The sequence below is a fragment of the Odocoileus virginianus genome, chromosome 24, assembly GCF_023699985.2.
Source record: "Odocoileus virginianus isolate 20LAN1187 ecotype Illinois chromosome 24, Ovbor_1.2, whole genome shotgun sequence".
Taxonomy (NCBI): domain Eukaryota; kingdom Metazoa; phylum Chordata; class Mammalia; order Artiodactyla; family Cervidae; genus Odocoileus; species Odocoileus virginianus.
The window spans coordinates 30403104-30691461 of record NC_069697.1 but is presented as its reverse complement, the minus strand read 5'-3'; the positions used below and the strand labels follow the sequence as shown (position 1 = coordinate 30691461).

The following is a 288358-nucleotide window of genomic DNA, read 5'->3' as shown; positions in this document are numbered from 1 at the left end:
TTTTTAAAAAACAATATTTGGGCTTTCTGGGTGATTGGTCTTAAAGTGGTTTTCTGTATATAAAGGACCAAACCTATAGGAATCAATGTGAATGGTGTCAAGCCCACCATTTCAATTGATCCTTTGTTGAATTATAACTATATATTGCATTATTCCTTATGTGTAGGGAATAAATAATGAGAGACAATGATACTGATTTTTATCTTGTAGCTTTATAAATGCCAAATGCCTTGTTTTCTAACCATTCCAAAGTGATAGAAGAGATTCTTTTCATGCTACGTACTTTTCCAGAGGTAAGTTATGAAAGAATGAGGGATTTTGCTGTTGAAGATAAAAGGAAAAGAAAGCAAAATCATATTCTCCAAGCACATATAGATAATATTAGAAGTGTGAAAACTAGTTATTGCATATTGGTCCTTGAAACAGCATTTATTATAATAAAAGTCATATTTATTATTATTAAAGGGACAGTTATTATAAACATAATCATTTCAGAAAATTCTGGAATCAGACATGGGAAAACAGCAGCTCCCCTTTATTAAGTTCTTAATATACACTAGGGCTTCCAGGGAGCTCAGTGATAAAGAATCTGCCTGCCAATGCAGGTGATGCAGGTTGGATCCCCGAACACGCACACACAATAAGTCCTGAGCACTTACTTCCTTTGCTTCCTTTAGTCACAACAACAAAACTGTCATTTTACAAAAGGCTGAGTCATTAAGTAATTTGTTCCAAGTCACATTACCAGTAAAGGGTCTCTTCTGGGTAGAACCTAGGTGTGTCTGGCTCTGGGTCTTACGCTTGTACATGTGACCGTGCATTTGAGAACCATGTTATAAAAGCCTACAGTGTCCATGCTTCTCAACAGTGGCCAGCCAAAGTGCAGATATCATGCAGATATCATTCTCCTAGTTGCCATAATCAAGCCGATGGGATAGTGAAACATGCGATGTGCTGTGCTTAGTTGCCCAGTCGTGTCTGACTCTGTGACCCCATGGACTGTAGCCTGCCAGGTTCCTCTGTCCATGGGGATTCTCTAGGCAAGAACACTGAAGTGGGTCTCTATGTCCTCCTCCAGAGGATCTTCCCATCCAAGGGATCAAACCCAGGTCTGCTGCATTGCAGGAGAATTCTTTATCATCTGGGCTACCACGGAAGCCAAAGAATACTGAAGTGGGTAGCCTATCCCTTCTCCAAGGGGTCTTCCTGACCTAGGAATCTAACCAGGGTCTCCTGCATTGCAGGTGCATTCTTTACCAGCTGAGCTACCCGGAAAGCCCATAATGAAGCATAAACAGTAGTTAACTGTTAACTAGTATATTCCTTGGGGTTACTTGATGACAGACCCAGACATTATTGCAGAACAACACTACCCATCACTGGAGTAACATGATTCTTAAATGCCAAGGTAGATAAATGCCACGTCAGACTTTTTCAAGGATATAATCATCACAACAGAATAGTGTACTTCGTTTTTTCTGGCTTCTTCCAGATAACCAGCATTGGGCTTTTTCTTCAGAAAGATTTGTAACATCTGTTATGTCTTTATCTTCTTTCCACTGTTAAACCAATGTGCCAAATCATTGATTCTACCTTAGTCAGGGTTCCTCTTAATCAAAGAAAGATTCGAGCTCACAATTCATAGCTGTAAACAGACCACTGTGAAGCAGAGACCAAAGTCTGGGGACTGAGCTTTAAGAATGTATTGTAATATTGCGATCATATAAATCTTGCAAAACTGAGTCATACCCACTGCGTGGTTTTCTGAGCGGCAGGCTAACTAGGCACAATGCTAAGCAATCAGTGTAGAAGAGTATATACACTCTGAGTACTTTACACATTTAAACCAAGAAATGGAAGATCTTGTCCTAGTTTGTTAAAAATATAAAATGTCTAGATTCCTAACCAGAAGGGACTTGTGATGGATACCATTTGCTGTCCCCCAAATATCTACTCCTTCCCTATTTTTCCCAGCCAGTGTAACCCCAGTATTCTTAGGTGACTGCTAAGATCTCTGCTTCTCAGAGACAGTGAGTCCCCACCCCAGTGCCAGAGATGAATCACGGTTGGTCTAAATCTGTCTTAATATCTCATTCTCCTCCAGCTGGGAGTCTCAATGTGACAAGTTTTGGCCAATGACATGCAAATGGGCTCTTCTGAGAGGGGCCTCAGGGAAAATTTTTGTCTTCCTGAGTAACATGAGGAAACTTGATGGGTATAGCCTTTTATCCTTCTTCAGCCTTCTGCCAGGGACAGATGCATGGTGCCCGGAGGCACAGCAGCCAAGTGTGATCATGAGATGACAAGTATGAAAACAAAAGGCGACTTTATTAGGAGGACAGGAAAGAAATATAGAAAGATCCTTGGTCCCTGACAGCATCACTGAACAGCTATCTCACCCCTGGGCTGCTTTGCATCTCTCATTATGCAACACAAGCGTTTATTTATTTAAGCCACTGTTTGTTGTATTTTCTATTCCCTGCAACCTCTTATACTAAGCTGTGCTTAGTTGCTTTCCATTGTCCACTTTCCCCAAGTCCAGTGCGTGCCCTCTGTTGCTTCAGTCATGTCCCACTCTTTGCAACTTCATGGACTGTAGCCTGCCAGGCTCCTCTGTCCTTGGGGATTCTCCAGGCAAGAATACTGGAGTGGGTTGCCATGCCCTCCTCCAGGGATCTTCCCAGCCCCGGAATGGAACTCAGGTCCCCTGCATTGCAGGCGAATTCTTTACTGTCTGAGCCATCAGTAGAAAAATAATTGCAATTTGAGGGACTTCCCTGTCTGGAAGTTAAGACTCTGTGCTCCCAATGCAGGGGGCACAGGTTTGATCCTTGGTTGGGGAACCAGTACCCCACATAACATAGCCATAAAATAAAATTGCCATTTTTGCAGGTCAAAAATTATTGAAAATCGGAAGACTTAGCTGTGCTAAATCTCTTCAGTCATGTCCAACTCTTTGCAACCCCATGGACTGTAGCCTACCAGGCTCCTTTGTCCAAGGAATTCTCCAGGCAAAAATATTAAGGTGGGTCGCCATTTCCTCCTCCAGGGGATCTTCCCAACCCAGGGATCGAACCTGTGTCTCCTCCATCATGCGCTGCAGGTGATCTCTTTACTACTGAGCCATCAGGGAAGTCCTCATATGGCTCAACCCACATTTTAAATAGATGCGAATTCAAAAGCATTTCACTTCTTCATAGTCAAAACTTCTCCTTTCTCTCTCCCTTTCTGCCACCTGAAAGTAGATTTTTTTTTTAATATTTCTGATATTTTATCTGTGGTGTGTTAATGAACCACCTCATTTGCAGGGGGAGGGGAACCCCTAAATCAGCCTTTGCCGATTTCTGTGATGTAAATGCTCCCACCATGGCCCTTTCACCAAACAAGAAGTTGGAAGATGTGCACACCATGAGCTCCTGTGAGCTGGAAGCACAGCAGCGCCTCCTCCAGGCTGGCCTCTGCTCTTGGCTATAGTGTCTGATGGGCTGATCTGATGGGCTGATGGGCTTGTCTGATGGGCTGTGCTCACGTTGCTACAGAGTGACTGACTATTCCTGCCATGAGTTCTCTTCACAGGGTTAGGACAAAAATGTGAGGAAAAGGATATAAGGACCTGGGTTTCCCAGGTGGCACTAGTGGTAAAGAATCCACCTGCCAATGCAGGAGACAGAAGAGACACAAGTGTGATCCCTGGGTCAGGAAGATCCCCTAGAGGAGGGCATGGCAACCCACTCCAATATACTTGCCTGGAGAATCCCCGTGGACAGAGCAGTCTGGTGGGCTACAGTCCATAGGGTATCACAGAGTCAGACATGACTGAAACAACTGGGAACATGCACTAGACTTGGGCAAACTGGACAATGGAAAGGGTATGTCTCTACCCTTTGATTCATTTGAATTTTCTACTGAAAAAAATGCACAATGTGAGAGTTGGGGTTAAGTTTTATTTGGGGCAATATGAGGACTGCAGCCTGGGAGATAGCACCTCAGATAGCTCTGAGAAACTGCTCCAAAGAGATAGGGTTGGGGGGTTGGGGGTTGGGGGGGGGGGGGTTGTGACTTTGGCAAAGGGGGAGTACATGCAATCAAGCACATATTTTTGGTAGGAAAGTTTCTGCTGGTCTCATGAAGCTTCTATTAGTCATAAGAAACTGTCATCACCCTGATTTTAGTGCTTTTCTATATAGGAGGAGATACAAGAACTGGGCTCATAAAATCAGCCCCTGAGAATATCTAACTATCTAAAGACCTGTTCTGCCAGTTTTTTCCTGAACACAGAGTGCCTTATTTCTGCTCTCCACCCTGAACTCCTTCAGGGAGTGTTGGAGGTCAGCAGCTGCAGGAATACATGGTTTAATCCTTGTAGAGATAGATGGCAAGCACCCACGGCAAGTGCCAATTTGTAGTTGACAAGATCTTATGAGAAAGAATACAGAAAATATGTAAGATGGTACCCACCAGGGAAACCAGCCAACAAACAAAAAACCTTTCATTAACACAAGTTTTTTGTTTTTTTTTTAACCAACCAGCACTTTTATTGCCTGAGTCTATTCGTTGTCTCTAAAAGAATGGATAAGAAAGAAAAGATACCCCTCATTTGCTTATTCACTTTTTTTAAAAGTAGTATTCTTGTCAAAGTGACAAAAGATGATGTGGTTGATTTCCTTTTGGGATAATGATGTTTATAAAAAGGTCATAACAAAACTCACTTCTTCTAGTTGTTAAATGCCAAGTAACTCTCTAGTTCTCAGACACTGACCCTTTCATTTGCTTTGGGTAACTGATCCAATGATTAATCCAATGATGAAAATTCTTCCCAGTTAAAACCAGAGCATAGCAAGGACACCAGTATCAAGTATATGAAGTCTCCACATTCCTTTTCATAAGCGTCTGTACCCTAGACTGAGAGATTCTCTCCAGAACTGCACACAGAATCACTTGTTATTTATTACCTTGGATTTCCTCTGATGCTTAAGAAGCCCACCTTTGAGAAGTGGAAGTGTGGAAGCTTTTGTCTTTTGTGGGCACTTGAAGCTGACAAATGCCACATGGAAAGATTTCCTTTTCAGGACTGAATCATACCAGCCCTTCAGATGTTCTAAGTTTCTTCCTGGACAGAAATCAAAATGCCCTCCAGTCCTGGAAATATTTTTAAAATAGGTTAACATTTATATTGAAATGAAACATATTTTGGTTGCAAATACATTTTTTAAGAAAAAGTCTGATATTGATTGATTTAAGGCATACTTACAAAAGAAGGGATATAACAAATGATAGGAAAGTGAAGCTAACATGAATTTGAGGCAGGAAAGTCTTAATAGAGGAGGGATTTGGCCAGGGCTTTGAAAGATGGGAAGAGATGTAAAGATGGGTGAAGCAAAGGAGAGGGAAGAGAAGAGAAAGGGAGGTGATGGAAAGCCCACATTTCCTCCCTAGCGGCTTTCTAGATCTCACGACATTGCCGATTTCAAGAAAGTGATTCCTATGTCATGTGCTGAACTCTGGTATAATATCTAAATGGTAACTTGGAAAACCTGATTTATAACAGAAAATGAATATAATTCAATATCTGTGCCTAACTCTGTCCCATCCCCACTGTGCTAGGTCAGAAGATAGATCCCCAAACTGAGGTTAGGGTTACTGTTGGTCTGTTTGTGAGTATGGTACTTATATATATGCCCTGTGTAAAGTATGTGAGGCAGAAACTGAGGAATCGATAGTTACAAGAGGGATCTGTGTCTGTGGCAGGAGTGGCCTCTGAATTCATGAAGAGCCAGTAATGAAATGGCTTATGTTTTAGACCGTCGGTGATTCTCCTCCCCGTCCCCTCCCCCATCACCTCCTCTGCTGAATCTCCTTTCTCGGAGCTCTGGGTGTGGAGGTGGCCCAGGTTCTCTACCTAGGCCTTCCCCCGGCACCTGGGCACACTCCTCAAGCAATCTCATCCGGGTGTGTGGCTTTAAATGCCATTATGCTGATGTCTCCAAGTCCTCAAGTCAGAGCCTTTCCGGGGCACCACATGGTTAGTTTCTTCATGGATGGATTGGGGAGAGGATTGTGGTAAGAGGTGGATAACTGACTAGTTCTCAGATGATTGGGTTTTTTGGAATCCATACGAACTGATGCATAAAGTCTTCTAGAAACCATCCTCAAAGGGCCTCTCTGAGGCTGAGAGGTGCAGACTACTCACAATATACTGAGGCCCCTGATATGTGAACAAAAGAAAAAAGACAAAGGAATGTTATAAAATTGTAGTGTATTTCAAATGTTTACAGTGGATAAATTAATACCATTAAAGTACATGCAGAAAAAAATAATAAAGTACATGCAAACAGTGCCTCTGCTGACAGCCTCATTTGCCATGGACCCAATGGTTTCTTGCTCCCTCCTACTGCTGGTCTTGTAACCTTGCGAACTGCTAACACCAAGCAAGGCTCTGAGGATGTGGAAGCATTTAAGCTGGAGGTTATCCTTCTTCTGGCAAAGGGAAATGGAGCTGGGCTCACCACTACTGGAGTCCCTACATTCATCCACTCAATCCCAATATTATCTTCAAGTATTCCCATCTTTGACAAGGACTATCTCCTTAACCAACTTGAGTCTTCTGAGTATTCTTCCTGACTGGGCCTTGTCTTTGACCTGCTAAGTCAGCTTAATCATAAGTGTTCACCTGTTATAGGATGCCAGAAATACAAAAATTTTGAAGATAATCCCCCATCTTTGATATCTAATCATGTCCCTCTTCCGTCACCTCTGGCATCTCACCAAGTCTCTCTTATTACTTTTCCATCCACTTTGCCCCCTGGCTATAATTCCGCAGAAACCCTTACTGTTTCTGCAGTCGAGCTCAATTCTGTATTGAAGTCTCTCTTCACTACCGCAGTACCTCAAATAAACTGTCTTGCCATTTTTAACAAATATATGATGCACTTTTCTCTTTGACACTTTGTGTCCTTCCTCTCTCAAACCCAACTTACTTGAGACTGGATAAAGCAAGTTAACTTCAGAGATAGGGCTGTCAGACCTACATGAAGTCATCACACTAGCTATCAGGCAGGAGTCCTGCTAGTTCTCCTATCAGGCATTTACGGGTCAGACATTGAGCTCTGAATCACAGAGAGGATGAAGGTTACCCAGAGCAAAACTGAAGACAATATTTTGTCTTCCACTCACTGCATCTTTCATAACATTCTTTGTTAGTCATTCAGTTATGTCCAACTCTTTGTGATCCCATGAACTGTAGCCCGCCAGGCTCCTCTGTCCATGGAATTCTCCAGGCAAGAATACTGGAGTGAGTTGTCATTCCCTTTTCCAGGGTATCTTCCTGACCCAGGGATCAAACCTGAGTCTCCCACATGGCAGGCAGATTCTTAACCATCTGAGCTTGGTTTGGGGAAGCCATTGTGTTCTGCACAAGTGCCTTGTGATCCTGAACTCTGACATCCTACCTACTTGCCAACTTTTTGTACTTGAAAAAGTTCTATCTTTTACCAAGATCAGAACTTGGTAAAACTACATCTATTCCTTCAGAGAACTATTTCCATTTAAATCTCCTAATGGCAAACAATCCTGAAGCACAGTCTTTCTAAAAAGTAAAATGTTTATAGTGGTTTGATATGATGTTCCTCTGAGTATTTGTATTTTTAACAGGGAATATTGCTTAGATGCCATGAAGGCAACTTAATTGTGGAAGGCCACAAAGAACTGAAACTGTCTACTCTGATACTTGGTCTGCACATCAAGAACAAAAACCACACTCACTATCTAGTAGCATCATTTTGCTACTCCTCTGTCTTCATCAGCATTGCATTATTTTTCCAGAAGTCTTCTGCTTGATTGTTCATTACAGGCCCTTCCCCAAAGACCCATCACCTCTTCAGGGAATAACATGAACAGAAAGTTTGCTCGTAAGAATCTTTGAATTGGAGAAGGCAATGGCAACCCACTCCAGTACTCTTGCCTAGAAAATCCCATGGATGGAGGAGCCTGGTGGGCTGCAGTCCATGGGGTCATAAACAGTCGGACACAACTGAGCAACTTCACTTTCACTTTTCACTTTCATGCATTGGAGAAGGAAATGGCAACCCACTCCAGTGTTCTTGCCTGGAGAATCCCAGGGACGGCGGAGCCTGGTGGGCTGCCGTCTATGCGGTCACACAGAGTCGGACACGACTGAAGTGACTAGCAGCAGCAGCAGCATAGAAGGGAAGGCTGTGTTGTACAATGTTATGATCCATTAGGGTGGATGGAGTCTTCCTAATACTGGCACCAAATACACTGAGTTAATCTTTTTATCAAATAGATTCATGAACTACATTAAGTCTCCGATTCTTGAACGGGTTATAGGTTTTGCATTTTCCCTTTTAGTTTACGAAAGTAGTACTACTAATTATCTTATTTCAAATAAAGAAAGAAAAAGAAAACCTGTTAGCTTTGCCTTCAAAGTATGAAAAGCAAAAAAAAAAAAGAATCTTTGAATCCCTTGCCTTGATGTTTCCAAAATCTTGAATGGTTGCATTGTGGTCCTTAGCCCCATTTTGAAAGACTTACCTCACATCATCCTTTTAATTCTCAATCAATTCTTTCCTCATCTTCCCCCACTCCAAGAAAATAGTAGAGCTTTGTGAGGTGGTGGTCACCCTTTTTGGGGTAAGTGATAAATGCAGTCTTGTCTTATCAACAGTTTCTATTGGTGATATTTGGGGAGCCATTTTTTATCAGCTCAGGAATTTTGAATTGAGTGAAATCTGTAGCTGTTCCTTTAAATCATCCATACCACTTAAATACGAGGCTGGCTCTAGGCTAACTTCTTTCAAACTGTATATAATAGAAAGGCACAGGGGTTGGTGCCAGAAAATTCTCTTAGTTGTCAGGGTAGGTTAAATCTCATAACAAACCCACAAGATGCCAAAATTCTATCATTCCTCAAAAATCCAAAAACTCATATGAGTCATAACTGTGTCCACATTTGAATGTGCTAATTAAAAGAGTAAGATAAATCTTACAAAGTGTTGTTGCACTGTTAGAGTGTGTTAATTCTAAATAAGAAAATATTCTATATTTCTGTCATAAGATACCCTTCAGCAAGGAGCTATTTTCATACATAACTACTGTGGGAATGCAAAAACAGTAACACATTTCATTTTGGAAGGAGAGAAATATATGAGCTACCACAAGTTTTACAATATGTCTTTAAAGCTTCTGAGAGCTGGTATATATAGCAAATTGAAAGAGATGTTTTTCCTCTCATTCAGCTTAAAAGTAAATTTTACTATTTCGTAGTCAAGAAGCCACTAGAGGGCCCTAAAGCCCGCCTTAAATCCAGAAATTTTTCATTTCAAACGGAGTGATCAGTGCATGTAGGTTGTGTATGATCTGGCAGGATGACCTTGCTGATGAGTAAAAACCAGAAAAATGGAATTCATACAAGAGTATAATATATATCCTGTGTGTACTTAATTGCTTAACAAAAGGAAGTTTTATTTCCCTAACATAGCAGCATTTTTCTCTCTGGGAACAAACAGGTACAGACCATAATAACCACTTGTCTCCAATGTGAGTGATTTTTTCAGGTACTAATGCAAGTAGTTTGTTTTCCAATGTTGACCCAATGATTGGAGCTTTTTAGCAGGAATTTTATAGTAAAGGAATTCATTTTACAAGAGATAGTGAATTTGAGTGAGGCAGCAACTCCGTTGCATTGATCGGCATAAGAAACAATACTACACAGAATTTTTTACAAAAAATCATGTGCTCGTGTATAGTACCCAGAGAGTTGCTGACCCTCATAGCCCATAGTTCTGCCTCCCCTTACTGGTCTGCCCGCCTCCCTGAAGGGCCAGCGACTGTGGCTTCCTTGGTCACAGTTCCCTCCCCATTACCTAGTTCAGTGGGTCTTTAAAATGTCCCTGGCATGACAGTGCCAGGGACAAAAGAGGTACTCAATACATATTCACAAGAGTTTCACATGTTACTTAGAAGGAAGCAGTCACATTTAGTGCTATAAATTAGTTGGCTCATTCAAAACAGAAAATACAAATTAAGCAAAGATCCAGAGTTCCACAGCTGAGATAAGGTTGAAGTAGAGATAAGGAATAAGCACAAGGGCAGAATGAAAAGCAGCCACTTATCACAGCAGGAAGTAGGAGGCACGGGTGTCCCTGAGACCCCAGTGAGACTCCTGGCAATGAGGAGGAATCTTGGAGAAGACACCAGATTTTCCACAAGGCAGAAAACAGGGACTCAAGCCCGCCTGATTAAAATCTTCAAGGATCAAAAGACCCCAGCGGGCCCAAAGTTGTTGCATAAACATTTTAAAATAGAAACTATATAGAGCAGTGGGCAGCTGAAATGCAAATGACAGAAAGTTTCTGGGCAAACTGGTTCAGCAGCAGCCTCATGATACAGGAGAAAATGGAACCGTCTTCGGGCAAAGGGGACGGCGGGAGAGGAGAGACAGAGCCCAAGAAGTAAACTTTTGTAAAGGCAGCTGGGTGAATGTAGCCTGAGTGAAGCAGGTAAGGTCGAGACTGGGCATTTCTTCATCAATCATGGCTCCAGATTCTTTAAAATACACATGTCTAGATTTATCTGGCAAAATAAAGCTCCATTTCATGAGTGAGCTGCCACAAGACTAAGGAGAGAAAAATTATTTTGCCTTTTTCTGTGTTTTGTTATTCCCAGCACTCCTCCTCTTAAGGTTATTTCTATGTCTGAGATGAGCATATGTTTTCATTATCTGGTAACATGTCTGATTTTTATGTTTATTAGTATGCTTTATTTGTTTTGTCATAAAAGATCCAGAAATAAGTGAAACTACAAGTGTTCAGCTGATGGCTCGTGAGACTTCATTTCTCAAGGTGCCCCTGATTTCTCAACAAAGCATCAATGGTTCCTGATTTGCAAGCTTACTTATCACAGTGCAGCCATTGAAATAGATTCACTCACTCATCAAATACCTACTGAGCATCTACTATAGCACATGCTACAAAGAAAGAACAGATTCCTACCCTCAAGGAATTCAGGTCTAGTAGAAAAGAAAGAAAATTAAGTGATGATAAGACACTCTAGTAATGGTAAGATACTGTTGATGTTCATATGGTCTAAAGCTTCAGGCTGCAGGTTGTGTGTATTTGTCAGTACTGTTTGGTGTTGTCTGGGGGGGCTCTGAAGAGCTCTGCCTAGTCCTTTTTGTCTCTGTGCAAAAAGAATTCAGTAAGAGACAAAGTGATAGACAAGAAGTGACTTATTAGAATGGGATGCTTGTGAGGCTTATAAGTGGGAGGGCAAGAGGAAGGAGTTCCATCCCCTGAGAACTTATTGGGCTACCGTTTTATAATCAAAGGAAAAGTGGGGAGAGGAGAAAACCTTTTTTATCTTTCCTGAGTAGATGTCACTCTCCTCCTCCAGGTTGGTCAGGGGAGTTTTCTCGCCCCTATATGGTGAAGCTAGGTGTACAAATTATTGTTTTTTATGTGTGCAGAGAGCGTGCCCTAGGCATCATTAACTTACTGAGCTCAGACGGGCAGGATGTGAGTCTCATGGCACCATTGTTTTATTGTTTGGGGGCATGTCTTGTGCTTCTGTTGCCTGGTTTTATTGCTAAGCAAGCCTGATTGGTTTTGTAGTTAAGTAAACCTGCTTTCTTGAATAATCATTAACTTACAGGTATCTCCTTTTTTTTTTTTTAACTTATAACTCCCTCATGGGATTAACTATTTAATCACCTATTTTGTCGCTTTACTCTATCCCCATCATTAGGAGTCCATTCAAAGCAAGAAAGCCCAACCATCCCTCATCACAGTTTATTTTTCTCAGACAAGAGCAGAGGTGGGCAGTTCAGGGCTGGTACACGAGCTCCACGATGCCATCAGGGACCCAGAGTTTCCATCTTTCCTTCCACCATCCTTAGCTTGGAGGCATTTGCCTTCATGCTCATTGCCTTATGATTGCAAAATAGCTGCTACACTTCAAAATATCACATCTGTCCATGTTCTAGTCAGAGAGAAGGAGCAAGAACTGGCAAAAAGAAGCACGCTAGCCCATTTGGTCTCTTCTTCATCAAAGAAGTGTGGATGAAGAATGTCATCAGTAAACAGAGGGTATTGAAATCATCAAGCCATCAGCCACTGCCACTGCCCCCAAGAAAAACAGGATATTGTTTCCCTATGCTTCCAGGGGTGCCAGCACTACAATTATCCCCTAAAAAAATTTAAAAATGAAGTCACTCAGTCGTGTCCGACTCTTTGCAACCACATGGACTGTATAGTCCATGGAGTTTTCCAGGTAAGAGTACTGGAGTGGGTTGCCATTTCCTTCTCCAGGGGATCTTCTCAACCCAGGAATCGAACCCTGGTCTCCCGCATTGCAGGCAGACGCTTTACCATCTCAGCCACCAAGGAAGCCCGATTATCCCCTAACTTACTCTCAAAGAGGAAGATGGCCTTCCTTAGGCGTTCATTGTACTTTAGCCACTGTGTTACACTCCTTTAATCTTTTAGCAACCACTTTATGAGAGGTGCTAAGGCACACAAAAATTGAGTTAACTGCCCAAGTCATGGGACTCATAAGTAGTTGAGTGAGGATTCATCTCAGACAGTCTGCCTCTCACTGGACACTGGGTAGTCACCGCAGTAGCCCAAAACTGTAGCCCAATAAGTCCTCGGGGCATGGCACCCCCTCCCCCATCCCTCCCACTCATAAGCCTTCGGACACTAAGTCACCTCTCCTGATACAGAGGGAGATTATATTCTCAGCAGTTCTTCAAGCTACAGACGTGAGACCCCTGGAAAGTGAAAGTGTTAGTCGCTCAGTCATGTCCGACTCTTGCGACCCCATGGACAGCAACTCGCCAGGCTCCCCTGTTCATGGGATTCTCCAGGCAAGAATACTGGAGTGAGTTGCCATTCCCTGCTCCAAGGGATCTTCCTGACCCAAGGATAGAACCCGGGGCTCCTGCATTGCAGGTGGACTGCTTACCATCTGAGCCACCAATGAATCCCAACTGTTCTTATCTGGAGTGGAATTCTCCAGGCCAGAATACTGCAGTGGGTAGCAGTTCCTTTCTCCAGGGGATCTTCCCAACGCAAGGATCGAACCCAGGTCTTCTGCATTGCAGGAGGATTCTTTACCAGCTGAGCTACCAGGGAGCTCTGAGACCCCTGGAACCAACTCTAAATCAGCTTAGATAGGGGCATGGTTAGCACTAATAATTCAGGAATATTACAGATTAAAATTTTAATCGTTCATTCATTCATTCAATAAATACTTATTGAACCCCTGGTTTGTGCTAGGTAGTACTCCAGGCCCTTGAGATTCAACTGTGAAAAAGATAGTATAGACACTTGCCTAAGAGTTCATAGCTTCTGGAGAAGACAAGCAAATAAATGACATTTAATGAGTAATATGATAGGAAAAATTCAAGGGGCTATAAAATAGCACAGGGGCATGGTTTTTAAGAGTGGAAGTGGGAAGTGATGCTTCAGGCCTCTGAAAGGTTGAAGTTGGCCAAAGAAGCTGCTGAAAGGAAATACTGTTCCAGGAGGAGAGAGAGAGCGTGTGTGCGTGTGTGTTGGGGAGGGGAGGGGTCGTACATCTACTGTCAGGAAAACCTGGTTCATTGGATAATTGGAATGAATTACAAAACCCCTGGGGCAAAAGTTCAAGGAGAAAAATGCAGGAGTGGCAGAAGAGTCATGCAGAGCTCTATAACCTAAAGCCAATTTAAGGTCAAGTGCTTTGTTTATGGATTTAGTTTGTTACAATTAGAATTGTAATTATAATTACAAAATGTCAGCAGTAAAGAAACCATAATATAGCTTATGTCATTTTTGTTCCAGAAGAGCTTGTTAACTTCATGGTACATTGATCATTTTTAAATGAGATTTTTTTTCTCACTAACTTAAAAATGTTTGGAAATGAAATGCTTAACATTCTGAAACATTTCTTATGCTTTATAATGGAGGAAAATAGATATCTGTGTGCTCTTTGACAACACACTTTGGTCTTAGTTCTCCTTGTTTCATGCCATTGGGTAAGCTGGGTTGGAAGTCAGTGAACAAGTGACTCATTGATCTGCTAAATCCTGGGTATAGAATGTAAGGGGTCTCAACACATAGGAAGGACAGGGAGATAGGTAAGGAAGCAGAGTGGCTTTGGGAAGAAACCATGAAAGAAGGACATACAACTCTGGAGTTGTTTGGATATATGCTTTCTAGAAAGTGGAGTGAATGTAGTGCCCAGTCCTGCAGAGAAGTGACCCTTGCACTGCCAGGAGAAATAGTCCCACCCCACCCCACCCAGAGGCTCAGGGCTCTCCATTCATAGGCAGAATAGAAAATACACAATTCTGAGGGATTCATTCATTCATCAACAAATATTCCATGGTAACACAGCAGTGGATAAAACAAACAAAAACCTCTGCCTTCTTGAAACTTATATTCTAGTGCAGCAGAGAAAATCCAGTGATATGCAAAAAGTAGTATTTCATGACAGTACTGCTGTGTGTGTTAAGTTGCTTCAGTTGTGTCCAATTCTTTGTGACTCTATGGACTGTAGCCTGCCAGCCTCCTCTGTCTATGGGATTTCCCAGGCAAGAATACTGGAGTTTGTTGCCATTTCCTTCTTCAGGGGATCTTTCCAACCCAGGGCCCATACCTGTGCCTCTTACATCTCCTGCACCGGCAGGCAGGTTCTTTACCACTGGCGCCACCAAATCGGATTTTTTCCAAAAATGCAATTTTGAATTTTGGTCTTACATTGAAAACTAGATCAATGTAATTCACTGCATTTGTAGAGTGAAAGAAAAGGCACACATCATTTCAATAGTCACAGGAAAAGCATTTGGTAAACATCTAATGTCCATACATGATTTTAAAAAGCAAACACTCTGGGGGACTTCCACGGTGGTCCAATGGCTAAGACTGTACTCCGAATGCAAGGGGCCCAGATTTGATTCCTGGTTGGGAAGTTAGCCCCACATGCTGCAACTAAGAGTTCACATGCCATAACTAGGACCTGGTACAGCCTAATTAATTAATTAAAAAAAAAACTCCTAGCAAACTTTCACTACAAGGAAACTTTCTTAATTTAATAAATTTAATAAAAGATATTTACTAAGCAAATTTAATGAATGTAATAACGGTAAAATGGTGAAAGTTTTCTTTTGAGATCTATGACAAGACACAGATTCACTTTTATTCAACATACAGCATTGAAGTACTAGCCAGTGCAGTATGGAAAGAAAAATAAACTGCATCATTATTGGAAATGAAGAAATGAAACATCACTACTCACAGATGATATAATTATGTGAGTGGGATAACTGAAAAGTAACCACAGCCAAATTAAAATAATAAATGTGTTTAGAAAAGTCACTAGAAACAGTATTTTAAAATCTATTTAAATTCTATATATTAGTAACTTAAAGATCAAATTAAAAGATACCATTTATAATAACTTCAAAAATACCAAATATAAAGAATAAATCTAACAAAGGACTTCAAAGCAAAAAAAAAAACTGTAAAACATTATTAAAACAAATAAAATAATATCTAAATAATTGATGGGAAATATATTCATGGATTAGAGAAATCAAAATTGTAAAGAATAATATCAGGGACTTCCCTGTTGGTCCAGTGCCCCGAGGCCAAAAACATAAAACATAAAACAGAAGCAATGTTGTAACAAATTAAATAAAGACTGTAAAAATGGTCCACATTAAAAAAAAAAATCCTTAAAACAGAAAAAAGAATAATATCAGGAGGATCTATATATTTAAAGCAAACCTCCTTTATTATTGTTACTATTAAACTTTACAAGCTGAAATTTAGTTAGAAATTCAAGAACCAAGAATGGTCAAGAAATTTTTTAAGATCAACAAAGCCAGATTCCTGATTATCAAGACTAGGAAGCTATAGTTGTTAGGAAATTTGTACAAATTAAGAAAGTGGTATAAATATCACTTTGCCAACAAAGTTCTGTCTAGTCAAGGCTATTTTTTCCAGTAGTCTTGTATGGATATGAGAACTGGACCATAAAGAAGGCTGAGCACTGAAGAATTGAAGTTTTTGAACTCTAGTATTGGAGAAGACTCTTGAGAGTCCCTTGGACTTCAAGGAGATCAAACCAGTCAATTCTAAAGGAAATCAACCCTGAAAGTTCGTTAGAAGGACTGATGCTGAAGCTGAAGCTGAAGCTCCAACACTTTGGCTACCTGATGCGAAGAGCCCACTCATTAGAAAAGACCCTGATGCTGGGAAAGACAGAAGGCAGGAGGAAAAGGGGATGACAGAGGATGAGATGGTTGGATGGCATCACTGAGTCAATGGAAATGAGTTTGAGCAAGCTTCAGGAAATGGTGAAGGACAGGGAAGCCTGGTGTGGTGCAGTCCATGGGGTCGTAAAGAGTCAGACACGACTGAGTGACTGAACAACAATATACAATGGTAGAAATAGACCAATGAAACATCTTATTTATGAAAAAGGTGGTATTATAGAACAGTGGGAGAAAGGAAGATCTCTTCAACATAATATTGGGACAGTTAAATATTCACATAGAAAAAAAAAACAACCCTGACCTCCCTTACATCATAAACATATATCCAGATTTCTTTCAGTTATAAATGTGAAAGAAAAAAATGAAGGAACTTCAAGAAAACATGATATCGTCATGATTTCAGAGTAGAGAAGGATTTTAAAAACAGCATAACATAAAAATTGCAAATTATAAAGTGACCATAAAAGCACAAATCACATATTTTACTACACTGATATTAAAAGCTCCTGTTCACCAAAAGATACCTTTAAGAATGAACAGGGAAGCCCAAAGACAAGAAATCATTTGCAATCCAAACAATGGCTAAAAACTTTTCCCAAATTATAAATGACATCTACAAATTAATAAGAAAAAAGATACGATCCAATAGAAAAATGAATAAGAGCAAATCACAAGAGGCTATCAGACAACCAATAAATTTTTCTATCAAAAACAAACCAAAACAAAAGATAAACAAGACAAAAACATGGATGCCTTGTGGCTGATTGACAAGCAGAGACTGTGGCAGGGAGGAAGCAGGTGTGCCAGACCTTAGGCTAAGAGAACCTGGGTGATAGTCAATAAAGCTCCACTATTTTAATCCATGATTCTTGGGACCAACCCCTGTCATTGAAAAGTTTATCAGTTTTCTGTGGGCCTTTGGATTTTCATTCATTCTTTCCCCACTCCCATGTACCAACTCTGCCCTCAGTCATAAAGCCCAATCCTCTGTTGGTGACTAAATATGGTCATCCTGAAGAAGGTTTAAGGCTGTTTCTTTTCACATTAGAAGTAACTTTCGGAGCTGAACAAAGAGTTGCAGTTGGTGTGTTAGCTGGCAGAAAGAACTGTGGAAAATGTAAATTGCAAATTGAATTTTTCTTGAAGGGACAGCTATCTGTTTGAATCTCCAGGTAATCAGTTATGATGCTGTCAAATAAAATCACTCACAATAGGGGCCATTTAACTATAGCAAATGCAGATTACCTCATTCACTCTTAGCTCCTAAAAACTCTGGCTGTGGTGTCAGGCAGATCTCCAGTGAGAAAAACTTGAAAAAAGATTTGACCTGAAATCAATGATGAAATCCTCTGCAGCATTTTAAGAGTAACTGTGTAAAAAGAAAGCAATTATTGCCATTCATTTAATACATCTCTGAAAGTTAGCTGAATTGTTCATGCGGAGGTGAAAGAATCCACTTGAAAATTTTACTTTGCAATAGATTTTACCCTGAATGGCCCCAATAGCACTGTCTGGGTATAACAAACTACCAAACACTTGTGAATATTTTAACTTCAACCAGGTGACTTAGTGGTAAAGAATCTCCCTGCCAATGCAGGAGACACAAGAGATGCAGGTTTGATCCCTGGGTGGGAAGATCCCCTGGAGTAGGAAATGGCAACCCACTCCAATATTCTTGCCTGGAAAATTCCATGGACAGAGGAGCCTAGCGGGCTACAGTCCATGGGGTCACAATGAGTGGGATGAGACTGAGCCACTGAGTATACACACACATAACTTTATACGGTGAACTTTCTATAGGTCAAGTGGAAGCATTTTGCATATTATAATAATAAATAAGAATGCAACCAGTCAGTCTTTCGAAGATTCAAAATAATGTACTAGAAGCTTCTATACATTTATATTTTTCAAGATATCTTCTTTAAGGTATGTTAGTTTTTTTTTTAATTTATAAAGACTAATTTTGAGTATGCTTCAACTGTATTCCAGTATATAAAATCAATTTTAGGCATTACAAATTATTCACATTCATATATTATAATCTTTATAATTTTAGACACAGATTTATTCTGTTTGACAATAAAAACAACCTAAAATAAAATAACCTGGTATTCCTTTGATGAAATGTCCTATTAATCTTTCAACTTTGAAAATGAATGCCACAGGAAACTGCCAAACAATAGAAAATTTATAAGAGTTATGGAAGAAAATTTAAAGTACTCTCCGAAATGCTCAGAACTAGGTTATGCTCTGCAACTATTTGAGTTGAAACTTTAAATGAGGTATTGAATTACAATGTGTTAGAGTTAACATCACTGGAAAAAAGTAGAAAATTCTTTACCCTAGTTTCAGAGAATATACTGTGTACAGTTCTAAGTGAAAACAGACACAATTGCACTTTTTTCACACTAGTTGACATCTACAAAGTTGACAGCAATGCATATATGATTCCAAATAGTCCATTACTCAAACTCTGCACTGAAGAGCCATCTGTAGAATATTCCTGGTAGGACTGGGTTCACGGGCATGTAACATGTGCAGTGGTCACACAGGTTCCCACGCTTAGAAGGGTCTTGCATTTGGTTGGATTATTTGCTGTCACTATCTTGAAATCATTAATATTTTTTAATAAGAGGCACTGTAGTTTCATCTTGTAGCAGGCCCCACAAATTATCTTTTGACCCTCTTCCTTGGTGTGAAAACTGAACTGTGACTTGGGCCACACTCAATGTCCCCCTATTTCTTACATGTTAAGGAAAATAGTTTTGACCATGGTCAAATGTATACAGAGACCACTATTTCTCTCTTCAACCATTTTCCTTTCCTTTCTCCCTCTTCATTCTTGGGTTTTCTTTCCTTAATATTGACTGTTGTTCACATATATATAAAGGTCTATTATTCCTCTCTGTCTCTAGTCTGTTCCATTGATCAATTCCTGTGCCAAACACTATGCTTTAACTACCACAGTTATATGATCAATCTTGACATAAGACTGTAGAAGACCCCACCTTCTTCAGCAGTGTCTTGGTGATTCTTGGTCCTTTGCTATTCCATGTAAGTTTTGAAAGCAGCTTATTGTGTTGTTGGAATTTGGGGAGAACTAAAATCATTTGATTGATTTGATAATTTTTGGATAGATTAAAATAAGTCAAGAAGAACATAGGGTAGAGTCCAGGATATACCAAATATAGAGCTTCTGTTGTCCTTTTCCAATTGAGTCATGGATCCATGACTTTCCCAGTTTCAGTGTGTGACAACATGCACAAAATACTGTCAACCGGGGAAGCTCACTGAGCCTGGTGTCCAGGTTTGGGGATCTCCATTACATAAGTAGGACTGATCACCCATGTGATTGATTTCAGTCTCTAGTCCCCATTTTCCAATGTAGTCACTCTCTACCCTTAATCATCCTTGTTAGACTATTCAGTTAGCGAAAACTCCCAGGCAAATAAAGATATTCCTATCAAGCACTACAGTCCAAATGCTTAGAGATTATCTCCCAGAAGCTAAGGACAAAGACCAGACCTCTTCGGGGGCAAGTTTACAGTCTTCATTGTTGTTGTTGTTATTCAGTTGCCCAGTCATGTCCAACACTTTGTGACCCCATGGACTGCAGCATGCCAGGCCTCCCTGTCCCTCACCAGCCCCCAGAATTTGCCCAAGTTCATGTTCATTGCATCAGTGATGCCATCCAGCTGTCTCATCCTCTGATGCCCTCTTCTCCTTCTGCCCTCAATCTTTCCCAGCATCAGGGACTTTTCCAGTGAGTCATCTGTTCACATCAGATGACCGAAATACTGAAGCTCCAGCTTCAGCAACAGTTCTTCCAATGAGTGTTTGGGTTGATTTCCATTAAGATTGACTTGTTTGACATCCTTGCCATCCAAGAGACTTTCAGCAGTCTTCTCCAGCTCCACAGTTCAAAAGCATCAATTCTTTGGTGTTCTGCCTTCTTTAAGGTCCAGCTCTCGCAACCATAAATGACCACTGGGAAGACCATAGCCTTGACTATACAGACCTTTGTTGGCAGGGTTATGTCTATGTTTTTCAACACACTGTCTAGGTTTGTCATCGCTTTCCTGCCAAGTAATTCCTTCTGATGTCATGACTGCAGTCACCATCCACAGTGATTTTGGAGCCCAGGAAGAGGAAATCTGTCACTACTTCCACCTTCCCCCCTTCTTTTGTCATGCAGTAATGGGACTGGATGCCATGATCTTAGTTTTTTAATATTTAGTCTTAAGACATCTCTTTCACTCTTCTCCTTCACCCTCATCAAGAGGCTCTTTAGTTCCTCTTCACTTTCTGCTGTTAGAGTGTCATCTTCCACATATCTGAGGTTGTTGATATTTTTCCTGCCTATCTTGATTCCAGCCTGTAACTATTCCATCCTTGCATTTCCCATGATGTGCTCAGCATACAGGTTAAACAAACAGGGTGACAGCAGACAGCCCTGTTGTACTCCTTTCTCAATCTTGAACCAATCAGTTGTTCCATACAGGGTTCCAACTGTTGCTTCTTGACCCACATACAGGTTTCTTAGGAGACAGGTAAGATGGTCTGGTATTCTCATCTCTCTAAGAGCTTTCCACAGTTTTTCATGATCCACACAGCCAAAGGCTTTAGCATAGTTGATGAAACAGAGATAGATGTTTTTCTGAAATTCCCTTGCTTTCTTTATAATCCAGTGAATGTTGTCAATTTGATCTCTGGTTCCTCTTCCTTTTCTAAATGCACCTTGGACATCTGGAAGTTCTTGGTTTGCATAATGCTGAAGCCTAGCATGCAATATTTTAAGCATGACCTTACTAGCATGTGAGATGCCTTATTATATATGAAATAAACATAATTTTACCTTCTGACATTAAATCAGCTTTGTATTCCTGGAATGATTTCAATCTAATCATAAATTATTTACTTTTTTATAGATTATGGAATTTAGTTTTATATGATTTTAGAATTTTTATATCTATGTGTATGAATGAAGTTAGACTGTAAATTTGCTATTTAGTATTGTTGTCGAGAAAGCAGGACTTTACCCTCTCAGGGTCTCTGGCTGGACTTGAGAATTAAATTAAATGTAGGACAGATAAATAGGAGAAAAGCACACAGGTTTATACATGTACATGGGAGCCCCCATAGGAAAATGAAGACCCAAAGATGTGGCTATGCTTAAGTGTTCTATTCTAGATGGCACACAGGGGGATCATTGTGGAAAAGTAACTAAAATATATGGAGAGAATAAAAGGGAGATAAGAGTGATTTTAACGAGGTCTGTGCAGATTTCCCTTCACCTTGACTCCTCATCTCTATTGATAAGAATAATTCTTCTTGGTACAGGGAGGGAATTTTTACATGGGAATTTTTAGCTTATGCTTTTTTTTTTTTCTCAGAGTGTCCTTCTTATATCTGCTGTTTTTCAAATGTTTTCAGCTCAAAATAATCCTTAAGTCAAAATGGCATGTTTTGGGCTAGCATATTTTGCCTCCCTCCACTGTCCTCATCTAGTTTTAGCATCAAGATTATGCCCCATACCAAGATGAATTGGGGACTAGTCTCTCTTTTTATGAAATCTAAGAGTTTTTTTTTTTAAGTTGTGATTTCATTTAATAAATATTTGGTAGAACTTGTCTTTTCATATTTGTTAGGAAGGGTTAGGTTTTTCTTAAAACTAAAAAAAAAAATGAGTATTTAATTTCATCTAATTCTTTTCTCTTACATCTGCTAGGATTATCATACAATTTTTTCTCTTTACAATATCAATACTGTAAATTATATTAATGTGTTTCTAACGTTGAACACTTCATATCTTCTGAGTTTGTATGTTGCTAGATTAGATTCACAAATGTGTTTACAAAAATAATGCTCATATGTATGACAGGCCTATAAGTTTTATCTTTAATTACTCTTGTTATTATCAGGGCTTCCCTGGTAGCTCAGCTGGTAAAGAATCTGCCTGCAATGCAGGAGACCCCAGTTTGATTCCTGGGTTGGGAAGATCTGCTGAAGAAGGGATAGGCTATCCACTCCAGTATTCTTGGGTTTTCCTGGTGGCTTAGCTGGTAAATAATCCACCTGCAGTGTGGGAGATCTGGGTAAATATACTATGCTATTATCAAGATTGTACTAAATGTATAACATAACTTTCCCTATTTTTCAATAATAGTTTATATAAAATAGAAATGCTCTGTTCCTTAAAGGATTCCACTGTCCATGGAACTTCCCATGCAAGAATCCTGTGTTGGGTTGCCATTTCCTACTCCAGGGAATCTTCCTGACCCAGAGATCAAAACTGCACCTCTTGCGTCTCCTGCACTGATAGGCAGATGTTTTACCATTGTGCCACCTGGGGACCCCAAAGGATTGGTACAATTGGCTTATAAAACCTTCTGTTACTGATTTTTTTTTAGAAGGAATATATTACCACCATGCTTATTTAACTTATATGCAGAGTACATCATGAAGAATGCTGGGCTGGATCAAACACAAGCTGGAATCAAGATTGCCAAGCAAAATATCAATAACCTCAGATGTGCAGATGACAGCACCCTTATGGCAGACAGCAAGAACTAAAGAGCCTCTTGATGAAAGTGAAAGAAGAGAGTGAAAAAGTTGGCTTAAAACTTTAATTCAGAAAACTAAGATCATGGTATCCAGTCCCATCACTTCATGGGAAATAGATGGGGAAACAATGGAAACAGTGACAGACTTTATTTTGGGGGGTTCCAAAATCACTGCAAATGGTGACTGCAGCCATGAAATTAAAAGACGCTTACTCCTTGGAAGAAAAGCTATGACCAACCTAGACAGCATATTAAAAAGCAGAGATATTACTCTGCCAACAAAGGTCCATTTAGTCAAAGCTATGGTTTTTCCAGTAGTCATGTATGGATGTGAGAGTTAGACCATAAAGAAAGTTGAGCACTGAAAAATTGATGCTTTTGAACTGTGGTGTTGGAGAAGACTCTTGAGAGTCCCTTGGACTGCAAGGAGATCCAACCAGTCCATCCTAAAGGAAATCAGCCCTGAATATTCATTGGAAGGACTGATGTTGAAGCTGCAATTCCAATACTTTGGCTACTTGATGCGAAGAACTGACTCATTGGAAAAGACCCTGATGCTGGGAAAGATTGAAGGTGGGAGGAGAAGGGGACAACAGAGGATGAGATGTTTGGATGGCATCACCGACTCAATGGACATGAGTTTGAGTAAGCTCTGGGAGCTGGTGATGGACAGGGAGGCCTGGCGTGCTGCAGTCCATGCTAAGCATTGACACAACTGAGTGACTGAACTGACTTAAGTCTGATTACCAATCTCTTTAATGTATATTGGTACTTTTGCATTTCAAAATTTATCTCGAGTCATGTGTTGGTTATTTATATTTTTCTTAAAAATGCTTATTTCATCTATATTTTCAAAATTATTGTCATAACTTGCTTATTTTATTTTCCTATGATTTAAAATCACTCATAGAGCCTACACTGGGCTTCCCTGTTGTCTCAGTGGTAAAGAATCCTCCTGCCAATGTAGGAGACACAGGTTTGATCTCCGGGTCACAAAGAGTCAGACATGACTGAGCATGCATGTGACATGACCTGAGAGCTTACACTTCTTCATATCTAGTATTATTTACTCATACTTTCTCTTTTTTATTGCTGAAAATTGTCAGAATAGCCACTTTGGATCTATAGTTGATCATCTCTATAGGCTTTTAATTTCATGTAAATTTATCATCATTATTTTCTTTATTTTACTGTCTTTGGAATTATTTGTGGTTTTCTTCTAGATAATTGAGTTTTAACTTTAGGCCATTGATTTTCTATTTTCTTATTTCTATTTTAGCTAGTCTGTTAATACCCAAATACCACTTTGGCTACATTCCACAAATTTTGACGTATTTATCAGTAACAAATGCAAATTCCCTGACTCAGTAGCCTACATGTATGTTTGAGTGTCAGCAAGGAGGGCAATTGGACAAGACCCTGGTGGTGAGATCAGGGAGGAAATGGGTCAAATCATGTGGGGACTTGTAAGGACTGTGGTTGTGGTCATTCAGAGTGAGACGAAAAGGAATGGAAGGATTTGGGGCAGTGAAAAGACATGCTCTAACTCACTTTAATAGGATTATTCTGGGTGTATTAATTACATGTGTGAATTTTACAATAAAAATGAGTAAAGATAGGGAAAGTCTTGGCTCTGCCATTTTTCAAATAGACTCATAACAGTATTTCCAAAATCATCTATTCTATATGTGCAAAAGCATAAATTGATAGGATAGCTTTTCATCCAAATGGGACAGTTCTGAATATGAAAGAGAACACTATTTGATATTTTAAAATTAATTTTATTGAAGTATACAATACAATGTTGTTACAATGTTGTGTTAATTTCTACTGTACAGAAAAGTGATTCAGCTATACATATATATATATTCTTTTTCATATTCTTTTCCATTATGGTTTATCACAGGATATTGAATACAGTTCCCTGTGGTGTATAGTAGGAACTTGTTGTTTATCCATTCTATATATGAAAATAATAGTTTGCATCTGCTAACCTCAAATTTCCAATTCTTCCCTCCCTCACTCCTCTCCCCCTTGGTAACCACAAATCGATTCTCTACATCCAGAAAGAAGACACTATTAATAATTATGCCAGGAAAACAGGTGCCCATGAGGACTGCTCCTGGATGCATGTCCCTCTATCTACTGAGTTCTTACTGTAACTCATGCACTGGCCCCTCTGCTAGGACACAGAGCCTCATCTGAGAATAAGAAAAGGCCCTGAGGAAGACAAATCACCTCAATACAAGGCGGTCAGCCTGTGGAGAATAGCAGAGAAAACACAGCAGGCAGTCCTCTATTTATGAAGAATGATGTTTTTTAATTAAGGCAGCAGCCGATCTTAGTAACACCCTCCAGCCATTCCTTCTTCCTTTTCTCAAAGTATCTTGTTTTGATTAGGACACCATTTATTGATAAACACTTATGCTTCATCAGTTTTAAATTGTTTGTTGTTATAGCACTGTGCTAATTTCCTAGGACAGCCATCATAACAAATTGCTACAAACTCAGGGGTTGAAAATAACAGAAACGTAGTCTCTCATCGTTCTGGAGACTGGAGTCCGAAATCAAGGTGTCAGTAGGGTTGGTTCCTTGGGTCCTTTAAGGAAAAAATCATTCCATGCCTCTCTGCTACTTCCAGTGACTGCCAGCAATCCTTGATGGTCCTTTGCTGGTAATTATCCCCAGTCTCTACCTCTATCTTTACATCTCCCTCTTCTCTACAGGTCTCCCTGTGTCCTCTCCTCTTCTTAAAAGGATTCTAGTCATAGGATTCAAGGTCCAGCCTAAATCCAAGATGATTTCATCTTCAGATCTTTAACTAATTAATCTACAAATTTCCTGAAAGGTCACATTGTGAGGTTCTGGATGAACGTGAATTTTTAGGGGACAGTATCCAGGCCCCTACACTTGCCTAAAATACAAAAAAAAAAAAAGTGTAATTCTAAAGTACAAGGTAAAAAAAACAACTTTCCTAAATGATACTTTCAAATTTCTTGGTACTTTGTCCTGGATCCGAGTGTATCTGAGGTGGAAAAAAAAGCACTCAGTTGGAAAAAGTAGATGGTTCAGAGGCTAAAGGTCACAGAAAGGAATGTTAACAGCTATAGATGGTGGCTTTGGGGAGGACAGTTAAGTACTGGACCACCCACCAAATCTGCTGATAGCTTAAAGTAAAAATGTAAGTAAGAATGACACTGTCGCCCTGAAGCATTTAAAAATGCTTACTGGATATTTATGCAATATTGGGTTTCTGCTGAAGCTACAAACTTGAACAATTGTGTTCAATGCATCATAGAAAGTAGGTTAGCACCAATCAGCATCTCTCTCACGTCAGCCCCCAATCCTTCCAGTGGCAAATGATTTATTAGAGTAATTTCTTGACATGATTTAACCTGAATCAGTGCTTGAGAAGTGAGCAGTTATATTTTAATATTTATTAATACACTTAAAGATATAACATAAAAACTTCCTGGATTATTGCCCTTTTTCAGCATACTTCTTTGGACACGTTTTTCTTGAATTTTATGAGAAGTCCTTCTAGAAGAGGAAGTAAATTAAGAGCAGACGTGGAACAATGTGTGCAAGTTGCAAAATGACAGCAGAGAGCAACATTTTTAAAACTTCTAATTACAAGCACTTCCATCCAAAGAACCACCAGAGCAGAAAGCAGATGGGCATCCACTGGGGATGCTCTGGTATTGGCAACTCCTGGGATCCCTTCCATCTCTAAGATCCATGATGTTCCTGAGCTGTGGAGAAGTGAACCCAGATGAGAATGCCAGTGTGCCCAAGTGAAGGAGACAGGCAACTGACTTAGCAACCTGGAGGAAAATGCTTTCAGATCTTCTTGGAAATCCATACCTCAGGCCAAGAGGTGTGCCAGGTAACAATAAAGCAGAGTAATGCAGTAGAAATATACCAAATTTCCAGGCAGGTAGATCTGAATCTGGGTGTGTCTCATTCCTTCACAGATGTTCATTAAAATTCAAATAAAATTAAATATGCAAATTATATGAATAATAAGATGCATACAAACGGTAGCTGATGTTATTCAAAACTAGGAAACAGAAAGCAGAGATATCACTTTGCTGACAAATGTTTGTATAGTCAAAGCTATGATTTTTCCAGTAGTCATATACGGATGTGAGAGTTGGACCATAAAGAAGGCTGAGCGCCAAAGAATTGATGCTTTTGAACTGAGGTGCTGGATACACTGTTGAGAGTCCCTTGAACTGCAAGGAGGTCTAACCAGTCAATCCAAAGGGAATCAACCCTGAGTATTCACTGAACAACTGATGCTGAAGCTGAACCTCCACTGCTTTGGCCACCTGATGAGAAGAGCTGACTCACAGAAAAGATCCTGATGCTAGAAAAGATCGAAGGCAAAAGAAGAAAGGGGGGCCACAGAGGGTGAGATGGTTAGATAGCATGACCACCTCGATGGACATGAATTTGAACCCCAGGAGACAGTGGGAGACAGAACCTGGCATACTGCATTCCATAGAGTCTCAAAGAGTCAGACACGACTTAGTAACTGAACAATAACAAAAGAAACAGAAAAGAAATTGTTGCATAAATGGCCGAAATTCTAATCATCAATTAAAACTATTTACATAGGATTTTAATCTTTTAATACTTATGATGGTATCTTTTCTCTTATCATAAAGGTGAACTATATTAACATAAATGATTATTGTACTTGGGAGTTATTTACACATATCAATGTGACAGTACCTCTCAAATGCTGTACTGAGCATGAAAATATGTGTTGTTGATTTGGGTACCAAGAAATTGGGTTATCACTGATCCTTCCTGCTCCATGACGTTTCCTAAACAAGAAAATATTTCACGTGCTCTTGTGTGTTAAAGGGAATATTTTTTTTTCTTTCTTTGGAAGAATGAAATACTTATGAAAATAATTTTAAAAATTACCAGGATTCTCCCATTAGTATTGAGCAAGTGGATCAAAAATCAGCTTCCTTGTTGCAAGGCTTTATTGAAACAACATCAAACTCACATCTAATTGTCGAGTAATTCAGCTAACTTAGGCATTTTGAAAATAGCAGAACATTCAGTAACTTGAATAGGGTTGGTTTTCATATATTCATGTGACTAGGAAACCATTCTCCATGGACCTCAGGCCAGCTCCAGGGTCTCTCAACCACCCTACATATCTTGCAAATAGAGGCAATGATTGACTTTTGTGGCAGACAATCTATTCAAAGATATTTGTGCAGAGAACAACCTTGATAGAGTTCTCATGGGAGCAAAGAACAGGCAAATCTGCTGCCCAGTATGATGAATACAAGGTCTGTCTCTGGAGCAAAGAATTGTTATGTTTACTGCCCATTCTAGAAGATTCGGGTCAGAGTTCTTCTCCTGGGACACAATCTGCTGGATTCACAGGTATCATCTGGTCTTTTCCTATTACCCTTTGGAAGTTGGAGCTTAGGGAGCTGGTGCAAAAAATGCTAAGAGTCTGGCAACTACAGTTTTGCTATGAATAATGAACTGTCCTTTGTCTCTGACTCAGGAGGTTTGGGTTTTCTACCAGCATCCATTAAACTTCAGCAGGTGAACTAGTTAGTTTGCCAATAGGCAAAATCTCAGAGCTTCTGCCATGCTTGACACAAATCTGAAACATTCATCTGATCACTAACAGAAGGAACTAAGGAAAGGCACAAAGCCCTATTAAAGTGAATGGGGATCTGGGCAAGCTCTTTTATCTATTTTGCTAAGTTCACATTGAGAGAAATGTCTCCATTTTTTTTCTCTCTCGTGAATGCTGAAGGCCCTGAAGACAGCGAGGAAGAAAGAGAATTTTATTGTGAAGGGGGGAAGCTTTGTTATAAAGAGTTCTGCACTTGGCACTGGGAATTTTAGGTCCCTGGATTCAAATTCTAGCTCTGCTAGTAGAGACTCAGACAAGCCAGTGAGGCACAGAACATTGTCCCTAACATTCTTGAGAGAGTTCTAAAGTCTATAACGATCTACTCTGAAAGCTGTCATGATTCCCCTTGAAAGAAATGTCAGCTACATAATTTCAACTTCATGCAAGGTTATGCCCCAATTAATATCATCCCCGAGTTCTTAGGGCTTCCTAGCTGGCTCAGTGGTAAAGAATCCACTTGCCAATGCAGGAGACACAGGTTTGATCCCTGGGTCGGGAAGATTCCCTAGAGGAGGAAGTATTGACCCACTCTAGCATTCTTGCCTGGGAAATCCCATAGAGAGAGAAACCTGGTGGGCTACAGTTCATGGGGTTGCAAAGAGTCAGACACTGACCTAGCAACTGAGCATGCACACACGAAGATGAGTGTCTGCCTTGCATTTCAGAATTTTTTCCTTACAAACTGAATTACTAGGAATCCTTTTGATAATTTGAAAATAATCCATGCCTTCAGTATGAAGCCATGCACAGAGTTAGGTGCAAAACTGCCTCAGGAATCTAGCCCCAATTATGGGATTTGGGGAAAAGCCATCATTTTTGAAGGGTAGCATAGTTCAGTGGTTAAGAGTACACATTCTGAAGCAAAACTCTTCTTCCCCTTCCTAGATCGACAACCTTACCTTAAATACCTAACCTCTTTTTGCTAGTTTCCTCATGCATAAATGGAGATAATTATCATACCTCCCTCCCATGAAGCAATAAGAACAGGGCTTGATACAAAGTAATTGCCGAACCAGTGTTAATTATTTTCATGAGATTATGTTCCAGGAGATAATTTATCCTAAAATGTTTAGGGAAACAAAGGCACACATCAATGTTTCTCCCATCGCAGACCACTGATCCACTGATCTACTTCTCCAAAGCTGATTAACCTAAGGAAGAAATAAACATTTTCTGCAGCCCTATCTGTTGGGCAGGGGATGGGTGAGACCCTAATGTGACTCACTTTCTAAGCCATTTTACAGCACCTGATTCAAAGAACTGACTCATTGGAAAAGACCCTGATGCTGGGAAAGACTGAAGGCAGGAGGAGAAGGGGAAGACAGAGGATGAGATGGTTGGATAGCTTCACAGACTCCAGGACATGAGTTTGAGCGAGATCTGGGAGTTGATGATGGACAGGGAAGCCTGGCATGCTGCAGTCCATTGGGTCACAAAGAGTCAGACATGAATGACAGGCTGAGCTGAATTGAACTGAAAGATGAGGTCAAATCTAGAGGATCTTACAGAGTAGCGAGAAGAAAATCCTTTTAATAAGCTTTAGATAGAACAAGGGAGAAGGCAATGGCCACCCACTCCAGTACTCTTGCCTGGAGAATCCCATGGACGGAGGAGCCTGGTGGGCTGCTGTCCATGGGGTCGCAAAGAGTCGGACACGACTGACCGACTTCACTTTCACTTTTCACTTTCATGCATTGGAGAAGGAAATGGCAACCCACTCCAGTGTTTTTGCCTGGAGAATCCCAGGGACGGAGCAACCTGGTGGGCTGCCGTCTATGGGGTCTCATAGAGTCGGACACGACTGAAGCGATTTAGCAGCAGCAGCAGCAGCAGCAGATAGAACAAGGGCATTTCCTTTCCCATATAAAAAGTATTCACTGAGGCTTTTCACAGCAGTAGAGCGGGGCTGCCGCCCTCTGGTGGTGCTGTCGAGCATTACGCCTTAGGGTCACAATGAGTGAGTGAAGTCGCCAAGTCGTGTCCTACTCTTTGCGACCCCATGGACTATAGCCTACAAGGCTCCTCTCTGTCCATGGAGTTTTCCAGGCAAGGGTACTGGAGTGGGTTGCCATTCCTTCCCCAGGGGGTCTTCCTGACCCAGGGACCAAACCCGGGTCTCCCGTATTGCAGGCAGATGCTTTACCCTCTGATCCACCAGGGAAGACAAGGAGCATTAACTAAGGTGGCAGTTTGCCAAGCTCTTCCATGTGTTTCTCATTTGAGCCTCACAGCTGTGAGGGCATGAAGTAGAAGGAGCAGGTGACTTGCAATCAGAATTCAATTGTTTGGTTAATTCACCAAAAATGTACTAAGTACTCACTATGTGCACTACCCAGCTCTACCAGTGACCTCAGCTCTTTGACTCTTACCAGTTCAGTTCAGTTCAGTCGCTCAGTCATGTCCGACTCTTTGCAACTCCATGAATCACAACAAGCTAGGCCTCCCTGTCCATCACCAACTCCAGGAATTTACTCAAACTCATGTCCATCGAGTCAGTGATGCCATCCAATCATCTCATCCTCTGTCGTCCCCTTCTCCTCCTGCCCCCAGTCCCTCCCACCATCAGGGTCTTTTCCAATGAGTCAACTCTTCGCATGAGGTGGCCAAAGTATTGAAGTTTCAGCTTCAGCATCAGTCCTTCCAATGAACACCCAGGACTGATCTCCTTTAGGATAAACTGGTTGGATCTCCTTGCAGTCCAAGGGACTCTCAAGAGTCTTCTCCAACACCACAGTTCAAAAGCATCAATTCTTCAGCGCTCAGCTTTCTTCACAGTCCAACACTCACATCCATACATGACCACTGGAAAAACCATAGCCTTGACTAGATGGACCTTTGTTGGCAAAGTAATGTCTCTGCTTTTTAATATGCTATCTAGGTTGGTCATCACTTTCCTTCCAAGGAGTAAGCGTCTTTTAATTTCATGGCTGCTATCACCATCTGCAGTGATTTTGGAGTTCAAAAAAATAGAGTCTGACACTGTTTCCACTGTTTCCCCCTATTTCCCATGAAGTGATGGGACCAGATGCCATGATCTTAGTTTTCTGAATGTTGAGTTTAAGCCAACTTTTTTACTCTCCCCTTTCACTTTCATCAAGAGGCTTTTTAGTTCCTCTTCACTTTCTGCCGTAAGGGTGGTGTCATCTGTATACCTGAGGTTATTGACAATTCTCCCGGCAACTTGATTCCAGCTTGTGCTTCTTCCAGCCCAGCGTATAATGTACTCTGCATATAAGTTAAATAAGCAGGGTGACAATATACAGCCTTGACATCCTCCTTTTCCTATTTGGAACCAGTCTGTTGTTCCATGTCTGGTTCTAACCGTAGCTTCCTGACCTACATATAGGTTTCTCAAGAGGCAGGTCAGGTGGTCTGGTATTCCCATCTCTTTTAGAATTTTCCAGTTTATTGTGATCCACACAGTCAAAGGCTTTGGCATAGTCAATAAATAATCACCAGATGGTCAACACCGAAATTAGATTGATTATATTCTTTGCAGCCAAAGATGGAGAAGCTCTATACAATTAGCAAAAACAAGACCAGGAGCTGACTGTGGCTCAGATCATGAACTCCTTATTGCCAAATTTAGACTTAAATTGAAGAAAGTAGGGAAAACCACTAGACCATTCAGGTATGACCTAAATCAAATACCTTATGACTGTACAGTGGATGTGAGAAATAGATTTAAGGGACTAGATCTGATAGACAGAGTGCCTGATGAACCATGGACAGAGGTTAGTGACATTGTACAGGAGACAGGGATCAAGAGCATCCCCAAGAAAAAGAAATGCAAAAAAGAAAATGGCTGTCTGAGGAGGCCTTTTAAATAGCTGTGAAAAGAAGAGAAGGGAAAAGCAAAGGAGAAAAGGAAAGATATTCCCATTTGAATGCAGAGTCCCAAAGAATAGCAAGGATAGATAAGAAAGACTTCCTCAGTGTTCAGTGCAAAGAAATAGAGGAAAACAACAGAATGGGAAAGACTAGAGATCTCTTCAAGAAAATTAGAGATAGCAAGGGAACATTCCTTGCAAAGATGGGCTCAATAAACGACAGAAATGGTATGGACCTAACAGAAGCAGAAGATATTAATAAGAGGTGGCAAGAATACACAGAAGAACTGTACAAAAAAGATCTTCGCGACTCAGATAATCATGATGGTGTGATCACTCACCTAGAGCCAGACATCCTGGAATGTGAAGTCCCGTGGGCCTTAGGAAGCATCACTATGAACAGAGCTAGTGGAGGAGATGGAATTCCAGTTGAGCTATTTCAAATCCTGAAAGATGATGCTGTGAAAGTGCTGCACTCAATATGCCAGCAAATTTGGAAAACTCAGCAGTGGCCACAGGACTGGAAAAGATCTGTTTTCATTCCAATCCCAAAGAACAGCAATGCCAAAGAATGCTCAAACTACCGCACAATTGCACTCATCTCACACACTAGTAAAGTAAAGCTCAAAATTCTCCAAGCCAGGTTTCAGCAATACGTGAGCAGTGATCCAGATGTTCAAGCTGGTTTTAGAAAGGGCAGAGGAACCAGAGGTCAACTTGCCAACATCCACTGGATCATCGAAAAAGCAAGAGAGTTCCAGAAAAGCATGTATTTCTGCTTTATTGACTATGCCAAAGCCTTTGACTGTGTGGATCACAATAAACTGTGGAAAATTTTTACCAGTTAAGCTTCATCAAAAGCAAGCCGGTTATTGTTTCTACACTTTCTGCTGCTGTTGAGAGGGAACAAGGTTCGGGTGATATAAGCACAGGTGGGCCAGGAGTGTTCTGTAGCATACTGATTGTGATGCATTCCTGCTGGACTTTCTATTAGCAGTCTGAGTGGATAAAGATGCATTAAGAAGTGAAAGTGAAAGTGTTAGTCACTCAGTCGTGTCCAAATCTTTGCAACCCCATGGACTGTAGTCTGCCAGGCTCCTCTGTCCATGGGATTCTCCAGGCAAGAATACTGGAATGGGTTGCCATTTCCTTCTCCAGGGGATCTTCCCAACCCAGGAATTGAACCCAAGTCTCCTGCATTGCAGGCAGATATAAGGGACTGCTTATAAGTAAATATAGAAATTTGGCTCTAAAATGAAAGCAAGAACCACATCTTGATAAAACCTCTAATCACTCGTGGAGTATATTGATCATACTAATTTTTAAAAAACAAACAGTGCTTTTCATTCCTTTGTCAATAGTTGAGAAAATGTTAAAATCATTCACGTGTTCTCTGCCTGAGCTTCGGAACTCCTGCAGACAGTTTTCTGACTTGACTACATCCTCTGTGTAAGTCATAGGATTGGTAATACTGAAGAATATTCATTCGCAGGTATTCAGTTAATTTAACAAACTTTAAATGTGTGCATGAAATGATTTCATTTGTACCCTTAAATACTGTTATTATTAAACAAGAGATGAAAAATTAGCGAAGATATGAAATTTTTTAAAAAGCAACAAAACAATCTTAAGGCAAGGAGGGAACAATAAAGCAATGAGGCTGAAGAGTGATATTAACTAATTAGAAAACTGAATTAATAAATCCAATAAGGGACTTCTGAATAACAAAATAAAATGGAGAAACCCCTAGAATTTGCCAGTCAGCTTAGAATGTAAGCTCCATGAAAGTACAGCTCCTGACATATAATGGGCAGATAACAAACACTGTTTAAATTAATGAATAGATTAAGAAAATGGCAGGGGGGGGGGGGGGGACTTCCCTGCTGGTCCAGTGGCTAAGACTCTGCTCTCCCAATGCAGGGGGCCCAGGTTTGATCCCTGGTCAGGGAACTAGAGCCCACATATCACAACTGAGAGTTCATATGCTGATGCTAAAGATCCTGCATGCTGCAATGAAGATCAAAGATGTGTGTCGCAAGTAAGACCTGACACAGCCAAATAAATAAATAATTTTTTTTAAAATAGGAGATTAGAAAACTATTTGGCTTCTTTTTTCCTCTTGGAGTGGGTGTGTGTCTATAAGACTGACATTTGTTTATTCTTTGTACAAATAGGGGAGAGAGAGTGGGACCCTGAAGAACGCTTAAGGGCCAAGGTTAATGGTGGCATGCATCACTCCTGCCCTTATTCCAGGGACCAGAGCTGTTGTTTGACTCCTCCCAGAAGCAGTGGGGGCTGGGAAAGGCAGCCTCCCAGGGCCTGAGAGAGAAAATGCAATGATTTGGTTTCTCTGCAACAGACAAGGCCTGGAGATTATCTTCTCTCAACTCTCAACTTCTCTCTCCCTCTCAACTCTAAACATGGACTGTCTAGCTACTGGGCTTTTACACTTGATGTTGTTTGCATCTTTTCTTAGCTTTCTAGGAGAAGAGAAACCTGGTCTTAAACTTCTTGTCCTAAACAACACCCAGCCTGGGGTCCTGTGTGCTCAGACGTTCCTTACTCCTACAGAGCACATTTCAGTTGAGAGAAGTGTCTTCACGGATTTACGTCATTGTTGGTTGCTGAAGTGGAGGGCCACTATTTCTGACTTTATGATATACAAGTGTTTGGATGAGATACAGAAGGTTGAGCAAAGCAAATGTTTCCATTCCATCCAGTTCAGCCAGGCCCATGTAGATAGACCCTGTCTTTTTCACTCCTAAAATAAATTCTGCTGGGTCATGCTGCATTTTTCTTTTATTACCACTGGCATTATATTTAAATGTTTTCATCCATGTTCATAAGTGAGATGCTGGTTTCTGTGTGTGTGTGTGTGTGTGTGTGCGCGCGCGCACATGCTATCTTTTCTACATTTTGTGTCAACATTTTGTATCAACATTTTGTATCAGACTATACTTGGAAATGAATGACCACCACACAGGTATACCCATCTCTGAGTCTCTGCTTGGAGCAGAACTGTCAGGAGAGCTGCCTGACCCAAACTGGACTGTGACATGAGAGAGAAACAAACTTTTTCTGGGGGAAGTCACTGAAATGTGAGGATTCTTATTACAGCAGCAAGCATTTCTCCTCCAAACTCATGCATCCTTCTCATCTCAGGTCCCGTCATCAGCCTAGGTGACTTCTGAGTCCGCACAGATGATCTCCAAGCCTTAGCCTCACAGTTCTTAGCTGTCACAACCCCATTTCCTCTGTTACCCTTTAGCTACAATCCTAGGGCTTGTCACCCCTGGAGCCGCTATTCCTCCACAATTAACAAATTCTAACAGACACTCCCTCCTGCAGGTTCCTCTCATCACACCGCAGCCACTGCTTCGTTCCTCAACACCCCTAAGAGTGTTTCTCCTCTCTTTTGCCTAACCTGTCCGCACTTCTTTCCCTGTCCACGGGAATTAGTCTGCTATGGCAGTCATTGCAAAAGCCAGAGACTAGGTGTCTTAAACAACAGAAACGTATTTTCTCACAGTTCTGGAGGCTGGAAGTCCATGATCGAGGTTTAGGCTGATTTAGTTTCAGGAGAGAGCCCTCTTCCTGGCTCGTGGACGCCTGCCTTCTCATCTGTCCTCACATGAAAGGACAAGGACTCTCCTTGTTGTGTGTGCCTGAGAGACAGCTCTCTGGTGTCTATAAGGACACTACTCCTATCATATAAGGATTATCTTATGGCCTATTGTTGTTATTCAGTCGCTCTTTGATGTCTGACTCTTTGCGGCCCCATGGACTGCAGCATGCCAGGCTTCCCTGTCCTTCACTATCTTCCGGAGTTTGAACACACTCATGTCCATTGAGTTGATGATGCCATCCAACCAGCTCATCCTCTATTATCCCCCTCTCCTCCTGCCCTCAGTCTTTCCCAGCATCAGGGTCTTTTCCAGTGAGTCGGCTCTTCACATCAGGTGGGCATAGTATTGGAGCTTCAGCTTCAGCATCAGTCCTTCCAATGAATATTCAGGGTTGATTTCCTTTAGGATGGACTGGTTTGATCTCCTTGCTGTCCAAGGGACTCTCAAGTCTTCTCCAGCACCATATAGTTCAAAAGCATCAATTCTTCAGCAGTCAGCCTTCTTTATGGTCCAATTCTTACATCCATACACAACTACTGAAAAAAACCATAGCTTTGAAAACGAACTTTTGCTGGCAAAGTGATGTCTGCTTTTTAATACACTGTCTAGGTTTGTCACGGCTTGTCTTCCAAGGAGGAAGCATCTTATGGCCTCATCACATCTTAATCACATCATCAGAGATTGTCTCCAAATACAGCCTCATGGGCATTAGGGCTTCAACATATGAATTTGGGGGGAGGGAGCACAATCATTCAGACCACAACACCATCTTATTACCAATAGTTGCTAAGTGAATAGTCATCCACTCCCAGGCTAATGAGCACCTTGAACTCCCTTAACCCCTGGTCCTCCCATCCCACCAATGTGGAGAAGTTAAACATGGGTCCACTTTCTCTGCTCCTACACCTACCCTGCTGGGTCTTGCTGGGGAAAAAAAGTACACAAATGTATAGACATACAGTTTTCTTCAATTTGAAAAATCTCTACATTTCCCTAGTTACATCTTTATCTTATTTTCCATGTAGGGGTCCAGAATATGCCACTTTTTATAAAAATTATCTTGAGCTAAAGGTATTTGAGAATCAACAGATTCAGGAAGAGATATTTTTCTGAACTCTGCTTATCTGCCCAAAAGCAGAGCCTCCCAAAAGAACTCAGTTGTCATAAATCCCTTTCCCTCAGACAAGATTGACTCTTAGCACTAGAGAAGAGAAATTGGTACCAAGATAAGAGATCACCTAAGCAGACATTGTCATAAAACTATTATATCTGCCATCTAGTCACCAAAGGGCCCATTTATCGTCCCCAAAAGTCTCCCCTCCTCTGTCTCCCCTTCCCCTATAAGATAGTATATAAGCTCCAAATTCTAATCACCTCCCTGAGTCATATATTTTTCTCTGTGAACTTGTGTGTGTGTGTGAATAAAAATCTGTCTTTTCTCTTGCTATTAGGTCTTTTGTCGGTTTAATTCATAAGAATCAGTGAATGAACCTAAGAGGGTAGAGGAAGGTTTTCCTCCCTTACAATCCCAATGAATATTTCAAATTTTCTCAACTTTCTTTAAGTTCTTCCCCAATCTGTCACTTTCCTATTTCACTTAGAAATCGAGATCTTCAGGAAAAGATTTCCTCAACTCCCTACCCAGTCCTCCAAATCTTGTTTTTTTTTTCTTTCCTCTCTTTGAAGAGACAGCCCTCTATCCGCATCATGCAGCTCCATGCATTCACTGCCTGCCTCCCTTACCCCCTGCCTCCTTCCCCCTCCTCCTTCCCTTCCTCCTTCCCTTCCTTCCTTCTGTCTCATACCTTTGCTTTGCTATTTTTATGCCCTGTCTCAACTAGGTATCCATTCTCTCCTCTTCTGTTTTTTCCACTCCAGCATTTAAATATACCCACATCTTTTGTATTTCTTGATTCAAGGCTCTTGGTTCTGCATTCTCTCAGCATAGCTCAGGCTTTATCTTTTGTTCTCCTTCCCTCGCATCCAAACTTCTTGAAAGAGATGTCTGCACTTCCGTATTTCTTATGTATTCCTCAGCCCACTTCCATATGCCTTCCTCCTCCACTTAGCTGCTTCTGCCAAGGTCACCTGTTTCTAAATCCAGTGAACATTCACGAGCTTTCTCTTCCTTGATCTCTCTGATGAATTTGGCTCCGCTGGAAACCATCTCCTTCTCCTCGCTTGGCGTCAGTGATACCATCCTTCTCTGCTTTGACTCTTGCCTCTTTTGGCTCTTGTCTTTTCTGGCTCTTGTTCTTCCACTACTCAGATATTGTTGTCTTCTCTTGCTAGATATCCTCTGATCTGTTTCTTCTACTCCCACGGCTTGAACTACTAACTAAATGTGGACTCATCACCAAAATCTAAATCTCTGGCTCAGTTCTTTCTTCGGAGCTCCAAGCATCTTCATTCATCTTTGCGCCAGACATTTCTGCTGTGATGCCCTATGGGCTGCTCATATTCAACATGTCCAAAACAAAACTCATCTTCTTCTCCCTCAAATATATGCTCCATTTTGGAGATTGGCACCATCCTTTGCTATACCACCCATGCTATAAATCAGAAAATAAGTCTGATGCTCTCTTCAATCTTCCTTCATCTAATCAGGCATCAGTCTTGTCAATCCTAGCATCTTAAAGTCTCCCAACTATAACCCCTTCTCCATCTCCATCACCGTATCTTAATTCAATCTTTATCATCTCTTCCTTGGGTTTTTCTTTTTCTTCCTTGGGTTTTTTTTTTCTTATAGTACCCTAATTAATCAGTTACTCCTTCCTCACTGCAATCAGAAAGCTCTTTCTAAATTATGCAGGGGAAGAAAAATTGTCTTTACCTTTCTTAGGTTCATATATTGCAAGTTAGACTAATAAAAGCAGATTAATAAGAAAAAAACAAACAGAAGTGTATCAACATGTACATCATGCATATACATGGGAATTCTCAGTGATGAGTAACTCACGGGGTTGGTTAGAATTTGGGCTTATATCACTTCTTAACAGAAGAACTATAAATTTTTAGTGAAGTCACAAGACAAAGGAAAAGGACTTTGAGAACTATGGGAGAACGAATAGAAGATAAGGACTAGTTAACAAAGTTTGTTATGTAGATTCCTCTGATACTGTCTCTGGGCTAATAAGGGTTTACTGTTGTTTCCAGTCATTTTAACTTCTGTCCTTCCTGGTAAAGGGGAGGGGGACACCTTCAGGAAATTATGTTCTGTTTTAGATAAATAGGAGGAAAATAGAGAGCTTTTCTGGTATCTGCTTCTTCTCAATTGCCTTTAGCACAAAATAATCCTTATGCTAAAGTGGCATTTGGGAGTGGCATATTCTGCTACCCGTCAGTACACATCTGTTCCTATCACTCAAGCTGCTGAAATCCACAGGTTGATCTTATATCTTTCAGAATAATGTTGAAATGACTTGGGCATCTTCAGGATCTGACTTCTGCCTATCTTTCTAGAGTCCCCTTTGTGGAGTTCCTACCTCTCTACCCATCCTCTACTATTGTTCTGGCAAAACCAAACTCCTGGTACTGAAATATCAGATTCTCTCAAATCTCTTGGCTTTCACCCATGCTACTCCCTCCAACTGAATTGGAATCCCCTTCCTCCCATTCTACTTCACCTCACAAACCCATGCTCCATCTCACAAACCCATGTTCCAAGGATTGTCATGGGGTATTATATCCTTAGGAAAGCTTTTCTGGACTCAGTATGACCACTCTTCTTTGTTATTCTAATATACTTTGTGCATATCTTTATTATTACCCTTATGTGAGCTAGAAATGATTTGTCTAATTTCAATCAATGAAGTCCTGAAAACTGTGCTTCTTTAATATCTCTAAAACCCTGTCTTGCTGAACCATGTATTTTAACTTGCTTTCATTGGATGTGAGTGGAATGTGTTTCATTTGGGGCAGAAGCCTTACAAACCAGTATATGGTTTCTTCATGTGCCACAAGAAATAGGAATGTTCTAGATAGAATCTAGAGCATCTTAGGTCCTGGGTGAAGACAACATGTAGTGGAACCACAACTGACTTAGAATGAGAATGTATACTTAGTGTGAACTAAAGTAAAGTGTTGATGATTTTATAAAACAAGTAAGTGGAATAGTAAATAATACAAAACACTAGGCTGCATAATGCTAAGGGTATTATTCTATGATGCTTTTTTTGCACTTCAGTTGTGTGTGTATGTACTAAGTCATGATTAAAAATTTGTTTATTTACTATGCATCAATTAAAAAATAGTTTTTTTAAAAAAGCGCTGTCCTGTGGGGGAAGATGGATACATGTATATGTATGGCTGAGTCCCTTCACTGTTCACTTGAAACTACCACAACATTTTTCATTGGCCATGTGCATGCTAAACTGCTTCAGTCATGTCAAACTCTTTGCGACCCTATGGACTGTAGCCCGCCAAGCTCCTCTGTCCATGGGATTCTCCAGGCAAGAATACTGGAGTGGGTTGTTGTGCCCTCTTCCTAGGGGATCTTCCTGACCCAGGGATCAAACTAGTATCTCCTGCATTGCAGGCGGATTCTTTACCACTTAGCCACTGGGGAAGCCCCTAATTAGCTATACCCCAATGCAAAAGAAAAAGTTTAAAGCTTGGAAAAAAAAAAAAAACCCACAAACCTGTCCTGCTTTTGCTATTGGTCCACTGCAAAGTCCTCTCTTGGTCCCCCTACTTCCATTCTTGTCTTCTCCACACCCAATCCATCTCAGCATCATTCCCATAAAGATCTTCTCTAGATGCAGATTAAATTAATATGCCTTCTCTGCTTCAAAGGAATCTTTAAAGGAGGGCTTAAATCAGAACTGGTTCAGAAAATGTTACTTTCACATATGAATGAATGAAGGATTAATAGACTATAAATTAGTGGAAAATACCAGGGAGAATATTCTGGATGCCTCTTTAAGGACCCTGACTAGGCCATATTGGAATGCATTGTTGAGAGAGAATTGTGGGCATGAACACTGGAAAAATTGCCTGGAGGCAATCTAAGGAGAATTCTGAGCACAGTTCTAAAGGGTTGAACCATTAAATGTGCTTCATGCAAGACAAAATTAGGTTCTGCCTCTAATTTCCCTTCTTCAGACTAATACAGTTTAGGAAACTTAAATGGGAAGTGAAAGGAATTGTTTTTAATATTATTTTTAGGTGACAGTTTATATGGTTGATCTCAAAAGACTGACTGAAACCTCAAGGTCATAGCAATGCCATCTCACTCTCTGCCAGAAAAGAAGTCAAGAAAACTGAGGGAGCAGATCAAAACAGTTCTAAGAACAGCAATTTTAATGTTCTGCTATGAAAATTACTGAGATATAGACTGACCTAGGAAACACTGTTTAAAAGATAACTATCAGTTATTTTCATCTTTACCCAGAAGCCATGTTTGAGTGCTTAATTTTTAAATGTATATCAGTACCATTATAAGATAATCATATTCTTATAGAAGAATCTAACCAATAAAAATAGGATATATTAGGGAGAATGTGTCATTATTTTAAAAGAAAAAAATATGTTACAAAAATTTTGTCTCCAGAGAAATCAATATGCTGTTTAAGAGGTTGTTCCATCATGTCAAACCTTGGTTATCAGATGCTTCAGGGAAGGATGCCTTTTGTGTCACAAAAATAAATGGTTTGCATTAGGGAACATTTCCCCTCAATGGTACAGATCATCTGTGACTGGCTCTGATTTTTAATTTTTAAAGCCAGTGATTTTTAATTTTTAAAACTACTTTGAGGCTGGGAAAGATTGAGTTATTATAGATGCTGTTATTATTCTTAAAGGCTTTTAAAGCAATGAACTGAGAATAGGAATGCCTGGATTAAAATTTCAGACCTACAATGATGGAAGGACTTCCACTGGGTTATGTCAGTCAGTCAACAAATCCATCTTGTTCCTGAAAACAAACAAAAACTGAGTATAGTGTGCTAATGATCTACATATTTTGTAAACCAGATTTAAGTCATATAACTGTTTCTCAGGAACATATCAAATATTAGCTATCATGATTTTGAATGTGGATTGTGACAATGTTGTGGGATATCTTATGATATCTAAAGGAATATTTGAGTTAGTGAAAAGGAGGTCAAGTGAACCGAACGTGAGTATCTCCCTCTTGCTCTGACGAGGCAGCAACTTTAGGAAACAAGAAAGGAGATCTCTACTGGTAGCATACCATTAAAGAAAGACAGGTGGTCAGCCATAAAGAAGAATGAAATAATACCATCTGCAGCAACATAGATGGACCTAGAGATTATCATACAAAGTGAAATAAGTCACATAGAGAAAGACAAATACCATATGATACCATTTAAATGTGTAATCTAAAATATGACATAAGTAAACTTACCCATGAAACAGAAACAGACTCACAGACATAGAGAACAGACTTGTGGTTCCCGAGAGAGAGAGGGGGTGGGGGAAAGATGGATTGGGAATTTAGAATTCAGTTCAGTTTAGTTCAGTTCAGTCGCTCAGTCATGTCTAACTCTGCGACCCCATGAACCGCAGTACACCAGGCCTCCCTGTCCATCACCAACTCCCCGAGTTCACCCAAACTCATGTCCATTGAGCCCGTGATGCCATCCAACCATCTCATCCTCTGTCGTCCCCTTCTCCTCCTGCCCTCAATCTTTCCCAGCATCAGGGTTCTTTTCAAATGAGTCAGCTCTTTGCATCAGGTGGCCAAAGTATTGGAGTCTCAGCTTCAACATCAGTCCTTCCAAAGAACACCCAGGACTGATCTCCTTTAGGATGGATGCAGATGCAAGCTATTATCTATAGAATGGATAAACAAGGTCCTGCTGTATAACAGAAGAAATTATATTAAATATCCTGTAATAAACCATAAGGGAAAAGCATATGAAAATATATATACACACATGTATGTGTAATTGAATCACTTTGCTATACAGCAGAGACTAATACAACATTGTATATCAACTATAGTTCAATAAAACAAATTATAAAAAAGAAAGACCAGTGAGAGTAATGAGTTGAATTTAACATTAGAAATGGAATTGAATGATAAAACACAATGTGTTTTCAGACTATAAATGGCATATGTTAGCAGAGTCCAAAAATGAGATTCTAAAGAATAGATTAGTCTAGGAGAGCAGTACTAAAACTTTTCTAGACTAGAACCAAAGTAATTATTAAACATGTAGCGATTTAATTTAAAAAGAAAGAAGAAAAAGAGAGAGAGAAAGGAAGGAAGGAAGGGAGGGAGGAAGGGAGGGACATGGGAAGAAAAAGATGCTGCTTATATTTTCAGAAACACTTTTATTGGACACATTCAGTTGATTTTTACCCAGCTGTCAATAAACACTTTCTGGAAGTTTCCAGAAAATGAATTGAATATGAACATTTAAAACAATGAATAAATAAACTTCATCCATCCATGAGCATAAAGAAGGGCCTGTGGGCCAAATAGATTCCATATCTGCTTTTTGGCACAGGAATCCAGGTATTCCTAGACCTAGTTTGTGTAGGATATGCTATCAGAATTGTTTCTCAACAGAAAAGCTAGGTTTATGATGAATATCTTCAATTTTCAAGAGGCTTCCTAGTGGCCAATAGTAGCATTTTTCCTGAGATGGCTACCTGGGACCAGTGAACAACCTGCTGCCTGTTCAGAAGGATTCAGACAAGCCCAGAAAGGGATTCACACTCAAAAGCGCCCCAATGCAATGACAAGCATTCTTAGTTCTTTTGTTATAAAGAAAAAATAACGACGTGGCTAAGATGCCTGGGGTACCCTGCAGCACATGGTTTTTGCACCAACCACAGGTGGCAAGAGGACCATGTGCTCTGGCCGAGGGATATAAAATCATATCCCCTGTCAGCTATATGCAAGCTATGTTACGTAGCCTCAGGCAAATTTTCCCTTCTGAGAATGGGTCTTTTGATGCCTGCCTCACAGAGGAGGTGCACTTCTTGGCACTCTGTCAGCAAGAACCTGGCACTGTGCCCAGTCACAGACCAGTCTCGGGTGCCTAGAGTCACTGTTCTTTTCAACTCAAAGGTGCTGCTACTCAGACTTTGATGACTGGCTGTTTTTAAAATGAAGCTAAGAATGATAGACTTTTTACCTAATATCTAGGGATATCTGGATGCCTGCTTGCTGCAAAACTTATGGTAATACCAAATTCAGAATATTAATAATGGATCAAAAAGGGTTGGCTTTACCCAAGAAACCAATTAAAGTACAGCCAAGGGCTTTGAAGCGAGACAAACAGGTTCGGATCTTAACTTCTTAGTTAATAGCCATATGGCCTTGGGTGAGTAATTCATTTCTTTCAATTTTCTCCTAGGTAAGATGGCTTCACAGAGCTTACTTCTGTGTGCCGTTGCCTAGATTAAATGAAATGTGTATGGACGCTGGCTCTACCCTTGACCGGCTGGATGACCTTCGGCAAGTTTCTAAATTTCTGTGCTTCAGTCTGAGAGCAGGCCAGGGGCTTTCAAAATAATCCCTAACTCAGAAGTCGTTAGGAAGATTACCTGGAAAACACTTAAAAAAGAGGCTGTGCTTTGGCGAGTGCTCACCAAATGTTAGCTATTCATTTCTCATCATCATTGCTTATTCCTCAAGGTTAGTATTAATAACCAGAAATTAAGTTGATGACATGGCACAGACCTGAAAAAAGTGCTTTAACAATATAGAGTATAAAATGGCAAGAGAAGTAATCATCTCCCAAAAGCAGTGCGCTGGCCTCTGCTCTCTTGGTTTTAGTATTGCACAAACTCTCAATGGAGCAGACAGAAGAGTCCAGGCAGAGAAGGAAGGAGGAGAGATTCTGGAAGACACTGACGGAGGAGGGGGCCACTGCACAGGGGCGACCTACCCTGGGCAGCCACTGGCCCAGCCACCATCTTTGATCATCAAGGTCACCTTGTGTTTCAAGTTCAACAAGCACCTCCCATCCTCCACCACACAGTTGACCGTCCCCTGGAGTAGGCGGGTTTTCTGAGTGATCAAGCCTCGTGTTACCCACCCCACGCCTTTCAGGTTTCTCCTTTTGCCTGGTGTTCTCTGTGGTAAGGTAACTTTCTCCTCATACCAGGAATTAATGCAGAAAATACGTTGCCATGGAAGTTGCGGGAAGTTTCCACGTATTGACAAGGACAAGAGTTAATTGGCCTGTTGGACCACATGACCCCCCCCAGAGGTCATCTTTGACTGCACTCGGGAGTCACTGAGTAAATATAGCATCTCTGCTGTGTATCCACTAAAGTGGTCGGGATGCCTCTTGATGGAAGTAGGTTCAAAAAATTTTTTTTTAAACCTGCTCCAAAGGTAGGAGACAGCTTATTAAATCTGTGTCAGGCTTACTGCCTGATCCCTTTTAAGCCCAGTCTGATTCTTTTCAGGCCCTTGACACACCACTAATTGGCATCACTCACCCGGTTAGCAGGTGCTGAGAGGAGACAGGCTTGCTTCCTGCTTCTCCTGTGCCCAGCAGGACATCGTTCTGTAAACACCAAACAGGATGCCTTAAATAAAAGGAAAATATCTGAAATGGGACTTAGATGTAATATGGCCAAGCCTTTCTTGTGCTCTTTTGGGGGTGAAGAAGAAGGTCACAGACTGTGGGACAAAGTAGAAAACGTGCCTCAGGGAAGCCAATCGTCAGCACTGTTTGCCTGTCCTGGCCTTTCCTCACCTCGGTGGGCAGCCTTACAGTGCCTTCCTGCATGTGTTTCATTCATTGAATATTTATTTGCAAATATTTATTTCTGCTATTCTTGGCACCAGGAACACAACTCAAAAAAAAAAAACCTGCTACAAATTCCTGCCCTCGTGGAACTCCATAGTAACAATCAAAATACAAGGGATGTCAGCTGGTGATGAAGGCAAGGCAGGAAAATAAAACAGGAAAGAGGGAGAGGGAGGGTGGGCTTGGGCAGTCCAGGGGATCTGATTTTAAATCAACTGGTCAGGAGGGAGGGGGGATCGGGATGGGGAACACATGTAAATCCATGGCTGATTCATGTCAATGTATGGCAAAAACCACTACAATATTGTAAAGTAATTAGCCTCCAACTAATAAAAATAAATGAAAATAAATAAATAAGTCAATCAACTGGTCAGAGGCCTCGCTTAGGTGACATTTGAGTGAAGATCTGAAGGAGGCAAACAAAGCCAGTCAGGCAGGACTTGGGAAGAGAATTCCAAGCACAAAGTGGGAACATTCCTGGTGAGCAGGGAGGCCTAAGAGAGGGTGCAGAGAGTGAGGGTGGGAGAGAGCCGTGGAAATGAGGCCAGAGAGCTGGCAGAGGGCGGGGAAGGCTGGAAGATCTTCCTGAGGATTCAGCCACGGCTCTCAGTCACCTGTGGAACTTTTAAAACCAAGCGAATCCAAGTCTCCATAGATGGAGCCCAGGCCTGGGAGCGTTTTCCGTGTCCCCACGTGTGCCTCCAGCAGTCAGGGCTTGAGCCACACTGAGTCCAGAGGAAGGACAGGAGCTGGCTTGTGATTCAGAAGGGTCACAGTGGCCTGAAGTTTTAAGAACAGACAAGGCAGGAAGACAAGGTGGGAGCAGGGAGATGGGGGTGGGTACAATAATGATCCAGTGAGGATGCTGGGGTGAGGATGGGGTGCAGGTGATGAGAAGAGGTCAGATTCCTCCAGCTATTTCTGAAGGTGGAGCCAAGGGCATTTTTCCCCTGATGGTATAAATATAGGGAAGGAGTCCCCAATCTCCAGAACCAGTTAGAAACCGGGCCCCACAACAGGAAGTAAGAAAGCAAAGCCTCATCTGCATTTACAGCCACTCCCCATTGCTGGCATTACCAAATTATCATAATATGATAATAATAGAAATAAAGTCACAATAAATGTAATGTGCTCGAATCATCCTGATATCATCTCCCATCCCCCACTCATGCGTTAGTTGCTCAGTCGTGTTCAATCCTTTGTGACCCCATGGACTGTAGCCTGCCAGGCTCCTCTCTCCATGAGATTTCCCAGACAAGAATCCTGGATTGGGTTGCCATTTCCTCCTCCAGGGGAATCTTCCTGATCCAGGGATCAAACCCAAACCTCCTGCATTGCAGATAGATTCTTTACTATCTGAGCCACTTTACTTGCGGTCCATGGAAAAATTGTCTTCCACAAAACTGGTCTCTGGTGCCAAAAAGGTTGGGGAACACTGATTTATGATATGAAAGCAAAAAGGAATCAAACATGACACCAGGTTTGGGGGCTGAGCAATCTGAGGGATGGGGTTGCCTTTGACTGAAATGAGAAAGACTATGTGAAGAATCACATTTATGCAACAACCCAGAAAGCATTTCTAGGTCAAATATAAACACATTGCATGGAAATGCCCATAGATAGTAAAGTGCTCCACACCTGGCACTTTCTAGGGGTCAAGAATGCCTCTAAGAGAGACAGAGTGGGGTGGGGCTGGAGGGCAAGTTTCCATAGTAGAGTATCTTTAACGTGGTCTGATAGCAAATAAAAACACATGTTCTAAGCATTCTCCAAAAATAAATAGAGGCGAAGAAAACATAGCCAGGAAAAACTTCCCATAAATGCCTCTGCCACCATCTCCTCTAAATCTTTAGGACTCTGTGGGAAGAGGCTTCGTTGCCTGGCAGGAATCCTGGCAACGGCCCTAAATTCAAGAGATGTATGGGATGCTTGACACTGGTAGATGCCTCTCCTTTCTCCCCAAGTGTGTGGTACTGCAAACTGAACAGAAATAGAGAATACTCTCAGTGACAAACAGCAGGGGAGTTAGTCAGCCACCTCAACACGATAGGCAGGCAATACTTAGTCAGTCATATCTGACTCTTTTCGACCCCATGGACCAGAGCCCACCAGGCTCCTCTGCCTGTGGAATTTTCCAGGCAACAATACTAGAGGGGGTTGCCATTTCCTACTCCAGGGGCTCTTCCCGACCAAGGGATCAAACTCTAGTCTCTCGAGTCTCCTGTCAGGCGGGTTTCTGGGAAACTAGAACATTCAGGTGTGACCTAAATTAAATCCCTTATGATTATACAGTGGAAGTGAGAAATAGATTTAAGGGACTAGATCTGATAGACAGAGTGCCTGATGAACTGTGGGCAGAGGTTCGTGACATTGTATACGAGACGGAATAAGACCATCCCCAAGAAAAAGAAATGCAGAAAAACAAAATGGCTGTCTGAGGAGGCCTTATAAATAGCTGTGAAAAGAAGAGAAGAGAAAAGCAAAGAAGAAAAGGAAAGATATACCCATTTGAATGCAGGGTTCCAAAGAATAGCAAGGAGAGATAAGAAAGCCTTCCTCAGCAATCAATGCAAAGAAAAGGAGGAAAACAATAGAATGGGAAAGACTAGAGATCTCTCAAGAAAATTAGAGATAGCAAGGGAACATTTCTTGCAAAGATGGGCTCGATAAAGGACAGAAATTGTATGGACCTAACAGAAGCAGAAGATATTAAGAAGAGGTGGCAAGAATACACAGAAGAACTGTACAAAAAGATCTTCACGACTTAGATAATCACGACGGTGTGCTCACTCACCTAGAGCCAGACATCTTGGAATGTGAAGTCAAGTGGGCCTTAGGAAGCATCACTATGAACAAAGCTAGTGGAGGTGATGGAATTCCAGATGAGCTATTTCAAATCCTAAAAGAGGATGCTGTGAAAGTGCTGCACTCAATATGCCAGCAAATTTGGAAAACTCAGCAGTGGCCACAGGACTGGAAAAGGTCAGTTTTCATTCCAATCCCTAAGAAAGGCAATGCCAAAGAATGCTCAAACTATCACACAATTGCATTCATCTCACACATTAGCAAAGTAATGCTCAAAATCCTTCAAGCCAGGCTTCAGCAATACGTGAACCATGAACTTCCAGATGTTCAAGCTGGTTTTAGAAAAGGCAGAGGAACCAGAGATCAACTTGCCAACATCCACTGGATCATCAAAAAACAAGAGAGTTCCAGAAAAACATCTATTTCTGCTTTATTGACTATGCCAAAGCCTATGACTGTGTGGATCACAAAAAACTGTGGAAAATTCTGAAAGAGATGGGAACACCACACCACCTGACATGCCTCCTGAGAAACCTATATACAGGTCAGGAAGCAACAGTTAGAACCAGACATGGAACAACAAACTGGTTGCAAATTGGGAACGAAGTACATCAAGGCTGTATATTGTCACCCTGCTTATTTAACTTATATGCAGAGTACATCATGAGAAACGCTGGGCTGGATGAAGCACAAGCTGGAATCAAGACTGCCAGGCAAAATATCAATAACCTCAGATATGCAGATGACACCACCCTTACGGCAGAAAGTGGAGAAGAATTAAAGAGCCTCTTGATGAAAGTGAAAGAGGGGAGTGAAAAGGTTGGCTTAAAGCTCAACATTCAGAAAACTAGATCATGGCATCTGGTCCCATCACTTCATGGGAAATAGATGGGGAAACAGTGGAAACAGTGGCTGACTTCATTTTGGGGGGCTCCAAAACCACTGCAGATGGTGATTGCAGCCATGAAATTAAAAGACGCTTACTCCTTGGAAGGAAAGTGATGACCAACTAGATAGCATATTAAAAAGCAGAGACATAACTTTGCTAACAATGGTCCATCTAGTCAAGGCTATGGTTTTTCCAGTAGTCATGTATGGATGTGAGAGTTGGACTATAAGGAAAACTGAGCACCGAAGAATCGATGCTTTTGAACTGTGGTGTTGGAGAAGACTCTTGAGAGTCCCTTGGACTGCAAGGAGATCCAACCAGTCCATCCTAAAGGACATCAGTCCTGAATATTCATTGGAAGGACTGATGTTGAAGCTGAAACTCCAATACTTTGGCTACTTGATGCAAAGAACTGACTCATTGGAAAAGACCCTGATGCTGGGAAAGATTGAGGACAGGAGGAAAAGGGGAAGACAGAGGATGAGATGGTTGGATGACATCACCAACTCAATGGAAATGAGTTTGGGTATACTCTGGGAGTTGGTGATGGACAGGGAGGCCTGGTGTACTGCGGTTCATGGGGTTGCAAAGAGTTGGACACGACTGAGTGACTGAACTGAACTGAAAACAGCAATACCTAAACTGACTTCCTTATGGACACCCCAGATCCTCTACGGGGCTGCATATAATTTCATTTTCCAAAACTCTGCCAAATACGTAAGATGTGTAACACTGACCAATTAAAGAAGAAAAAAAAAATGCAGTAACACATTTGTCATTCAAATCACTTCACACTAATAGCTAATTAAGGTTCTTTTTTAAGTTCCTTATTCAAATTATATATTATGATTAATGATATGATGTTTTTGATTGAATCCTTACATGAATAAGATTTATTAACACAAATAGTTCCTGACAAACTTGGTCCAGGATCAAGAGAGACATTTCCTCTGGGTTTTAGGAAAGAGTCAAAGTTATTAAAAATGGCTGCTTAGGGGAGATATGACTGTTTTCTCCACTGATTTGAAGTAGGTCAGATTGAGAGCTCAAGGCTTCCCTAAGGTTGTAATTAAGTATGAATATTAAAAATTTGAGAACACATAAAAAAATAAACAACTTCTTTCAGACTTTCACATCACAGACCTTTCATTATGTTTGTACCTCGGGCAAGATCCTTTTCTTTGGAAAAATGAATACGTTGGAAAAAACAAAAAAAAGAAAATCCTGTGCATAGCTCTTGAAGTCTAGACTTCTAGACAGACTCATTCAAGCATGAAAGCTTTGGAGAAGTATTTAACCAGGCAGAGTTGAGGCAAAAATGCACACAAATACCCAGTAAGCAGCCGGAATTGTAATTCAATTCTGCAGGTCATTTTGTTGTGTCTTTCTTTTTCTTTTCCCTTGAAAATCGCATCTTTCTCTCTCTTCCCATCCGAATCATTTACTCTAATTAAACCAGCTTAGTCAAATCAATATCTAGGCTAGCAATGTGAATTTAATTACAGTGAGGCTTGGATAAACATTAGCTCTGAGATATTCCTTGGTCTATAGAGTGATAACTGAATTAAGTAGCATTATTTCACCATTACCGTACTACGCCCACATTGTTACACAAGAGAAGCTAATATTTCTAACTCTTTTTAGCCCGGTAAAATACAGTATAAGCCTTTACATGAGCCAATTTACTATGCGTCCTTCTTGAAGAACTATGAAATAGGACTATGCTGCAGCTACATGTTCAGTGAGCGTGGAATTTGGAATAAGAAAGGTTCACACTGGGCCACATCCAGAGGACCAGGTGATTAAGATACTGAAGAGCATACTGCCGGGTAGTTCCCAGGACACCAGTGCTGTTTCCTTCGCTGCTGATTGAACATTCAGGGCCCAGGGTACTTTCACTGTCCTTCCGTCCACCCTGTCTATATGTCCAGCTGTGGAAAGCTAACCAGACCTCTCCAACCATAGACTTCCTTGTAATTTTTGCTGGGGTATCCTTTCCTCCAGGAGACTTCCCTGACCTCCCTGCTTTGGGCACTGCTCTAGCAGCACAACTGCCTCATTAAAACTGTGTTTCTGCCTCTCTTCAAACACTGGGAACAGCTGGACGGTTGTTGATCTCTGAGTCAAGCTCAGGGACTGGCACATATTAGGTATTCAATACCGTGTTTTGAATGAATGAATATAATTGAACAGCTAAGACATGCCAACACCTACTATGGGCTAGATGCTGAATAAAGAGATAGGCGACATCTCCTTGAGCAGCTGAGGATCTGGTCAGGAAGATGAGGAATTTGAATAGAGACAGAACAATAAAAGCCCAGCACTGGTTAAGGGTCAAAGCAGTGTGTGCCAGAGAGAGGGACAAGGGTTCAGAGTCTTGAAAGCAGAACCAGAACACTGGAGGAAAGGTCACCTGATGCCAGATAAGCAGGAGGACAAAGGGGACATGCAGAGAAGGCGATGGCACCCCACTCCAGTACTCTTGCCTGGAAAATCCCATGGATGGAGGAGCCTGGTAGACTGCAGTCCATGGGGTCGCTAAGAGTCGGACACGACTGAGCGACTGCACTTTCATTTTTCACTTTCATGCATTGGAGAAGGAAATGGCAACCCACTCCAGTATTCTTGCCTGGAGAATCCCAGGAACAGGGGAGCCTGGTGAGCTGCCATCTACGGGGTCACACAGAGTCGGACACGACTGAAGTGACCTTAGCAGCAAAGGAGACATGATGAGTAAAGCCCTCTTATGGAGTTGGAAAGTGTACAGTGTAGTATATTACAGTACAGACATTATGAGGCTGAGTTCTGGATGGATCCGGACAATTTGTTTCAAATCCTGATTCTTAATAAACATTCTTTCAGTTCAGTTCAGTCACTAAGTTGTGTCCAACTCTTTGCAACTCCATGAACCGCAGTACACCAGGCCTCCCTGTCCATCACCAACTCCCAGAGTTTACTCAAACTCATGTCCATCAAGTCGGTGATGCCATCCAACCATCTCATCCTCTGTCATCCCCCTCTCCTCCCACCTTCAATCTTTTCCATCATCAGGGTCTTTTCCAATGAGTCAGCTCTTCGCATCAAGTAGCCAAAGTATTGGAGTTTCAGCTTCAACATCAGTCCTTCCAATGAACACCCAAGACTGATCTCCTTTAGGATGGACTGGTTGGATCTCCTTGCAGCCCAAGGGACTCTCAAGAGTCTTCTCCAACACCACAGTTTAAAAACATCAATTCTTGGGTGCTCAGCTTTCTTTATGGTCCAACTCTCACATCCATACATGACTACTGGAAAAACCATAGCCTTGACTAGATGGACCTTTGTTAGCAAAGTAATGTCTCTGCTTTTTAGTATGCTGTCTAGGTTGGTCATAACTTTCCTTCCAAGGAGTAAGGGTCTTAATTTCATGGCTGCAATCACCATCTGCAGTGGTTTTGGAGCCCCAAAAAATGAAGTCAGCCAGTTTCCACTGTTTCCCCATCTATTTCCCATGAAGTGATGGGACCAGATGCCATGATCTAGTTTTCTGAATGTTGAGCTTTAAGCCAACCTTTTCACTCCCCTCTTTCACTTTCATCAAGAGGCTCTTTAGTTCTTCTCCACTTTCTGCCATAAGGGTGGTGTCATCTGCATATCTGAGGTTATTGATATTTTGCTGGCAGTCTTGATTCCAGCCCGTGCTTCATCCAGCCCAGTGTTTCTCATGATGTACTCTGCATATAAGCTAAATAAACAAGGTAACAACACACAGCCTTGACGTATTTTGTTCCCAATCTGCAACCAGTCTGTTGTTCCATGTCTGGTTCTAACTGTTGCTTCTTGACTTGAATACAGATTTCTCAGGAGGCATGTCAGGTGGTGTGGTATTCCCATCTCTTTGAGAATTTTCCAGTTTGTTGTGATCCACACAGTCATAGGCTTTGGCTTAGTCAATAAAGCAGGAGATGTTTCTGTGGAACTCTCTTGCTTTTTCAATGATCCAATGCTCTTTAGACAAATCATTTTTAAGCTTCAGTTCTACCACTGTACCTCCGTTCTCCCACTGTAAAATGGATGTAAAGATAATAACTTTCTCATAGGTAGAAGACAAAATATACAAACTCTTATTATTGTTACCGTTCTCATTTCTCAAGACAGCTAGGACATTTCAGAAGTCTTCATCCTAACTGTAATGGAGGTGAAGTTTGGAGCTGTGAGTGTAGAAGACCAGTGTTAAGTATTAAAGTCTCTTTCTCCTCTAGATTTGATCACAAATGATAATAGATGAACAGTCAAATTTTAAATAGAGTCTATGACATAAAATTTAGAACACTGTTAACTAGTTTGAACCACTTCCTTAAGGTATAACCTTTCTGGGGGTAAGGATCCCAGTTATGATAACATTCAGAGCATCTGTGGGATGGCTATCTAGGGTTCAAGCCTATGTCACATTAGCCCATTTGGGTAAAGCAATCTGCTAATTATCATCCATTTCTCATCTCCTATTTGCCAGTTTGGTCACTAGTAGACAAATCAACTCTTACTCTTGAATTGTTTCAGGTTTTTGCGTTTCATCTCAGTTGTATTATAATCTTCCTTAAGGGGAGAGGGTAGTTATTATATAGCACATATGGCCTTCCCAATACCTAGAAATACTTAATAATCTTCTCTTGGTTACCATTGGCCATTCATCATCAAGGGTTTGACCCTTGATCTTATGACACGTGACTCCATGACACCAAAATCTTAGAGTATGGCTGTTAGCATAACTGACGCCATCTTGGGGTCCTTACAGCTTCTCCTGTCCTTCTGCTGACCCTACTCAGGACTGTGCTGTACAGTAAATCACTTCCCTGTTGTCAAGAGCTTTGTAGTTAAAAGGTATTGTTTAAAATCATTAGGACCAGGTGGCCTCTATGCTCTGTTAGTCCCCAAACAATGATGGAAACCTTCACTGACGTATTGCTGGCGCCCATGAGACTAGTGACCCATTTGTGAATCTTGACTGAGGAATGCACGTCCTGTTTCTAAGCACCTACTCCATACCCTGGGTTAACAACAAAATTGCTGCAGTGGCCCCTTGGAGGTGCAGTGTGGCTCTGATTCTGCATAGTTGCCTGCTGGACTCCGATCCTACCCTGTGAGTAAGTTACCCTATTAAAAAACCAATCCACTGATTATATAGAGCAGCCTGCCTCATTTTTCTGTCTCAAGATACCTCCTCAGTTTGGTGGGTACTTTTCGTTCCCTCTGTCCTCCAACACTGATAGACAGTGCAAAATTCTCTTGATATTTGATACTCTGTTGACATATTACCCAAAAGAGAAATTTAATCAGGTAAGCTGGTGAAGCTACCTTACACAGTAATTTCTTAATAATTTTTAGAAATCTAATTTGAAAATTGGTTGAAAATATCCCCTACTGAGTTTGAGTTACCTCCACCATTCTTCCAGACATTTAAAATAAATTATCAGAAACATTTATATCAGAAATATTTGTCCTATAAGTTGGACCATTTTTAATTTTAAAAAGATTTTAAGCATTTACTCATTTAAAAATCTTGAATGTGTCAGTTATAATGATAAAGCAGATATCTGCTTTGCATATTAAGCAATTTCATGTGTGAAGAGCAACCAGAATGAAAAGACCCTGCAGACTGGGGAGGTTTCACCTATGAGACCAAATCCTTTCAGATGGACTTCTAATTTTGCTACTTGTGACACGTTGTGTTTTAAGGGAAAAAACAATAATTTCTACCTTTATTATGTTTGAATGACTTCTGATCCCGACACTTCATTCTTCTCCCAGATTTGCTGGGAGCGCTAATTACTTTTATAAAAGTTTACTTATGACCCATGCGTCATGTAGTTATTCTGTTGGTAGAACATCTCTAAGAGTTCTGGCCAGATATTTTTTAAATGATTTTCATGATGAAAATGACTTATTAACTGAGTCACCTGGGAAAATTATTTATCCCTTTTAAACCTCTTTTTCCTGTCTGAAATGAAGGGGGTGGTAATATTTCCCATTTCAGAGATTCTGTGATGAGGAATAATAAGCACCATCTCTCACAGTATGTCTGGCACTTCGCAAGGCACTTAATATTTAATATATACATATATTGATATATCACCTTTTACAATTTATAAAAGGGTCTGTGTTTCCATACTGTTTACTCTGACCCTCACTATAAGAGGGTACCCCTCTGGAATCAATTCACAAATAATAATGGTCCCATAAGCAGTCCTCTGAATCAGTCAGGAGGTTATCATAAGAGTTTTAGATTCTACATTTTATGTATTACCACCCAATAATACTTGCAAGGGTGAACTACCATCATCTTTCCACACTAACTTTCATACTATAAAAAATTTTTTAAAAATATGGCTTTGGGGGCTGGTTCTCGGCCAAAGAGGTATAGAGAACAATGAAAAGAATTTCAGTACTCGCTTTTAAAAATAGTATTCTAATAATATACTGAAGAAAACAAAGAAGTTTGTTCTCTGCAGCTGAAATCTGCACTCAGATATCCTTGGGATATGCCTTCACGTTACTACGATCTAATCAAATTTGAAAGCCCCAAAGCTCATTGTCATGAACCGGATCTGTCGTCGCTGCTGTCAAGCCAAAAATAGTTTTAAAAAATGAAAGAATCAGAGATCTACTGATCTCAAAGTAATTACTCTGTGTTTCATAATTTAGAAAATCATAAATTATAAATTATAGCCAACAATTTACTCTAGAGTTTATTTAGTAACAGAGAATCAAACTCTTTCATTTTCCCAACATATTAGAATTTATGTGCACTAATTCTTCTTTTTATTAACAAATCTATTAGCAAGTAATAATAATGTATTTTGACCTAGCCCCAAACACAAAATTTGCTACAGCCTCATTTTGGGGAGGGGGCACAGTGGAGCAGTATGTTTCAACAAAATAAGTAGAAGCATAATTATTTAGGGGGAAAAAAATAATCACATGCAGGCCTTACCCTAGATGGCCTGAACCAGAACTTCTGGTTGGGAAGTGTACAGAGGGTAGCTACTAGAAACCCCTGTTTATCTAACTTTCTCCTGTGATCCCATAGTGATGCTCTGATTTAGACCTACTTGCTGCTCAGTAAAGCAGATGAAATTAAAAGGTGACAATCAGCAAGCAGCAGTCATGGCCAAGGAGAAGCCAGCAATATTGGAGGGTGTTTAGGCTGTATACTGTTTTAACAGCGCTTAGCAGGATGATCCAAATCAGATGTCTTCTTAGAATCTGGACTGACAGCGTATCTTCTTGTCCCTCTTATGTCTCCACCCCTGTAAGTTTCACCTACGTCCCTTCTGATTAACATTTTAGAAAAAGGTTTATTTAGAGAAATGAAAAACAAAACAAACAAAAAAAAATGTTTTCCAGGCAAATAAATCAAGTAACTAAAGCTAAAAATAAACACATTTAAATCTCTCTAAGCCAAACAGTGGGGATTCATGCAGAAGTTGACTATAAATTAATGTTTTAGGGCATTAGTTCAGATAATAGGTCTTGAAAGTATATTTTAAAATGTAACTCATGGTTAATAGAGAGTGTTATCATCAACTTAGTATCTTATAATTATAGTGAAAAAATATTGTAAGCCCAGGAAAATTTCACATATGTGATCTTTGTTTGATTTTTCCAGAGTATTCACTTCTCTCATAACTGAGTAATAAAAAATACTAAGTACCTTAAAAGAATAACCCAGGTACATAAATCCAAATTATTACTTGGAAGGAAAATTATATAAAAGTTTTGAGTGAAACAAATTTATAATGCACAAATCACTTCTGTTCCTACATTTAAAATACATGTGATCAGGCTTCTATGTGCATGCTATGTCTTGTCAGTCATGCCTGACTCTTTGCAACCCTATAGACTAGAGCCCACCAGGCTTCTCTGTCCATGGGATTCTCCAGGCAAGAATACTAGAGTGGGTTGCCATGCCCTGCTCCAGGGGATTTTCCTGACCCAGGGATCAAACCTGAGTCTCATGTCTCCTGCATTGGCAGGCAGGTTCTTTACCACCAGTGCCACCTGGGAAGCCCCGAGGCTTCTACCCTCCCCACCCCCTCAAAAAAGAAAAGATACACTTAAGAAGTTAAAATGTCACAGCATAGCATTCAGTTCTATGCTTTTACATCACCATGCCTCCATATTTCAGTCCAAAACAAAGCTTTGCTTTGCAGCATTCAGGATTTGCTTTTGCATTATTTTTTATTGAAATATAGCTCATTTACAGTGTTGTGTTAGTTTCAGATGACAGCAAGGTGATTCAGTTTTACATACATACATCCATATATATACACATGTATATGTATATATGCATGTTTTTTTGAGTTGTAAATATGTTAGTTTTGATCTCAATTCAGCTCATCCTTTAACCAAGAATCAGGATTAGGACCAGCCAAAATCAGGCTCTCCAAACTCCCCACTGCCAGCACTGACCATGGTCCCTTGCCAAAGGCAACATGCATTTCCTAGGATCAAGGGTTTGAGAGTTGAAAGACCCTAGAGATCTGGCCCAGAAAAGGCTGAACTCAGAGGTCTTCTGCATCCCCACTGCTGGTCATGTTCTTTCACACTCAGCATCCTGGGGATTATGGCCCCTGGAGGCAGCCCTTCCCCCTCCTGAAGTGTCTGTGGTTCACGAGTTTCCCTGTGTCCTGACTCCCTGTGTTACCCTGAATAAACCACAGCATCTCTTCATCCAAATATGAATGAAGAAAGAGTAACAATTTTAAGAGTCACACAATCACAGAATTCTTCCTAATTGCTTAAATGGCAGGAACTGGAACAAAATGTTTTCCTGTAATATCCTTGGGACTGAAGGATCTTATCTAACAGGTGAGGTCTATGTTTAGAAGGTAGAGGCAGTGTTTTCAACATCAACTAGGCAATAAGGAACTGTCAAGTCAACTGAGCAACAGGTAACATCCTATCCTATTTCCTATGCACACATCCTCACTACTCACCCACTCCTTAACCCACAGTTGACCAGTATCTGCCACTAGGTGCTTGGCTTGGCACTTATCAAGCTGTCACCAAGGATCCACTGTTCCCCCAAAACCACCATTACCAAAGTCAGTCTTCCCTCCTCATCTCATTCTCCAGTTCTCCAAATACTTATTATTGTGGCCTACCTCCATCTTTTAATTATCTTCTCTCTCAGCCCCGGTGACAACACATCCCTGATTCATTCTCCTTTGTCATTTTCTGACCACTGTTTTGCCTCATTCTTTGGCTACTTCACCATCCTTATCATTAAAAATAGCCACTTTTTTACTCTCTTATCTTCACCAGGAAGAACCTGGAAACTGAGCTCTCCTTGAATCCCTGTCACTAACTCCTGTGGCCTTAGACAACCCACAGCCCTCTCTGGGTTTCATTTATCCCTGAGAAAGTAAAGCAGCTGGACTTGATAATCCAAAATCATAGTCCTTCAGACCTAGGCTAGTACTACGCTAGTCTGTCCTAATCCCATTCCTGTCCTCTATCAGTACGTGGTGTATTTTCCGAAAACCAGTGCAAGTCTGTGATGGAGCTAAGACCACCGGGAAGTCATCACTTCCAGGGTGGGAAAGAACCTCTGAAATCTCAATTTCATAGCTGAGAAAACCTAGGTCCAAAGTGGGTAGTTGATTATCTCACAGTAGAGATGGGAATAAGGAGGCTCCTACATGTACCGAATTCAGAGCTTAAGTGACATTCAAACCTGGCTGAAGTGCATAATGGTATCAGGTAAAATGGGATACTGAAGGTATACACTGGGTAGGACACTCCATAGCCTTTTTTCCTCTTTAAAAAACCTCTATACTGTATAAGAAATTTGGAGAGTAATTTGCAATACATGGTGCTTAACACAAAGCAGCACAATCAGATCACATAAAACATCTTAGATTTATATTTTTAAATAGCCAAATAAAACAGAACATCAAGTCACAGAACACATGTATTTACATTAATTCAAATGTCCAAAGTACAATATAGTGGCATCTCTTTAACAGTTCATATAATTTGAGACTTATACACACACAAGCATATAGACAAATACTAGTCTCCTAGAACAAAGGCTGAAGAAGTCACTCAGACATTTTGGCATTGACACCTACATATTTATGGCAACAAATAATGATGGCTTTAAACTTTCAATAAGATCTTTTGTACAAGGATAGGAGATGTACAGAATGGAAAGAAGACAGTCAAACAAATGCACCTTTACTGTACTATTTATCTAACACCATATGCGATGTAGGACTGCTCAGCAGATTTGAGCAGGACTGTCTATTTACTCTGGTCTGCAATGATAACATGAACTGAAGTATCCCCAAATCTAACTTTACTTTGTGCTTTATAAACAACTGCTGCTTGGTTTTTCCTTCTGCATCTTTTAAAAATGAACACTTTTCTTTAACATAACTCAAATTTGGTCCCAATAAGTTAGTAAAATCTCTAATACCTAAAATTTAGCTTTTCTTTCAAGAATCCTGAGTGAAAGGACAATGTCAGTCACGTCGCCTCCAGGCCAGCTTTGAAATTATCAGTGGTGCTAAAGATGAAGGTATTATCTAGAACTTAAAACTCTGAAATACAACTCCATCTTTCTCTGGCATGAACCTAAGTGCTTTACCACATTTCCTATGAACCAGTGAAAGAGACCCTTTGGTTTTATTTCTGGAACACAGAACAACCCCATTTCTGCCCTACTGTTTATTCTTGCAGACCACACACAAAGTTGAATATAAAGAGATTCAATCACTACATAGTACAAATGCAGGCACAAAATTAAGTGGACGCCACAAAGGGTGTGTCTGAAAACACTGAATTGACCGAATCTGAGTCGGATTTCACCCTCGTGGACTTTAAGATGCCCTCAGCTATGACCGTTTCACTGGGAAAGAGCCTGACCTTCCCATTCTGCCCTGCTGCGGTATCCTTCAAGGGTTCCAGAAACACTACTCTTTTCCCGGCCCCTGCCTTCCGTTCATCGGTGGCGGCCTCGCTATCAGGGCAGGGAGTGAGAATAGATGCATGGACATTGCTTTGGTTTAGCATATTTTTTCGTCTCTTGGGTTTACACTTGCAGGGACACGGTGTCAGATAGAGGTACAGAAGGACCAAAACAGTGCTGGCTACGCAGGCTGCAAGCGTGGTAAAAGCTGTGTTAAATGCCTCGTGCGCGTGGGATTTGTTTATGGTGAAATTGCTCACGTTTATTGTGACATCCACAGTTTCATTTAACAGACGTTGGCGATTCATTGCAACACAGGAATACACTCCAGCATCCTCAAAACGAGGACTTTCTATAACCAGGCTTCCATTGGGAAACACATGGAAGTTTTCCATCTCTTTGTCGGGCCCCAGCACTCTGTTATCTGGACCGACCCACATGAAATCGGTATTTGCCCTACCAGTCTTGCCGTCACAGTGGACCATCAGCCTTTCCCCGACCTGAGCCTCGTGAATAAAGCCAAGGGCACGGAAGGAACCATTGATGATACTGTCAGAGCAGTTCAGGAAGCTATCCTGGAGCAGAAGCACCTGATGGAAGTGCCTAGTGTCAGACCACAGGCGACAGGTATAATCATTCTTAAAATCCATCACTGAGCTGAAGTGCCTACGGTACCAAAAAATCAGCAAGGAGTAGAGGGAACAGTCACAGACAAAGGGGTTTCCATGAAGGAAGATACCTCTCAGTTGCTTTCCTGGCACTAAATTTATATGATGCATTGGCAGAGAGGAGATCCGGTTATAAGAAACATCTAGAAACATCAGTTCTGCCAGCTTGAACCTTCCAACATACAAATCCATGGGAAACTGCGTGAGAAAGTTTCCACTTAAGTACAGTTTTTGCAGTTGGGAGAGCCCTCCAAACGCTGAAGGATCCAGATAGGAAATGTGATTGTTGTAAAGCAGAAGCACTTCCAGAACCTTCAGCTCTTGGAACACTGCACTTTTCACAGTCTTCAGCTTGTTGGAAGACAAGTCAAGACACTTCAGATTTGGAGTGGTGGAAAAACTGTCCGTGGAAATGCTCGTGATGTTGTTGTGCCGAATAATGAGGGTGTTCAGCTTTACCAAGGATACTGGAATCCACTCAGAATCCAGAAGCCCAATTCTGTTGTAACTCAGATCCAGTCTCTTGATCAGCCTGAAAAGGTTCCCAGGCACCCTGGACAGATTTTTGTTGGTGCAGCTGACGATGTCAGTGGCACAGATGCAAGCGGTGGGGCACACCCCGGAGGCGCCTCGGCTCACAGTCACCGTGATAACCAACAAACACAGCAGTTCCTTGCAGCCCCGTCTGACAACTCCAGGCAGGGTGGGCAGTGCGTGTAAACGTAAAGACATTATGGTCGCCTCTGAGTCTCTTCCAGGCGCCTTTTCCACCAGCTCAGCCTCCCACCAGTGAACCTGGTAAACAATCAATATTTAAAGAGGGGTTTAAAAAAAAAAAAAAAAAAAAGATTCACTAGCACTAGTTAACCCTTAAGAGTAATATCTGGCTTTCTTTCCAATAACTTTTGAAAAGGAGGGTTTTTTCACACTGGGGAGTCTATGTTAGATGCCAATTTTTCCTGGGTTACTCCTGCTTACAGGCATTTATAGTTCCACTCTATCGGCACAACCTTCTCAATATCAGAAACTCAACTGTTTTTTAAGGTGCACCCTGCGTTGTTGTTGCGTTTGGTTTTTTGGTTTTTTTTTTACTCTCTCCAGGAGACACAAAAATACACAAACGCGTCTTATAAACAATTACAGGGAAATACTTAGCAAGCCACCCGTCCAGAAAGCAACTCACAGAGCTGGGACGTCTCACGGGCTCCGGGGATAGGCCGCCGACGTGGTGTCTACTGCAGGTCTGTGCGTCCGTCTGTCTCTGTCTGTCACTCCGGCATCTTAGGAGTTCCTTTCCCTTTTGCTCCCGGCGGGCGGCAGCCTCTCGCTGGCTCGCAACTTTGGGGAGTTTCAAGCCGCCGCTTCGGCGGCAGCAGCAGCAACCCCGGCCGCAGGAAACGTCTCGACCGGCTCCGGTTGGTTCTCCCGGGCTCTCTTCATTGCTCGGCTGAAGGTACCGCCTGGGCGATCCGGTCGTCGCGTGCCCACGCGCGGGGCGCCTGGCTCCTGGAGCCGGGTCCGAGGGACGGGGGCGCGGGAAGCGGATCGGACCCGGCCCCGCCTCTCCGCTCACGGGAGGCAGCAGGGCCCCGGCTCCCCGGCGCCACCGGCCGGGTTTTATCCCCGCGCGCTCGGGGTCGGGTGCGGGGCGGGGAGACCAGTCCCGCCCCTGCGCGTCCTCCTCGAGCGCGAACCTGCTCCCGGGCTACCGGCGGGAGCCGGCTGGGCGCGCGGCGGGGGGCGCGCGGCGCGGGGAGGGGGCGACGGTGCAGCCAATCCGAGCGGCGGCCGGCGCACCCCCACCCCGCGGCCCCGCCGCCGCCCTCTTCCTGCCCCTCTGGGTCCGGGAGAGCGGCTACGCGGCGGAGCTGGGGACCCACACCGGAGGCCGGGCTCGCGCCCCCCCGGGGTGAGGACGCGCTCGCGCACTGCTGCCAACCGCATCCGCGAGCCCAGCCCCGACCCGCGTGCTGGTGGGGTCGAGGGAGGTTAAGAGACACGCCTAGCCCGGGAGCGAGAGGTCGCAGCCTTGAAGACCCACGTGTCGCGACCGCGTGGGTCGCGTCTTTCTCCCACCGAGTCCGCTGAGCCCCTCGACCTCTTATCGCTACCTTTCTTTGGGCGAAGGCCCAGGGGCCTCGCACAGCGCTACGTGCAGTGGGTTTTACAGGGTTGCAAAACAAACACCGAAGCCGGCTTCGGTCTCCGCCCTCATAAGCGGGGCGGGGGGTAAGCAGAAAAATCCGGCGCGTTCCCTCCGGTGCAACAGGGTCTCCTACTGGGGGGACGGAACCACGAAAGCGCCGCGGAGACGCTGCGCACCTCCTGGGGAAGTTCGGTCCCTTTCCTAACTCGGGAGGAAGCATCAGGGATCGTGCCCCATTCGCGAAGGAGAAGCGCAGGAAAGAAGGGTTGGAGCTGACCTTCCGCCTGGAAGGCAAAGATAAGAGTATTAAGCTTAAAAGCAAAAAAAAAAAAAAAAAAAAAAACACCAAAACAACCCAAAGCCAGCCGTTTTTTGTTTTCTGTTTTTTCCAAAATGTGTTCGCGCCGGACTACTGATCCTGGGAGGGGTGTCTGCCGAGGTTCTTCATCCTTTCCCAAGAGGCAGTCTAGGAAAGGTGCGAGACCAGGTGGACAAGGCCGGGCAAAGTGAGAGGATAGGGGGTGGAGCTGATGAGCTTTTCGATTAAAAATCCATTTTTGTCTAATTCGGAGATCAATTTTAATGATGGGGTTTAACTGAGCCAAATGACCCATTTATACATTATATCCGGATTTAAAGAACTAAATTACTGCCCTGACAAGAGATACTAACCCAAGCAGAAGGGACAGGGACATTGAAACGCACCATTAGAAAAAAACAGTTAGGGGCAGGGCACATAACTTGTAATAGTACTTATAGAAGCAGTGACGTAGACGACCAACTCCTGGCCCCGCTACACACACACTTGAGTCACCTTGAGTTTACTGCGCGTTGATTTCTACATTGTCAATGAATGGATTCACGTGGTGGCACAGATCTGTTAGGCCAGCGTCAAATGTAAATAGAATTGTGTGCATCACTAATTCAGCTAGGCTGTTTGTGGAATGAATCTGAAATAGCCCTGGTAAATTGAGGTTTTTCAGGTGAGAGCAGCTTGATTCAGATGGTTTTGGTTTTCTGAAAAGTTGAAGTTTATCACAATACAGTCTGAAATGCTTCAGGAAACATTTCTTACTGCAAGTTCCCAGGGGAAAGGCGGAGGTTGAGATTTTCTAAAGTTTAGGCCACATTTCTTTGGGTTCTCAAAAAAATCTTAGTGTCCAGGGCTTCATTTTTACAGTTAGAATGATTAACACAGAGAAATAGATTAAAATTACCCAGAGGAACACTTTTTAAACGACTAATAGATGACCAGGCTTTTGCAGTATTTTACTAAATAACATCCTATTCAAAGGGGAAAAAAAATGAAGATGGGAGAAAGACCTGTATTTCAAACAAAAATGGTCTAAAAAGAAAAGTAGCTTTTGAAAATGGAAGCAGAATGTTATGTTATTAGAGCTGCAGGCACATCTTAGAAACTTTGTGCAAAGATTACAGAGCCTAAATTAACTAAATGCACTCAGAATCCCCAGGCAAGTTTATTTACCCATTTGAAGACCTGATTTGGGGGATTCTGCACATTTACCAAGAGGAAAAAATTTTGAAAAGGATGGTTTACTTGACTTGGTGAGAGAAAGCCAACAGTTGATCTTAATGATGGTATAAGGTGGGAACTTCCTTTGTGGAGGATAACATTTTATCTTTCTGGAATCCCTTCTTCTACCAGATCCACCCTTTCCACTAGAAGGTATATTCCACAAGGGTGAAATGTTTTATCTTGAACACTGCTCTGTTCTTAGTTTCTAGAACTGTGCTTGCCACTTACTTGTCTTTGAAGGAATTTTTGATGAATTAACTGGTGAATGAGGAACCTATCCTAGGCAGTGTGAATCTACTCATTGCCCTCCGGCTGTCTATATTTCAGATGCTTGTAAAGAGAGGGAAAGAGGAGTCCTGTGAACATTATTTGAGTCCTGGATCCAGTAGTGCCTGAAGGCCACTGAACAATTTTATTTCCCTTCTAATTACATTCTACACCCACATCCCTTTTTCTTTTTCCTTTCTTCTTCTTCCTCTTCTTCTTCCTCAATTATTTTGAGTTGCGTTTCATGTCACTTGAAACAAGAATCCTAGTATATGTGATAGTAATAATAAACAAATATGTATTGAGCTATTACTATGTGTCAGATATGAGCTCTGTGTTTTATATGCATTATTTATTGTTCATCAAAACCCTGTGATATTGTATAATCCTATAACTCAGATGGTAAACAACTGTGTTCCAAATTATTTGAAAATGGAATGGGACAAAATTAGCTTGAGGCTCCATTTGAAGTATTTAGATTAAACCAAAAGAGATGTTTTTGACAGGGTGGTTCCAGCTTAGAATGGGTTGCCAAGACAGATGGTTGAGTTGCCTTCTCAGGAGTTTAAAATAGGACAGATAGATATTTTTCTGGTCTTTTCTACATGGCACAATCTATCAGTTTTGTTTTTTGTTGTTTTTTTTTTTTTTTTTTTTGACCAGTAATGACTCCAGGATAGGAGAAAGTGGGTTGACATTTGATGGGATTCTGAATCTAGCCTGTATGGTCCTTTGGCTGGGGTTGGAAGTAACTCCTGCCTGGAGGCAGGGATTTGAGTAAATGAAATCTCAGGGGTCTTCTACCCCTGTGATTTCTAGAATTTCTCAGGTTGTAATCAAAGACTTATGGAATTAGAGCTAGGAGACAAAAAAGTTGTTATAGGGCTAATTTGATAATTTGGAGTCATTTTTACTAATCATGAACACTTTGATAGAACTTTATATGCTAATAGGGGCTTTCACATCCTGTATCTCATTTAATTCCAGCACACATCCTGTGATCAGGTATAGTTGGGACACTAAGCTAAAGTTGCCTCTTTTTTTACTTTCCTGGTGATGACGTGGTTAAGACTCTGTCTTCCAATCCAGGGGGTGTGGGTTTGATCGCTGGGTCAGGGAACTAAGGTCCCATATGCTGCCTGGTGTGGCCTAAAAATTAAAATAATAATAATAGAGTTGCTCTTTTTCTTTTTAACCTGAGAGGACTTTTGAGTGGTTTTCAGGGACAGCTCACAAGAGTATCTAGCTCTGCAGGGGCCTGATTATAGCAAGTGGCAGCTTTCTGCTGAAAGAACACTCTAGGGACAGCCCTCTTGGTAGGGATTTTGCAACGTGACTGCAGCTTAGGTCACAGAAAACACAGAACGTTGCCCACCAGCTCTGCAAGTGCACACCGCTCCACAACCTTTTGGCCTGCTCCAGTTGGTTTTTGTAAATTCTCCAAGATTTGTGATTGAACCAGATCTTGAACCTAATATTGTGCTTCTGGCTGTATGCAGATTCGAGCTCCAACCCCTGTGCTCTGAACTCCAGGTGGCATGGGTCACCTTGTGGCTGGGTTGGCTGGGTTCTTTGGATCTCCCTAAGCTAGTAATCGGGCAGGGAGTGGGGATGGAACATGCAGCAGGTACCCACATGCCTTCCCCAGGGAAAGCCCACAGTGGGGCAACTATTTAAGCAATCACCACTTATCCATTTGCTCCTCCCTTTATTTGGGGGGTGGGGTGGGGGCTGAGGTGGGGACAGGTTGCAAAGCATGCAGGATCTTATTTCCCCAACCAGGGATCAACCCATGCCCCTTGCAGTGAAAGCACAGAGTCCCAACCACTGAACCACCAGTACCCCCTGACCCCCATCTGTTCTATCGCCTGTCTTCACTGACATGGACTGGATAGAATTTTTGTTGTTGTTAATGTTGTTTTTCATTTAGTTGAGATAAAATTTGCATAAGCAAAATTCATCATTTTGACCATTCGAAAATATACTGTTGTGTGTTTAACAGTGTCTAATTCTAGAATAATTCCATTACTCCCGAAAGGAATCCCTGGACCCAGTAAGCGGTCACTCCCATTTCCCTCCTCCCAGCCCCTGGCAACCACTAATTTACTTTCTGTCACCATGGATTTGCCTATTCTGAACATTTCGCATAAATGGAATCATACAAGATGTGGCCTTTGTGTCTGGCTTCGTTCACTTAGCATACTGTTTTCAAGTTTGGATGGGGTATTCTAGCTAAAGGTTGTAGAACCAGTTGGGATCATCCCTTTGAAAGTTATACATAGTTGGTTTTCTTGCACTTGAGCTTAAACATGGGCCGTCTGCTCCTGCTATTGTCAACCTTGAGACCCAAAGTTCTACTTATTCAGGGTCTTTAATTATGAAAGTGTCAAGCCACTGTGAGATTACAGAAAACTAGCAGCTTTCTGAGTTGAGAAAATCTAAGTTCTAGTCCTGGGCAAAAATGCTTTCATCTCTCCATAAAACCTAAGAATCAATTAAGGATATGACAAAAATGATTTCTTAAGTTCCTTTTAACTTCAAAACATGAATCTGATTTTCTGATCTGCTGTTGCCCAGGCCCCAGGAAGACAGATAATTAGAACAGAGGCACTAACCAGTTAGAGCCCATCTGGGTTTTGTTCCTTCCTCTGGGTCAGTTATCACTGCACTGGGTAAACACAAACTCCTCTTTTTCCCCAGTGATGTCAGTCATTGCTGTTTCAGGAAAAGTAACTAAGAGCAAGTTGCCTATAGTCAAAGACATCACTTTAATTTATTAAGTATTCAATCACAAAGGGGCAGCATCATTTCTCAAAGGAAAAAAAAACAAAGATTCATCCTTAATGTCCAACTAGGATGTGGGTGAATAAATGATTGTGCATCCATCCGGCATTGTGCTGTATTGTCATTAAAAATAACGTAAAAGAGAAATATCTCTTGTGACATAACAAAAAATTACCAGAAAGTGTTCTTCCACTTTTTACAAAAGAAAATATACATGTATATGAATTATCCATATGTATAGAAGATCGTCTGAAAGAGTATATACTTATAACAGTGGTTTTAAATTTTTTCTTCTCATCTGCATTTTCTATTTCTCTGCAATGCTTTTGTGACAAGAAAAATTACAGTGAGATCTGATCGTTGTTTCAAGTTATTGACGATTAAGTCATGTGCATCAGTATTTCTTCTTTGTGACTCCAACTTAATATTCAGCAACTCTAGTTTCCCTAGTGGCTCAGGCAGGAAAGAATCTGCCTGTAATGCAGGACACCTAGGTTCAAACCTTGGGTTGGGAAGATCCACTGGAGGAAGAAATGGCAACCCACTCCAGTATTCTTGCCTGGAGAATCCCATGGACAGAGGGGCCTGGCGGGCTGCAGTCTATGGGGTCGCAAAGAGCTGGACACGACTGAGCGACTAACAGTTCAGTTTCAGAGAGCTAACACTCTTCTGACTTCTCGGGCAGGAAGTGACTCTGATTTCCCCTGATTTGAGGTGCTATAATTGCTGTCCCCTCTTAGCACGGCTGTCATTTATCTGGCAAATATTTCCTGAGCGTCTGCTAAGTGCTGGGTGCTGTCTGTTAATCTGAGAATTTTAGCAATACATGAGAGCTGCTGTCGCTCACAAGCCACGTTAGGATTAGGCACATGTAGTCACTTACATATTTCTTATTGGCCAGTCATCCCCATTCCCAGGTTTGCAATTCAACATTCTTGGTTGTATCAATTCCCAGCAGCTGTGAATCCTTTCCTCTCACAACACATTCTTAGACCAGCCTTTGTAAGGGAGCCTGGTCCCCTACCCCAAAAACACAGCCCTGGTTTTTCATTGAGAAACAAAAATAAAAGTAGCAACTAAGAACCTTTCTTCCTCATCCTAAAAGTACTATGTACTCCTTGTAGGAAAAGTGGAAGATACAGAAAAACTGTGAAGAATCAAGAGAATGTCATTTATAATCTTCTGTGTTCAATCACTCAACCGTGTCCGATTCTTTGTGGCCCCATGGACTGTAGCCCACCAGGCTCCTCTGTCCATGGAATTCTCCAGGCAAGAATACTGGAACAGGTTGTCACTTCCTACTCCAGGGGATCTTCCTGACTGAAATATCAAACCTGTGTCTCGCGTCTTCTGCATTGGCAGGCGGGTTTTTTACCACTAGTGCCACCTGGGAAGCCCATTTATAATCTTACTGGTAACTTTATGTCTGCTGAAAGAATAAATTCATTTGTTGTGGGGAACCTGAGAAGGTTGCAAAAGATGATTTTGTCTTTGTCATAATTATGTAACAAGAGAAATAAACAGACCTTTTTTTTCTTCTTTTTTTAAATACTCTGAATTCTCAGCCTTAGGAATGAAATAAGCCGATGAAATTTTGTTTTATAAAATTCAGTCTTAAAGCCATGCATCTAGCATTGTGGTTCCTTTTATGATTTTGGTCATAAATGGTAGGTGCTCTAGTTTTCATTTGCTTATTATTAGCCTGAAGGGATCATCTAATTGAATTCTTAAATGCTGTTATATTTCTCAAAACTGGGGCTAATTTTATCTCTCTGAAAAATATGGATAATTTTTAACAAACTCAGAGAACTACATGAAGCATTCAGAATCCAATTTTATATCTTTTAAAAAACATGATTTCCTGTCAGTAATTAATTTATCATACCTTTGTAAAGGTGATATATGATTGATTATTCAAGGAACTATCTGATTGGAAGCAATCATTATTTGCTAGTCAACATTTACACAAAACAGAATAAAATAAAATTGAGAGAATATAATAAACACTCTATTATATAAGCAGCAAATACAAGGCCCTCTGTGGTGGATGCTCCATGAGTAATACTTGGCTCTGGAACTCTGACCTTTTGGTCTGTGCTAGTGAAAAAAAAAAAAAAAAAAATCGCATTTAAATGCAGGAAGACAGAAAGACCTCTGGAAAGATCCAAGGAAGCGGGCTTGATAATAAGACCAAACATTCATTCTCAGTGTCTACCAGGCTTCTCATTTAATTCTTACGAAAATCCTACAAGATGACCATTAACATCCCCATCTTCTAAGGAGGGCAGCAGAGCTTAGCTGGTTTATATAACTTGCCCAAGATTACTGCTCAAACCAGATCTCTTACCCAAGTCTGTCCCACTCTGATCTCAACCATCAGCTCTGATACTTCCTGTTAGGGAGTAGAATGGTCAGCCATAATTTAAATTCCATTCAGCAAATATTGTTAGTTCTGGCCACATTCCCAGACCCATGATATGGTTGCTCTCCTCTAGGAATTTGTAGTGTTATTAGAATAATTATAGGATATAAGACAGTATATAATTCAATTTCAAATTGGGTATAACCAAGAGCTAAAATATTCGCAGCAGAAAATATGTACTTTGGGCACTGAAAATTCCAGTACAAGCAGAATTTTAGGTCTTACTCGGTTCTTCTAATTATAAGTCAATCATTTCTTGGTTGACTAAGTAGTTGATTCAACAAACTGAATTGGATGCACACAAAAACATAATTTAGAAGAAACTATTTGAGTGGTCAGGGATGAAAATGATCTCTCAGAATTAAGCAACGATAGTATGAATCCTTAGAAAAGGAAATGGCAACCCACTCCAGTATTCTTGCCTGGGAAATCCCATGGACAGAAGAGCCAGGCGGGCTACAGTCCATGGGGTCACAAGAGTCGAACACAATTTAGTGACTAAACAACAATATGAATCCTTCTGGCTCATTTTATCCACGGCATTCACAATGGAGAATTATGAGCCAGAAAAGTAGTCTCTCTTTCCAGCAAACGGTCTGAAACATCCTCTAACTATATGCCAAATGACAATGTGTAAAAGGGGGGGAGAGGGGTGCACAATATGGTGAAATTGAGCATTGAATAAAGACTCGAATCCCTGGGTTCTGGTGCCAGAACTTAACGTTTATTAACTGTGTGGTCTTAGGGAACTGACCAAGTCTTTCAGATTCTCAACTCTCCCAGTTGTGAAATGGAAATGCAGTACCCATGTATACTCTATTTGATTTCACAAGGTTGATGGAGATGAGACATGTGAAAAGTGCTTTGGGAGCTCTAAAGCTGTAAAAGGTATCAGAGTGAGTCCTATGCGTGTGTTCTTCATCTTTATTGCCCTTGTGCCTTGGGTGTGATCTGACACAGCACAGATGTTTAACAAATGTTTGTTGAACCTAGTGGAACTGAAGCTAGGTTTATGTACAAAATAAACAGAGCTGGAGAGGTATCACACCACAGTGATGTTTGTACTAATTATGTGGCTCCCCTGAGCCAGGCTGTATCGGAGCACAGCGGGTCCTCATTTGGTCCTCGTTTGGAAAACCTGCTGTTGGCTCAGCCCTACCTTCCTCTCCACGGAGCTCTCAGCTGCTGCAGATGGGAACGAGCCACCAGTCTGCGTGCCTGGGCTGCCCAAAGCCCCAGGGGACTGGAAGCTGGCAGGTTACGGAGAGCATCCTGGGTGAAGACCTTTAGTTAGGAGAGATGACTGGCAATGTCAGTGATACACTGGAGAGTCCCCAGAGGGGTTCTGAACTCTAGGGAAAAACAAAATTAAAAAAACAATAATCATCACTCTCTCCAGAGAGCAGTTTTGATGTGCTGCTGCTTGCCTCCTGCATTGTGATAGAAATGCACAGTAGGAGACCAAGGAAGTTTTGTGTAGGAGAGGTGATGTGCAAATCTGAACAAGTTGCTGGAGGATGAGTCTGCTCACTGACATTCCCTCCTTTGGAGAAACAGCTAGATGACGGAAAAACAAGCTAGGGTGGCAGCTGTCCACATTGATCTCAAAGTGGAATTTTTCACTTATTCAATGATATTTATTAGAATTTATGGACATCTGAATTCCTCTTTCCTAAATCCCCTTTTCTGGGAAGGCACTGAGAACCTTAATTCTGTTTTCATAAGCAGAATAATATTGACCTGATCAATATCACATGTGTTTGTTTGCTTGGAGGATGAAATGGTTTGAATGGCATCTGTCAATGGACATGAGTTTGAGCAAACTCAGGGAGATAGTAAAGCACAGGGAAGCCTGGTGTGCTGGAGTTCATGGAGTTGCAAAGAGTTGGAAACAACTTACTAGCTGAACAACAACAACATAGTATGTCTAGGAGGAAAGCTGAATAGTGGCTTCTCCAGATAGACTACCTTGATAATATCAACATACCCCAAGATGTTAGCTTCAAGCTTGATATTTTAATGCCCCTGCATTAATTTGATGTGTGGAGAATGGCTTATAACATAATCCAAAAGAATACCTATCTATGAATTTAAAGCAAACATCCAGTGGATCAGAACTCTGCCTGTTAGAAAGCTTTGGAAAGCCAAGTTTATAATCACAAACAAATTTGCTGAGTGTGAAATAATAGAGAAGTGTAGTTAGTTTGATGAGTTTAACGTTGAGTGATACCAAATGATTATAGGATAACAAACCTCTTGCCGTAAGAGAGGTATGTCTGTCAACATGACCACATATTCAGGTTGGCTGAACACAACACTGTCATCCCTGGGCAGGCTACTGAAGCCATCAATCAGTGAAATCTTCAATTACACAAGAAATACAGTGGCATCATGATGCTGCCCCAATCAGAAAATTACTCTTTCTATTAAAAACAATCTCTTCCTCTTTCTTCAACAGTATAATAATAACAGAGTAACAAAAGCAGAACATCATAAAGAAGGCAGAGTGGTAATCGTGCAGAAGAGAGGCAGATGGACAGAGAACACAGAACTCTTATCAGGAAGAGTTCTCAGAAAGCTACTGAACTACCTGGAGGAGAAAAAAAAAAAAAGTCAGTCTCCAGAAATAATCCTGAGAAGCAGGCATTTTGTAGAACCTCGATAAAACATAATGCTACATCATGTATATTGAAAGTAAACTGAATAATTACACAAGCAGAAACAGGTCTGTCCAACAATTTCGGAGAAAAAAAGTTCCAGCAAAGACAGTTCGAGATAAGAATCGTGTAGCGCACAGAGAAGAGGATTAACAAACCAAGGGCAAAGTCCCGCAAATCAAAGGACAGAACATGTACCAGCACCCACTAGGTCCCGTGTTCCCTTCTAGTCGCTAACTGCCCAGTGATAACCACTCTCATGACTTCTGGATTTGTTCTGCCTGTTATAACACACTATATACATGAAATATATACTCTTCTTGTCTGGCTCTTATTGCTCAACTCTGTGCTTGAGAGTTTCATCCATATTTTTGAATGTTCAGTTCAGTTCAGTCGCTCAGTCGTGTCTGACTCTTAGTGACCCCATGAACCGCAGCACACCAGGCCTCCCTGTCTATCACGAACTCCCAGAGTTTACCCAAACTCATGTCCATTGAGTCGATGATGCCATTCAACCATCTCATCCTCTGTCGTCCCCTTCTCCTCCTGCCCTCAATCTTTCCCAGCATCAGCGTCTTTTCCAATGAGTCCGCTCTTCACATGAGGTGGCCAAAGTATTGGAGTTTCAGCTTCAGCATCAGTCTTTCCACTGAACACCCAGGACTGATCTCCTTTAGGATGGACTTGTTGGATCTCCTTGCAGTCCAAGGGACTCTCAAGAGTCTTCTCCAACACCACAGTTCAAAAGCATCAATTCTTCGGCACTCAGCTTTCTTTATAGTCCAACTCTCACATCCATACATGACTACTGGAAAAACCATATCCTTGACTAGATGGACATTGTGATCACATCACATTGGACATCACATTGGCAAAGTGATGTCTCTGCTTTTTAATATGCTGTCTAGGTTGGTCATAACTTTCCTTCCAAGGAGTAAGCATCTTTTAATTTTAATTTGCAGTCACCATCTGCAGTGGTTTTGGAGCCCAGAAAAATAAAGTCAGCCACTATTTCCACTATTTCCCCATCTATTTCCCATGAAGTGATGGGACTGGATGCCATGATCTTAGTTTTCTGAATGTTGAGCCTTAAGCCAACTTTTTCACGCTCCTCTTTCACTTTCATCAAGAAGCTCTTTAGTTCTTCTTCACTTTCTGCCATAAAGGGTGGTGTCATCTGCATATCTGAGGTTATTGATTTTTTTTCTGGCAATCTTGATTTCAGCTTGTGCTTCCTCCAGCCCAGCCTTTCTCATGATGTACTCTGCATATAAGTTAAACAAGCAGGGCAACAATATACAGCCTTGACGTACTCCTTTTCCTATTTGGAACCAGTCTGTTGTTCCATGTCCATTTCTAACTGTTGCTTCCTGACCTGCATACAGGTTTCTCAAGAGGCAGGTCAGGTGGTCTGGTATGCCCATCTCTTCCAGAATCTTCAGTTTATTGTGATCCACACAGTCAAAGGCTTTGGCATAGTCAATAAAGCAGAAATAGATGTTTTTCTGGAACTCTTGCTTTTTTGATGATCCAGCAGATGTTGGCAATTTGATCTCTGGTTCCTCCACCTTTCTAAAACCAGCTTGAACATCTGGAAGTTCACGGTTCACGTATTGCTTAAGCCTGGCTTGGAGAATTTTAAGCATTACTTTACTAGTGTGTGAGATGAGTGCAATTGTGTGGTAGTTTGAACATTCTTTAACACTGCCTTTCTTTGGGATTGGAATGAAAGCTGACCTTTATTCCACTGTGTGACTCACATTTTATTTCCTATTTTAAAAAGCATTGCCTAGTCCAAGTTTATGAAAATGTTTCCATCTAAAAGGGTATTGTTTTATCTTTCAGTTTATCTCTCCAATCTGATATTGCTATGGTCTGAATATCTGTATTCTGCCCTGAACTCATATGTTGAAATCTTAATCCCCAAGGTAGTGGTATTAGAGGTGGGGCATTGCAGAGATGATTAGTTCATAAGGGCTGAACCCTCCTGAATGAGATTAAAACTCAGGAGAGATCCTTTTCTGCCAGGTGGGGTCATAGCAACAAAACATCATCCATGAATGAGGAAGCAGACCCTCACCAGATGCCAAAATTTATGGTATTTTTGTTATAGCAACCCAAAAGGACTAAGACACATCTGGAATTGATTCTTGCGTATAATGTGAAGTAGAAGTCAATAAACATTTTTTTCCATATGGATATCCAACTGACCCAGCATGATTTATTGAAAAGACCCTTTTCCCTACAGAATTTCATGGTCATTTTGTCATAAATCATATGATCATATATATGTGGCTCTGTTCTATTGGACAGTTATCTGTTCTTGTACTAGTATCACACAGTTTTGATTATCCATAGCTTTATAATAGTAGTTCCTGCTATAGTGTGAGTCCTTCATATTTGTTCTTCTTCAAGAAAAGCTTGTCTTTTCTTGGCCTTTGCATTTCCGCATGAATTTTAGAATTGATTTGTATTAATTTGTACATTGCTGGGAAAAAAATAATCCCACATCTTGGATTTTGGTTGAGATTGCATGGAAGTATGTAATAATCTAAAGAAAACTTATATCTTTGTAGTACTGAGTCATCCAATCCATAACAAGTCCACTTGTTTAGCTTTCCTTTATTTTTTCCCAATAAAATTTTGTAATTGTTAGTCCTGTACATCTTCAATTAGATTTATTTCTAAGTGTTTGAGTTTCGGGATACTATTATAAATGTTTTATTTTCTATTTGTTTATTGCCAGTATATACAAATAAATATGACTTATGTCATAGCTCAGATTGCTAAATAAAATACCATAAACTGGGTGGCTTATGAAAGTGAAAGTCACTCAGTTGTGTCTGATTCTTTGTGACCTCATGGACTATACAGTCCATGGAATTCTCCAGGCCAGAACACTGGCGTGGGTAGCCTATCCCTTCTCCAGCAGATCTTCCTCACCCAGGAACTGAACCAGGGTCTCCTGCATTGCAAGCATATTCTTTACCCACTGAGCTATAAATGTATAACATAAATTTATATCTCACAGTTCTAGAAGCTGAAAAGTCCAAGATCAAGGTACTGGCAGATTTGGTGTCTGGTGAGGGCTATCTTCTTCATACATACACAGTGGCTTTTTTCTGTGTTCTCACGTGGTAGAAGGGGTCAGGGATTCCTTTGGACACTTTTGTAAGAGCACTAATCCCACTCATGGGGTCAGAGCCCAAAGACTCCATCTCCGAATACCTTCATCGTTGAAGTTAGGATTTCAAAATACGAATTTTGGAGGGAACACAAACATTCATTCCACAGCAGTTAATTTCTGTATTTTGATTTTATATCTAGTATCCTTCTTATATTCTCTTATTAATTCTAAGAATTTATCTATAAATTCTTTAGAAGTTTTCTATGTACATGATCTTATTGTCTAAAAATGACAGTTTCATTTCTTCCTTTTCAGTCTCCATGATTTTTATTTCTTCCCCTTCCCTTTTGTGGGCTTCCCTTGTGGCTCAGCTGGTAAAGAATCTGCCTGCAATGTGGGAGACCGGGTTTCAATCCCTGGGTTGGGAAGATCCCCTGGAGAAGGGAAAGGCTACTCACCCCAGTGTTCTGGCCTGGAGAATTCCATGGACTGTGTAGTCCAAGGGATTGCAAAGAGTCAGACATGACTGAGCCACTTTCACTTTCACTTGCCTTTTGCTCTGGCTAGACCTCTAGTTATTTGTTGTTTTGTTTTGTGAGTTGCTAAATTGTGTCGGACTCTTTGTGACCCCATGGGTTGTAGCCCACCAGGTGCCTCTGTCCTTGGGATTCTCCAGGCAAAAATACTGGAATGGGTTGCCGTTTCCTTCTCCGGGGAATCTTCCTGACCCAGGGATTGAATTCTCATCTCCTGCAATGGCAGGCTGACTTTTTACCATTGAACCACCAGGGAAGCCCAGTTACAATGTGGGCATGCTTAACCCAGTCCAGCATTGAGGAGAAGATTTCAGTATTCTACCAGTGAGAGTGATGTTTGCTGTGGGTAATTTGTAGATATTCTTTATCACATTAAGGAAGTTCTATTCTTGGTTGGCTAAAAATTTTCATCACAAGTGAATGTTGAATTAATTTATTTAAAACTGTTTCTGCATTCAAGATGATTATGTGATTTTACTCTTTTTGTGAATGTGGTTAACTAAGTTTATGATTTTTAAATGTCAAACCTACTTGCAAACCCAGACTAAACAGCACTCAGCTTACTATATCACTGGATTTGATATCCTAATATTTTGTTAAGAATTTTTCAACAATGTTTATGAAAAGGGTCAGTTTGCAATTTTCTCAGAATGCTTATCAGAGTTTTTAAATCAAGTTTATGCTATTTTTTTTTTAAAGTCTGAGAAGTTTTGCTTCTGTTTAAATTATGTAAGGGTTATTTTTCCTTAAATTTTCAGAAAATTCATTGATAAGCTCTCTAGGCCTAGATTTTTCTTTGGGGAAAGGCTTTTAAATAATGGGTTCAAATTTTTAAAAAATACACAGAGCTAGTCATATATTCTATTTCTTTTTCTCTCAGCTTTGGTAAGTTGTGTTTTTTAACAAATTTGTCTATATCACCCAAATTGTAAAGTTTTTCTGAATAAAGTTATTTTTAGCATGCTTTTATTGTGCCATCTATAGTGATAGCTCCCTTTCATGGCTGTTGTTGCTGATTTTGGGGTTTCTTTTTACTTTTCTTGATCAGTCTTGGTTTTATTACATTTGCTAATCTTTTCAAAACCAATTTTTGAGTTTGTTGATTTTCTGTATTATATATGTTGCATTATTATTTCCTTGATTTGGTTTTTATCTCTATCATTTATTTCCTTAGGTTTGACTGCTACTCTTTTTCTAGTTTATTGAGATTAATACATAAATAAGTTGGGCTTTTTCTGTTTCCATCATTAATCTCTAGTTCAATTCAAGGTGGTCAGAGAAGATATTATTAAATATTTCAACATTTTGAAATTGCTGAGACTATTGTTCATTGGAAGGACTGATGTTGAAGCTGAAATTCCAATACTTTGGCCACCTCATGTGAAGAGCTGACTTACTGGAAAAAACCCTGATGCTAGGAAAGATTGAGGGCAGGAGGAGAAGGGAATGACAGAAGATGAGATGGTTGGATGGCATCACTGACTCAATGGACATGGGTTTGGGTGGACTCCGGGAGTTGGTGATGGGCAGGGAGGCCTGGCGTGCTGCGATTCATGGGTTCGCAAAGAGTCGGACACGACTGAGAGACTGAACTGAACTGATATTACAATACATTGGTTTTAATAAATGTTCCATGTACACTTGAAATGCATATGAAATGGTCATTAGTAGGTGTAATTTTATGTGCAAAGCAATTAAATCAGGTTTGCTAATTATACTGTTATTATCTTCTATGTCCTTACTGATTTTTTATTTTTAGCTTATTCTACCAGCTGTTGAGAAAGTTATGCTAATACTGCCCATTGTGATTGTTGATTTGAACATTTTTCCTTTTCATTCTGTCCATTTTGGTTTGATTTATTTCAAAACAATGGGTGTATAGAAACTTAGGACTGTAATATCTTCCTATTGGACTGACCCCTCTTTATCTCTGATAATATTTCTTGCTTTAAAGTTCACATTGCCTGATACTGGTAGATTTATATAATTATTTTCGTTGTTGTTAGTGTTGCATGATATATTTATCTTTCCTTTTACATTAAACATTTCTTTGTTAATATATTTAAAGCATGCATTTGGGTTTTTTAAACCTAGTTTGAAAGTCATAGTCTTTTACTTCAAATTTAGTTCAGTTACATTCCTTGTAGTTGCTGGCATAATTAGGTTCTAGATATTATCTTATTTTTCATTTCCTACTAGGCTCTCCTCTTTCATATTCCTTTTCTCCTTGTTTTATGCTTTTTCCCCTCTTTTTTTGCCTTTTTTAGATTATTCAAAAAATTTTAACTATTGAATGTTTTTATTCTAATAACTTACAAATAATACATTAGTTTCTTATGTTGATAATAGTTATCCTAGAGATTACAACATATAGGTTTATTACAGAATTAGTGAAATTATTATTTTTACCACTCCTCTGATATTTTTATATCCTTAAACCTTTCGAGCTGTTTAACCTGCCTACCTTTTCTGTTCTTGTTTGCATTTTAGTTCTACATAGATTTTACTCTCCAAAAAACTTAAAATTATTGTTTTGCACAGTTAATAGGAATTTATAAATATTCATGTACTTATCCTTTTCAATGTTTTTTGTTCCTTCCAGCATTTTTTTTTCTGAAAATAGACTTGTAATGCAGCCACTATGTGAGTTAAATGTTAGTTTAAATATATTTGAGATGGAATTTTGATTACATAATCACCAAAAATAGATTGTAAGTTGGGTAAGACAACTTTAGTGTCAAGGTCAGGCAATAATACTGATTTTTCAGTAAAGTTCTGAATTTACTCAGTCAAATTCAAATACTTGCTGAATGGTATTCTCCGGTTTTCAAAGTGTTAACGTTTACCTCTCAGTTGATACTGCTAATAACTTGATTGTATTGTTGTTCAGTCACTAAATCCCTGGGTTGGGAAGATCCCCTGGAGAAGGGAAAGGCTAACCCCTCCAGTATTCTGGCCTGGAGAATTCCATGGACTGTACAGGTCCATAGGGTCACAAAGACTCGGACACCACTGAGCAACTTTCACTTCACTTTTCAGTCATTAAGTTGTGTCAGACTCTTTGCAGCCTTATAGGCTGAAGCCTGTCAGGCTCCTCTGTCCTCCACTATCTTTCAGAGTTTGCTCAAATTCCTGTCCATTGAGTTGGTGATGCCATCTAACCACCTCATCCCCTGCCGCCCCTTCTTCTTTTGCCTCCTCCTTTTGTAACCCTCCAGACTCCTCCGTCCACATGATTTTTCAGGCAAGAATATTGGAGTGGACTGCCATGTCCTCCTCCAGGGGATTTTCCTGACCCAAGGATCGAACCCAAGTCTCCTGCATCTCCTACATTGCAGGCAGATTCTTTCCCTCTAAGCCATTGGGGAAGCCCCCAGTAACTGGATAGATAAGCCAAAAAGATAAAAAAGTGGGGCTCCTGGGAGGAAAGAGACTCATTTAGATTTACACCCCTTACACTGAACCCAAGTCCCCTGATGCCTGGTTCAGGTTTCTGACTATTGTATCAACTAGGAATACCTAAAATAACTCATATGTCTATAAAGAAAAGTGTGGCTCTGGAAAATACACCCCTCAAAACATACAATTTAATGACAACTTCTTAAATGAGCACCCTCTTCCTTCTTTTTATAGCTCCTTATCTAGATTTTGAAAACTCTAAACACACATAAACATCTGCCTGTAGCAAACATGGTAAGTTTCCTCCCAGTTAGAAGCTCACATTAAATCCATGCAGAAGCAAGAAAGGGAAAGTGAGGTGGATTATATTATGTTTATTTTAGGCTTTCTGCTTAGTTTTTCTTTCCAGGCACTGGACTGAACTTAGTTTTAAAAACCAGTAATGAGCATTGATTATATATCTGTATTTATTAATATTTTGCTTTTAGAAATTTTTAGATACAATAGATCCCAAGAGTATTTTGGAAACTTCTCACTGGTGATATCTAGATTGTATTCAGTGGAAAGTCAACAAATACATACCCCAAAGAGCCATTAATAAAATAAACTTCTGGAGTATATAGGGCTCTCCTGCTCTCCTAGCACAAGGCAGAACAGGTACTTACAACATTAGCTAACGGAATGAATTAATGAGAAGTACCTCAGTATATAGCTGCATGGGAGCTTCTCCACTGGCTCAGACAGTGAAGAATCTGCCTGCAATGCAGGAGACTTGGGTTCGATCCCTAGGTAGAGAAGATCCTCTGGACAAGGGCATGGCAACCCACTCTAGTATTCTTGCCTGGAGAATTGTATGGACAGAAGAGCCTGGCAGGCTACAGCCCATGGGATCGCAACGAGTCAGACAAGACTGAGCAACTAACACCTTCTTACTTACTTATCTAGCTGTGTCTCCTCAATTTACCCAGAGATTCTCTTGGCCCCATTCACAGGGAGGGCAGCACCACCACTGAAACAGCAATTAGCTTCTGTTAAATTTGTGGTCGAGGGAGAAAAGGATGCAGACTCAGAAACCACATTAGTACCCATGCACCAAATGCTGTCCTACTCAGCTTTGTGTCATAGCAGACAGGGTTCCTCTCCTCTCCACTGAGGCTTGCCCCCAGCCACACTGTGAGAAGGAAACATTTGATTTGGAGTAGTGGTTGACACTCTGCAGGACACGTGTGCCTTCTCCACAGTTCCTACCTCCGAGAATTCCTGCTGTTCACAGTCTCTGCAGTAAAGGGCAGGCCTACATGGCCCTGACCCCACCCCATGTCCATCTCGCCCCAATCTGAATAGACCAGGAGCAGCCTCATGGACAACCACTGTCTCAGAATCTGAACCGAATTACAGACATGGCCATCAGTGGCTGTGGGCTCCTGCTCAGAGCTCACGTCCAGTCTGGACTGAGGTTGGCACCAGTGCATGCCAAAGTCAAATACAACCAAAGTTACTTGAAAGCCAAATTATAAATAATCAGAGGAAGCCAACTCTTTAGAGGGAAGGCATTAGATATGCTCAAAAACAGGGAGAAGAGTCAAAAGAGAAAGAGCAAAAAAAAAGAGAGAGAGAGAATCAGAGACCCACTGACATTCTAGTTCCCAGCTTAGGTTGCTATGACATCCACCTGGACTTTGCTTCCTGCCTCTGGATGTCCGTAAGATTGCCAGTTTTATCTTTACAGGTAACTCCTCTTTTTCATTTGAGTTAATTCACATGAGATTAGATTCCTGGCAACCAACAGCCTCTTCCCAACCAGCACCCAGGTTTGGTGCAGTCCTTCTCTCTCCTGTGAGGAAAGAATATGACCTGAAAAACTCTCCTATATCAAATTGTCTGACTTCTCCAGCAATATCTTTAAAAAGCACTGTTGTGAGAGTGCAGCATTAGACACCAAGGGATAATAATTCCCAATGCCATTTTGGGCATCAGTTAGAATATATTTTAGGAATCTTCCCAGAGCAAGTTCTTTTATCTCAGTAGCTGACCATGCTCTCTGCCTAAAAGAGCTGCTTATCATTATGCAGAAACATTTTTCTATTCCCCTACAACACACACACACACACACACACACACACACACACGCACACACGCACACTCACACACATACAAAACTCTTCTATCAAATTGTAAATGCCTGAGAATAGGAAAGGATTATGTCCTCACCATCTTTGCATACTTGGCACCTTAGTATATGAATGTACTTTATGAAGGCTGACCCCTATAGCATCCACTTGGATGGATACTGGTCACATACATAAATTGAACAAATACTCTTTCTCCACCTCTCTTAAATTTTAGAGTGAACAAATACTGTTTCTCCACCTCTCTTAAATTTTAGAGTATCAGAACTGACATTCTAAGAAACTTTCCTTTCCCCTTTTGCAACTTTTTCTGGACTTCATGTGAACTTTGCTAGAATGGTTTGAAGAGGATGAGAAAGACAGGAAAGCAGAGTTTACTTAGCCCAGGAAAGATTTAGAGGTGGCCCAGCCATAGTCACAAGGTCATGATTAATGAGGCCAATATAGGTATTTGAAGGGATTTTCTGAGCCAGCACAAGCTCCTGTTCCATCTGTACACTCCCAACATCGATCCATAAATCCACAAGGTCACGTCCATTACCTACCAGTCATAAAGCTGAATTTCCAATTAGGACATTCAGCACATGTTCATCAATGCAGGTGTCAGCACATAAACCCAGTGGCTCCGAAGGAAGGGCTACACTGTGCAATTTTTCCACTCCTTCCTTGGTAAAGGGGCCATTCTCACAGACTTGACCTATGGCCAATGAAGGATTATTAATAGAAACTCTTGAATCCAGTGCTATTCATAAATACTCTTTAAGGCAAGTTATTTTTGTACATAAAGGACTGTTTTTTCTAGCAATCATTAACATTTTATTTCTCTTTTCTATGTCATTAAAGGCCAGAGTGATATTCAGAACACTCAAGAAAATCATATATGGAAATAAAAGAAAATTATTTTGTGAGCATGTTTGGTTCACTTGCATATTATGTGCCTGTCTTTTCTGCTCCAGTAGTATGATTTATTTTGTAAACATGCCAGTTTTTACAGACTGAGTCATTGTTAATGTAGAAGCTGAATCATTCATCCATCAGTTAATACACTTATTTCCCTTTTCTTTCTCAATATGTTTATCATTATTTTAGAAAAATATTAGGAATTCTTTCATTGTGGGTACTTATCCCATTTGGTTGTGTCATTTGGTTCACAAGTAATATGGTAAAGCTATTATAAACTTTGTGATGTTTCAGATTTCTATTCATAATATTGATTCAAAACCTTGAGTCATGTTAAATCCTCCAGTATCTGGAATCAGATGCCTCCCATCTGACAGATAAACAGAGAGTCTGGGAAGGGTCAGATAGAAAGGAAACTTTTACTGACCATGAGAAAGACCAATCAGACTTTGAAGTCTAGTAGTAGATCTATAGGAATTTACTTTTAAAGTTATTTGATCATCTTGCTTCAATAAGCATCTAGTTTATCCCATCTTAGGATATAATCACGCAGGATATTGAGTTCATTTTAATGTATTAACTTGTTAGACACATCTCATTATTTGTTCCAGATATCTTCAAGGAAAAGAAATGTAAAGTACAATAAACAATATTACATAGAGCCAGACTGTGATTTTACGGAGGGAAAGCATTAATGAGAAGAGAACTGAATGCTTGTCACTGAGGTTTTGCCAATGAGTTGAATGGTTCTGCCATTTAATTTGGTTTTCTTCTGCCTCAGTTTCCCCTTCAGTAAAATGAGATTCTTCCTTTGACTGAAATCTCACTCTAAGGCTTCTTGACTTGAGACTAACCTTTTTTTTTTTATTATTTCTCTTTTGACCCTAACATGTGACACTAAACATCCCAATTATGATGCATATAACAATTTGCTATTCAGTAGCTATCTTGTATTAAATGCAATAATTATTATTGGTTGCCATAATATTTCCTTTTCTTACTTTATCATTAGAGAAAACTGTGAATTAAAAGGAAGAGTTTATTATGAATTATTTCTAAAAAAACTCAGAGAAATAATTTGTTATAGACAATAGCTCCTATCTAAGCCACTATGCTATTGACTTTCTGGTAATTCCCAAGAAACTTTAATTGCTCTTGCCAAATTATCTTTTTAATATATAGGTATTATAAACTCATAGCCCACCTGCTTACTAAAATACATGATCTATCAAAATTGTATTTTAACATCATTAGCTTTTAAATGCTAGAAGTCATTTCAGTGCTTGGAAAAGTCTGATGAGCATATTTCCATGTGGGGATTTTTAGATAGAATGTATCAGAGAATGTGAGTAGAACAGAGAGCTTTTGACATGTTTTGCCTTTTTTTTTTTTTTTTTTGGTGCAGTTTCACATTATGTCTTTACTTGTCATAATAATAGTCATCAGTGGAAGGAAAATAGATCATTTGACCATTTCCCCTCCCTCTCCTCTCAGTTCTGCATTGAAAAAATTCCATTCAAATGAGTGGTGATATCAGAAGGAGATTCTAGATTTCCATTCAGAACCGACACGTGATGGGCTAAACCATAAAATCGCCATTGATGGTCAGAAATAATTGACCACTGGCAGTTTCATATGGCTCAAGTCAAGGAGCTTTGAGTTTGCATTCCAGCCCTGAGTCACTTGCATATCAGCTCAGGGCAGTTACTTAATGTCTGAGTCTTGATTTGTGAAGTAGGAATAACACCCACTTTGGAAGGTTGATACGAAGCTTAGCAATGTATAGAAACACTGTCTGGTGAGAATAAATGTTCAATAAATAGTTAATAGTACAATATTATAATCAATATAAGTAACTTAGGGAGTTTCTTCCCTGGCCCTTTAGCAATTTCTGCATATATGGCAAAGGTGATAGTCACTATGGTAGAGAAAAATGGAAAATGTTTACTAGACATGATTTTGAAAGCCCCAATAGCTTCAAAAGGCCTTCCATTCCCATCCTGTATTCATTGGCATGTCCTAGTAAGGTCACAGTAAAGTCTGACATATACTCAGTGGAGTAGCTAAATAGGAAATGTACTGAAGCAAATCAAGAACAGAGTTTTAAAAAAAAAAAAATCAAAACACTGAGCAAACATTCTTAACTTTTGGCAGAGGAACTGGACAGTCCAAATCCCCATGACTCTTAGGGTTATTAATAGCGACTCGTTTTGCCATATTTGGGGCAGTTATATACTTATATATCATGCAGCATGTGTGAGGCTTTGAAGGCTTGATGGCCTTTTGAAAAATGTGTTACTCTGGAACAAAGAGATGCCGTGTTGTCATCCGTGTCACATCTACCAGGCTGCACTCGTTACAGGCTGAGGACCAGCCGGGTCCTGCAGCACTGCCTGGAACGCGGCTCCATCTGCTCGGCCAGAGCCATGATGAAGTCACCAGTTACGCAACAGTAGTAATTTGCAGCTATTTATGACCATTTTAATAGCTAAAGTCTAGATTAGAAGGCTGTGTTTACATGCCGTGCAGCAGAATGGTTCCATGAATCATTCCTGCAGTAACTTTTGGTCAAACCAATCAACCAAGTCATGAAAAACCAACTGGTTGATCCTGAGGCTGAGATGAATAGGTCTCCAAATTAGTCTCCACTTACCTGATGCTCCTCAGATCTGAGGCTAAACAGACTCTGAGAAATGTTCACGTGTTGAGGTTTGTTAAGTCATTCTGGCTTACCCATGATTTAATTTAAACTTGAGGCTAACCAAAATAGCTTGTTTGTGGCCGATCAAATGTACACTGCACATGGACTTTAATTATTAAGGAAAAGGGCCCATTGACCAAAGGTAAAGAATGTCCATGTTAAAAATTAAGGCTTAATGCCCCCCATCCTGGGATGCAGTTCTGGTCTTCCTTCTATGAGAAGACTGCTTTCCTAGGAGCCAAGGCCATAGTGACGCATTGTGTACATGCTGGTCTGTTCCATTTTTTTGTTTTTTGTTTTTTTGAAAACCTTGAAAAAAATGTAACCCTGACTTGTTTAATGTTCTTTGTTCTGACAAGATAAAAAACTGTGCTGGAAACCTTGCTTTTCTGGAGCAGTTTTTCCAGAGTAATCTGGGAAGCTGACTTCTGGGCTAGTTTGGTTCAAATAAAACTCTTTTCTATTTTTATTATTGATTATTTTAGTTGACAACTTCCCTCCACCCCACCCCCCCATGCACACAGCCTCCCCTTCGCTGCCCTCCCAGCAAACTAGGGTCCTGCAAACCCTACCCCTTCAAAATATTCAAAACCCTAAGACATAAGGTGAGTCAGCAGAGTTTTGGAAACTCCTGAAGAGCATCTGTAAACAAACTGTGCTTCAGAAAATGTCTATTTTGGGCATGTGTTTATTTTTTCATTGTCATTGCTCTATTGTGTGACTTCAATTAGTGACCCTGACAGCTCATTTGCATCAAGATCAGTAAAACACTCATTTGTCTGTTTCCACTGACTAGAGGTTTTAGTTAATTATCACTTCCTGACAGCCTGGAAGGTCAGACTATTTCCTTTTGTTTCACATGGCAGTTAATCCCCTCATTAAGGGTGATGGAAAATGAATAATTAAACTTTTGCCATTTTCTTGTTTCAGGTAATGAGAGGCCCTGAGATCCCAGAGGTACCATTGGAGAAGTCTGGAATGTGTTGAGGACTCTGCTTCCTGCAAACAAGTGAGTTTCTTTCCTCTGGTCTTTGGTAAAGTAAGTTAAGCTAAGGTTCTTCCCCTAAATGAAAACAACTTTGCCATTCACTAGCTGTGTGACTTGGGGAAAGGCAGCTCACCTTTGGACATGAAAGTTTTTCTCATTGTAAAAGGGAGAGGATAATGTCCAACTTAGACAACTGCTGTGAGAATTAAATGCATGAATGAAAGGTGCAAACAAGAAGGCCTGCCACAGGATAAGCGTTCAATCAATGTGAATGAATTAGAGAACTTGCCTGGTGGGCCAGTGGTTAGGACTCCATGCTTTCACCACCAAGGGCCTAGTTCAATCCCTGGTCAGGGAACTAAGATCCTGCATGATGTGGTGTGGCAAAAAAAAGATAACAATGTGAATGAATTATGTTGTCACTTTCATTATCACCCTGAGCAAATCACCTTCTGAATGTTGTGGTTATCAGGCCTCCATCAAACCTCTACTTGCAGAGACTTTGCTCACACCTGGGTCACAGTGGGTCACTTTGACCCACTGGGGCAAGAATTAGGTTAAATTGCCTTAGGCTCAGGAGAAAAAACCCAGGTCTTAGGGAATTCAACCTTTGCCAATCCCCTTCTAATCACTCCAAAAGATTAGGAGAGAGGGGGAAGGAGCTGGTGGTAAAAAATAGAAGGACACTGTATTCAGGACTCAGAAGGCTGCACCTGGTAAGAGAAGCTGCCTCTGGCCTTCTCGGGGTTCTCCATCTCACTGGAAGTTGGCTCACCCTTGGGCCTCCTAGTCCTGTTCTGTTGAGACTAGTCAGGGTACCTTTGTACTTTGAGTCCTCTCTCACCTGACCATGCTTTAGGGGACCTGTAAGCTTTTAAGTGCTGACTAGAAGTGCACTCAGCCCTGCTAAGGAGATCGCAGCCCTGTGAGGAATTACTTTTGAGACTACCGAGGTAACTTCTCTTGCTGTGCCAGGCAGTGGACTATACAAGGTAAGGACAGTGCCCTCCAAGATGCAGAGTTCTGGGAAAGCTCCGTAGAGAAAAGGGGCTCTCCACTGGGTTTTGAAAAACTGATAGGATTCAAATGCCAGAAAAAAGGAGGGAAGATGGTCCAAGTCAGTAAAGAGAATGAGCAAAGTGGGAAGGGCCTGGGGTGTGCCTGGAATTGGGAATCTTCCCAGAGACAGGACCACGGACTGTGTAAGGGAGTAATCGTAGCTGGGGTGCTCAGACAGACATGAACCAGTGCAAATGGATTCCGGGGTTGAGTCCAATCTTTAGACTTTATCCTGTAGTCAGGATAAAGACATTGGAGTATGGAAGCAAAGTATGTTGTGATGTGCATGTGTAATGGGAGGAGCTAAGCTTGGTGGGAGGAGCCTGGGGTCTGGGGTAACTATGATCTGGGAATGAAAAACAAAATAAGATACACTGGGTTGCTAATATGATTATATGCAAAGGTGATGGAGACCACTGCTCAGCACTGAATTTAAAAACTGATTTTGTCAATTGTTATTGTTGTTTTAGTCGCTAAGTCATGTCTGACTTTTTAGCAACCCCATAGGCTACAGCCCACCAGTCTCCTCTGTCCATGGGATTTCCCAGGCAAGAATACTGGAGTGGGTTGCCACTGTCCAGAGGATCTTCCCCACCCAAGGATCTAACCCTGTCTCCTGCACTGCCTGGCAGATTCTTTTATCACGAAGCCACGAAGGAAGCCCAATTTTGTCAAAGCTTTAGTCAAATTTATCATTTAGTAAATCCTGTTTGGATTTTTGTAAGAAGAATATTTTTCTCCTTTAAAAAAAGTTCTCATAAGAAGCAGCTCTAAAACTGCTTCCGGAGGAATAAAGGTCACAAGGGGAAAGTGAGTAGAGCACGAGTGATTGAAAGAGTGACAAAGTACAGGTGTCTTTTGAAAGAACCCGCTATGACTTGTCGCCTTAATGAGACAAGTACAGTCTCGTAGTCATTTCATTCCCTCATCAATGTTGGAAAATACTCCCTATATCGTCCCTTAAAGAGTAGAAAAACATCCTGGCAATGATACAGTTAGCAAGTGTTATCATTTTTAACTGAAAAACTTATATGAAAGTTAGAAAATTAAACCTGGATGAGAACTTAGATAACCTTTCATTCTTTTACAGACAGGGAGACGGAACCAGAGGGCAGCCCACCAGGAAAGCCACTGAGCTGTGTGCACCAGACCCATCACTCAAGGTAACTGCTCTGCCACGTGGTCTGAGCTCTTTCTGCTTTGCTGCCTGAATCCCCAAAGACCATTTTATTGCTGACGAGGAAGAGTTGGTGCTTTCCATTTTCTCTTTCTAAAGTCAAGAACTCTTTCATCAGATAAATTCCTCACATTTCTCCTTACTGCATACTTTTTCTCCTGTTCATGGAATTAAGTCTTTCATTGTGCAGTAATCCTTGTGTAGAATATACCTTGACTTGTGGAGGTGTTACATAGTGGGATGGAAAGTGGATTCGTATGGGAAACTGTCCTGGCCAGCCCTTTCGACTGGTGTTTGAGGTCAGGCAAGGTGACGAAGCATCAGCAAAATGCTGGCCCTGAGCTCACCTGTGTCCACACTGATTGTCATCCCAGTTCCTTGGAGGGAAGCATGGAGCTGCCTGCCAGGGAGTCACATGCGTCAATCACTGCCCCCTCCCCTCCATATGAGTCTCCAGCGGGAGGCAGATGGGGGCCTAAGATGATTCTAGTACCAATTCCAACGTGGGATGGGGTTTCCCATGTATGTGTGTGTGTGTATGTGCTAAGTTGCTTCAGTCATGTCCAACCCTTTCCAACCCTATGGACTGTAACTAGCTAGGCTCCTCTATCCATGGGATTCTCCAGGCAAGAATACTGGAATGGGTGCCATGCCCTCCTCCAGGGGATCTTCCTGACCCAGGGAGCGAACCCACATCTCTTAAGTCTCCTGCACTGGCAGGCAGGTTCTTTACCACGAGTGCCACCTGGGAAGCCCATACCACCAGGCAATTCTCAGTCACCATCTAGAGGTCCTATAACTCAACTCAGTTCTGACACTGTTTCCCTGGAGATAGCATCAGACCCCACAGCTAAGGGCTCAGTCCTACAAGACTGCCACCCCCCACCTCCCACTCATCTTCTCCAGATGACAGTCACAGGTCCAGTTTGTCAGCTGGGCTTCTGATGCATCGGCTGTAGATTGAGATTCCAACTACCCTCTCCTTGGATTCAATTAATTTGCTAAAGTGGCTTGCAGAACTCGGAGACACTTTAATTACTAGATCATCAGTTTATTATAAAAGGATATAACTCAGGAAAAGCCCAATGGAAGAAATGCTTAGGGCAAGCTATGGAGAAAGAGTGCAGACTTTGCTTGCCTTCTCCAAGGCTGCCACTCTCCCCTCATCTCTACATGCTCATGCATCTGGAAACTCTTCAAGCCCCCTACTATTTTTCTATGAGTAGGTTTTTATATTGTGGAGCCCACATAACAAGATCAATGATGAACTCCACTTCCAGCCCTGCTTCCCTCTCTAGAGAAGTGGTGGAGTGGGCTGAAAATTCAAAGCGTCTACTAATGGCTTGCTCTTTCTGGTGACCAGTCTCCATTGAGGAGCCACCCAGAGTCACCCCATTAGAAAGAAAGATGCCCCTAGTGTGCCTGTCACTGATGAATTTACAAGGGTTTTAGGAGCCCTGTGTCAGGGATGGGGAAAAAGGCCAAATATGTATTTCCCATTATAAATCACAGTATCATTGGGCCCCTCCTCTGACCTCACAGAAATCTTGGTTTCCTACAGGGTACCCATCAGCCTCAAAATTCCCCATTCTCCACCTTTCTTAACATGCTTCTCTCTGCATGTTGACAGCCACACTGAGGAGCCAGTGGCCTGGCCTGGCCTCAGGCACAGGAAGTTCTGGTCACCAGAAGCTATCAGCTTAATTAACAGAAACTCAAACAGTTGTATTTTATTAAAGTGCTTTATTAAAGTGTACATAGGGCAAGAGCATGTGTATTCAAGAGTCTTTGAAAGGCTATAATTTTTAGCACAACCCACTGAAGTACCCAAGTGGTATGTTTTCATGAGTGTTTTGCTCCATAAAACACAGGCCAGTAATGAGATCTCTCTGGATGTCTGGCTTAATGGTATTTCCATCCAAAAATTGGACCAAATAGAAATATAATGATAGGTGGTAGGTTTCTTAAGCCAAATTTGGTTTTTCACATATTATAAATATTAGCTTTTTCTGTAAACTTTAAATTTTTCAGAATTAGCTAGAATTTTGAACCTTTTTCTTTTATGACCATCTTAAATTTTTAATGTTTAGCTCATCAGATCATTGTTTTTTGGTATTATCATGTTTCTGTTCTGGGAGTTTCCTGTCAGACCATAAATGGTGCGGCTAGTTGGATCTTCTAATTCCAGGTATTCATCTCACTTTCTCTTTCTTTCTGTCAGTGTTTCTTAACCTATGATTCTTCAGCTAACTTTGGAATCATCTGGTGGTGACTTACATCGAGCCTAGAAAAGGTTGAGTTGATTCTTTATTCAGCCCTTCACGGGATGTGTTGGATGCCAGCTATATGCCAGGAATGTTCTAAGTGCTATGGAAATCATGGTGAATAAAAAAATATCCCTGCCTTCATGAAGTTTACATTCCGGTTGGGCAGACAAGCAATTATCAAATGATCATATAATAAGCTTAAAAATGGTGACAAATGGGATGAAGGGGAAAAAAATATGGGTAAGTTAAGATCTAATTTCCAATGGTTATAATTTTATTAGTTAGGATTCTCTCTTTGGGGATCTAATTAAACTATTTTTTAAAAAACTAAAATGGATGAAAACCAAAACAAATGTAAATTTTACAAACACATTTTCATTTTACTGTAATGGCCATTTTTCATTTTCTGCCCAGCACTTCTTTCTATTTCTTATGGTAACAAAGCCCAGTGAAGCTCTCAGAAATGGTGATGTGATCCAAAAGAGGACAGTTTGAATCCTTCTCCAGGATTTGCTGCTGGGAAGACTTTCTCCTTACTGGTCTTAGAGGGGAGGGGATGTGAGTTTGAGATGCTGTTTTCTATGCTCATTCCTCTTCTCTCCTCAAGTTCTCCCCTGGCACCTCTGAACTTGGACAGAGTGAAGCCAGCCTGCAGAGAGAGGCAAAGACAAAAGAATCCCAATGAGGGTTCATGGCTTTGGATCAATCTTCATGGATTTTTCCATGGTTCAGATACAGACTGTAAATTCCTATTTCCAGCTTAAGTGAATTTGAGCCCATTTATTCTGCTACTTGCTAATGATGAGTCCACATTAATAGAAAGCAAGCACTTCATGCTGTAAAACTGTCTTAAGGTGGCTGGGCTGCCTGGGAATATCATCCAGTGAATCCATTGAAATTCTGGTTCCCATCCTTAATCTCCTTAAAGCAAAATTACTTACGCAAAGTACACAAATTCTTTGTCTGAGGTCAGTGGGAGGAAGAGGACGCCATCAATCTTAATGATCAAGTCTTCATTGTTGACTCATAGTCATGAGAGATTCCGGAAGTTCTGATTGGTGAATGCCCATGCCAGGTGTCAAAGGAATTACCATATTGCATCATATGAAAAGGCTGGGAATCTTTTGTTAACTTTTTATTTTGTATTGGGATATAGCCAATTAACAAACAATGTTGTGCTAGCTTCCTGTGAACAACAAAGGGACTCAGCCATTCATATACATGTATTCATTCCCCCTTAAATTCCCCTCCCATCCAGGCTGCCATGTAACATTGAGCAGAGCTCCATATACTGTACAGTAGATCTTTGTTATCCATTTTACATATAGCAGTGTGTACATGTCCGTCCCAAACTTCCTAACTATCCCTTTCCACCCCCGACTGTCTCTCTGGAGGCTGGGGATCTTCGTGGAGTCCGAGTCTTGCTCATCTCCATGGAACATTGCCTGCTTTTCTGGGACAGTCTGTGGGACAAGATTGCAAATATTCTGCTCTAGGAGGAAGGAGGTTGTTCTCTCTTCTTCCCAGAGGGATACAGGGGGAACTGATAGCTGGCAGCCTTTAGGGTCCCAATTTCAGAAGATATACTTGGGGCAAACTCCCTGAGGTTCTGACCATTTTCCCAGAAGAAAGAGAGGGTGCAATGGATCCAGTTAGAGCATCAGAGACAGGCGTGACATGGCCCCTGAATTCAGCTTGGCAGAGAGATCAGGTTCCAGCAGGGGGCAGCAGCGACAGCAGTGGCCTCTCCCTCCAGTGAAGGTCGCTCAGGGATCTCGGCTTAGTCACTGGAGCCATCAGCCTGGGGTCAGCATGCCACACATTACCTGGTACCTCGGAGATGTGTTTACACACAGTGTCTCCTATAAGAGGAGACTGGTGGAAGAATATGTTTTCACTCCTCAAAACTCATTTACTTCAGGTGATACTGTTCTGCCAGTTACAAACTACATGTCCTCGCGAAAGACATTTGAACTCTAAACCTCATCTTTCTCATATGTAAATAGGAATAAAAATAATAATTACCTTACTGGATTGTTGAAGGTTAAAATGCAAACATGAGAGAATGAAGTGCTAGCCTGGTACCAGCAGGTACTCAAGAAATAGTGTGAGATGCACAGGCTGCAGCTGAGCTGGTGGAAAGGTTACCACCCAGGAGTATAGAACCTGAGGACTTGCAGCCTGGTGAGGAGGAGCCCAGGGTGGGGAGCGGGTGAGCATTGCTTTCTGCAGGTGAGAAGACTCAGATCCATTGCTGGAGTGGGCTCTGGGTGCATGCAAGAGCACGTGGGAGGAGGAGTAGCCCAAACACCGCTGAGCTTCTCAGGCAGTGATCCGTACACACTCAGCAAAGATCTAGGACAAGAATTAGGTACTTCGTGTACAGAAAGTTTGCTTCAAGGAGATTGAGAAAGAAAATCAGAGCTTCAGTGGGTTCATTGGAAAATACACCCCGGCAGCCCAGTCAACCTAAGAAACTTTTACATGAAAAGCTTACTTTCTGTATTAATGTGGACTCATCAACAAAATGGATTCAAACTCACTTAGGTTGGAAATAGGAGTTTAAGTCTCCTGTGTCTGAAGCGTGGAAAAAGCAACAGAAGACTGGTCCAAAGTGAAGAACTCCGTCCTTGGTATTCTCTTTGTCGAGGATCTGAGTGGAAGGCAAAACAATGGAGTTAATGAAGAACAGTGGCTCTTTCCCAACGACTTCCTTGCCAGGACCTTTTGTACATTCCTCCTCAGAGGCTGTTTGGAAGCAACACATGTCCCAAATATGCCTTGGGTTCCCTTTTCCCCATATCTTTGCCAGCCCTGCATGTTATCCATTTTTCACATTTCCTGATCTGATAAATCAAGCTGTAGTTTAATTTTCAGCTTCCTGACCACTGGTAAGACTGAGGCTCTTTTCAAATGTTTCTTGGCCATTTGTATGTCCTCTTAGATTTCCATTACTTGACTTTTACAACATAATATAATCATCTTTAGAATCTCTCCTGTTATTTCATTTCTGTTTTCTCCTCTGCTTTAAACTTTGTCTCTGATTAACCTTTTTTAGGAGTGCATAATACCTCAAAGCCCACACAGACTTTGTCTTCCTTTGGCAGATTTCTGGTAATAGGCAGAATCCTTTCATCTTTTGGATTCATCACCATTCAGATACTGAAATGAAAACTAAAATAAACTTGCCAATTTGGCTTTAATCTCAATTTAAATCTTTCTTGGTTGAATAAAAATCAACCACTTGATAGTACTTTATGTGTTCTCACTTTGTAAAGATAAGAGTTGAAGGCAGAGTACTGTATAAAGAAGTTTCAAGAGGTTTAGAGCACTAGATTTAGGACATTAAAATTCCTGTTTGCATCATTCCGCCAACTTCTGTATTACTTTCAGCAAATCGTTCCCCTTTCTCTCTCTAAATGGGAGTGAGGAGGAGGGTTAAGCTGTATCAGTGATTGTCAACTCTGGCTACACATTAGTTACTTGAAAAACTTTGAAAACTACTGATGCCTATCTACTGGCCAGTTAAATCAGAATCTCTGGGCATGGGATCTATGCATCAGTATTTTTATCAAGAGCCTTCTGATGGACAACGAAGAATGGGAATCACTAAATGGTCTTATATATATCCCTTCTAGTAAACATTTCTATGATCCTAAAATAGTTGAGCAGTGTGTAGAACCCTTGAGTGACTTTTAACCAAGTAAAATGGAGATTCTACTTTATTTTCCACATAATGCAATGGAGTTTAGAACTGGCTTAAACAGATGGTTTGAGGGATATTTGCTCATGGCTGAAATAGTTCATGAATCCTTTTGCTTTTACAAATCCTCTTATGGTGTTCATGCCTCCAAATGAATTGTTACTATGGGCTTTTGTTGAGCTAAAAAGTAGATAAACACACATTCAAGTTCATAGCAGTGTTATTCATAATAGCAACAATGTGGAAGCAACCCAAATGTCCATCAACAGAAGAATGGATAAGCAAATGTGGTATATACATATAATGGAATATTATTCAGCCTTAAAAAGGAAGGAAATTCTGTTTCCTTTGTATGTTACAATATGGATGAAACTTGAGGGCATTTTCTACATTAAATGTCAGTTACAAAAAGAAAAAAAAACTGCATGATTCCACTTACATGAAGTGCTTAGAATAGTTGCAGTCATAGAGACAGAAAGTAGAATTGTGGTTGCCAGGGGCTAGAGGGATGTTGGGGATGGGAGGAGGTATTGTTCAATGGGTACGTAGTTTCACTTTTGCAAGATGAAAAGAGTTCTGTGCATGGATGTTGGTGTTGGCTGCCCAGCATGAGGGATGTGTTTAACGCCTCTCAGTTGCACACTTAAAAATGGTTAAGATGGTAAATGTTATGTATGTGTGTATTTTACTGCAATAGAAAACATTTTTTAAGTAAATGAACAAAGAGAGATAAGCAAATGAACAATCTATCATGTAAATCACTGATTTAGAGGATGGCCAACAACCACTTCTTCTGTCCCCACCTGGTTGAGTTTAGAGCGTGTAAAGTGAGTTTTGCAGGTAAGGTTGTCAATGAAGAGGGAAGTTGTGTTTGCATTAAGATCCACTTCAATAAACAGTAGACATTCAGCCAATTGCTTGATTATGAATTGCAAGCACATTTCACCCAGAAAGTATTGGGTAATAGGTTGCAGTTAACAAGGACAATGTGTCCAGTATCAACTCTGACCCAACTTTACTAACAAAATATGATACTCTCTGCGCAAGGAACTTTGAGTACTACTGGGGAGACAAGACCTTGAAGACACAAAAGATGCTCCATAACACTCCTCTTTATTGCCTGGTAGAGACTTATAAGGGCTTCCCTGGTGGCTAAAGACAGTAAAGAATCTGCCTGCAATGTGGGAGACCTAGGTTCAATCCCTGGGTTGGGAAGATCCCCTAGAGGAGGGCATGGCAACTTACTTCAGTATTCTTGCCTGAAGAATCCCATGGACAGAGGAGCCTGGTGGGCTACAGCCCATATGGTCGCAGAGTCAGACGTGACTACATGACAGAGACTTATAAATATAAAAGAAGCAGCCTCACGTGAAAGTCAAGTGAGGAGGGTTTCGGGAGCCTTCTGCATCTCCATTTGGGAGTAAAATCAATGTGCGGTACGCTTCTCCCTGAGAAGCTGCTTTGATCATGAAAACACGAGCTTCATTTTTAGATCAAACTAGCATTTTCTTTCAGGTAATTATTGACCAGGCTGCTCTCTGGTGAGTCAATAACCAACGCATGGCAGATGTTGGTCCAGTGTGAAGTTTGATTTCCCAGGCTACACAGTTTCAGTGAAACATGAGGTCAGAGCAGCAAAGGTTTAAGCTCTTGAGCTCCACACCCACCAAAAAAAAAAAAAAAAAAAGCAGCATGAAAGAATGTGCTCATGTTCTTTAAAGTTTGACTTATATAACTTCAGATTTCAAAGAGAAATGCATTTTTCCTCCCACTGAATTCAGTTGCTTTAGAAGCAGTCTGATTTTTTTTTTTAATTAAATTTTGGTAGAACTGAAGAGTCCACTTAGCATTTGGGTTATCTTAGTAATATAAACCCAGGGACACTGTGAACCTCATATTTTGAGCCACAAGGACACAAAGATGAAGATGATATCACACTGACCTAGAAGGACTCGCTCTAGGGAGAATCAGCTCCCCCACAAAAGAGTGTTGTGAAGGGCCGCCTCTTAAATGCTTCAACATGACTCTGCTGGCTTTTTATGACAGAAGGAACATCTCTATGGTTTTCACTGACCCTCAGAAGAAATAATGCTTATTAGATTTTTATTTATATGTATATATCTTTTTATATTTATTTTAATTGACGTATAGCTGATTTACAATGTTTAAGGCATATAGCAAAGTGATTCAGCTGTCTCTCTATATATAAATTTTAGATTCTTTTCCATTATAGGTTATTGCAAGACATTGAACATAGCTCTCTGTGCTATTCAGCAGGTCCTTGTTGTTCGTCCACTTTGTACATAGTAATGTGTATCTGTTAATCCCAAATTCCTAATTTTCTCTCTGTGATACTTTGGCCACCTGATGCGAAGAGCCGACTCATTGAAAAAGACCCCAGTGCTGGGAAAGATTGAGGACAGGAGGAGAAGGGGGAGATAGAGGACAAGATGGTTGAATGGCATTACCAACTCATTGGACATGAGTTTGAGCAAACTCCAGGAGGTGGTGAAGGACAGGGAAGCCTGGCGTGCTGCAGTCCATGGGGTCACAAAGAGTTGGACACAGTTTAGTGACTGAACAACAATAATTTGCCCTTTCCCTTTTGGTAACCATAAATTTGACTTCTATGTCAGTGAATCTTTCAATTTAATTTTTATGTCTTTATATTTTGTTAAATTGTGGCAAAATGCACATAACGAAGTTTATCATTCTAACCATTTTTAAGTGTACAGTTTAGTGGCATTAGGGCTTCCCTTGCGGCTCAGCTGTTAAAGAATCCACCTGCAATGCTGGAGAGCTGAGTTTGATCCCTGTGTTAGGAAGGACCCCTGGAGAAGGGAAAGGCTACCCACTCCAGTATTCTGGCCTGGAGAATTCTATGGACTGTATAGTCCATGGGGTCACAAAGAGACACAACTGAGCGACTTTCACTTTCTTTAGTGGCATTAGAACATTCACGCTGTTCTGCAGCCATCACCACCATCCATCCACAAAACTCTTCTCATTTTGTGAAACTGAAACTCGGCATCCATTCAGCAATAACTCCCCATTGCTCCTTCCCCAGCTTCTGGCAACCACCATCCTACTCTCTGTCTCTATAAATTTGACTATTCTAGGGACCTCATATTAGTGGAATCATTTAGTATTTGTCTTTTCATAACAGATTTATTTCATTCAGTGTAGTGTCCTCAAGGTTGAGTTTTTTTAGAGAGCTGATATTTTCAAGCACTCAAAAACAGTCAATTGTACTTGTCCTAGCCAAGGTGGCTACAGATCTTAATAGGAAGCTGCTTCTCTCAATAATAAGAGGTACTGATAGATGTTCTGTGCATAGCTGAGGGAAACTGGCCTCACTCGGGAATTGTCTGAACCCATCCAGAGCTTCCCCAGTGGCTCCAAAGGTAAAGAATCTGCCTGCAATGCAGGAAACACAGGAGATTCACATTTGATTCCTGGGTTGGGAAGATCTGGAGAAGGAAATGACAACCCACTCCAGTAGTCTTGCCTGAGAAATCCCATGGACAGAGGAGCAGGCTACAGTTCACGGGGTGGCAGAAGAGCCGGACATGACCCAGGGACTAAGCGCAGCACAGTACAGGCTCTATGAGCTCTCAAGGACCTCAGCATGGCTCCTCATCACTGTGGAGGTCGTGAAGCTCTTCCACAAAAGGGAGAGAAAAGGCAGCCGGTCTGACTCAGAGCTGCCACGCCAGCCCCCAACCCACACGGCTCTGCACTTGATTACGGGTGTGTATAACCATCTGGTATGTGGGTTTAGCAGTAAGAATGAGAGAATCAGGCTCCCATGTCACATGTTGCTATTATTTTATTTAACACTTGTTATGTGGCCAACACTGCACCAAGCCCAGCATAAACCTGGAATTATTTGATAAAGTCTCTGTTATACAAGAGACACTTCTGCCAAACTTGCTACAGGAGATCAGTTCCTCCAGTCCAGTGAACAGTAGTCTCATTTCCTCACGCCTTTCAAATACAGTCATGATTGTTTAAATTCTGAAAGCTCTGCTATAGAATTTTTTTTCAGTGCTATTTCAGTAAGAGTCTCGAGGCACATTTCACTGTAGTTCATTAGGTTTCTGTCTTGGAGGAGAATATATCCCTCTATATTCCATAGTGTTAGAGCAGAAAATGAAGCAACCATTTCTACTCACTACATCCATTGTGGTTTCTATTTAACAAAATAGTAATTTTGGCTGAAAGTTTATCTAGTGATTTTAATCACAGTCTATGTGTTAGACGTTAGCAAATAGAAATCTGTGTTTTCTTCATAGAAAGTCACTTCGGAGTACATTACCAGGATATCTCTCAATGTTGTAATCCTTTAACTGAAAAGCTAGTAGTGTCCCATTACTTGCCAATATTTGTAACAGACATAATACTTACCTTTCTCTTATGCCTTTTGAAAGGGTCCCCATTCTCCCCTGGGCTCCAGGGAGTACTGGAATATGCAAGTACCTTCTCCCTTCAATGGGGCCTCCCCCCGTGGCTCAGTGTTAAAGAATCCACCTGCAATGCAGGAGATGCAAGAGACATGGGTTCTATCCCTGGATCAAGAAGATCCTCTGGAGGAAAGCATGGCAACCCACTTCAGTGTTCTTGCCTGAAGAATCCCAAGGATGGAGGAGCCTGGCGGGCTACAGTCCACAGGGTCGCGGAGTCGGACACAAATGAAGTGACCGAGCACACACACGCTCCCTTCACCCGGGAGACTTAAGTTTCATTTCTACAGTAGAGAGCCTCAGTCTTCAGTGAGCTTCCTGGAAAAGAGACAGGCTTTGATCTGCCCCCGGCACAACCTCCTGCCCTGCTGGCTGCAAAACCAGGTAGAAAATCCTTCCCCTTCCTCTTAACTAATATTCCTGCTCTCTGGCACATTTGCCTTTACAGTCTAATACTGATAACTGGCAAATAGAGCTAGCTTTCTCTAAAATCCTACACAGTGCCCTCTGAATTATATGGGATGTTTTGTTCATTCCATAAGTAAATGTTTTTCCTGACTGGCTTAGCTCTCTGGAATGTACTGAGGAGTCAGACAGCCCTTACCCTTAAGGACCAGGGAGAGGATGTCTATTCTGTTATCATGGTGCAGATCAGGACATAATGCATGGGAAAGAGAAGGCAGTGGGAACTCAGAAGGTGGGCAAATCTCTGAATCTAGGAGTGAAAATAACTGGCTGGAACACATACCTTCTATCTGGCACAGCATTAGGCAGCTTTCATGAATTATCTAGTTCAGTTCTCACATCCCTCATATGATTAGGCATTTTACCCCTAATTTAGAAGTGAGGACACCAAGACTTGTCCATACATGATTGTTCACTCAGCTTTTATTCGTTTCATTGCACTAATCCAGGTTGGTAACACTTCCTACCTCATGTCCTGTCCTGACCCTGATCCCAACCCCCCAAAATAAGGAGAAAGATTGGAAGGCTTCAGTTAACTTTTACCAGATTTGAACTACCTTCTAGTTGGCATCAGAAATTTTGTGGGATGTGTAGGCAGAGGAAGTGCACATGCTCAAAGGATAGTTAAAAATGGAATGGTTTTTTAAGAGTGTGCTTTTGAGAGTCATGTATTTTGTTTTGAGAATCACACGGAGAAAGCTCTTTGTATGTTTGTATAATTCTGCCTTCTCCTGTGATTCCAATTACAAGGGAAAAAAGTAAGCTTGAGACTTTAGTAATTTTACTGAAGGTTTGCTGGAGGTAAGAAGAGACACAAAGCCAAAATAAAGAGAGGGATACTCTTCGGTGGAGAGAGCAGCTACCAAATTTCAGATTCAGCATGCCTTTCTGAGTGCCCACCACATACTGTTACCTTTGAGGCTTGTCTTCTACCATTTTATGTTCATAGCAAACCTGGTAGACAGATGCTAATCTCCTCCAATTGACACATGACAAAACTGAGGCCCAGATAATTATTGGGTCAGCCAAAAAACTCATTTGGGCTTTTCCATAAGTTCATATAGAAAAACCCAAAGGAACTTTTTGGCCAACCCAATAGTAAGTGATGAACTTAGATTCACATGAAGGCCTTCTGCCTCCACGGGCGGCTTCTGACTTAGAAGTGGAGATCTAGACAAAAGCTTTTCAGCTAATTACAGTCTTGTCCAACAAAACTGGACATGCAGCTTTCTCTAGACTCTATTCTGTCTCCTTAGCACACTGAACAAGAGACGGAGGTAACATTACCCCTGGGAATACATCTGTGTCGGGCCCATGGGATATATGCACAGACCTTGATTCCAGCTCAAGATTACATTGCCCTGGATTAGCAGAGGCTGCCTCCACTCTACTCCTGCCGCCACTTGACCGGTACAACTTTTTCAAGAAAAAAGCAAATGTTCTTATCTCAGAAGGCTTAAGGTCGTTGCCATCCAGCCCTCCAGGTATGGCAGGAATGGAGGCGCCTATTACCAGAGACTGCCACCAAGCAATGGGCCTGAAGGTAAATCTTTAAGATCTGGATCGTGTCAGCATCTGGCTTTCCATTGTGACCATCTTACTCCAAGACCCAGCAAGTTTTAAGAGAATCTTCTTTCATGTTTCCTGAAGTTCATGAAACAAAGTATGATCACCGAGTCTGAAGATACAGGTGGGAGGAAGGTTTAGGATATTAGACTGTGCAAGTGAAAACTGTAACTGTTTAAATTACTCTACAGTTGATATCATCTTCAAAAATAATAAAGAAGAAATATTGCACAATAAGTCAGTCCAAATCTCAATCCCTGATCTAAATATAGTATGATGTTACCAGTTTAAGTATTTTAAGGAGCATAGTAAAGCCTGGCACGTAGGTTATCAATATGTGTTTGTATTAGTATACAATATAAGTGAACAAATGGATGGTGGTTTTAAGACCTTGTGAAAATCAACAGGGTCAGACTTCTCTGGATTAGGCTTAATTTGAAATCTGTGTAATAATGATAGAGGAATTTTCAGACGTAAGAATCAGGGAACAGTTAACCTTCTTCTAGTGCTCCTTTGTGTGTGTGTGCGTGCTAAGTTGCTTCAGTCGTGTCCAACTCTTTGCGACCCCATGGACTGTAGCCCACCAGGCTCCTCTGTCCATGGGATTCTCCAGGCAAAAATACTGGAGAGGGTTGCTCTGCCCTCCTCCAGGGGATCTTCCCAACCTGGGGATCTTCCCAACCCAAGGATCAAACCCGTGTCTTACGTCTCCTGCATTGGCAAGAGGGTTCTTTACCACAGTGCCATCTGGCAAGCCCACAGTGCTCCTTTATTCTCCAGCAAAACCAATATTGAACCACTTTCTGGTGAGATCTGCTCTGGCTTCTGGCCTCTGCTGGTGTGGTTTCTTCCCACTTCCCATTCTCCTCCACTCCTTCAGTGTCTGTGACTTTTTGCACTTTCCATTTTGTAATTTTCGGGGGAAACAGAAAGGTATGTCCTAAAGCCATAGAGTCATGCTCAAAAGGAACAACTAGAAACTGCTTCAAAAAAAAGGAAGGTATTCTCAACACTGATTACCTCCTCTTGGCAGAATGATGAAGTCTAAGACAACTATTCAGAATTCTCTAACCTCCTTGGAGATGAGCTCAAGGATCAAGCCTCTCTCTTGGACACCAAAAGAATTTTAGTGGGAATTTTAAAGGACCATAAGTTCTATCACAAGTAGCATACATTTTAATATCCTCCAGAAATGTGTTGATGAAACTTTAATGCAATTACAGATCCCATGTGTTAATCCTGGTTGGTTCTCACAGAGGAAGATAATGTTTCTCACTCATTGAGTATTAGGGGAGTCAGGTCTCTAAGGGGGAATTTAACCAAAGTCTCCCAGAACAATTGGTAAGCAGATGGATTAACACATGAATGAATAAAGCTTTTAAGGAAAGTATGTAGGAAAGCTTTATTCAACTGGCCTGTACAGTCTTAAATTCCTTTTAAGGACAACTTGGCTGAGAATTTAAAATCTTTAATATTTTAAAGAATTTTTAAATGACGTTTAGCTCCCAGAGTTTTGATGATTAAGATTCTTCCTCGGTTTACACTCATTCAAGTACATTGTAGAAGTTCCAGAAATAGCATCCTTTTTTAAGATTAAAATTATTTTTCTTAGTATTGATTAAATTTCTTTAAAAATATCCAATCTTGGGGCTCTTTTATGTCAACCACGCATGATCTCATGTGAAACATTTTTAAGTTCTCAGCCTAAGTGTATGCACAGCATTAATATTATTGAAACAGCTTTTCTATATTTCTTCTTAAATATTCAATGCACTTTTAAACTTTTTCCAAGGTATAGCCCTCTGATATTTACAAACAAACCAACAAGAAACAAAGTTATCTGCTTTATTTGTTTCTCTCCTTTCTCTCTTGGTCTCCTCCTTCTCTTCTACTTCTTCCTAGTCTTCTTTTCCTTAATCTTATTCTTATTCCTTTCCTTCTTCCAGAAAGATTTCAGTTAGGGAATAATCTGTTTCTTTGCTACTAAAAATGTGGTACAGATTGAATCTCCTTATTCACCTTAGAGATCAAGTTTGGTATTCATCTAATGTGAAAGCACTTATTCTCTAAGTGACATGATGATTTTCTCTAGTGGATGGGAGAATCCCTTTCAGATTTATACCTCTTACATCTTCTTATAATCCTTTTATGTGTAACTTCAGTAAAAAAACAATTGTATATACAGTGTGAACTGCTATGCTAGGGTCCAGTCCCAAGAAATTGTATAGACTGGTTTTCAGCAGTAAGAGCATGTGTTAGTCAGCTTGGACTGCCATAGCAAACTGCCAAAGACTGAGTGACTTTAATAACAGGAATATATTTCTCCCTATTGAGAGGCAGGGAAGTCCATATCTTGTTGCTGACTGATTTAGTTTCTGGTGAGGACTCTTCTGGTGTCACTAATGGCTGTCTTTCTGCGTGTCCTCACATGGTGGAAAGAGAGCTCTAGTGTCTGTTCTTTTTCTTATAAGGACACCAGCCTTACTGGACTAGGGCTCCGCCTCATTTAACCTGTATCAATCACCTCCTCATAAGCCCTGTCATCAGATATAGTCACATTGCAGGTTACGGCTTCAACACATGGATTTTGGGGAGACATAATTCAGTTCTTAAGAGTCCTTAACTTTTATTAAACATCAGTAAGGCCACATTCCTGTAAAATAACACACTATGAATCTTTATTAATTAACAAAATTTAAATATATAAGATATGTAGGATACAAAACTATTTCTGAATCAATCATTCCGTGATTTATTAGTTGATTTCTTCAGCATTTTGTTTCAAAACATGATGTTGTTCTCTCAGTGTTTCCATTTTAAAATAATCTTTACTAATAAGATTTTTTTTTTGAGTCTACATAATGCCAAGTATCCAGAAGGCAAATGCAAAATTCTTTTATCTAAATATTTACTGACACAACCACTGTAGGACAAGTCTTGACTACAAAAGTGACGTTGACTAAGCTCTGTGCACACCAATAATTGTTTGTTCCCTTTGGAGAGTACACAGTCTGTCAAAACACCTGAATTATTTCTAGTTTGCAAATAAATGTAATGAAGGAGATGCTTTATAGGTCACAGTTTGGGTAAGGTGACATCTTTATTATGAAAAGAGCCAAGGTTTAATTTTTAATCTGTGCAACAAACATAAATAGATTGGCCTAGATTGGTCTGTGTTTTCGGTTCCAAAATTGTGTAATATACTTTATTTTGGGATTTTCATTTTCAAAAAGCACAGTCAGATCAGAAAATGTGGCTTATTTTTGTCATATATACTTTCATCCTAAACATAGTAGAAAGCAGGTGACTTTTTAACAGTTCTCTAATGATATAGTGTAAGTCTTAATAGTAGTTGGATTATTTGAGCCAAATAATTTGCCAATCTCAAGGCTAGGTAATTTTTTATTAAAAATATTGGAATTGTGAGGTCCTGGACTGTGACAATCATGAATATTTATAAAATTTTATTCTTTGAAAAACTTCAGTACTGGCATTGTATAGTGACAGACATATATATAAATCAGTGGAATAGAATTGAGAGTCGAGAAATAAACCAATGTGTCTATTGTCAACTTATTTTTGACGAGGATGTCAAAACAATTCAAAAAGAAAGAATAATCTTTTCAAACAATGGTACTGGAACACCTAGATAGTTACATGCAAAAGAGTGAAGCTGGACCCTCACCTCTCACCATATACAAAAATTAATTCAAAATTGATCAAAGACCTAAACTAAAAAGGAAAAACTATAAAACTTTTGGAGAAGGAAATGGTAACCCACTCCAGTATTCTTGCCTGGAGAATTCCATGGACAGAGGAGCTTGGCAGGTTACAGTCCATGGAATCACAAGAGTCAGACATGACTTAGTGACTAAACCACCAAACCATAAAACTTTTAGAAGAAGACATAAGGTTAAATTCTTATGACCGCATATCTGGCAATGGATTTTTAGTTATAGCACCAAAAGCACAAGCCATCAAGTAAAAGGAGATAACTTAGACTTCATCAAAACCAAAACCTTTGTGCATCTAAGAACACCATCCAATATCAGGGCAGGAGGTGGGGGAGGGGTTGAATTAGGAGTTTGGGATTAACACATGCAAGCTGCTCGATATAAAATACGTGAATAGCGGAGGCTTGCTATATAGCACAGGGTAATCTACTCAATAGGCTTCCCTGGTGGCTCAGCAGTAAAGAATCCACCTGCCAATGCAGGAGACAAAGGTTTGATCCCTGGGTTGGGAAGATCTCCTGGAGAAGGAAATGGCAACTCACTGCAGTATTCCTGCCTGGAAAATTCCATGGACAGAGGAGCCTGGCGGACCATAGTCCACAGGGTTGCAAAGAGTTGAACACAACTTGACAACTTAACAATTCTACTCAATATCTTGTAATAACACATAATGGCGAAGAATCTGAAAAAGAAGATATATACATACATTTATATATATATATGTATGTATGTATACATAAAACTGAAGCCCATAGTAATCTTTTTTTTGGGGGGGGGCTATGTGAGCTCTTTGTTTCTGCTCAGACTTTTCTCTAGTTGAAGCAGGCTACTCTCTAGTTGCAATGTGGGCTTCTCATTGCAGAGGCTTTTCTTTTTGCAGAGCTCAGGCTCTTGGACATGAAGGCTTCATTAGTTTTGGCTCCCAGGCTTCAGAGTGCAGGCTCAGTAATTGTGGAACATAGGCTTAGTTGCTCAGTGGCATGTGGGATGTTCCCGGATTAAGGATCAAACCTGGGTCTCTGGCATTGGCAGGTGGATTCTTTACCACTGAGCCACCTGGGAAGCCCAGTAATTTCAGTTTTTTAGTAACTGCAAAATATTGGAGTTTTGTTTTTTAAGAAAACTTCCTTTGTAATTTTTATTCAATGTACAAGAACAAAAATGCATACTTAACATGTTCTTATGCAATGTCTAATACAACAATTTAGTCTAATTGAATGTCCAAAGAGAATATTTTAGTTAAGTTGGCTAGCCTGTCTCAGGAAGTTCCTGCTGACTGGGGGTGGTAGAGAAGTGGTTCAGAGCACCACTGACTTAGGCATCTGTCTTGACTCTGTCAAGACAAATTGTGAAAAGCTGCTTTCAACTTTTTCTATCTTGATCTGTAAAATGGGTATGATTATAATTCAGTCTTCAGTGAAGTTATAATTAATTGAAACAATAAAATGGGTATATTTAGCATATAATAATCATTTTAAATGTGTCTCATCTTTTTTTTTTTCAATTAGGCATTTTTCACTTGACATAATAAGCATTCTATTGGAGGACTATGTATAATCTAGTGAACCACACTGGCCCTCTTTTTTTTTTTTTTAAGTATCACAGCAGATTTGCCATGGGCTTAAGTATTTACACCACAGAAAATGTGCTTCATCTGTAACTGGAGCCAACATAATGTTTCCCTGAAGATGGGCAGAAAGCCAACCACATTTACTTGGTTCCAGAACTTAGTATTTCATTTTGTCGGGGTGTGACTTACATCATAATTGCTCAAGCCACATTTTGTTAAGTGTGAAAAACAAATGCTTTCCTTGTGTCCTCGGGAATAGAAAGTCATCAAACATCTTGTAACACCTTAATGTTTTAGTCCAGATATATGGTACAGAAATATGTGGTTAGATTGATGGTGTTTCTCTCCTTGCGACCTCTGCCCTCAGCATCTGTCATTCTTCTTTAGAAAATGAACATTTTCCTCAAGGTTTCCCTATAGGTTCTAGTTATGTCCCTCGGATCTGGAAAATGAGAATTTGGAGATGGTTACAATCCTTGGTGCTTGGATAAATGATTTACAAGTTTATCTTGTCCCTTTGTAAGAGCTTGGCTGTACAGAGCAAGTCTTGTCAAAAATCTTTTATGTGATTACAGATTTACTAAGAGCTCTGAAATGTCCTATCCATTTTTGAGAAGTCACAAAAGAATTAGTTAACTGACCTGGAGATTATAACCCCATAAATCAAAAGCAAATAACATACGCCCATTTTATTTTCCTATTTTCTCATTAGTGGGAGACATTTTTGTTTCATGGGAAGCATAGCACAGTATAGGAAGCAGAAGATAGAAAATTGGGTCATTAGATTAGAATGAAGAATTTAACATTGCTGACTGAGAAATCTTACTCTCTAGAATAATTGTAGCTATGTTGTAGCCTAGGTTATTTGACCAAATAGTTTTCCACAAAACAAGGTGCTACCATGCACGTTCACATGCTAAGTCGCCCCAGTTGTGTCTGACTCTTTGCAACCCCATGGACTGTAACCTGCCAGGCTCCTCTGTCCATGAGATTCTCCAGGCAAGAATACTAGAGTGGGAAGCCATGCCCTCCTTCAGGGGATCTTCCCCACCCAGGGATCGAACCCACAGTTTTTAGGTCTCCTGCGTTGACAAGTGTGCTCTTTACCAGCTGAGCCAGCTGGGAAACCCAAAGGGAACCATATTCCGTTACAATTAGTGCTAAAAGAAATTTTCTTGTAGAAGAAAGAAGAAAATTTCTTTTATTGGGTTAAAAATGCTTTCCTGTTTCTAAACACTGCAGTTAAAGTATGACAGCATTATTTGAGTTCTAGCATGATTCCTTCTAAACAGTGTGTGAGCACAATATATATATATATATGCTTTCATTAGAATCAATTAAACAGTGCACCCAAATTCTCTAAGTCCACTAGGATATCCAAAAATTAATGTCAGTTCTTTTCCCCTCCCTTACTATAATTTATATTCAAGCAAAAGCTAGGCACATATAAGAAAACAAGAACAAACTTGAATATAGATGGTCAAAAGCCCTAGATTCAAAGAATCATAGGTGTTAAACAACAGTTTTCTTCCTGTTTTGTTTCTTTTATATTTTAGCTTATAAAATCAGGATTATCATGATAATGCTTATTTGTAATTTTGAATTCTCTTTTTTATTAACATTTGCCTTGTAACATGACTCTTCTTGTGCTATTTAATGTCTTCTGAAAATATTTTAGTGCTTGCAAGATAATTATATTTTATGAATACATTATTATTAATTTAACCATTTTCCTACTGTTAGACATTTTGGTGTTAGCATGAACATCTTTATACATACAGTTTTAAAGTTGCATCTGTGTGTGCTCAGTCACGTCTAACTCTTTGCAACCTTATGACTGTAGCCCGCCAGGCTCCTCATCCATGGAATTCTCCAGGCAAGAATACTGTAGTACTGGGTTGCCATTTCCTCCTCCAGGGGTTCTTCCCAACCCAGGAATTGAACCTGTGTCTCCTATGTCTCCTGCATTGCAGGCAGATTCTCTACCACTGAGCCATTGGAGAAGTCCTATTTATACTTTACTCTGAGTATTTTTTAAATAGGGAATGTATTTTGGATTCTGCCAAATGTTTTCTCTGTACCTGCTGAGATGATCAGATGCTTTTCATTTTAGTCTATTAATACAGTAAATTATATTGATTGGTTTATAATATTAAAACAACTATGCATTCCTGAGATAAACCCCACTTGTCAAGATGTATTATGCTATTTATGTAATGTTGAATTCAATTTGCTATACTTTTGTTAAGAGTGTTGACACTAAGTTTTATGAAGGATATTTGGGTGTAATTCTCTTGAAGAATTTTTTGTAGAATTAGTGTTAATATTATTTCTTCCTTAGACACTTGTTAAGATTCACCAGAGAAGTCATGTGAACATGGAGTTTTCTTTGTAAGAAAGTTTTAATTTTAAATTCAATTACTTTCACAGATGTAGGATAACTTAGGTTATTATTTTTTGTAGAATCGACTTTAATAGTTTGTGTCTTTTGAAAAATTCATACATTCCATCTATGTTATCAAATTTATTGGCATAAAGTTTTTCATAATATTCGCTTATTATCCTTGTCACTATCCACTGAATCCATAGTGTTGTTACCTGTCTCGGCTCTAATGTTAGTCACTTATTTATTCTCTCATTTTTTTCTCTCTTGATTGGAGTAGCTACAGTGTTTATCAATTTTAATGATTTTCTCAAAGAACTGGGTTTTTTTGTTTCATTCGTATTCTCTCCTATTTTTGTTTTCCAGTTCACTGATTTTCACTGTCATCTTTATTATTTCATTTCTTCTTCTCCCTTTTAGTTTTCTTTGCTGTTTATTTTCTAATATTTAAAGTGGAAACTGAAGTCAATGGTTTTGGAAACTTTTTTTTTGAATACAGGCATTTTATTTCTAGAAACTATCCTTTAATAACTGTGTCAACTCAATCCCACTACATCCCACAAATTTTGATATGTTTTGATTGCATTTGCATTTAGTGCAAAATGCCTTCTAATTTCCCTTGATTTATTTTATTACCCAGGGGTTATTTAGAGATGTGTTATTTCATTTCCAAACATTTGGATACTTTCTAATTATCTTTCTGTTATTGATTTCTAATTTAATTTCACTGTAGTAACAGAATTTACTTTGCTTGACTTAAATGCTATGTATGAAGACTCTGATCCAAATGATGAGGTATAATTTAGTGATTTCAAAAATTGTTTTCTCAGTTGTAGGAAACTTCCATCAAATAAAATTTTATCAGAACTTCAATACAGATATAAAGATGAAATAGCCCCTCTTTTATTTGGACTTCAATTGTTCAGCCTCACTCTGGGCCTCACTCTCCTTCCCCCAGGGGCACCAGCTCTGGTACCTCAGCTGCAGGCTTCAGACACCATGGAGAATATTGGAAACCAAAGACCTACCTACATACTCTGCTAACCGAGCAGAAAAATAGATGATTCCATTCAAAATATTTACTGAAGTGGTATTGTAAATAGATTTCAACTCACATCAACAATTTGTTGTTGTTCAGTCACTAAGCCACGTCTGACTCTTTGTGACCCCATAGACTACAGCACGCCAGGCTTCCCTGTCCTTCACTATCTCCCAGCGTTTGCTCAAACTCACATCCTTTGAGTCAGTGATGCCATCCAACCATCCTACCCTCTGTCACCCACTTCTCCTCCTACCCTCAATCTTGCCCAGCATCAGGGTCTTTTCCAGTGAGTCAGCTCTTCGCATCAGGTGGCCAAAGTTATTGGAGAGTCAACAATAGGAACTGGTAACCAGCCTAGTGAACTATCTGAAAAAATTGTCTGAAATTTATTTCTGTCTCATGAATGATTCAAAGGGCCATTTTAATCACTGATGTCTGCCTAAGGCACAGGTGTGGAAAGTGGAAGCGTACATGCCACCCATTTGATATTCTTGGATCTGAGATATTGACATATCTAGTGTCTAAATCTGGTTTCACATGACCTGTCCTGAATTGAATATGTTTGACAAACTGGGAAAACCATACAATGACAATCGTCAGACTTTTCCAAATTGAAATCAACAGAGAATCCATAGGTAGCCTTGCAGGATAAAGATTTGTGTAAGGGACATGGGACAGTGAGGAAGCACAAGGCGTCCTCCTCGAACTTCCTTCACAACATGTCAGAAGTCCCAGTGACTTGTCAAGGGGACTCTGAACCAGGGACCCGCTACCCACTTCTCCAGTGCTCCACCAGCATGATAACTTAGCAGCTCTCTCTTTTTCTTTCACTGCTCCAGCCTTAACAAACTATTCTCTTTACCTCAAGGCTTCTGTGCTCTGCCTTCTTTCTGTATATCTCCTGGTTCCATTCCTCTCTTTACATCTCAAGTTCAAACCCCCCACAGAGAATGACAGATCAACTGTCATTCCAGAATAGAGTGTTCTCTTGGGCAGAATTCTCCAGGCAGGTTACTTACATGTCATGGGGCAGCCTGTAGATAACTGTCGTTAGATCAGGTACTCACCCCTATTCTAACTGTGCATGACTAAGGTGGACGAATCACCAGGTACAAAGGATGGAGAAGGAGCCATGTGTCTGGCAGGCACTCTGAAGGATTCCAGCAGGAGGCACTGTATCTGGCAGGCATGAGCCGTCGCCTGTCCATCGCAACAGCCCTGTCCCACAGTGTGGTGAGCACCAACTGGACTTGCTTGGTGCCACATAAGGAACAAACATCCTTATGATGGGCTAAAGCTGTGGTTTTCCAACATGCTTAGCAGACAGTCTTAAGCTTTGCCCAAAGGAAAAGCTTAGTAGGTAGGCTCCCCATGCCCTTTTTTCAACCGTAGCAATTTCATATAGTTCATTTTTACATGTTGGAATTTCAAGTAAAGTTTTACTTGAAGTGAACCTTCCTTTGTTAACAAATAGTGAATTGAGAGCCACTGAGCTATAGGAACAGAAAAACTTTTGTTTGGATAATTTTTTTTAAATAGTGACACTTTTATTTTTAAAGAATAAGTGTTACTAAGATATACAATGAAATATAAAATATCAATGAAGTATTTTACCCAGTTTTCTATAAAATGCTTCTGAGAAGGGTAACAAGAAAATAGAACAAGGTTATTTAACGTTATTTTCTTAATCCCAGTTTTTTTTGTCTTAGATATTATCATGAGAAAGTGTTTAATTATGATTTTAAATATTTATTTCATCAGTAGGATAAACATTTTTATACCAACAAGTAGATTACAAATTCAAAGGGTTAAAAGCAGCGTATTATTAAAGCTGTCTTGGTTGATTTAGTTTACAGATACAGAAAAATCTGTATTAAGTGCTAGTTGCATTACTTGTGATCAATGGGGATGTGTTGGAGGACAGAGGAAACGCTGTGTCCACTGAACTGAGAAGGCATCTTGAGATGGAAAAATGAGGCAGGCAGCTCTGTATAATCAATGGACCAGTTTTTTTTTAAGGTAACTTACTCAAAAGTTGGGATGAGGATCCAACAGACCAAGATCTGGATACATTTGCAAATGCACTCCAAACAGTCAAGTAGCCATTAGGACAATTTTGCAGTTAACCCAGGGTATGGGGGTAGGAACTTGGAAATGGGACGTGTATTCATAAGTCAAGATTCATGAATGGGTCACTAATCTCGTGAGGGCTGGGAATAGGTCAGCGAAGATTTTCATCATTGGGGGCTAATAGAGAATAGAAGCCATCTGGTCCTAATGATTATTAAACATCATCTTTTAACTACAAAGCTCTTAGTTTTGGAGAAGTGATTTGCTACACAGTACAGTCCTGGATCAGGTCAGTGGAAGGAAGGAGAAACTATAAGGGCCCAAGATGGCATCAGTTATGCTAACAGCCATGTAGGATGCATCACAGCTATCACACACATTCCTTCTATGTTAAATCAAGGCATACATTTTATTTTATCATAACAATTGTATTTGTTATGCTCAGTCTTAATGAAGACTACCCAACGCTACCCAGCTATGTCAGAAACTGTGCTGTCAGTTACAAGGGAGACTGGAGGGGACTCAGCCCTCCAGTTATTAGAATTAAACCCAAAACTTGACCTGAGGCTGGCAAGCAACATCCACTTGAAGTTGAATAATAACATCAGTACCAAAGAAGATCCACACCCAGCTGGCGCACAATCCATATCTGTAGCATAGAATGGTCATCTGGCAAGAAAAATTTTTTTAAAACTGAAGGCAACTTGATGGTATTTATAAATTTGAATTACAATTATAAGTGAGGAACCATATCCTTATTCTATGACTTGGGACATGCCAGTATCTGTTACTTACTTAAAAGAGGACTGATTCATCCAATAAAATGTCAAGCCACTGTTACTTGTTAAAATGTCAAAATTATCTAAAACTTTCTCCTAAGCATTCCACACCATAGACTGAGTAAATACACAGATTCTGCTCTTCAGAATGCTCTTCAAATGCCCTGTTAAACTAAGGCAGGACCACAGCCTTCCTTTTCTTCCTCTGAACATCTTACTGTGTCTGTGGTTTAAGGAGAAAACTATTCAACTAGTTTTATTTCCTAGAAACTTAACTGTTAGCGTGAATGTTTGCTGTTTGTGCGTCATGTGTCCTGACTAGGATTACACTAGAGAATTCACACTGCAGAAACCGCTAACAGCAAAAGGGAAGGACAGTTGGAAGGAGCACCTTGGACATGGGTTATTTTCCTCTCCATGGCTCATTTCCAGTTTTATTCAACTTCCTGACTGTGCTGACCTTCTTGTCGTGTTTTACTTCATATTTACATGAAAAATGAGGAAGTTGGGGTGAAAGTAAGTGTCCTGAGCAATAATGAACTTTACGTGGAAAGTCATTGGCATCAAGGACAAGTAACAACAGTGAAAACGTTGAGATTTTTCCAATGTCTTTTCTTTTTTAATAAAACAATAACTGGCTGCCAGTCGTCACATTAGTAAATAATTAATCACCCCTTTCTTTTTTATGAGCTCTTATTTGCATAGGAGATTCTAAACAATCAGTTGAGATGGAGCCTTGATTTATTGAAGTGGATATGCATAAACATTGTTATGGGAAAAAATAACCATGCCATAAACATATTGCACTAATTAATTTTTATTCCTATGTGTGCTTAAGCCTGCAGTCTGGAGCTTGGACCTAGTTTATCCAAACTAAAAATAAGGCCCTAATATAACTGTGATAAAACTTTTCCTTCTGACATAAATACCCCTATAAAAATGTCCTAGTGCAAAGGAAGAATTAAATGACTTACGCTTGGATTTATAGTTCAAAGCTTGAAGCCATCTTTATATTACCAGGAAAACAACATTCACACACAGCACGATCTATGTGAGGTTGTTAGGCTAAGGGGCAGCCTTCAACGGACAGTGAAGTCAGTTCAGTCATTGTAATGTGTTGCAAGTCAATTTCCAGATGGTCTTAACTACACTCTTCACCATATCCAACTATGTCAGAATCTGTGCTGTCAGTTAGAAGGGAGCCTGGAGGGGACTCAGTCCTCTTGTTACTGGGAAAAAAAACCCAAACCATGACCTAAGGCTGGCAAGTAATATCCTCTTGAAGTTGAATAACAGCATTAGTACCAAAGAAGAACCACACCCAGCTGGCACACAATCAACATCTGTGGAATATAAGTTAGAAGTTCTTTTGTTGAAGATTATCGACTGAGCAATTGAACAGCAACAAATCATTAGAAATAGAGTACGTTCAGGGGGGAAAAAAATGAAAGAAATAGTAATGTGACAATATGGTAATCCCATAACACTGATGAGTATATACTATTCTGCTTTTATAGGTGTTTAAAGCTTTTCATATTTAAAGCTTAAGAAGACAGTTTAAAGTTAATTTCCCTATCTTTCTTATAAAGGAGACTTTAGAGGATATGTTTCTTTATGTGTAGTTCCATAAAATAGTACAAAGTTAATTTAAATCACTAAGATACAAAAATCATTTTCTGACTGTTTTCTCCTATTTATACATCTACACACGTGGAATTCATTCGTGATTAGTTAAACTGAGTGTGACAACATGACATCAGCTAACACACTTTCCAGATACCTCAAGGGCCATGATTTCTCAAGTCGGGATTGTACTAAGAGAAGGAAGTATCTTCTCCAAGAGAGTGTGCAAGAGCCCGCCTGCTTATTACCAGGTTTTGTGGTTCAGTAGCTAAGTGGTGTCCAACTCTTTGCGATCCCATAGGCTGCAGCACAGCAGGCTTCCTTCTCCTTCACTATCTCCCAGAGTTTGCTCAGATTCTTGTCCACAGTGATGCCATCTAACCATCCCACCCTCTGCCACCCTCTTAGCCAGTAACAAACAGTAAATTCTCCTGGAAGCATTGGGCTTTCTCAGGCAGATAATTTAAGGAGTGCAGGCTGGAGCTGTTAGAAACTGTACTAGTGTTTGCTTCAGTCTCTTGGTGCTGGGAAGGGCAGGGCCAGAGTGGACAAAATCACTCATGCAGAGAATTCTGTGGGTTTTACAGGCCAACGTTGCAGTCCGGTTGAGAAGAGGCATCAGAGGAGCTTGACCACAGGTTGGTCAAGCAGACAGCCCTTGTCGTGGCTTAGAGTTTACACTAATAAAATCCTGTTGCACATGAAGTACGCCACTCTTCCTTGAAGACCAGCATCACAGTTCTAGCATAGGACGCTTCCCAGCAGACATCTTAGTTATCATGGAAAGGAAAAGAAAGGAAATCCTTGTGGTGACTTTCAAAATCTAATTTCCAGCAGATCCCTGACTGTTTCACGATGTGAATGGTCAATCCAGAAGTGAGAATATCTTCAGATGCTCAAGGATGTGTTCCAGAACCTGATGGGCATGTTGTGCCTATCATGTGGGGAAATATGTTGTGGGAAAATACAGAGGAGATGTAGAAACTAAAAAGGAGATTTAGGACAGGAGAGATTGTAGGTTTACTTTGTAGATAGAGCTGTTTATATGTTTGTTTTCCTTATCAACATAGAATGCTTTCCTTCTTTTGTTTTTTGCTACCTTCCTTTTTTCTTTTTATTCCAATTCAGATAATTGTAGAGAAGACCTCTCTTACTAACACTTAAACCAAAGAGAAAATAACACATATGTCTGGTTAGAAAATGCAAAACTAAAACAGGACAAAAACTACACAAAATGAAAATCTCCTCTTCTAACTTGACTCCTTCCCATCCAATCTTTTGCTTTCCTGGTGGCTCAGACAGCGAAGAGTCTGCCCACAATCCAGGAGGTTCAGGTTCGATCCCCAAATCAGGAAGATCCCCTGGAGAAGGGAATGGCAACCCACTCCAGTATTCTTGCCTGGAAAATCCCATAGACAGAGGATCCTGGTGGGCTACAGCCCATAGCGTTACAAACAGTCAGACATGACTGAGCCACATCACTTTCTTCTTTCACCCAATCTTTGACCCCAAGGGTAACTGCTATTGAATAGTATCTTGTAATTCACCAATGACACAAAACATATACAGAGGCATATACATATACACATGTGCAAGTGTTCATGTGTATTTTTATGTTTTTCTTTTTAAACCTATTGAATAGGGATTGTACTATTCACATCTCTTTACTTCTTTTTTAACTTATTGCCAAATATTGAAAATCATTCCACATACATATTTACATCTTTTAGCGACCAGTATTTGCAACCCACTCCAGGATTCTTGCCTGGAAAATTCCACAGACAGAGGACCCTGGTGGGCTACAGTCCATGGGGTCACAAGAGTTGGACACGAAAAAAAAAAAAAAAAGAGTTGGACACGACTGAGTGACTGAACATGCACACACATTTGCATCTATGGATTGATTGATTGATGGATTTGGAGACTTGGGAGATCTTAGTTTCCTGAACAGGGATTGAACCCAGGCCTTTGGCAGTGAAAACACAGACTCCTAACCACTGGACCACCAGGAAATTCCATGGATTTATCTCTCTTTTTTTTTTTTTCCTTTTTTTGATTTGTCTTTTTTATTTCACCAACTCTCTACTGATAAGAATTGATTGTTTAGGGGTTTTTGCCATTACAAAGTGAAAGTGAAAGTGTTAGTCACTCAGTTGTGTCTAAGCCATTGCGACCCCATGGACTATAGCCCACCAGGCTCCTCTGTCCATGGGTTTCTCCAGGCAAGAATACTGGAGTAGGATGCCATTCACTTCTCCATGGGATCTTCCTAAGCCAGGGATCGAGCCCAGGTCTCCTGCATTCCAGGCAGATTCTTTACCATCTGAGCCACCAGGGAAGCCAAAGTAATACTGTAATTAATGAAGTGTGAGATCCATAGATCTAGATGAACTTCCATCAATATATTCATATAGTAAGATGCATGCAATGGGATTGTTCCTTTAAAAGATACATGTAATTTAAAGATAATGACAAATTGCCCCCAGAAGGGCATTCAAATTTACACTTTTATCAATAGGATTCAAGACTTTGTTTCCCCCTCATACCTTCACCAGGAGTGAGTACTATCCAACTTTTTTTCCCCAAGTAGATAGGTACCTCATTGTTTTGCTATTCATTTCCTTTATTACAAACATCTTTCATATATCTATTGGCCATTTGTGTTTTTATACTGTAAGGTTCATGGTCATGTCTTTTGTCCATTTTTCTACTGGTTTGCTCACCTTTTAATTTATCTGAATGAGCTCTTTATAAATCAAGAAAATTAGGCTGTCCATCTGTCAAAAGTTTTAATGGTAAAAATAAATTATTATCTTCCTTCTTCTTATCAGATGGAATTATTAAGCCCTCTTTAAAAAAAAAAAAAAAAAAAAAGAATTTCAGCCTGGTGCCACTTAAAAATGAGATATGGGAGATGACAAAAGCCAAACTATCACTTACTTTAAAGGATAAATAAGCAGTAAGAAGGCAGTATGATGTCCCCAAGGTAAATTTGATCCATCAGAGTTGGGAAAGCAACCAAATATTCATGCCTTTATAATCTGCATAAAACGTGCACACCACAACTTCAGAGAGTATCTTTCATGTAGCTCTGCAATATCTTTCAGAAGCCTGACTATTCCAAATTTTAAGTAATGTTTCTGGCAAATTTTAAGTTCTATTTTGAGCACCTTGGTATATTGTAAAATCATTTTAAGCAATTCCTTAAGTTAAAATAGTATCAACTTGCACTGGAAGATGAGGCCTAGTAGAGCAAGACAGGCAGTTTGAAGGATGGTTGTCATGATTAGGGTCAGTAAGGTTAGATTCTGGACCTGTCTCTGTCACTTTCTTGCCATGGAAGCTTGGGAAGCTCCTTCGGGTTCTCTGTGTCAGTTTTCTTATCTCCAAAATGAAAACAATAACTTTCTGCATATGAAATAAATCATTTTATAAATTAAAATAAGTCATTGAGCCCTACTCACTATTCTATGGTGACCTAAGTGGAAAGGAAATCCAAAACAGAAGGGATATATGTATATGTGGAGCTGATTCACTTTGCCGTACAGTAGAAACTAACACAGCATTATAAAGCAACTATACTTCAGTAAAAATCAGTTTTAAAAAAGAACTCATGGTAAAGCATTTTGTAATCCATATAGCATTCTGAATTACTTTAACTTGAATAATAGCAGATCTGTGGATTATGTTCTACAATGTCTCATTGGCTTCCTGATTATTCTCTGACTTGTGAAAAATTGTGGTACTGATTACAAAACTTGAAATAGTTATCAACATTGCTTTCATTTCATTTTCTTCGTATTTAAACAATGGCATATTTTAATCAAATGTGCACATTTTCACTTCTTATGTTATTGTATTCAATATATACCTTCAAATATAGGAATGATCAGAATTAGAATCATCAACAAATTCAAAACAGTCCTTTTCAAAAATGTTTGGTCTATTATGGGAAATGAAATATTTAGTGCTATTAGATAAATTTCTATATAAAAATTATTTCTAAGATGCTCCTATTCTAATTCCTAAACATTTAGGGAAAGCTTTTCTGTCTTTCAGAAAAGGAATCTTTTTAATGCTTAACATTACAAGGATTATATAGTCCCAAAATCTACATTGTACCCAGAGATGTTTATACTGAAGCCGAGAGATTTGAGCCACTTCAGAGATTTGAAACATTATTCAGAAACCCTCAAATCTTGTCACTGAAGAGGGCCCTGTAATTTAAGTGCAAATGGCCTATTTTGTTGAAATTGCCCATTCTGATGATATGAGAAGCAGCTCTCATTCTGGAGGTTCATGTAGCATAAAAGTCCAGGCTACCATTCTTTTCTCAAAAAGATAATGATTTGGGTTAAATGTGCCAGATATAGCAGACAGGATATATCATTAAGCATGTAGGTTCTCCTCCGAAATATGTCTGTTCCTTCCTCTCTTTTACACACACACGCACACACATGCATGCACGTGTGCGTACATTCACCCACAGCCATAGGTGCACCCACACACTCAGATGTTTCTATTTAGTGCCTATCTCCTTTATAGAACCTCAGGCATGAGGAGAGAAAGAGGTTATTATTCATTGCTTCGGGTCTTTTTTTTTTTTTTTAATCTTGTCTTCATTCTTAGCCTTTATATGACTTTGCTGCATCTTATGGTGGCGCCAGTTGCAGTGTTATCTTCCAGAATGAGTATATATTGGGACATTCCTAGATGAGTAGTCTGATTTTGATCCTGCCTTGTGCATGATCACCTTTGACTTTCCACCATTCAGTAGCCTGGCTCCCACTTTTAGACTTGATTATTTTCTCAGATGTTTTTGTGTTGCTGGATTCCAAGTCAGCTCGAGTCACTATCAGTAATTGACATTAACAAGAGTATCTGCGGCAGTTTGTTCTGCACTGTGTTTTGAATGGATTCACTCCAGATTCCACCATTATCTTAACTGCAATTATTGCTACAGAGAAAGTCATTAGACCATCTAAGGGTCTTTTATACTATTCTTGCCTTGAAGGTTGATTCAGAAACTATGCCTCCTTTTCAAATGCAAAGGAGCCTCTTGCTAAACCTTCTGTATTCATATTTTAGCCTACTACCTGGCTACCATCTTGCATGAACAGATGTTTTAACACGTGCCTTTGGGATAATGTTTCTCAACTGTTCCTGGCTCTTTCTTACATCTGGCTCGTTTTTCCTCCCTCCTAGTTTTCTTTTTTTTATAAAAAGCATTTATCACTACTAACATTACACTATGTGTTTGTCTATTACCTACCTCCCAGAATAGAATGTAAGTTTCCTTGCCCCTTTTTATACCCTTCTGATAACTAGTACTTAGAACAGAGTCAGACACATGAAGTTAACTAGATATTTGCTGGGTGAATGAATGATTTGTGTAATTTGGGACAAGTTTCTTCTCCATTTGAGACAACACAAAAATCTGTATGCTACTCTGGTTATGGGATCAGGGAAGGGCTTTCTGAGGAAAGCTAAGTAAGCCAGGAAAGTAAGTCCAAGAAAGAGAAACTCAGCAGAGGAAACTGCAGATGCAAAGACAGGAGTGTATTTGGCATGTTCAAGGAGTGCTAAGGAGGAGGGTATACCTGAAATACAGTAATCAGGAAGAGAGAGTTGGAAATTAGGTCGGGGGTAGCCAGTAGCCAGACTGCATTTGTGAAGAGTGCAGGAGAGGTGCTTGGTGTGAGAGGGAAGGTATGTGTGGTGTGGTGTGTGTGGTGCATTTGTGGAGAAGCCCTGCGTGTGTGTGATGTGTGTACGTGTTGTGTATATATGCATGTGGTGTGGTGTGCATATGGTATGTCATATGTGCACGTGTGTTTGGTATGACGGGAATATACGTAGGGGGACCTGTGTGTGCGTGATGGTACATGCGTGTGTTAAAATTCCTACTCTTATTGCAACAAAGCCTAGTCAAAATTCATCCAGCCAGGGTGTTTGAAAACCTCAGCCTGGAAAGGAAAGAAACATTCTTCCTCTGATTGTTTCCTTCTGACACGCTCACAAGATTAAAACACCACCTTGCTAGGTTACTGCATGTTGTTTTGTTGTTTTAGTTGCCAAGCACTGTCTGACTCTTGCGACACCGCGGACTGTAGTCCGCCAGGTTCCTCTGTCCATTAGATTTCCCAGGGCAAGAATACTGGAGTGGGTTGCCGTTTCCTTCTCCATGCAATCTTCCCAACCCAGGGATTGAACCCACATCTCTTATGTCTCCTGCATTGGCAGATGGGTTCTTTATCACTAGTCACCAGGGAAGCCCATGTTCATAAGGAATTTTATTTATTGAGCAATCCATGTTTTCAATAGTTCATTGATGTTTTCTGGAAAAGAACACTTTTGCTTCTGCTACATCATCATCATCATTGAAATTTTATGCCTGACAACATTTTCAACACATAATACAGCAAAGCACAGATTCCAAAACAAATCAGTAATACATTTTAAATAAATAGAGAGTTTTAAAATCTATTTGCTTTTAATTCTGGTTAACAGGTGGGTTTGAAAGCCGAAGGATTCTTGACCTTATGTAGTCTCTTATGCCCCTGGCATCTGGGGCTGCCAAGAAATTTGTAGTAGAGTGTCAGGAACAACAAAATATGTTGTCACTTTCAACTCTGTTTTATACATTAATATCTGTACCCAAAACCTCTTTCCTCATTTAGTCAGTGAAATGCAGTGATATCTAGTCTCCATCTAGGCCCACATAGAAAACACAACCAAGATTGAAATACTGAAAATGTTTCACAATCGAGACTTCAGTTATGTCAGAAGACAGTGGAAAATACTTCACATATTTGACAGATGATAAAACAGATTTTTCCCCTTGTCATGATTGTGGCAGTTGTACGCAAAAAGAAAAATCTGTCCAAAATACCCTGGATAAACAGAAAAAGGAAGCAATGCAATAAGTCCCCCTTCTCCTATAATGTTGTTGACTGGTATGTCCCTAATTGAGCCAAAATTTTACATATGTTTACTTGCTAAGTATCATTACCCAGAATAAAACACAACTTTCTTGAGACTGGTGTGTTTCCTAAAGTGACCTTGATCTAGGGGTGGTTTCGAAGACATTCTCAGTACTTTCAGATGTCAGACTCCACATCACTAAGGAGTTTCATATTTAAGAGACTGAATTGAATGCGCTGGAGGTACTTGAAAGGATGGAATTTCACTGTAAAGTGGTTGATCACTTGAGCTCTGCAATCGGAAGACTGTTTTCAGTTCCTGTTTGCTCTTTACCGGTTATAGAGCCTTGGAAAGGTTGTTTAATATCCTCCTCACAAAGTTTCTCACAAATATAGCATGAGGCTGATGGTAGAGTGGGGATTAAATGAGTCACTGTATGAAAATATCTGGCACAAATTCAGCCTTCAATGTTATCTATTAAGATTCCACTTTTGTGTCAAGTATTAAAAGTATATAGAACGCCTAACAATTAAACATCCATGCAGTTGTCACATGCATTATCTGATGTGTTCCACACAACAACCCACTGTAATAGAGCAGATGTTGTCCCATTTGGCAAAAGAGGGCCTGTTAGAGAAGATCTGTGCCTCCTGCAAGGACCCCCGCCACCACCATGTCATGGAACCAGGATGTGAATTCAGGTCTGCCGTGTCCCAGTGCTCTTTCCAGGAAACCAATTAACCCAGTATAATACTGAATTGAGATGTGACTCTGAAAAGAACCCAAGAGATTCCCAAACAAATTTTTTAATTTTGGTGTAGCAGGAGTTTGGGGGATCCTGCAAGACCACCCTCAGGTTCAGTGATTCACTAGAACAGGAGTCTCCAACCTCTGGACCACAGACCAGAAGCAGTCCATGGCCTCATAGGAATCAAACCCCACAGCAGGAAGTGAGCAGTAGGCAAGTGAGTGAAGGTTGCTGTACTTATAGCTGCCGTATTTACGGCTGCTCCCCATCTAGGTTGTGTGCTCCTTATGAGAAGCTAATGCCTAATGACTTGAGGCAGAGCTGAGGCGGTGATGCTAACTCTGGGAGTGGTGGCAAATACAGATTATCATTAGCAGAGAGGTTTGACTGCACAAAGACCATAATAAATCAATTGCTTTCAGACTCATATCAAAACTCTATCAGTGAGTGGCAAGTGACAATTAAGCTGCATCAAGTGGCAGGTTTTGTAGTGGCAAGTAAGTAGATTGGACATAAGCAACGCACTTTGGGTGTCACTGTCTCCCATCATCCCTAGATGGGACTGTCTAGTTGCAGGAAAACCAGGGTTCCCACTGATTCTGCATTATAGTGAGTTGTATAATTATTTAATTATGTATCACAATGTAATAATAATAGAAATAAAGTGTACAATAAATGTAATGTGCTTGAGTCATACTGAAACCATCCCGCCTCTTCCACCCCCTGCCACCAGTCCACGGAAACATTGTCTTCCATGAAACTTGTCCTTAGTGCCAAAATGGTTGGGGACCACTGATCTAGAATGACTCAGAAAAGCTGTTACACACACGGTACTGGTTTATTACAATGAAAGGATACATATTAAAATTAGTGAAGGCTGAGGGCAGAGTCCAAGGAAAATTAGGCATGGGCTTCTAGTTGTCCTCTCTCAGGGTTGTTAGACAGGCAGCCCTGAATTCTCCCAGCAACAGTATGTGATAATACGCAAAGTACCATTGCCGACCAAGGGGCCCACCTGAGACTTGGTGTCCAAGGTTGTTATTGGACATCAGTCACATAGGCGTGGAGCACCTGAGTGGCTGACCTGAACCACCCAGTGTTCAGCTTCCACAGGTCACACTGATACTTCCTGGTTCAGGGCCACAGGTCAACAATGCAGGCTTTCTCCCTAAATCACCCTGTTAACATAAACTATCTGACATGACTCAAGGTCTCAGTTACACAAAGATTCTCTTATCAGCAAGGATATTCCAAGGGCTCCCAGGTTATCTCCCAGGGGCCAGTTTAGGCCAATCCTTTCTTCAGAATGTGCAAGGTTTGAGCACACCAACTCTACTGAGCTAATTCTCTACTGCAAATCTGAGGCATAGTGTCTGGGCCTCCTGAAGATATTAGAACACAGCCAGAGGCAACTCAGAGGCAGTCTCCACCCGATGTGAACCAATTTCTGAATCTGGTCCATGCATCAGTCCTCTGAGCCATGGGGATTCCAGTGTTTGCAGTAGGTTACCCGAACCAGGAAGCTCTGCCTTAGATCCTAGCGGTGTTGGGAGATCTTGTCTTGACTCTGGGCCCTTTCTCACTTCTGGAAGCATCACACCGCCCTCACTCTGGGAGACCTCCAGAGTGAAAGGTAGAGAGGCCTTAACAGTCTACTCTGAAGTAAGGATTCTCTTGCTAGCATGTTCAAAATTTCATTATTAGAGTAAGAAATAGGTAGGACTCATGCAACAAAAGCCTCAACTCAACATGACTGAAACAGCTAATTAATTTATCATCTCATATTGTTGTAGCCATGCGTTCCGAGTAACAAACTCACTCAGAAGGACAATACAGATAGTGGAGTGCAGTTTATTACACTGACGGGCCCAAGGCAGAGTCTCCTCTTAGCCAAGGACCCCGACCAGTTTTTGTGAAAACCTTATATACCCTAAGTGTACTTGCTCAAACCCACCTCCCCAAATTCCTTGAAACTAGTCTGGACAAGATAAAAGAGATATACGATCAAAGTTAACCCATGATTCATGTGTCACAGACTAGATAAACAGTGGATATTTATCAGTAGGCCTGTGGTCATATCCCGATAAACATAATGGAATTTACCACTTTGTTCTGTTACAGAGATAATTAGCATATTCTTTTAGGCAACGGAGAGTCCCAGTACAAGTCCTGAGGCTCTTCTATCCAGGGGGTCTGGTTTTCCATTGGTACGCCGTTTCTATAGACACCGTGCACAAAGTTCAGGGTCCATTGGGAGGGTGACCATGCGTGTAGCCTGATGTTCGCAGCCTGGCCTAAGACGGGGTCCAGCTCTGTCTGTTTCCTCCTTCACCAAAAGGAACACAGCCCCAGGGTTGTTCAATTTGGCACCTTGACAACAATATAAAAAACCCAAGTTCTTTCTTCCATCCTGGACCTGTTGGTTAGATTTCCTGATGGTTAAAAAATGGCTGCAGCAAGAACAAACTCCAGGGGTCACCACTGTGTGTGTGTGTGTGTGTGTGTGTGTGTGTGTGTGTGTGTGTGTGGTGTGGGGCGGAGGACAATATGGGGGGGGGGGGAGTGGGAGGTACAAACTGCTGGGTGTGAGATGGGTTACAACCACGTGTTGTACAACACAGGGAAGATAACGAATATTTTGTAGTAACTGTAAGTGGAACGTAACCTTTGTGCTGGTTGTTCACTCACTAGTCGTGTCCGACTCTTGCAACCCCATGGACTGTAGCCCACCGGGCTCTTCTGTTCATGAGATTTCCCAGGCAAGAATACTGGGGTGGGCTGCCATTTCCTTCTCCAGGGGATCTTCCCAACCCAGGGATCGAATCCAGGTCTCCTGCACTGCAGGCAGAGTCTTTACTGCTTGAGCTACCAGGAAATTGTATAAAAATTTAAAAAACACATTTTAAAGATAAAACAAAGGAAAAACTGGCTATAGCAAGGTCAGGCATCATATTGTCACATTCCACTGTTGTTACTGTTGCTATTGTTGTTGTTGTTCCGTTGCTATCAAGCAGACACAAAAATGGGACTTTTCCTTGTGTCTCTTAGAGAGTTAAGAAATCTTTCCCAGAAGCCTCCTTTATCAGCTTCCTCTATTCTGCCAGCCAAAACTGCCTCTTCCTAATCACTGTTAAACAAAGAAATTTTTTCCCCCCGCTGGGTAAATATAATCAAACACGGGACTTAGAGTGAGGCTAGCATTACTTAAGGCCTATGGCTTCTTGGAAAACCATTCAGAGTCAAATTCAGGGTTGGTTGGAAAGTATTGAGTGAAAGTCAAAGTCAGAGTAGTTCAGTCGTGTCTGACTCTTTGGGACCCCATGGGCAGTAGCCCTCCAGGCTCGTCTTTCCATGGAATTCTCCAGGCAAGAATACTGGAGTGAGTGGCCATTCCCTTCTTCAGGGGATTTTCCTGATGCAGAGATCGAACCCTAGTCTCCTGCGTTGCAGGTAGATTCTTTACCATCTGAGCCATCAGGGAAACGCTGAGTAGGTTTTCGCTATTGGATAGGGAACCAGAGCTGTCTGCTGTAGCAAATTCCCAAGTAGAAAGCACAGCAGAGGCAATTCTCTGCAGCTTCTGAAATCCCTAGTCTTCGTGGGGATCCCCAAGGGTCATTTGTGTTGCCTCAGTTTCCTGGAACTAATTGATTCCTAGGAGAAAAAAAAAACGAACAAAAACAATCCTGGGAAATTCCATGGCAGTCCAGTGGTCCACTGCAGGGGACCTGGGTTTGATCCCTGGTTGGGGAACCAAGATCCCACATGGTGTGGGCACAGCCAAAAAAAAAAAAAAAAGAAAAAAAGTCCTGAAGAGCTGTGTTTGTGCTCACATAAGCTTTTGTGCTCATGCTAACTCGTGTCTGACTCTTTGCAACCCCATGGACTATAGCCCGCCAGGCTCCTCTGTCCATGGCATTTCCCAGGCAAGAATACTGGAATGGGTTGCCATTTCCTCCTCCAAGGAGTCTTCCAGACCCAGGGATCAAACCCACATCTCTTGTGTCTCCTGCATTGGCAGATGGATTCTTTACCACTGAGCCACCAGGGAAGCCCCATATAAGCTCTATTTTCCCACTTTATCCAGGTGTTCTCCCTAAGAGAAAACCCTCTACTTTGTTTCACAGATTTCTTCATCATTAATTCAGATGTGCCTACCTCATTGGCCAGATTCTCCTGCAGCTGACTCAAGTTCCTTATATCTCAGACATTTCTCTGTTACCAGACAGACTACAGCGGTTTTCAACATCTGTTCCCCTTAAGAGTCTTTTCCTTATCCCATGAGATTTTACACAATTAGAGCTTTCTGTCCCCTTTTTCTCTTCCCCTGGCCCCTTTCATTTTCCATTGTCCACACACCTTAAGGTTTGGTAACATGCCATCTGGAAATGGAGTTTGCTGAGAATCTTCCCCCATGGAACTCAGTGGAAGATTCCATGAATCTAACAATCCCTTTAGCTCTTCCCCGTCTTTTCAATTTACAGAAATAAATCTGCTTTCTAAAGTGGTGGAAACAACTTGCCAGCTATTATTTCTCAGCTTAGACCTCACTCAATTGCTTTCATAATTTGGTATTTTGTATCTGGCTTCCAAACACGCTAAACCTAGAACTGAGCATACATCTATTTCACTTTTCTTAAGTGCTTGCCCCCCAGAGTGCTCCCCCCAAGTCATTGTGTGTCAATGCAGGAAGAGATGTTGACATCCTCACCTGCCTTCGCACTCAGCTGCTTTTTCTTCGCACCTCGCCTTCTCTGTCAGGTTGCCTGAGAACTGGCACAATAGTAGCCTCATACTTTCTCCTATCTGTTATTATTTCCTTATTCTGCCACTCCCTAATAAATGATTGGGGATAACTGTCTTGTTATAAGCTGGCTTGCACAATAGCAGGTGGCCTATCTGTAGGAGCAAATATGCTTTAGGATCATTTTCTCAGACAGATGCTTTAAAAGTTGATATTGGAGCCTGTCTGCCAAAAAGATTCCTCAGGAGCATGAAGAGAGGGGAAGGGCATCAGAATAATTTTACGGTGAGGACTTAACACTTTAACATTATGAGCTGCTTGTTTAAATAGCTTTTCTATTTTTTTTCTGATTTTAAAATAATGTATGTTTATTGCAGGGAATTTGGAGGGAAAAAAAAACATATTTCCTTTATATAAGGACAAGCAGCTATTAGAAGAGATGTGGAGGAGTATATTGAAGGCAAACATTCTAATGAATAAGACTGAATCACAGTCTGCACTGGCACAGTTACTGGAACATGATTGTGAGGCAGAAATACAGATTGTTAGTCCTTATGCTGGCAATTCATCAGCAGTTGACACTCATCATTGACATCTAAAGTACTGAAGATATTTTCTTAAAGAAACACGAAGCAGGTTAATTCAGCAAGCATTCAGTACAAATATACAAAAATACATGTATGTTTGTTAGTCTCTCAGTTATGTCTCTGCCACTCTGTGGACTATAGCCCACCAGGCTCCTATGTCCATGGGGATTCTCCAGGCATGAATGCTGAAGGGGGTAGCCATTCCCTTCTCCAGGGGATCTTCCCAACCCAGGGATCAAACCCAGGTCTCCTGCATTGCAAGGAGATTCTTTACTGTCTGGGCCACCCGGGAAGCCCTGAAAATATATATGTATACACACACATACATATGCGTGTGTGTGTGTGTATATATATATATATATATACACACACATATATATATATAAGTTCCTACTAAGTTCCGGGTAATGTCCTAGGTCAGGAAGTATGGCAGTGAACAGATAAAAGCCTTTAAGGAACTCACATTCTTATAACTGAGATACAAAGAAATCGGTAGTTAAAGTGCCTTCAGGAACCCGAAGGAAGTGAGGCCTCAGCCATGCTGATGTCTGCAGGAGAGCACGCGCAAGCGTGATGAGATGGGAGCAGATGGGGGTATTGACAGACAGCAAGGGGGCCAGTGTGACTGGACAGGAGTGAGCAAATGTTTGGAGGGTAAGCAGATAAAGTCAGAGAGGCATCAGGAGGCCAGGCCATGTGTGGCTTATGTCAGGAAAGGCCTTCCAATTTGACTTAGAGTGAGAGGGAATGTCCTAGAAGGGTTTGTGCAGATATGATCTCACATTTTTAAAGGAATATAAAAGGTAAGAAATGTACAATTACAGATGAACAATAGAACCACAATGAAGGGAGTACAAAAGAAGAGTATTAACCTAAGTGATTTTGGAAGATAGTATTTTGACTATACATTGAATATTAGTAATCTGGGTTCTCCAGAGAAATAGAATCAATAGGAGATAGATATAGATAGATAGCTACCATGAGGTCTATCTATCTATCCATCCTTTGTTATAAGGAATTGGCTCATGTGATTATGGAGGCTGAGAAGTCCAGGACCTATAGACCGCAGCTTGGAAACCCAGGAAAAACAGTGGTATAGGTCCAGTCTGAGTGCAAGGGTCCAAGAACCAGGAGAGCTGATGCTGTAAGTTCTAGTCTGAGTCTCAGTCTAAAGGCAGGAGAAAGCCAATGAGTCAGCTAAAAGATAGGCAGTGAGGAAGAATTCTTTCTCTCAACTCTTTGTTCTGTTCAGGCCTTTAACAGATTGCATCTGGCCTCCACACTGGGGAGGGCAGTTTGCTTTGCTCAGTTTACTAATTCAAATGTTAATCTCCTTCAGAAATACCCTCACAGACACACCTAGAAATCATTTTCTTACCCCATGCATGGCCTAGTCAAATTGATACATAAAATTAGCCATCATATTCCATTAGGGTAAAAGCAAAAAGAACTATGCAGAAATATTTTATTTGAATTGATAAATTTGTTTTTCACAGAAGTATGGATTAAGTAACTCTGAAATTACTTTATATGCATTATAAGATTGTACAAATAAATGTCTAGATTATATTTCACAGCTATTAAAAAGAATGCACTTGAATCAGTTCTAATGAGATGGATGAAACTGGAGCCTATTATACAGAGTGAAGTAAGTCAGAAAGAAAAACACCAATACAGTATATTAACATATATATATGGAATTTAGAAAGATGGTAACGTTGACCCTATATGCAAGACAGCAAAAGAGACACAGGTATAAAGAACAGACTTTTGGACTCTGTGGGAGAAGGTGAGGGTGGGATGATTTGAGAGAATAGCATTGAAACATGTATATGACCATATGTGAAACAGATCACCAGTCCAAGTTCGATGCATGAAACAGGGCACTCAAAAGCCAGTGCACTGGGACAACCCTGAGAGCTTGGATGGGGAGGGAGAGGGAGGGGGGGTCAGGATGGGGGACACATGTACACCCATGGCTGATTCATATCAATGCATGGCAAAAACCACTACAATATTGTAAAGTAATTGGCCTGCGGTTAAATAAATGATTTTTTTTAAATGTCTAGATCAGAGGTAATGAGGATGAGTTATCTTAATTAAGGGGAGAGAGCGAGAGAGAGTGTGTGTGTGTGTATTGGTCACTCAGTCACGTCTGACTCTTTGTGACCCCGTGGACTGTAGCCCTCCAGGCTCCTCTTGTCCAAAGGAGTTTTCCAGGCAAAATATTGGAATGGGTTGCCATTCCCTCCTCCAGAGGATCTTCCCGACCCAAGGAGAAAGAAGTTACAAATAAGGCAAGGGGGGAGGCTATGAGAAAACTTGCCATGTTGTACTAGAATCAGGGATACCAATGAGAATCATGGTTCTAGATTAGATAGAGGGATAGATAAGTAGGGGTGTGTGTGTGTGTGTGTGTGTGTGTGTGTGTGTGTGTGTGTGTGTGTGTTCAGTCACTAAGTTGTGTCTGACTTTTTGTGACCCCCATGAACTGCAACATGCCAGGCTTCTCTCCTTCACCATCTCCCAGAGTTTGCTCAAACTCATGTCCATTGAGTCGGTGATGCCATCAAACAGTTATTTCATCCTCTGTCACCCCCTTCTCCTCCTGCTCTCAATATTTCCCATCATTAGGGTCTTTTCTAATGAGTCAGCTCTTCTCATCAGGTGGCCAAAGTATTGGAACTTCATCTTCAGTCGTTCCAATGAATATTCACGGTTGATTTCCTTTAGAATTGATTGGATTGATCTCCTTGCTGTCCAAGGGACTCTGAAGAGTCTTCTCCAGCACCGTAGTTTGAAAGCATCAATTTTTTGGCACTCAGCCTTCTTTATGGTCCAACTCTCCCATCCATACATAACTAATGGAAAAACCATAGCTTTGACTATATGGACCTTTATCCATATATCCTAGTTCTGTTTGCTGAAAGGGCCTGGAAGTGATGACACCCAGTAATAATGAGCACACCTGACACCCACAGGTTTTTATTTCTAACCATCATTCTCTAATAAAAGGAGCCAAGGATCCTCGGAAAAATGGTCAATTCCAGGGCTGGAGGGGAGAAATAAAGGATGAGCCTGGACTATCTGTGGTCCCAGAAATTATGGCAGTGCTTTAAAAAAATAATGGGAGCATGTCAAAATACCATAGGAGCCAATTTGAAGGAGCTACCAAGGGCCAAATATAGAACAAATTGAACAAGAAAATAAAATATACCGGAGTATGCACTAGTATAAATAAATTACTCAGCTATTCTTTATAGTAGAATTCCAATTAATAAGTGCTGGGGAAAAAGTGAAAATAGAAAATCACTTTTTGGTAAACATCAAAGGAAACAGTAACAACTGTTGCAGGCTAGCAGTGTTGATAGATGCAAAATTAGTGGGCAAAGTTATAATGATGTTTGCATAGTCTCAAAGTATCTCCCTACAAGATATTACTTGTTAGTTATATGGGAAAATCATAATTTTATGGTGGAGAAATCGTAACCAAAGGATCAAAGTCAACATCATCAATTATGAGGCATCTTGACATCATAAACCTCCTTATATGCTGCACTAAGAAGATGTATTATAACTTCTGTAGTATTCTTGACAAAAATGAGTAATCTCTATAATCATAAGGAAAAAACATTAAACCAACTCAAACTGAAGAACTCTTCAATATAACAAGGTCATGGAAATTTTATTTTTTAACTGAAGAATTGTTTCAGATTGGAGAAGACTAAGGAAACATGAAAACTACTTGCGATATGGGATCCTGAATTGAAGTTTGGACCTGATAGAGGATAATTGGAGATATTGGGAAAAGGTCTGAAAATTAGTTAACTGTGCAGAATGTGCTCAAGATCCACAGGTTCCATATCTGTGGATTCTACCAACTGTGGATTGAAAATATTTGGGGAAAAAAGTCCAGAAAATCCCCAAAAGGAAAACCTAAATTTGCCGTGTGCTAGCAGTGATTTATATAGCAGTTATATTGTATTAGGTATAAGAAGGATGTACTTAAGCTATATGCAAAAACTATGCCATTTTCTGTAAGTGACTTGAGCATCTACAGATTTTGGTATCCCAGGGGTGTCCTGGAACCAACCTCTACAGTTACTGAGAGAGGACTTCTATATCAATGTGACCTTCTCAAATAACATTAGACTACCAGTTAACAGAAGTTATAAAGAAAATGGCTATTACATAGAGGACTGTAACCAAATGTACTAATTCTAGGGAAAGGAGAAAATGCTTAGAATTTAGAATTGAAGTTAAAGTTTAATTACACACTTTATATAAAATGTCCTCTCTGTATATATTTTATAGATAACATGATGCATATGTGCGTGCTCAGTCGCTTCAGTTGTGTCCAACTCTTTGTGACCTCATGGACTTGAGCCCACGAGGCTCCTCTCTGTCCATGAGATTTTCCAGGTGGGGATACTGGAGTGGGTTGTCATGCCCTTCTCTAAGGGATCCTCCCAACCCAGGGATCGAACCTTTGTCTGCTGCATCTCCTGCATTGCAGTTGGATTCTTTACATCCAAGCCACTGGGGAAGCCCCAGATAACTTGATACATAAATTCAAAATGATTGTGGAGTTCCAGTCATCTCAAATCTGATAACTGGTTATCCACTAGTTCAAGTCCTTTAAGTATAACGCAAGGACCAGGAACTGCTAGCTATAGCCAAAAGAAAGAGAAAGCCATCTGTGCTGAAAGAGGAAAAGGAACAACTCTTCATAGCTGAACTTTGAAACTTTGCATTGCCTTTAGACTAAGATTTTTCCAACTTCTTTTAAGCATCCAACTTTATTCTTCCCACTGAATTACACTGAATTACATAATAGAAATGTCTCTGAATAAAAAGGAAAAAGAACTATTCATTGTTTCCTTTGTCCTATTTCCTTCTCCATGAATTGACCTTTCATTCAAGTTCATTCCCATGAAAAGACTTAGCCTGCCCTGCTCCAGACCAGAGCTGGACCACGTGAACTTCCTAGGCAGGCTGTAATCTGTGCCTCTTCACACAGGTCTTCTTTCAGTATATGTTTCATTTGTTCTAATATACTGTTCACTATGTTTGTTTAGTGAAGTGGGAACGACTCTACTATATTCCACTATGTGACATTGCTGTGTTGTTGCTGGGAGACAGTTCTCCAGGGTCTTTCCCATTTCTACACCTCTTGTGAGCCAGGCATTGACTGTTCTTTGTTCCAAACCATCTGACACACATAGACTGCATGTATCATCAACTAGCGCCCATGAAACAGTGGCAGGCTAACTCTCTAGCTCTCAAGGAAGGTGAAATCTCATGCCCTTGGGAGTTCTTGATAGTCATTTTAACTTACTGATGCCAAGTCCTACTTTCAGGCATGGGACGTTAGGACTGGTGCTCCATCCCATAGTTGCACTATGTAATTTGCCCATAAGCACCACCCAAATACACATTTCAAATAAGTTTAGCACCTGTAGGGAGTTTTTGTTTTTTGAACTATTTATCCTAGAAGTCAGAGTCTATTTTAGTGGGCACAGAACTTGTGTTTCAGCCACCATGTAGAGTTACTCTCAAACACCTAAATTAGCAGGTCTCCTAGTTCTGATTTATGCCAGTGATATTTTAGCACCTTTGCAGATTGGTTTTCCAGGCAAGTACCTCCTAACCCATTTCACACTCTGGTTCTGTTATCTATAAGAACATGTGTGTGTGTGTGTGTGTGTGTGTGTGTGTGTGTGTGTGTGTATGTGTGCATGTATGCATCTCCTTTTCCGAAACAGGTGACATCAGCTACTCTAGGGTCCCACCCACCTACATTCCCTTAGAACGCTGTTTTGGGGGGTTCTTGAAGCCTTCAGGCAGAACTCCATATTATGGGACAGAGGGATCCTTGTATATGTGTGTGTGTACATGAACATTCTCCTACTTCCTCCCCCAACAGTAAGCTTTGCTGCTATGATCAACGTGTTTCTACAAGCCTGGAAAATTGCATTCATCACATTCTTGCCTGGTTTCATTTTAAAAAGAGCTTTGAAAATCTCACACTAAGTCTTTTTATGTTTCGTTTAGTTTTAGCAGCAGCTTGTGTGGTGGGGAGGACAGTTGAGGAGATACCAAAAGGTGCTGCAGGTGGTATGGATCACATAGGAGACTGAATAGATGGATGATTCTGATGTGTCTTCTCTTAGCAACAGATGTGTTGCCAGGTTGCAACAGTTCAGAAAGATGAGATAGGTCCTTGCCATGAATCTTATGTTCTCTGTCAGAGATTTATTGAATAGGAGTAAGGGCTAGCCTTCTTTTATCTGTTGGCCTTGAACCAGAGTCAAACGTTCCATATGCTGAAAGGAACTACCTAATCATCTAATCTCAGACTTCCTCAACAGTAAAATGCTCCCCTGTTTTGTGATCTTCTAAGAAAGAAAAAGTATTGCCAATTGTTAAGACATATCCCAATTTCAGAAATATTAAAACACAAGAAACAGCATAGCTAAGAATGTATGGACTATGATACATGAACTAGGGGTTGCAAGCTTTTTGCCTAAGCTATTTCAGTGTTTTATTATCTAACATATTGTTTGAGTTTGTGACTCTAAATGCATAATAATAGCTACCAATTGTAGAAGATATATGTGTGTATTCGTGAGCCCCAGACCTTTTAACTCTACTTTTCTACCTCTATTGCATAGAAGAGGTAGAAAACCCATTCACAAAACGGAAAGGTGAGCTCCTGGAGGTTAGGTAAGGTTTGAAGGGGAGGATGCACCCAGCTATGTCTCCTCTCCAGCTGAGAAGCCCAGTTACTCTAAGGAGTTGCCTCTTGGAAGAAGCTGCCTGAGTTGAGAGTAGCTTTCAGAATGGTACCAAATCTAAATATTTGTGGATTGTTTTAGAAACAAGTTCCCACCCATCACACAGCTGTCACACAGCAATAATGGGGAGATTGGGCTCCTCTCTTTCAGCAAGAGTTACCAGGGAAAGGAAGGGTGAGGGGGTGGCTGTTCACCTCCACAGAAATCATTACAGACATAACGGGGCTAATGCTTTGCGAAGCTACAAAATGCAGTGCCATTGTTTATCCTCTGTCAAGTCTTCATTCTTAGGAGGGAGAAAGCCCTTTCAGAACTCTCTGCCTTTAAGGTTTTGGGCCTTTTCAAGGGCTTAACAGTGTTAAGGGCTTTGAATTCTTAAAGCATATGCATAAAGCATTTCCAGTACATTATTTAAAAATATACCTTTCTCTCTCTTGCTTTCTTTTCTCTTTTCTCTTCTTTCCTGTTTCTTTCTTTTTTTTTTTTTTTGGTTGTGATTTGAAGAAATCTTCACCATAGCCAAGAGCAGGATTTTAACTGATGGCAAAAATATAAAGCCTTGAGATAATGTTTTATCACTGTTTATTATTGTATCTAAAGAAGAGGCCTTGAAAAGTGTTGGCTGCTGCTGGGTTACCATGGCAGTAATCAGTCAAACAAGCATGGGAGTTTTAAAGCCTGCTTAACCCTTTTTCTTACCCATTAGTGCAAACTTAAAGAAAGATCCTATTTTGTGCAGTAGTGTGGGATTAGGCAAGAACGTCCCTTTGTTCTGAGGTCCCAGCCTTGCTCACTGGGTCCTCACACCCCCTTGCACCCTTGCTCCAACCGTAAGGAGCCAAGTGCATCCCCTGAGTGTGCCTTGTTGTCTCTGCCCTCTGAGTACAAGTACATGTGGCTTCTTCTGCCTGGAACCCACTTTTGCTCCTATCTATAGACCCCAACTCCTTTAAACATTCTACTCCATGAAAATGACACCTCCTCTAGGAAGCCTTCCCCACCCTTTTCTCCACTATCAGTTAGAAACATGTCCTAAGTGTTCCAGTAACACTCTGTATTTACCTCCATCCTAGCTTGTATTTTATTTCTTCACTCTTCTCCAGTAGCATATTAGGCACCTACCAACCTGGAGTGTTCATCTTTCAGTGTCATAATCTTTTTGCCTTTTTGTACTGTTCATGGGGTTCTCAAGGCAAGAGTACTGAAGTGGTTTGCCATTCCCTTCTCCAGTGGACCATGTTTTGTCAGAACTCTCCACCATGACCCGTCTGTCTTAGGTGGCCCTGCAAGGCATGGCTCATAGTTTCTTTGAGTTAGACAAGGCTGTGGTCCATGTGATCAGTTTGATTCATTTTCTTTTTCATTCTGTCTGTCCTCTGATGGAGAAGGATAAGAAGCTTATGGAAGCTTCCTGATGGGAGAGACTGACTGTGGGGGAAACTTGTAAACAATAACTAGTTTACAAGATGGTGGAGTTGAAGGACGTGCGCTCATCTTCTCCTGCGAGAACTCCAAAATTACAATAATCGACAGGAGAATGTTGGATCCCACCAAAAAAGATACCCCATGTCCGAGGGCAAAAGGAGAAGCCCCAGCAAGATGGTAGGAGGGGCAAAATTGCATTTAAAAGCAAACTCCATACCCACCAGAGACTCTTGGAGGGCTCACACAAATCCTTGTGCCCACCAGGAGACCCCACAGAGACTGAGCCAGACCTGCCTGTGAGTGAGTGAGCTGGGAAAGATTGAAGGCAGGAAGAGAAGGGGACGACAGAGGATGAGATGATGGTTGGATGGCATCACTGACTTGATGGACATGAGTTTGAGTGAGTTTCAGGAGTTGGTGATGGACTTGGAAGCCTGGCGTGCTGCAGTCCACGGGGTTGCAAAGAGTCAGACACAACTGAGTGACTGAACTGAACTAGCTTGTATTTCCTTTATTACAGTTGTTTGAGGCAGTCTTATTGAAGAGTGTCTAGAACTGGTCTGCCTGGGTTTGAAGCTCTCCTGTATTATTTACTAGCTGTGATCATGGGCAAGTCACTTGACCTCTTTAAGCTTCAACTTCTCCTTATGAGAAGAAAAATATTTACTTCAAAGAATCATCATGGAGATTTAATAAAATACTTTAAGTTGAATACCTAGCACCAAGGAATATTCAGTAAATGTTAGAGTGAAAATTTGTCTCCTCGTAAAGTCTAAGTTCCCTGAGGACAGGGACCATGTCTTTATCTTCTTAAGGACCCAGCAAACAGCATATAGCAGCATAACGTCAGACACATAGCAGAACTTTCCTACAAGTCTATTACAGTATGGTCAAGGAATGGCTTTCTATACATAAATGAGTTTTACATATAGCTAAAGCCTACCCCTGAACACACACATAGAAAATTTCTTCTTGTTTCTAATTAGTAAATGAATTCATATCTATTGGTGAAAATGTAGAAACCAGAATTATAAAGAAGGAGTAAAAGCCATTTATGAGCCTACCATCCACTGTTAATACATTAATCTATATCCTTTCATGTGCACATGCATCCTTTTAATGCATATGTATACATTTATATTATGTAGAAATATTCCAATTTTATGTTTTACAAATCTTTGTTGATGAGTCTTTCTCTATTTCATAGTGTTAATGCTTCAATAAACATCCCATGTCATACATTTTTGCAAGCATCTTGCATTGTGGTTAATACTTTTAAAAGTTGCTTTTAAACAATATAAAGATTTTTAAAACGAAACTATTTGCACAACCCAAGAGTTTATGTTGTTGTCGTTCAGTCACTAAGTCCTGTCCGACTCTTTACAACCCCATAGATTGTAGGACATCAAGCTCCACTGTCCTCCACTATCTCCCAGAGTTTGCTCAGATTCTTGTCCATGCAGCCGGTGATGCTGTCTAACCACTTCATTCCCTGTCGCCCCCTCTTCCTTCTGCCCTCAATCTTTCCTAGCATCAGGGTCTTTTCCATTGAGTCGGCTCTTCACATCAGGTGGCCAAAGTATTGGAGCTTCAGCTTCAGAACAGTCTTTCTGATGAATATTCAGGATCAATTTCCTTTAGGATTGACTGGTTTGATATTCTTACAGGTCGAGGAACTCTCAAGTGTCTACTTCATCACCACAATTCAAAAGCATCAATTCTTCAGTGCCTAGCCTTCTTTATGGTCCAACTCTCACAACCCTACAAGACTACTGGAAAAGCCATAGCTTTGACCATATGGACCTTTGTTGGCAAAGTGATGTCTCTGTTTTTTAAGACACTGTCTAGGTTTGCCATAGCTTTCCTTCCAAGGAGCAAGCATCTTTTAACTTCATAGCTGCAGTCACCATCTGCAGTGATTTTGGAGCCCAAGAAAATAAAATCTGGCCACTGTTTCTATTTTTTTCCCCATCTATTTGCCATGACGTGATGGGACCAGATGCAATGATCTTCATCTTTTTAGTGTTGAGTTTCAAGGCAGCTTTTTCACTCTCCTCTTTGACCCTCTCAAGAGGCTCTTTAGTTCCTCTTCACTTTCTGTGACTAGGGTGGTGTCATCTGCATATCTGAGGTTATTGATACTTCTCCCAGCAATCTTGATTCCAGCTTATGTCCAACATTTCGTATGATGTACTCTGCATTTAAATTAAATAAGCAGGGTGACAATATACAGCCTTGTCATACTCCTTTCCCAATTTTGAACCAATCAGTTGTTCCATGTCTGGTTCTAATTGTTGCTTTTTGACCTGCATACAGGTTTTTCAGGAGACAGGTAAGGTGGTTTGGTACTCCCATCTCTTTTAAAATATTCTAGTTTGGTGTGATCTACACATTCAAAGCCTTTAGCCTAGTCAATGAAGCAGAAGTAGATGTTTTTCTGGAACTCCCTTGCTTTCTCCACGATCCATCAAATGTTGACAGTTTGACATCTGGTTCCTCTGCCTCTTTGAAACCCAGCATGTACATCTGTAAGTTCTTGGTTCACATCCTGTTGAACCATAACTTGAAGGATTTTGAGCATAACCTTGCTAGCATGTAAAATGAGTGCAATTGTACAGTGGTTTGAACATTCTTTGGCATTGCCCTTCTTTGGGATTGGGATAAAAACTTACTTTTTCCAGTCTGTGATCACTGCTTTTTCCAAATTTGCTGGCATATTGAGTGCAGTACTTTAACAGCATCATCTTTTAGGATTTTAAATAGCTCAGCTGGGATCCTGTCACCTCCAACTAGCTTTGTTCTTAGCAATGCTTCTTAAGACCCTGTTGACTTCACCCACCAGGATGTCTGGCTCTAGGTGAGTGACCACGCCATTGTGGATATCCAGGTCATTAAGACCTTTCTTGTATAGTTCTGTGTTTTCTTGCCACCTCTTCTTAATCTCTTCTACTTCTGCTAGGTCCTTACTGTTTCTGTCCTTTATTGTGCCCATCCTTGCATGAAATGTTCCTTTCATATCCTCAGTTTTCTTGAAGAGCTCTCTAGTCTTTTCCATTCTGTTGTTTTCCTCTATTTCTTTACACTGTTCATTTAAAAAGTCCTTCTTATCCCTCCTTGCTAGTCTCTGGAACTCTGCATTCAGTTGGGTAAATCTTCCTCTTTCTCCATTAACTTTCTCTTCTTTTCTCAGCTATTTGTAAAGTCTGCTCAGACAACCACTTGCCTTCTTATATTTCTTTTCCTTTGGGATGGTTTTGGTCACTACCTCCTGTGTAGTGTTACAAACCTCCATAGTTCTTTAGACACTCTGTCCACCAGATCTAATCCCTTGAATCTATTCATCACTTCCACTATATAATCATAAGGGATTTGATTTAGGTCATACCTGAATGGCCTGGTGGTTTTCCCTACTTTCTTCAATTTAAGTTTGAATTTTGCAATAAGGAGCTGGTGATCCAAGCCACAGTCAACTCCAGGTCTTATTTTTACTGGCTGTATAGAGCTTTTCCACCTTTAGCTGCAAAGAAGATAATCAATCTGATTTTGGTATTGACCATCAAATGATGTCCATATATAGAGTCCTCTCTTGGGTTGTTGGGAATGGGTGTTTGCAATGACTGTGTTCTCTTGCATGTTCTCTTGATAAAACTCTATTAGCCTTTTCCTTGCTTCATTTTGTACTCCAAGGCCAAACTTGTCTATTGTTCTTGGTATCCCTTAACTACCTACTTTTTCATTCTGATCACCTATGATGAAAAAGACATGTATTTTGGGGTGTTCTTGAAGGTGTTGTAGGTCTTCATAGAACCGGTCAACTTCAGCTTCTTCAGCATCAGTGGTTTGGGCATAGAGTTGGATTACTGTGATGTTGAATGGTTTGCCTTGGAAACAAACTGAGATCTTGATGTCATTTTTTGAGATTGTATCCAAATACTGTATTTCTGACTCTTTTGTTATTTATAAGGGTTACTCTATTTCTTCTGAGGGATTCTTGCTCACGGTAGTAGATATAAGAGTCATCGGAATTAAATTCACCCCTTCCTCTCCATTTTAGTTCACTGATTCCTTAGATGTTGATGTTCAATCTTGCCATCTTCTGCTTGATGAGGTCCAATTTACCTTGATTCATGGACCTAACATTCCAGGTTCCTATGAAATATTGTTCTTTTCAGCATCAGACTTTACTTTCACCACCAGATACATCCACAACTGAGCATCTTTTCTGCTTTGACCCAGCTGCTTTATTCTTACTAGAGCTGTTCATAATTGCCCTCCACTCTTCCCCAGTAGCATATTGGACACCTTCTGGCCTGGGGCGCTCATCTTCCAGCATCATATTTTTTTGCCTTTTCATACTGTTCACAGGGTTCTCTAGGCAAGAATATTGGAGTGTGTGGCCGTTTTCTTCTCTGGTGCACCATGTCTTATCAGAACTCTTCACTATGGCCCTTCTGTCTTGTGTGGCCCTGCAGAGCCTGGCTCATAGCTTCATGGAGTTATACAAGCCCTGTTGCCACAACAAGGCTGTGATCCATGAAGGGGCAACAATATAATCATACCCATTTTACTGTGCCTTAGCAGCAGTGGGCTTGATCTTAAGAAGACAGCTTTGCTAAATAGAAAGATGACATCTCATTTTCCCCCTGTCTCTGTAAACCCATCACATAACTCCTCACTTAAACCTTGGGAAGACTCCGTTTGGTGATTCTGAGCAGCAGGTACCGCAGCCTCTGAATCTCCGTGCAGTTCCCCAGGGCTCCTGAGCTCTGCCTACTTGGAGCTCTTTCTTCTTACACGGAAGGGCTCCACGTGTTTGTGTTTGGGCTTCCTCATACATCAGCGCTTTGATTTTAGTTTCTTCCTACACGGTCACCCACCATATGTGACTTCTTGCTTCATCCAACAGGGCATCAGCTCTTCTCATTCTCTGTTTTGATTCATTGTGTTTAACAAGCATTTATTGTATATCCCGTGTCAAGGTTTGGGGAAAAGTTTTAAATGAATGAGAAATACAAACATTAACTGGACATAGTAAGGACCTACCCTACAGAAAAACTAGAGATATAAACAATTATACAAAGGAAGCAGCTGGGGGACAGAGGCAGAAGTCCTGATAGAGGATCAACTCAGAATGAAAATAGGCTCCAAAGAGGGACCTGTGTGCTGTATGCTTAGCTGCTCAGTCATGGCCAACTCTTTGCAACCCCATGGACTGTAGCCTTCCAGGGTCCTCTGTCCCTGGGATTCTCCAGGCAGGAACACAAGTGGGTGGCCACTCCCTTCCCCAGGGGATCTTCCTGACCCAGGGATCAAACCCGGGTCTCCTGCATTGTGGGCAGATTCTTTACCATCTGAGCCACCAGGGAAACCCCAGTGAGGGACCTCGTATTTCTTAAAGCTTGATGGCTATAAAACTCTACCCCAGGAAATTAACATTGTATATAACCCTTCTAACTTGTGGAAGAGAAACCGGATAAACAAAATTGTTTAAGTCCTGTGTTAAATGAGATTAAGTAAACTTTGATTTGGGGCTGGGGGTGCTTCTTCTGTGATAAGGGCTTTAAACCTGCCGGCTCTGACTCCAAGAGCTTCCGTTGGCTCTTTACAGGGCACTCTGGCTTCTTTCTCCGGTCTCAGCTCTGTTTCTTCGAGGGACGATTTGGTGCCAGGAATACCCAATTAAATTCAGTGCTTCTGTGCAACAGTGAGAAAGGATGGTATTAATAATATGGCTTCTTTGCAATTGAACAAACAGAGGTTCTTTTTCTTTATCATTTCTTTGAAACAGATGCTTGTTCAGAGTGATTCATGTAAGTATCACTCAATATCTTAAATACTTTATTTACATGTGGCCAAAATACATACCTTGAAAACTCCACTTAACGTATACCTCCTGAATGCCCACTGTGTTCCAGGTACTAGGTATTTTACTACAGGTTTGCAAATTCCTACCCCAAACCCCTTTGTTCAGTTTTCTCCCAGAGCTACTGCCATTATCTAAGTCCAAATGTGATCTGTAGTAAGATGAAGTTGTTTTTTTTTTTTCCTGTTGAACCTTTAGCATATAGTGCAGAACCAACCTCACCAGGGGAATATGTGATTTAGTGAAATATTTATTCCTTTTCCTATAACATATTCTCCCATCTAATACTTCTTGTTACTGCAAAGATAAGACAGTTTTACAACCAGTAATGAATGAATGATAGGCAATTTTTCTAGAACTGTTTTTCATTTTTGTTAGCTTTGTGGAGGTTTTCACATTTTCATATAGGTGTAAAAATGTGTGTGTGTGTGTGTGTATGTATATAGTGTATATGTGTGTGTGTGTGTGTGTGTGTGTACCAGAAAAACATTCTGATAAGTAATTTGGCACATATTTTTATTTTATTTTTTATTTTTTTCAAACTTTAAACTTTTCATTTTAAATCGGGGTATAGCCAGTTGATAATGTTATGATAGTTTCAAGTGAACAGTGAAAGGACTCAGCCTTACATATACATGTATCCATTCCTCCCCAACCCCCCCTTGCATCCAGCCTGTTGGCATATATTCTTTTAACAGCTTAAGAAAGAACATAGATCATTTGTTGTCAGTTATTTAAATATTTTTTCTACAATGAAAGGAATCGTAAAAAATTCCATTCCTTATTTATTTGTTCAAGTGCCTGTTTATAGGCTTTTATGACTAATTCCTTGATTTTGTTAAAGTTGGTGGGTAAAAGTAGACTATTTGAGTTATACACTGACAAAACGTTGCTCCTTCATTTAAAAGACTGATTCAGATGGCTGAATCCAGGCTATCTTTTGGAGATGGTTATGAACATATTATGCTGTTACTTAGGAATGTTTTCAGGGGCTGCTGGGGCAAAATGTGCAATTAGTCCTTTACTCAATTGCATAGTTCATGTGTAGTATTCATTTGACTTTATATTCGTAAATGAAATTATAAATTTAGTGATAAAAAGAAATCATATGTTAATAGCTGTATATATTAAGATCATTATTATGGCATGATTTCTTTAGGTTACATCTGAAAACTGTTCTTTACTCTCATCGCAAATGATTTTTGTCTACCCCCCCCACACACACTAAGATCTTGAACAAACACTGACATGTCTTCTAACAGCTCAAGGCCGTGTCCATGGAATGACACAATCCCCCTTAAGTTCCTGTCTGGAGAAATTCAAGGCCGACTAAAGAATTCACCATCTGTTCCAGCCAATACCTGAATAGGGCCCCTTTTCTCCAGTGTCTGTGGGAAGGTAAGAGTCTCACTTCCACAGGGCCAGTTAATAATCCCAGGTGGCCTAATCACATTAATCCACCCCCACCGCCTCACTTGCTTTTTGTAATTTTCCACTTCCCTGACTTTGCTCAAGTCCCCACTCCATCTCTACATCCCTACGTGGATCAGAGTTGAGTTTGGTTTTCTACTGAAGTCCTTTTCCCCCACTGCAGTAGTTACTGAAGAAAGGCTGTTCTTAAACTACCTTCAACTGACGTCCAGCTTTGTTTTTCCTTAATGCATACAGCCCAAAACTTGAAGGAATTAAAATATGGATGCCTGGAAACTTGTAGCTGACCTGAGAAACATGTCATAGCAACAGTTTCTGAATTAAGTATGGTCGAATGGCCACTGGCCACAGTCCAGACAGCTGGTGATTTACAGTACATTCTAGTAAGAGAATTTGAAATAATGTTCTGTTCATCTCAACTATTCCTTGCATAAAATGAAAGATTCCAAAAGAGAAACCTTAAGACATAAATCAGTAGAGCCTGGATGGAGTTTGGGCTAATATAAAATTAGCTGTACAAAACTGAATCCTGATCTAGAATATATATGAGTGCTAGACTGATCAACTTTGAGTGTGATCCCGTAGGTCATAGAGGACAGGATAACATAGTGAAATAGCATGACTTTTGTGGTCAGAAGGACCTAGGTGTAAATCTCAATCCTACATTTGCTTGGCTTTGTGAACTTGGGCAAATTGCATCCTTTCTGACCCTCGTCCTAGAAGATGGAGACGACATTGCCTTCTTCCAGAGCTCTTGCTAGGAGATCATGTCTGGGGAAGGTGAGAACTGGCATACAGCGAGCTCCTCTCCTCCCTTTCCTGGTGGTATGGAAGAAGAGAGGACTTGTCTCCTGAGAACCCAGAGGACCCAGGCGGTGTCACTGGGGGGAAGGTATTGAGGAGGTGGCCAAAGGAAATCAGTTTGAAACAGACAAAGCTGGGAAGCACCAAATTGTATTTGTGTGTTTGTAGGGGCAGTTTGCAGGGGAGATAAGTCATTGAAATAGACAGTGGGTAAGACAGGACAGTAAAGAGAGGATAAGGAACTGAAAGAGTGAAAAAGACAACACTAAAAATTTTGCCTTTTTCTGAGTCAGAGTGAGCTGTATGGAAGACAGAGCAAGGGGCTCAGAATGACCCATCAGGCTTTAAATTGGATGATTTAAACTATGGCATGTCGTAGAAGGAAGAAACCAACCATCAGAGGAGTTGTAAACAGGTACCCTCCACCCTAAAGCTAATATATAATTTATAGTACCCTTTGGAAAGTTCAGAATTATTTATTGTTTCTTTAACTTTGTGCACAAACACCACTTTGAACATGGTGGGGGAGGTGGGGCAGAATGTCTATATTTATCATGGGATTTGAGCCATCCTGCCAAAGAAGATTCACAGCCACTATTTGGGGATGAATAGGATTAATCTCTGAGATACTAGAAGAAAAAGTGAAAGTGAAGTCGTTCAGTTGTGTCCAACTCTTTGCGACCCTATGGACTGTAGCCTACTAGGCTCCTCCCTCCATGGGATTCTCCAGGCAAGAATACTGGAGTGGGTTGCCATTTCCTTCTCCAGGGGATCTTCCTGACTCAGGGATCGAACCCAGGTCTCCTGCACTGCAGGCAGACACTTTAACCTCTGAGCCACCAGGGAAGCCCCAGAAGAAAAAAGGAATGTCCAAATAAGAGACAAAATTTTCATCATTTGCTTAAATATTGATCATAAAAGCCTCACAAATACTTCTTGGGTTTTTCATATATTTTGAAACACCGAGGAAGCCGTATGTGGGAAATTCAGCAGCTGCATTAAAGAGTATTCTTTTTGAAATGAATTAGAATAAATATATATAAGAAAGGGTCCAGCATGCTGTCCAGCAAACAATAGAGGCTCAACAAGTGTTAGGGGAATCCAGTGCAATCCTTTAATCCATATTTAATACAAAGCATTATCTGACAGCCCTTTGCTTCAGAGCAGAAATGTTTGGGTTCCGAAATGTGGCTGGGGTAAGCCTCAGAGGACAGTTCAGTTCAGTTGCTCAGTCGTGTCCAACTCTTTGCAACCCCATGGACTATAGCCAGTAGGTTCCTCTCTCCATGGGGATTCTCTAGGCAAGAATATTGGAGTGGGTCGCTTAGAAGTTAGAATTACCTAACAAACATTTTTTAGTATCTGCTTACAGCAAGTCATGGACACCAAACAGCCAACTAGCAGTGTTTGGGAATAATTGACTCAAATTTGTTTTATTCACCATGTTATTTGGCATCATAAAGACCTAGTTTGAATCTACTCTGCATCATGGCATTAAGCTAGAACCAAATTTTGAGGAGCTAGGAATCCCTAATTGATTTGGTGGCTTTCTCCTTGTTTCCTGAAAGAATCCCCCCACTGACCCCCTTCTTGGCAAAGGTGCTTTCTATTCAACCTACCCCCATCTAAACCTAAATGAAGGGAAAACTAAGGAAATGTATTTATACTTATCCTCATATTCACCATTTTCAATGCACTTGTTTCCTTCCTGAAGATCCAAGTTCCCATCTAGTAGCTATCTTTCAGGGAAGATCTTCTGGCAATAAATTCTGTTTCCCTTTATCTGAAAATATTTTGGTTTCATCTTCATTCTTAAATGTTTTAACTGAGAAACAGTTTGTCTCAGTAACATACACATTATATCTACTACTGTGGGCAGGAATCCCTTAGAAGAAATGGAGTAGCCATCATAGTCAACAAAAGAGTCTGAAATGCAGTACTTGGATGCAATCTCAAAAACTACAGAATGATCTCTGTTTGTTTCCAAGGCAAACCATTCAATATCATGGTAATCCAAGTCTATGCCCCAACCAGTAACACTGAAAAGCTGAAGTTGAACAGTTCTATGAAGACCTACAAGACCTTTTAGAACTCATACCCCAAAAAAGATGTCTTTTTCATTATAGGGGACTGGAATGCAAAAGTAGGAAGTCAAGAAACACCTGGAGTAACAGGCAAATTTGGCCTTGGAGTACAGAATGAAGCAGGGCAAAGGCTAATAGAGTTTTGCCAAGAGAACGCACTGGTCATAGCAAACACCTTCTTCCAACAACACAAGAGAAGGCTATACATGGACATCACCAGATGGCCAACACTGAAATCAGATTCGTTATATTATTAGCAGCCAAAGATGGAGAAGCTCTATACAGTCAGCAAAAATAAGACTGGGAGCTGACTGTGGCTAAGATCATGAACTCCTTATTGCCAAATTCAGACTTAAATTGAAGAAAGTGGGGAAAACCACTAGACCCTTCAGGTATGATCTAAATCAAATCCCTTATACAGTGGAAGTGACAAATAGATTCAAGGGATTATATCTGATAGAGTGCCTGAAGAACTGTGGATGGAGGTTCGTGACATTGTACAGGAGACAAGGATCAACACCATCCGCAAAAAAAAAAAAAAAAAAAGGAAAAAAGCAAAATGGCTGTCTGAGGAGGCCTTGCAAATAACTGTAAATAGAAGAGAAGCAAAAAGCAAAGGAGAAAAGGAAAGATATGCCCATTTGAATGCAGAGTTCCAAAGAATAGCAAGGAGATATAAGAAAGCCTTCCTCAGTGATCAGTGCAAAGAAACAGAGGAAAACAATAGAATGGGAATGACTAGAGATCTCTTCAAGAAAATTAGAGATACCAGGGGAATATTTCATGCAAAGATGGGCTCAATAAAGGACAGAAATGGTATGGACCTAACAGAAGCAGAAGGTATTAAGAAGAGGTGGCAAGAATACACAGAAGAACTGTACAAAAAGATCTTCACAACCAAGATAATCATGATGGTGTGATAACTCACCTAGAGCCAGACATCCTGGAATGCAAAGTCAAGTGGGCCTTAGGAAGCATCACTACGAACAAAGCTAGTGGAGGTGATGGAATTCCAGTTGAGCTATTTCAAATCCTAAAAGATGATGCTGTGAAAGTGTTGCACTCAACATGTCAGCAAATTTGGAGAACTCAGCAGTGGCCACAGGACTGGAAAAAGTCCATTTTCATTCCAATCCCTAAGAAAAGCAATGCCAAAAAATGCTCAAACTACCGCACAATTGCATTCATCTCACATGCTAGCAAAGTAATGCTCAAAATTCTCCAAGTCAGGCTTCAGCAATACGTGAACCGTGAACTTCCAGATGTTCAAGCTGGTTTTAGAAGAGGTAGAGGAACCAGAGATCAAATTGCCAACATCCGCTGGATCATCAAAAAAGCAAGAGAGTTCCAGAAAAACATCTATTTCTGCTTTATTGACTTTGCCAAAGCCTTTGTCTGTGTGGGTCAAGCAAACTGTGGAAAATTCTGGAAGAGATGGGAATACCAGACCACCTGACCTGCCTCTTGGGAAACCTGTATGCAGGTCAGGAAGCAACAGTTAGAACTGGACATAGAAAAACAGACTGGTTCCATATCAGGAAAGGAGTACATCAAGGCTGCATATTGTCACCCTGCTTATTTAACGTCTATGCAGAGTACATCATGAGAAACGCTGGGCTGGAAGAAGCACAAGCTGGAATCAAGATTGCTGGGAGAAATATCAATAACCCAGATATGCAGATGACACCACCCTTATGGCAGAAAGTGAAGAAGAACTAAAGAGCTTCTTGATAAAAGTGAAAGAGGAGAGTGAAAAGGTTGGCTTAAAGCTCAACATTCAGAAAACTAAAATCATGGCATCTGGTCCTATCACTTAATGGCAAATAGATGGGGAAACAGTGGAAACAGTGGCTGACTTCATTTTGGGGGCTCCAAAATCACTGCAGATGGTGATTGCAGCCATGAAATTAAAAGACGCTTACTCCTTGGAAGGAAAGTTATGACCAACCTAGATAGCATATTAAAAAGCAGAGTCATTACTTTGTCAACAAAGTCCATCTAGTCAAGGCTATGGTTTTTCTAGTAGTCATGTATGGATGTGAGAGTTGGACTATAAAGAAAGCTAAGCACAGAAGAATTGATGCTTTTGAACTGTGGTGTTGGAGAAGACTCTTGAGAGTCCCTTGGACTGCAAGGAGATCCAACCAGTCCATCCTAAAGGAGATCAGTCCTGGGTGTTCATTGGAAGGACTGATGTTGAAGCTGAAACTCCAATACTTTGGCCACCTGATGCAAAGAGCTGACTCATTTGAAAAGACCCTGATGCTGGAAAAGATTAAGGGAAGGAGGAGAAGGGGATGACAGTGGATGAGATGGTTGGATGGCATCACCGACTCAATGGACATGAGTTTGGGTAAACTCCAGGAGTTGGTGATGAACAGGGAAGCCTGGCATGCTGTGATTCACGGGGTCGCAAAGAGTCAGACACAATTGAGTGACTGAACTGAACTGAACTGAACTGAACATACACAAATCTTAAGGTACAGCTTAATGAATTTTTGTGTATGTATACACACATATAACTACCAGTCTGTGCATGTATGCTAAGTGCTAAGTCACTTCAGTCGTGTCCGACTCTTTGTGACCTCATGAACTGTAGCTTGCCAGCCTCCTCTGTCCACGGGATTGTATATGCAAGAATACTGGAGTCAGTTGCCATGCCTTCCTCCAGGGGATCTTCCCAACCCAGGGATTGAACCTGCCTCTCTTAGGTCTCTTGAATTGGCAGGCAGGGTCTTTACCACTAGCATCACCTGGGAAGCCCACCTACCACCCCAATAAAAATATAAACATTTCTGACATCCACAAAGTTCACTCATGCCCCTCTATAGTCAGTTTCCTTCCTTCCAGACCTTGGCAATCACTAATCTGTTCTCAGTTGCTATTGTTTTGTCTTTTCTAAAATGTCACATAAATAGACTCATATAATGTGCTCTTTGGAGTCTGGCTTCTTTCACTTAGCACAAAGCACTTGAGAATTATTCATGTCATTGCCTGTATCCACAGTTCATTCCTTTTCATTGCTGAGTAGTATGCTATCATAAGGATGCACTACCACTTGTTTATCCATTTACCCTGAAAATATGTTGTTTCCCATTTCTGGAAATTTTAAATAGAGCTGCTATAAAAGTAGAGTGCAAGTTTTTGGGTAAATATGATTTTCATTCATCCAGAGTAAATATCTAGGAAGGGATTGCTGAATTATAAGGTCAGTATATGTTTAATATTGTAAGGAACTGCCAAACTGCTTTTCAAAGTGCTATAGCATTTTATATCTCCACAACAGTGCATGAGTTTCAGTTGCCTTGCAGCTACCTGAGCACTTGATATTGTTTGTTTAATTTTATTTTAGCCGTTCTGAGAGGTCGTATCTCTACTATGATTTTAATTCCCTGGTAGCTGACAGTAAAGAATCTGCCTACCATGCAGGAGACCTGGGTTTGATCCCTGGGTCAGGAAGATCCCCTGGAGGAGAGAATGACAACCCACTCCAGTATTCTTGCCTGGGAAATCCCATGGACAGAGGAGCCTGGTGTGGGCTACAGTTCATGGTGACATAGAGTCAGGCCCGAGTGAGCAACACTTTCACACTTAATCACTAACAATGTTGAGCATCTTTTTATGTGAATCTCTTTTTACATAATTATTTGCCATCTGTACATCATCTCTGGTGAAAGTTTTTCAAATCTTTTGACCGCCTCCCTTTTTAAACTGGGTCATTTTTTTCCTTATTGCTGAGTTTTGTAAAGTTATTTACATACTCCGGCTACAAGTCCTTGATTAGCTATGTGTTCTGCAAGTCTTTTCCCTCAGTCCATAGCTAGTCTTTTTATTTTCTTAAGTGTCTTTCAAAGAAAAGAAGGTTTTAACTGTGATGAAGTCCAATTAATCATTTGTTCGTTTGTTTTTCATTTTTTTATTTGTGCTTTTGTGTCATATCCAAAAAGTCTTTGACTAATCCAAGGTCACAAAGATATTTCCTGTGTTTTGTTCTAGAACATTTATTGTTTTACATTGAACATTCAGGTCTATGATACATTTTGAGTTCATGTTTATATATGGTTCAAGGAATAGTCAAGGTTCTTTTCTTTTCTTTTTTTTTGGCATATCAATGTCCAACTCTTCCAGCACCACTTTTCAACTCCTTGACTCCATTTGCTTCACTGGCTCTCTATGAACAGTTTATTTCATCTTTATTACATCTTTCAAAAATTGTGTTTCATTCTTGCATTGGCCAAGAACTGAGTTTTGAACGTTAGTAATAAAATACTCAAATGACTTAGGAAGGAAGCCAGGGAGGGAGGGGAGGAAATAAAAAGCAAGACAGACAAACTCAATTGAAAATCTCTGGGCTGCTGGCCCTGGCTTGCCTCCTGGCTGAGGGGACCACCAACCTCACACAGAGCCCAGAAAAGGTCTAAGCCTGGGGTCCCCGCTGGGGAAGGCATAGTTAGGTGCCTGTCTCAGGAAAGGGGGCCAGGACAGCCTGAGCAGGACTGCAGAAGGCTCTCCCAATGCAGGAGGCATAAGAGATGCGGGTTTGAAACCTGGGTCAGGAAGATCTCCTAAAGGAGCGGATAGCAATGACTCCAATATGCTTGTCTTGAGAACCCCATGGACAGAGAGCCTGATGGGCTACAATCCATAGGGTTGCAAAGTGTCAGACATGGCTGAAATGTCTTAACATACATGCATGCAGGGCAGAGGGTATCAAAAGAGAAAAGAAAGCTCTGATTGGAGTCTAGATGCTATGGAACCGATCTCTCTTCTTTCGGTTATATTCAGGTTTGAGTCACTATTTTTAGTGTAAAATACCAAAAGCCCCCACAACTGAATAGGTAATCTCTTGTCCCTGCTGAGACGTTAGTAAATGTGAACAAGCCCAATGTAGATTTGGCAGCCTAGTAAAGAGCGTGAGCAGAAAGTTTTCCTCCTCCTCTTCATCTCTCTCCTTCCATCTGAAAGGTAAGAGAAAGGAACAATTAGTCAAACCACCCAAATAAATTCTTCTAGCTTCAGCTACCAAAAATTGTGTGGCCATGCTTGGTGGCTGGCTACAAGATACAGAGATGTGGTAAGTGAGCCACTGGCTAGGCTTCCGTTCAGCATTGCAGGTGGAAGTCTGTTTTCTATTGCTTGCTTGTTGCTATCTTTGCATCCTAGAAGAGGGAGCATATGTGAGGCACGTCTGTCTTGTGCACTATCTTTTTCATTGTTGTTGTCTTAAAGTTAAAATCACAGAAAGTGTTGATATGATGAGATATTTGTGTGTTTCTAATGAATTGGTCATGTGCATCAACATTGTTAATGCATTCGAATTTACACGTTCTACTGTGCTCAGCTCGGTGCGACGATGTCTGCATTAATCACTTGGTTTAGTTGCTTCATGCAGACCTAGCTTTGGGTTGAATTAGTACCACACCAACCAATTGGAAATTTGAGAACAGGTTCAGTGAAGATGGCCTACAGTTGATTCTCCTATATTTGCCGATGCAGAACCTGCAAATACACAAAATCTGACTGCCATTTTATATAAGGAACTTGAGCATCCACAGGTTTTGCGGATTTCTGGGGTCCTGGAAGCAGGCCCGCATGAATACCAACGGACAACTGTGTATAAGAAACTGAAATAATGGCTAAAGTGATTCAGTAAATTGCTAATTTCCAATGCTTTCATAGGACTTTACTCGTATCGTATTGTACTTAGTTGTACTCATGCCTTTTCCTCCAAGTTCCGTAAGCCTCTTGGGTACTAGTTCTATCTAGTTCATCTATACATCTACAATACATCTCCTTCATCCTCGCGTTTAGAAAAGTGGCTAATTCAGGACATATGTTTGATAAAATATCTATTGATTTTGAATGAAAATTATGTAATTTACTGAAGACATAGAAGAAATTTTGTCATAGCTGTGGATATCACAAAGTCTGAAGAGCTGATACCGTTGATTTTGATGTCATAAACAGGCTGAAATTCAACCTGCTTTCAGCAATTTGGAGTGTCGGGCTATTAAAAACCACAAGGAAATTAACAAAAAGAGCAGGCAAAAACCCCTTTAAAAGTTATTTTTAACTGAGTTTTCATAAATATAAGATGGCTATCTGGCTTGATAGGGACTATTTAAGTAAAAAAGATTTAGTAGTTTTCAATGGCCATGAACTCAATACCAGTGTGATGTGGCAGCTTACAGTGCTAATGCAATTTAAATGACAAGTAAGTAGTATATTCATTATATTCCCTGCTGGTCAAGCCACATATAGAATGAAACATGCAGTTTCTAATACTACATTCCAAGGGGGAAATTTGCAATAAGAACATGTGAAGTAAGGTGGCAATAGATGAGGGTTAACCCATGATATGCATATGACTGAATAATTTTTGACTCACTGAATTTAATGAGTGAGAAGGGGCCCTGTCATTTGCAATGTGGCTAAGAAAGTGTTTTTTTGTGGGCTCAGATAGAGCTGTCTCTAGGAGCTGGTTTTTGCTCTTGGGAGACATGTGGGCATAATCTAATGGAACTCTGTTAGAAGTAGTGAGGATTACGGGGTTGAAGAAGCAAAGCCCCTTGAATGTCATACTTCCTGGTACTTTTCTACCTGGAACCTGTAAAATGCAGCCTTTAGTCACTGTTTTCTCCTGCACAGATGCTGTGATTCTCCTTCTGCCTCAGTTTATTGCCTCAAACTGCCTAATCCCCCTCCAGGGCCGTATAGCCTAGAGGTGTTCTGTTGGGACTAGCTATTGACATGGGGAGACTTCCCAGGTGGCGCTAGTGATAAAGAACCTGCCTGCCAATGCAGGAGTTGTAAGAAATGTAGGTTCTATCCCTGAGTTGGGAAGATCCTTCGGAGGAGGGCATGGCAGTCCAATATTCTTGCCTGGAGAATCCCATGGACAGAGGAACCTGGCGAGCTACCGTCCATAGGGTTGAAAAGAGTTGGACACAACTAAAGCGACTGAGCACAGCACAGCACATTGACATGGGGAATTCTTAGAAAATATAAAGCATCAGTATGAACATCCGCAGTCAGCTGCTGCAGTGCATGCTCCTGCTCTGGGTACTCCTGTTGCCCTCTTATCCCTTCAGTCCCGCCCCACCATCTTCTGAGTGATGTCTGGCAGTAGCATCTTCCTGCCCTTCTCACCCTTGTGCACTGACACCTGGCTCCCTCAGACTTCTGCTTCCCCTGTGCTCTCTGCTGTTGCCCTTTGGCGTACTCCACCCACTGGTCCTGGCATACATCAACCCCTCTTACTGTTGGCTTCTCATCTTTTCCAGCATTTACTTTTTCAGATTCTTAGCTAGTTTGAATGAATGTGACAGTTTTTGTTGTTCAGTCGCTCAGTCGTGTCCAACTCTTTGCAACCCCGCAGGCTGCAGCACAACAGGCTCTCCCAGAGCCTGTTCACACTCATTGATTGAATCAGTGATGCCATCCAACCATCTCATCCTCTGTCGTCCCCTTCTCCTCCTGCCCTCAATCTTTCCCAGCATCAGGGTCTTTTCTAATGAGTCAGCTCTTCACATCAGGTGGCCAAAGTATTGGAGCTTCTGCTTCAGCATCAGTCCTTCCAATAAATATTCAGGGTTGATTTCTTTTAGGATGAACTGGTTGGATCTCCTTGCAGTCCAAGGGACTCTCAAGAGTCTTCTCCAACACCACAATTTTATGAGAGTGCACTAAGATTAATCTTTTATTTTTTTAAGTGGCTTTCTCCTCCTGCCTCATAGCTGCTGCTGCTGCTAAGTCACTTCAATTGTGTTGGACTCTATGCAACCCCATGGACTGCAGCCTACCAGGCTCCTCTGTCCACGGGATACTCCAGGCAAGAGTACTGGAGTGAGTTGCCATTGCCTTCTCTGCCTGCCTCATAGCACAAGGGTTAAATGCATAATCCCTAGAGTCAAACGTGTAGGTTCAAATCCTGATCCTGCCACTAACAGATGGTGTTAACTTGGGAAAGTTCTTCATATCACTGAGCATTAGCTTCTTGATCTATAAAATGGAAATTAAAACTAGTTGGGAAGATCCCCTGGAGAAGGAAATGGCAACCCACTCCAGTATCCTTGCCTGGAAAATCTCATGGACAGAGGAGCCTGGTGGGCTGCAGTCCATGGGGTCGCAAAGAGTCGGGCACGACTGAACGACTAACACACTTACTGCATGATAACAAACTTAGAGTTACTAGGGGGAAAGTGGGATGGGGGAAAGGATAAATTGAGAGTTTAGGATTGGCATATACACACTACTATATATAAAATAGAAAACTAATAGGGAACTACTGTATAATTCAGGGAATTCTTCTCAATACTCTGTAATGATCTATATGAGAAAAGAATCCAAAAAAGGGTGGATACATATATATGTATAACTGATTCACTTTGCTGTACAACAAAAACTAACACAACTTTGTAAATTGACTATACTCCAAAAAAAAATTTTTTTAATACTACTGCATAGATTAAATGAGATAATATAAGTAAAGGTCTGACAAGGTATCTGGCATATAGTAAAACCCCAAAATGAAAGTTATTATCACATATCATGTATAACTATATGCCATATAGCTTTATATATCTAGCTACTGTAACAGAATTATTTTAAAAAGGCCCCTTTATTACCCTCCTCAAATTTCTCCAGTCCTGCATTGTTTATGTTTATTAGAGGAGATTGAATAAGAAATTGTGGCAAAATTTTGAATTTAGTTGAGTGGAATATTTACAGTTAACATATGGTACTGGCTTTAGCTTAGGAATCAAAAATTAAATTTTCTTTTTCTTCTTTCACATTACTTTATCCTCGAAGCAGAGTGGGCCAACTGCCCATAATATCTGGGCAACAAAACCAAGTTCAATGAAAATTTATTCACTCTTGGACTTTTGTATTATTTGAGTTAGTAAATCAATATTAACTTGCATGGTATCCTCATAGGCATGAATTAAATTAGTTCAAGGGCTTTTTCCAAAGGAGCCAAGCCTCATAATTTTATCTGGTCATTATCTAGAATATTATGGTTTTTAAATGTTGGGTCACAGACATTGCTAGTGCATAGAAATTCCTTTTGGGAATTCAGAAACCTATCTGTTTGTTCCTTTTAATATTGGTGTGTCCTAGCCAATGACTCTTTAAATAATATTATTGCTCAGTATTTTTCCTTATTAAAAAGCATCTGGATCCCAGACCAGCTAAAATCAGGAAAACACAAAGAAGAGAAGTCAAAGTTGTCCCCAGTGAGAATAGCAAGAAAATGAAATCGAAGCTGAGTAAAGAAAGAGGTGGAGGAGAGAAAACAAAGAGACTGTCCCTTTAGAGCAGTCTGGGATGCAGTGTCTGCTCTGAACTCCGAGGAGCCTCAGAGGAGGGAGAACCGCTTAGACTGACGACCTTTTCCTCATGGCTCCCTGGGAAAGGAAAAGGGATGCTACCAGTTGCAGGGCACCAAACAAATACAAATCCTAGTCTTGGGGGGCATGTGAAGAACTCCTTGTCCCTAAGAAAAAATTTCCACAAAGACCCTTTATATTCAACAAAGGAATGACTAAGCCCCAGACACCAGAAGGGCTGGCAGGCGGCAGTCACCTGAGCGGTGCCTTGAAGGAAATGGTGTGTGGAGCCCAAGGTGGTTAGGTTTTGTCTCCTCACTTCAGAAATCAGAGAGAAAAGGATTTCTTCCTTACAGAAGAGAGCATTTAACCAGTTGCTAGAGTACACATTCATCCCATCACATCACTGAGCTCCTGCCCCATTTACACTAAATCTCTCTGTACCAGGGAGGCCCATGGAGCTTCAGCTTGTGACTGACTTTGGTTGGAGAGCGAACGCCAGAGGAGAGGGAAGAGATGAGGATTGTGGCCTCTTTGCCCGAGGTGATGTCTTAGCCCTAGTCAGGGGGTTGGGAGTTGGGAGGGAAATGGCAACTAGAAACTTAGGGAATGTTTTCAAAACAATTCTGGCTGAGGAATGAGTGCCACATACTGACAGAATTATTGTTATGACAGAATTTGTAACATGCTGAGTGAGGGTGGAAGCCAGAGTTGGAAGAACTCCGGATGTAATCAGATCTCCGTAAGGGCCCAGTGACTAAGTGTTGTACAGAAATAGAAAGGCAAAGACATTGTAAGGACCCCATGGGGTCTTCCCAGGGCAGGCCTTCCTGAATATCTACTGCTTTAATTCCTGTCTGAAGTACCTGGCTAATAGTATTTGATGCACGTTTCCTGAAATGTTTTACAGATGAAAGGTGTTAACTACTTGATGACCCTAAGCACATAGCCCCAGGCCTCCTGGAGCCTAAGGACAATAATGTTAACCCTGGTGACACCACCTTATTACCTCACCATCAGTCAGAGAACCCTGCACAATCTGAGCACTTATCCCGTGATTCTTGCCCACCAACATGGCTTTTAAAAAGTGTTTTGCCAGAACCCTTGGGGAGCTGAGGGGTTTTTTAGGACATGAGCCACCCATCTCCTTGTATGGTCCTGCAGTAAATCTTTCTCTGCTCCAAACTCCGACATTTCAGTTTGTTTGACCTCCCTGTGCATCAGGCACATGAACTTGAGCCAACAATATGAGTAAGTGCAGCCAACGGAAGCCTGCGCAGTAGATGCCATGCCATAGGATAACTGTTTCTGACAGGCGGGTCCGTAGGTAAATGTGAAGCACATCTTTGGGGGTCCCCAGACATCCTGGAATGTGAAGTCAAGTGGGCCTTAGAAAGCATCACTACGAACTAAGCTAGTGGAGGTGATGGAATTCCAGTTGAGCTATTTCAAATCCTGAAAGATGATGCTATGAAAGTGCTGCACTCAACATGCCAACAAATTTGGAAAACTCAGCAGTGGCCACAGGACTGGAAAAGGTCCGTTTTCATTGCAATCCCAAAGAAAGGCAATGCCAAAGAATGCTCAAACTACTGCACAGTTGCACTCATCTCACACGCTAGTAATGTAATGCTCAAAATTCTCTAAGCAAGGCTTCAGCAATATGTGAACAATGAACTTCCAGATATTCAAGCTGGTTTTAGAAAAGGCAGAGGAACCAGAGATCAAATTACCAACATCTGCTGGATCATCAAAAAAGCAAGACAGTTCCAGAAAAACATCTATTTCTGCTTTATTGACTTTGCCAAAGCCTTTGTCTGTGTGGGTCAAGCAAACTGTGGAAAATTCTGGAAGAGATGGGAATACCAGACCACCTGACCTGCTTCTGGAGAAACCTATATACAGGTCAGGAAGCAACAGTTAGAACTGGACATGGAACAATAGACTGGTTCCAAATAGGAAAAGGAGTACGTCAAGGCTGTATATTGTCACCCTGCTTATTTAACTTCTATGCAGAGTACATCATGAGAAATGCTGGGCTTGAAGAAGCACAAGCTGGAATCAAGATTGCTGGGAGAAATATCAATAACCTCAGATATGCAGATGACACCACCCTTATGACAGAAAGTGAAGAGGAACTAAAAAGCCTCTTGATGAAAGTGAAAGAGGAGAGTGAAAAGTTAGCTTAAAGCTCAACATTCAGAAAACTAAAATCATGATATCTGGTCCCATCACTTCATGGGAAATAGATGTGGAAACAGTGTCAGACTTTATTTTTTTGGACTCCAAAATCACTGCAGATGGTGATTGCAGCCATGAAATTAAAAGACGCTTACTCCTTGGAAGGAAAGTGATGACCAACCTAGATAGCATATTAAAAAGCAGAGACATTACTTTGCCAACAAAGGTCCATCTAGTCAAGGCTATGGTTTTTCCAGTGCTCATGTATGGATGTGAGAGTTGGATTGTGAAGAAAGCTGAGCACAGAAGAATTGATGCTTTTGAACTGTGGTGTTGGACAAGACTCTTGAGAGTCCCTTGGACTGCAAGGAGATCCAACCTCTCCATCCTAAAGGAGATGAGTCCTGGGTGTTCATTGGAAGGACTGATGCTGAAGCTGAAACTCCAATACTTTGGCCACCTGATGTGAAGAGTTGACTCATTGGAAAAGACCCTGGTGCTGGGAGGGATTGGGGGCAGGAGGAGAAGGGGATGACAGAGGATGAGATGGCTGGATGGCATCACCGACTCGATGGACATGAGTTTGCGTAAGCTCCAGGAGTTGGTGATGGACAGGGAGGCCTGGCATGCTGCGATTCATGGGGTCGCAAAGCATTGGACACGACTGAGCAACTGAAATGAACTGAACTGAAAATAAACAGGGGCAATTTGAGAGAGGGGATGTTAGATTTCTCTTTGAGAAGATGGAGTGCTGCTACAGGAAATTCTACAGACTGATGAGGTCAAATTAGATCAGGAGTATGACAAGGCTCTATATTGTCACCCTGCTTATTTAACTTACATGCAGAGTACATCATGTGACATGCCAGACTGGATGAATTACAAGCTAGAACCAAGATTACTGGGAGTAATAGCAACAATCTCAGATATGCTGATGATATCACCTTTATGGCAGAAAGCAAAGAGAACCTAAAGAGCCTCTTGATGAAAGTGAAAGAGGTGAGTGAAAAGGCTGGCTTAAAACTAAACATTCAGAAAGCCAAGATTATGGCATCTGGTCCCATTTTTTCATGGCAAATAAATGGAAGAAAAGTGGAAACAGTAACACATTTTATTTTCTTGGGTTCCAAAGTCACTGCAGGTAGTAACTGGAGCCATGAAATTAAAAGCCGCTTGCTCCTTGGAAGAAAAGCTATGACCAACTTAGATAGCATATTAAAAAGCAGAGACATGACTTTGCCAAAAAGGTCTGCATAGTCAAAACTGTGGTTTTTCCGGTAGTCATGTACAGATATGACAGTTGGACCATAAAGAAAGCTGAGTGCCGAAGACTTGATGCTTTCAAATTGTAGTGCTGTAAAAGACTCTTGAGAGTCCCTTGGACTTCAAGGAGATCAAACCAACTAGTCCTAAAGGAGATCAACCCTGAATATTCATCAGAAGAACTGATGGCTTAAGCTGAAGCTCCAACACTTTGGCCACCTGATGTGAAGAGCTAACTCATTGGAAAAGACCCTGATGTTGTGAAAGATTAAAGGCAGGAAGAGAAGGTGTTGACAGAGGATGAGATGGTTGGATAGTGTCACCAACTCAATGGACATGAATTTGAACAAACTCAGGGAGACAGTGGAAGACAGAGGAGCCTGGCATGCCACAGTCCATGGGTTTGCAAAGACTCAGATATGATTTAGCAACTGAACAACACTTTCAAATAATGCAATGGCAACAGTCTAATATCCCATAGAGCTCTGCCACCATCTCAAAAAATAGAGGAAAACTTAGAAAAGGGGGAAGGCACCTCAGATGTACTCATGAAGTTAATGAAAGATTGACTCTCTTCATGCTGGATGATGTAAAAATGCAAATACCATTGTTTACAAAAGCCCCCAAGGCAATTGCCTCTCATTTTTAATTTTGAAAAGTAAAGAAGGATTAATGATAGAAAGTTGTATCCAGGCAATACAAATTACAAATGGGAACATTGCCATAATTTGCTTTATGAAGGACTCGCTCAGTTTACCATGATGTTGCAACCACAGTTTAGATCCTAATCGCCATCCTCCCTTCTCTGTTTCTCATCTTCTGCATCTCAGAAAGGCTTAGATAGGACCTCTGTGCCAATGTTAGCTAGTCTCAATTAAATGCAGGAAAATTAATATGGAGCTTAAATTGAAATAGCCTCCTCTCAAAGTTGAAACAAGGGAACAACAAATCTTATCAGAACATCTGGTGAAGGATCCATCTAGTTGAAGGATGGATTTTCATAAAGTAGTATTAATAATTGCAAAGTCTGCACTGTTATTCTTACATTTGAAACCTCAACTAGAGGTTTTGGAATTGGTGGACTATTCAGATGAAATAATATTTCTGGTTAACCATTTCTTTTAAAAAGTCAGTACTTTGTCAGTATATTTCTCAATGCTTTATAAGTCAACTGCTCTGCTTGAGGAGTTATAGTTCCATCCCAACATCACAGATATTATGTTGTTTACTACAGACCTTGCAATACCTCCGCTTCATAATCTCAAACCATCACTTCCCATCTTTTTAGCACCAAACATTCTGTTTTCATTCATTCATCAATCTGTTTGATAAATATTGACTGAATGCCTACTATGTGCCAAGTACTCTCTTAGAGACTGAGGGCATAACAGAAAATAAAACAAACATCTCTTCTTTCATGGAAATTAAATTTTGATAGTGTTATATGTATAAGGAATAGGAGCTTGGACTGACAACTTATACACAGACATATCCTTGTTGTCGATTTTTGATTAATCACCGAGGCCAGCTAGCTTGATGTTATTTGATGTTTTCTCATGAAGTTTATGTTTCTAGTCTATTTAAATCATAGTTTCAGGGAGTTGAGTCCTGGTTAGTGAAGATATTTTCCACTATATTTCTCTTGATTGAGTACAGTGAGATAGAAAAGCCATATACAGTAGAAAGAATGCTGGATCTCTAAATTCTTTAAAAACCTGGAATTTTTTTAACCTCCTTGGTCTAGTTTATTCCCTTTCCTGAAGAAAAAAGTAAAACAACTCAACTTTTTGTCAGCACTAAACAGAAGACAGACCATCATTACCAACCATTCCAACCCTTCTGCGATCTTAGTCCTGTCATGAGAAACATCCTGTAATTTCCCCCCTTCAAAATCAGAACTGAATCCAAGAAGATCCGTGCAAAACTGGATGCTAATAATAGTCCACTCCCACTGACAACGGAAAGGCTGAAGTCTTCACAAATCTTTTCAAAGAACAGTTTGAGGCATTTTGAAGTCACAAATGGTTCTGTTTCTCTAAGCAGGCATTTTTCAGAGCACTGAGCTCAGTTAGAAATACTAAAACTAAAGAAAACCAGTGAAACGAAGCTCCTTCAGAAAAGAGCTGCTGAAATGGATGAAAGCTTGGGAGATCCCCCTACTGAAGAGCTGTTAGAGGCACCGAATTTATTTCTTTGACTTAGTTGAGGAAGAGAGGACTCAAAAATCAAAGGTGCATGGCAGTGAGTCACTATCACCAATAGATCTAAGTGCTAACAGAGCTAAAGTTACAGTAATACTATGTTGACTGCATTATCCATATTATCTTTTTTAAGAATTTCAAAACTCAGGAAGCAGATGTTATTGCTATTATTCCCATTGCACAGTTGAAGAAAATTGAGGCTTAAGTAACTTGCACACAACCACATAGCTAGTAATGGGTGAGCTGGAACTTGAACCCAAGCTGTGTCTAGGGCCTCATCTCTTCATCAGTACACTGAGCTGCGTTAGGAGCAGAAATATTCAGTTGTCTAAAAGGATGTGAAAAGCTGAGGCCATGTAAATAAATGAGATTTTGATGCTCATCACTCCAGAGATTGGAAATGGAAATGGAATGTCTATGTCTTTTTGGGATGGAGAGCATTCAGGTCTGCCTGAAGAAGTGCAGTTGCTCAGTCGTATCCGACTCTTTGAGACCCTATGAACTGCAGCCTACCAGGCTCCACCATCCATGGAATTTTCCAGGCAAGAGTACTGGAGTGGGTTGCCACAAACGCTAATTTAAAATGGCCTTGAGGTCTCTTTCTTTCTGGTCATGATTGAAAAGATGGTTTTTGCTCATTATACCATTTGGAAGTTAACATAAAGAAAATTAAAAATATGATTAAATAACATATCTGATATCTTGGCAGTGTTAATTACCCAATTAGAGAGTGAACTCTTCCAAATTAAGGAAGAATGGAGTACCTACAGCTACTATACTCTAAAATTATAGTAAGTAAGTGTTCACATCTCATTTTGTGTCTGTAAAAAGATGGACAAAATACACATAGAATATGTCTGTAATTTGTCTGGGGGTGGGATTCCTAAATATATTTTGCTTTAATGCCTTATAGAAGCGACTCTCAAGGAAACTGGTATAAACCTTTCAAGAAATCTGAGATGACAATGTATTTATGTGTTCTAAAATTAAGAAACTAGTTATAGGTGAAGAAGTAGAAGGTGTGTGTTATGCTGGGATTGGTGACCGCTGGAGGAGAGGATTTCGATCTGGGATCAGACATGAGACTTGACTACTTGGAGCTTTTTGTGTAGCAAAGTTTTATTAAAGTATAATAGAGATAGGGAAAGCTTCTGACCTAGACATCAGAAGGGGACGGAACGAGTGCCTCCTTGCTAGTTTTTAGAAAAGTGTTTTATATCTGTTAGAAAGCTATTAGTCAGATAAGAGAGGCACCTCAAGGCTGAGGGAGTTTCACCAGGCCCCTCGCACACAATATGCATTTTTGAGATAGGATAACATGTGGTGTGTCATCCCTTGGCCACGAAACAATTGATAGGAATACTGGTTTTTGGAGTGATCATTAGTCCAAGGTTTGAGAAAAGAAAAAAAGTTAGTCTTAGGTGTAACCATTTTGAAGAAAGGCAAATTCCAAAACAAATACATAGTTTTATTAACATAGCTTAAGAAAAATATTTCCATAGGAAAAACACATTGGTTAGCTCAAGGCAGAACCAGATGTCATCAACACAGAATTAAAAGAAGCCTCTTTTAGTTTTGTGTAAAGAGGGGAAAAAAAAAATTGTCTGCCACTTGCAGTTTATTTCCTCCTACCACTTGAGGACGTCTGGCCTTCCTTCTTGTTACCCTCTCAGAAGCAAAAGTTAGAACCAGACACGGAACAATGAACTGGCTCAAAATTGGGAAAGGTGTACATTGAGGCTGTGTATTGTCACCCTGCTTATTTAACTTATATGCAGAGTACATTATGTGAAATGCCAGACTGGATGAAGCACAAGCTGGAATCAAGATTGCCGGGAGAAATATCAATAACCTCAGACGTGCAGATGACACCACCCTTATGGCAGAAAGTGAAGAGGAACTAAAAAGCCTCTTGATGAAAGTGAAAGAGGAGAGTAAAAAAGTTGGCTTAAAGCTCAACATTCAGAAAACTAAGATCATGGCATCTGGTCCCATCACTTCATGGGAAATAGATGGGGAGACAGTGGACACAGTGTCAGACTTTATTTTTCTGGGCTCCAAAATCACTGCAGATGGTGATTGCAGCCATGAAATTAAAAGACGCTTACTGTTTGGAAGAAAAGTTATGACAAACCTGGACAGCGTATTAAAAAGCAGAAATGTTACTTTGCCCACAAAAGCCCGTCTTTTCAAGTCTATGGTTTTTCCAGTAGTCATGTATGGATGTGAGAGTTGGACCAGAAAGAAGGCTGAGCATTGATGCTTTTGAACTGTAGTGTGGAAAAGACTCTGATAGTCCCTTGAACTTCAAGGAGATCAAACCAGTCAATCTAAAGGAAATCAATCCTGAATATTCATTGGAAGGATTGATGCTGCAGCAGAAGCTCCAATACTTTGGCCAAAGTATTGGATGCAAAGAGCTCACTCCTTAGAAAAGACCCTGATGCTAGGAAAGACTGAAGGCAGGAGGAGAAGGGGACGACAGAGGATGAGATGGTTGGATGGCATCACCAACTCGATGGACATGAGTTTGAGCAAGCTCCGGGAGATGGTGACCAACAGGGAAGCCTGGCATGCTGCAGTCCATGGGGTCACAGAGAGTTGGACACAACTGAGTGACTGAACAACGACAATTTATAGGTGATAGAACACTAATTATAGGTGATACATCAAAAATGGATTTCATGGTCAAAGTAAAGATTCATAAGCACAATGAAAATTCACAATATCTAGGGATATGGATAGATCTAGAAACTGTCATACCGAGTGAAGTCAGAAAGAGAAAAACAAATGTGGGCTTCTTAACGTATATATGTGGAATCTGGAAAAATGGTATAGATAATCTTATTTGCAAAGCAGAAATAGAGACACAGATGTAAAGAATAAATATACAGACATCAAGTATTGAAAGGAAGGGTGGGATGAATTGGGAGATTGGAACTGACATATATACACTATTGATACACTGTGTATAAAATAGATAATGAATGAGAACCTACTGCTTAGCTCAGGGAACTCTTCTCTGTGTTCTGTGGTGACCTAAATGTGAGGGAAATCCAAAAAGAGGGGATACATGTATACGTACAACTGACTCACTTTGCTCTACAGCAGAAATGAGCACAACATTGTAAGGCAACTATATCCCAATAAAAATTAATTAAAAAAAAGATTCACAGTGTCATATTAAAGGTCCTGAGAAGTTTAGCAATAAAGACACTGACTTAACTTGGCTTAACCAAAATTCCCCACATGTTTTGGCTGCAGAATCATTTAAAGTTTTTTCAGTCTTCCACTGAACCACTGTTTCACTGAACATGTATTATAGCAGATTGTTTAAAATTCACAGTCTCATGACTTCTGCTGTTTGAAATTACACGGTACTTTTGTTAACTTGCATTTTCCACTCAGTCATCTGAGAATGTGCACCTGGTGAGGACAAGGGTTTGTCTGCCTACAGACCCCTCACTGGTAAATATTCTTATGTTATGATGACTTTTGATTCCCTAAGCATCTGGTGACTGTGGGATATCTGATAATGATTCCTAAGATAATGAGGACCCCAGAACCCACTGTGCTGTGACAGGCAGTGAGGATACTGTGAATAGAACAGATGTGGTTCCTTCCAAAGCAGAGCTAATATTTTCATGAGGGAAATGGACTGTCAGATAACTCAACAAGCAATGGCACAGGATATTTTACATTATGAAATTTTAAATTGGTAAATTAGGTCTGTCTCAGTCTCATATGTATTTTAGTTGGTATGAGTTGTCCCTTGCATGCTTATCCCCTGGACACCTGTAAGAGGCAGGTTTGGGGAAATATGGTGCTGGAAAACAACCAGCTGGGGGAAAGGGGACTGGATTTATAGCAGTTGCAGATGTCTATGATGTAAATACTCCCGCCATGTCAGATTTCAAGTTACCAAGGTGATGTTAATCCACTTCTGTAAATTTAACCATCTCCAGCACATCACTAATTCTAGTTTCAAAGAAAGTTCAGCAGTGTTCTTCTCTGACTTTTGGATTTCCAAAGCAAAATGTAAAGAAATTTTGAAAATTAAAGAATGACTAACTTTCCAAAATTTTTTCTCCCTCATTCATTCACACATTCATTCATTTCTCCCTCCCTCCCTCTCTTCCTTCCTTCTCCAAGTAAGGATGCTAAAAACAAATAACATTCTACAATCACCTTCATTTCATAAAAGAAAGGATATTTTAACAACAAAAAAAGTGAGAATGATTTAACTTCAGAATGTTTAAAATCCTTTATATTAAATGAGCCTAGCTCTATGAAAATTTTACTAACTTAATTATTTTTCTAATTTTGTCATGAACTAGGGAAATCTTGGCGTAGCCATTAGCCTGGTTTTTACTACAAGTGACGGAAAACCTGACAGAGACTTAATAGCTCAGAATCATTTTCTGATAGTTCAAGTGGTCTAGAAGTAAATGGTAGTTTGACTGTGCTGTGATGCTGTTAGGTACCTGCTGTTTCCTTAGCTTTCCTTTCCACTCTCTTTAGATTGTAAATTCTTTTCATACTTACAGCCTCATAGTCATAAGATAGCTATTGTACTTCCAAGAAGATAAAGTGACAAGGACAGAAAGCCTTGTGGGTTGAACTGCGTCCTCCAAAATGGTATGATGAAGTCCTAACCCCAAGTATCAGTGGATATGAGTGTATTTTAAATAGGACCTCACCCATATAAGGCTCCTTCTCCAAGATCAAGAGAGGAAATGGGAGTGTGGGGGCTTCCCTGGTGGCTCAGTGATAAAGAATCTGCCTGACAATTCAGGAGACACGGGTCCCGTGCCTGGCCCGGGAAGATCCCACATGCTGCAGTGCAACTAAGCCTGAGTGTCACAACTATTGAGCCTGTGCTCTCGGGCCCAGAAAGTGCAACTGCTAAGGCTAGGCGCCACAACTACTAAAGTCCACACACCTTAGAGCCCATGTTCCGCAGCAAGAGAAGGCACCACGATGAGAAACCCACAAACTAGAGAAGAGCCTGAGCAGCAATGAATACCCAGCACGGCCAAAATAAATAAATAAAATCATTTTTTTAAAAAGAAAGAGATGAAATGGACCTACGTAATACACAGAAATAAAATAAAAGACCAGGCAAAATAGGGAAACAGAGGAATACATTTCAAACAAAGGAATAAGATAAAAGCTCAGAGAAGGAACTACGTGAAATGGAGATAAGAAACCTACCCAGTATATTAAGGGTAATGATCATCACCGATCTCAGGAGAAGAATAGATGAACACAGTAAGAATTTTAAAGAACAGTCAGAATACATTAAAAAGAAGAAGAACAGATCAGAGCTGAAGAATACAATAATTAAAAAACAAATCAAAAAGCACAAGAGGGGATCAAAGTTGATTAGATTAAACAGAAGAATAGATCAGTGATATAGAAGACATATTAGTGGAAATCAACCAAGCTTAGCAGAACAGAAAAAAAGAAATAAAATAAATTTTTTTTAAAAAAGTACTTGAAGGGACTTTTGGGACAACATCAGGCATACTAACATTTGTATTATGGGGGTCTCAGAAGGAGAAGAGAAACATAAGAGCACACAGAACTTATCTGAAGAAATAATAGCTGAAACCTTACCTAATCTGGGGGAAAAAACAGACATTGAGGTCCAGGAAGCACAGAGTCTCAAATAAGATGAGCCCAAAAAGGACCATACCAACACACTTTGTAATTAAAATGTCATGTGAAAGATAAACAGAGAATCTTAAAAGCAGCAAGAGAAAGCAACAAGTTTCATACAAGGGAACTCCCACAAGACTGGACTTCCCAGGTGGCACTAGTGGTAAAGAATCTACCTGCGAATGCAGGAGATGTAAGAGACATGAGTTAGATCCCTGGGTTGAGAAGATCCCCTGGAGGAGGGTGTGGCAACCTGCTCCAGTATTCTTGCCTGGAGAATCCCCATGGATAGAGGAGCATGGTGGGCTATGGTTCATGGGATTGCAAAGAGTCAGATATGACTGAAGCAACTTAGCATGTTACTATGAGACCATTGGCTGCCTTTTCAGCAGAAACACTGCAGACCAGAGGGAGAGGAGCTATACATTCAATGTGATGAAAGGAAAGGGCTTAAACCAATAATACTCTACCCAGCAAGGTTATCCTTCAGAATTGAAAGAGAGATAAAGAGTGTTATCAGCAAGCAAAAGCTAAAAGAGTTCAGCACCACTAAACCAGACTTATAAGAAGTATTAAAGGAATTTCTTTAGGTAGAAAAGAAAAGGCCACAATTAGAAATAAGAAAACTGTGAAATGAAGTCTCATTGGTAAAGACAAACATATAGTAAATGTCAGCAACTTATAAAGATAGTAGGAAGGTTAAAAAACAGAAGTAGTAAAACTATCAATGCCTACAATAAGTTAAAGGATACAGAAAAATTTTTAAATGTAAAATATGATGTCAAAAATATAAAGCATAATGAAAGGACTAAACACGTAGAGCTGTTAGAATGTGTTCAGCTTAAGAGATCATCAACTTAAAGGAGATATCTCTCTGTATATGTAGGTTCTTATTCATGAACCTAATGGTGTAACCACAAATAAAACAACCTGCAAAGATAAACAAAAAATAAAGAACTTCCCTGGTGATGCAGGGGATAGGACTCCACCTGCCAACAGAGGAGACACGAGTTTGATCCCTGGTCTGGAAACATGTCACATGTTACAGAGCAACTAAGCTCATGTGCCACAATTACTGAAGCCTGCACACACTAGGGCCTGCAAACCACAACTGATGAGCACCTGTGCTTCAACTTCTGAAGCTGGTGTACCCCAGAGCTAGCAAGTCAAAACTACTGAGCCCACGTGCTCCAACTACTGAAGCCCGTTTTCTGCAACAAGAGAAACCACCGCAACGAGAAGCCCATGCACCGCAATGAGAGAGTAGCCCCTGCTCTCCGCAACCAGAGAAAGTCTGCAGGCAGCAACTAAGACTAAGAGCAGCCAAAAATAAATATAAATAAATGCAACAGTGTGTACACATGTCAAATAAATTCTTTAAAAAAAAATTTCCTTAAAAAAAAGAGAACAGAATCCAAAGTTAACACTAGAGATAGTTATTAAATAATAAGAGAATAGAGAAGAAGAAAGAAAGAACTACAAAAGCAACCAAAATGGCCGTAAAAGGCAATAATATATGTATCAATAATTACTTTAAATACAACTGGAGTAAATGCTCCCAAAAGAGATAGAATGGCTGAAAATAATAATAATAATAATAAAGAGAGAGACCTACATATATGCTGCCTATAAGAAACTCACTTCAAATCTAAAGACACACAGATGGAAAGTGAGGAGTGGAGAAAGATATTCCATGTAAATAAAAATGAAAAGAAAGCTGGGGTAACACTACTTATATCAGACACAACAGACTTTAGCACAAAGACTGGACAAAGAGAAAGACGGTATTACATAATGATAAAGAGATCAACCCAAAAGAACAAATAGTACTTGAAAAAAGATCTGCATCCATATCCAAAAAAGGATTTAATATCCAAAATATATAAAGAACACATATGACCCAACAACAAATAAACAAGAAGTCTAATTTTAAAATGGGCAAAGGATAGGCATTTCTCCAAAAGAGACATATAGATGGACAACAAACATGTGAAAAGATGCTCAACATCACTAATTATCAGGCAAATGTGAATAAAAATCACAGTGAGATATCACCTCACACGTCTCAGGATGACTATCATCAAAAAGACAACTAAGTAATTATTGATGAAGATGTATTGAAGGGAAGCCTCACTGTTGGTAGGATTGTAAGTTGGTGCAGCCACCACGGAAAATAGCACGGAGATTCCTCAAAAAATTAAAAATAGAACTACATATGATCCAGCATTTTCACATCTGTGTATTCCCTGAGAAAAACAAAACACTAATTCAAATAGATACGTGCACCTCTATGTTCCCTGCAGCATTATTTACAATAGCTGAGACATGGAAACAACCTAAATATCCATCCACAGAGAAATGGATAAAGAAGATGTCCCTCGCCTCCCACCCCCCACACACACTCACACACACACACTGGAATGTTACCCATAAAAAAGAATGAAATTTTGCCAATTGCAACATCATGGATAAATCTAAAGGATATTATGCCAAGTGAAATAACTCAAAGACAGTCACCATATGATTTCACTCATATGTGGACTCTAAAAAACAGAACCAAAACAGACTCATAAAAAAAAATGATGGCTGCCAGAGGGGAGGGGGGGGCTAAATAGATGAAGGAAATTAAGAGGTACAAACTTCCAGTTATAAAATAAATAAGTCACGGGGATGTCCTATATGGCATAGGGAATATCGCCAATGGTACTGTAATAGTGTTTTATGGGAGCAGATGGTTACTAGACTTATTATGGTGATCATCCATAATGTATTTAAATGAATCACTATATTGTACCCTGAAACTAACATAATATTGTATTTCAACTCTTATTTCAATAAGAAAGAAAGGATGGATGGGAAGAAGAAAAATTTAGGTAAGGGATCCAGGTAGAGGGTTCCAGATAAGAAGTTAGAAAAGCGAAGGTTAGTGTTTGCAGAGACAGACCATGGGCGCATGTGAAAAACTGAGAGAAGGATGGAAATTTTGAAGAAAATCAAGTGTCAGGGAACTGGAAATCTCAGGAAGAAAAGACAGGTGAAATGATCAGGTACTAATGAAAATCTCCTATCCCTACTACACTGGAATTATTAACCCAGTTACAAAAAGGGAGACAGTAAAGGAGAAAGAAACAGGGATGTTGTTTTAACTGCTGGCAGCATCGTATAGAGATGAGATATATTTTTCATCTTCATTCAGTGGCAGGATTAAAGAGTTAAATCCAGCCTCAAACAGTAAAATGTTTAAAAATCAGTGCCTTAAAATCTATTTTTTCACAGCTAAGATGGAGACTAAACATGCTCAGGAATTCAGTTCCAAGGACCAGAGGTGATTGGGGGAGTAGTTTTCTGAGCATTCCATCTCCCAAGCAACCCCCAACTCTAAGCATTCTGGAATTCCTCTTAAACATTAAATCGGCTTCCTTGCAGGCATATCTGGGAATTATAGACTCATCCTGTGGAGGTCAAGTTTTGTAAAGACTGTGGCTTCATGGGTTACATTTCCACTGGCCCCATCTGCCACCTCTTCTACCTGGACCTATGCTTCATCCCACCTTCTCCAAGGATAGGACTTCAGTTGGTCAACTGGACCTACCTGCATCTTTCTTCCTTCTATCTGCATCAAGCTCTTTGACCCACGGATACTTTATTTCCACCGTTTGCTCCTCACCCTTGTGTCCCCTCTCTTTCCCAGACATAACATCTTTTACAGCACCAGAGCATTTTGTGGCATTTATTAAATTAAATGTCTGTCTCCCCTTACTAAATAAGGATTTTGGAAGCAGTAGCCATTCTTTAGTGAATTTTGTGTTCCCAGCATCTAACACAGTTGGAGAATATATTAAATGTTGGCTGAAGAAATAAATTTTTAAAGGCTAATCCCAAGGGAAACAGATCATGTTATAAATTCCTCAGCTGGAACTGTAAGAATCAGTGATGTTCCATGCAAAAGCCTCGTAGGGATAGGAATCCAGAGGGGTGACCACAGGCCTTCTTGGTCTCTGGAAAAGCATGGGATATACTGTGAGCCATAAAGCAAATATCCTTTGAACTAACCTGATTTATCTTGATGGAATTCTTTGCGTAGGTATTGTGAGCTCCATTTCTAGTGTGCAAATTCTGCTTTCCTTAGAAATGGAAAGGAACTTGAGACATTTCTTAGATAGTTTCAAGACCAAACTGCTTGTGAGAGTTAAGGACTTCCTTTTCTCACTGTGTACCAGAAGAGTTGGCAGCTAGAGGTGAGAGTGGCAGAGTGTTGCAGATGTGAACATCATATGGAAACCCAGCATCCAAACTTAACATGTGGAACATAAGCGGTAGCCACCCTGTCCCACTGTGGTGCTGGAGTGGGCTGGGGAGGAAGGGATTTGGGGTGAAAGTGAAAAGAAGTGCAAAACGAACATTGGAAACATACTCATATTACACGTTCTCCCTAAAAAGAGACATTGCTGGTAAAATGGACTTTTTCTAGGCCTGGTTATACAATTGCTGGATTTTAGGTCCCAGATTCATGTTGCTTCTTATTGCAAAATGCCTCCATTTGCATTTCTGCCATTTAATAGGTCATGGTGAACTCTGTCTCCGAGTTTACTCACAGAAGATGTAAGGAGAGTCTCCACTTATCTTAAGACCTCACTCTACTGTTCTTTTTCATTTCTTCTTACATTTTGATCATTCTTCTCCTCTTCTTCCACTTTATTTTTCACATCATTGGCTTCCTACCTGAGTCAGGAAGCAACCTTATGAGGCTGCCTGAGCAGAAGAGCATATGCTGTCTTCAGACTTTTAGAGATGGGCTGCCACTACTCCATGGGGTACCTTTGTGTGAACCCCTAGTGGCTCAGGACAGACAGATTTCAGGACCAACTCTATTGTTAGGACCATCTCTTGTGCCATGAACAGCCTGCCTAACCAGAAGGTGCAACCCTGTTCAGAAAACAAGAGTCCATAATCTTGCCTAAATAAACCATTAGAGTGACCGCTATTCTCATGATGAAAATACTCTTCTTTAAAGTCCTCTTGAGGAATGAATAAACTAGGCCACATTTATTTCTTCAGTTTTCAGTAGTTTACAGGTCCTTAAACACAATTCAAGGCTACCAGGTGGCTTTCTGCTGCCAGTAGCATCAAATCCAAACAGGCTGATCTAATTTGCTAGACCATCTCTTCTTTTTAGTGCTACATTGTCATCCCACATTTTGTCTTCATTTCAGCAACCACTTAATGACCATGGACTATGAATCAAACTCTTGAATCCCATCTTTTGTTTCTCTCCAGCTTGGCATTTTCCCATCAACTAGCTCCACGACAAAATAAGCCTCCTTGAAATTTCCAAACAGAAAGCTCTGGAGATGTCTGGCAAGCCCTGGGCATAACTTTCTGCTGCTGCAGACCTGGAATCCACAGAAGCGATCTCGTGAGTCAGTTCCTCCAGCCCTAGCCTGGCCCTTCTTTTGGTCATCCTACCCCTCCTCCCCACAAACCCACATGCCTGCTTCAATACAGTACGCTCCTAATCCTGCTTGAAGTGTACAGACAGCACACTTGCAGTACACTAGTTCAGTGTCATTTGAGGAACTCTCTCGGTATAAACTCCACACAGAAAAACAATGATGAGACTTTATTCCCATAGTATTGTTTGATTTAGAAAACACTCTCATAGGCATTAGCTCTCTATACAGACATCTAGTCTTTGCCTCAATGCAGAGATTCTCAGCCTTGGTTGAATGTAGAATCACCTGGGAGCTTTCATAAAGTGCGGAGACCTGAGCTCCCTGCCCAGGGGAGAAGGAAGCAGAATCTCTGAGGGTGGAGGCTGGGTGCAGGTTTATTTGTCCCTACCAGGTGATCCTAATGAAAACCACTGCCTGCCTTTCCCTTTGCTTTAGGACTGACTCAGAATCATCCAGATACAAATACAGAATCATCCATATACAGAATTCCCAGCACAGCACTGGCAAAGACATGATTCTTTTTTCTCCATACATCCTCATTAGCTCCTGCCCAATACAACACCAGTTGACTTTGTTTCCAACCTACCCCATATGACCATGGAATATCTATATGTTATTCTAGAATTAGTTGTTTCCTCATTGCCTATAGATCTGGTTTACTTAAAATGATAACTGTCTCAAAGATGGAAGCTATCTTTCTATCCTTTGCCTCTTTCCATAGTCCTGGCAAAGAGCTTCTGAACCACAATAGACAGTAAATGGATGTTGATTACAAGTAGAACCTATTCTTCTGGCTTGAATTTTCCTTTGATATGAAAATCAAACAGGCTTCAGAGAATGAGGTTAGAAGATTGAAATAAGAAAAATATGTAGACTGGGAAAAAAAAGAAAACAAAAGCAAAACCAAAGATGTCCAGTACAAGAAAAAGTGAATTTATATGTACTGCAGGCTGATTGCCTGTCAAAGTGGGCAATCCTTTTGTATATGAGCTTATTCAAGTATTACATGATTTTATTCAGAACTTCCCTTTGGGAACAGTTGCCAAAGTCTCCATGTTACAGCACTCTCTTTAGAATCTCTAGGAGAAAAAGCAGGATGGATGAGTCTAGAACTCTAATTCTATTTTGAGCATAAAACTGTGACCTGGTCTCTAGTCTAGTCTCTGCTGTTAACTAGCTGTGACCTTGGTATATCATTGAGTTCATCAGAGATACTGACTCCCAGAGTTCTTCATAGCCATAATGTTAATAAAAAAACAGCCAACATTGATGGAGTCCTTGCTATGTACCAGGCCCTGTAGTGAGCATTCTTCAGGAATCAGTTCACTTAGCCCTCATAATCACTCCTTGGGATGGTTGCTGTTATCTCTAATGAGGAAACTGAGGCGATTAATTTGTTCAAGGTCATAAGGGGAATGCATTTTGGCTGAAATATATTCATTCAAGCCTCATTCAAGTACCCAAACCCCTCTCCCCACATCTGCATGCAGTGCATGCCTGATTCTGGGCTCCTTGAACACTCTATGGACACTGATATTTTAGCACTTATCACTTGCCCCTCTGTAGTGTGTTGATTGCTTTTGCATGTCTCTTCCAGCACACTGGACTTTGAACTCAGGATTTGGCAATTAATATGACACCCAATATATGCGTCAAGTTAATGGTATGATCTCTCATTTAGTTCTCACAACAACTTTGTAAGTAGAATTATTCTTTTTTTTACAGATAAAGGCTGAGAGAGATTAAGTAATTGGCTCAAGTTCACACAGAACTGGTCAGGTTTTGACTCCAAGCATCAGATTGTCCCTACTCTGTGCTGGCATCCTTGTTCACTCAGTTGTCTGAGACCATCCAGAAACCAGTGTTAAATTAACTCTACAGAGAAACCATTAAGACAGGTGGCACCAATGCCAGTGGTTGCCTCTGTAAGCAAACACAAATCAGAGCCTGGAAATGCCTTGTGGTTGTGAAATCAAGACCTAAGGACAACCAACCGCAAGGAGCCAATTAGGCTTCAATCTGTAGCCAACTAATAATTTATTGCTTTGCTTCCACCTTCTTTCTCTAAAGTCTTTTCTGGAGCCCCTGTTTGTGGAGGTCTCAACTGCTCCTGGCCTGGTGCTGCTCCATTCTGATTTATGCTCAAAGAAGCTAAGAAATTTTAATATGCCTCAGTCTATCTTTTAACACCAAGGATCCATTCTGTATAGCACTTCCCTGCTTGTGATCCTTGCCCATCCCTTACTCCTCTCCTGTAACTGTTCAGTCCCTCTCCTTATCCCCATTCCCTCCATCGTCACCTCCTTCACTCATCTCGATCACTGCAATGCCCCTAGTATAGATTTGGAATTTTGGCTTACCTCCAAAAACAAAAAATATTAAAAATTATGGGTGACTTTTCTAAATTGCAGGCATTTGTTATAATCTGCCTTAGAGACAAAGACATACTTCCATGCACTCAGCCTTGTGGAGCTTAAATCATGGTTCACTGGGAAGTTAGAATTGTGTTTTCACCTTGTAACATAAATTTTGGTATGAGGATCAGCACACTTCTCTAGTCCTATAAGTCATATGAGGCAACTGGATAGTTTCCAAGATTCTACCCTTGTTTATTGATTTCATTTACCACTCTATTTCAGAGTTTTCCATTGGGGACCCAGTTCTGATCACTGCACTGCCTTCCTGAGTTGTTGTTTTTAACTCATTTCATTGCTCATTTTCTCTGGGGCTGTGGCCTAGATTGCTCTAAACTGCATTCCTGGTTTCCTGCCTTCCTACCTTGACTTTGACTGTCACATCCTTCTGATATGCTCTGTCTGTGCTCTGTCGCAGGTAGGGATACTTGGTCACGTTAAGACCTCCCTGTAGTTCTGGCTGCTGGCCCTTTGCTGCCAGCATCCCTCAGAAAACTTCCTCCCATGCCCCTGAAACAGATCTGTCTCCCAACGGCCTGCCTCATCTCAGGGGTGGCCCTTACAAGTACTGGAACTTGCTTAGACCCATAAATGTCCCTTTGATATCTACTCATTGCAAACACAAGAGAAACTTCTTCAGAGCAAAGGAAGTCAGTCATTTTGGCAGTCTGCTCAGATCGTTTCAACAATAAAGCTTCTCTGAATATTAAGGTTTCCTGCTCTTCTGGGAAGAAAGTACTCTAGTTAATATCGTCAGATGACCTGCCAAAAAGAAAGGTCACTCTGGTAGGAGTTCCATGTGCTATTAAAAGATCGGATGTTCCTTAGATGGGAAAGCAGTGACATGTGGCTAGGGTTTTAATGAGACAGGGAAAAGTATGATGTGGCAAAACTTGATAGTATATGAAATTGTTCTCTTCAAAAATAACACTGTGCATTCTGTTTTGTAATTCCATTTAAAGTTATTGTCTTCATTTGAGTATTGTGAATTATTTATTAGCATTATGTATTTAACTTGTCAAGTGGAAGATGTATTCTTGAATGAGAGAAAAAAAAAAACTTTAAAAAATCTTTTTGAAACAGAGCTATGTCTGAAGGGGGCTTCCCTCATAGCACAGTTGGTAAAGAATCCACCTGCAATGCAGGAAACCCCAGTTCGATTCCTGGGTTGTGAAGATCCACCGAGAAGGGATAGGCTACCCACTCCAGTATTCTTGTGTTTCCCTGGTGGCTCAGCTGGTAAAGAATCCACTTGCAATGCGGGAGACCTGGGTTCGATCCTGGGTTGGGAAGATCTCCTAGAGAAGGGAAAGGCTACCCACTCCAGTATTCTGACCTGGAAAATTCTATGGACTGTATAGTCCATGCGGTCACAAAGAGTTAGACATGACTGAGCAACTTTCACTTTCTTTTCACTATGTCTCAAGGGAGAAAATGGAGATCATGGGAAAGTGAAATAATCTCTCTCCATATTCATTACATTTATCTTCAGCTCCATCAAAATATTAATGGCTGTAAGGCTATTCCCTTCTTCCTCCTCTGATTGTTCTTCTAAATTCATTTAGAAAATAGCATCTCCCCAAAACTAGAGTTGTCTGTTCTACTCTCTCCATTTTCCACTTCCTCACCTTTCATTCACTTTTCTTGTGCAGTTAAATATTTATTTTTCACTTTATTATGTCCATGCAAATAGCATTCACAACTTAATGTTGTGTGTACTCTGACCATTGTTGTTTTTTTAATCATTTGCTTTTTTTCCTATAGTAATTGCCTTTAAAAAATTTTGCTTGTCTTGTCTCAATCTATCTCACACCTTCCAATATTCTATCAATCCAATTTCCCACAAGATCGAAGTACATAATGTATCAATTCCAGTTCCAAAACAAATGAATTCTTTAAAATTTTTAAGAGCTGTGACATATAGCTCTATGCTATAAGATTGGGGAATTTTGACATTTTAAAAGTAGAGTGGTTATGAGTGTTCTTTTTAAAAATATGTATACCATTAAAAATATAGATAGATCATACCATTGATTATAACTGTAAATGTAGAAAACACATTTGAAAAAAATCCAAAACCCACTCGCAATGGTTGGATTTGAAAGGTAAAACGAACACCATTCACATTAGCACCATTTACAAAAGAAAAGGAAAAAAAAGAAATTCTTAAGGAAAAGTCTTTAAAAATAAATACAAGATCTGCCTGATGAAAATTACAAAATTCTAATGAAAGAAATAAAAGATCTATATAAATAGAGACATATTCCATGGATACAAGAGTGAATATTGTCAATATATCAGTTCTTTACAATTTGATCTATAGATGTAACTCAATTCTAATAAAAATACTGGCAAGTTATTTTGTAGCTAGTGACAACTTGACTCTAAAGTTCATGTGGAGAAACTTAAGACCCAGAACAGCCAACACAATACTGAAGAAGAACAAATCTTGAGGACTGCCACTATCTAAATTTAATTCTTACTCTAGCTACAGTGATGTGGAATTGGCAAAAGAATTGGCAAAAATATATCAATGGCATGAAATAAATAGCTCAGAAATAGACCCCCACAAATCTAGTCAACTTATCTTTGACAAAGGAGCAAAGGCAATTCAGTGAAAAATGGATAAGCTTTTCTACAAATGGCCCTGGAAAAACTGGACATCCACAGGAAAAGGGAAAAAGAAGGAATTGGTGCAGACCTCACACCTTTTAAAAAATTAACTCAAAATGGGTCATAAGCCAAGGAGAAAATCTAGGTGAGCTTATGCTTGACAATGAGTTTCTAGATTCAGCACCAAAAGTGCAATCCATGAAAGAAAAATTAACTGGGACTTCATTACAATTAAAAACTTATGGGGTGGGGGAAACATATGCTCTTCAAAAGACACTCTTAAATGATTGAAAAGACAAGTCATAGACAGGGGGAAATATTTACAAGACATTATCTGATTAAGAACTTGTATCTAAAGGGTACAAATAATTCTCAAAACTCAACAATAAGAAAACAAACAACCTAACTTTAAAAATGGGCAAAAGATCTAACACCTTAAGAAAAAAGCTATAGATGGCAAATAAGTATATGAAAAGATCCTCAACATCATATGTCAGTGAAAGTGAAGTCACTCGGTTGTGTGTGACTCTTTACAACCCTGTGGACTGTAGCCTGCAAGGCTCCTCCGTCCTTGGGATTCTCCAGGCAAGAAAACTGAAGTGGGTTGCCATTTCTATCTCAAGGGGATCTTCCTAACTAAGGGATCAAACCCAGGTCTCCTGTATTGCAGGCAGACTCTTTACTGTCTAAGCCACCAGGGAATATCATATGTCATTAGGGAATGACAAACTAAAGCAAAAATGAGATACCTATGAGAATGACCAAAATCCAAAATAATGACAATACCAAATGCTGGAGAAGACCTTGAACTATAGGAACTTTCATTGTTGGGTGGGAGTGCAAAAGGGTCCAACCATTTCAGAGATAGTTTGGCAGTTTTTTACAAAGCTAAACTTTTAGTTTTTTAGTCTCACCACACAATCCATTATTTATATTCCTTGGTATTTACCCAAATGAGTTGAAAATTATGGCCACACAAAAACCTGCTTTTGAATATTTATAACAGCTCTGTCATAATTTCCAGAACTTGGAAGCAACCAAGATGTCCGTTAGTAGGTGGATGGATAAACAAACTGTGGTACATTTATAAAATGGAGTACTATTCAGTGATAAAATAAAATGAACTATCAAGCCACAAAGACATGGATGAACCTTAAATGCCTATTGGTAAGTGAAAGAAGCCTAATAATTAGAAAAGACTACCTACTGAATGACTCCAACTATTAATATATGGCCTTCTGGAAAATGCAAATTATAAAGCTAATAAAAAGACTAGTGATTGCTAAGGCTTCTGGGGGAGAGGAGGATGCACTCTAGGTACAGCAGAGAGAATTTTTAGGTCAGTGAAACTATTCCATATGACACTGTAATGGTGCATACATGATATGAAGATACATGATAATACATGACGCCATGAAACATGATGGATGCAAATAAACATTTGTCTAAACCCATAGAATATACAACACAGAGTGAACCCTAAGGTAAAGTAACGACTTTAGTCAAAATTCCCTGGTGGCTCAGATGGTAACATGTTTACCTGCAATGTGGGAAACCTGGGTTCGATCCCTGGGTTGGGAAGATCCCCTGGAGAAGGAAATGGCAACCCACTCCAGTACTCTTGCCTAGAAAATTCCATGGATGGAGGAGCTTGATGGGCTACAGTCCATGGGGTGGCAAAGACTGAGCGACTTCACTTTCTTTTTCTCTTTCTTTAGTTAAAATAATGTATCAATATTGGTTCGTCAGTTATAGCAAATGTACCACACTGATGTGAAATTTAATAATAGAGGAATCTTTGGGGATGGGAGGAGTGTATACAAGAACTCTATACTTAATAGCCTATTAATATATTTTGATATATCATTATATGTAATTAACATTTTTCACCTATGACATTTCAAAATTATTTTTATATTGCATTATCCACTGAGGATGAAGTCTATTCTCTACTCAAGTCTAGAGCTATCTGTTTTTTAAATTATATATGTATTTATACATATAGTGTTTGTCTGTGTCTGTGTGTGTGTGTGTGTGTGTGTGTGTGTTCTTTAAAACCTCTGTTTGCTTCTCAATGTCCTCTACAAAAAAATTCATATTCACTCCTATCATTGTAGGACCTAGAGCTGTGCCTAGTCCATAGTAGATTCCCACTCACTATTTTCTTTCTTTTTTTTTTGATGACTCACTATTTTCTAAATCACTGTTGCATGATATGTTGAATGTAGCTGACTGCGAATGCACTAAAGTGTGCGATCCTCTAGTTCATGCATATTTCTCCCTCTTATATACAATGCTACAATGATAGGTGTGGCCAAATGCATTGTTGACTTCAGGAAACAACATGCCTATAGCTTTCCCCTGCTGTGTTAGACCAATAACTCTAGTCCATCTCAGTTCAGCTTGTTAGAGAGTAGGTAGAAAAAATAATAAGGACAGTTAAACAGTAAAGAGCCCATGAGATGTAGATTAAAAGGCACAGCTATTCACTTAAATTCTACTTCCCCAGTGTTCTTAAAAACAAAGTATAGATTTGTTTGAAGTTACTTGGAAGGCTTTTTAAAGTCCTAGATAGTATGGTTATTAATACTGCCCTAACAGTGTTTTATGAGGGCTTTCCCAGTGGCTCAGGGATAAAGAATCCGCCTGAAATGCAGGAGACACAGAAGATGCAGGTTCGATCTCTGGGTCAGGAAGATGGCAACCAGTATTCAGTATTCTTGCCTGAAGAAGCCCATGGACAGAGGAGCCTGGTGGGCTATAGTCCATGGGGTTGCAGAGTTGGACACAACTGACCACAAGCACATAACAGTATTTTATTACCATTATTATTCCTTAACAAAGAAAACAGATATTTTTAAGTTCATCTTTGAGTAAACTTGACCCTCTACCTGAAAACAGACCACTGAGTTGTACCCAGCTGTGAAGAGATATTAAAATCCATTTAGATCAACTACAATATCAGCATATTGGTATTATAAATATCTAATTATATATATATTTGTTTTAAGCACCACAGATAAAATAAAAACATGTAGAAGATTCTTATGTGACCGTCAGACTTTGGGAATTTGATTTCTGTGAACTACAAAGACAAAGAAATGAGAATCCATTAAGAACTCTAAACTTAACAGAAGGGTTAAAATTTGTCATGACGGGGAATTGCTACCCAATAGCAGTATCTCACCTTCCATTCTTGGGTTGGTAGGACTCTGAAATGGTGCCAAAATTTGCCTATCAAGAAATTATGCTGCATTGCAAAAGTACATGAGTTATCAGGCTATGCCAGACTGGATGTTGCCTGGGAAACTGTCACTGGTTTCTACTACAGCTGGAAGGGAAAGTAAAGTGTCTGTTTCTAAGGCAAGAATATTTCCAAAATCTCTCTCTCTCTGGCCCTTTTATAGCTCCTGCAGTCCTCACTGTTCCTGTGTCTTCTACCTACTGCTCCTGTTTGATCTGATTCTATATTTTCTCAAATTTGACTCCCTCATTATCTAGACAGAAGTTAAAAAAAAAAACAAAAACAAAGGATACTAGAGCCCTATTCTCTCATGAAGCAATCTGCTAGAGCAGAGTGGCTTCTGCCCTTTTAGATGATACATGTGTTCTCCAATTTGCCACAAGCCCCACTTTTCCCTCATGTCTCCAACACTGAGGCTACATATTAAGTTTTTATTTTGCCATTATACTTTCATTTCTGTTTTTTCTTATGGTAGAAGGGTATTTTTCTGAGCCTATATATTTATCAGAAGTGGCAAATAAGAGATATAAGAGGTTCAAGATTTTTTTTTTTTTTTAAGTACAATATAGTCATCACTTGGTATCCACAGGGGATTGATTTCAAGACCCCCAGAAGATACCAAGTCCATCATATAAAATGGCATAGTATTTGCATATAACCTATGCCCATCCTCTTATATACTTTAAATGCTCTGGATTATTTATAATACCTAATACAATATAAATACTGTATAAATAGCTGCCAGCACGTGGGCCATTCAAATTTTACTTTTTGGAACTTTCAGGAATTTCTTTCTTTTTTTTTTTAATAATATTTTATCTTCTTAGTTGGTTGAATCCATGGGTGTAGATGGAACGCATGAAATGAGAGGGCTGGCTATACAATCCTTAGAGGAAACAAAGATTATTCATACATGTTTAGTATGCAAAATGGGTGTCCATCCAAAGAATAGACCCTGCTCATTCATCCTCTTCTATCTCACATCTAATCCCTATAGCCACTGGAGCTTGTACCTCTCAAGCATAGAAGTGCTCCTGGAGCATGTAGCAGGCTCTGGATTAGCCTGTCTTTACTTGCTGCCTAGTTTCCTTAATCCCCCAGAGCCTACAGACTGGGACAGGCCGGTCAGACTTTTAAAGGTAAAGCTCTGAAGGCTCTAATTCTCTTCCTCATTTACTCGCCTCATTGTCTACAAATAAGCTAATTTCCACAGTCAAGCCATAACATTTCCTCCTAATTTAGCAGTAAATACTATATGTTGAATACTATATACTGAATACTATCTGTTGAATCTACAAAATGTTGAGCCCTAGTTCAGTTACCTCCCTAATCATTTCACCTTCCTTGTAATTGAGGTTAGATGTAGATGGTTATGGGCTTCCCATGTGGCACTAGTGGTAAAGAACCTACCTACCAATGCAGGAGGCGTAAGAAATACAGGTTCGATCCCTGGGTCAGGAAGACCCCCTGGAGGAGGGCATGGCAACCCACTCCGGTATTCTTGCCTGGAGAATCCTATGGACAGAAGAGCATGGCTGGCTGCAGTCTATAGGGTTGCACAGAGTCAGATACAACTGACTGTGACTTAGCACAGCACAGCATAGGTTGTTATAATAAGCAATTCGTTTAGCCAATAGTGTTTTTTGGAGGAGGGGCACATTGTGTGGCATATAGACCTTAGTTCCATGACTAGGGATCGAACTCATGCCCCCTGAAGTAGAAGTGTGAAGTCTTAACCACTGCACCAGCAGGGAAGTTTCCCTAGCCAATAGTTTTTTTATGAAAATGAAGGAAAGGGAGATCAGAGAGGAGGGAGTAGACAGGAAGAGGAACAGAAACAGGTCTTAGTAAATGTGAACCATAATATGATCAATAGATGGCATAAGCCCTAGGGTGTTTTACTCTAGATCTTCTCTCCTTGGTCATTCCGTTAGCCTCCTGGAGACAAGGCAAAACTGTATTTTCATGTTCTGCACTCTATATTAATTACTTTAAAAATCCTAGTTTTTTATTTTTTTTTTATTGCAAAATGTTTATTGGTAATAACTTTATATAATTTACTCCCTATATTTGATGTTACAAGCAACGGTGGTTGGATGAGAGTAGGCTACACCCGAAGCTGGCTGCTGGCTATACTGGGCCGCAGCCGCCGCCGCCGCCGCCCCGCTGTGGGTGAATCCAAAGTAGTTGCCGGTCGCCATTTTGGCATCTTCCCCCAGCCGGCTGGGCACATAGGTGAAAGAAACTACAGGGCATATGGGAATCATGGGCTCGGGCTGCTGCAGCTGAACTCTGAACTCTGAACTCTCACCCGCTGCCTCCCTCCTCAGCCCCGCTCCTCCTCAGCGGAGAACAGACCGCCGCCTCCAGCTGCACTGAAAATCCTAGTTTTTTAAAGGACCTGGTATGTTGGAAAAGAAAGTGAAAAAAACAGAGTTGAGTGGAGTCATCAACCTTCCCCTCTGTGTCCCCAGGTGCCAGCACTTTCCAGAGGACTAGCTAGGTTAGCAATGTCTGCTCCCCTGTAACTAGACGTCTGTCCTAATGGCCAGGGACTCTGATAGATTCATCCAGAAGAACTGGTGCCAACTTCATTTGCATCCGGACAAAATGTCTCCCGGCTCAGGTCAGCAAGGACTTTGAATGGGATGCCAGCAAACAGAACCCAAAGCTCATGATGAAAAGGTGACCCTGGTGGTCTCTGGCTGAGAACCTTCAGGGAAAAATCTCTTCAGGTCCTGAATGGTCTCCTGTGGTCCAAACACCAAGAAAAATTACTTAAAGCTGAGAGTGAGAGACTGAGGGCTAAATTAGTTTAGATCTTTGTCCCCAAACGTAAAAGAAATGATTAGGAAATCCTAGCGTTGGTCTGAGGAAGTAGGTGGGATTGGTTGAGATGAAGTGGGGAGCCGGCAGCCGGGCTCAACCCGGAGCATAGAAAACGTCGGGACTCTATGTAATTAGCTCCACGAAAGAGGAAGCCCGAGGCAGCTCCCCAGCAGCCTGAGGCCACAGGGCCGTGCTCTCCAGCTGGCTGAGGTGCTGCCCCCACCCGAGCCCGCTGACGGAAGTGCCGTCTCTCTCCTGATAGGAGGAGGATGACCCAGCAGATCGGCAAGTGGCCAAGAGGAGCTCCCCCTGTCTTCTTCTCCTCTTAGCACGCGTGACAGTGTGGTATGCCCCCTGACCTTCTTCCTTCCTCCTCTGGGACTAAGCCATGACTGGACATGACAATAAGGAACTCGTCCTTGCCTGAACCTGTAAGTATGCATTCCTCGTCAGCAGACACAGCGCCAAGGTAAAACTTACCTCAGGCTGGTGAGCTGGTCCCCCGCCATGAAGGATACACCGCTGTTTCTAAGGCATCCACCGAGAGAGTTTATTCAGACAAAGCATCTGGGGCGGGGGGGATTTCCCACTTAAAGACATGATAAGGGCTCCTCATCTCGTTTTGTTTGACAGCCTCAGCAGACGACAGGCAAGATGTGCAGATTTTTCTTAGCCTACTTCCTCCTAAAATTTTGTCTGTGGTTAATCACACTCTGCAAGAGACAGTTTCATCCTGGAGGCTAACATTCTATGACTCCACCAAAGGTCCAGGACTTCTGAGCCTGCCGTAACCAGACACAAGCTCAAAACCAAAACAGTGACACGTTAAGTGAGGGACTTGGTGAAGTCAGTTCAGCGCCAGGTTTGTTCCCCACAGGTCCTAAGTCAAAACAGCCTGCCTGTCTTGGTCACAGTGCTTTAATTTCCAGCCCCATCACCTTCCTTGATGCGACACCACTACAAGCATGTAAGTGGTGCGGTGCCCAGGGCAGAGGGTGGGCAGGGAGCAGGGACTGGGGGGCTGTGGGCTGGCTCTGGACCTTGCTACTTCCTAGCTGACTGGCCTGGGGGCAACACCTGACCCTCTAAGAAATCCTTCCCCTCATTTCATCTTCTTCCCGGAGATAGGAACTCACCCTGCAGAGTGGTTTAAAAAAGAACAACTGGGGCTTCTCTGGTGGTTCCTCTGGTAAGACTGTACTTCCGCTGCAGGGGGCATGGGTTCAATCTGTGGCCAGGAAACTAGGATCCCTTATGTCTCATGGCCAAAAAAGCAAGGTAAAAGGTGACAGCTAATGGACACCTACTGTCTGGATAGAAAGTATATTCCTAATAAATGATGGCAGTGATAATTATTGTTGACTTTGTAAAAGGAATTAATCCACTCAAAGTACTCAGAATAGTATACTCAGGAAGTGTCCCTTATTATTTATTCTTGTGATCTAAGGAAACCCAGATGCCTTGTCACTTTGGGATCTGCATGCCTCACGGAGGTAATACTATGTATTTGGCTAACATGCCTGATTTCAGAAAAATTTTGAAACGATTTAGCAGGTTAAATTCAGCCTATGAAAGGGAAGTGAAAGTGTATGATCTACATCTTAGAAACAGCAAAGACAGGAGGTCAGAGAATGGGCAGAGGAAGAAAAGAATATAGCTGGGAAGATAAATCAGGAAGCCACAGCAGGACTGCAGATCTGAGCTGAGGTCCAGGCTGTAGGGAGAGCAGGGGACTGACCCAAGTGTGGTTCAGCAGGTAGAATCTACTCTATTCTGGGTGGAGGAAGGCAAGGGAGAAATCACAGATGACCTTGTAATTTCTGTCGTGGAGCAATTAAGTGAATGTTGGCTTCACTTACTGAAAAGAACAACACACTTGGGGAATAAGATCATTAGTTTAGAACTGATTTTAAATTGGATCCTTGCATAGTCTCAGAGTTTATTCAACCAGCAGCAAAGAGAGATTTCTTTCTTCTTAGCAATTTTTGTCATGTATTTTAAAACTACTCTGAGATTTAATTAGCTTCCATCACCAAGAATAAATGCATATATGGAACATAAACACAGAATCTTTTTCTTCTGATACCAATATACCAAGTGACTAAGTCCACAGTTATACAACAGTTAGAAATCATGACAAAGAAAACAGAATGTTGACATATGACTCATAGGTTAAACTGGTGAACATCAGAGAAATAGGAGCAATTTGTAGTTCTCCATTTTCATTTATTTAAATGTATTTCAGAGATTCAACAACAAAATGTGTTAAGGAAAGAAACCGCCTAAAGGAGAAAGAAAGGAAGGCAAGGAGAAGTAACCAGTAGCATGATTTTTGTGAATGATAATTTGGAAAAATATTTAAAAGTCTACCATTTTACTGGTAGAATGGAACAGTGATGCACAAGTGACATACGAAACAAATGATGCTGTTTGGGGCACTCTATCTTACAAAGCAAATGTCTTTCGGAAGACAGTCTAACCGGAAGCCACTTTTCACACTGCTATTTTCAGTCATTTTCATGTCTTCATTAAGATGTTTCAAATCCTTTTTCAGTGATAGAAGTGATGCCCTAACATAGGGCTGTAACCACATTTCCAGCACTGAATTATAATCCTCTGCTTCTGTGTTTCTCCCTGACTGACAGGGAGCTCCTGAACAAGGAGACTATATTTTACTCAACCTTGTACCCACTGGTGTCAGGCACTGCACCTGGCTCTGGAGGCACTCATCGAGATTTATCTAAAAAAAAAAAAAAAAAAAAGGAAAGAATGAGTAGCATGCATCAAAAATATTAAGCAATTTCTACCTTCCATAAGAAGACAATTTCATGGTCAGGAATTTTGCAGTTAATATTTAAATATCTAATATTTAAGATATTAGAGCTTGCCTCTATAAATGTGGTATGACCAAGTTTCAGATAGTTTTGAAAATAAATTACTGCATCCATAATCTTCCATGCACACAGATGAAGGGTGAGCATTTTGGTTTCAGCAAATAATGTTACCAGTCTTAGAATTAACATATAATACCACTTAAAAGCATGCATTAAAAAAATAAGTTTTATTTTATTGAAGTATAGTTAATTTAAAATATTGTGTTAACTTTTGCTATACAAGTGATTCAGTTATACAAATATATATACATTCTTTTTCGTATTCTTTTCCAGTACAGTTTATCATAGAATATTGAATATAGTGCTATACAGTAGGATTTCCCTTTTTACCCATTCTATATATAATAGTTTGCATCTGCTAATCCCAAATTTCCAATCCATCCCTCCCCACAGCCCACCCTGATGCAACTACAGGTCTGCTCTCTATGTCTGTGCGTCTGTTTCTGTTTCACAGATAAGTTTGTCTGTGTCTTATTTTAGATTCCATATATAAGTGATACCGTATGGTATTTGTCCTTGTCTTTCTGACTTCACTTAGTATGATAATCTCTAGGTCCATCCATGGTTCTGTAAATGACATTATTTCATTCTTTTTTATGGTTGAGTGGTATTCCATTCTGTAGCTGTACCACATAGTCTTTTTTTTAATTTATTTTTTTATTGAAGGATCATTTCCTTTATAGAGTTTTGCTTTACAGAGTTTTGTTGTTTTCTGCCAAACCTCAACATGAATCAGCCATAGGTATACATAGACCCCCTCCCTTTTGAACCTCCCCCCCATCTCCCTCCCCATTCCACCCCTCTAGGTTGATACAGAGCCCCTGTTTGAGTTTCCTGAGCTATAGAGCAAATTCCCGTTGGCTATCTATTTTACATATGGTAATGTAAGTTTCCATGTTACTCTTTCCATACATCTCACCCTCTCCTCCCCTCTCCCCATGTCCATAAGTCTATTCTCTATGTCTGTTTCTCCATTGCTGCCCTGTAAATAAATTCTTCAGAACCATTTTTCTAGATTCCGTAAATGTGTGTTAGAATACGAAATTTATCTTTCTCTTTCTGACTCACTTCACTCTGTATAATAGGTTCTAGGCTCATCCACCTCATTAGGACTGACTCAAATGCATTCCTTTTTATGGCTGAGTAATATTCCATTGTGTATCTGTACCCCATCTGCTTTATCCATTCATCTGTCAGTGGACATTTAGGTTGTTTACATGTCTTGCCTATTGTGAATAGTGCTGCTGTGAACATTGGAGTGTATGTATCTTTTTAAAATTATAGTTTTATCTGTATATATGCCCAGGAATGAGACTGTTGAATCATATGGTAGTGACTGCACCAGCTTACATTCCCAAAATACCCAGGTATTTTTAAAATGACAGTGTTGTGAATAGCCCCCTCCAATATGACAACCTGAAAAGTAAAAGCCATTTTAAAGAGACAATTTTCAAACACAGATGATGATTGTGAAAGGTAAAAGAGGAATCTCTGCCAGCCTCTCTGGGTGAGAAAAAAAAATGATGCTCCTAGCATTTTGCAGGTCTAAAATATAGCTTCTTTATTTGAACAGTTTATGCCAACATGGATCGTGGAAAGGAAATTTTGTTGTCACCAATAAATAGTTAAGTCAACTGACTTAAACATCTCAAAATGAGTGTCTTTGAGAGCTGACCTGGGTTTGGACAAAACTGTGCTTTTACAGATATGGTGATCCGGTGAACTTTAGCGAAGTGGAAGTGGAATATTATTCAGCCTGTGAAAAGGAAACCCTGTCACCTACATCAACATGGATGAACCTTGGGGATGTTATATTAGGTGAAATAAGCCAGACACAAAATGACAAATACTGTGTGATTCCATTTCTATGAGGTGTCTGAAAGTGAAAGTGAGAGTCGCTTAGTCGTATCCAACTCTTTGTAAACCCATGGACTATACAGTCCATGGAATTCTCCAGGCCAGAATACTGGAATGGGTAACCCTTCTCTTCTCCACGGGATCTTCCCAACCCAGGGATTGAACTGGAGTCTCCCGCATTGCAGGTGGATTCTTTACCAGCTGAGCCAGCAGGGAAGCCCAAGAATACTGGAGTGGGTTGCCTATCCCTTCTCCAGGGGATCTTTCTGACTCAGGAATCAAACTAGGGTCTCCTACATTGCAGGCGGATTCTTTACCAGCTGAGCTACCAGGGAAGCCCATGAGGTGTCTATAGCAGCCAAATTCACAGAAACAGAAAAGTAGAATGGTGGTTCCCAGGGGCTGTGAAGAGCAGCAAAATGAAAGATATGGTTTAGTGGATAGAGTTTTTCCGATCTGTAAGATGAAAAAGTTCTAGAGCTCTATTTCACAACGGTGTGAATATACCTCGCAGTACTGCACTGTACACTTGGAAATGGTTAAGATGGTAACATGAGAGAGGGGGAGAGGGGATGGGGCCAGGAGAAACACTAGATTCAGAAAACTAAGTCGGTAATCTTCTAATCAAGTTTAATACTATTTAAAGGTAAGGCATATTGCTAAATAATTCAAGATACAATCCTCCTAGTGTATTAAATTATTCTTTGTGAAAAGGTTATGACCTTTTATTTTTCCTGAAATTTATGGACCATGGCTCTGGGACTAGGGGACCAAGACTCAGGAGGTCAAGTCCTTGGTCAAGCTCCATGGTTAGCCACTTAAAAATCTATTTTTATACTGCTAATTTATTAGGATAACTTAGTAATTATTTTGTATTACTAAAGCATGGATGTATGTATACTAATTTCTAGAATAAATTGAGCATAGACTAATTGCTAAGCACTCTGCTTAGCCCTTGGTCTATTCAATCTCCACAAGCAGAACTGGGCCAGAGAGGTTAGTAACTTTCCCAAAGTCACTCAACTCACAGATTACAAACTTCAGACTCTGAACTCATTTCTTTGGCCTCCAAAGGCCATGCTCTGAACTATGAAGATACACTGGAGCAGAATAGAGAAATTGCATAAAACAAAAATTCTGAAGAAGGTTTGCAGAAAAGTTAAAGCAATCCTGACAGAATGAGGTCTTTATAAATTCCATTCCTCTCTCATCCTGGTGAAACCACCAACTGGGCTCTTGTCAACCTGTAAGCTCCCAAACTCCAGAACTCTGGCCTTGCTCCTCTATAAGGCAAAAGCTTGCATGTACTGAATTAGTACAGAATTTAGTTCAGTTACTAAATTCAACTCATGAGAAGTTTTGATCCAGTCTAAAAATTCTTAACATACTCTGAGACGACTTTGTGCCCCCAAAGAAACAAATTATTCATATGTGCTTGAAAGCACTAAATGCAAATGATTTGAAGAGAAATGATCAAAAATGTATACTGTTTCAAATCATACAAGTGAAGAAAACACATAGAGTTGTGGTTTGCCAAATTTGGTCCTCTTTTTTAAGGTAGCCAGTCACTGATTTGTACAGACACACGCCATGCCAGCTGGCTGAAATAAGTGCATTTGTAAGTATTTAGTGGGCTGATTTCTAGCCCATTTGAAACACTCCATTCCAATAAGATAAGAAAAATAAGTGTTCCTTAAAATAGAAAATGTAGATAAAATGATAACGGCTCATCTAGAGATAAGTCTTAATTAATCTGCAGCCAGACCTATTAAAAATTGTTACTATTAAAGAAAGATCATTTCTGCCATTATATTCAGAATATTTTCACTAAATTATAATATTGGGCTTTTGTGATTTTGCTTTTAAATAAATTATGGTTTAAAACAAATTATAAATTTGTAATGACACATTAACATAAACAGAAACTGAAAGGCAAAACTCCAATTTGACTAAATATTATTTTTGCCTACTCTGTACCTGCACCCATGCGGTTGAAACAGACTAGAGAAAACCAAACACCCCTGTTGAGCATGGACTGTAGCCCTCCAGGCTCCTCTGTCTATGGGATTTCCCAGGAGTGGGTTGCCATTTCCTTCTCCCGGGGATCTTCCTGATCCAGGGATTGAACCTGTGTCTCCTACATTGCAGGTGGATTCTTTACCCTCTGAGCCACTCAAGGAAGTCCATTCAAGTAAGGGCTCCTAGCTTTGAATGGGCCCCCCATGCTATTGAGTAGACAGCCTCCTCATCCCCCAGATGATTATTTCATACCTTCTTCTCCATTCACAATGCAGAAGAGCCCAGTTTGATTCCTGGATTGGGACGATCCGCTGGAGAAGGGAAAGGCTACCCACTCCAGTATTCTGGCCTGGAGAATTCCAAGGCCTGTATAGTCCATGGGTTGCAAAGAGTCGTGAGTGACTTTGACTTCACTTTCACTTCTCCATCCTCAGACCTCTAATACCACCCTCCCCAGGTGAGGTGACCTGGCCCCTGCTGCCTAGTTCCCCGAGAAAAGAGCAGTCAGGAAAACCCCTACCCGCTGGCGCCTTCACCACATCCTGGGTCTTTCCTGGCATTTCTTTGGTTGAATGTCCACTGTCCTATCCAAGGCCAACCTCTCCACTTGGGCCCTAGAGACCAGTCCTTTCACCAACTCAAGGGAATGGCTCCAGAATTCTCTCCCATTCCTCCTGTAGAATCTTTTCCCCTGTCTATGGAATCATTCCTGTAAGTGTATAAACATGCTACTGTTGTTCCCATCTTAGAAGAAACAAAATCTCTCATCCCCCACTTCCCCTCATCTTTAGTTTCCCTTTACTTATAGTTTAACTCCTCCAGGGTGGTACTGCTACTAATTCTCCTCTCATTCTCTTAACCACTCTAATCAGCAGCTGTCCCCAACACTGTCTGGGTCACCCAAAGTCCTACCAATGGTCAAACATTCCACTTGACTTATCACCTATCTCTGACTGAGACCATCCTTCCTCCCTTGAAACATGTTTTCCTCTTGGCTTCCAGGACCTCATACTTTCTTCTTACTGCCACTGACTCTTCTTTCTCAGGCCCTTTCCAGGTTCCTTCTCCTCTTCCTGACCTGCCAGGAATTCTCAGACCTCTTTTCTTCTGTCGCTTCACCATCTCCATTGGAGACAGCATCCAAACCCAAACCAAACTGTTCTCTCTAGACTAGTCCTCTCTGCCCAGTGCCAAATCCCCACCCCACATCTGACTTTAGATGTGTACAAGGAATCTCAAAGGAAACAAGCCATCCACCTCCCCGACCAAACCTGTTTCTTCCAGAGCTTCTCCATCTCAGTAACTTCATCCCTCTTGTGCTCAGGCCAAGAGGCATGGAGCTAGCTTTGTATTCCCCCCTTCTCTCACACCCCATCTGCTCTCCACAAATCCTGTCACCTCTTTCACAATATATGCAGAATCTGACCCTTTCTCATTCCTTGGCTAGTGGCACTCTGGTTTAAGCCTCAACTCCTGCATTACTTGGTAACTTCCTTAATTGGTCTTCCTGCTTTCCCTCACATCCCAGTCTTATTAAGATGGGTGTTAATTTTCTGCTCAAGCCCCTTATGGTGGCTTTCAAGTAACAAGCCCAGGCCCTTTCAATGACTCATAATCTGCCCCCTCCCTTTTTTTTTGCCCCACAACGTGGCTTATATGATCTTAGTTCTCCAGGATCCCACCAGGAATGGAGCCCAAGCCCTCACTCGCACCCTCAGCATGAAAGCATGGAGTCCTAACTAACCACTGGACCACCAGGGAATTCCCATCTGTAAGGTATAGTTCAGGCCAAGGCAGAAAAGGAGACGACCTCAACGGAGTTAGGTTACCTTTATTCAGGCAAGGAGGGGCAACAGTTGGCCTAAGGACCAGGCTGAGTGTGAAAGGGATCAGGGAGGCTTCATATTTAAAGGGATGTTTGTGGAAGCATAAGGGAAATGTTAGGCAGGCGGGACTTTTTCAGTAACCTTTAGTTGAGATGGCATTTGTAGTCGAAGGGGGTGGGAGGTTTTAGGCAGGGGGTGGTAAGTCCCCTGGGCAGGAGGCAATAAGTTCCGGAACAGTTTTGTTTTCCCCAAAGTTAGATGATTCAGCAAGGGCCTTTGAGACCATTGTTTTCTTTTCTAGGCCCAAGGACTCCATCACCATCTGCCTCTTTCTTCTCAGTGTGAAGAAAGTCCATCTCCTGTATGTTCCTCCCTTGTTCTCTCCAGCCCAGTCTCATTCATTTCCTTATTCTCTCTGCTTGGAGCTTCCTCCCACCAGATTTCCAGAAGGTTTGCTCCATCCCCCCCCCCCCCCCCCAACTTCTCAAGGCAGCCTCCTCCAGACCAAGGTTATTTACTTTCATTGCAAGTTTCTTAGCAGGATCTGCAAACAAAAGACAAATTAACAAGAGAAAAGTTACAAATTAGCCTTTCTAAAGAAATGAAGACCCAAAGGGAGGATTGTTGTTGATTTCAGTCACTGGGTCAATTTGACGCTTTGCAACCCCAAGGACTGCAGCTTGCCAGGCTTCCCTGCCTCCCAGAGTTTGCTGAACTCACATCCATTGAATAGGCCTGAATGTTTTCAAACTGGATTTGAAGATCAATAGGACAAAGGGCAGTGAACTGAGGGAACTTAACAAGCCCTGTTTATTGGAATTCCTGGGGTCCCTTTGTCTTCAGAGATAAGGATGCTGTGTATGTGTAGGACGCTCAGTCACGTCCAACTCTTTTCGATCCTATGGACTGTATCCCCCAGGCTCCTCTGTCTGTGGAATTCTCCGGGCAAGAATACTTTATGGCCATTCCCTTCAACAGGGGATCTTCCCAGGGATCTGCATTGCAGGCAGATTATTTACCACCTGAGCTATCGGGGAGGTCCAAGGATGCTCCTTTCTTAAATGGAGAGGGCTTCTCCCACACGGGGTCTTAAGACTTGCTGCAGGGTGGGGTGGGGAAGGGTGGGGGTGGTGGTCAGAGTCTTTCCAGTACCTGCTGTTTCTCACATTCTTTCGCTTAAAATATTTAACATGTCAAGGTGATGCATTCTAGGGTAGAGCGTCATGAACCCCGTCACCACCCTATTTAAAATTCCAACCCACAGTCCTTACTTTTGCCCCATCCAGCAATCATGTTCCTATTCTCTTTTATCTAACATATTATTTCACTTGCTCTTTAGTTGCCTGTCTCCCCCAACACAAAGATCAACTCTATAAGGGCAAGGTATTTGGGGGGGGTTTTTCCCCCATGTATTATTCACAGTGATTTCTCCCCAGCACTTCGTACAGTGCCTACCACAATTATTTTGAATGAATGAGCGAAAGACTGAATAAAATGAGTCATGGCTAATGACATAGATATATTTTACTATCCATGGCAGTGTACCTGGTACTTGGATCTATTTTCTCATTAAACCTATGCCTCTATGTAGTGGTTGTTATTATCCGTATGTCACAGATGAGAAAATCGCAGAGTCACAGAGGAGTTAAGTGACTCCCAAAGTGAAAGAATCAAGTTTCAAACCCAAGTGTGTTTGGCCCCAAAATCAGACATCCGGCAGTTCACTTTATTTTATAGTATCATCGCTCTGGTTCCAGTCCTCTCCATCAAAAGACATGCAATTACCACATCACAAATCAAGGTTTCTGAGTGGTCCCCAGATGGGATATCAGGGCCAAACCCAAGAGGACAGTAGCCCACCTCTTTTTATAGGCTGTTGTGAATCTCGAGTTTTCTGTGGCATTTCAAACATCTGAGTGCTTGCAACAATCGATGATTTACCAGATTTTTTGCATTTTACTGTCGGTTCTAAGTGGCGTTTGTTTTTCCAGAGCCTTTAATAAAAATAGAAGTTGACTCTTTCAAAAGGAAGAAAGAATAAAATATTTCAGAGAGATGTAGAATATCTGCATAGAATATTTCTGGTAGAACAGACAAGAAGGTATGACAGTATTGTTTCTAGAAAGAAGAGCAAGGGATTAGGGAACAAGAAAGGGAGGAAAACTTACTTCTTATTCATACACCTTTTGAACTTCTGCACGCTGTGCATTAAGTAGCTTCTAGAAACAAGCAAAATGATGTAAGGATGACGATGAGGACAGTATGCCCTGTCTGACTCCTCCCCCCACCCCACCCCCCCCACCCCCCCCACAGGGCCCTGAAGATGACCGCCAGCGGTCAGGTGTGCTTTATACTGTGCTGATCCATCGAGGTGATTTATGTCATTTCAGCTCTCCCAGGGCCTCAGTTTCACCATTTGCAAAGTGAAGATAATGAGAGCTTGCCTTACTTTGTAAACCAGGATTTATTGTGAGATAGCACATTTTAAGTGTAAAACATTATACATGCATAGTTCTCATTATCTTTTAGGAAAAAGCTGGGTGAGAAAGCCAGCTCACTGAGCTACAGAACATGAAATGGGGCCAGAACAGCAATTGTAACTCTCTCCATATAAGTTCTTGGAAGTAAGAAAATCTGTGGGAAATAATCTGTTGCTTGGTCTCAAAAAAATTCATTTTGAATTTAAAGAGTACAAGTGAGATTAGCATTTGCATTATTACAGCTCCTCTGTTCTCTGGTCTTAGGATGATTATGTGAATTTTAGTCATCCTCTAAATTGTTCTTTTATTCTCACCATGTACACACTAGCTGGAATTTAGAGAACTGGAAAGATCAGCAACTCATTTACAGAATTGCTAGACTCAAAATAATGGCAAGTTTTCAAAGTTATATCACAGATTACTCTGAATTTTTAAATACTAAAGTTAGATTTGGAACTCATTTGTAGAATAGCTAGAATCAAATAATGGCACATTTTCAAAGTGATGTCATAAGCCACTCTGAAGTTTAAAATACAAAAGTTATCAGGTGGGCTATAGATACAGCCCTGCCTTGAGACACAATAATGATTCTAATTAAATTCATGGGAAAAGTGTGAAATAATTTGATTTGTGGCTATAGAAAACAGGATAAAAACAAAGTGTAATATGTGAGATTAATTTTTAAGCCATACATTGAGCAGTCAGTGAAGTAAAGTAGTATTTTTCAAGAAAAGATAAATGCATCACTTAATAGGCCAATTTACCTGAAACATAGAATTTTTAAAAATCTAGGGATGAAGGACATTATTTCAGCACTATTTTGGAATCTGTTACTCTTGTTCTTTAGGTCTCTTACACCATTTAAAGCAATGGAGAGATACCTTATCCTAAAGTGTTTGACATACTTTATAAGGTTCGCTATTGGGGGAAAACTTCTAAAACTTCATTTCCTCTTTTTTGTTTTCTTTTTTCTGATTTATTTCTTCCTTCTCTTTCCTCTTGGCATCTCTAGGAGAAGTGATATTCCTCCTCTTCCAAGTCAGATCCTTCCCAAACAAAACAAAGCTCTGAGCTTATCTAATCAATCAGAGAACCACTTCCCATTTCCCTTTCCTGTCACCTCTGCTGGTTTCCAGTGGAGCAGGAGAGGAGGCTTTGCCTTTTTGTGTTTACCAGAGGCCTGGGGCTGAGACCCCTTGCTTTCTGCAGCTCCGGAATGGTCTATCCTTCCACCCACAGGAGGTGGGAGGCGCAAGGGAAGTGATTTGAAAGTGGCTTGTAAACTCTTTAAAGCCCCCATACAAAAATTCAGGATTCTGACTTTTAAAAATTAATTAGAAAAGGGACCAGTCTTCCTCTCATCCTTTCTCATATCTCTCTTCTTACTTCCGCTTCCAGTCCCCTCACTGTCTTTCCCCCTTTCCCCTTCTAATAGCTTTCCCAGCTGTGAACAAACCATACAAATAAGGGTGATAAGAACCCAGAGTTTGAATTGTTAAAATGAAACAAAGCAAGAGTCAATAGACATTACACCCAAATTACTTAGAAATGTGAAATGAAAGCAAGCTAAGAGCCAAAATTTCAGGAAGAAGCTCTAGTTTGATTTACTTATCAGTTTGTTTCCGTATTTGCCCAGTTCTTAAAGCTTCTGTCATTAGTCTTCCACTTCCTAACGCAAGAAAGTGCTGATTTGTGTCATTTGCTCCAGATGCCACCGGAAATGGCCTCTTCTCCCCAGCCGCTGGCTCACAAACAGAGCAGCCCCCAGAGGTGAATTTATCTGCCTTGCAGCCCAGGCTGTGGGCTCTCCAACCTGACACAGCAACCTCCAGCCGAAAAAGGAGTCTCTCTAGGGAAAAGATCTAGGACCAACTGAGAAGCACATTTCTAAATTACCAGTTACTTTAATCAGTAAGTACTTTCAGTTTTCCCATTTTATTTTAAGCATTACTATTTCACATTTCTGACCAGCCTTTCTTAGGATCCTCATTTTGGGGGCACTTAATGTATAGGAAGGAATCACCATCCTAGTCTACTTCGCCCCACCTCCACTTAACTGAAGAGTCCTAAAGAGACAACTATTATTATTGTAATATTGTCTAATAAGGGTGCGTGACTGATAAGCTACTAAATCTCTCAAAGCATACAGTGCAGAGAAACAGTGAGCTGTGAACTAGAGAAAAGAGACGAGGCTTCTATTGTCTGTGTAATCTTGTATGTTGTGGTTGACCACAAAGGCTTGGCATCAGTTATGACTCCCAGCTCTGCTTTTTATAAAATGGATGACCTTGGGCAGATGACTCAATCTTTTAATTTTTGAATGTGTAAAATGGAGAAAATGAAGTACCAATTTTATCCAGGTCTTAAGAGGAATAAATAGAGGAGACAAAACACTGAGCATATACTGTTGAGAGGGTACTAAACAATGTCACTAAATAATAAGTTAAGTTTTTAAGTAATAAAACTTCATATCACTGGACAGTTTCTTTAACTGCTAAGTCCCATCCCCCAAATATGCTGAGATGACTCAGAATAACATTTAACATCCATGGAGTTTACAGAGCATTTCATTTCCACAATTAACCCTGAGGTAGGCAGTGCTGTTAGATTAGTTTTGTTACTGAGGGATAAGGGGTAAGCTCTGCTGAACACACAGTGGGAGCAAACTCTTAGGCCCAAACTCAGCTCTGAAGGGAGGGAAGCAGGACTTGGGGAAGGCCTGGTGTGGTGGCGGGTTCAGTTCCCTTGGCCCTCTCCCCTTCTGCACCTGGTCCCTCCTCCTGTTCCCAGCCTCGGGCTTGAAACCTAGGGAAATCCCACGCAGAGCAGTGGGAACCCAGAGCTTCTACCAAATAGTGTTGGTAGGAAGCAGACAGAATCTGGCTCTTACAATGCCATTTTCCCATTCAAAACCTTTGTTCCCCACAGAAACCTAGTATCTGAATATGAGATAATACTGTTAAAAAATAATACCAACAGCAATAATAAAATAATATCATTTTAAAAGCTCTTCTGAACAATCTCCCTAGGGGAACACAGGGGCCATTTCTCCTATTTCAAGCTTAAACACACAGAGGTAAAGTCAGCACTGGTGGTGGCAGAAGCCTCTGGCCTGCTGACTCAGACCAGTGCTCTCATCGTTGGTTAAATGGGCTTCTGTGGCCCTTTCTGGAGACAGAATTTTCAGAATCCGACCTGTTCATCAGTTGAAAGGGATTTAGTCATTATTAGCAACCCACCCCCACCCCCACCCTTTACAATCATGGAAACTTCTTACTCAACCATTGAATCTAGAGTAGTTATAATCTAGTCAATGTAAGTATAGAAACATCTGAAACACAAATGTAGCTTTAGTGCAGCCTTGACTTTCCCACTGACTCACTCAGAGGAATTGCTAACTATAAGTGGTAAAAAACAACTAGGTTGACTTCATACTTGTCCTGTTTTCACAAAGAAAAATTAAAGCTGTGCACCCAGCATTGCTTTGTTTTGTTTATCAACAGAGAATAAAAAAGGAAAACTACATGCAACTTTTTTTTTAGATAAAATTAGTTTTTCCTCTTGATTTCACTAAATAGGTATAGAAAGTGAAAGTGAAACTGAAGTCGCTCAGTTGTGTCCGACTCTTTGTGACCCCATGGACTGTAGCCTACCAGGCTCCTCAGTCCATGGTATTTTCCAGGCAAGAGTACTGGAGTGGGTTGCCATTTCCTTCTCCAGGGGATCTTCCCAACCCAGGGATCGAACCCAGGTCTCCCGCACTGCAGACAGACGCCTTACCATCTGAGCCAAGCAAAACAAAATCTTATGCTTATCTAATCAAGCAGAAGATTCACTGTCCAGAAGGGATGAGTGCTGTCTCTTCTCAGCAGCTGTACAACCTTGGATGATTGACATAACTTCTCCAAGCCTCAGTTTACTCACCTGTAAAATGGGTATAATAGTTCCTTCTTCACTAGGTCATGAGTATACAAGAGGCCTTGCACAGGGTAAATGCTCAATGGGTAATAACCATATTCTGCCTCAGACACTGGTCCATGAGGGGTACAAGGATAAGTGAGACCCATTGCTGCCCCCCAGGACTAGGATGTACTAGAGTAGAAAAACATATGGACAGTTAATTATACAATAAGGCAGAAAGTCACTCAGTCATGTTCGACTCTTTGCAACCCCATGAACTGTAGCCCGCCAGGCTCCTCTGTCCATGGAATTCCCCTGGCAAGAATACTGGAGTGGGTAGCCGTTGTTCCCTTCTCCAGGGGGTCTTCCTAACCCAGAGATCGATCCCTGGTCTCCCGCATTGTAGCCAGATTCTTTACCATCTGAACCACCAGGGAAGCCAGAACCAAGGGCTAAACAGAGATGTCTGTCAGAGGAAGGGGGGAATTTTTCTCGCTGGGACTAAAGAAGGCTCTCAGACAGAACTGTATTTTAAACTAGGTCTTAAAGAAGGAACAGAATTTCAGGAGAGGAAGGGGTTAGGGAACACAATGCTGAGTCACAGAACAAACAAGGAACAGGTAAGAAAAAGCCCTCTGGGTAAACACGAGCTCTGTAATTCATCCACAAGCTTTGGAGAGATGCACAGAAGGAAGGAGCATCTCCTAGGTTAAAAAACAAAGTCTATAAATGCAAACTGTTGTAGTTAGGCTAGTGTATCAGATGAAAATGAAGATATGAAATTGAGAAATATGAGAAAACATGTATAAAATAAAATCTCTCCTATTTTGAAAAGTTTCAGTCAAAGACAGACACACTTCCTTAAGGGTTATCAGAAATCTATGGAAAGTAGAAAAGTCAGGCATAAAATCTAAAAGAGGTGAAACTGCTCAGTTTCCTAAAATATATAGCAACATTCTCATTCCTCTTTTCTAAAATTACATCTTTTTTTTTTTTTCCTCCTTTTAATTGCCAAGAAACTGTTGAGCTGATCCATATCCAAGTTGTCACTCACTGAAGGATTTTGATGTTTTAGGAATGGTGGAAATGGCCACAGTCATGAAAAATAAAAATGACTTGACCCAAGCATTTTAGAGGCAGAGTTTATTTCCACCAAGTTATCCCCAGCCAATGTTAAGCATAAATTATATCGCAGTTCTCTGAAAGTGCACAGAAAAATAGACCACCGTCATTCCCATGGATGATCGGTATTTACCTTTGGAAAGATTGTTCAAAGGTCACAGGAGTCTTCAGTGAGGAATTCAGCCACAGTCTGATGGGAGGATAGTGGTATCCAGAGAATTTACAAGTGATAAAAGGCCCACACAGACTAAGTCACCTCTTGCTCCTCCCCCCCCCCCTCCCCCCCGCCCCCCCAGGAAATCTCACCTGAACTCACCTTATTCTACTCACTAGAACGTCAGGAACTCAGGAGACAAGTTTGAGATAGCTAAATTTATTCATTTAAAAATATGGTAGACCTTATGCAAAGGCCTTCACATGTGTTCATTTAACCCTCGATTCTAAAGGAAGTCCACTGTAGTATTCCTGTTCTGTAGGTTAGATTTCTTAAGTGCAGAGAGATTACATTATCGCCCCAGGGTCTCAGAGGCTAATGGAGTGGAGCAGGGTTTTAACCCAGGGGGCTGACTCAAGGGCCCACCTTATCAGCCTCTGTGCTTTAAGGCACCAATTCGGAGTCATCTGCATACAAATAGTAAGTGATAGGGGGACTGTCTCGTTTGTTTCCATCCCAACTAGGACTTTTAGGAAAAGGGTGGCGATTAACTACTAGGCTGGAGAAACAGAAGTAAACCAGAACTGTGGGGACAAAGGGGGCTTTCTGTTCACCTCACGGGTGGACGCTGAGAGCGTGGATGAATTTACCGAGGGAAAGAATGCTGAAGAAAAGGAGGGAGCCAGTGAGTGGGCCTTGAGAAAGACCGACGTTTGGGGATCGCCAGAGAAAGAGAAACTCACAAAGGATATACTGGGGGAGGTGAGACGGGCGGCCGCGGTGTCAGACTCGGGCAGGGTCACAGAGGGGAATCTTCCGCAGTGCCCCAGCCCCGGGGGACTAGGAAGGTTATAGATGTGATAAGGCCCAAGAGGCAGCCGCTGAAAGAACAAGGAAATCGTTGGGGATCTGCTGACAAACGTTTCTTCGCTTTGGTGGAGCTGGAAGCCAAATTTCAAGTAAACGGAGGAGTGAGTGGGAGGTGAGGACCCAGACAGCCAGTTCAAACAACTTTGTAAAAAGTGGCCTTGAAGGGGAAACAAAAGATAGGACCGTCCTGGAGGTGGAGTCAAAGAAGTTTCCTTTCTTTTTTAAAGCGAGAAACTAGAATATGTTTAAGGTTTAAAGAAAGGAGCCAGCCCAGGGAGCGGGAAGAAAACGTGGAATGCATAATTCTCCCCTCTCTGAGGGACCTCTTGGAGCAAAGTGCCCGAGGATGCAGGAGACCGGCTGAGTTGAGGGATCGCCTTCACACCTGAGGAGGTACCTCTAGGTCCCCGCAGGAGGGAGGAAGGGAGCTGTGGGTTTGAAGTGTGAGGGAGGGAGCCAGCGCCAGCCGTCCTCAGAGGTCTAGTGTTCTCCCCAGGGGAGGAGGTGTGCTAAGGGTTGAAAGGTGCCTAATGCAAGACTGGTATTGTCCTAGGCCCTTGAGGGACGCTGACGTGGATCTTTCATCTTCACTATTATGGAGTGAAGTGGGGGGCCATTACCCCGGTGTGACAACAGAAAAAATTGTGGCGCAGGGGTGGGGGGGATGGGGTGGGGGAGGGGGAAGCCATCCCGGAGCACACGGCCGTTCAAGGCCAGAGTCCACTTCTGACTTTGTCGTCTCCTGGACGTGAAAGCGGGCTCACTGGCTTTCAGTATCTCTCTCGTTCCTGTTCAAGGACTAATCGGTAGAGAATTAGCAAATGTGGTTTAAATAATGGTTCGAGACCAGAATGTGGAAGTTTGTCAATGGCTGTACATGATTGAAACCATATTTTGTTTATTTGAATTGCTTTGATTTTTTTACTCTGATTTTTTTTTTTCACTTTAGACTAGTCTTTGGTAAAACACAAATTTTGTGGGTTTTGTTTGTTTGTTGCTTTTTTGTTTGTTTAATGGGGCTCTTTGAATAAAGTCTCCATAGTTTATTTCTTGTTTTTATAGAAGTTACCTGCCTATCAGGTACTATAAACCTAATAGTGAGGATTTCATGCATAAAGGATGTTTCCTGCATTTCTTTGTATAGTCCATAGGGAATTTTTTATATTAGACTACTACTATGAGAAAAATATGCTGCCTTAAGGATTTTTAAACTTGGCAGTTTTCAAACTCTTCAAATGTGTGCAATTCTTCTGTTGATATTTTATTACAAAAAAAATCACAAATTAAGTTTGTGGCCCAGTGAAGACGGTATGGATACAAATTTGAATGTGTCCACAGAGATTCTTGCCTCCACAAGGAGAATTTAATGGTTATGTGGAGCCCAGTTTGAAGATCATTAGTCTAAGTTCAATTTTCCATTTATACCATAAGTTTCTGAGATTTTAGCTGTGCTATATAACTAACTGAATAGCCAAGTGAGATATATGGGTCATGTGACGTGTTGGGATGGGGCAGAGGAGCTGTGAGGGTTGTTGGAGGATGTGAGCCAAACTTTCAGAATGACAGCTTCACAGACCAAGGTATACGCAATGTTTTCTGTATTTTTCCTGAATTAATGAACTGCAGAGCTAAGGCCTATATTGGACATGAGGTTGGTGGGGGTGGCCAAACTTACAGAATGACAGCTTCACAGACCAAGGTATACGAAGTGTTTTCTATATTTTTTCTGAATTAATGAACTGCAGAGCTAAGGCCTATATTGGACATGAGGTTGGTGGGGGTGGGGCATTAAAATCGGTCTTTCCAATGGTTACTATTTGGAAAACAACTTTCTGTTGCTTTATTTATCATAGTATTTCACAGTACTTTCATGTATCTTTAAAAATTTCATCTAAAACCACTTTTTAAAATAATAGGACTGCATGATTTCCATTTTCATGTTTATAGAGGAGTGACTTGCCCCAAATCAAAAGGTCAGTCTCTTGAGAAATCCCCGTCCTCAGAAGAGAAGTTTGAATCTTTTGCTTTTCTCTTTTCTTTGAAAACTTGACATGATACCAATTTAATTTTTGACAACATTAAATTCCACTTAGAAAACTGAACAAATATCAAGAACTGGTATGCTGTACTGGTGAGTTCACGAAAAATAATTTTATTTGCACCATCTGTTCTCTTAACATTTAAGGGAATCTTGGATAGCTCAAACATAGATTTGATCACCAAAAATGCAGTTAGGAGGAAATAATCTGTTTAATATGCCTAGTACAATGTTGCATTAAGATAGTTGGTCATGTACAAGAAACTTCTGAACTAGGTAAAGTACTTCTACAAAACAAAAGTACTTCTAATCAAAACAGCATCCTAATCGTTAGTGATTACCTCTGTGATTTAAGACTTCTTCGTAGGGTCTCTGGAGTAACTGGTCTATATAGCTTTGCCACTCTTCCTGTTACCAAAAATCAATAAGAAAAAAGACTAACCTAATTTCTACAACACACTGATTAATAAAAAAACAAATGCTATGTGTTTGGTTTGTGATAGTTATAAAGCAATAGTCAATGATTTATAAATGATGGTTTATGAAGCCATTAAAAATTAATTATCCCCGAACAGAAATCTAAGCAAGATGCCACAAAATAATTTATTGTAGCATCAATAGTAGCCATCAATAATGTATATTTCTGTCAGAGCATTAGCCAAAGCCCAAATTTTACTTTGAAAACAGAAAAACATGGAACTACTTACAATTAAAATTTGAGCAATGATCATAAAACTTTTAAAAATCGATTTTAATTTGAGGTTGGACTCACAGATTGCACTGATTATCCATTTATCTCCTCCTCCTTCCTCCTTGACTCTTCATCCCAGCTTTGATATTTCATTTATATGCATCAGTTCTAAGTGATATTTTTATGTGTCCACTCTCTTACCCACCCTCTTGAAAGAGACTGCCTTTTTATATCTACTCCTTGCATCTAGCATTATATCTAGTTCTCAATAAATTCCTTAATAACGAGTCAATTAATCTATAAAATAGCTGTTAAGTTTTTGCAAGTTTGAAGCAAAGAAAAACCCTTAGGCCAAAAAAATCACTGAACTGATAGTTTTCAAATCTCTTTTTTGTTTCATTTTTAAAAATCAAAGGAGCTTTGAAAATGAAACTTGCCAACTTTTTTTTTTTTTTTTAGACCAGAGAAGATTCAGCTCTCCAAATTATTCTTCATTCACCCTACCCCTGAAAAAATTACTTTGTTTTTGTTAGGTTTTGTTTTTAATGCTTGACATCTTAGTTTAAATGATTTTTTCCCACGGTCCTGAGAAGGTCTGATCTGTTAATCCTGTTACAGTTGTGACAGGAAGTTTATCAAGAATTTCATGAATTTCCTTTCAGTTTCAGCTTCTAACTGGAATGTTTCTTCCCAGTCACTTCCTCCTCCCTTCTTTCTTACAGTCCAATCTGCATGTTACATTGCAGAAGAACAGCAAGAAATTCTTAGCTGGACATTTTTGCTTGATTTTGGCTCTAAGCCCTTGTAACAGTATCTGGGTAGGTAAGGTTCACTGGTCAGCATATAAGGCAGCCAGAATTTCTCAAATACTGTGAGGCTCTGAAATCTGTAGAAATTTGTTTTGGTTATTCTAGAACCCAGGTCTTTCAATTTTTGCAGGTCTCTTGCTTGAGATCATATCTATATCTATTGAATTGACCAAAAAGTTCCTTCAGGTTTATCCACAACAGCCTTGGAAAACCCGAAGGAACTTTTTGATCAACCCAACATCTATATCCTCACTTGCAGCCCCCCAACCCCTACCCTAAGATCACATGGATCATCTCCCCTGAGCAGGCAGATAAACAATTACCTGTTGTTGCTGCTGCTGAGTCGCTGAGTTGTGTCCGACTCTTTGTGACCCCATGGCTTGTAGCCCGCCAGGTTCCTCTGTCCATGGGATTTCCCAGGCAGGAATACTAGAGTGGGTTGCCGTTCCCTTCTTCACGGGATCTTCCCAACCCAGGAATTGAACCTGAGTGCCCTGCATTGGCAGGTGGATTCTTTACCACTAAGCCCAAAGGATTTCCTATGAAACACTGAAACACTCTTCTCCCATCTCGCCCTCAAATATCTCCCTGACCTCAGCCTGAGCTTTTGGATTCAGACTGCAGGGGGTTCAGCTCTAAGGGCTATCTCCCACAGGGACGGTTTGCCATCAGTAGCTTTAAATCTTCCCGGGTGGGCTTCCTGGTGGCTCAGATGCTAAAGAATCCACCCGCAATGCAGGAAACTTGGGTTCAATTCCTGGGTTGGGAAGATCCCCTGGAGAAGAGAAGAGCTACCCACTCCAGTATTCGGGTCTGGAGAATTCCATGGACAGAGAAACTTGGCAAGCTACAGCCCATGGGGTCAAAAAGAGTTGGACACGGCTGAGTCACTTCACGTCCATCACTTGAAGATCCTTCTTATCTCGAAAATCGGGTAACATTTGCAAAGTATTTGGCATCCGTATCTGTTCAAATAACGTTAGTTTTGTTTTATTCAAAATCTCACTTGCTTGTCATTTGATCTTTACAGCACAAATGGTGTAACCCTCGTTTACAGATGATTATCCGAGTGTTCTTGAACTTACTTTACAAATAGTAACTCATATCCACCCTATTTATCAAGACATTGTTCTAACCACTTCTTCAGATCAAATCTCTGAAGTGGGTGCTAAAAGTCCCATTTTACAGATGAGGAAAATCACAGATGAAAAGCATTGTTCTTCACTTAAGTGCCTCCATTCTCCACAACTTTTAAGCAGTGAATTTGACTCACATCCATGAGTTCAAGTCCAGGGCACTTCACACTCAGAGAAGGAATGTATTGGGCCATGTAAACACAGTACTGCTAAAGGAGACAGCACTCGGTTGTCACATCTGCCACCCTAGGGGAGGGAATTCTAATGGAAAGGAATGGTGTCCTCTACCCTAGGGGACTAGGACAGAGTATGACCAGAGTCCAACCCAGAGAGGGCACATAGAACTGGGGTAGCTTTTGTTGATGTCACTCAGTCATGTCTAGCTCTTTGCAACCCTATGGACTATAGCATGCCAGGCTTCCCTGTCCTTCACCATCTCCCAGAGTTTGTTCAAACTCATGTTCATTGAGTCAGTGATGCCATCCAGCCATCTCATCCTCTGTCACCCCCTTCTCTTCCTGCCCTCAATCTTTGCCAGCATCAGCATCCTTTCCAATGAGTTGGCTCTTCACATCAGGTGGCCAAAGTATTGGAGCTTCAGTTTCAGCATCAGTCGTTCCAATGAATATTCAGGGTTGATTTCCTTTAGGATTGACTGGTTTGATCTTGCTGTCCAGGGGACTCTCAAGAGCCTCCTCCAACATCACAATTCAAAAACGTCAATTCTTAAGTGCTCCGCCTTCTTTATGGTCCAACTCTCACATGTGTACACAGCTACTGGAAAAACCATAGCTTTGACTATATGGACCTTTGTTGGCAAAGTGATGTCTCTGATTTTTAATACGCTGTCTAGGTTTGTCATAGCTTTTCTTGCAGGGAGCAAGCACGGGAACCCTGAAAATACTGGGAAAAGATTTCACTTTACACTTTGGAGACTTGGGTCTGGGGTAGAGGAGTCCTGTTTGCAAAGATCCCTAAAAGTCCACTGCACCTGCTCATTCTGTTTTCATGGCACTTGAAGGTAGCCGACCTAGAGCCTCTGGCCGCCTCCTGTCCTGGCTCAGGGGGCCTTGGGTCTGCTCCTCCAGATGCTCTGTCACACCCCCTCTTGCACATTTCCTTTGTACTCCAACCCTTCTCTGATGATTTCTTCTCTCTCAACTCTCTTCCTCACTGCATACTTGAATCCCAGGGAGCACAAAGGACCAGCCCTGCCTGGCCTAGAAGGTGAAACGGGGTGTCTGCTACACGAAATCCAGGACTGTCATTGTACAGGAGAGGACCCTGGCACCAGAGAGGGCAGGGACTAGCCCAGGATCACACAGCCAGTCAAAGACAGATATAAAGGTTCCTCCTGACTGCCCGCCTTCAGTGCCCCGTTCTGCCTGCATCTCAGTCTGCCTTGGCAGACCTCCGGACCCACGTCCTGACTGGACATGAACAGGCGCCCTGGCACACTTGTGCACAGACATGATTCCTTATTGCCCCAGCAGCCCAGCTCTGTTTACAAACCAGTTTCACATCCTTTGTTTATTTGTCTATGGGCTTCCCTGGTGGCTCAGATGGTAGAGAATCTGCCTGCTAATGCAGGAGACCTGCGTTTGACCCCTGGGGCAGTAAGTTCCCCGGGAGAAGGAAATGGCAACCAACTCCAGTATTCTTGCCTGGAGAGGAGCCTGGCAGGCTACAGTCCATGGGGTTGCAAGAGTCAGACATGACTGAGCGACTAACACTGTAGCATTCTCAACTTTGTATTACAGTTGTCAATGAATATATCTGATCTGCTCCTGAAAGGCAAGACCGGGTTTTACACATCTTTATATCCCCCATGTGGAGCATTTGTTATTCTTGTGTCCTGTGTCCGGTTGTTTGCGACTCTGGACTGGAGCCAGAGAAGGCAATGGCAACCCACTCCAGTACTCTTGCCTGGAAAATCCCATGGACAGAGGAGCCTGGTAGGCTAGTCCATGGGGTCGCAAAGAGTTGGACACAACTGAGTGACTTCACTTTCACTTTTCACTTTCATGCATTGGAGAAGGAAATGGCAGCCCACTCCAGTGTTCTTACCTGGAGAATCCCAGGGACGGTGGAGCCTGGTGGGCTGCCGTCTTTGGGGTCACACAGAGTCCGACACGACTGAAGCGACTTAGCAGCAGCAGCAGGACTGGAGCCTGCCAGGTTCCTCTGTCCAAGGGATTTCTCAGGCAAGAATACTAGAGTGGGTTGCCATTTCCTTCTCCAGGGGATCTTCCCAACCCAGGGATGGAACCCAGGTCTCCTGCTTGGTGGGCGGATTCTTTACCTCTGAGCCACCAGGAAAGCCCCATGTGAAGCATTTAGTGAGTGCTTAGTAAGTGTGAGTTGGATGAATAAGTGAATATAAACTAGAGAATATGCCTGAGCCCCAGTGGGATTTGGAGTTTAATTATGTTTAATTTTGTTGTGCCACAATGAGCAAAATCCTGGTTTTAAGCTTTTTATTTGATAGCAAATGTTTTTGAATGAAGATTCAAATAAGGCAATATTTGTAACTGTTCTTAGGGGAATACTTCTGTATTCTACCCATCTTCATGTTTTTATTTCTGGGCTCGTACTCATTTAAAACCATGAGTATAGCTTTTAAAAACCAAATGTGTAATTTATTAACAGCTATCCACCACACCTATTAAAATTTTTTCTAATGCATGATAGCCTACATCTATCAAGCCACAGCAGATTTTAACAGCTTCTTTGTAAGTGTGTGAAGGGCGTGCCATGTTCCTCCCCATGTGACACTTAGTATTTCAGTGTGTTTCCACCTTTTATTCATTAGTGGATATGGCTGTAAATGGCAGCTTGAAATAAACTCAATCTGAAGTTCTGAAGACAAGTTTCACAACTTTTAACAGCTTATTCAGTGTTCTGGGGAAGAAAACTTTTTCTCTATATTCTTAGGGTTAGTATCTGGGGCCCTGTGAATAAAATTACCGTAGATTAACAGAAAAGGCATACAGTTTTTTAATTAATATCTATGTGCACAACAGTTCACAGAAAAGGAATGGAACTCAAAGTTTTAACTAGTTAGACTTGGGCTTATATTACCATTTTAACAGAGAACAAAGGGACTTGTGTTTCAAGGGATAATAAGTGTGGAGAAGGGGATATATGGGGTTATTAAAGGAAAATAAGGGCTATTTTATTTTAGTAAGGTTTGTTTATGCAGACTCATCTTTGTATTGACAATTCCTTGTCTTCTTTCTTGACTCTTCTCTCCTTGGTGGGGGAAGGGTCACCTTCCTCAGAAAATTTATATCTTGCGTTTAGGTACATGAGGGAAGGACAGAGAACTCTTCTATTGAGTCTCACTGGCCTTTAGCTCAATATATTTCTTACGCCAAAGCCAATTTCCTTCAAATGAAAAACAAAGAATATTGCAGCTGAAGCACTTGTGAATTATTTCCAATTTTATTTTTTACAAGTCCCATTGATAAGAAACATTAAGTTATTATTAAAATTGATTTTAAGACTATGTAAAATATATTTACAAAAAACAGGAGGGGGGAAGCAAGTCACCCATGATCCTACTATCCTATTTAAAGCTGGTTTTGTGTATTTTCTTTCAATGTTATCTATGCATATCTATTGGAGAAGGACATGGCAACCTACTCCAGTATTCTTGCCTAGGGAATTCCCTAGGAGCCTGGTGGGAAGCAGCTTAGCTTACATATCTATTTTACACCATTTCAGGGATATGGCCACATATATGGTATGTAACTTTCTCAGCTAACAGTATATCACGCTCTGTGTTCTTGCTTGATCATAATCCTCATTATTTAACCTCTGCAAAGTTTTCCTAACCATTCCCCACTTGTCAGGCATCCGAGATGTCTCCAGGCGGGTGATGGGGTGTCTTTGGCAGTGGCACCTCCAGCCGGGGAGGGCGGGGCCCTTCCTGGCCATGGGACCTGGGTTTTCTGGGTATTCAAAGTCATGTCTCAAGCAGAAACTTCCTCTGGGCCAACCAGGGATTCTGGCTCCGGGCTCCCCTTCTCTCTGGGCGGAGGGTAGTGGAGCCCCGCCCTTCAGACGTCCCAGGCCAGAGTTCCAGCCCACGCCGTGGGCGGGCCCACGTCCTGCGCGAGGTGGGTCCCTCCCATGCGCTCTCTCCTTCTGTCCTAGCCTTCCGCAGACCCGCTGAGAGAAAGGAAGGAGCTAGGCGGTACGGGCGTCATGGTCCACCTACTGGCCTCCGAAGTGCGGCAGCTGCTCCACAACAAGTTCGTGGTGGTCCTGGGGGACTCGGTCCAGAGGGCTGTGTACAAGGATCTGGTGCTCCTGCTGCAGAAAGACTGCCTGCTCACACCCAGCCAGCTCAAGGCCAAGGGGGAGCACACTTTCGAGCAGGATAAGCTGGTGCGTGGGGGCCAGCTGGGCCGCATGCACAACGGCACCCACTACCGCGAGGTGCGCCAGTTCTGCTCCGGCCAGCACCTGGTGCGCTTCTATTTCCTGACGCGCGTGTACAACGACTACCTGGAGGACGTCCTGGAGGAGCTGCAGGCTGGCGAGCATCACCCGGACCTGGTCATCATGAACTCGTGCCTCTGGGACATCACCAGGTACGAGAAGGACTTCTGGCCTAGTTACCGGCGGAACCTGGAGAGACTGTTTGGGCACCTCCGCCAGGTGCTGTCCGAGTCGTGCCTCCTGGTGTGGAACACGGCCATGCCCGTGGGCGACAGAATCACCAACCGCTTCGTCCCCCCCGAGATCCGGTTAGCATCCGCCTCCGTGAAAAGCCGGGTGATCGAAGCCAACTTCTACAGCTCTGCCGAGGCCCAAAAGCACGGCTTCGATGTGCTGGACTTGCACTTCCACTTCCGCCGCCACACAGGGAAGTTCCTGCAGACGGACGGAGTGCACTGGAACGAGCGCGCACACCGCCACCTCTCCCAGCTCCTGCTGGCCCACGTGGCCGACGCCTGGGGGGTAGAGCTGCCCCAGCGAGACCCAGTGGGCAAGTGGATCACGGATGGCCCTGAGAGAGGAAGACCTGGCCGGAGGCTTGAGAGGCAGCCCCTGGTCTACGGAGATCAGCCGGCCTGCCCTCCGCCCAGACCTTTGCCTCTCCCGGGGCGCCAACCCCTGCTCCCCACACCGTCTCCCCGCCCACCCCTGTTTCCACTCCTGTCCCTACAACCTCATCCCATCCCCTTTCACCCGGTGATGCCCCCATTCCCATTCTGCCCCCAGGATACCGGTTTTTCTTCAGACCATACTTTCCAATCGGATCAATTGGCCTTTAACTGTTTATATTCAGATGTCCCCCCATCTAGCCAAACAGAATTTGCTGCCCAAGGTGACTTTCGGTATGGTCCCCAGCCGCCTATGCCCCGCTTCCTTCCACCCTGTTATGAGCAACGGGTCCCTGCGGTCCATAGGGGTTTTCCCAGGTATCATCCCCCTGACCCCTACATGCCCTGGAGAAAGCGGCCTAAAACTTCCAAGAGAAGGGCCTCGGCCTATAAAGAGCCAAGACCTTAATAGACTGACTTGGGCCTTCTTCCTCTCGCACTTGGACTGAACGTGGTCTGCCTCGTCCCAAATAGGCTGACCTCCTTCACTGAAACCTTTTGTCCACTGCTGTTACCAGTGATGGCAGGGAAGATCAGTCTGACACATATATGTTGTCCATGGCCTCTTTCTGCACTCCCAGATGCCTGGGAGGTGGCCAGGCATCATTCCTGCCTTCCTGCTCCTTATTCTCTGTCTTTTTGTAAATATACAGTTGAAATTAAAAAGTTGTTTCATAAAAGTCATTGTGGATTTCCTGAGTTTGTATTTAATGATGCCTCTCCCTTCTATTGAACATCTCATAGCAGCAGGGACAATATCTACTGTATGGTTATGGCCTCAAAACTACTCAAAATGGAATTTCACCAAAGGGTTTCCATAAAATAGATCTGATTCCTTATAAATAAACGAAATAACTTTTAACTTTTTGTGGTGCTATTTACCAGAGAGTCTCAAAAAATCGTGGAATCTTAGAACTGAGGAAACGAAAGACATAAAATTTAACACTTACAGACAAGAAAACTGAGGCCAGGAGATGAGTGACTCCTTGTAGGTCACCCAGAAAAATCACTTCTCCACTACTCCTTTGTAGTTTATACTAGTTTCAAGTTTATATAAACTTTCAAGCTTGATTTATACCACAACAAACCAAGAAGGGAAGTTTACCAAACATGGTCTTCCTATGGAAGAGATGATGAAAAACCCCTCCAGTTCCATAACCCGAGGTTCATTGGCTAGATGTGCAGGTTAATTTTTGTATGTAAACCAGAGTGGATGGCATGGTTGTGACTTTGTGATTTCTTTAATAGTCTATAGTTTGGGACTTGAGAAAACTAAGTTGCAGTCAGTGGCAGTGTATCATAGAATAAAATGAGGAGTTGCAACGCACCACCCAGTGTACAAATCCCTTTCTTGCAAATTGCACAGGTGGCCACAACCATCTCTTCTCTGTTTTGTAGGAATGCAAAAATTATTGAGATCGAAATTTTCACTCTAGATAGTGAAATACTACTAAGATAAAATGATCAAAATAGGACATAACTAAAACTGCCCAGATTATAGGGTTTTTCATTGAATTGACTTGACTGCTTTATAGGTCCTCAGTTGGATCATCCCTAAATTTGGCAATGAGGGTAAGGAAACATTCTGCAAAAATGGAGTTCATGAAATCTTAAGACATGAGTGAGACCTGCTATTTACAGAAGAAATATATAGAAACTCTTAATCCACTGAAATAAAAATAGGGCTTTTAGCTTCCTTTGTGTCTGAAATCCTAGTGTAGTCTCTGGCACTTAGTAAGCTCTGAATACTATTTCTTGAAAGAATAAGTGAGTGAAAGATGAAGTGAAGTATGTTTTTTCCTGGTGAGACTACCTGAGATGATGTAAATTGACATTTAATCCTTGTGGTGCACTCAGAAGGAATCTTTGAGGACTTCACAAAGGAGATTCTACAAATTCTTCACAGAAAATTCTACAAGCCAGAATTTGTCAGAATGTCGCAACATAGTCAGGAGAGATTGGATTCGTCTGGCCAGTGTAAATGTTCTCATCCCATAGAGATGAGTGCAGCAGGCTATGAGATTTGGTAACTTTAAGCAATAAAATGAGCTCATTGCCATCATTCTGGCTTTACAACTCCCAAGCAAAGTCAAGCAGCACTTAGCTGCTGATCTGAGTAAGCTGATGCATTTAGTATTTCTACTTCCATGAATAAGCCAATGAGTTGGTGGTGTGGTTTATATCTCTTTTGTGAGTTAATATTTTTCATCCTCTTTAATCCGATCATGACTGATGAATCAAGGAGAATGAGTTCTTAGATATACAATGCTGAGCACCAGACACTGACTCAGTGATGAATCCACTATGTTGTGAATTAAATGACATCAATCACTTAACAGTCCTATTTCTCTTGGACGTTTGGGAGTGCAGGTAAACTCAATCTTCCCACCTGTATTTCCTATGGCTGCTGTAACAAATATGACAAAGATGGTGGCTTAAAACAACACATTTATTCCCTCCCAGTTCTGGAGCTCAGAAGTCCAAGTCCATTATCCCAGAGTAAAATCCTTACTATGTCCTGTGCTGTCCTACATGATCAGGCTTCTGTTTGTCCCTGAAGTGTTATCTTCTAGAACTCTCATTGTCCTTTACACTGTCAACCACACAAGACTTCTTTCTGTTTATATAGCATGTCAAGCTCTTCTGTAACTTGGGTCTTTGCACTTGCCTGGAATGTTCTAAATCCTCTGCCCCCTAGTTCTTTGGATATCTAACTCTTCATTCTTCCACCTGCACCTTCCAAGTCATCCCCTAAGAGGTCGTCCATGACCATTTAATCTAAAAGTGCTATTGGGACCATCATAACACACTCTATTCCTTTGTTTTTCTCCCCACTCAGGGGCATCAAACAAGCATCAGCTACTTGTTTGTTAGCGTCTGTAGGAGTCTTTTTCACCTGTTGAATTCCAAATGGCTACTAGTGTGGTACCTGACAAAGGTGTTCAAGCGTGTTTAGTTAAATGTTCAAAAATACAATCACTTCACATTGTATCCTTAAGTAATAATGTGATTAAATCAGAATTGAGGCTGTATTTGATTCCTTTTCTATGGAACTCTCCCATAGCTTTACCCAAGTTATCTGGAAAGCTAACACCCCTGGGACTTCCCCACCCCCAGTGGGAGTTACAGCCTGAGGGCGCCTTCAGTGGGTGCTTGCAGTTAATTTCATACATACCCTAGCCTTATCTTCCAGCCTAGCGCTTTTTTCTTTGCCCATTTTTTGCTATTGTCCTCCTACTCCTTAAGACAAGAAATGCAATGCAATGCAATCAAGCTATTGTCTGATGAAAAGAGCCAAAATTATTCAACATTTATGAGAGAAATTATTACTCTATTGTTAAGACTTAGAAATAAGGGTGCATTTGGCCAAATCTTTAGTCTCCAGAAATGACAGCTTTTTATATTTGACTCTTGTCTCAAGTTTTCTGGGGGAAAAAAAAGGAAATTTAATGATGAAATTAACATCCATGCAAGCATATTTCTCACAATCTATAATAAGGTATAGTAATACATTATACCAAAAGCCAAAACTTGAAAGCTGTAACTCTATTTTCCCTAAGTATAAGCAAAGCCAAGCCCAGCATTTGAAAACAAATGGAACCTTACATCCTCCGGTAGGGTCAGGATCAGCCTGGTTGTTCCTGGTCAGCCACAGAGCTCTTGTTTCCGCCCGCCGGCCCACCCCACTCCCTATCCACCTCCCCACCTCCCACTGCCTGCATTGCCTGACAGCCTGAGGCAATTTTCATATTAGGTTCCGGAGGTATACGTAGCAGCAGCTCCGTCTGTGGAAACTTCAGTTCACAGATCTCCAAGGTGAGTTGTTTTGAAACCTTAGATCGTATCAGAGAAAGAATTTACCCTTGTTTTTCTACTCCCGTATGTGTGTTGCTATAAACTAGAAACAATATTCTCAATGTCACAACTTTAAGGAAAGCCATTATCACTGCATTCTTAATTTACAAATATAATTTTTCACAAGTCTTTACTGATAAATCTTTAAAGAAACATGTTCTAAAACATGTCCCTTTGAGCCATGGTCTCTACTCCATGAATTCTATGGGCACGGATGCTTACAAAAGAATTCATTCTTTAGTCAGCCCATGTGAAATGGCTTTTAATGTATTAGAGGCTCTGAGTAGTTCTGTACGAAATAAACTTGGTTAAAGGTGTTTAATATAGATTTCCAAGATTTATTTTAACCACAGACCATTTTCATATCTTTAAAAAACATGTGGGAGACTTCTCTGGTGGTCCAGTGGCTGACTCCATCCTCCCAATGCAGAGGACCCAGGTTTGATTCCTGGTCAGGGAACTAGATCCCACATGCCACAACAAAGGTTGCTAAGATCCCATGTGCTGCAGCTAAGACCTGGCACTGCAGGTCTTTAAAGATTTAAATCAGGTTTTAAATTGTGTGCCCCTCTGATTAGCATGATGAAGTTTCTCATCCAACCCCAAATCCCCTGGCGCTACTCCACCCAGGATGTGAGGCATCCTTTGGTCAGTGTATCCAGCCCGTTGGTCATTTAGTACCAGTCTGGATTATCACATCAACTGTCACCCTGTTGCAGTACTTGTGTTCAAGTGTCTTTTATTTTACTTAACAACGGTGCAAACTACAAAAGGAATAATGCTAGCAATTTGGATATTATCTGACTGTGCCCAATTTGTAAACTTACAATTTTTAAACTTTGTCATAGGTATGTATAGAGAAAAGCATAGTATATATAAGATTCAGGACTATCCAAAATTTCAGATATCCACTGGGTGTCTTGGAACTCATGCCCTGCTAGCAAGGTGGAACTCCTGAATTTGGTTACAGCAGCTGAACTGATATAGCTACTCAGATTGGGATCCACTAAGAATCAAACATTGCTTTAGTTATTTTGTCTCTGAATTTCTTTTAATCTAGAAGAGAACCCAAACACTCCCTTCTTTTGTTTTTTTCATGGCATTGACTCATTGAAAACATTTGTCCTGCAGAATATTCCGTTATCTGAGGTAGTCTAATGATTTCTTCATGATGTCATTTAACTTTTACTTTATCTCCTGTTTCCTTTAAAGTAAATGTTAGATCCAAAGGCTTGATTTAGACACAAGTTAAGTATTTTTGGTAGAATAGTTCACAGGCAAGGCAGTGAGCTTCAAACTGTACAGCCACAGTGGACATACAAGATGGTTCCCAGGATTCTTTGCTGAGATTGAGCATCAAGTAAAAAGTGACAGTCGGATGCCTTCATTTTTAAAGTTCTGTTTTTCAGGGGCTTCCCTGGCGGTCTAGTGAAGACTTTGTGCTTCCAATGCAGGGGGCTTGGTTAGGGAACTGAGATCATACATGCTGTGAGGTGTGGCCAAAAAATTGTTTTATTTTCCTACTTGAAACCAGCAAGTGTCTTATGAGTAATGAATTGGTACAAAGTCAGTATTCCAGTTCCTCATCAATCTTTCACTAAATGGTTTTAGCACACAGGATGATTCTTACATGAAAAGGAGATTTAATTAGGGGTAGAAAAATAGTGACTTTTCTAGTCTTACCATTGCTTACACATTTCTTAGTTCAGCATTCTTTTGTAAAGAAGAGATTTTCTCCATCCACGGGTGCTGTCTGCTTATTCTGAGATACATTTCCTACAGAAAAGCCTGGTCACCATAAGATATGATAATGGATACAACTGGACTTTATTCTCAGACCCCTTCGCCCACCCCACCTTCCATCAATCAGCTAGAGCGCTGTTGACAAGGATCCTGTGTCTGCACAGGAGAAGCCATAACACTGATCATCTGAAATGATGATCACATTTTCTGAAATGTGATTCTAGATGGAAGCCAGGTATTTGAAACAACCCAATAAAAGCCCCAATATCAACATTGGAAAATGAGCTCACGGTAGAACAACACCAAGGATATAGACCAGGTGGAGATGAAACTGCAAACATTGGACAAACGGTTCTGGCTTTGCAGATGGAAGGGAGACAAACTTTGGGGATTAGTTTATAAGACTATACAACCTATCCAATGTGTTAGTTAATAAATGGACAATAACTCCTTTGCATGTAAAGTCATCTTCATTTTGGTATTGTATCTTACTTAATTGACCAATAAATAAATGACTACATTCAGAGTGCGGGTGTTCACTTGTCTATGTAACTTAGCAAATGATACACTATTAGTTTATTGACAGATACATATTTGTTAATAAAAATGTTCGTGGGACAATACGTTAAATTTTCATGACTAGAGATAAACATCTAGATAAAAAAGTCATATTCTGTAAAGTTATTCAAGGAAATTACTACTGGGTGAATTAAGAATGCTTTATTAAGTAATTCCTTAATACTGTATTTTCATGTTTCCACTTAAAAACCTCTAATAGTGGAAGAGGCTAAATCTTTATCTATAGGAGATCTCCTTGTAGCAGGCTACCCCCCAAATTAAATTAACTTCATATCTCATACTATTAATTAATGAAAATTTTAAAATGGTATAAATAAATTTATTTACAAAACAGAAATAGACTTATAGACATAGAAAACAAACTTACAGTTATGGTTGGGATTAACAGATTCACAGATTTACAGTTGGGATTAAGAGATACTAGTAAACATAAAATTCAACAAGGACCTACTGTATAGTACAGGGAACTATATTCAGCATCTTTTAATAACCTATAACAGGAAAGAATCTGAAAAAGAATATATATGTGTGTGTGTATTCTCAGGATTAATATATATTGATATTATATTATTATATTATTATATTATTGATATTAATATATATTATATATATCAATATATCAATATATATAATATATATAGATAGATAATATTTATCAATATATAATCATTATATTGCAATATATAATCATTATATTGCTCAGAAGAATTGATCAAAATCTGGAAAAGACTCTTGAAAGTGCCTTGGACTGCAAGGAGATCAAACCAGTCAATCCTAAAAGAAACCAACCCTGAACATTCTTTGAAAGAACTCCTGCTGAAGCTGAAGCTCCAATACTTTGGCCACCTATTGCAAAGAGCTCACTCATTGGAAAAGACCCTAATGCTGGGAAGGATTGAAGGCAAAAGGAGAAGGGGGCAGCAGAGGATGAGATGGTTAGATAGCATTACCAACTCAATGGATATGAATATGAGCAAACTCCAGGAGATAGTGGAAGACAGAGGAGCCTGGTGTGCTGCAGTCTATGGGGTCACAAAGGGTCAGACACCACTTAGTGACTGAACAACAACAAAAAGTATATATAGATATATATATTCAGGTATCACTTTGCTGTACATCTGAAAACATTGTAAATCAACTAAACTTCAATAAAAATTAAAAAATAAAATATTAGCTGAAATACTATGTTCAAGTCTGTATAATTTAAAAAATAATGCTCTTCAAAATAAGTATCAGTGCTACAAAAATGAAGTGGGATTTATGGTCCTAATTTGTAATATACAAGGATGGTAGCACCTACCTCATAGGATGCTTATGTACATCAACAAAGTTAATATTTATTAAGTCTTAACAGCTGTGATTGACACATAGTTAACACTATAAAATATTTGTTAGATAAAATTAAAGATCTGTCCAAGTCATCCTACTATTTTAGCTACCACTGTATAATCACCTTCAGGGTATGAGTAACCTAGTTTGAGTGTATTCTTTTTTAACTGAAGTATAGTTGATTTAAAATGTTGTGCTAGTTTCAGATATACAGCAAAGTGTTTCAGTTATACATACATATATATCTATTTTTTTCAGCTTTTCCCCAGTTGAGGCCAAAACCTCGGCTTCCCTGGACACTGGTACCAAATCAAATCTCAGAGGCAAGAGTTTTGGGTGAAGCAGAAAAGTATAGCTTTATTGCTTTTCAGGAAAAGAGGGTCACAGTGGGCTAGTGCCCTCAAAACCATGGGTCCCAACATGAAGATAGAAGTTTTATAGTAATTGTTCAAAGAGGGTGTGATCAGACCGTGAACATTCTTCTGATGAGCTGGTGATGAGGTAAGCGCCAATACTGTGGCCACCTGATGCAAAGAACTGACTCATTAGAAAAGACCTTTGATGCTGGGAAGGATTGAAGGCAGGAGGAGAAGGGGATGACAGAGGATGAGGTGGTTGGATGGTACCACTGACTCGATGGACATGAGTTTGAGCAAGCTCCAAGAGTTGGTGATGCACAGGGAAGCCTGACGTGCTGCAGTCCTTGGGGTCACAGAGTCAGACACGACTAACTGACTGAATTGAACTGAACTGAAGTAGAAGTCAGCTTCATCAAACTTCAGGTCCAGCTGGTCTGGGGTCTGCATGACTGTGGGCAGCCTACCATCATTCATCCTTAACTTCTGCCACCTGCAGGGGGTTTCAGTATCTGCAAACCAGCTCAAAGATATTGTTGTGTGTTTCACCTCCAGGGTGAAAGAGGATCTTGCCCGAAGGCTGCCCTGGAAGAGTTTGTTTCTCCCTGGTCTTGCAACTCCTCCCTTCCCTAATTAACAACTGCTTGAATCTGCCCCTTGAAACTCAGGGAAGGTCATGGAGGCTGAATGAAGGCTGTTTCCTGTAATCAAAGAAATGAGGAACACAGAAAGACTTAGTGCCCAAGAGCCCCCCAGAACCCTGCTCAGTATCATTATAGGTGAATACGAAATGTTGAATTTAGTTGTTGTATTTTTAATATTGAAAGACATAAGTACAATTGGAATAGGAGAAAGAGGAGGATGTGATCTTACTTGAGCCAAGTTAGAAAAGGGATCAAAGAACGGAGAAAAACGGGCATGAAGCCATGGCCCTGGCAGAGGGCGGTGGAGTGGCCGGGCAGGTTGGTGAGGCAGCCACTTAGCAAACATTTCAGAGCACTGGCCACAGGCCCTGGTAAGTGCTGGCCTGAGGAAACAATAAACAGTTGGTGAGATAATGACTCAGAGCAGTGTTTCTGAGATGACTCACATCAGAATCACTCAGGTGTTTGTTAAAAATGCACAAAGTGTGTGGCTCCACCCTGATGTACACAGAACTGCTGGATGTGGGCCCATTCACCAGTCAAAACAGTCTAACATTTTTGGCTGAAAGAAAATTTAGCAATCATCTAATTCAGTAATTCCTAAATTTGGTGGCTAGTTAGTATAACCTGGGGAGTTAAAAAGCAAAAATAAGATAACAGCAAAAACCAGTACACAGGCCCCCACCCCAAAACAATTAAATGAGAGATTCTGGGGGCAAAAACCTGGACAAAAGTGTATATAAAAGCTCTTAAACATTACTGATGTGCAGTCAGGATTGAGTCACAAATCTGGTCCAATCTTCTCATTTTGCAGATGAGGAAACTGGAGACTCAGAAATTAAGTAACTTGCCTGAGATGATAAATCTCTCTTCAGAAAGGTAATTGTGGGGCTTCCCTGGTGGTCTAGTGGTTAAGAGTCAGCCTTGCAATGCAGGGGACACGGGTTCCATCCCTGGTCCAGGACAATCCCACGTGTCACCAGGCAACTAAGGCTATGAACCAGAACCGCTGAGCCTGATTGCTGCAACTACTGAAGCCCACAGGCATAGAGCCTGTGCTTCTCAAGGAGAGAAGCTACTGCAGTGAGAAGCCTGCAGCACAACTAGAGAGTAGCCCCGACTCTGCAACTAGAGAAAGCCTGTGCACAGCGACAAAGACCCAGCACAGCCAAAAATAAACATATTTTTAAAATGGTAATTAATTGTGTAAGGTAAACTATCTATGTACTACATATTTTAAAATAAAGGTAATAGCCTATTAGTGAATTATGATAACAGTCTGGTGGTACCTGACCAAAATTATTAAAACTTAAGAGCAGAATAAAATATATCAGAGCTCGTTATGCAGTAGTAATAATATTGTTTCCAAATGTGTGTGTTCTATGATTAGGTGTTAAAAGTTAATTCTTATTATGGATTGTTGTCCAAAAATTTGGAAAGTTCTGCCCTGGAATTTCATTAAATTCTAATATCTGAGGTTAGACACTGACCTCTGGGCACAAGAAGGATGTAGCTGCTTCCTCTGCCTGGTAAGTAGCCGGCAGGGAGGTTCTGGATGGGACTGAGGTCAAGAACATGGGCTTGACGGTGTAGACACCTTGAGTTACATGGAGTCTCGTGGCCTTTACTGGTGATCAGAGTTTGTATAAGAACCTAAACTCTTTATGGCTCAACTTCCTAAACTTTAAAATAAGAATACCTACCTCACAGAATTGCTCGTTTCTTTTTAATTTTAAAAAATTTTATTCAGTTTTTAAAGGTTACACTCCATTTACAGTTATTATGAAATATTGGCTATACCCCCCATATTGTACAATACATTCTAGTAGCCTCTCTTGCAGCTGTAGTTTGCACCTCCCTCTCCCCACTGGTAACCACTAGTTTCCTCTCTGTATCTCTGAGTCTGCTTCTTTTTTGTTATATTCACTAGTCGATTGTGTTTTTTAGATCCCACATATAAGTGACATCATTTATATTTTTCTTTTTCTGTCTGATTTATTTCACTTAGCATAATGCCCTCCCGAGGTCCTCCATGTTGCTGCAAATGGGGAAATTTTGTTCTTTTTTGTGGCTGAATAGTATTCCATTTTGTTTATATACCACATATTCTCTATCCATCCATCTGTTGCTAAACCCTTAGGTTGCTTCTATATCTTGGCAATTGAAAACATGCTGCTATGAAAACAGGGAGCAATTGTTAGCTTGCTTTAAATGACAGAATATCTATAAACACTTGGCATAATGTCTGACATACAGGAATAAAAAACAATTAAAAATGCATTTGTGATCTATCATTTCCTGACTCTTAAGAGGAAAAGAACTAAAAATACACCAGAATTAGAATAGTCTTTGGAGAGATGTGTATTATTGGGCCTAATGTTTATTTTAGAAGGACAAAACCTAGGGAAAAAAAATAGCTAAAGTAATTGCTTTAGTAGGCAAAATATGAACAACAACAATTTTCTATTTTCACAGAATTGGAACTTAGAGTGCCACAAAGCTACCTCTTTATCTTAGAAACCGAACATTTATTATTTTTAAAAGAATGGCCCTGTCTCACAGATGTACAAGCCAAGTGCATCGTCAGCTATTTGATGTTGTGGCTTTTTTAGTTTCATTCTTAGATTCTTCCTTTCTAGAAAGATATTGATCAACATCTGCACGGGGGAAAAAACAGCGTTTTGCATTTTTTTCTGAAATGCAATTTCAGGATAGCTGAATCCCAAAGAAAATATAAAAGCATGGTATTGGCCCAAGACCTTACTCCTGCTCATGGACCTCCCCTTCATCTGTTTGCTCAGATCCAGTTCCCGAACGCAGGGGTCTCTCAGGCACAGCTCTCCCTTTTTACCCCGCATCGCCTCCATCAGGGTCACAAAGACTCGAATATAACTGAGCTACTAAAAACACACACGTGTGTATGTGTGTGTGTGCTCAGCCTCATGTACTCCGACTCTTTGTGACCCATGGACTGTAGCCCACCTGGCTCCTCTGTCCATGGGCTTTCCCAGGCAAGAATACTGGAGTGGGTTGCCATTTCATTCTCCAGGGGATCTTCCTGACCCAGGGACTGAACCTGGGTCTCTTACATCTCCTGCATTGTCAGGTGAATTCTTTACCACTAGTACCAGGACTGTGATTACATGTAAAGTTCATAGGACATAAAGTATTGGGCTAAACATTATAGAAGATTTAGAGATGTGTTGAACACTAGCCCCGTCATCAAAGAACTTAAAATCTGGTGGAGAAGATACAGTATGAGAATGAATAAGTTTATTTCAGGAAAAAGTGCAGTCAGTGCCAGGACAGGGAGAGACAACTACAGCACTGCAGGATTTCAAAGGAAGGAGAGATTGCAGGCAACTGGCAGATGCAATAACAATGGAGCTTGCAGCAGGGGACGCATCTGAAATGCATCCTGAAAGAGGGACAGGATTTGCTTCTGCTGCAATGAAGTGGAGTGACATCCTTATGAGGGAGAGCATAAAAAAGAATCCAGAGGGGATGGAAAAGCTTGCCCAGGCACACCGCTGGTGAGGTCACTTTGCCCAGAGCACAGGACTCGTAAGGGGAATAGAGGTCAATAATTTGAGGAAAGAGATTAGATTCCACATTTAAGAGATTAGGTAGTTTTCTTGGCTGCTATGACAAATTGCCACAAACTGGTGGTTTAAGGTAACATAAATGTATTATGATTCCAGAGGCAAGAAGCCTGAAATTTGTCTCACTGGGCAAAGTTGTGTCAGCAAGACTGCGTTCCTCTCTGGAGGTGCTAAAGGAAAATCCAGTTTCTTTCCCCCCCCCCCCCTTTTTTTTTATTTATTTGAGTCTGCTGGGTCTTGCTTGAGGTTGCAGGATCTTCAATCTTTGTTGCAGAATGCAACAGCTTTTAGTTGTGGCATGCGAACTCAGTTGTGGCATGTGGGATCTAGTTCCCTGACCAGGGATCAAACCCAAGCCTCCTGCATTGGGAGCTTGAAGTCTTAGCCACTAGACCACTGGGGAAGTCCTCCCAGTTTTTTGCCTTTCTTGCCTTTTCCAACCAGACGCTACTCACATTCCTTGGCTCCTGGCCCCATGTATCTTCAAGACTCAAGGCTGATTGAGTCTCTCACCTCATAACACATCACAGCACTTTGACACTGTCTCTTCTGACTCCCACTTCCACATTTAATTAAGGACCCTTGTGATTACATTGGGCCCACCTGGATAATCCAGTATAATCTCCCTATCTCAAAATCAACTGATTGGTAACCATAATTCCATCTGCAACTTTCATTCTCTTTTGCCACTACATCTAACACACAAGTTCTGGGGAATAGGATGGGGACATTTTGGGGGCCATTCTGCCTATCAGAGTTTGGAATCAAATATTAAAGGACCCTGAATATCAAGATTCCTATCTCCATTCTTCGTGCTGGGGGAGAAAACACAATGTCTGTTTTCATATTAAAGATGTTTTCCAGTCAAATAATTTCTTGCTCTTAGCTAGAATTATAGCAATTCAGTGTAGTATCCCAGGTTGTCTCATACCAATTGGATGTTCTGGTTGGCAGTTATAGATGACTTTGATTAATAAAAAATGGGAAGATAAATTAAATATTGATAAGTGCAGTTTGGTGTGTTTGCTTTTTTCAAAGCGTAGGACCCATGGGGATGGAAAGCTGTAAAAGAGATCTCCATATTAGAAACCACTGCCTAAAAAAAATATGGCCTCTGTTTATTTTAGTTGGTTCCACCTATGTATATGACATTTTTCTCTATTACTGATACATCTCTAGGGTTGGTGGATGAAAAGTTTGGAAAAGATTCAAATAAAACTGAATTAGCAAATTATTTCATCTTCTAACTTGTTTATGGTTTGATCAATAATTTATCCCTTAACATCTGTCTCTTAAAGACTGTTTTGTCTGTTGTCCCAAGTTAGGATATTGGGAAAACAAAATACCTTCTTTTAAAGCACACAGCATCTCAAATGAAATGCCAAGTTTATAGTGTGTAGATAACCAAAACAAATAAAGCTATGCAACAGGCGGAAGGAAAAAAGATCTGATAAGTCAGGAAGTATAAATAAGGTAACAGAAAATCCATCTGGACTTGTGTTCAAAGGGCCTTTATTTATGTGTTTAGCCGATTTGAAGATTCTCTTTTTAAAAAAAATAATTTTATTTACATATTTTATTTTTGGCTGTGCTGGGTCTTCATTGCTGCTCAGGCTTTTTCTCTAGTTGCAGCGAGTGAGTGGGGGCTACTATCTAGTTGCAATATTCAGGTTTATTGTGGTGGGTTCTCTTGTTGCAGAGCAGAGGCTCTGGGGTGCATAAGCTCAGTAGTTGCAGCTCTTGGTTCAATAGGCTTAATAGTTGTGCAAGGGTTGAGTTGCTCTTCAACATGTGGGATCTTCCTGGATCAGGGATCAAATCTGTGTCTCCTTCATTGGCAGGCAGATTCTTTACCACGAGCCACAAGGGAAGCCCTGAAGATTCTCTCTTTTAAACTATCGTTTAAATTAAAATGTTCTACTATGAATTACTGGAGTATAAGTTTATATAGCTCTTCATTGCCCTGAACATGAAATAGTTTCTAGTACAACTATTTGTGTGGAATATATTTTTGCCAAAGTTTTAATGCTTGCTTTTTTTATTTGAATAAAGAAATGGTGAAAAGGCAGAAAAACTAGCTCTATGGAGAGACACATCTAGGCAGTGAGAGTGTGTCATTTGGGCACAGACAGTGGTCTCTGGTGAAGTTTTCTGACATCACCTCTAACACTTCCTACGAACCAGGCATTGTGCAGGATCACTGATCCTCACAGCCACTCCATGAGCCCTGCACTGTCATTAATCTTATTTCCCATGAGAACTTGGAGGTTTGGAGATGTTAATTTGCTTGTCAAACCTCACACTGTTAGTGAGGAAGGGAGCAGGGCATTAATTCCTAGGCTGTCTTTTAAAATTAGAAACAGAACTCTAACCCTGAGCCTAATCTTAACTCTAAAAACACCCAAAAACAAATACAGTCATCTTCTCTGCTTTGTAAACATTATCTCTTTAAACTTCACCATCTTGTGGTTTCCCAACTTGGCTTCACTTGGGGACCTTTTACAAAATGCCATTGCCTAGAATCCACTCAAGGCTATTTAAATATAATAAGAACAGCACTAATGATCAGGAACACTTATATTTGGGCTGACAAGCATTTTTCCAAGTGCTATGTAGATTCTCATTTAATCCTCAGAACAACCCTGTGACAAAGGAAGGCACCTTTAAGTTTCCAATATACAAATAAGGAAAGTGAGGGTACATGCCTAGCTTAGAGTCACACAGCTAAATTGGGATCCTGATCCCAGAGAATTGGGCTTCAGAGTCTATGCTCAGAAACAACCTATCAAATAAAACAACCACAACAGACACCCTCTTTTGTAACCTCTGGACAGTGCTAGAGAACCAGGCTTCTACTTTTTTTTTAATGGCAAATGAATAATCAAGCATGTATCCTGCCTTTATATGTATAAACTGTACTTCAGGATAATAACAGATGAGGGGAAATGTCTCATTTTAGGAGAACTTCAACTAATAAATGAATGAGTGATCTGTGCTATGCTCAGTCATGTCTGACTCTTTACAATGCCATGGACTGTAGCCCACCAGGCTCCTCTGTCCGTGGGATTTTCCAGGCAAGGATACTAGAGTGGGTTGCCATTTCTAATTCTCGGAGATCTTTCAGACCCAGGGATTGAACCCCCATTTCTTTTGTGTCCTGCATTGGTAGGCAGATTCTTTGCCACTGTGCCACCTGGTAAGCTGAATGAGTGATAGAATATTATAATTTTGACACCCGATAGAATATTATAATTTTGACACCCTCAAGGGAATAATCTAAGCCATGATCATCAAAGGATGAAACTTCTCAAAAAGGGATGTACAGGCTCTTCCTAATAGAAGTACAGCTTATTACCTCTTAAGAAGTGTTCTCTGCTAGAAAAATCAAGTCTTTTCAGGATTCTTAAATCATTTTGAAAACAGAAGATCTAAGGAATATGTTACATGACACAGTGGGGTCACAATCAGCAAAATCCAGACTGTGGCGAAATGAACATACAAGACTTAATTTCCTTCACATGTTAGCTGAGAAAAAATGAGAAAAAAAAGAGACATGGAAACTATACATTAAAAGATTCATACAAACTAATTGCAATGTAATGTATCATATTTGGATCCTAATCTGATCAAATACCTATAAAAATTAAATTTGGAGAAGTTTAAACATTAACTAGATATCTCACGTTAGTAAAATCTTTTTCTTTTTAGTGTGATAGTTATTTTGTGGTTAAGGTTTTGTTTGGGGAGGATTTTCTTTTTTTTTTTTTTTTGGCATTCTGTGCATATTTTTCTTCCAGTTTTATTGAGATGAAATTGACATAGAGCAGTGTATAAGGTATACTGTATAATGATTTGACTTACCTATATCATGAAATGATTCTCACAATAAGTTAGTGAATATCCATTATCTCATACAGACATAAAATTAGAGAAATAGAAAAAAAATTTCATTTTGATGAGAGCTCTTAGGATTTACTTAGTACCGATAGCTTACAGTGTTGGATTTGTGATCTCCAAAGAAGAAGCTTTAGCTTTGGGACCAGGGACCAGGCTTGATCACTCAAGAGCTTTTGTGTAGCAGAGTTTTATTAAAGTGGAAAAGGGACAGAGAAAGTTTCTGACGTAGACATCAGAAGGGGGACGGAGAGTGCCCCCCTTGCTAGTCTTAGCAAGGGGGCTATATACTTTTACAATTGGTTATTGCAGTAAATCAAAAGACTATCTCAAGGTTGTAAAGGTCTTACCAGACCCACTCCCATAATACACATTTTAAGATGACAGGGTGAGTCAGAAGTGTCTTAAGAAGGAGAAGCATGTCCTCAAGCAGGATACATGCCGTTATATAATCATTGGTACAGAGTTTAAGGAAAAACATATCCTTCAGCAAGATGAGTTGTTTTGTTGTGGAATCATTAGCTCAAGGCTTAGAGGAAAAAAAAGGTTTGTCCTTTTCTCTTCCTTGAGAGCCCCAGACCCTTTTTCCCTCCTCAGAGACCCCGGATTTCTTATCAATCTACCTAAGAATTAACTCTCTCAGTACCTTCATATATAATACACAGTATTGTTCATTATATTTATCATGTTGTACATTACATCCCTAATATTTATTTGTCTTTTAATGGAAGTTTATATCTTTTGACTGCTTTCATTCAATTCCCCTTCCCTCTACCTCCTACCCACTACCTCTGATGACCACAAATCTGATTTCCTTTTATATGGGTTTGTTTGGTTTTGTTTTGATGTATAGATGACCTGCAACTCTGTGTTAGTTCTTGTTATACTATATAGTGTTTTGATACTACTCTATATTTCAACATGATCACTACAGTAAGTCTAGTTATGATATGTCACTATACAAAGATATTGCCCAGATATTACTATATTCTCCACACTGTGCATTTTATACTAGTAATTCACCCACTTTGCAACTGGGAAGTTGTACCTCTTAATCTCCCTTGCATATTTTTTTCTTCTCCCAACCTCCCTCCCCTCAGGAGACCAACAGTTTGTTCTCTGTATCGAAAACTCTGTTTCTATTTTATGTTTTTTCATTTGTTTTGTTTTCAGATTGCAGGTATAAGTGAAATCAGACAGTATGTGTCTTTCTCAGTCTGACTTATTTCACTTGATATAATACTCCCTAAAATTGTCCACATTGCTGCAAACGGCAGTACTTCATTCTTTTTTATAGCTGAGTGATATTCCATTGTATATATTTATCTATTGATTGGCACTTAGGTTGCTCTTATATCTTGGCTCTTATAAATAATGCTACAATGAACATAAGGGTACATATATCTTTTCAAATTACTGTTTTCATTTCTTTAGATAAATATCCAAGAGGGAACTGCTGGATCATATGGTAGCTCTATTTTTAATTGTTTGAGGATTCTCTATACTGTTATCCATAGTGGTTGTACCAATTTACATTCCCACCAGTGGTGCACAAGGGTTCCTTAACTAATCTGTTCCTCAGTTTAGCTACCTATTGACCTGGAAGGCTGGCCCCAGCATGGGACTTAAATAGAACTGTGAAGAAATATGCTCTTTTTGTAAGATAGTCTTTTCTGACTTTATTCCAAGAGCTCATATTTTTTCCACTATACTCCTGTAAATTTATCAAATAAAATGGGGAATGGACAAAGAGCCAAGGAGTATCCAGAAGGCAGGACATTTCTCCTGGGGCTCAAGTTTTAAAACATACACAGACAAAAGGTCATGGCTGAGACTCAGATATAGTTCTGGAGAGTGAATTGTGGAGATTATAATCCCTGGTTCATGTATTTGCATCCTTGATATACATGGGAGTTGAGAAGCCTATGAAGAAAAAGACTTGAACAAAGTATGCCCTATGGGATTAAGGGTGTATGTGCATGTGTGTGTGTATTCAAAGTGTGCTGATGGTTCCAAAGCAGCTAGCTTACAGGGAGAACAACAAGGACCGCTACAGGAGGACATGTCATAAGAGAGGCAGGACTCTAGTATTGGGAGTTCAGTGTCCTGGTGATTCTAGAAATCAGGAGAAGCCTACACTAGATGTCAACTTTACTGACACCCAAATACAGCAGGACTCCGCTTATAACAGCAACAACATATGGTGGAATTCCAACTTCATGGACAGACACATCAACTCAATGGCATCGCTCTAGACCTGTCAGGTGAGGGACTCCAAAGTCAGGAAGTGAGCAAGAAATAGGGCTGATTCAGGAACACATGTGAGTCCAACTGGAGAGTTTCAGAAAAATTGATGAGGAGGGGAACTTTGGCCAATCATTTAAGCCCAGGTGCCCACACCTCTAGGTCTTGCCCTGGTCTTGTAGCATCTTTAAAGAAAAAAAACAAAACAAAACTCTATAAACTCAGTTCTGAAACAATTGATGAATAATGTTAGGGTCTCAGAAGAAGCTTCAATAAACAGTATTCCTCTTTCCCGTGTGGAGCAAGTTGAGGAAATAAAGTTAAGGCAAATGGAGTTGCCTCTGTTACTTCTAGAGACCAGGCTAGAAGACAAGGCTTTAGGTCAGGCGGTCAAATGGGCTGAAACTAGACAGACTTGCCCATAGGCAGACACTTGCTGGACCAGAGCAGGCCTGCACAGGCAAGATTTTCAGTACAGAGAGACATTGTATTCTCTTGGAAGATTCACTCCGAAAAGGAAGAAGCAGAACTGATCCGACGGGCCCAGTGACTCTTCCAAAATTATAATCAGATTACTCACTCCAGAGTCCCAGGAATGGAATAAATAAAGGGGCAACGAGAGACAAAGCCTGTGTTTAGAGAAATGCTCATTATAGAAACCAAGGGAAAAGACGTCTCTCCTCTATATCAACCAAGGTCTGCCAGGAAAACAAAATCCACACCAGGGTTATTAAACAGAGGGCATTAAACAGAGGGAATTAGTTATAAAAGTCTTAAAGGAGTTGAAAGATTAACCTAGGTAGATGAGGCAGCTCCCAAATTAGCAACTGGGTAGCCACTACCCAGTCTTTGGGTTAGAAGAACAAATAGAAAAGGTAGTGTTACCTGAGCCCAGGAGCTGGGGCCACTCAGTAAACCCTAGTATCATCAGGGCTCTATTAGGGCAAGAGCTGGAGTTGCAGCTGCTGCCAGGCATGCCTCCCAATACAGAGGAAAAGGTGAGAAATACCATAACTTCTCCTTTCTTCCCAAACTCCAGTCTCCACCAGTGCCTCTCACTGGCAAACCCAATATAGAGTTGATGGTCAAGAGCGCCTGGAACTCATAACTCAAGACAGCCAGAGAGAGCACAGGCAGGGAATGGGTCCAGAGTCAACAGGCTGATAGCCAGTGCACCCTTCAACAAGGAAGAGCTTTAGTAATGTTTTTGTACACAGATTAAAGAGGAATCTGTATATCACAGTTCAGTTCAGTTCAGTCACTCAGTCATGTCCGACTCTTAGCGACCCTAAGGGCGGCAGCACGCCAGGCCTCCCTGACCATCACTAGCTCCTGGAGTCCACTCAAACTCATGTCAGTTGAGTCAGTGATGCCATCCAACCATCTCATCCTCTGTCGTCCCCTTCTCCTCCTGCCTTCAATCTTTCCCAGCATCAGGGTCTTATCAAAAGAGTCAGCTCTTCGCATATTTCAGCTTCAGCCTCAGTCCTTCCAATGAATATTCAGGACTCATCTCCTTTAGGATGGACTGGTTGAATCTCCTTGCAGTCCAAGGGACTCTCAAGAATCTTCTCCAACACCACAGTTCAAAAACATCAATTCTTCGGTGCTCAGCTTTCCTTATAGTCCAACTCTCACATCCATACATGACTACTGGAAAAACCATAGCCTTGACTAGATGGACCTTTGTTGGCAAAGTAATGTCTCTGCTTTTTAATATGTTGTCTAGGTTGGTCATGGCTTTTTTTTTTCCAAGGAGCAAGTGTCTTTTAATTTCATGACTGCAGTCACCATCTGCAGTGATTTTGGAACCGCCCCAAAAATAAAGTTTCTTACTGTTTCCACTGTTTCCCTATCTATTTGCAATGAAGTGATGTGACCGGATGCCAAGATCTTAGTTTTCTGAATGTTGAGGGTTTTTTTTTTTCCATTTATTTTTATTAGTTGGAGGCTAATTACTTTACAATATTGTAGTGGTTTTTGTCATACATTGACATGAATCAGCCATGGATTAAAAATATGGAACGCTTCACAAATTTGCATGTCATCCTTGCACAGGGGCCATGCTAATCTTCTCTGTATCGTTCCAATTTTTAGGATATGTGCTGCCGAAGTGAGCACTGAATGTTGAATTTTAAGCCAACTTTTCCCTCTCCTCTTTCACTTTCATCAAGAGACTCTTTAGCTCTTCTTTGGTTTCTGCCATAAGGATGGTGTCATCTGCATATTTGAGATTATTGATATTTCTCCTGGCAATCTTGATTCCAGCTTGTGCTTCATCCAGCCCAGCATTTCTCATGATGTACTCTGCATAGAAGTTAAATAAGCAGGGTGACAATATACAGCCTTGATGTACTCCTTTTCCTATTCAAAACCAGTCTGTTGTTCCATGTCCATTTCTAACTGTTGCTTCCTGACCTGCATACAGGTTTCTCAAGAGGCAGGTCAGGTGGTCTGGTATTCCCATCTCTTTCAGAATTTTCCACAGTTTATTGTGATCCACACAGTCAAAGGCTTTGGCATAGTCAATAAAGCGGAAATAGATCTTTTTCTGGAACTCTCTTGCTTTTTCGATGATCGAGTGGATGTTGGCAATTTGATCTCTGGTTCCTCTGCCTTTTCTAAAACCAGCTTAAACATCTGGAAGTTGACGGTTTGCGTATTGCTGAAGCCTGGCTTGGAGAATTTTAAGCATTACTTTACTAGTGTGTGAGATGAGTGCAATTGTGTGGTAGTTTGAGCATTCTCTGGCATTGCCTTTCTTTGGGATGGGAATGAAAACAGACCTTTTCCAGTCCTGTGGCCACTGCTGAGTTTTCCAAATTTGCTGACATAGTGAGTGCAGCACTTTCACAGCATCATCTTTCAGGATTTGAAATAGCTCAACTGGAATTCCATCACCTCCACTAGCTTTGTTTGTAGTGATGCTTCTTAAGGCCCCCCTGACTTCACATTCCAGGATGTCTGGCTCTAGGTGAGTGAGCACACCATCGTGATTATCCGAGTCGTGAAGATCTTTTTTGTACAGTTCTTCTGTGTATTCTTGCCCTTCTTAATATCTTCTGCTTCTGTTAGGCCCATACCATGTCTGTCCTTTATTGAACCCATCTTGACCTGAAATGTTTCCTTGATATCTCTAATTTTCTTGAAGAGATCTCTAGGCTATAACATCACACACCAAAAAACCTTTCTAAATGTCTCTACCATTTCTTTACATTTCTCTCCTGCCATAGCTAATGTGTCTCTCTCTCCATCTTTTCTCCCCACCTCAGCTCACCCACAACATTCTCCTGAACCTTTTCTACATAAGCTGGGGAGTTCAGTTGACCCTTTTCTCATCTTCTCTATCAGAGATGGCTCTCCATGGGGCCTCCTTCAGTGGCTTAGTGCTTTGAGATTGGGTAAATAGTAAGTTGGGTGCTTCCCAGGTGGCCCTAGTGATAAAAAAAAAAAAAAAAAAAACCCACCTGCCATTGCAATAGATGTAAGAGATGTGGATTTGATCTCTGGGTCAGGAAGACCTCCTGGAGGAGGGCATGGCAACCCACTCCAGTATTCTTGCCTAGAAAATCCCATGAACAGAGGAGCCTGGAGGGCTATAGTCCATAGGGTCGCAAAGAGTCACACACAACTGAAACAACTTAGCATGCATGAAAACAGTAAGTTGGTCATTGCAGTTTTGTTAAGTCTGAGCCAGCTGAGTTACCCACTAAGAAGAGAGTATTCACCTGCTCAAAATAAGGCCATCAGCAGGAGATCTGCTGCTTACTTTTCCTTTTTCAAATTAAAGCAGTTGACCACCTTCGTTCATGTCAAATGCAGCCCTTGCAGTCCACACCTGGTTGCATAGGTATTTGTTTTGCATTTAACAGAACTGAAAGGACCTCTGTTTCATTTTCTGGTAACCACAGAATTTAAATATCTGTGGTTTGGCTTATGGGCTCACTACTGGAAGGTAGTAATCATTGCTATTTCAAGATAGATAAAGGAACTTAGAATAGTGCCTAGGACATAACAGGAATTTTAAAAGTGTGTGTTGATAAGACAGATAGATTATATGATTGTGCTCATTTACTAAGGCTGCCATAACAAAGTACTACAGATGGACTGGTTTAAACAATAGAAACTTCTTTTCCCACAATTCTGGAGGATAGAAGCCTGAGATCAAGGTATTATGGGAGTAATTTCTTCTAAGGCCTCTCCACTGGGTGTATAGTTGGTTGTCTTCACATGGTCTTTCTTCTGTGTAAATCTGTGTCTTTATTTCATCTTCTTAAAGGGATGCCAGTCAGATTAGACTAGGACTCACCTGATTACTTTCTTTCAATTTAATTACCTCTTTAAAGATCTTATCTCCAAATCAAATAGCATTCTAAGGTGTTCGGAATTAAGACTTCAGCATAAGAATTTTGGAGGAAATAAAATTCAGCCCATAATCCAAAGCCATACTTTATCTCATGCAATTTAGTCATGTACAGGTTTGGCAGTTGGACCATAAAGAGGGCTGAGTGCCTAAGAATTGATGCTTTTGAACTGTGGTGTTGGAGAAGACTCTTGAGAGTCCCTTGGACTGCAAGGAGATCCAACCAGTCCATCCTAAAGGAAATCAGTCCTGAACATTCATTGGAAGGACTAATGCTGAAGCTGAAACTCCAATACTTTGGCCACCTGATGCGAAGAACTGACTCATTGGAAAAGACCCTGACGCTGGGAAGGATTGAAGGCAGGAGGAGAAGGGGACGACAGAGGATGAGATGGTTGGATGGCATCACCGACTCAATGGACGTGAGTTTGAGCAAGCTCCGGGAGATGGTGAAGGACAGGAAAGCCTGGCATGCTTTGAGACCATGGGGTCTCAAAGAGTTGGACACGACTGAGTGACTGAACAATAACAGAAGAGAAAACAGCACAATCATTTACATGATTAATTTTATTGTTGATAGTGGCAGGACAGTATTAGGTTACAGGGTTCCTGGCACCCTAATCTGTGTCTACTGGCACTGTTGGACTATCTTTCCATCATGCTGGGATTACAGCATAATTGTTAGATGAACAGGCTGTATAGTCATATAGACCTGAGTCTTTTAATTCTGGACCTGCTCCCTATTAGCTACTTGACCTTGGATCACTTCCTTAACATTTCTTAGGTCAGTTTCTGTATCAGTATGCTGGGGCTTCCTTGGTGGCTCAAATGGTCAGATGGTAAGGAGTCTGCTTGCAATGCAGGAGTCCTAGGTTCAATCCCTAGGTCAGGAATATCCAGTGGAGAAGGGAATAGCAACCCACGCCTGTATTCTTGCCTGGAGAATTCCAAGGACAGAGGAGTCTGGCAGACTACAGTCCATGGGGTCACAAAGAGTCAGATGCTATTAACACTCTTCACTTTCAGTTTTCATGCTGGGATAATAGAACCTTCTTTAGTGAGAGGGATGAGGATTCAAAGACATGATGATGTATTTTGTCAGAGAGGAAAACCTTTTCCTTTAATCTCTTAGGTTTACTGCCTGGGGCTGTGCAATATTAAACTAATGAAAAGTAGATTAAAAGGAGAAAAGATAATTTTTTATTAATATTTACATGAGTTCACAGAAGAGAAGTGAAACTCAAAGAATTGGTTAGACTTGGGGTCTTATATACCCATTTTAACAAAGGAAAGGAGATTTGATCTTCAAGGGATGATAAACTGTGGGGAAGTAACTAGGAGATATATGGGGGAACTAATGGAAGGTAAGGGGTGTTTTAATAAGGTCTGTCTATGCAGACTCATCTCGATGTCACTTTCCATCTCCAGAGATTAGAGTCACTCTTCCCTTCTTGGTGGGGGAGGACATCTTCATAAAGGGAAATTGGTGCCCTGCTTTCAGGCAGACAAGGAAGAACAGAGAAGTCTTTCCACATCTGCTGCATCTCAGTTGCTTTCAGCTCAAAGTAATCCTTACACGAAACTGGCATTATCTGATCCCCTTCAATGAAAAGTGCTTCGCACCAGGTCTGGTCACAGTAAGTGCTGGATAATCAACTGTTATTAGAGCAAAATATATCCTCCCATTGTAGTCCTGGAGCCCAGCCATAGCAGCAAGGAAAGGGAATGTCAACTTTTAAAAAATGCACAGTGTGAGAGTTGCAAGTTAAGTTTTATTTGGGGCAAAATGAGGACTGCCGTCCAGGAGACAGCATCTCAGATAGCCCTGAGAAACTGCTTCCCCAGGCTGTAGTCCTCATTTTGCCCCCAATAAAGCTTTATTCGCAATTCTCATGTTGCAATTTCCTTTAAGTCAACAGTTATGGCAACTGAGAAGGGACCCAGAATGGACTTCCCTTCACCTAAACTCTTTGAGGAGCTAGAGCCTTGGCACCATCTGCCCACCTGCCTCCTTGGACAGTCCAGACAAACTGGGTTAGTATCTCCTGGTTCTCAGATTTCCCGTATTGGTTGATGATCCTGAGTTTTATTTGGTAGTGGAGCAGATAACCTGCCCTCTTCTCAGCTGACAGATACTGCAGGTGGCCCAGTTGAAAGATACTGGGGCATACCCACTGAGTGTGGAAACTCATTGTGGAAAGTCAGTGTGGAAACTCAGTGTGGAAACACTGAGTGGGGTTCGGTTGAAAGATACTGAGGACTACATGACCAGTTGGAAGTGAAAGACACTTTAAGTGGGTGCTGGTTGAAAGATACTAGGAGAATACCACCCCCACCCATCATCCAGGGGAAAGATACTGGGTTGGGCTTGGCGAGGGAATACCCACTCCATTAAAATATACTGGTGGGGGCTGGTTGAAAGATACCAGGGTTTGCTCAGCTGTAGGAGACTGACTTGTCGGTGCTGAATGGTCACTTAAGAGGCTGATCTGATGCTTTTACAAGGGACATCAGAAAGCCAGCCTCTTAACTAAAACCTCAGCCAGGGTTATGTATGTACAAAACTTATACTTGCAAGTACGTACTTATTTGGGGAAATTATACTAAAAGAGATCCCAACCAAAAATGAGCAAATTGGAGCTCTTTTGATATTCCAAAATTAATATTTATGGGCACAGAGTTAGAAAAAGCTGGTCATAAGGTCAAACAGACTAGATGGAATGCTTACTTTGATTGGTACGTAGAAGCTTCTCTTAAAACTGTAGAACAAAAAAAGGCTGCTAACAGTCTGTCACTGATTCTGTCTCTCCCTCTCATATTTTCTTCAATCTGAATTGCTTGGCCAGATGCTGTCTCTCTCTTTTTTATCTCTTCCAACTCTTCTACCTCCTGCTGCTCCCCTGTCCCCAGGAAAGGAGGATTAAAACAAAACAAAAACTTTGAAGCAATATTCTGACTTGACATCTAAGTCATTCTCTAACCACCAAAATGATCCTTTGCTTAAGTCTGCCTCTTCAGTTCAGTTCAGCTTAGTCGCGTGGTTGTGTCCTACTCTTTGCAACCCCATGAACTGCAGCACGCCAGGCCTCCCTGTCCATCACCAACTCCCGAAGTCCACTCAAACTCATGTCCATTGAGTCAGTGAAGCCCTCCAACCATCTCATCCTCGGTTGTCCCTTTCTCCTACCACCTTCAATCTTTCCCAGCATCAGGGTCTTTTCAAATAAGTCAACTCTTCACATCAGGTGGCCAAAGTACTGGAGTTTCAGCTTCAGCATCAGTCCGTCCAATGAACACCCAGGACTGATCTCCTTTATGATGGACTGGTTGGATCTCCTTGCAGTCCAAGGGACTCTCAAGAATCTTCTCCAACACCACAGTTCAAAAACATCAATTCTTCGGTGCTCAGCTTTCTTTATAATCCACCTCTCACATCCATACATGACTACTGGAAAAACCATAGCCTTGACTAGATGGACCTTTGTTGGCAAAGTAATGTCTCTGCTTTTTAATATGCTGTCTAGGTTGGTCATAACTTTCCTTCCAAGGAATAAGCGTCTTTTAATTTCATGGCTGCAATCACCATCTGCAGTGATTTTGGAGCCCAAAATAATAAAGTCTGACACTGTTTCCACTGTTTCCCCATCTATTTCCCATGAAGTGATGGGACCGGATGCCAAGATCTTAGTTTTCTGAATGTTGAGTTTTAAGCCAACTTTTTCACTCTCTTTCACTTTCATCAAGAGGCTCTTTAGTTCTTCTTCACTTTCTGCCATAAGGGTGGTGTCATCTGCATATCTAGATTATTGATATTTCTCCCAGTGATCTTGATTCCAGCTTGTGCTTCATCCAGCCCAGCGTTTCTTATGATGTACTCTGCATATAAATTAAATAAGCAGGGTGACAATATACAGCCTTGACGTACTCCTTTTCCTATTTGGAACCAGTCTGTTGTTCCAGGTCCAATTCTAACTGTTGCTTCTTAACCTGCATACGGATTTCTCAAGAGGCAGGTCAGGTGGTCTGGTATTGCCATCTCTTTCAGAGTTTTCCACAGTTGTGATCCACACAGTCAAAGGCTTTGGTGTAGTCAATAAAGCAGTAGATGTTTTTCTGGAACTCTCTTGCTTTTTTGATGATCCAACAGATGTTGGCAATTTGATCTCTGGTTTCTCTGCCTTTTCTCAATCCAGCTTGAACATCTGGAAGTTCATGGTTCACATATTGTTGAAGCCTGGCTTGGAGAATTTTGAGCATTACTTTACTAGCGTGTGAGATGAGTGCAATTGTGTGGTAGTTTGAGCATTCTTTAGCATTGCTTTTCTTTGAGATTGGAATGAAAACGGACCTTTTCCAATTCTGTGGCCACTGAAGAGTTTTCCAAATTTGCTGGCATATTGAGTGCAGCACTTTCACATCATCATCTTTTAGGATTTGAAATAGCTCAACTGAAATTCCATCACCTCTACTAGTCTGCCTCTTAGAAGGCTTAGATGAGGATTTGGCTACTCTAGTCAAAAGAAAACAATCTAGGTTGGTCTGTGTTACACATTAATGCTTGTTACACTGGCTGACCAACTTTTCAGAACCATTAAAAGAAAGAAAAGGGGGTATCTATAGAAGTTATCAACTTTTAATTGCACCAATATAAGTGCACAATGCCAGTCAAAGGTTAACCAACCCCCAACCAGTTTCAGTTCAGTTCAGTCGCTCAGTCATGTCTGACTCTTTGCGACCCCATGAACCTCAGCACGCCAGGCCTCCCTGTCCATCACGAACTCCCGGAGTCCATCCAAACCCATGTCCATTGTGTCAGTGATGCCATCTCATCCTCTGTCGTCCCCTTCTCCTCCTGCCCTCAATCTTTCCCAGCATCAGGGTCTTTTCAAATGAGTCAGCTCTTCGCATCAGGTAGCCAAAATATTGGAGTTTCAGCTTCAACATCAGTCCTTCCAATGAACACCCAGGACTGATCTCCTTTTTTTTTTTCAAGCTAACTTTCTCTACTAATTGGAACCAGTTTAATTCCAACCAGTAGAGAAAGTTGGCTTGAAAAAAAGAAAAAAAAAATATATATAAGTATATATATATATATATATATATATATATATATATATGTATGTATGTACGTATGTACTAAGGGAATATGGGCTTCCCAAGTGGCTCAAGTGATAAAGAATCCAACTGCCAATGCAGGAGATGTGGGTTTGGTACCTGGGGCAGAAAGATCCCCTGGAGGAGGAAATGGCAGCCCACTCCAGTATTCTTGCCTGGGAAATCCCATGGAGAGAGAAGCCTGGTGGGCTTCAGTACATAGTATTTCAAAGAGTCAGACACCATTGAGCATGGGCACACACCCACACACAGATGCCTAAAGGAATAAGTCCAAATGAGGAGAACATGATCACTTATCTTATCTATGAGTTGTGCATGTGTTCTCAGTCATGTCCCACTTTTTGCGACCCCATGGACTACAGTCCACCAGACCTCCTCTGTCCATGGAATCTTCCAGGGAAGAATACTGGAGTGGGCTGTCATTTCCTTCTCCAGGGGAGGGATTGAACCCACATCTTTTGCGTCTCCTGCACTGGCATGCAGATTCTTTACCACTGTGCCACCCAGGCCATCTCTAAATCCTAAAACTGAAAAAAGCAAAACAGAACAGAGAAAGCATTTTAAAATCTTTCTTATAAGTTAGTGAGTTTTATATTAAGATACCTAATTCAAAACTAAGTTAAAAAAATACAGCCAGATCTCTTGCCGTGTCTGTCTGAATATATGTATGTCTCAGTATGTGTCTTTCTTTGTCTTTGTGTTGCAGGATGGGGGACACCTTCCAGGGCCCAGAAGTGGGTTCTCATCTCACACTCAGAAATGAATTGTCTGAAGAGACAAATGAGCTGACAAAGAAAGAGATTTTATTGGAAAGAGCACCCTGGTGGAGAGCAGTAGCATAAGGGAACCCAGGAGAACTGCTCTGCCTCATGGCTCACAGTCTCGGGTTTGATGATAATGGAATTAGTTTCTGGATTTTCTTTGGCCAGTCATTCTGACTCGAGAGTCCTTCCTGGTGGCACGTGCATTGCTCAGCCAAGATGGATGCCAGCAAGAGGGATTCTGGGAGGTGGTCAGACACATTGTGTCTCCTTTTGACCTCTCCTGAACTCTTCTGGTTGGTGGTGGCGTATCAGTTCCATGTTCCTTACTAGGAACTCCTGTGATAAAATAACTCATGCAAATGGTTATTATGGTGCCTGGCCAAGGTGGGCGGTTCTAGTTAGTGTTCTTCCCCTAACATTTGGACAGTATTGCTGAAGTTAATTTGTAAATGAGCTCAACTTTATTGGCCTAGAAAAAAGTAAGCATTTACAAATCAAACAATTTTAAATACAAGATAATTTAGCTGAAAAAATATAAGAAAATTGTAAATAAAAGAAAAACTGGGCTTCCCTTATGGCTCAGCTGGTAAAGAATCTGCCTACAATGTGAGAGACCTGGGTTCAATCCCTGGGTTGGAAGATCCCTTGGAGAAGGGAAAGGCTACCCACTCCAGTATTTGGCCTGGAGAATTCCCTGGACTGTGTAGTCCACGGGGTCGCAAAGAGTTGGACGTGACTGAGCGACTTTCACTTCACTTCAAGCTGAAAAACCCAGGGAGGAACCCACCGAGACACATAGTAATCAAACTGACAAAAAATAAAGACAGAGGTAAAATATTAAAAGCAACAAGGAAAAAACTACAAATAACATATAAGGGAACTCCCATTAGGCTATCAGCTGATGTCTCAGCAGAAACTCTACAAGTCAGAAGGGAATGGCATGATATATTTAAAGTCATGAAAGGGAAGAACCTGCAACCAAAAACACTCTACCCAGAAAGACTCTCATTCAGATTTGATGGAGAAATCAAATTTTCCAGATAAGCAAAAGTTAAGAAAATTCAGCATCACCAAACCAGCTGTACAACAAATGTTAAAGGAACTTCTTTAGACAGGAAACACAAGAGATGGAAAAGACCTACAGAAAATAAACCCAAGACAATTAAGAAAACTAATGGGATACACATTGATAATTACCAAAGGCACCAACCAAAAGACATAGACTGGCTGGGGAAACGAATACACGTGCATTTATGCAATTCCATTTACCACATCACTCTGCTTGACTCCCCAAATTGTATGCAAGTATTTTATATTGTTAGGTTAATCATTATTCCATTATGGCTTGTAATCATAATTATTTTTATTTTTTGTTTGGCTATTGATTGTGAAAACCGATAAGCATTTTTTACTATTGTGATTATGTAACTATTAATCACTTAAGACCATTGTATCATGATTGGTCAACAGAAAAATAATTGATCTCTATATCACCAAAACTAGGATCTAATGGAAAAACCTATAATCACTTTTTAAAACCCATATGCGTATCAGAATTTTTTTGAAAAATACAAATGCCCAGGTATTGCTTCTTTTTCTCCAGAGCTCTAGATGCATTTCTAGTGAGCAACCATGTTTAAAAACAACTGGACTAAATGATGATCTTTTACTTTTATCTAGCTTGTTTCACTTTTCCTGTTTCATATTCAGTGCTCCCATTTCATTTTTTCAATTTCTCCATCTCTTCTTTTTTTTACATTCTTACTCAAGCCTTTACCAAGAATAGTAAAAAAAGCTTTTGTATACAAATATATATAAAGTATGTATATAATATATATTTTAGAAAAAACTATGAATTTTTGCCTAGCTGAAAAATTTATGACATTTTGATCCCATTTGTTTGACAAAGTATGAATAGAATGCTAGATTTCTCAGTTAAAAAAATTAGATATGCAACAAGCAACAAAGGTTTACTTTATAGCTTAGGGAACTATAGTCAATATCTTGTAATAATCTATAATGGAAAATAATTTCAAAAATAATATATGTGTATATGTGTAACTGAATTAGGGCTTCCAGGGTAGCTCAAACAGTAAAGAATCTGCTTGCAATGTGGGAGACCTGGGTTCAGTCCCTGGGTCAGGAAGATCCCTGGAGAAGGGCATGGCAACCCACTCCAGTATTCTGGCCTGGAGAATTCCATGGACAGGGGAGCGTAGTGGGCTACAGTTCATGGAGTCGCAAAGAGTTGGACACGACTCAAGCAACTAACACACACACACATAAGTAAATCACCTTGCTATATACCTGAAACATTGCAAGTCAACAATACCTCAATAAAATAAATATATATTAAGAAAAAATAAAAAATCTTTACCAAAAAATAAAAATAAATTAAATAAGTTTCAGTTTCATATAAACTGAAAAATATCCAATATTAAATTAGTACCTGGTATTAATGTTAAAGTTTGTCAATCTAATATAAACATATTTTAAAGTCATCAATATAATAATCCATTAGAATACTTTCATTGTGCCTAGATTTAGCATAATTAAATAAAATCTTATTATATCTGTTGCAATTTTGTTAGCAAGGAAAGAAACTCAATGTAAAGAAACTTCTAAGAACAGAAAATGTAAATAAAATAAAAGCTTTAAATAACTTCTACTAAAAAATAATTATGCTTTAAAGATTTCTATTTAGTCTCTCTAAATTTTACTAGATTAAATTTCTAGGGCTGTGCTAAATTAAGTAAAGGAAGTTTATTGAACATCTAGTAAGTAAAGTCGCTCAGTCATGTCTGCTCTTTGCGACCCCATGGACTGTAGCCTACCAGGCTCCTCTGTCCATGGGATTTTCCAGGCAAGAGTGCTAGAGTGGGTTGCCATTTCCTTCTCCAGGGGATCTTCCCGACCTAGGGATCTAACCCAGGTCTCCAGCATTCCAGACAGACACTTTACCTTCTGAGCCACCAGGGAAGCCCATTGAACATCTAGGTCACTCCCAAATAAAATAAGATCCAAAACATTAATTATTATATACTGGCTTCCTCTTACAGAAAAACTGGAGATATTTCAACTATTAATAAATATGTTTGGTGCCATCCTAAGATGTTCTCTGTAAGAAAGCAAAGTTTTTTTTTTTAAACTATCACTGGTATTTATGCTCACCAATCTACAAAATGCTAATATAAAGGTCAGTTCCTTAAGTAAAGTAGGATTTGTGTTTTCAGTAAGGAAGGTGTGAGGAGTGGAATTGCATTTTATTTTAAAAGAAGGAAATAGATCTGAGTTACAGGTGACTGTTTTTGGATGGGCAAATTAAGTGATGGTTGCAAAAAGGTTTGTGGAAAGTGGACCCCGAAGAAGAAAGTTTGTGCATGGTACAAGTTTTCTTAAAATGTTCAACTGCCTTTAATATCAGAATTTAAATTTTTTACTTTTAAGCTAGATGCTCTGTATATACCTTTGAAATCTCTTATTGTTACTTTGGCTAAGTAAATAACTATTGTTTTACAGTAACTTATGATCTTAACTGACTAAATGTTCTAAATCCTTTCAATATTCTTTGACAAAATTTCCTAAATCCAATTCTAATGAAGTCTTTTTGACCTCTAGCTAACTTTGGGATGCTTCAAAGTGCTCCTGAAGCATCCCAATGAGAGATATCAAACTAATTAGGTTCATTTGCTATGTTAAATTACATGGGAAGTATTGTCAAATGAGTAATAAATCTTCTCAGGTTATATTGTATGGTAAATGTTATTAATATAAATATTCTAAAATTTATATGGAGTTCCTAAAATGCTGACATATCCTGGTAAAATGTTATCAGTCATAATTCTAGTTATTATCTGCAAGTGTTGTATATCACAGCAAGTAACCAAGTTACTTTGTCGATTGTATTGTAATCAAATTTAAATGAGACTTAAGTCTTTTGTTGATATGCAGTTATGATTTTATTCTGATGCCTTTCCAAAAAAAACGCTTCCTCTTCAAAAAGATTAACAAAAAAAACCTTTTAAATAAATATGTTTCTAACTTTCAGACCATAAGGCTGAACTGGGTAAGAAATTTAAAAATCCTAATGAGAAACCTGATGGCTTCATAAACTGTTAAGAAAAAGTAAGTTAACAAAAGGGCTGAGTACACTGGTAAAAATGGTTATAGTTTTTATGGTTTCTGTCTAAATAATTACTGGGTTGAATCTGTGTTTTCCAGATGTAAGGAAAACCCTTCCCCTCAAATTAATTACAACTTATAGTAATTTGGTAATCATACTTTTGTAAGCAAAATTAAGACATTAATCTTTTTTCTCTATCTGCTCCCTCCAAAAATTGTAAACTCTTAGGTTTTCAGCAACTTTCTCAGATAAATTAGGAAAGCTACATCACCAACAGGTACAAAAACCTGAAGGTATTTTTGAGGACCTTGTAAAAGGGAGAAATTCACTTAGATCTGTAGATAAAACATGTAATAAGCCCTTGGTGTATGCTTCCTAGCCCTAAGAGGTTTTTGTTTTATTTTTTAAGCTTCAGTTTAAAACGCCTTATTAAAAATTTCAATATGGTGAAAGCCTGTATAATCAGTTATATTTATATAGATTATCAGGTCAAGTTTTTTTCTTAAACCAAGCTTATTTTGCAACAAATTAGTCTTAATTAAATATATTTGGTAGAAGTGTTATTTTTACAAAATTACATTTCAATAAATATTAAATTTGTAAGCCAAACTTATTTTGCAACAAATTAGTCTTAATTTGTTGACTATATTTGGTAAAAATAAGAGTAATTTTAAAAAAGATCGTTTCAATAAATATTAAATTCCAGCTTTGTTAATGAATATCTGTATTTACTAACTCACTTCCCAGATGGTTCCTTGCTATCATGCTATATTAATGTAAAGTTAATTAAATTATTTGAAAAAAAAAAGCACACTCTTTTGTTTCTAAAGCTTGTGTCAATAACCTTTGTATAAAAATCAGATGCCCATGGCTTGCAAACAGGGAATTATATATACCCAAATGGGCTGTCTCCAACCTGGATAGAAAACTTTATCAGGTGCTCTTAACTAGCTCATCCACAGTAAAGCTGAAGGGAACTTGACTCTTGAATTAATTTTCACTTCTAAAGGCCACTATACCAGACTGGTCTATAAAGAGAACTGCTGATCTCAAACTCACCTTAAAATAATGCTCAAAGAAAGCTACACCTGCACCAGAACAGAGGGGGAAAAAAAAAAGACATCAAACGTAAGCACCTTACCCAAAATGCTGAACCTGATTTGTATGATCACTCGTAATGTTTTGTTAACTTCTTAGACCCTTGCATATAAATCAGATGTTTTTCTATCATGGATGTGATCCTGTGCTAGTTTTAAAAACCAACCCAATTATTGGTTTTTGGCCAGTTACCTGCATCTAGTACCTCTAGATTATCTTGATGGATTTCTCCACTCCAAGGCTCTAATTAAATCACCCTTAAAAATTATTTTACAAAACAGCTCAGTCCTGTTCAGGTGACTCTTAATATTACTAGGCGGAATCCTCTCACCTGGCCAATTAATACCTGCTCTGACTCTGGCCATAATATGAATTTTCTTCTAAGTAACTCAAGCTCAATAAAAGCAACAAGCAAAAATTCAGTCAAAAAGATAAAACCTCTCACAATTACATAGAGGTTTAAAAAAATATGTGTTGGATTGCATAATTATAGAATAGATTTATGTAGTTAACACCAGGCTATGGTCATTTATAATTAAGGCTTCTTTTATCTTGGGAACAAATAAATTATACTAAGAATCAACAGCCTAGCACACTAAAAAATTGGGCTAGAACATTATAAACAGTGCCAGTATATAATTTCCCACTGGATTAAGTCAAATAACATAAGAATATACTGGGTTACACCTAATGAAAGTTTTTGGCTTAACTCTTACTTATAACTTTAATAACACTGCTAGCTAAATTATTTGTACTTTGCCTATTTTTCATGAATGTTGTTTCTTTCATTGCAAATGTGTAACTAAACCTCCAATGAAAATAATGATGACTAGCCAATTTAAAGCAGTTAATCAAATACACAGTTCTGTATGCAATCAATGAATGTAATAATATAACTCTAAATATAAAAAGATAAAGCAAAAGGGAATTTTTTCCTAGACCATATTAAAAGACAGGTGTCCAAATATCTTTGACTATAAAAGCCTAGTCCAATAACAAACATTAAGTGGTTTCTCAGTAAAACCTTTGCCAAACCCAAAAATGAGCCTTCCCAGCACTATAGGATAAAATGGTCGTAAAATACCTCCCGAAGCATGGTCAAATTTATGACCATGAGGGGGCCTTGTCAACTACAAATTGGTACTTGCTATGGGTGCTTACCATTTACATCTACAAGGATTAAATCATGTGCTGCTGCAGCTGCTGACCTTCAACACCCGCTGAAGGAGTTCAGGGTGGAAAGTAGAAATGAAGCACTCTGCTCAGAAGAAAACTGGCAGAGCAGGTCTTCAGATAATTAGATATTCTCAGAAGCTGATTTTATGATCTCAATTCTTATATCTTCTCATATCTAAAAAAGCACTAAAATCCTTCAAGGTGATGACTATTTCTCATGACTAGCAGCAGCTTCACAAGATGAGCAGAAATTTCTACAAAAGAAATATGTGCTGGATTGCATGTATTCCCCATTTACCAAAATCTCATATATACTGTCCGTCCCCCCTGCCTCTTTGGAGCAGTTTCTCAGAGCTATCTGAGGCGCTGTCTCCCAGACTACAGTCTTTTGCCCCAGATAAAACTTAACTCACATCTCTCATGGTGTGCATTTTTAAGTCCACAGAGACACAGCAATTTTTTTTTTCCTCTCCAGGGTTTCTACCTAAGCTCTCCTGCAAACAAGACTTCCCACACATCAAACACATTTGATCCACCCTGAGCGCTCACTCAAGTCCTTTGCCACAGTGCTGGTTCAGGGTTCATACAGCGTAGACTGCCCTCTGTTCAGCTCCTCACCAGCCTCCCAGATGGAACACCAGAGAAATTTCACAGTTCTTCATGTGTTCCCCACTGCCTTCAGGGTAAAGTTCAAATGCAAAACCCAACACCATCTGCTCTGCACCTACCTATTCAGTCTGATTCCCCTCTTCCCTCGGCTCACCAATGAACTAATAGTGATCACTGACTCAGGGCACTTTCTCCTGCCCCGGAGCCTTTGAGTCAGGGGTATCTATCATTGCATGAAGCTTCTCTCTCCACCTTGCTCACTCAAACATTGCCTGCTGTTGGTAATATTTCTTACTATCCTACTGCCATCATTTTCCCTTTCTGGCTGATTGAGGTGTCTGTCTGTGCCCCCTCTCCACTACAGCATTATAATTGTGCATTTTCTTCCTTGACTCTGCCTTTAAGTCAGGAGGTCTTTGAAGAAGGGATCACACTGAGTTCATCTCAGGTTCCTAGTGCCCAGCACAGGCCTGGCACAATTGAGGAGGCTTTCCTTAAGTGCCTGTTGAATCAATGATGTCTGTCAATAGTGACACTGAAAACCAAGGATAATTTAAAAGCCTCATCTCTTGTCTGAAGTTCAGGGCTTCTGTAAAGAGTATATGAGGGGAAGACGAGGTGACTGGCAGTGATTCTGCAAAAACATGTGGGTGAAAGGAATGGTTGTAATGTAATGAAATAGCCTTCATATGTTTCCTTGTGGAAGATATATGTTAATTTCCCAAATGTATGAGCATCTGTGTATTTTCATGGGGAATACACAGTGCCTTTTCTAACACTGAGATGCTTGAAATGGGGTTATTTCCCTTTCAAATGAAAACCAATTAAATAAATTATATTTTTTTCCCTTGGTGCTTACAAAGTGTAGGAGTTGTCTCCAAACATTACTAAATGTTCTAATTTAGTCATACATGGGCTGGAAGAATGTAGTATAATTGCTAAGTCCAGAGTAAGTTGTTCTAAATATTTTATCTTGTTCAGCATATGCTGTTTTTAAAAAAACCCTCAAACTATAACTGTCAACATTCAATTCACAAAAAGTAAACAACAGCTGAGTATAATAGGATGATAAAGAATCTCTCCATAATTCCCACCATATGGCAAAGACTAGGTCCATTTTGATCACGTTTATCAACTGAGTTATTTTCTCTCTGAATTCTTCCTATAGGAAAAACATCCCCAGGAAAACTAGAGGCATTTTCCTAAAGCAGACAGAAGGACGTGAGAAACAGTTGTATGGTATGGCTGGATCACAGATGGGAGGAATTTAAAATTCACTATGGCAATTGAAAGGGCTGAAAAAAAAATCACCTATTTCTGTAATGGCAGACATTCTAGAAGCATCACACATGAAATGAACAAATATAAGTAGAAAAATGTATGGATACATTTTTAGTTATCAGTTTCCATTTCTGAAACAAGCTGTCATGGGCCCAGTTCGTGATATTTCTTGTCATGATTTGGATTCATTTTAAATGCATGGACAATTAATCTGCCTCTATGCAACGGAAGCTACTTGAAATTTCTTCTTCTTTTTAGTTTCTTCCCAAAGAATTTTTTTTCTATGTAAACTGAATTTGAAGACTTTATTGAATTTGTTACAATATTGTTTCTGTTTTGTACTTTGGTTTTTTGACTGCTCCTTAAGCTCTTGACCCAGGGATGGAACCCACACACCCTGCGTTGGAAGGTGAAGTCTTAACCACTGGACCTCCAGGGAAGTCCTCCTTCAATTTTTTAAAAAATTAGATAGTTTGTATGTGGAATTTTAAACTCAAAGGCGATACAAATCATGTCTCTTCCAAGTGAAGTATTAGACAGAGAGCAAGCCATATTCTGGCCACTGTTCAACCAGATACTTCAAAACTGCCTTAGAGGAGAAAAGTAGGGCCCTTCTCCAAAGACCAGGCCTTGCTTCTGGTGAGAGATATAAGGAGCAGAAGGCCAGCTTGGGGACAAAGGGCTTTGTGAAAAAACGCCAAGGAACAGAGCAGTCGTCTTGTTTTCCCACAAGAATGATGACAATCTACCTTAAATCCTTTCTGGAATGAGCAGCAGGGTTTGGGAGGAGGTGTTGAGTGAATAAATTAATACCTAATAGAACTAATTAATGAATAACCACACATAGTCAGAGAAGAATGAACAAGAGGGTCTTGCCAAGGGCCGTCAGGAAGAATGGGCAAGTTCTACGTGATTCAGTGGAGGGGCAGTAAAGCAATCCGGAGGTCAGCGACTGCTTTCTGAACTTCAGTTTTCTGGAGATTATAATCAGTCTTGTGAATGTTTTGCAACTCTAAAACTCCATAAAGCGGTACTTAGTTCATTCTGTTTGTCTCCTGGAGGTGCTATTTTTTAAAAATGATGGCACTACAATTAAACAGATTAATTTCCGAGGAAAAATAAAGGCTGTCTTTTCAGAGAGCTCTTCATCATGCCAGGCAGGGTGTCTATCCACACACTATGACTCTTTCTGTATAGAGACTCTGTTGAGCTCCAAAGGAGCTCCAAGAAGAAACAAGATGAGTGCCAGAGAGACAGCACAATAAACAGGCATACATACCACTCAGTTATTTAAGGCTACTTGAAGGAACACAAAAGAATTCTAAGAAAACAAAGGGACTTCAGAAAAAAACTCAGGGTGATTTGTCTGAAAAAAAAAAAAAAATCCGTCATGTTTACTGTAATGATTCTTGATGGGAAAGATGATGTTACCATTTCCTGAGACACAGAAAAGGAAGAGTTAGGATTCTGGAAGGAAAACATCCTTAATCACGAAAGGAGAGCCTGAGTGATGGGATGTTTGATTGATTTCACTTCCGTCAATGTCTGGGACCTGCTCAGCACTGTCCTGGAGGAACTGAGAAAAGTAGAAAATATATGTAAGGTCAGGAATCACTTTAGGCATGAGAGTCCCATGAAGCACACCAAACCCAGGACAGAACAGGACAGATAGCCAAAGAGAACAGAATGGGTCTTTTCTCAAAGAAAATAAAAAACACTTTGACCTGAAGCAGTAGGGTCACACTTCTTACTGTGCTAGAAGGTAGCCCTCCTGGCGCCTCCTCTTATGAAACACAGTTATTTCTTCAATGTTGAATGATGTCAGTGATGGAAGAAAAATGTCTTATAAATGATTGAGAAAATGGTATGTCTTAGTCCCCATCCCAAGTCATTTAATCATGAGAAATAACTGGATTTTATATAGCATAACATTATAATGACACTGGATTCGTGGTGTGACACTGGATTCATGGACACTGCTAAAAACGGCATTCTCATCATTCTATTTATTGAACAATTTCATTAATTTTGATTCTTCCCCTTTCAGGTGTTCCTTTCCATCTATTATCTTGTCTGATGATAGTTCTGTGACAACTAGATGTCACATGGGGCGATGGTAATTATATGCCATGTCTTAACTCTTCAAGTTTAATTTGACCTTTTCTTGAGGCATATTCTCCCCTTGAGTACTGGCATTTGTGTTGCAACCTAAGCAAGCTATTTTGGATTGTCCTTGATACGAAACTTCTCACAGAAAAGGTTTCCATTTGAAAAGTCAGTCCATCATTTTATTTATTAAATTAACAACATTTTTACTGATTTATACAAGTTCTGGTCAACTATCTAGACAAAGGCACAGAACATACGTGCATATTACATGGCAGATGACAAGGTTCCTAGAGGATGGAAATATTATTTTCAGTTCTAGATTTATCTCTACCCTGTCTAATTTTACATCACTTAACTGAGAGTCATAGTGAACTTCCTGCAGAAGGTATGTTATTGTCTTTTCTTTTTTTTTTTTTTTCCCCATTTATTTTTATTAGTTGGAGGCTAATTACTTTACATCATTACAGTAGTTTTTGTCATACATTGAAATGAATTAGCCATGGATTTACAATGTTATTGTCTTTTCAAACTTGGATTTACCCTGACTCAGCATGTATTTAGGGGGAAAATTTGTGCATGGTAGGAAGGACAACGAACAATCTACCAAGTTCTCCCATTGGTTTGTCATAAAAGATTTCCTCATTTCATTGTCCTTAGCGAATTATTGATGCTGTGGTTTGTATTTTTTAAGGCAGATCTTTAAGTTGGTGGAATATTTGCACTTGTCTTTTATGCCTAAGAAATAACTGATGGAACTTGTGGAATGTGCATATTTCACATTGCCTAGTTAGATTCTTGAGGATGCTCAGTTTTCTGGTCTATGTTTTCTTTTGTTTTGTTCTGAGAGAAGGAGGTCAGCAGGGCACAGAAAGCCACTTCTTTGAGATTGCTAGAAAATAAAGAATTTAGAATGAACAGCTCCAGAGAGATTTATACAGGTCCCTTAAAAAAAATTACACTCTGAAAGTTTGCAGGAAAAACAGGTCCAAGCAGGGAAAACAGGCAGATTAGTTTCTCAGGAAGAATATATGTTTAGATTTGTCTTGAATGTTATGATTTTAGGGTAATCTGGCTATACCATAAACACAATACCACCATATATTTTTCTACATAGTAAACTCTGGTGGAGCTCAGCAAGATTTATAGATGTTTGCTGATTTCTGGAGAGCCAGAGCAGCTATTGAGTTACTTGCCCATAAATCGTTAACCCTGTCTAGGAGCGGGACAGTACGGCCCCATACAGGAGACACTTTTAGATTAAATCTTAATTAGTCCCAGTTAAGATCTGGGTGGCTCAGTGGTAAAGAATCTGCCTGCAATGCAGGAGACTTGGGAGATGTGGGTTTGATTCCTGAGTCTGAAAGATCCCCTGGAGAAGGAAATGGCAACCTACTCTAGGATTCTTGCCAGGAAAATCCCATGGACAGAGGAGCCTGGAGGGCTGCAGACCATGGGGTCACAAAGAGCCAAACATGACTGACTCCCTCCACCCACCCCACCCCCCAACACATACAAGTGAGTTAAACACCATCTTTACAATATTTAATCACACTGTTCAAAAATCATCATACATTTGTAAATCCTAAATAAGTGAAATTTGGAATAAACTGTGATTTAATCACTCTGTGCCACAGTTCATCACATACAGTGCTGTGGTCCTCTGATCTTGGCATATCTTGTGCAGAAATTGTTGACAGGCAGCTTAACTGAGGGTAGGTATAAAAAAGGTAACTCCCTGTCCCCAATACCCTGTGGAACTGATTAGATTATAGTTGTCTTCCAACCATATTCTTCTAATGAACTCTCGGTAGCTCTCATATGAAATGGGCCCAAACTCTGACCTCAAATTTATGTTTATGGCTTGGACCAGACTGACTTTCACTCTTTAAGTGTGTGAGCACAAAAGAGTTAAACCGCAGAACCCAGGAAGACAGGAAGCAGACAATTTTAACTATAGCTGTTGCCCTGAAGGGCAATGGGTGGGTGGGGCTTTATTGTGCAAGAGGGGAAGCATTTAGAGAGAAGGAAGGGCATGAACTTGTACCAAGCACTGTGTGGGGCATCATGCCAGCTCCTGACATAACCATTCTTGGGACTGACAGCAATCCTGAGCCACAGGCATTTCCAGGTAGGAAGGACAAATACTAAAAGTAGGTAAGTAACCTGCCCAAAGCCTCCACAGCACACACTGTGGCAGATGCTGGCCTGCAGCTCAGACCAGTGTGTTTGGAAGACCATGCCTTTTCCACGCTGCTCAGCTGTATCCATTCCACCTTCTGTGCTGAGGGGACACCTGCAGGGCAAAGGGACCATTTGAGTTAGGTTCTCTAGATTTGAAGAATAAGACTCACATGTGCGTGCTCAGTCACTAAATGGTGTCTGACTCTTTGCAACCCCGTGAACTGTAGCCTGCCCAAGCGCCTCTGTCCATGGGATTTCTCAGGCAAGAATACTGGAGTGGGTTTCCATTTCCTTCTCCAAAGACTCAGATCACCTCAAGTCATGAAGAATGTGCTATATTTAATCCTATAAAAATGAGGAAACAGTGATCTCAGCCTCATGGCCAAGTCTCAGAGAACCCCAGAAAAGCAGAACACCCAGGTTTCAGGAAGGTTTGAACAGTGTCAGAGCCAGGCTGGAGGAGACTGCGATGAGAAACTCATGGACATGCCGAGAGCCTTCTGGGAGGTCAGGTGATGGAGTTTCTGTGTCTTCCAGAACATGCCGCATTTACTGTCTGCAGATTTGCTCCTCTCGGCAACTCTGATTCTCTTTCACTGTTGATTGCCTTTCCCACATTTACTCACAATATTTTCTTTTTTTTTTTTTATTGAAGGATAATTGCTTTACAGAAGTTTGTTGTTTTCTTAAAGCATCCGTGTGCCGGTCGATTCTCCTTCCTCTCGAGGTCAGCCTGCTCATGGCTTCTCACAGCCTCTGCTTTACTTCAAAGCCTCCTGCTTTTACATAAGCTGAACAGCTCTCACTGCAAGCTGCCCCTTCTCTCAATGTTTCTTAATTCTAATTCCTGGAAGTTAGATAGCTGAAGCTAGCTGATTCTTGTTTGGAAAGACTTTTCATGCCACAGTGAACTAGGCTGTATGTTTTGACTGCCCTTGAGTTAAGGTTTCAGCCTGGTCTAGTCACCAGAAGAGCTGAGGGTACACCTAGTGTCTGTAGGAGGGGATAGGGGCTTGGGTGGTAAAGAACCCACCTGCCAAGGAGACATAAGAGACATGGGTTCAATCCCCGGGGCTGTGAAAGATCCCCTGGAGGAGGAAATGGCAACCCACTTCAGCATTCTTGCCTGGAGAATCCCATGGACAAAGGAGCCTTGTGGGCTATACAGTCCATAGGGTCATAAGGAGTCAGACATGACTGAAGTGACTTAGCCTATCCTAGGGGCTTGGCTGGCAGGATGACTGACAAAAATGAAAACTGACCTCCCATTAATGTCTGGTCAGCAGCAGTAATAAAGATCACAAATTGGCAGTGGTACAAGATAGTAGCTTTGTAGAGTAGGGGAAAGCAGCATCAGGGAAGACACGGAAAGCCTCAGCAGGGAACTGAAAGTGCTTGGGGAATGAGATGCGGACCATGAGTCATCAATAAAACATCTCCTGGGAATACACAGCTTCTTACGAAAGAATCACTAAAAAAAAAAAAAAAAAAAAAATCACTAAAGACCACCAGGATCATGTCGCTCCTTTCTCCTGGTTGTGAATTTCATGGAACTGTGTACTATCTCATTGAGAGTTGAGATCTTCTCTCACTTTAAACCTTGGTATAGAATCTGAAATAGGATATTGAACATGAATTTTCCTCTCTCACACTTATTTTTTAAAATTATTTTAATTATATAAATAACATACAAAAGTATTCTGACTATGAAAAAAAATCACACTTCACAGGAAAAGCCTTCACTCTCTTTTTCAAGTCTTGCCTCTTTCCCAGAGAACATTCTGGGTAACTTCCAGACCCATTTCTCTGTGTACAAAGAGTTCTATTTTATTGTTTTTTATGAATGAACAGCCATATTTAGTACTTTGCAATCTAGAACCATTTAAACTGATGTAGGTAGGTGAGATTTTTCACATCTCAAAACTATCTGCAACCATTTCCCCACTCACAGATACTGAATGCCAACAAAAGCTAAACAATTAAGCAGATAATTGAAAGGCCAAAAGAATCATTTGTTGAAAGTATAAAGAGTCCCATGGATGATAAGACCCCTTATCTCAGGAGCAAAGATACTCTGTCCATGGTTTGGCCCCTGCCTGGTTTGGTGCTGTGAACTCTGTACACATTTTCCTGATAAATAGCAGTTGAATTGAATCAATATAGAGGTCAGGGTCAGCTGATGAAAATGGAACTTCCTGACCACAAAAAACTATAAAAAATCACTCTAGACAGTAATAGGAAAGGGAAGACCTAAATAAGCAAATGAAAATTTTATTTGACAGTGCTTCCTCTCCCCACAATTGTTATTTTCATTTCAGCCTCATCAGATTAAGTTCTTCAGAAAACAGTAGAATCAGGAATTTAACCCTGTATAGAATTCTTTCCAGTTTATAATTTAAAACTTCACAAATTTGGTAAAATTTGAAAAGAAAATCATATATTTAAAAATATATCTTGGAGAAAAAAATATATATATATCTTGGAGATATAGGGATGAACAAGGCAGACAAAATAGTGCTTTTATAAACAACTAACATTCAGGTGACTGGTGAAAATAAATAAGTAAAAATCATTTCAGATAGTGATCAATGAATGAACAAAATGTCACATAGGGAAGGAAATGGCAACCCACTCCAGTATTCTTGCCTAGAGAATCCCATGGATAGAGGAGCCTGGCAGGCACAGTCTTTGGGGCTGCAAACAGTCAGACCCGACTTAGCGACTGAGCATGCAAACATTTATGACACCACCCTTATGGCAGAAAGCAAAGAGGAACTGAAGAACCTCTTGATGAAAGTGAAAGAAGAGAGTGAAAAATCTGGCTTAAAACTCAACATTCAAAAAACTAAAATCGTGGCATCTGGTCCTATCACTTCATGGCAAATAGATGGGGAAACAGTGAGAGACTTTATTTTGGGGGGCCCCAAAATCCCTGGAGTTGGTGACTGCAGCCATGAAATGAAAAGGTGCTTGCTCCTTGGAAGAAAAGCTATGATCAACCTAGACAGCATATTAAAAAGCAGAGACATTACTTTACCAACAAAGGTCTGTCTAGCCAAAGCTATGGTTTTTCCAGTAGTCATGTATGGATGTGAGTGCAGGACTATAAAGAAAGCTGAGCACCAAAGAATGGATGTTTTTGAGCTGTGGTGTTGGAGAAGACTCTTGAGAGTCCCTTGGACTGCAAGGAGATCAAACCAGCCAATCTTAAATGAAATCAGTCCTGAATTTTCACTGGAAGGATTGATGCTGAAGCTGAAGATCCAATACTTTGGCTACCTGATGCAAAGAACTGACTCATTGGAAAAGACCCTGATGCTGGGAAAGATTGAAGGCAGGAAGAGAAAGAGATGACAGAGGATGAGATGGTTAGATGGCATCACTGACTTGATGGACATGAGTTTGAGGAAGCTCCGGGAGTTGGTGATGGACAGGGAGGCCTGACGTGCTGCAGTCCATGGGGTCTCAAACAGTCAGATATGACTGAGCAACTGAACTGAACTGAATGCACACACTAAAGGAGAGAATGCCTAGGGGTGAATGTATTTTTCTTAAGGTGGGCTGGGAAGTCCTTCCTCAGGGTCACATTTAGGTTGAGACATAAAAGAACCAGTCCGACTAAGACCTACAGTGCAGCTGGAAAAACCAAACATATCCTTTAGAGCAGTTACCAAATGATTAGGGGCGGTACTATGGGGTGATGGCCATAATAAGCATGCAGCATCCACAGTTATGATATCGAGCAGGGCCCTGTGGGGCTCCGGGGCACAAAGCCTTTTTGTGTCCCTCATTTCTTTGATGGTTTGCCTTCATTCAGCTTCCATGACCTTTTGTGAGTTCCAATGGGCAGATTCAAACAGTTGTTAATTCGGGAAGGGAGGGGATGCACGATCAGGGAGAAACAGTCAAGAACAGCGCTGGAGCAAGGTCCTATTTCCCCATCAGTGAATACTCAGAACAATACCTCTGAGCTATTTTGCAGATGCTGAAATCCCCTCCAGGTGGGAGAAGTTAAGGATGAGTGGTAGGCAGCCCAAAAGCATATAGAACCCAGATCAGTTAGACCTGAAATTTGATGATGCTGACTCCTACTTACCTCACCACCAACCCATCAGAAGAATGTCCCCAAGCTGATCACACCCTCTTTGAACAATTATTATTGAACTTCTCACCATCTTCCTCAAGTTGGAATGCATGGTTTTGAGGGCATTAGCCCATTGTGGTCCCCTTTGCCTGGCAAAGTAATAAACTCTATCTACTTCACCCAAAACTCTGTCTCTGAGATTCCATACAGCACCAGAGTACAGAGAAGCCAAACTTTCAGCAGCACTCGGAGAGGAGAAAGCTGTCTCTGGTGTAGGGAAGGAAAAGTTCTCCCGGGCCCTCTTAGGGTCCTTGACTGGGTCTGAAAATTAAACTGGCAAAGACGGATCAACAGGAGAAAAGGTATAGAAATGTATTTAGTATAAGTTTTATGGGACACAGAAGTCTCTGTAAGGAATTGAAGACCTGAGGAAAGAGCTAGACTTGAGTATTTCAGTGCTGGCTTTGAGAAGAGTAGACAGTCATGGGAGATAGGATAGGGCAAGAAGTGCAAGGTAAGTGTAGTAACTGGGGAAACTTAGCAAGACCTGTTTGTTAGGATTCTCTTTGGCATCCTTTTGTCTTGTTTTGGAGACGAGCATGTTCCTCTTCTCCAGGTACAGGGAGGGAATGTCTCACATGAGAGTTTTTTTACCTGTTTCAAGGAAGCAGGGGGAGGTGGAAAGGAGCTCAGAGTAACATTCTTGTTTGGGCCATTTTCTCAAACTTTTTCAGCTTAAAATAGTTAATATAAGAAGGAGCAATATTTTGATGTTGGCATCCTGAACCCCATCACTGGTCTCTGTATGTCTCTATCTGGTCTGGATAGGGTTTGTGTGTATACTCAGTTGGGTCCGACTCTTTGTGACCCTATGGACTGTAGCCCACCAGGCTCCTCTGTCCATGGGATTTTCCAGGAAAGAATACTGGAGTGAGTTTCCATTTCCTCCTCCAGGGGATCTTCCCAACTCAGAGATCGAACCTGCCTTGGCAAGCAAATTCTTTACCACTGAGCCACCTGGGAAGTCTAGGTAGGATTGAGGTTGTGAAAAGAAGGAAGGGCAGAGGACTGCTGGAACAAGATGGAAGTGAGGCAGCCTAGGAGAGTCAGGAGGGACAGGTAAGGAAGCATCCCCAGCCAAGGTCGGGCAAGGGCACGGCTGCTTCCTGACCGTGAGCGCCACCTTCCATTTTGTTCACTTCCTGTTTCTCCAGCTCTGAGGATGGGGAGGGATGAACTTGGGCAGAAGATAACACAAAGCCCCTCCAGGCTGAGAAGGGAGAAAGCAGTCGCTGATATTGGGGAGTGGAATTGGAGTTGCTCTCAGCTGGCCACGACGACAGCTAGGATTTACTGTTCTCCCTCTGAAGGCCAACAACCGCACCAAAAGGCGGCATCAGACAAGGCTCCTCTGTGATCGTGATGGATCAAGATATGGACAAGATCCTACAGCGATCAAGTGTGAACACAGACAAAATACAAACATCCTTGCCCCCAGCTAATATTAGGGACGGTGCTTTTTGTCATTTTCACCTGTAGGCTGCCTTTAGCCTGCCCTACTGAAATAACCATCAGAGAATTCCCCAGCTTCCTGACAGCAAGCCCAGCTCCCTGGATCACTCCCCTCCCAACATCAGCAAGCATAAGCCCCAGAACTCCCTCCCTCCATCTCCTCAGACTGAGGCCCAGGACCCCTAGAGATGTTCTCTCCCTGCTCAAAGTAATAGTAACAGATTTAGCTTTGGCTTCCCAGGTGCTAGTGGTAAAGAACCTGCCTGCCATTGCCGGAGACGTTAAGAGATGCAGGTTCGATCCCTGGGTCAGGAAGACCCCCTGGAGGAGAAAATGGCCCAGGCTCCTCTGTCCATGGGATCCTTCAGGCAAGAATCCTGAAGTAACTTGCCATTTCCTCCTCCAGGGGATCTTTTTAACCCAGGGATAGAACCCGGATTTACTATGTCTTCGGCATTGGCTGGCAGATTCTTTACCACTGCACCATCTGGGAAGAACTTTTTGACCCTTCTGACTTCAGTCAACTAAAGCTGGATTCTATTGACCTTGGCCCCAATTCTGCTCAGGCCCTTTCATGAATATGGATGTTCCCTTAGCTTAACACTTGCCTAGTTTTGCTGTCTGGGAGACACTGCTTTGGGAACGATCCTCAGTGTTTTCCTTACTTGCTGCAAGTAGTAATAAACCCTTCCTTCTCTTGTGCTTGAGCTTGGTTGTGTCCCTTGGCTCCTCACCCACTGAGAGGAAGCTAGTTTTTAGATAACAGGACCAGTTCATTTACAGGGTTGAGTGAGTAGGCAGCTCATCCTTGAAAGCTGAATGTAAGCCCTGGGAAGGAAGCACATTGCCAGCCATGTCTTAGAACTGAAAATAAAGGAAAGGGAAAAGACAATGAGGCAAATGTTAACAAAAATAAAGCAGTAGTAACAATGTTAAGGGCTTCCCAGTAGCTCAGTGGTTTAAAAAAAAAAAAAAAAAAATCTGTCTGCCAATGCAGGAGCCACAGGAGATGCAGAATCAATCCTTGGTTTAGGAAGATACCCTGGAGGAGGAAATGGCAACCTGTTGTAGCCACGCATTCCGGGAAACAAACTCACTCAGAAGGACAATGCAGATAGTGGAGTGCAGTTTATTACACTGGTGGGCCCAAGGCAGAGTCTCCTCTTAGCCAAGGACCCCGACCAGTTTTTGTGAAAATCTTATATACCCTGTGTACTTGCTCAAACCCACCTCCCCAAATTCCTTGAAACTAGTCTGGACAAGGTGAAAGAGAGATACGATCAAAGTTAACCCATGATTCATGTGTCACAGACTAGATAAACAGTGGATATTTATCAGTAGGCCTGCGGTCATATCCCGATAAACATAATGGAATTTCCCACTTTGTTCTGTTACAGAGATAATTAGCATATTCTTTTAGGCAACGGAGAGTCCCAGTACAAGCCCTGAGGCTCTTCTATCCAGGGGGTCTGGTTTTCCATTGGTACGCCGTTTCTATAGACACCGGGCACAAAGTTTAGGGTCCATTGGGAGGGTGACCATGCGTGTAGCCTAATGTTCACAGCCTGGCCTAAGACGGGGTCCAGCTCTGTCTGTTTCCTCCTTCAAACCCACTTCAGTATTCTTGCTTAGGATTTCTCATTGACAGAGGAGCATGGTGGGCTCTAGTCCACGAGGTCACAAAGAGCTGGACATGACTGAGCACCTGAGCACATATCCACAGCAATGTTAATCGCAGACAAAAGAAAAAAGAAACAAAGAAACAAAAGAACAAAGACTGATCTGGAGGGAAATGACAGCATTGAAAAGTTGTGGCTGGTTGATGTGGGGATGGGGTAGATGTCCAGAGCTCTGGGCTGCTTTTGACAGATGGGGAAACTGAGGCAGCAGCTAAGCAACTGCCCGCAATTTGCTTATGGACTGAGACAGGGCTTCTGGGTCTCTTGTTTTTAATAGAAGCAGTAGCTCCTCATGGCTTCAGACCCACCTTAACCACATTTTATTTTACTAGAAAAATGAAACCATTTTGTGGCTTTTGAGAAAGGTCATCTAATATGCAAATTCTAATGAGGAATTTAATAAGAAAAACAGTTCTCTCTTTACTCTTGAACTTAATTTTATCATCCATTAAGCAAACAGAGAAGTGAGTGTCTTTGCTAACATCTCAGTGCTGCATCTTGTTTTTCTAGAAACACACACTTTCTGTCTCCCATGACTCCCCAAAGATGATGGCAGCTCAACTGAGAAAGCTTCAGGGCTTCATTTGATACTGGGAAGGCTCTGTGGGACTCCTGGGCACAAGGCCTTTCTGTGTTCCTCATTTCTTTGATTACAGGAAACAGCCTTCATTCAGCCTCCATGACCTTCCCTGGGTTCTGACAGACAGATTCAAGCAGTTGTTAAATAAGGAAAAGAGGGGATATGAGACAAGGGAGAAACACTCAAGAGCAGCCTTGGAGCAAGATCCTAGTTCCCCATCAATGGATACACACAAAAATATCTTTGAACTATTTTTCTGGAACTGAAACCCCCTCCAGGTGGGAGAATTTAATGATAAATTATAGGCTACCCGTGAACTTCCAGATGTTCAAGTTGGATTTAGAAAAGGCAGAGAAATCAGAGATCAAATTGCCAACATCCATTGGATCATCGAAAAAGCAAGAGAGTTCCAGAAAAACATCTACTTCTGCTTTATTGACTATGCCAAAGTCTTCTACTGTGTGGATCACCACAAACTGTGGAAAATTCTTAAAGAGATGGGAATAACAGACCACCTGACCTACCTCCTGAGAAATCTGTATGCAGGTCAAGAAGCCACAGTTAGAACTAGACATGGAACAACAGACTGGTTCCAAATTGGGAAAGGGGTACCTCAAGGCTGTAGATTGTCACCCTACTTATTTAGCTTAAATGCAGAGTACATCATGTGAAATGCTGGGCTGGATGAAGCACAAGCTGGAATCAAGATTGCCAGGAGAAATATCAATAATCTCAGATATGCAGATGAAATTACCCTTATAGCAGAAAGTGAAGAACTAAAGAACCTCTTGATGAAAGTGAAAGAGGAGAGTGAAAAAGTTGGCTTAAAACTCAACATTCAGAAAACAAAGATCTTGGCATCCAGTCCCATCACTTCATGGCAAATAGATGGGGAAACAATGGAAATAGTGAGAGACTTTATTTTGGGGGGCTCCAAAATTACTGCCGATGGTGACTGCAGTCATGAAATTAAAAGTAATTTGCTCCTTGGAAGAAAAGCTATGACCAACTTAGACAGCATATTAAAAAGCAGAGATATTACTTTGCTGACAAAGGTCCATCTAGTCAAAGCTATGATTTCTCCAGTAGTCATGTGTAGATGTGAGAGTTGAATCATAAAGAAAGTTGAGTACTGAAGAACTGATGCTTTTGAACTGTGGTGTTGGAGAAGACTCTTGAGAGTCCCTTGGACAGCAAGGAGATCAAACCAGTCCATCCTAAAGGAAATCAATTCTGAACATTCATTGGAAGGACTGATGTTGAAGCTGAAACTCCAATACTTTGGCCAAATGATATGAAGAACTGACTCATTGGAAAAGACCTTGATGCTGGGAAAGACTGAAGGCAGGAAGAGAAGGGGATGACAGAGGATGAGATGGTTAGATGGCATCACCAACTCAATGGACATGAGTTTGAGTAGGCTATGGGAGTTGGTGATGAACAGGGAAGCCTGGCATGCTGCAGTCCATACAGTTGCAAAGAGTCAGACACAACTGAGCAACTGAACTGAACTGAACTGATATGCTACCCACAAGCATGTAGACTCCAGAGCAGTTGGACCTGAATATTGAAGATGCTGACTCCTACTTACCTCACCACCAACCTGTCAGAAGAACGTCCACAAGCTGATCATGCTCTCTTTGAACAACTATATGAAACTTCTCACTATCTCCTCCAAGTTGGGACACAAAGTTTTGAGAGCATGAGCCTGCTGTGGCCCCCCTTTATCTGGCAAAGTAATAAAGCTATCCTTTCCTACTTCACCCAAAACTCTGTCTCCAAAATTTGATTTGGCACCAGCATACAGAGAAGCTAGGCTTTCAGCATCACATTCAACCCTAGTCCTATTGCATTTGTGTGCTAAGCCCTCCACCACAGGCACTGTTGACACCCTGACGATGCAGAAGAAATGCATGGCTAAGAAAACCTAATTCACTCCCACTCCCAATGAAAACATATTCCAGCTAATAGAATTGGTGTGTCTTGGACTTTTTGGCTGGAATTTCCAAAAAGAAGCCTGCTTTTGATTTAAAACCAAACCTGGATCCACTCAAATGCTGCACAGAAAATCCAATTTACCAACACCAGTTTGTAGTGAAGGTAAGCACAGCATTTATTGCAGATGCCAAGCAAGGAAAACAAGCAGCTCTTGCTCAAAGCCTCAACCTCCCAGATGTTTTCAGGGAAGGACTTTTAAAAAGAACATTTGGAGTGAGGGATTCAGGGAGCATGACCTTTTTCTGATTGGTTGTTGGTGATGAGGTAACAGGGTGGTGGTTTGGGGCTCTTATTTAATCATCAACCTGAATTCAACCAGTTTGGGGTCTCTCTACTTGTGCTCAGCAGGAAGTCACCATCCTCCCATCTGAGTGTAGGGGCCTTCATTACTGAAAAACAATTCAGATATGTGTCAAATTGTTACTCCTCACTTGAGGAGGAACTAGGACACTTTTTATCACTAAACTATTGTTTCTTGACTGCTTTTCCTTTGTTTCTGCCTTCTCTTAGTCCCTAACTAGCAGCTGCTTAAGTCTGTTCTTTGAAACTCAGGAGAGACCAAGGAGACTACAGCCTTTATCTTCAAACAAGAAACAGGGGGGCACTGAGGTGCTTTTGTCGAAAAACACTTCAGTGAGGCCTGATGTTGAAAACTCAACTTCTCTTTACACTGATGTCAAATTGAATCTTGGAGACAGAGTTTTTGGTGAGGTAGAAAAGAATATACTTTCCAGCCAAAGCAGGCTAATGCCCTCAAAACTGTGTGTCCCAGTTTGGAGAAGATGTTGCTGGGAAAAGCCAATTCTGCTTCCATGTTGGATCTGTTTCTTTAACTTTAATCTTTGCTTTTTGTTACTTTTGTTATTTTAATCACACATAATGGCCTGCCTCAGAGAACCCAGCACCTCTACCTGACTGTTAAAGTGCTTTTGTTAGAGACAGTCTGACCCAGCCCACTTGTGAATGGCTGCAGAAAAGAAGAAATTAACACACACCCTCCAATTTTGGAAGATACGTGGCCTTTTTACTTTACTTTCTCACCTCTTCTCTCTCTCTGTTCTATAAAAGAAACTATCATCCAGACCTAGATAAGATGGCTATTTTGAGACATTAGTCTGCCATCTTCTCAGTCAGCCAGCTTTCCAAATAAACTTATATTCCTTGCCTCAATACCTCCTCTCCTATTTTATTGGTCTATCATGTGGCTAGCAGAGCAAGCTTGGACTCAGCCACAAAGATAGTGAGAAGTTCTATAGTAATTGTTCAAAGAGGGAGTGATCAGATAGTGGACATTCTTCTGGTGGGTTGGTGGTGAGGTAGGTAAAAGTGAGAATTTTCAACCTTCAGGTCCAACTGGTCTGGGGTCTATATACTTGTGGGCAGCCTACCATTGTTAATCATTAACTTCTCCCACCTGGAGGGGGTTTCAGTGTTTGCAAAATAACACAAAGATATTGTTATATGTGTATGCATTGATGGAGAATCAGGATCTTACCCAAGGACTGCTCTTGACTGTTTCTCCCTGGTCTCTCCTCCCCTCCCTTCCTTAATTAACAACTGCTTGAATCTACCAGTTAGAACTCAGGGAACATCATGGAAGCTGAATAAAGACTGTTTTCTATAATCTAAGAAATGAGGGACACAGAAAGGTTTTGTGCCCAGGAGCCCCACAGGGCCCTGCTCAGTATCAGGTCCTGTGAGGTCCACAGCTTGGTTTTAGTTGCAAAGAAAAATAGATGTTCCGGGACGAGGTCACCGAGAAAGACTTCTCTACCTTAGAAAGGACAAGACATGGGCCTGAGTCCCAGGCTCTGATGAAGAAGTTATTTCCCTTCCCTGTGAGTCTATTTGGCAACACTTTTCCCTCCACTCTCAGGTCATTTTTGTGAGTTTTCTTGCCTTTCTAAACTTCCGGATCTCGGAGGGCAGGATGCCTCACTGATTCACTCCTGTGTTCTCCACTGTGCTAGTCTAGGGCCTGTTGGTTATTTGTCATTGACTGACAGTCTTTGTATCTGGAGATATGTGCCGGAGAAATGTTTCAAGAAGAGTTGGCTTTCCCTGGTGGGAGTTTTGCTGGCTGGGAAGGTGATGTAGGGTAACTTCTCAGTGGGGTTCGAATTTTGAGTGTTAGGGAAAGAGCAGCATTATTGGAAGAGAGGCACATTTCACTCAGATACACTCTGTTATCTTTGTTTTACATTTAAATGAAACATTTGGGTCTACATAAAATTTGGATGACACATTAAGGGCAATTTCCTCAGTGTGATTCAGGTTGCTGATTAGAGAACTGAGGCCTCCTGGGGTATGCTGTTTGTGCTACTGATTGGTTAAGGGCTTTTCAATGAGGGGTGAGCTCATTTTCCCTTGGAGAACTGAAGAGCAGAGCATTTCAGGCACAGCCAAAGCAAACTGTCTTTCAAAAATATCTGATCCCGAGCTGAAGCTCTCAGCGCTCTTCTTCATTATACAGGAAGCAAAGAGCTGTCAGCTGCCCTGTGTAGTGAAGAATTAACCTCCATTGCAAGAGGTCTGACCTTTGTCCTCAACTGCTGGGAGGTGATCTCTGATGTCTTTCTTCTTCTGGGGGCAGCAGATCATCTAATAAAGTGATTTAGGATGGGTCAGGCCACACCAGAACGACCAACCGCAGGACTCAGAGCAGAGGCTTTGGGTCTCCCAGGATCAGGAACCTGGACACTGACCACGTGGGCAACTGATCAATCACATTTATGTAATGTGGACTGCGGACTGTGTTAGTCCCTCAGTCGTGTCCGACTCTTTGTGACCTCACGGACTGTAGCCCGCCAGGCTTCTCTGTCCATGGAATTCTCCAGGCAAGAATACTGGAATGGATTGCCATTCGCTTCTCCAGAGGAACTTCCCAACCCAGGGACCCAACCCTGGTCTCTTGACTCACAGGCAGATTCTTTACCGATTGAGCTACCATTTGAGCTACCATCTGTGTAATGGACCTCAGTTAGAATCAGACACCTCAGCCTCCCTGGTTGGCAATACTCTGTGCATATCATCACATGTTGATATTATTATGCCTCTGGCTCCCCAGAGAAAAGAGGAGCACATAAGCTCTGCATTTCAAATCTCCTAGACTCTGCTCTCTGTGTATCTTCCTGTGGCTAATCTTAATATATGCATCCCTTCCCAGTTATAAATCATAACTGTGAATCTACCACTTCTCGGTGAGTTCTGTGCATCTTTATAGAGAATTCCAGACCAGAGGGTGGTTTGGGGGAGCCCTTTGAACTTGCAGTTGGTGTCAGAAGTGAGGAGTATCTTGAGGACTGTGCCTTCCCACTTCTCAGTTGGCCCTAAATTCCTCACATACACACTCCCAGTAAAACCAGACCCCAGGCCCAGAGAATAAGGAACTAGTTTGTGCTTTGGAAAGGATCTATACTGAGATTAGGAGTACCCCATTCTAGGGTGCTGTAGGGGGAACCATGTCCTGCATATCCCCATGTAAGTCTGACAAATCTACTAATGGTAGATTTACCAGCTAACTAGACATACTAAAGGAATAGGCTCTGATGGATTTTAAGGATTTTCATCCAAAGAACACAGTGAACTAGAAAACAGGTTCTCAGTCAGGCTCAATATCTAGAAACCTAGAGTCTGTACAACAGTCTCCTATACAACCCAGTCCCCTGTGAGTCTGTATAACCCAGTCTCCTGTGCTTCAGTCTTCCCATCTGTAAAATGGGAATGATAGTCCCTGATCTGATCACTTACAGGTTATTAGAAGGAAAAAATGAATAATGTGTGTGAAAAAAGTTTAGAAACCTGTGACATACTATTTGTACAAATGGACAATATTAATACTATATCCTACTCATAGCCATCTGATAGATGAGAGACCCAGAGGATGAAGTGACAAATTATTGTAAATTAATAAACTAGGAATCCATGTTTCCTAACTCACATGCTGGTGATTTTTTAATGAAACATAGTGGTACAAGGACATTCCCTTGTCCAGAGGGCGCGCTTTTGATAACTTCAAGTGTTTAGAGTGAGCAGGAAGGTGTCTCTGCACATAAAACTGCTGCCAGGGACACCACTTTCCAGTGAAACACTCCACCCACCCAGATGGGAAAGTAGTCTAAAATTAAGCCTATCGCTTTAACAATTTATTATTTATCAGGTTAGAAGCTACAGAATAAGCAAGGTAGAGTAGCTGGGGACTACAACAGATATGATACCTGAGAAATTAACAGTAGTGGCAGCAGTTTCAACCCGGAGTAGAACAGCCCAATATAATTTATCATTACTGCTATCTCCATAATGATGTGCCCCAGAGATTAAAAGAGGTTTAAATGATGTTCAGTTTGCCCTGAAAGAAGACAAAGGAAGGAAGTAAAAGATGTGATTTTTGAAGAGATAGAGACATGGTTATCATTTTATGCTGATCACTTATTTGCATATAGAGAAAACCTCAGTAAATCAACAAAAAACTATTAAAATAATAATTTAATTAATCTCAATTTCCTCATGGAACATAATAGGTCATTGACAAGTGGTAGGGAGTAAATACAAGCTTCAGATACAAAAGTTCAGCACTTTCCAGTCCATCAGAACTTACCAAATAGGAACCATAATGGGGAAAAAAGGATACATTTGTAAAAGTCATAACAAGCACCAAATCAAAATCCCAAGAAATATAAAGAAATGTGTAGCACCTATATGAGGGAAACTATAAAACTGCAGAGAGAGAAAATGAATTTGAAGAAAATGAAAGGTATACCAAGATACTGAATGGCAAAACAGGATATTGCAGAGATGTCACTTTTTCTAAACTAGAGTAATTTCAGGCAGAATCTCTTTTCGTACTCTTCATGGGGTTCTCAAGGCAAGAATACTTAAGTGGTTTGCCATTCCCTTCTCTGGTGAACCACGTTTTGTCAGAACTCTCCACCATGACAAAACCGACTGAGCGACTGAACTGAACTGAACTGAGTCAAAATCTCTACTTTACAATTTTTGGAACTTGGAAAAACATCTTAAAATTTCATTTGGAATTATACAACAAGCAAGTATACTGAAGAATATACTTTTGTGAAAAAGACGGGAGGATAGAGACAATCCTAACATACAGAGCCTATTATAGAGTATAGGGGAGGAAGAACTTCCATCTACCCTTTCAGGATCTGTGCCTGCACTTGAAAATTAAAATGGCACAGACAGGAAAAACATACCAATTGTATTCACTGCTTTGCATGTACCTGGGAGTCTCATGAAGAAAAAGAAATAGAACTGAGGACTTGTATACTTTTAAACAAAGAAACAAGAAATTTGTGGGGAAGTGACAAAACAAAGGGGGCTAGGGGACAATAAGCTGTGAGAAAGTGACTAGGAAGTATATGGGGAAAATTAATGGAATATCAGGGTTATTTCAGTAGGTTTATACAGATCCATTTCAGTGTTGGCTTTCCAGTCTATGAATGATCTTCTCCTCCTGGCACAGTGAGGGCACCTTTCTCGGGAAATTTTGTGACCTGCTTTTAGGTAGAAAATAGGAGAGCACAGAACCCCTTATGTATCTGTGTTTCTCAAGTGCCTTCAACTCAAAGTAATCAATACGCCAAAGTGGCATATTTGAAATGTCATGTTCTGAATCCCTTCAACAGTTATAATAATTAAATCAATATGGGATGGGTATGAGCCTATTCAGATTGATGAAACAGATATCTCACAAACAAATCGCATTTATGTTATGAAAAGCAGGGCATCACACATCAATGGGGAAGAAACCTTACTCAATAAGTGGTGTGGAACAAATGGTCATTATTGAGGGGAAAAAAATCTATTTAGATTCTTGCTTTATATTCTATACCAAAATGACTTCAATACAAATTAATAGAACTCAATTTATGGACACTCTTGTTTCTTCATTCACTGGGAAAACTGTAGCTATTTCAGTTTCCCACCACCCCCTCTACTCACCAGCCAACAGTTTTCCCCTATACTCTGCTTTCCCTCTTTATTATTTGAGACAAATTGTCCTGCTTCTCTCCGGGGGCAATTCCTTCACTTGGGCCATAGGGCAACTCATTCAATAGAAATGTAATGTGAAGGACTTTCCTGGTGATCCAGTGGTTTAAGACTCCATGCTTCCAAAGCAGGGGGCACAGGTTCAATCCTTGGTCAGGGAACTAAGATCCTACATGTACAGAATGCAGCCAAAAAATGAAAAAAAAAAAAAAATTTTTTTTTAAAGAAATGTAATGTGAGTCACATGTGTAATTTAAAATTTTATAGTACCAATATAAAAAAGGTAAAAAGAATATGTGAAAATAATTTTAATAGTACCTTTCATTTAACTCAGTATATCCCAAATATCATTTGAATGTGTAATCAACATTAAAGTTTTTAACAAGATATTTTGCATTCATTTGCTCATACTAAGTCTGTGAAATCTGGCATGTATTGTGTGCTTTATGGCACACATCTCAGTTAGGACTTGCCACAATTCAAGTGCTCAGAAGCCAGCTGTCGTTCCTTGTTACCATTTTGGACTGTTTTGTCCCAGATCTCATCCCTTCTCCCCTATCCGAGGACATCACTCATTCCCTACATTTCTTATATGGATGGGTTTTCATCTCTCTTCTGCATCACTCTCTTCTTCATATAAACATGCTATTATTTTTCCAGTTTTAAAATAGTCCTCTCATGACCCCACTTATTGACATGTTCCAATAAATTCTATTTTGATTCCTCTTTTTTTTGTTGTTTTCTTGTTTTGTTTGTTTGTTTTTGACTGCACCAGGAGGCATGTCAGATCCTACTTCCCTGACAGGGATTGAAACCACACCTGCTGCAGTGGAAGGGCAGAGACTTAACCCATCCCCTGACTCTTCTTTTTTAAAACAAAATTACTTTGTTTTGCTACTTGTCTTGTTTACAATCATTGTTTACAGTTTTTTCCCCACATTCTCCCCTAAATCCATTCCAAATCAGGCTTTATCTGCCAGCACTTCAACAAAACTCTTTATTAAATTTGCCAAATGACCACTGTATCAATCAATTCAAAGCTAATTTCCAATTTTTCATCTTGCTTGTTTTAGCTGATGGAATTCCATCTAAATAGACTCTTTTGTTTATTTATTTGGCTGCACCTGGTCTTATTTGCAGCACATGGGGTCTTTGTTGCAGTGCACAGACTCTCTAGTGGGTCACAAGCTCAGCAGTTGTGGCATGCTGGCTTAGATGCCCCGAGGCATATGGGATCTTAGTTCCCCAACCAGGAATTGAACCCATGTCCTCGGCATTGCAACTCAGATTCTTAACCAATGGGCCACCAGGGAAGTCCCTAAATAGACTCTGTTTAACTTGAGGATACCACATTCATGCTTTTCCTTCTGCATTGATCACTTTCTTTACCTGGTTCCTCTTCATCATCTCAAACTATGAATGTTGAAGGCCCCATGGCTCAGAATTGGATCTCTTCCCCAGCCTAATTATATCATTTACTTGAAATTGAATTTCAAGGCTCTAAATATTATCTATATGATTTCAATACACAAATTTGTATCTCCAGTCCAGATCCTTTCCCTAAACTTTATTCATGTTTTCACTTGCTCACTTAGCGTTACCCTAACAAATTACCACAAACTGGGTGACATAAAACTCAAATTTATTCTCTCACAGTTCAGAAGGCCGGAAATCTGAAATTAAGGTATCAGCAGGGTTGGCTGCTGGAGGCGTTGAGAGAGAAGTTGCTCTGTCTCTCTCAGAGCAGCTGGTACTTGCAGTCAATCTCGGGCATATCTTATTAATAATTTATAGACACGTCACTCCAGTCTCTGCCTCTGTCCTCACATTGTACTGTCCCTTGTGTGTTCCTGTGTGTTCACCTCACCTTCATATAAGAACATCTGTCACAGGATTAGAACTGATCTTAATCCGGTATGATTAATGTAATTCAAATAATTACATTTGCAAAGATCCTATTTCCAAATAAGGCCATATTCTGAAGTTCTGAGTGGACATGATTTTGAGGGGATGCTATTCAGTCCAGTCCAGTACTCAACATTGTCATTGATAGTAAGTCCCCTACATTCAGAGTTCAGTTCCTAAAGTGTGTTCGTGAATCCAGCTTAATTGTAAGTCAAACAAAGGTAGCAGAGGTACCCAACTAACACATAGTACTGCACTTTAATAGGTTTATTAATACTTTTACACAAATAATACATAAAAAGGCACAAAAAGTAAAGAAAATATTTCTAACCTTATAGTACAGGACTTTCAAAAGTACAGTAGTATAGTACTACAGCTGACATATATGGGTTGGCATCAAGTGAACAGGCAAGAAGAGTTATGACTCGAGGAGGGAGAGGAGGGAGATGGTAGAGGGGAAGGATCGTCAGCTTAGGAGACAGAGTGAAGAGTGAAAATCGCTGAGTCTTATCTGACTCTTTGAGACCCCATTCTATACAGCCCGTGGAATTCTCCAGGCCAGAATACTAGAATGGGTAGCCCTACCCTTCTGCAGGGGATCTTCCCAACCCAGGGTCGAACCCAGCAGGTCTCCCACATTGCAGGCAGATTCTTTACCAGCTGGCCACCAGGGAAGTTCATGGAGGGCAAGCTGCAATTTCATTCATGCCTGGCACTGACGGAACGCATGTTCACATTTTTGAAAGTCCTCAACTTGAAGGTTTGTGTGTACAAAAGGGACTTACTGTAATATCAAATGGGCATCTCATTTAAGATGTCATCGCAGCATTGTTTATAATAGCCAGGACATGGAAGCAACCTGGATGCCCATCAGCAGATGAATGGATGAGGAAGCTGTGGTACATATACACCATGGAAAATTACTCAGCCATTAAAAAGAATTCATTTGAATCAGTTCTAATGAGACGGGTGAAACTGGAGCCCATTATACAGAGTGAAGTAAGCCAGAAAGATAAAAGACCATTACAGTATACTAACACATATATATGGAATTTAGAAAGATGGTAACGATAACCCTATATGCAAAACAGAAAAAGAGACTCAGATGTATAGAACAGACTTGTGGACTCTGGGGGAGAAGGTGAGGGTGGGATGTTTCAAGAGAACAGCATCGAAACATGTGTATTATCTAGGGCAAAACAGATCACCAGCCCAGGTTGGATGCATGAGACAAGTGCTAGGGCCTGGTGCACTGGGAAGACCCAGAGGGATCGGGTGGAGAGGGAAGTGGGAGGGGGGACCGGGATGGGGAATACATGTAAATCCATGACTAATTCATTTCAATGTATGACAAAAACCACTGCAATGTTGTAAAGTAATTAGCCTCCAACTAATAAAAATAAATGGAAAAAAAAAAAGGAAGAAGAAAAAAAAAAAAGATGTCAAAAACTGAACTAGTCTTATCCATCTCTTCTCTACCCATAGTCTTCTTCATCTCAGCTGATAAAAAATCCATTCTTCCGTTGGAATCCTACCTTCACCATATATCCAAAACTGGACCACTTGTTATTACTTCCACTGTTGCACTATGATCCGGGTCACCCTCACACCTTGCCAGGATTGTTGTGATCGTCTTTTAACAGGTCACTCTGCTTCTCTTCTTGTCTCCCTACAGTCATTTTCAGAAGAACAGCTAGAGTGACCCTGTCAAAACCCAAGTTAGATTATGAGCGTTTTAATGGCTCCCGTTTTATTCACCTCCTTACAGTGTCTCACGAGAGTCCCCTTACCTCTCTTAATCTCCCACCTTGTCACTCCGCTCCAGCCATGGTGGACTCCATTCTGTTCCTTCAATAATCCAGGCAACCTCTGACCTCAGAAACTGTGTGCATGTTATTCCCTTCACCTAGAAAATTCTTCCCCCAAATATCTGCGTGCCTTATCCACTCACTTCCTTTAAGTATCTTGTTCAAATATCACCTTTTTAAATGAGTTCTACTCTGATCCTCCCTTGTTTATAATCACAATCGCCCACCTCCTCTCACTATTGATCTCCATAGCTCTGTGCTACCTTTTTTTCCCCTCATGGCATTTATTACCTTCTAACATGTCATATAATATACTTATTAATTATGTTTTTTCTGGAAATAGAACTGTCACATGACCCAGCACTCCCGCTGCTGGGCATACACATTGAGGAAACCAGAATTGAAAGAGACACGTGCACCCCAATGTTCATCGCAGCACTGTTTATAATAGCCAGGACATGGAAGCAACCTAGATGCCCATCAGCAGATGAATGGATAAAAATGCTGTGGTACATATACACAATGGAATATTACTCAGCCATTAAAAAGAATACATTTGAATCAGTTCTAATGAGGTGGATGAAACTGGAGCCTATTATACAGAGTGAAGTAAGCCAGAAAGAGAAACACCAATACAGTATATTAATGCATATATATGGAATTTAGAAAGATGATAACGATAACCCTGTATGCGAGGCAGCAAGAGAGACACAGATGTATTGAACAGTCTTTTGGACTCTGTGGGAGAGGACGAGGGTAGGATGATATGGGAGAATGGCATTGAAACATGTAAAATATCATATGTGAAATGAATCGCCAGTCCAGGTTCAATGCATGATACGGGATGCTCAGGGCTGGTGCACTGGGATGACCCAGAGGGATGGGATGGGGAGGGAGGTGGGAGAGGGGTTCAGGATGGGGAACACATGTACACCCATGGCGGATTCAAGTCAATATATGGCAAAACCAATACAATGTTGTAAAGTAAAATAAATAAATAATTTAAATTTAAAAAAATAAATAAAGTTAAAAAAATTATGTTTTTTGTCTACTTCCTCTACAAGTAAGGTCCAAGAGGGCAGGAAATATTGTCTATTTTGTTTTCTGATGTATACCTAGAACACTCTCACATATTAACTGTTCAATATTTATTAAATAAATGAAAGAGATTAATTAAATGAATGAGAAATGAATGAGGATCTACTTTCTAGGCAAAAATTAAAAGGAATCACAGAGTAGGGAATTCTACATTTCACTACATACAAATTTAAAACTTTATCATGTATAATAAAAAACAAAGATAGGCTATTATTCTATATATTTTAGAAAACCCCCATATCTCTCCCAAAGTAAGACCTTTTAAAAATTTAAAATACATGAACATTCATAATAAAAATTCAAGCTTTAAGTCATTTTCTCCAATTCTAGAAAAAAAGGGTTGAGGTTATTATCTGCACTTCTGCTAAAGGCTGCTTACATAACTTTGTTTTCTCCATAATTCTGATACAAATTAGGATTTAGTTACAGGACTTTTACACATTCTTAATTTTCTATCCACGCTTGTTTTTCTAAATTCCTATTGGCCCTTTGGTTCAAATTTTTATTTTAAATACTATTTTAAGCAAGTGAAACCTAAAAAAGTAGGATAGACATTTTGAGCAATCACTGGAGTTTAAAATAAGTTTTTTTTTTTTTTAATGCACATGGAATTACCTTAATGATATTAAATGGCTTTACTATAAATAATCTTTTAAGAAACTTATATAAAAAGCTTTTAGGTAATTAAGGCCAAGTTTTGACACTTTTTCAATCAGAAAAGGTTTGTATTGAAGCTGACGACAGACTAAGGAGATTACTAGCTGATCCCCTGTGTTCTTCCTTCGCCGGGGCCCCACCCACAACCAGAAGAGGCTCTCGAGTCCACCCCTCACTGTGCTGGTGAGAAAACTAAAACTCAGGAGTTGCTTAACTATCAAAAGTATGGTTTGATTACAATAAAATCTCCAGAGGGCAATTTTTTACTTCAAGTGTTTATAAATTGTTAGCGTTAATATTAAAAATGTAGAAAGTTGGGCAGAAGCAAGATGACAAAGGGAACGCCATCATTTGGAAAGCATCGGAATATGACGCACACGCTTCGCTGCTGTAGCTCTAAAGCCTACCACCTTCAGAAGTCAATCTGCGGCTATGTGGCTATCCTGCCAAACGAAAGAGAAAGTATAGCGGGAGTGCTAAAGCTAAAAGACGAAATACCACCGGGACTGGTCGAATGCAGCACCTAAAATCTGGGTACAGCAGATTCAGGCATGGACTCCGTGAATGAGCAACACTTAAACCCAAAAGGGCAGCTGTTGCAGTATCCAGTTCATCTGAAGGATTTCAATGATTAGTCAAGCAATAAATGTTCTGGCTTTAAAAAACCAAGCAAAATAAAAATATAAAGTTATGAGGACTAAGGTACTAAATTATTCTTTCTAAAGAAAGAATTCATTCTAAAGAAAGTAACATTTAAAATTTTTTAAATATTAATTTTTTTCTATAACACATCATTGAAAAATATAATGGAAATACAGGAAAGTGCAAAAGATAAATACACAACAAATTGTGATGTAAACACTGATGAAAATACCATTAGGTCAAAAAATAGACAACAATATTGCCGACGTTGGGAAGACCACTCTGTGCCCCTTAGAATTGCAACCACTTCTCTATCTCCTTTCCCAGAGGTAAGCATTATCCTGGCTTGAATAATAGACTCCTTGCTTTGCATTAGAGTTTCAGCCATCTAATATGCATGCCTAAAATTATGCTTGTCTTTTCTTACTACTGATCTTAGAAAAACATTCAGCCTTTCCCCATTTGGTATTATGTTAGTTGTGTGTTTTTACAGATGCCCTTTATCACACTAAGGATGTTTCCTTAATGTTGAACTTCCTAAAATGATTTCTCTATGTTAATTGACATGATCGTAAGAGTTTTCATCTTTAGACTGTTAATATGGTGAATTACATTGATGGATTTTGAACCTTGAACCAGCTTTGCATTCCTGAGTCAAAGTTGACTTGGTCATGGTGTATTATTCTTTTTATATTTTGCTAGACTTAATTTGCTAATATTTTTGAGGATTTGTTTATGAGTGATACTGGTCTGTAGGCATTTCGTTATTGTACTGTCTTTGTCTGATTTTGGTGTCAGTGTAATGCGGGCCTCATAAAATGACTTGAGAAATGTTTTGCCCCTTTTTACTTGTTAGAAAGATTACATAGAATGCTTTTATTTCTTTAAATGTTTGGTAAAATTCTCCAGTGAAATTATCTAGGCCTGGAGACTTCTTGCAGAAGTTTTAAAACTATGAATTCAATTTCTTTAATAGTTATGAGATATCTGGTGACAATTGTGGTAACTTTTTTATTCCTCCAATTGGTAAATAATGTTTTCTCTTTTTCTTTTGGGGGAGTTAATATTAATAGACATTTATTAATTTTATAGATCTTTCCAAAGAGTCAGCTCTTTGTTTCATTGATTTTCTCTATTGTTTTCCTTGTTTGAATTTTATTGATTTCTGCCATTATCTTCCTTATTTTCTCCCTTTAACTTGCTTTGTGTTCATTTTGCTTTTTTTTTAGCTTCTTAAGGAGGAAGCTTAGATTATTGATAGAAGATCTTTCTTTTTGATATAAGCATTTAATGCTGTAATTTCCCTCTAACTAGGGTTTCCCTGATGGCTCAGCTGTTAAAGAATCTGCCTGCAATGAAGGAGACCCAGGTTCGATTCCCAGGTCGGGAAGATCCCCTGGAGACGGAAATGGGAACCCACTCCAGTATTCTTGCCTGGGAAATCCCATGGTTAGAGGATTGGGGAGCTACAGTCCATGGGGTTGCAAAGAGTCAGGCACATCTGAGTGACTAGCACACACACACACACTGCTTTATCTTCATCCCACAGTTTCTGTTATGTTGTATTTCATTTTTGTTCAGTTTTAAATCTTCGCTAATCTTCCTGAAGACTTCCTTTTGACCTGTGGCTCATTTAGATGCACATAATTTAATTTCCAAGTATTTGGAGATTTTCCTGTTATTATTCTCCTATTTATTTCTAGCTTTATCATATTATTGTCAGAGAGCATACTGTTTATGGTTTCCGTTTTTTTTTAAATTTCTTAAGGTTTCTTTTGTCAGTCAGAATATAATCTACCTTGGTGAATGTTCAAAATGTACTTGAAAAGGATGTTAATATAGTAGATTGCATTGATTGATTTTTAATATTGAATCAGCTTTGCATTCCTGTGATAAAACTCTGCTTGTTTGTGTTGTTCTGTTATTTAGTCACGTCAGACTCTTTCTGACCCCATGGACTGCAGCATCCTAGGCTTGCGTGTCCTTCACTATCTCCCAGAATTTGCTCAAACTCATGGCCGTTGAGTCGATGATGCCATCCAAGCATATCATCCTTGTCACCTCCTTCTCCTGCCCTCAATCTTTCCCAGCATCAGAATCTTTTCCAATGAGTCAGCTCTATGCATCAGGTGACCAAAGTATTGGAGCTTCAGCTTCAGGATCAGTCCTTCCAGTGAATATTCAGAATGGATTAGCTTTAAGATTGACTGATTTGATCTCTGTCCTAGGGACTCTCAAGAGTCTTCTCCAGCATCGTAGTTCAAAAGCATCATTTCTTTGGCGCTCAGCCTTCTTTGCGGTCCAACTCTCACATCCTCATATGACTACTGGAAAAACTGTAGCTTTTACTAGATAGATCTTTGTTGGCAGAGTGATGTCACTGTCTAGATTTGTCATAGCTTTTCTTCCAAGGAGCAAGCATCTTTGAATTTCATGGTTGCAGGCATTGTTTGCAGTGATTTTGGAATCCAAGAAAATAAAGTCTACCACTGCTTCCATTTTTTCCCGTATCTATTTGCCATGAAGTGCTGGGACCGGATGCCATGATTTTAGTTGTTTGAATGTTGAGTGTTAAGCCAGCCTTTTCACTCTCTTTTACTTTCATCAAGAAGCTATTTAATTCCTCTTTACTTTATGCGATAAGGGTGGTGTCATCTGCACATCTGAGGTTGTTGATATTTCTCCTGGCAATCTTGATTTCAGCTGTGCTTCATCCAGCCTGGCATTTCGCATGATGTACTCTGCATATAAGTTAAATAAGCAGTGTGACAATATATAACCTTGACGTACTCCTTTCCCAATTTTGAACCAATCCATTGTTTTTTGTCCGGTTCTAACTGTTGGAATTCTTCTTGGCCGTGGTGGATTATTCTTTTTATGTGTTGCTATATTCAATTGGTTGTTGTTAATATTTCTGTCAGGTAATGTTCCTATTAACATCAATTAGATGCAATTAGTTGATAATGTTCAGTTCTTCTACATCCTAGGTAATTTTACTATAATAATTACATTGTTTATTAAGAAGTGTTTACATCTCTGACTCAATTATGCATTTTTGTATTTGTGCTTTCAACTCTACAAGTTTTCACTTCATGTATTTTGAACCTCCATTGTAAGGTTCATTGACATTGAAGATCATTATGTCTTCTTGGTGAATGGATCCTTTTATCACTATGTAGTGTCCCTATTTATTGTTGGTAAATTTTTTGCTGTGAGATTTCTTTGTTTGATAGTAATGTAGTCACCTCAGCTCCATTTTGATTAATGGTATAATTTTTCCATTCTTTTACTTTTGGTCGACTTATGCTGTTATATTTGAAATGAGTTTCTTACAGACAGCATACAGTTTGGCCATGGTTATTTATCTATTCTGACAATCTGTCTTTTAATTAATTTGTTTGGAATAGGAACCACTAACCTACAGCCCATCCATGGGCCAAATGCAGCTCACTGCCTGTTTTTGGTGTTTAATCAATAAGGTATACTTGGAACACAGCCAAAACACTTATTTATGCTTTGTTTATGACTGTTTTTGTGCTACAGTGGGCAGTTGAACAGTTGTGACACCCTGGCCACAAAAGCGAAAATATTTATTATCTGGCCTTTTACAGAAAAAGTTTGCCAACCTCTATAATTCGGAGCCTTTATATTTAATGTAAATATTAATATGTTGGGGTTTAAGTATACCATATTAATATTTATTTTCTGTTTATTTCCTCTTTTTTTGTTTCTTTGTTTCCCCTTTTCTGCTTTCTCTTGAGCTATTTGAATATCTTATCGTATTCCATTTTAACTTGTCTACTCTGTTTTTTGTCTATATTTATTTGCATAGTTTTAAGTATTGCTTTAGGGGCGTACTTAACATTTGACACATTTAGAAATAGTATTGTACCACTTTTCATGAATGTAGAAATCCTACCATCTTTTGAGTCCCTTCATCTCCCCTGCACTTATGTTGGCACTTTCTTACATATCAATAGTAAGTATATTATATGTATATATTATATATATACATATAATATGGTATATATATTATACTATCAATAGTAAGTATATTATATGTATATATTATATATAACATATACAATATGGTATATATATTATACTATCAATAGTAAGTATATATATATATAAAATAGTATATTCAAACTATTCAGATAATTTCATAATTTTTGCTTTCAAACTTCAAACACTTTTAAATAACTCAGTCTATTTTATTTACCCAGACATTTATCACTTATATTGCTCTTTTTAAAAAACTGATGTTCCAGTTTCTTTCGGTATCAGAGTCAGTTTGCTAGCAATAAAATCTCTTAATTTTTCTGCATCTGAGAATATCTTTATTTTCTTTTCTTTTCTGGAAGATATTTACATATAAAAGTCTTCTTCTTTTTTTTTTTTTTTTTTTTTCCTTTTTTAAAGCATTTTTAAAATGTTCTACTTCCTTTCAGCCTCTGTGATTTCTGGTGAGAAATTCACAGTCATTCAAATTGCTTTTTGTCTGTAAGTAAGGCATCATTTTTCTCTGTCTACTTTCAACACTTTTTTCATTGCCTTTAGTTTTCAGCAGTTTGATTATGATGTTTGAGCATATCATTGCATTTATTTTACTTGGAATTCTGTGAGCTCCTTGAATTTTTAGGTTTGTTATTTGCCAAATTTGAGAAGTTTTCAACCATGATTTTTTCAAACATTTTCCTGCACCATATTCTTACTGTTCTCCTTCTGGGATTCTGATGACATAAATGTTAGATCTTTTGGTATTACCTCTGAGGACAGCAAGGTCCCTGAGGTGCTGTTCTTTTTCTTTTATCTCTGTATATCTTTGCATATATAGATAATTTCTATCTTCAGTTCCACTGACTTTGACTCCTTCTTCTGTTGCCTCCATTACATTATTAAGTGTGTCCAGTAAGATTTTCTTTTGTGGTTATTCTATTTTTCAGTTCTAAAATTTCCATTTAATTCTCTTTTATATATTTTCTGTTTTCTTTGTAGACACTTTCTATTTTCATTCACTTAAGGGATATTTGCATTTATTGCTTGGAGCATTTTATTTATTTATTTTTTTTTAATTTTTATTAGTTGGAGGCTAATTACTTTACATCATTACAGTAGTTTTTGTTATACATTGATATGAATTAGCCATGGATTTACATGTACTCCCCATCCCAGTCCCCCCTCCCACCTCCCTCTCCACCCGATCCCTCTGGGTCTTCCCAGTGCACCAGGCCCGAGCACTTGTCTCATGCACCCAACCTAGGCTGGTGATCTGTTTCACCCTAGATAATAACATGTTTCAATGCTGTTCTCCTGAAACATCCCACCCTCGCCTTCTCCCAGAGTCCACAAGTCTGTTCCATACATCTGAGTCTCTTTTTCTGTTTTGCATATAGGGTTATCGTTACCATCTTTCTAAAGTCCATATATATGTGTTAGTATACTGTAATGGTCTTTATCTTTCTGGCTTACTTCGCTCTGTATAATGGGCTCCAGTTTCATCCATCTCATTAGAACTGATTCAAATGAATTCTTTTTAACGGCTGAGTAATATTCCATGGTGTATATGTACCACAGCTTCCTCATCCATTCGTCTGCTGATGGGCATCTGGGTTGCTTCCATGTCCTGGCTATTATAAACAGTGCTGCGATGAACATTGGGGTGCATGTGTCTCTTTCAGATCTGGTTTCCTTGGTGTGTATGCCCAGAAGTGGGATTGCTGGGTCATATGGCAGTTCTATTTCCAGCTTTTTAAGAAATCTCCACACTGTTTTCCATAGTGGCTGTACTAATTTGCATTCCCACCAACAGTGTAAGAGGGTTCCCTTTTCTCCACACCCTCTGCTTGGAGCATTTTAAAATATGTTTTAAAGTCTTTGTCAGATAATTTCAACATCTGTGTCTTCTTGGCTTTGATGTGTACTCATCATTTTTTCCCACATCAATTGAGATTTTCCTGGTTCTTCATATGCTCAGTAATTTTGGATCGTATACTGGATGTTTGGAATGTTGTGTTATTAGACTCTAGGTCTTTTCTAAATCCTGTAGATCATGTTGATATTTTTATTTTGGACAACTGACCCAAACTGCTCAACTTTTAAAAGACTGAAGGTTCTTTTGGTTATGGTTTCACAATCAATTTTACTTTCAAAGCTTTTGCTGCTATTCAGGTGTGTCCTGTGGATGCATCATGTAGCAGCTGGTCTGGGATTTGGGTAGAGTCTCTCCTTTAATTCAGTTCTCAGAGTCTTTGGTGGTGTTCAGGATTGGATCCATGTTCAGAGGTAAGTCTAGGATTTCGTAAAGAACTTTCATGGGCTTATGTTTCTGAACTCCCGTCTTTGCAATCTCCCTGGTACTTTTAAGTTCCCAGAAACCTGGGACTTTAGTTACTCTGTTCTCCCATGCCCTTGCCATGACTGTACTGAATTTGGCACAGATGGAAGATGCAGGTTGGTGGAGGGAGAGAAAGAATGAAGAAAACAACAGGCTTTTTGGAGAGAAACCCCTCTTCCTTGGAGAGAAAGTTCTCTCTTCCTCAAGAGTTTAGGTTCCTGTCCCTGTCACTGCTGCAGGATTACTAGGGGGCTGGGGAGCAAGAAAATGAAGAAACCTCAGGAGTTCCTCTGCTCTTTCTGAGCATGAGAACCCCTCTTACAAGAAGGTTTCTAGAGCTGTCTCTATTTGTGCTCGTCCAAGTTCAACCTTACGCGAGTCCAAGGAGAAACCAGGGTTAAAACAGCAAACTGTCTATTCAGTGGCACTTTCAAATCCTGGTCTTCATTCCTGATCCTCCTACCACTATTTATATTACAGAATCACCAACTAGCTGTACCACACATTCTGTCCAGGTCCAGGTCATTTAATAGCGACACACGTTGGAGTATGCTTATTTCACCTTACCCAGAACTACAATAAAACATTTTAATTGAAAAAGGATAAAATTAGAAAATTCACTTAATCAAAAAATAAGTAAGAAAAAACATTGGAAATTCACCACTCTAATAGAATTACTCTGTGCATTTGGCATATACAACTTTCCAGATATTTTATATACACATATATTAGTTTTAATATATAAAATTGGAATTGGTGTAGATTAGTGGTAAAAACATGAATGCTGCCTAATTTAAATTTCTTCTCTACTGTTAATAATTTATGTAATCTTTTTATCTTTAAAATGGATAACAAACAGGACCAACTGTATAACAAAGGGAACTCTACTTGATGTTATGTGGTAGCTCAGATGGAAGGGGAGTTTGGGGAAGAAAGGATGCATATATTTGTATGGCTGAGTTCCTTTGTTGTTCACCTGAAACTATCACAGCATTGTTAATTGACTCTACTCCAATACAAAATAACAAGTTTAATAATAATAATAAAAAGAAGAGAAAAAATAAACAAACAAAAAATAACTTGTGTGATCTTGAGCAAGCTACAAAATCTTTCCGTATAAGATAATCATAAATAAACATCTGTAAAATAGGAGTGACATCATCTGTCTACTTCACAGATAGTATGGGTCACTTTAGTTAATATCTGTAAGGCACTCAATAATGTTTAATACACAGTAAGTTCTATACAAGTGGACATGCTGTTATGTATGTTCTCTTTTTATTAAAAAGAAAGATCACTCTCTAACTCAATTCAACTAAGATGCATTGAGAACCTGTTATGTTGCTGTCATTAAAAAGTCAGAGACACTTTATTGATGTGTATGTGTATAGTGGTATATGGCCGTGGAAACAATGATTTGCTGGTCTATGATTATTAGTTCAAATTTTTTACCTTGGCAGAATTCAGAATTCAAATAGGCAAAGAAAAGTCAGAATCCTCTCTCAGGTCCAGCTGCATCCCCTGTGAATGTCTCTTCAGCATAGAGGAAGTCCCCTCTAAACAGCTAAGTAGGAGGAAGCTCAGAAATGAGAACTGGGGGTGACCTGGAAGTCACATACCATCCTTTAGTTCTGGATCATAGAAACTGGGGTGGAGATATGACTGTCCTTGAGTAACACGGAGAGAGCTGCTGTGAGACTCATTTTTCCTTTTGTTTTTTTAAAAATTTCTATTTTTCCTCCCCTTTTGGCCAGAAGATAAGGAGGATGGTGGGTTTCCGAACATGTTCCCCCAATACATGGCACCTTGGCAAGTTGAAGATTTTAAGCTAAGGGAATATAGATAAACAACAGGTATAGGAAGGTCACACTGACTTTTCCCTCTTCCCCAAAGGGAGAGGGAATCCAAACAAACAGGCCTTGATAATTTCCCCCCAGTTTGCTAGCCTAGCTTAAACCTTTTGTTCTACCATGCTTTTCCCCTACTTTCTACTCTTCATTAAACCTGCTATAAAAACGCTCAGGCTTAACCTTTTTTCCAGGTCTCCATTTTCTTATGAAAGCACATATGTCCCTTAAAACTTATATTAAATTAATTTGTATGCTTTACTCCTGTCAATCTGTTTTTGTCAGTTTAATTTTCAGACCCAGCCAGGGGTCGAGGGAAAGTTTTCCTTCTCTTAAAATATTTAAAAGAAACTCTAATTGTAAGTTTTGAAGAATTCTTCAGTGCAAAGCCATTTAGATTGGTGAGTTTCTATTTTATGAGCTCCTGAGGGCAATTCATATTTCAGCATTGTGAGTAATGATGTTCAGATCAATGAAGCAAAGTCAATAAGAAAATACCAAGAATAAGAAAAGTTGTTCAATATGGCCACCTAAAATGTTACTTTTATGCATATGTGTATACTTACATTTAATAAATAATAGTTATAATTACATAAAATACATTTAGGAAATATTTCCAAAGTTTTGATGTTTAAGGATTTGGTTTTAGTAATCTGGAAATTTTACTTATGTGTCATGAATATTTCATTTACTCATTGCTCCAGATAAAGAAGATGTACTGAAAATAAGTATTTCTACTGGTAATTTTTAAATGTTTTCTTTAAAAATATTAACATTATCATTAAATTTAAATTCACATTATGTTAATCTTCATACATTGACATTTAAACCAAGTGTATTCTGAAATAATGCACATTGAAAAATCTCCCTTTTAAAAAACAACAGGGAACCCTTCATGGTCGAGTGGTTAGGACTCCACACTTCCACTTCAGGGGGCATGGGTTCCATCCCTGGTTGGGGAGCTAATATCATGCATGCTGCACAGTGCAGCCAAAAGAAAGAAATTTTTAAAAATAAATAAGCAAATGTTTGGAAAATAAACAACTGTATTTCTAAGACCAGCAGCAAGTAGAATATGGACTTAAAAAAACAATGCACATATATTAAACGTTACAGTGGATGGATATTAAACAAACTGTAGGAAACTACAGTGATTTTAAAGTTGATTATTTTCCCCCCATTCTTACGATTCTTTTCTCTGATAAGGCTTTTATATAATTTTCCTCTAGTACCAATATAGCCAGAATTTATTGAACATTGTGCTGTGCTTTACATTTATTATTCTCACTTAATCCTCATCACAGACCTGCCTACTACTCTTATTATCTCCTCTTACTGACTAAGAAAACAGAAAATTAGAAATGTTAAGTAGCTTGCTCCAGGTCCCGTAAGTCAATGGAAAATACAAGGTTTTAAACCCAGGTCTATTGGGAGCCAAGAACTCCAGTAAATTACTGACTATGATGCAGAAATAAATACCCTGTGGAAATGTAAGGGACATGTTCAGTTTCTCCTGGGACAACCTCTTACTCCTGCATTTAATCCTTCCATCCTCATCTTCCCTACTTGATTTATATAAAGGAGTATTTCTCCAAGTAAAGAACACTTTCTTCTGACCCATGAAAGGGATAAAGAATGGAAAGACAGCTCGTGTTTTCCTTTGGGTAAGCAGCTATTTTTCAAAGACCTTTATCAGTCGTTTCAGCAAATGATGTCATGGTAGCCTGGTCTGGTATGTGGCAAGCACTCAGAAATGTCCATCTGACATCAGAAATGTCCATCTGACATGACCGCTCGGAGAACTATGTCCCTGTTTCTACTCTCTGAAGCGATTCTTCTTCTGTGTGGAGGCTGTTGTCATGCAAAACTAGGGTATCTTTGACACTGTCATTTTACAGATGTACGGTATTTTCCAGCTGCTAATCTTAGATGTGGAAATAATGATCTTGAGCTTCATTTCCCCCCTCTATTAGAGCTGAACCCTGTAATTTTGCTCATCAGATTTGCAAATGAAGGTTATCTTATACTGTTTAGCTTGGTTTAAACGTTATCACCGTGGGCGGTTATACTCCTCCTGTCATGCTGATGAGAAGCGTGCCTTGCCTGGCTGTGTTCACCAAGGCCTCCTGCTTGAAGACGGGCGGTGTGGAGAGGGTGCTGGAAATCAATGGATGGGATCAGTTAAGGAAGAGGATAACAGGGTCCAGAGTGCTTGGAATGCCTCCACCTCCCTGGTTCTTACGCATTTAACCATCAAAGAGTGGTTCTTATCACAGAGATTTACACTTGCCAACCATCATCTTAATTCATTTCATAAGCCCAATAGCCCTATCGAGATAGGTTTTATTATCCTCATTTTCTACACTGGGCAACAGTTCTATTAAGTGGAAATATTTGATTCAAGTGGGGTTTTCCAATTGGAAATCCAGACCCCAGTGCCCGTCACCCAAGGTAAAGGGCTGTGATGGGAACAAGTCCTACATGCTTCAGGCAGTCGTGCCTTCCTTCCCCGCCCCCTAACTGGCTGCTTCTCTCACTTCTTCAGCTCCTACACCCACTTGACTTCTGCTTCAGTCCTCCGGTTTCTTGCTGTTCCTGGAACATACCAGCTGCAGTCTGGCCTCAGAACTGTTGTGGTTGCTAGAATCCTCCTCCAGATAGTAGCACGGCTCATTCTCTCACTTCCCTAGAAGTGAAGTCAGTCATGTCCCACTCTTTTGCAACCCCATGGACTGTAGCCTGCTGGGCTCCTCCGTCTATGGTATTTTCCAGACAAGTGTACCGGAGTGGGTTGCCATTTCCTTCTCCAGAGGATCTTCCTGACCCTGGGATCGAACCCAGGTCTCCCGCATTGTAGGCAGACGCTTTAGCATCTGAGCCACTAGAGATGCCCTAGAGCACTACCCAAATATGATGTCATCAGAGAGCCCTTTTCTGGAAACCCCACACAAAATAGTGTCCTCATTACCCTTTAACCCAGGCCCTGAGGTTGGGGCGAAGTATACGCCCCAGGTGCAGACCAGCAATACTAAAATGGACTCAAACTCAGTCTGCTTTTTATTATCACTGTGCACCAGGAATTTGAAACATCAACGATGGAATACTCTTCCGAGAAAAAAACAAAAACAAACCTTTCCTTGGTCTAAGTTCTAGACAATTGCCATGATTACTTTTCTAAACATCTAAAATGCACACTTGAAATTAGCACATTTTAATCATTTATTCTTTAACAAACATGGTGTTCTACTTTTTTAAAAATTGAGACACAGTTGATTTACAGTGTTGTGTTAATTTCAGCTGATCAGCAAAGTGGTTCAGTTATATATACATACATGCTGTGCTGTGCTGTGCTTAGTCGCTCAGTTGTGTCTGACTCTTTGTGACCCCGTGGACTGTAGCCTGCCAGGCTCCTCTGTGCATGGGGATTCTCCAGGCAAGAATATCGGAGTGGGTTGCCATGTCCTCCTCAAACATACACACACACACACACATACACACACACACACACACACACATATATTCTTTTTCATTATGGTTTATCACAGGATATTCAATACAGTTCCCTGTGCTATACAGTAGGAACTTGTTGTTCATCCATGTTATATATACTAGTTTGCATCTGGTAATCGCTAAATCCTAATCCATTGTTCTCCCATCCTGTCTCTCTCTTGGCCACCACACGTCTGTTCTCCATGTCTATGAGTCTGCTCTTGTTTTGTAGGTAAGCTCCTTTTGTGTCATATTTTAGATTCCACATATAAGTGGTATCATATGGTGTTCATCTTTCTCTTTCTGACTTAATTTGTATGATCATCTCTAGGTCCATCCATGTTGCTGCAAATGGCATTACTTCATTTTTTATGGCTTAGTAGTATTCCACTGTATGTTATGTACCATACTTCTTTATCCATTCATCTGTTGATGGATATTTTGGTTGTTTCCAGAAATATGCTGTTCTACTTGAAAGTGCTTGGGCGTGTTATTCTACTTGGAAGTTACTTCAGAGAAATCTGAGCTATACAGTCAGCCTGACACAAGCAGACAGGATGATACACGTTGTTTGCAAGTAAATTTGTAATATAGTTCAGAGTCACTGAGCTTGCTTTGGGTGCTGCTGGTCATCCCAATCCTTGTGTGGCATAGACAAATTCCTATGCAAGGATCAATCATGGGAAATGATAAGTTAACAAATCTACCTATACTCTGTTGAACATGAATATGCAAAAGGGGCCTATTTGAGGAAGTCATTGACAAATTTGCAGATATTAAGGCTTAAAAACAGAAACCACAAATTTATTCATTTCTGCCACAGGACAATATGTCCTCTTTCTCATAAATATTAATATATTTATGAATTTTTAGTCCATTTTCCTGTTTTGCCTTTTAATTATCTTTAGTTTTTTGTTATTGTTCAGTCACCAAGCTGTGTCTGACTCTTCATGACCCCATGGACTGCAGCACACCAGGCTTCCCTGTCCCTCACCATCTCCCAGAGTTTGCCCAAGTCCATGTCCATTGAATTGGTGGTGCCATCCAACCATCTCATCCTCTTTATTTTACTTTTTATTGATGTGATTATAAATATGAAGTCTGACAAAGCAAAAATTTCACTGTGTGCTCTTCTTTTCTGGACATTATTATGTGTTTTATACTAGTTATCTATTGCCATATAACAATATTACCACAAACTTGGCAGCCTTTAAGGACACACATTGTCTCATCATGTCTGTGGGTCAGGATGAGGCTGGGTTGCTAGGCTAGGCTGGGTTCTTCAATTTGGGGTCCCCCACCACTGCAGTCAGCTGAGCTTAGGCTAGAGAAGGACCCATGCTCACGTGGTTATTGGCAAGGTTCATTCCTCATGGACTTTTGGACAGAGGGTTTCAGTCTCTTCATGGATATTGACCAGGCCAGAGGCTGCCCTCAGCTGTTTACTACCTGGGCCTTCCCAATGTGACCCTCAAAGCCAACAAGTGAGAGAAATGGGAGCAGGATTATGTAAGGTAATCCCATTCCATCACCTTCACCTTATTCTATTGGTTACCGAAAAAAGAGTCCAAAATGCAGTACTTGGGTGCAAGGGTGCAATCTCAAAAATGACAGAATGATCTCTGGTCGTTTCCAAGGCAAACCATTCAATATCACAGTAATCCGAGTCTATACCCCAACCACTAATGCCGAAGAAGCTGAATTTGAACTGTTCTATGAAGACCTACAAGACCTACTAGAACTAATACTAAAAAAAAAAAAATGATGTCCTTTTCATTATAGGGGACTGAAATGCTTAAGTAGGGAGTCAAGAGATACCTGGAGGAACAGGCAAGTTTGGACTTGGAGTACAAAACAAAGCAGAACAAAGGCTCACAGAGTTCTGCCGAGAGAACGCACGGGTCAGGGCAGCAGCCTCCTCCAACAACACAGGAGACGACTCTACACGTGGACATCGCCGGGTGGTCTACACCGAAATCAGACTGATTACATTCTTTGCAGCCAAAGATGGAGAAGCTCTATACAATCAGCAAAAACAAGACCAGGAGCTGACTGTGGCTCAGAGCATGAACTCCTTATTGCCAATTTCAGACTTAAATTGAAGAAAGTAGGGAAAACCACTAGACCATTCAGGTATGACCTAAATCAAATCCCTTATGATTATACAGTGAAAGTGACAAATAGATTCAAGGGATTAGATCTGATAGACAGAATGCCTGAAGAACTATGGACAGAGGTTTGTAACATTGTACAGGAGGTGGTGATCAAAACCCTGCCCAAGAAAAAGAAATACAAAAAGGCAAAATGGTTGTCTGAGAAGGGCTTACAAATAGCTGAGAAAAGAAGAGAAGTGAAAGGCAAAGGAGAAGAGGAAAGGTATGCCCATCTGAATGCAGAGTTCCAAAGAATACCAAGGAGAGCTCAGAAAGCATTCCTAAGTGGTCAGTGCAAAGAAATAGAGGAAAATAATAGAATGGGAAAGACTAGACATCTCTTCAAGAAAATTAGAGATATCAAGGGAATATTTCATGCAAAGATGGACTCAATAAAGGACAGAAACAGTATGAACCCAATGGAAGCAGAAGATATTAAGAAGAGGTGGCCAGCATACACAGAAGAACTATACAGAAAAGATCTTCATGACCCAGATAACCACGATGGTGTGATTACTCACCTAGAACCAGACATCTTGGAGTGCAAAGTCAAGTGGGCCTTAGGAAGCATCACCACAAACAAAGCTAGTAGAGGTGATGGAATTCCATTTGAGCTATTTCAAATCCTAAAAGATGATGCTGTGAAAGTGTTGCACTCAATATGCCAGCAAATTTGGAAAACTCAGCAGTGGCCACAGGACTGGAAAAGGTCAGTTTTCATTCTAATCTCAAAGAAAGGGATTGCCAAAGAATGTTCAAATCACCACACAATTGCACTCATCTCACACACTCAAAATTCTCCAAGCTAGGCTTCAATAGTACATGAACTGAGAACTTCCAGGCATTCAAGCTGGATTTAGAAAAGGCAGAGGAACCAGATATCAAATTGCCTACATTTGTTGGATCATAGAAAAAGCAAGAGAATTCCAGAAAAACATCTACATCTGCTTCATTGACTACACTTAAGCCTTTGACTGTGTGAATCACAACAAACTCTGAAAAATTCTTAAAGAGGTGGGAATACCAGACCATCTGATCTGCCTCTTGAGAAACCTGTATGCAGGCCAAGAAGCAAGAGTTAGAACTGGACATGGAACAATGGACTGGTTCCAAATTGGGAAAGGAGTACATCAAGACTGAGAATTGTCACCCTGCTTATTTAACTTATATGCAGAGTACACTATGAGAAACGCTGGGCTGGATGAAGCACAGCTAGAATCAAGATTGCCAGGAGAAATATTAATAATCTCAGATATGCAGATGACACTACCCTTATGGCATAAAGCAGAGAGGAATTAAAGAGCCTCTTGATGAAAGTGAAACAGGAGAGTGAAAAAGCTGGCTTAAAACTCAACATTCGAAAAACTAAGATCATGGCATTCAGTCCATCACTTCATGGCAAATAGATGGGGAAGCAATGTAAATAATAACGATCTTTATTTTTTTGGAGAAGTCACTGGAGATGGTAACTGCAGCCATG

General features: G+C 40.6%; 2 protein-coding genes, 1 long non-coding RNA gene, 1 other non-coding gene and 1 pseudogene across 14 annotated transcripts; 2 read left to right on the top strand and 3 right to left on the bottom strand.

Annotated features, from left to right (window-relative positions):
* Positions 1-59281: 59281 nt before the first annotated feature.
* On the bottom strand, positions 59282-62284 carry AMIGO2 (adhesion molecule with Ig like domain 2). Its single transcript, XM_070454516.1, has 2 exons — positions 62203-62284; positions 59282-61814 (listed from the first exon to the last, which is right to left on the bottom strand). The coding sequence occupies exon 2, from the start codon at positions 61749-61751 to the stop codon at positions 60186-60188; it is 1566 nt and encodes a 521-aa protein (XP_070310617.1). The 5' UTR covers positions 61752-61814; positions 62203-62284; the 3' UTR covers positions 59282-60185.
* A 101-nt stretch (positions 62285-62385) lies between these two features.
* On the top strand, positions 62386-250917 carry PCED1B (PC-esterase domain containing 1B). Of its 11 annotated transcripts, XR_011483273.1 has the most exons (9): positions 62386-62472; positions 86555-86633; positions 88762-88834; positions 171833-171971; positions 183371-183539; positions 195893-196095; positions 238449-242631; positions 245379-245586; positions 246681-250905. XR_011483273.1 is itself a non-coding variant. In XM_070454519.1 (7 exons), exon 7 carries the CDS (start codon positions 209114-209116, stop codon positions 210425-210427), a length of 1314 nt encoding a protein of 437 aa, XP_070310620.1. In that variant the 5' UTR covers positions 62386-62472; positions 86555-86633; positions 88762-88834; positions 171833-171971; positions 183371-183539; positions 195893-196095; positions 209063-209113; the 3' UTR covers positions 210428-210702. The 11 variants fall into 11 exon arrangements, 8 of the variants coding, with proteins under 8 accessions (XP_070310620.1, XP_070310621.1, XP_070310622.1 ...); XR_011483272.1 differs by having other exon boundaries at positions 238449-245586; positions 246681-250912; XM_070454519.1 differs by lacking the exons at positions 238449-242631; positions 245379-245586; positions 246681-250905 and adding an exon at positions 209063-210702.
* LOC139030849 (uncharacterized) lies at positions 192193-195901 on the bottom strand. The gene is made up of 3 exons (XR_011483275.1): positions 195793-195901; positions 193873-193923; positions 192193-192248 (listed from the first exon to the last, which is right to left on the bottom strand). It is a non-coding gene; the product is annotated as an uncharacterized lncRNA (long non-coding RNA).
* Positions 230278-230385, bottom strand: LOC139030990 (U6 spliceosomal RNA). The gene has a single exon (XR_011483420.1). It is a non-coding gene; the product is annotated as a U6 spliceosomal RNA (small nuclear RNA).
* A 21822-nt stretch (positions 250918-272739) lies between the features above and the next one.
* On the top strand, positions 272740-273041 carry LOC110124599 (large ribosomal subunit protein eL37 pseudogene; annotated as a pseudogene).
* The last annotated feature ends 15317 nt before the right edge of the window (positions 273042-288358 follow it).

Excerpts from the sequence above, each read along its gene's own strand:
- AMIGO2 (XM_070454516.1), bottom strand. The coding sequence starts at position 61,751 with ATGTCTTTACGTTTACACGCACTGCCCACCCTGCCTGGAGTTGTCAGA.
- PCED1B (XM_070454518.1), top strand. The coding sequence starts at position 183,507 with ATGACAATAAGGAACTCGTCCTTGCCTGAACCT. Across the intron at positions 183,540-209,062 it reads ACTCGTCCTTGCCTGAACCT|CCTTCCGCAGACCCGCTGAG; the intron begins GTAAGTATGCAT and ends CTTCTGTCCTAG.